Source organism: Caenorhabditis remanei, chromosome V (genome assembly GCF_010183535.1).
Source record: "Caenorhabditis remanei strain PX506 chromosome V, whole genome shotgun sequence".
In the NCBI taxonomy this organism is placed as follows: domain Eukaryota; kingdom Metazoa; phylum Nematoda; class Chromadorea; order Rhabditida; family Rhabditidae; genus Caenorhabditis; species Caenorhabditis remanei.
This window is the reverse complement of record NC_071332.1, coordinates 20817922-21093168: the sequence shown is the minus strand read 5'-3', so window position 1 is coordinate 21093168 and position 275247 is coordinate 20817922. Positions and strand designations below refer to the sequence as shown.

At 37.4% G+C, this 275247-nt stretch overlaps 74 protein-coding genes across 74 annotated transcripts in view; 35 read left to right on the top strand and 39 right to left on the bottom strand.

Moving 5' to 3' along the window:
• Positions 1–10839, bottom strand: part of GCK72_021752 (uncharacterized protein) — a gene marked incomplete at both ends in the record, with an annotated part of 13202 nt that extends 2363 nt beyond the window's left edge. The window contains 11 exons of the mRNA XM_003095955.2: positions 1–222; positions 1392–1668; positions 1716–1811; positions 3066–3951; positions 5040–6728; positions 7192–7369; positions 7454–7541; positions 7593–7688; positions 7837–8088; positions 9009–9293; positions 10804–10839. Of these exons, the coding sequence (XP_003096003.2) occupies positions 1–222; positions 1392–1668; positions 1716–1811; positions 3066–3951; positions 5040–6728; positions 7192–7369; positions 7454–7541; positions 7593–7688; positions 7837–8088; positions 9009–9293; positions 10804–10839 (4105 nt within the window). The remainder of the gene's footprint in view (positions 223–1391; positions 1669–1715; positions 1812–3065; positions 3952–5039; positions 6729–7191; positions 7370–7453; positions 7542–7592; positions 7689–7836; positions 8089–9008; positions 9294–10803) is intronic.
• Positions 10840–13391: 2552 nt separating this feature from the next.
• On the top strand, positions 13392–14922 carry GCK72_021751 (uncharacterized protein; the record flags this gene model as incomplete). Its single annotated transcript, XM_053734477.1, has 3 exons — positions 13392–13405; positions 13453–13657; positions 14389–14922. The coding sequence occupies 3 exons, from the start codon at positions 13392–13394 to the stop codon at positions 14920–14922; spliced, it is 753 nt and encodes a 250-aa protein (XP_053583390.1).
• An 8-nt stretch (positions 14923–14930) lies between these two features.
• On the top strand, positions 14931–16282 carry GCK72_021750 (uncharacterized protein; the record flags this gene model as incomplete). Its single annotated transcript, XM_003088781.2, has 4 exons — positions 14931–14963; positions 15514–15792; positions 15842–16062; positions 16111–16282. 4 exons carry the CDS (start codon positions 14931–14933, stop codon positions 16280–16282), a joined length of 705 nt encoding a protein of 234 aa, XP_003088829.2.
• Positions 16283–16675: 393 nt separating this feature from the next.
• GCK72_021749 (uncharacterized protein) lies at positions 16676–18346 on the top strand (the record flags this gene model as incomplete). Its single annotated transcript, XM_053734476.1, has 6 exons — positions 16676–16806; positions 16854–16940; positions 17163–17282; positions 17882–17965; positions 18030–18122; positions 18169–18346. The coding sequence occupies 6 exons, from the start codon at positions 16676–16678 to the stop codon at positions 18344–18346; spliced, it is 693 nt and encodes a 230-aa protein (XP_053583389.1).
• A 277-nt stretch (positions 18347–18623) lies between these two features.
• Positions 18624–19154, top strand: GCK72_021748 (uncharacterized protein; the record flags this gene model as incomplete). The annotated part of the gene is made up of 2 exons (XM_053734475.1): positions 18624–18791; positions 18840–19154. 2 exons carry the CDS (start codon positions 18624–18626, stop codon positions 19152–19154), a joined length of 483 nt encoding a protein of 160 aa, XP_053583388.1.
• Positions 19155–19440: 286 nt separating this feature from the next.
• GCK72_021747 (uncharacterized protein) lies at positions 19441–21806 on the top strand (the record flags this gene model as incomplete). Its single annotated transcript, XM_003095929.2, has 5 exons — positions 19441–19490; positions 19542–20045; positions 20096–20173; positions 20818–21526; positions 21576–21806. The coding sequence occupies 5 exons, from the start codon at positions 19441–19443 to the stop codon at positions 21804–21806; spliced, it is 1572 nt and encodes a 523-aa protein (XP_003095977.2).
• Positions 21807–21871: 65 nt separating this feature from the next.
• GCK72_021746 (uncharacterized protein) lies at positions 21872–22890 on the bottom strand (the record flags this gene model as incomplete). The annotated part of the gene is made up of 2 exons (XM_003095933.2): positions 21872–21987; positions 22032–22890. The coding sequence occupies 2 exons, from the start codon at positions 22888–22890 to the stop codon at positions 21872–21874; spliced, it is 975 nt and encodes a 324-aa protein (XP_003095981.2).
• A 1809-nt stretch (positions 22891–24699) lies between these two features.
• Positions 24700–26697, bottom strand: GCK72_021745 (uncharacterized protein; the record flags this gene model as incomplete). Its single annotated transcript, XM_053734474.1, has 4 exons — positions 24700–24948; positions 25645–26326; positions 26377–26597; positions 26647–26697. 4 exons carry the CDS (start codon positions 26695–26697, stop codon positions 24700–24702), a joined length of 1203 nt encoding a protein of 400 aa, XP_053583387.1.
• Positions 26698–40724: 14027 nt separating this feature from the next.
• Positions 40725–41173, top strand: GCK72_021744 (uncharacterized protein; the record flags this gene model as incomplete). The annotated part of the gene is made up of 2 exons (XM_053734473.1): positions 40725–40895; positions 40949–41173. The coding sequence occupies 2 exons, from the start codon at positions 40725–40727 to the stop codon at positions 41171–41173; spliced, it is 396 nt and encodes a 131-aa protein (XP_053583386.1).
• A 45-nt stretch (positions 41174–41218) lies between these two features.
• Positions 41219–42769, bottom strand: GCK72_021743 (uncharacterized protein; the record flags this gene model as incomplete). Its single annotated transcript, XM_003095935.2, has 5 exons — positions 41219–41816; positions 41862–41985; positions 42036–42427; positions 42476–42655; positions 42699–42769. The coding sequence occupies 5 exons, from the start codon at positions 42767–42769 to the stop codon at positions 41219–41221; spliced, it is 1365 nt and encodes a 454-aa protein (XP_003095983.2).
• A 167-nt stretch (positions 42770–42936) lies between these two features.
• GCK72_021742 (uncharacterized protein) lies at positions 42937–44465 on the bottom strand (the record flags this gene model as incomplete). The annotated part of the gene is made up of 6 exons (XM_053734472.1): positions 42937–43326; positions 43375–43501; positions 43548–43668; positions 43715–44124; positions 44173–44352; positions 44395–44465. 6 exons carry the CDS (start codon positions 44463–44465, stop codon positions 42937–42939), a joined length of 1299 nt encoding a protein of 432 aa, XP_053583385.1.
• A 601-nt stretch (positions 44466–45066) lies between these two features.
• Positions 45067–45506, top strand: GCK72_021741 (uncharacterized protein; the record flags this gene model as incomplete). Its single annotated transcript, XM_003095942.2, has 3 exons — positions 45067–45147; positions 45202–45274; positions 45331–45506. 3 exons carry the CDS (start codon positions 45067–45069, stop codon positions 45504–45506), a joined length of 330 nt encoding a protein of 109 aa, XP_003095990.2.
• A 1678-nt stretch (positions 45507–47184) lies between these two features.
• On the top strand, positions 47185–47579 carry GCK72_021740 (uncharacterized protein; the record flags this gene model as incomplete). The annotated part of the gene is made up of 3 exons (XM_053734471.1): positions 47185–47265; positions 47319–47382; positions 47434–47579. The coding sequence occupies 3 exons, from the start codon at positions 47185–47187 to the stop codon at positions 47577–47579; spliced, it is 291 nt and encodes a 96-aa protein (XP_053583384.1).
• A 5061-nt stretch (positions 47580–52640) lies between these two features.
• Positions 52641–54222, bottom strand: GCK72_021739 (uncharacterized protein; the record flags this gene model as incomplete). Its single annotated transcript, XM_053734470.1, has 6 exons — positions 52641–52813; positions 52861–53020; positions 53085–53152; positions 53390–53907; positions 53953–54153; positions 54197–54222. 6 exons carry the CDS (start codon positions 54220–54222, stop codon positions 52641–52643), a joined length of 1146 nt encoding a protein of 381 aa, XP_053583383.1.
• An 805-nt stretch (positions 54223–55027) lies between these two features.
• On the top strand, positions 55028–57729 carry GCK72_021738 (uncharacterized protein; the record flags this gene model as incomplete). Its single annotated transcript, XM_053734469.1, has 13 exons — positions 55028–55165; positions 55210–55347; positions 55394–55792; positions 55836–55955; positions 56001–56134; positions 56180–56249; positions 56293–56502; positions 56553–56747; positions 56799–56920; positions 56965–57130; positions 57188–57317; positions 57370–57561; positions 57611–57729. The coding sequence occupies 13 exons, from the start codon at positions 55028–55030 to the stop codon at positions 57727–57729; spliced, it is 2133 nt and encodes a 710-aa protein (XP_053583382.1).
• Positions 57730–59104: 1375 nt separating this feature from the next.
• On the bottom strand, positions 59105–60832 carry GCK72_021737 (uncharacterized protein; the record flags this gene model as incomplete). Its single annotated transcript, XM_053734468.1, has 3 exons — positions 59105–59873; positions 59918–60174; positions 60218–60832. The coding sequence occupies 3 exons, from the start codon at positions 60830–60832 to the stop codon at positions 59105–59107; spliced, it is 1641 nt and encodes a 546-aa protein (XP_053583381.1).
• Positions 60833–60963: 131 nt separating this feature from the next.
• Positions 60964–64164, top strand: GCK72_021736 (uncharacterized protein; the record flags this gene model as incomplete). Its single annotated transcript, XM_053734467.1, has 5 exons — positions 60964–61488; positions 61534–61707; positions 62675–62766; positions 62812–63529; positions 63943–64164. 5 exons carry the CDS (start codon positions 60964–60966, stop codon positions 64162–64164), a joined length of 1731 nt encoding a protein of 576 aa, XP_053583380.1.
• Positions 64165–64198: 34 nt separating this feature from the next.
• GCK72_021735 (uncharacterized protein) lies at positions 64199–69432 on the bottom strand (the record flags this gene model as incomplete). The annotated part of the gene is made up of 8 exons (XM_053734466.1): positions 64199–64459; positions 64623–65280; positions 65328–65692; positions 66186–66694; positions 67031–67118; positions 67644–68322; positions 68370–68719; positions 69226–69432. The coding sequence occupies 8 exons, from the start codon at positions 69430–69432 to the stop codon at positions 64199–64201; spliced, it is 3117 nt and encodes a 1038-aa protein (XP_053583379.1).
• A 1912-nt stretch (positions 69433–71344) lies between these two features.
• Positions 71345–72880, top strand: GCK72_021734 (uncharacterized protein; the record flags this gene model as incomplete). The annotated part of the gene is made up of 3 exons (XM_053734465.1): positions 71345–71415; positions 71465–72308; positions 72635–72880. The coding sequence occupies 3 exons, from the start codon at positions 71345–71347 to the stop codon at positions 72878–72880; spliced, it is 1161 nt and encodes a 386-aa protein (XP_053583378.1).
• A 17-nt stretch (positions 72881–72897) lies between these two features.
• Positions 72898–76132, bottom strand: GCK72_021733 (uncharacterized protein; the record flags this gene model as incomplete). The annotated part of the gene is made up of 4 exons (XM_053734464.1): positions 72898–73137; positions 73189–73874; positions 75363–76030; positions 76080–76132. 4 exons carry the CDS (start codon positions 76130–76132, stop codon positions 72898–72900), a joined length of 1647 nt encoding a protein of 548 aa, XP_053583377.1.
• Positions 76133–77239: 1107 nt separating this feature from the next.
• On the top strand, positions 77240–77847 carry GCK72_021732 (uncharacterized protein; the record flags this gene model as incomplete). Its single annotated transcript, XM_053734463.1, has 2 exons — positions 77240–77515; positions 77563–77847. The coding sequence occupies 2 exons, from the start codon at positions 77240–77242 to the stop codon at positions 77845–77847; spliced, it is 561 nt and encodes a 186-aa protein (XP_053583376.1).
• A 2308-nt stretch (positions 77848–80155) lies between these two features.
• GCK72_021731 (uncharacterized protein) lies at positions 80156–81276 on the top strand (the record flags this gene model as incomplete). Its single annotated transcript, XM_003095379.2, has 3 exons — positions 80156–80223; positions 80276–80981; positions 81028–81276. The coding sequence occupies 3 exons, from the start codon at positions 80156–80158 to the stop codon at positions 81274–81276; spliced, it is 1023 nt and encodes a 340-aa protein (XP_003095427.2).
• An 845-nt stretch (positions 81277–82121) lies between these two features.
• Positions 82122–83070, top strand: GCK72_021730 (uncharacterized protein; the record flags this gene model as incomplete). Its single annotated transcript, XM_053734462.1, has 3 exons — positions 82122–82190; positions 82638–82870; positions 82914–83070. The coding sequence occupies 3 exons, from the start codon at positions 82122–82124 to the stop codon at positions 83068–83070; spliced, it is 459 nt and encodes a 152-aa protein (XP_053583375.1).
• A 423-nt stretch (positions 83071–83493) lies between these two features.
• GCK72_021729 (uncharacterized protein) lies at positions 83494–84165 on the bottom strand (the record flags this gene model as incomplete). Its single annotated transcript, XM_053734461.1, has 3 exons — positions 83494–83541; positions 83587–83952; positions 83998–84165. 3 exons carry the CDS (start codon positions 84163–84165, stop codon positions 83494–83496), a joined length of 582 nt encoding a protein of 193 aa, XP_053583374.1.
• A 5355-nt stretch (positions 84166–89520) lies between these two features.
• GCK72_021728 (uncharacterized protein) lies at positions 89521–92385 on the top strand (the record flags this gene model as incomplete). The annotated part of the gene is made up of 4 exons (XM_053734460.1): positions 89521–90030; positions 90076–90441; positions 91927–92292; positions 92338–92385. The coding sequence occupies 4 exons, from the start codon at positions 89521–89523 to the stop codon at positions 92383–92385; spliced, it is 1290 nt and encodes a 429-aa protein (XP_053583373.1).
• Positions 92386–93602: 1217 nt separating this feature from the next.
• GCK72_021727 (uncharacterized protein) lies at positions 93603–94848 on the top strand (the record flags this gene model as incomplete). Its single annotated transcript, XM_053734459.1, has 2 exons — positions 93603–94343; positions 94396–94848. The coding sequence occupies 2 exons, from the start codon at positions 93603–93605 to the stop codon at positions 94846–94848; spliced, it is 1194 nt and encodes a 397-aa protein (XP_053583372.1).
• Positions 94849–95392: 544 nt separating this feature from the next.
• GCK72_021726 (uncharacterized protein) lies at positions 95393–105945 on the bottom strand (the record flags this gene model as incomplete). The annotated part of the gene is made up of 23 exons (XM_053734458.1): positions 95393–95740; positions 95797–95984; positions 96035–96508; positions 97185–97571; positions 98334–98470; positions 98520–99804; positions 100022–100561; positions 100703–100819; positions 100873–100961; positions 101768–101858; positions 101905–102069; positions 102117–102260; positions 102308–102779; positions 102825–103126; positions 103175–103457; positions 103506–103668; positions 103714–103855; positions 104407–104508; positions 104560–104974; positions 105060–105325; positions 105377–105656; positions 105699–105840; positions 105908–105945. 23 exons carry the CDS (start codon positions 105943–105945, stop codon positions 95393–95395), a joined length of 6570 nt encoding a protein of 2189 aa, XP_053583371.1.
• Positions 105946–106045: 100 nt separating this feature from the next.
• On the bottom strand, positions 106046–108574 carry GCK72_021725 (uncharacterized protein; the record flags this gene model as incomplete). The annotated part of the gene is made up of 8 exons (XM_053734457.1): positions 106046–106093; positions 106207–106278; positions 106542–106844; positions 106894–107195; positions 107268–107550; positions 107985–108147; positions 108196–108384; positions 108507–108574. 8 exons carry the CDS (start codon positions 108572–108574, stop codon positions 106046–106048), a joined length of 1428 nt encoding a protein of 475 aa, XP_053583370.1.
• A 142-nt stretch (positions 108575–108716) lies between these two features.
• On the bottom strand, positions 108717–110682 carry GCK72_021724 (uncharacterized protein; the record flags this gene model as incomplete). Its single annotated transcript, XM_053734456.1, has 7 exons — positions 108717–108907; positions 108953–109385; positions 109436–109740; positions 109784–109988; positions 110107–110269; positions 110316–110498; positions 110615–110682. The coding sequence occupies 7 exons, from the start codon at positions 110680–110682 to the stop codon at positions 108717–108719; spliced, it is 1548 nt and encodes a 515-aa protein (XP_053583369.1).
• Positions 110683–110814: 132 nt separating this feature from the next.
• GCK72_021723 (uncharacterized protein) lies at positions 110815–112581 on the bottom strand (the record flags this gene model as incomplete). Its single annotated transcript, XM_053734455.1, has 5 exons — positions 110815–111156; positions 111205–111792; positions 111840–112002; positions 112275–112457; positions 112508–112581. 5 exons carry the CDS (start codon positions 112579–112581, stop codon positions 110815–110817), a joined length of 1350 nt encoding a protein of 449 aa, XP_053583368.1.
• Positions 112582–112724: 143 nt separating this feature from the next.
• Positions 112725–114486, bottom strand: GCK72_021722 (uncharacterized protein; the record flags this gene model as incomplete). The annotated part of the gene is made up of 5 exons (XM_053734454.1): positions 112725–113353; positions 113417–113696; positions 113744–113906; positions 114187–114369; positions 114413–114486. The coding sequence occupies 5 exons, from the start codon at positions 114484–114486 to the stop codon at positions 112725–112727; spliced, it is 1329 nt and encodes a 442-aa protein (XP_053583367.1).
• A 1410-nt stretch (positions 114487–115896) lies between these two features.
• On the top strand, positions 115897–120313 carry GCK72_021721 (uncharacterized protein; the record flags this gene model as incomplete). The annotated part of the gene is made up of 11 exons (XM_053734453.1): positions 115897–116340; positions 116385–116536; positions 116884–117102; positions 117164–117247; positions 117295–117883; positions 117934–118070; positions 118573–118755; positions 119085–119247; positions 119293–119572; positions 119636–119937; positions 119990–120313. The coding sequence occupies 11 exons, from the start codon at positions 115897–115899 to the stop codon at positions 120311–120313; spliced, it is 2877 nt and encodes a 958-aa protein (XP_053583366.1).
• Positions 120314–120546: 233 nt separating this feature from the next.
• On the bottom strand, positions 120547–121827 carry GCK72_021720 (uncharacterized protein; the record flags this gene model as incomplete). The annotated part of the gene is made up of 3 exons (XM_003095358.2): positions 120547–120804; positions 120871–121486; positions 121538–121827. 3 exons carry the CDS (start codon positions 121825–121827, stop codon positions 120547–120549), a joined length of 1164 nt encoding a protein of 387 aa, XP_003095406.2.
• A 590-nt stretch (positions 121828–122417) lies between these two features.
• GCK72_021719 (uncharacterized protein) lies at positions 122418–123648 on the bottom strand (the record flags this gene model as incomplete). Its single annotated transcript, XM_003095373.2, has 3 exons — positions 122418–122651; positions 122701–123310; positions 123359–123648. 3 exons carry the CDS (start codon positions 123646–123648, stop codon positions 122418–122420), a joined length of 1134 nt encoding a protein of 377 aa, XP_003095421.2.
• A 2290-nt stretch (positions 123649–125938) lies between these two features.
• Positions 125939–127173, top strand: GCK72_021718 (uncharacterized protein; the record flags this gene model as incomplete). Its single annotated transcript, XM_003095368.2, has 4 exons — positions 125939–126147; positions 126193–126276; positions 126329–126920; positions 126970–127173. 4 exons carry the CDS (start codon positions 125939–125941, stop codon positions 127171–127173), a joined length of 1089 nt encoding a protein of 362 aa, XP_003095416.2.
• Positions 127174–127471: 298 nt separating this feature from the next.
• On the top strand, positions 127472–128649 carry GCK72_021717 (uncharacterized protein; the record flags this gene model as incomplete). Its single annotated transcript, XM_003095341.2, has 3 exons — positions 127472–127680; positions 127726–128392; positions 128440–128649. 3 exons carry the CDS (start codon positions 127472–127474, stop codon positions 128647–128649), a joined length of 1086 nt encoding a protein of 361 aa, XP_003095389.2.
• Positions 128650–132313: 3664 nt separating this feature from the next.
• Positions 132314–133541, top strand: GCK72_021716 (uncharacterized protein; the record flags this gene model as incomplete). The annotated part of the gene is made up of 4 exons (XM_003095352.2): positions 132314–132522; positions 132568–132651; positions 132701–133292; positions 133338–133541. 4 exons carry the CDS (start codon positions 132314–132316, stop codon positions 133539–133541), a joined length of 1089 nt encoding a protein of 362 aa, XP_003095400.2.
• A 419-nt stretch (positions 133542–133960) lies between these two features.
• Positions 133961–135192, top strand: GCK72_021715 (uncharacterized protein; the record flags this gene model as incomplete). The annotated part of the gene is made up of 4 exons (XM_053734452.1): positions 133961–134169; positions 134215–134298; positions 134352–134943; positions 134989–135192. 4 exons carry the CDS (start codon positions 133961–133963, stop codon positions 135190–135192), a joined length of 1089 nt encoding a protein of 362 aa, XP_053583365.1.
• Positions 135193–135906: 714 nt separating this feature from the next.
• On the top strand, positions 135907–137161 carry GCK72_021714 (uncharacterized protein; the record flags this gene model as incomplete). The annotated part of the gene is made up of 4 exons (XM_053734451.1): positions 135907–136115; positions 136161–136244; positions 136321–136912; positions 136958–137161. The coding sequence occupies 4 exons, from the start codon at positions 135907–135909 to the stop codon at positions 137159–137161; spliced, it is 1089 nt and encodes a 362-aa protein (XP_053583364.1).
• A 554-nt stretch (positions 137162–137715) lies between these two features.
• Positions 137716–141547, top strand: GCK72_021713 (uncharacterized protein; the record flags this gene model as incomplete). The annotated part of the gene is made up of 7 exons (XM_053734450.1): positions 137716–137924; positions 138156–138256; positions 138367–138878; positions 140331–140440; positions 140484–140567; positions 140621–141278; positions 141323–141547. The coding sequence occupies 7 exons, from the start codon at positions 137716–137718 to the stop codon at positions 141545–141547; spliced, it is 1899 nt and encodes a 632-aa protein (XP_053583363.1).
• Positions 141548–142035: 488 nt separating this feature from the next.
• Positions 142036–142808, top strand: GCK72_021712 (uncharacterized protein; the record flags this gene model as incomplete). Its single annotated transcript, XM_053734449.1, has 4 exons — positions 142036–142188; positions 142237–142544; positions 142598–142699; positions 142748–142808. The coding sequence occupies 4 exons, from the start codon at positions 142036–142038 to the stop codon at positions 142806–142808; spliced, it is 624 nt and encodes a 207-aa protein (XP_053583362.1).
• A 550-nt stretch (positions 142809–143358) lies between these two features.
• GCK72_021711 (uncharacterized protein) lies at positions 143359–144428 on the bottom strand (the record flags this gene model as incomplete). The annotated part of the gene is made up of 3 exons (XM_003095386.2): positions 143359–143580; positions 143630–144287; positions 144334–144428. The coding sequence occupies 3 exons, from the start codon at positions 144426–144428 to the stop codon at positions 143359–143361; spliced, it is 975 nt and encodes a 324-aa protein (XP_003095434.2).
• A 12623-nt stretch (positions 144429–157051) lies between these two features.
• On the bottom strand, positions 157052–158716 carry GCK72_021710 (uncharacterized protein; the record flags this gene model as incomplete). The annotated part of the gene is made up of 9 exons (XM_053734448.1): positions 157052–157268; positions 157324–157530; positions 157576–157700; positions 157746–157868; positions 157915–158043; positions 158097–158291; positions 158335–158528; positions 158596–158667; positions 158710–158716. 9 exons carry the CDS (start codon positions 158714–158716, stop codon positions 157052–157054), a joined length of 1269 nt encoding a protein of 422 aa, XP_053583361.1.
• A 3185-nt stretch (positions 158717–161901) lies between these two features.
• On the bottom strand, positions 161902–162635 carry GCK72_021709 (uncharacterized protein; the record flags this gene model as incomplete). Its single annotated transcript, XM_053734447.1, has 4 exons — positions 161902–162021; positions 162069–162167; positions 162214–162572; positions 162626–162635. The coding sequence occupies 4 exons, from the start codon at positions 162633–162635 to the stop codon at positions 161902–161904; spliced, it is 588 nt and encodes a 195-aa protein (XP_053583360.1).
• Positions 162636–164647: 2012 nt separating this feature from the next.
• GCK72_021708 (uncharacterized protein) lies at positions 164648–166315 on the bottom strand (the record flags this gene model as incomplete). Its single annotated transcript, XM_053734446.1, has 9 exons — positions 164648–164864; positions 164922–165137; positions 165186–165310; positions 165357–165479; positions 165523–165651; positions 165701–165895; positions 165940–166133; positions 166192–166248; positions 166300–166315. The coding sequence occupies 9 exons, from the start codon at positions 166313–166315 to the stop codon at positions 164648–164650; spliced, it is 1272 nt and encodes a 423-aa protein (XP_053583359.1).
• Positions 166316–167101: 786 nt separating this feature from the next.
• On the bottom strand, positions 167102–168599 carry GCK72_021707 (uncharacterized protein; the record flags this gene model as incomplete). Its single annotated transcript, XM_053734445.1, has 6 exons — positions 167102–167315; positions 167368–167586; positions 167631–167758; positions 167803–167925; positions 167977–168300; positions 168345–168599. 6 exons carry the CDS (start codon positions 168597–168599, stop codon positions 167102–167104), a joined length of 1263 nt encoding a protein of 420 aa, XP_053583358.1.
• Positions 168600–169802: 1203 nt separating this feature from the next.
• On the bottom strand, positions 169803–171396 carry GCK72_021706 (uncharacterized protein; the record flags this gene model as incomplete). Its single annotated transcript, XM_003095334.2, has 7 exons — positions 169803–170016; positions 170065–170283; positions 170329–170456; positions 170507–170629; positions 170681–170809; positions 170856–171343; positions 171390–171396. 7 exons carry the CDS (start codon positions 171394–171396, stop codon positions 169803–169805), a joined length of 1308 nt encoding a protein of 435 aa, XP_003095382.2.
• A 365-nt stretch (positions 171397–171761) lies between these two features.
• GCK72_021705 (uncharacterized protein) lies at positions 171762–173068 on the top strand (the record flags this gene model as incomplete). Its single annotated transcript, XM_003095381.2, has 5 exons — positions 171762–171771; positions 171819–172156; positions 172200–172442; positions 172497–172621; positions 172666–173068. 5 exons carry the CDS (start codon positions 171762–171764, stop codon positions 173066–173068), a joined length of 1119 nt encoding a protein of 372 aa, XP_003095429.2.
• A 7079-nt stretch (positions 173069–180147) lies between these two features.
• On the bottom strand, positions 180148–181292 carry GCK72_021704 (uncharacterized protein; the record flags this gene model as incomplete). Its single annotated transcript, XM_003095367.2, has 4 exons — positions 180148–180199; positions 180252–180399; positions 180729–180965; positions 181016–181292. 4 exons carry the CDS (start codon positions 181290–181292, stop codon positions 180148–180150), a joined length of 714 nt encoding a protein of 237 aa, XP_003095415.2.
• Positions 181293–183049: 1757 nt separating this feature from the next.
• GCK72_021703 (uncharacterized protein) lies at positions 183050–183375 on the top strand (the record flags this gene model as incomplete). Its single annotated transcript, XM_053734444.1, has 2 exons — positions 183050–183194; positions 183239–183375. The coding sequence occupies 2 exons, from the start codon at positions 183050–183052 to the stop codon at positions 183373–183375; spliced, it is 282 nt and encodes a 93-aa protein (XP_053583357.1).
• Positions 183376–183444: 69 nt separating this feature from the next.
• Positions 183445–183838, top strand: GCK72_021702 (uncharacterized protein; the record flags this gene model as incomplete). The annotated part of the gene is made up of 2 exons (XM_003095353.2): positions 183445–183538; positions 183615–183838. 2 exons carry the CDS (start codon positions 183445–183447, stop codon positions 183836–183838), a joined length of 318 nt encoding a protein of 105 aa, XP_003095401.2.
• A 129-nt stretch (positions 183839–183967) lies between these two features.
• On the bottom strand, positions 183968–185377 carry GCK72_021701 (uncharacterized protein; the record flags this gene model as incomplete). Its single annotated transcript, XM_053734443.1, has 6 exons — positions 183968–184350; positions 184401–184520; positions 184566–184847; positions 184891–185099; positions 185150–185285; positions 185329–185377. The coding sequence occupies 6 exons, from the start codon at positions 185375–185377 to the stop codon at positions 183968–183970; spliced, it is 1179 nt and encodes a 392-aa protein (XP_053583356.1).
• Positions 185378–186271: 894 nt separating this feature from the next.
• GCK72_021700 (uncharacterized protein) lies at positions 186272–189813 on the bottom strand (the record flags this gene model as incomplete). The annotated part of the gene is made up of 13 exons (XM_053734442.1): positions 186272–186308; positions 186359–186566; positions 186621–187023; positions 187070–187163; positions 187253–187388; positions 187437–187690; positions 188276–188483; positions 188527–188926; positions 188972–189065; positions 189110–189293; positions 189341–189582; positions 189627–189714; positions 189765–189813. The coding sequence occupies 13 exons, from the start codon at positions 189811–189813 to the stop codon at positions 186272–186274; spliced, it is 2397 nt and encodes a 798-aa protein (XP_053583355.1).
• A 2061-nt stretch (positions 189814–191874) lies between these two features.
• GCK72_021699 (uncharacterized protein) lies at positions 191875–194590 on the bottom strand (the record flags this gene model as incomplete). Its single annotated transcript, XM_053734441.1, has 11 exons — positions 191875–191935; positions 191984–192194; positions 192238–192631; positions 192681–192774; positions 192825–193008; positions 193060–193113; positions 193159–193194; positions 193246–193479; positions 193970–194155; positions 194201–194471; positions 194516–194590. The coding sequence occupies 11 exons, from the start codon at positions 194588–194590 to the stop codon at positions 191875–191877; spliced, it is 1800 nt and encodes a 599-aa protein (XP_053583354.1).
• Positions 194591–195624: 1034 nt separating this feature from the next.
• Positions 195625–199813, bottom strand: GCK72_021698 (uncharacterized protein; the record flags this gene model as incomplete). Its single annotated transcript, XM_053734440.1, has 14 exons — positions 195625–195658; positions 195710–195834; positions 195880–195983; positions 196027–196174; positions 196218–196454; positions 196497–196590; positions 196633–196825; positions 198082–198229; positions 198272–198508; positions 198551–198644; positions 198691–198883; positions 199271–199470; positions 199514–199628; positions 199762–199813. 14 exons carry the CDS (start codon positions 199811–199813, stop codon positions 195625–195627), a joined length of 1974 nt encoding a protein of 657 aa, XP_053583353.1.
• Positions 199400–202952, top strand: GCK72_021697 (uncharacterized protein; the record flags this gene model as incomplete). Its single annotated transcript, XM_053734439.1, has 9 exons — positions 199400–199624; positions 201271–201442; positions 201746–201905; positions 201981–202074; positions 202120–202356; positions 202401–202551; positions 202595–202695; positions 202745–202869; positions 202919–202952. The coding sequence occupies 9 exons, from the start codon at positions 199400–199402 to the stop codon at positions 202950–202952; spliced, it is 1299 nt and encodes a 432-aa protein (XP_053583352.1).
• A 262-nt stretch (positions 202953–203214) lies between these two features.
• GCK72_021696 (uncharacterized protein) lies at positions 203215–204645 on the bottom strand (the record flags this gene model as incomplete). The annotated part of the gene is made up of 5 exons (XM_003095361.2): positions 203215–203334; positions 203379–203969; positions 204014–204212; positions 204267–204412; positions 204460–204645. 5 exons carry the CDS (start codon positions 204643–204645, stop codon positions 203215–203217), a joined length of 1242 nt encoding a protein of 413 aa, XP_003095409.2.
• Positions 204646–205338: 693 nt separating this feature from the next.
• Positions 205339–206227, bottom strand: GCK72_021695 (uncharacterized protein; the record flags this gene model as incomplete). The annotated part of the gene is made up of 5 exons (XM_053734438.1): positions 205339–205495; positions 205549–205616; positions 205666–205864; positions 205915–206093; positions 206141–206227. 5 exons carry the CDS (start codon positions 206225–206227, stop codon positions 205339–205341), a joined length of 690 nt encoding a protein of 229 aa, XP_053583351.1.
• A 2436-nt stretch (positions 206228–208663) lies between these two features.
• On the bottom strand, positions 208664–209111 carry GCK72_021694 (uncharacterized protein; the record flags this gene model as incomplete). Its single annotated transcript, XM_053734437.1, has 3 exons — positions 208664–208867; positions 208921–208996; positions 209047–209111. 3 exons carry the CDS (start codon positions 209109–209111, stop codon positions 208664–208666), a joined length of 345 nt encoding a protein of 114 aa, XP_053583350.1.
• A 1487-nt stretch (positions 209112–210598) lies between these two features.
• On the bottom strand, positions 210599–211130 carry GCK72_021693 (uncharacterized protein; the record flags this gene model as incomplete). Its single annotated transcript, XM_003095345.2, has 2 exons — positions 210599–210768; positions 210824–211130. 2 exons carry the CDS (start codon positions 211128–211130, stop codon positions 210599–210601), a joined length of 477 nt encoding a protein of 158 aa, XP_003095393.2.
• A 1330-nt stretch (positions 211131–212460) lies between these two features.
• GCK72_021692 (uncharacterized protein) lies at positions 212461–214509 on the bottom strand (the record flags this gene model as incomplete). The annotated part of the gene is made up of 8 exons (XM_003095365.2): positions 212461–212556; positions 212944–213298; positions 213353–213447; positions 213505–213600; positions 213646–213864; positions 213916–214139; positions 214199–214335; positions 214385–214509. The coding sequence occupies 8 exons, from the start codon at positions 214507–214509 to the stop codon at positions 212461–212463; spliced, it is 1347 nt and encodes a 448-aa protein (XP_003095413.2).
• A 2032-nt stretch (positions 214510–216541) lies between these two features.
• Positions 216542–217126, top strand: GCK72_021691 (uncharacterized protein; the record flags this gene model as incomplete). Its single annotated transcript, XM_003095370.2, has 1 exon — positions 216542–217126. One exon carries the CDS (start codon positions 216542–216544, stop codon positions 217124–217126), a length of 585 nt encoding a protein of 194 aa, XP_003095418.2.
• A 299-nt stretch (positions 217127–217425) lies between these two features.
• GCK72_021690 (uncharacterized protein) lies at positions 217426–219035 on the top strand (the record flags this gene model as incomplete). The annotated part of the gene is made up of 8 exons (XM_053734436.1): positions 217426–217535; positions 217585–217721; positions 217770–217957; positions 218008–218226; positions 218271–218366; positions 218416–218510; positions 218565–218889; positions 218940–219035. The coding sequence occupies 8 exons, from the start codon at positions 217426–217428 to the stop codon at positions 219033–219035; spliced, it is 1266 nt and encodes a 421-aa protein (XP_053583349.1).
• A 15-nt stretch (positions 219036–219050) lies between these two features.
• GCK72_021689 (uncharacterized protein) lies at positions 219051–220033 on the bottom strand (the record flags this gene model as incomplete). Its single annotated transcript, XM_003095343.2, has 6 exons — positions 219051–219147; positions 219204–219249; positions 219332–219467; positions 219516–219634; positions 219687–219870; positions 219917–220033. 6 exons carry the CDS (start codon positions 220031–220033, stop codon positions 219051–219053), a joined length of 699 nt encoding a protein of 232 aa, XP_003095391.2.
• Positions 220034–220923: 890 nt separating this feature from the next.
• On the top strand, positions 220924–222075 carry GCK72_021688 (uncharacterized protein; the record flags this gene model as incomplete). The annotated part of the gene is made up of 4 exons (XM_003095374.2): positions 220924–221161; positions 221210–221467; positions 221820–221967; positions 222024–222075. The coding sequence occupies 4 exons, from the start codon at positions 220924–220926 to the stop codon at positions 222073–222075; spliced, it is 696 nt and encodes a 231-aa protein (XP_003095422.2).
• Positions 222076–224942: 2867 nt separating this feature from the next.
• On the bottom strand, positions 224943–232789 carry GCK72_021687 (uncharacterized protein; the record flags this gene model as incomplete). Its single annotated transcript, XM_053734435.1, has 14 exons — positions 224943–225052; positions 225096–225525; positions 225700–225908; positions 225951–226246; positions 226290–226401; positions 229290–229368; positions 229892–230058; positions 230342–230500; positions 230543–230748; positions 230791–230902; positions 232248–232326; positions 232372–232472; positions 232530–232677; positions 232724–232789. The coding sequence occupies 14 exons, from the start codon at positions 232787–232789 to the stop codon at positions 224943–224945; spliced, it is 2274 nt and encodes a 757-aa protein (XP_053583348.1).
• Positions 232790–235669: 2880 nt separating this feature from the next.
• On the top strand, positions 235670–236782 carry GCK72_021686 (uncharacterized protein; the record flags this gene model as incomplete). The annotated part of the gene is made up of 1 exon (XM_053734434.1): positions 235670–236782. One exon carries the CDS (start codon positions 235670–235672, stop codon positions 236780–236782), a length of 1113 nt encoding a protein of 370 aa, XP_053583347.1.
• A 4283-nt stretch (positions 236783–241065) lies between these two features.
• Positions 241066–242379, bottom strand: GCK72_021685 (uncharacterized protein; the record flags this gene model as incomplete). Its single annotated transcript, XM_053734433.1, has 5 exons — positions 241066–241335; positions 241511–241719; positions 241762–242033; positions 242077–242182; positions 242316–242379. The coding sequence occupies 5 exons, from the start codon at positions 242377–242379 to the stop codon at positions 241066–241068; spliced, it is 921 nt and encodes a 306-aa protein (XP_053583346.1).
• A 1838-nt stretch (positions 242380–244217) lies between these two features.
• Positions 244218–254168, bottom strand: GCK72_021684 (uncharacterized protein; the record flags this gene model as incomplete). Its single annotated transcript, XM_053734432.1, has 21 exons — positions 244218–244251; positions 244303–244427; positions 244472–244575; positions 244619–244769; positions 244814–245050; positions 245292–245422; positions 245465–245670; positions 245714–245819; positions 247988–248028; positions 248080–248184; positions 248249–248348; positions 248392–248539; positions 248585–248815; positions 248859–248952; positions 250528–250652; positions 250697–250800; positions 250844–251273; positions 251318–251411; positions 252572–252644; positions 253481–253932; positions 254101–254168. 21 exons carry the CDS (start codon positions 254166–254168, stop codon positions 244218–244220), a joined length of 3159 nt encoding a protein of 1052 aa, XP_053583345.1.
• Positions 254169–257358: 3190 nt separating this feature from the next.
• Positions 257359–259487, bottom strand: GCK72_021683 (uncharacterized protein; the record flags this gene model as incomplete). Its single annotated transcript, XM_053734431.1, has 8 exons — positions 257359–257428; positions 257471–257595; positions 257644–257744; positions 257788–257935; positions 258745–258808; positions 258931–259174; positions 259220–259384; positions 259430–259487. The coding sequence occupies 8 exons, from the start codon at positions 259485–259487 to the stop codon at positions 257359–257361; spliced, it is 975 nt and encodes a 324-aa protein (XP_053583344.1).
• A 1141-nt stretch (positions 259488–260628) lies between these two features.
• GCK72_021682 (uncharacterized protein) lies at positions 260629–262335 on the top strand (the record flags this gene model as incomplete). Its single annotated transcript, XM_053734430.1, has 10 exons — positions 260629–260659; positions 260703–260814; positions 260858–261057; positions 261126–261321; positions 261366–261459; positions 261502–261738; positions 261782–261929; positions 261973–262082; positions 262127–262251; positions 262302–262335. 10 exons carry the CDS (start codon positions 260629–260631, stop codon positions 262333–262335), a joined length of 1287 nt encoding a protein of 428 aa, XP_053583343.1.
• Positions 262336–262839: 504 nt separating this feature from the next.
• GCK72_021681 (uncharacterized protein) lies at positions 262840–264379 on the top strand (the record flags this gene model as incomplete). The annotated part of the gene is made up of 8 exons (XM_053734429.1): positions 262840–262880; positions 262936–263138; positions 263182–263374; positions 263419–263489; positions 263880–263978; positions 264022–264125; positions 264170–264294; positions 264346–264379. The coding sequence occupies 8 exons, from the start codon at positions 262840–262842 to the stop codon at positions 264377–264379; spliced, it is 870 nt and encodes a 289-aa protein (XP_053583342.1).
• A 361-nt stretch (positions 264380–264740) lies between these two features.
• GCK72_021680 (uncharacterized protein) lies at positions 264741–266283 on the top strand (the record flags this gene model as incomplete). Its single annotated transcript, XM_053734428.1, has 6 exons — positions 264741–264781; positions 265377–265470; positions 265515–265751; positions 265797–265944; positions 266002–266105; positions 266155–266283. 6 exons carry the CDS (start codon positions 264741–264743, stop codon positions 266281–266283), a joined length of 753 nt encoding a protein of 250 aa, XP_053583341.1.
• Positions 266284–270420: 4137 nt separating this feature from the next.
• Positions 270421–275247, bottom strand: part of GCK72_021679 (uncharacterized protein) — a gene marked incomplete at both ends in the record, with an annotated part of 8799 nt that continues 3972 nt past the window's right edge. Inside the window, 20 exons of the mRNA XM_053734427.1 lie at positions 270421–270454; positions 270505–270629; positions 270678–270778; positions 270835–270982; positions 271028–271264; positions 271309–271402; positions 271564–271651; positions 271696–272058; positions 272296–272419; positions 272468–272568; positions 272626–272773; positions 272820–273056; positions 273101–273194; positions 273356–273443; positions 273488–273700; positions 274069–274179; positions 274223–274300; positions 274687–274758; positions 274801–275118; positions 275164–275247. The exon at positions 275164–275247 is cut by the window's right edge and continues 81 nt beyond it. Coding sequence (XP_053583340.1) covers positions 270421–270454; positions 270505–270629; positions 270678–270778; positions 270835–270982; positions 271028–271264; positions 271309–271402; positions 271564–271651; positions 271696–272058; positions 272296–272419; positions 272468–272568; positions 272626–272773; positions 272820–273056; positions 273101–273194; positions 273356–273443; positions 273488–273700; positions 274069–274179; positions 274223–274300; positions 274687–274758; positions 274801–275118; positions 275164–275247 — 2858 coding nt within the window. The remainder of the gene's footprint in view (positions 270455–270504; positions 270630–270677; positions 270779–270834; positions 270983–271027; positions 271265–271308; positions 271403–271563; positions 271652–271695; positions 272059–272295; positions 272420–272467; positions 272569–272625; positions 272774–272819; positions 273057–273100; positions 273195–273355; positions 273444–273487; positions 273701–274068; positions 274180–274222; positions 274301–274686; positions 274759–274800; positions 275119–275163) is intronic.

The following is a 275247-nucleotide window of genomic DNA, read 5'->3' as shown; positions in this document are numbered from 1 at the left end:
CCAATTCAAGTGCTCTCCAAATCTGATCATCGGTATACGTGGAGAACGGATCCAAATTGAATCGAAGTGTTCCCGAGAACAGAACAGGGTCCTGCGGGATGATGGTGATATTGCTGCGAAGATCGTGCAGTCCGATTTGTGACACCTCGACGTCGTCGATGATGATTCGACCGTCGGCCGCTTCGATCATACGGAATAATGCCAACGCGAACGAGGATTTTCCTGGAAAATGGGGAAATGGAAATAGTTATCGATGGAGCGCGTTTACTACATGGTTACACCGAATTTCTCTGCGGTCTCTCAATTTCGAACACTATTTTTATCGTTTTTCGGTAGAGCGCGTTTACAACATGATTACACTGACAAATCACTATTTACAACATTTATATCGAAAAAAACCCACCATCATACCATTGTATGCCTGAAAATCGTCAAAAATGATCAATTTTCGAAAAAAAAACCTCAATTTTTGCAGTTTTTCATTGATTTAAGCTGAAAATCAATCAATTTTCGTCGAATTTCGACAATATTTGAAAAAAACTGCTAGATGCATTATTTTCAAGCTGAAAATGTCGAATTTTGACTATTTAGTATCGAAAAATGGCATTTTGAAGCCGTTTTTCGCTTGAAAAACGTTATATTCAGCCAAAAATGTGTTTTTAGTAATACTGTGAACTGAAAATCATCTTCTTTGAGAAAATGAGAAGATGCACCATGTGATTCCTAAAATTTTACAATTTCCGCGATTTTGACTGAAAAAAACACCGTTTTGTGCTCTTTTTCAACACAAAAAACCCATTTTCGACTATTTTGTATAGAAATATGGCATTTTGAAGCAGTTTGTAGCTTGAAAATCGTATTTTTTAAAGCTAGAATCATGTTCGTTGAAAAAATGAGCAGATGCACCATACGAGTTTAAAAAAATTTAATTTTCTGCGATTCTGACTCAAAAAACACTGTTTTGTGCGTTTTTTCAGCTGAAAAACGCGCGATTTTAAAGTCATTTTGATCAATTTGGTTTGAAAATTGGCTAATAAGAAAATGGGGGCAGATGCACCATGTAAGATCTAAAAATTGCAGTTTTCAGCGATTTCGTTCCTTTTTTGCAGACTTGCAAAATTCCGGGCCGGGCCGAGAAAGCTCCGGCCCGGCCCGGCCCGTAGCAAGTCTGCTTTTTTGTGCTCTTTTTCAGCTGAAAAATGAAATTTTTAGCTCATTTTTATCGAATTAGAGTTGCAAATTGGATACTGAGAAAATGGGTTCAGATGCACCATACGAGTTCTACAAATTTCAGTTTTCTGCTATTTAGACTCAAAAAACACCATTTTGTGCCTAATTTCAGCTTAAAAACGCGATTTTTATCGATTTTTCAATGTTTTTCCAGCTCTTACCCGCTCCCGTCCGTCCGACAATTCCAATTTTCTCTCCAGCGGACACATCAGCCGAAATATCATGTAACACCAAATCCAATCCCTCTCGATATCTCGTCGAATATCGATCGAATCTGACGATTCCTTTGGAAGGCCATCCGGGAGCCGGAGCCCGTCCCTCAATACGCCATGGCGCCTCGTTCGGCGTGTTTGTGTACTCGTTAACACGCTCAACCGACACAATGTTCGCCTCGATTTCTGAGACTTGACGGACGGCGAAGTTAAGCACTTCTGTGATCTACAAAAATCGATAATTTCCCAAAAAATTTTGCGATTTTTAATTACATTGAGAGCATAAGAAACAGAGACACCAATCACTCCTGGCGATGTGATCCATCCGAATTCTTTGGAGAGAACGGCGAAGAGAGCGGCGAAGAAGATCTTGAAAAATTAATTTTTTTTTATAGGATTATGAAAGTACGCTCTATTGATAAGATTAGAAATGGAGCGCGCTTGCGTTAGGCGGATAGTTCATTAGAGCGCGTTTTCACCATCTTGAAGGTTTTGGCTATTTTTTGGGCATTTAAGACGGAAAATTCATCAAAAATAGGGCAAAAATCGTGATGTTTCAGATTTTTTCGTCATGAAAACGCTTCACAATCCTTTAAAAATGGTGGACGGCCTTTTTATCATTTTGAGGCGTTTTTCTTCGTTTATTGCTCATTTTTTGCATGAAAATCGCACTTAAAACTGTTTAAATCCTTCAAAATCATCAAAATCACTTTCAAAACGTTGGTGGCCTAATTTTCGCATTCTCTAGGCCACCACTCGCAATTTTGTAGTTTTTATCATTTTGAGGAGTTTTTATCGTTTTTGCTCATTTTTGCCCTAAAACGGTAAAATCCAACAAAAAACTGTAGAAAACCTCCAAAATCAACTAAAACGTCGATGGCCTAAATTTCGCATTTTCTCGGCCATCACTCGAAATTTTGAGGTTTTTATCATTTCAAGGTCTTTTTCTACGCTTTTTGCTCATTTTCCGCATGAAAATCACATTAAATCAACTAAAAACTGTCGAAGACCTTCAAAATCATCAAAGAACGTTGGTGGCCTAACTTTCGCATTTTCTCGGTCACCATTCTCAATTCAACTCGTTTTAGCCGATTTTTGCTTATTTTCAGCATCAAAACTGCAAAAATTGTTCAAAATCGTCAAAAAACGAGCCGAAACCTTCAAAATCCTCAAAAACGTTGGACTGGCGCACCTTTGGCGCGTTCTGATTTTGAAGGTTTCGGCTCGTTTCCTGACGCTTTTAAACGTTTTTTTCGCAGTTTTGATGCTGAAAATGTGCAACAATAGCATAAGACGACTTGAATTGAGAATGGTGGCCGAGAAAATGCGAAAGTTAGGTCTACTTGATGATTTTGAAGGTTTTCAGCAGTTTTCAGTTGATTTTTAGCGATTTTTTTTTTGCGATTTTCATGCGGAAAGTGAGCAAAAACTATGAAAAACTCCTAAAAAAAAGAAAAACCTTAAAAATTCGAGTGGTTGCCGAGAAAATGCAAAAGTTAGGCCACCAATGGATTTCGACAGTCTGCTAAAAGTGCTTCGAAACTGTGAAAATCGGTTTCTGGCGCACCGTTGGCGCGTTTAACGCAAACGCGCTCCATTCCCTAAGGTAAAACCACCACTAACAATACAATTTCCAACGAATTCCAGTCTCACAGCCAACCATCGATTCGATACCAAACTAGAATATCGACATCTGATAAACGTGTCCAAAATCTTTCCCGAGTGCTCGCGAAACTCATCAACCTTATTGAACGCTCGAATCGACGCGGCACCCTGAATGGTCTCTCCAAAATGCGAGTAGATCGGTGACCGGTGGACACTCTCCAACCGTTTCAACTGTCTAGATGTCGGCACGTAGTACTTGAGGAATACTAGGTAGATCAACGCAAGAGGAAGGATCACAACGGCAAATAGTGGGGTGGAGATGATAATGACTATCAAGGTGAACGCCACCTGGAGGACACACATCACCAAATAACGGAAATTCATCGGAAGCATCATATCGATTGTCTCAATATCCTTTGCACATCGATTCAGAATCCGTCCCAACGGCGTCGTGTCATAAAACGACATGGGCGACCTCATAAGATTATGGATGAGTGGTCCGTGAAGATTCTTCGAAGCGCGCTGACCTACAAACACCAATGCCAATAGAGCAACAAAGAAACACGCCGTCTCAGAGAATCCCAACGCTCCATAGACACCCAACCGCCACCCTTTAGCCATCGGATGAGCACTCGGCGCATCCGGATCGTACTCGTCGGACCAGGCGGATAGCCAGAATGATCGGAGGATTTGCATCGTCATGTAGGCGATGAAAAAGGCGATAAATGCGATGGAGAGCGTGTAACCGGCGGCTTTGACGTATAGTTTGTAGGTGGCCACTTCCACTTTTCCTTGCGCGACGTCTTCTTTTTTGATGAGTTTATTCGGGGAGCCAGTGGCGATTGATGGCTTCTCAGGCGAGGAGATTGTCGAGATTTGAGTGGTCAGTTCGGGTGTTCGGACACTGAAAAAATGCGATTAGCAGAGGCCACGCCCCCTTTTTTCAGAAAAATTTGGGCAGAGGTTCCCCCTACCTTTGATATCCCAGAGAGAACTTTAGGCTGACACCAGGGAAATGATCTACGTCAAATTTTGAACCTTACAGTAAGCTAGACGGAGTCAGAGGTTACTGCAGCTGCGAAAATTTTAGTTTTTGGATTCAAAATCCTTGAAATTCTCGGTAGATCAAATCTCTGGATACGCCGAAAGTGCTCGTTGAGACATCAGCAAGACAAAATGGGCGTGGCTTATTAAAACTCGAAAAAATTGTGAACGCGTCGCAGGCGCGCCAGATAATTTTCATAGAATCACGGGATTTTCCGTCAAAAAACTGATTTTAGAGCACTATTTTCCGATTTTTCGCATATCCATATGTCTGGCGCACCTTTGACGCGTCTTCAATTCGTTTTTCGTGTTATTTCGGCCAAAAGCTTGAAAAAATTGGGAACTTGGAGCAGAAATAGATATTTTCGCAGATTTGATCAAGTTTTTTGCAAAAAATCTGGATTTTCGACGATTTCTCAGCCGAAAACTACAAAAACGCGTCACAGGCGCGCCAGATTGCTGAAAATTGGATTTTTTGCTGAAAATATCGCAAAAATAGTCATTTTATTAGAAAAATAGTGAATTTTAGCAGAAACTTTATAATTTTCTATTGAAACACGGGATTTTCAGCCAAAAACTGATTTTAGAGCAATATTTTTCGTTTTCTTCATAAATCCATCTGTCTGGCGCGCGTTTGACGCGTTTTCGACAAGAAAATTTTAAAAAACTGTAGAAACACGTAAAAGGCACGCCAGATGCTCAAATGTAGATTTTTGTTGCGAAAAGTTAAGAAAATTGAGATTTTTGAAAAAACAAAATCTGTCTGGCGCGCCGTTGACGCGTTTTGCTGAAAAAATTGGGCATAGGTTCCCCGTGTTTTTGGTGTCCCAGAACGCGCATTTTCAGCAAAAACTAGGGATTTCAGATCTAACAGCGCTCAAATCCCTAGCAATGCCAAATTGCACATTTTGGAGCTCCAGATGCTATTTCACTGGTAGAAACACTAACGTCTCATCCAAATCATTCGTCACCGTCAACACCACATCCTCCGGATTCACATAGTCCTCCTTCTCGCCGCCAATCTCGTCAAAGTCCTCCTCACTGTTCGTATCACTACTCGACTTGTATTCCTCCATAAAATCCCAGAAGACACCACGTCTCTTCATAAGTGAGTCGAATGTTCCAGATTCCTCGATTTTGCCGTCGAACATCACAAGAATCTCATCGGCGAGTTTAGTGAATGTCAAGCCATGGGTGACAAGGATTCGCGTCTTTTCTCTAAGCAATCCATTTGGTCCGATAACTTTCTCAAAAATGTGTCGTCCTACATGAGCGTCTACCGCGGAAAGCGGATCATCCAGCAGGTAGACATCAAGATTCTGATATACCGCCCTGGCAAGCGACACTCTCGCTTTTTGACCTCCAGACAGGTTGATTCCCTTCTCTCCAATTTCCGTCTGATCTCCAGCTGGCAAAATCTTGATATCAGCTTTCAAGGCGCACGCATAAAGCACCTGGTCGTATCGTTTCCGATCAAACGGTCTACCAAAAGTGATATTATCTCGTAGAGTCATATTCTGGATCCACGGCTGTTGGGGCACATAGGCAACACGTCCGTTCACTCCGATTCTTCCTTTGAGTTTCCCCATCTCTCCGAGCAACGCTTGCAACAAGCTACTTTTCCCGGATCCCACTTTTCCTACAACAGCTATCAGTGAGTTCCGCGGAGCCGTCAGGTCAAGATCCTGGAGTGTCGCCTGGCGAGAATCCTCTGGATTCTCCCAAGTCGCCGTCAGATTCTCCACTCTCACAGCATTATGACTCCGTTCAATATTCTCCGATCGATCCACCGATTTCTCGTCGAGCTCCTCCGCCACCAGGAATTCCTTGAGTCGTTTGTTAGACACCACTGCTTGGACCGCTTGGTTGATAAGCAAAGCTATCATAGTCATAGGGGATCGTAACTGGTTGAATAGGGCCAATGAGACAAATGCGATCTGGGGTGTTAGTAGATGGGCGGGGTTTGATAGAACAAAAGTTCCAAATGAGAATAGTGCCACGAGGAATGGGGAAGCCGTGTTGAAGGAATCCAGAATATTCCGTACCATTGCAGACTTCTTAATCAGTGCCAATTCCTTCCTTCTGATCTCCTCAATATACTCTTCCATGGGAACCTCCCAGGCGTACAGTTTAACCACTTTAATCCCATTCAACACCTCATTCACCATCTTCGTCCGTTCATCCTTCAACTTCATCTGCTCAATCTGCCATTTTCTCACCACCATCGACGAGATAATATTCATCGGCACAAAAATGACCATTATCACAACACCGGGTATCGCCGAGTAGCCTAATGTGATGAAAAGATAGACTAAAGCGAAGGTGATCTGATAGGGACAACTCCAGAATTGTTGGATTTGTGGAGTGATCATCTGGAATCGTTCAACGTCGATCGCCATCAGATTCACAATTTCGCCGACTGTTCGATCCCTTCTGGCAGAATTCGAGAGCAAAAGTGTCTTCTTGTATACGGCGGCGGTTAGGGATGTCTGGATCTTGGTGCCCATTCGAAACATGATATAGAAATATCCGTTGAGAATGAGAGAGCGGAGTTCCGAAGTGGAGAACATCAGGATACTGAGAGCCATTCCCTTCCAGAATGGGGCGTTTTTGGCGGAGATGAAGTTGAGCAGTTCGCTGGAAAAAAGGCGTTCATTGGGGCGCGGTTGCACTTTTTTTGTTAAAAAATCACATAAAACGCTGCAAAAACCGCCAAAAATGAGGGTTTTTGGGCTATTTTGAGGGGTTCTGGAGCATTTTTCGTTATATTTTCTGAAAAATCGCAAAAAATGCTCTGAAAATCGCTCAAAAAAGACATTTCGCAAATTTTACCGCTGCAAGTGCGCTCTACGGATAATTCGGAAAATATTGGTGTGTTCTTCACGTGGACAAGACAGTCAGACATAGTTTTTGGTGTTTTTGGGCAATTTTGAGCATTTTCGATATATTTTCAGAAAAATCGTCAAAAATTTTTTACTGAAAAATTCGAAACTCTATGAACCAACTTGTCCACGTGGAGTACACGACGAACTCTCAATAGAGCGCGTTTTCAGTGTTATCACAATAATGATGCAATCGCGCTCCACCGCCGTAAACTTACTGTAACAAGAACGGACTAGCGAATTGCATCGTGTCGGACACAAATTTCAGCGTTGAGGCCAACAAAAATTCCCATCGAAACATCATGAAAAGTGATGAGATCACAGAGGGAAGAATCACTGGCGTCGTCCGTTCTTCCGGCGATTTTTTAGCCCAAATGCTGTTTTCATGGATGTATTCTGGAAAAAATTTCAAAATTTTTTTTTCACAAAATTCAAAAATTTCCATTCAGAAAGTGCGCTCCATTGCCAAAAATCACTTACTAAGCCTTTTCGGCTCCCAGAACGATTCCCACAACTCGCTGAGATATCGGGTGCCACTACGCTCATTGAGCTCGAAGATGTCATCGATCTGAAAGTTAATTGGTCAATTAAAAGTTAATTGGCCAATTAAGTTAATTACCTCCAAATCCCGCTTGGCACCTGTCCACGGGACACTGTTGAACCACCAGAGTGTCAGACGATTCAGGAATGAGGATTGGAGTTCTGGGGAGTGCGCCTAGAAACTCAAAAATTGGACTAACGTTCTTTAGCGGCCGTGACCCAGAAAACTCCTCGGCCATCGCTTGGTTGAGAACGAAACCAAGCGATGAAAAACCAAAGAGTTTTCTAGGCCACGGCCGTCAAAAAGTTATTTGTTACAGTACCCCTTTCACAATTCCACTCCTCGGATCGGCGAAACATAGCATAAAAGTGTAGATCAAAAGTGCCGAGTACCAACTCAAGTAGGCAATCGATAGAGCCGACCCGAGCACCCCACTGCTCTCGTTATCCATTCGACACCATTGATACATTTCTGGCGCGCCGCACAACGCGAAAATCATCGCGGTGACGTGTTGAATGCCGGAGGAGACGAGACCGCAACGGAGACGAATGAGATGCACGAGGAATGTACCCGTCTGGAAGAAGAAAGTGCGCTCTATTGAGAATGTGTGGATTTCACGTGGAAAACCGCGATTTTAGAGCATTTTTTCTCGTTTTTTCGCAATTTTCAGCGAAAAAATCTCACATTTTCGCCATGGGAAAGTGCGCTCTATTGAGAATATTGTGTATTTCACGTGAAAAACCGCGGTTTTAGAGCGTTTTTACTCATTTTTTCGCAATTTTTCGCGAAAAAATCTCAAATTTTCGCCATTTTCTTACCCAAACAAGCGAAAAAAAACCCAACACCGCGAAAAAATATCGAATTTTCGCAATTTTCATTTAAAAAACCAAATTTTCGCCATTGGAAAGTGCGCTCTATTGAGAATGTGTGGATTTCACGTGGAAAACCACGATTTTAGAGCGTTTTTCCTCGTTTTTTCGCCATTTTATGCGAAAAAATCCCAAATTTTCGCCATGGGAATGTGCGCTCTATTGAGAATATTGTGTATTTCACGTGGAAAACCGCGGTTTTAGAGCGTTTTTACTCATTTTTTCGCGAAAAAATCTCAAATTTTCGCCATTTTCTTACCCAAACAAGCGAAAAAAACCCAACACAGCGAAAAAATATCGAATTTTCGCAATTTTCAGCGAAAAAATCTCGAATTTTCGCCATGGGAAAGTGCGCTCTATTGATAATATGTGAATTTCAAGTGGAAAACCGCGATTTTCTTCGTTTTTTCACCATTTTCAGCGAAAAAATCTCAACTTTTCGCCATGGGAAAGTGCGCTCTATTGAGAATAGGAGATTCCGGCGGAAATCGCGCTCTAATGAGAATATTGTGTATTTCACGTGGAAAACCTCGATTTTACTCGTTTTTTCACCATTTTCAGCGAAAAAATCCCAAATTTTCGCAATTTTTAGCGAAAAAATCCCAAATTTCCGCAATTTTCTTACCCAAACAACGACCCATAATCCAGGATACACATAACTGGCGGGCGGGAAAGACTCGCTGGAGAATAGCACATAGCACCATGTGAACAACGAGTTCACCGCGAGGAATGCGGTGAGAATGAGCTTAATAATGAAGTGAGCACTGAACGGTAGACGATCGAAACGTTGCGAATTCAGATGACATTGAGCCGAGAGAAATGGTAGTGTGAGGAGGAAGAAGGCGGTGGGAACCCAGACGAGCACCGTGTGCTGAGCACATATTGATAGGTTCGGTAGACCCGTTTTGAACTGCAAAAAAAAAGAGATTGATAGATAAGAAATAAGGGAAAAAGATGAGAAAACGCGTCTCAGGCGCGCCAGATTGTTTGAAAAATGGAATTTTTGGTTGAGAAACTTGATGTTGAAAATGTGGGAAAATTAGAGTTGTCTGGTGTGCAACATGCGCTGAAAAATTGTTGAAAAATGGAATTCATAATTACTGGCGCGCCTTCGACGCGTTTTTCGTTGTTTTGAACTGGGAAATCATCGAAAATCGGGATTTTACGGAAAAAAAACATGGACTAAACCTGAAAAAACACTGTAAATGTATATTTTTGCTCCAATTTCCCGACTTTTCACAAGTTTTTGACCGAAATAACACGAAAATAGAAATATGCGTCTCAGGCGCGCCAGACAGCGCAAAATTGATATTTCCAGCTGAAAATATCGCAAAAATGCAAATTTTGTTTGAAAAATAGTGAAGTTTAGCTGAAATTTGATAATTTTTAATTGAAAAACCGAATTTTCAGTGAAAAAACCTGATTTTAGTGCACTATTTTCCAATTTTTAACATATCCATATGTCTGGCGCGCCTTTGACGCGTCTTCAATTGGTTTTTCGTGTTATTTCGGCCGAAAACTTGAGAATATTTTCTCAGATTTGATCAAGTTTTTTTTGCAAAAAATCTCGATTTTCGACGATTTCTCAGCAATCTACAAAAACGCGTCTCAGGCGCGCCAGAGATTGCGCAAAAACTGAAATTTCTAACTGAAAACGCCGCAAAAACTGAAATTTTGTTAGGGAAATTGTGAATTTTAGCTGGAAGATTCACGTTTTCGCTTGAAAAATATAAATTTTCAGCCAAAAAACTGATTTCAGAGCAATATTTTCTATATTTATATGTCTGGCGCACCTTTCGACGCGTTTTTGACAGGAAAACTTTTTTAAACTATAGAAAACAAGTCAAAGGTACGCCAGAGGCTAAAAATGCGAATTTTTGATGCGAAAAAAGAAAAAATTTGGTTTTTTGGAAAAAAATCTGTCTGGCGCGCCGTTGACGCGTTTTCTATTTTCGTGATATTTCGGAAACGCTTAAGACAATTTTTTCAAATTTAATCAAGTTTTTTGCAAAAAATCCGGATTCTCGACGATTTTCCAGTCGAAAATTACAAAAACGCGCCTCAGGCGCGCCAGATGCGCTAGAAATTGAGATTTCCAGCTAAAAATGGCGCAAAAACAGCAATTTGGTTGAAAAAATGGTGAATGTCAGCTGGAAATTAATAATTTTTAATTGAAAAAACCGAATTTTCAGCTGAAAAATCTATTTTTGAACCGTTTTTCAAAAATTCTCTTCGACTGGCGCGCCTTCGCCGCGTTTTTTGCTCATTGCTCTCTGCAGAGAGAGCAAGAGAGACGCAGACACATTGGTCAGTGCTCACTGAAGAGGAAAAAGAGCAAAAAGTCGTTATCACTGACACCAATGAACCAAAAAATTTTAGAAATTTTGACGCGCCACAGGCGCGCCAGCCTTCCAACTTACCGGATGACCGTCATCACCACAAAACGAGGAAAGCATCTAACTGGTTTGTCAAGTTGTCGCTCGAATGTTTGATGCTGGAAAAAAGGAAAAAATTAATTTTTTTGTCTAAAAATTATTAAATTATCGGAGAAAAATGAGTTAAGCGCGCTCCAGTGCACACTCAGATAAAAGTGCGATGGAGCGCACTTAATTGAAAAAAAATTCACGAAAGGAAATAGTTTTTATATGATAGGGGGTGACAAAATGATGAGAATTAAAATAATAAAAAATTTTGACTCGCAAAAAAAAATTATGCAAATTTTCTCCGTACTAGGCGGGGAGATGACAGGTTTTGTCATCATTTCCGCACACACACTGAGTTCATGAAATCATAATTTTGGTGTTATTCAGGTGGAGTTGGTGATAAGAATTATCAGCTGGAGAAAAAAAATTTCTGAAAAAAATTCGAAAAACCTGTGAAAATTGGTAAAAATCGGGCATTTTCACTATTCTCGACTCGAAAAATCACGAAAAAACTGAAATTTTCACTCAAAAACACCGAAAAATCGACGAAAAACCACTAAAAATCAAGTTTCTTGCAAAAAATCCGATTTTCAGCACGATTTCCCAAAAGTGTGCATTTTGACGTGACGGTGTTTGCGGACAAAAACGAGAAACATAAGAATTGACGACAAATTTCATAAAAATGGCGTCGGAAATTGAATTTTTGGTGAAAAAGAACGATGGTTTTGTGCAAAACGGGTAAAAACAAAAAATTTTGATATTCGAAGAAAAATTTGGCGGCTTTTTCGAGGTTTCGCGCTAGTTCGGTGGAGCGCATTTGCTTAACCATTTTGTTTTTTCGGCGCCAAAACGAAAATTCCAACAAAAACATGCAAGTTTGTCATTAGAGCGCACTTCACACTCCTCCAGAATACTCAAGTTCAACGGAACAAAAAAAATTGACACTGAACTCTACTATAATGGAGGCACAAAAGATTATAGTCAAGTACTGAAACAACATTTTTTGAAACAAAATCTTTTTTCAATTCTCTGTTCCAGAATGACATACACACAACATGTGCACTCGGCATGGAGGAAAAGAGATAGGGAGAAATGAAAAAAAAGCAGGTTGTAACAAAATGATGACAAAAAAAGAGAGATTTTCAGACACCCCGTTATCATCATCACCCGTTAAATACCCTCGACACGGATCAGCACAAAAATTCGAAAAAAGAGAAAAAGACGAAAAAGTTTTATGATTTATATGTGACCATTATCATTATATAATGCAGATATCAAAATTCTCATCCTTAGTTATGAAATACTTCGGAGACCTTTGAGAAGGAAGCCATATACTTGATATAGTTGGGGAAAAGGGGGGTGCTGATAAGAAAATGGAGGAAAAGTACAAATTATCAATTTATTATGAACTTAGACATTTTTGATTTTTGATAGCTCCGCCGACTTTTGAGATATGCGCCTTTAAAGAAAGGCAAGTTGTCAGTGGGGGGTGAGGAGGAAGAGGTCTTGGAGATCCCGTCACGACTTTTCCTGTCACCCGACTATTCCAAGACTTAGCACATATACTAATCAAGTTTCGGGCTACATTTTTGTAGTTGACCACTTTTTAATAACTCCGCCCACTTTTGAGATATAACGCTTTGAACGCCGGTGAATTGTAGTGGGGGAGAGCCTTGGCTAGAGAAAAAGGAGACGCAGAAAAGCACTCGTTTCTCTACGCTCTCTTTAGCTAGAGATGTGAAACATAGATTTTTAGAAAGAGGAAGTCTAGGCGGTTCTAATGTATATAAAATTGAAATAGTTTTAGTGAGAATTCTGAAAATTTCAGACTTGACAAAAAAGGAAACACATCTTTTTTTTCAAAAAAAAAAAAAACCAAATTTTGAGATTCCGTCACGACTTTTCCTGTCACCCCACTATTCCAAGACTTGGCACATGTACTAATCAAGTTTTGGACTACAATTTTGTAGTTTACCACTTTTTTATAGCTCCGCCCATTTTTGAGACATGCGCCTTTAAACACAAGGAAGGGGAGAGGCTAGCCCTCTTAAAGGCGCATATCTCAAAAGTGGGCGGAGCTATCAAAAAATGGTCAATTGTTCATTTTCTGAAAAACTGTAAAAAGCCTATTGTTATAATTGGAAATCGGAGCGTTATGATGATTCGGAATCTGTCTCCATAACCTGTTTTTCAGCAAAAAAACACGTCAAAGGTGCGCCAGTTCCAATATTCTAAAAATGCGAAATATGCGTGGGTCATAGTAAAATTGGCTCCGCGACAATTCGCAACTAGTTCTATGGTTGCGAAACGTCGTATTTGCGAAATGTCGCAGTTGCGAATTGTCGCGGAGCCGTAATATTTAGGGGCGGAGTTTTTCTCTAAGTGTTAAAATTCAAAATTCAAATTTAAAATCTTCACGTCTTCAGAATCAAAAAAGTGAAGAACATTTTTCGAAAAATAATAATTAACCCCTCCGTGACCTTTCCCCTTCAACCTTTACCCTCTTCACCTCCACGTGACTCTCCGTGGAAATTTTCTCAAAAGTTCCCCAAAAAAAACAAAACAAATCAGTTCTACAAAGAACAATGGCTGCTCCGAAGTAAGTTTCCCCTCAATCATCATCTCCCACTCCAACTCCATTTTCAGAGAGCCCCCAACAATGGTGGTTCTCAGCTCCGATCTCTACACCTCCGGTAGTGCAATTGGTGACGGCCGTGTCTTGATTCATGAGACTGATAAGGGAAAGATTGCGAGATTGAAGGCATTCCCCGAGTTCAGGGATATTTTTGTGTATGAGATTGAGGAGAAGGACAAGAAGAATGGAGGGAATATGAAGAAGAGGCCAGGGAAGGTAGGAGACTAAACATTTTAATTGAAATAACGTATAAACCATACAGAGCAAAAGTAGAACTTCATTTTTGTAGTTGACAACTTTTTTGTACGGACACTCCCTAGAGAGTTACAGTAATTTATACCTCTAACCGTCCTTTTTGAGATTTTTGAACATTCAAGACCATAACTCTCTAGGGAGTATCCGTACAAAAAAGTTGTCAACTACAAAAATAAAGCGCTACCTTTGTTCTCTATGATGTATACATAAATCAACTTGTGGGACTATCTGTAATACCGTAAAACCCTTTCAAAGTTAATAATTTTCAACTGAAAATGGCAAACTTATACATCTTACTGCATAGTACTGTGGTTGATGGAACCATTCTCGCCGACACGGGCCGGAGCGTAACTCGCCTAAAACGCAATATTATGAGCTGAAAAATATACCAAAATGTAGATCTCGACGAGTGCTATCTCCATGACCCACTACGGGCCGGGTGGCTATTCGTTAATGTGCCGCGGGCGGCCGGGCTAGAATGTTTTTTTTTGGCCATTTTCGCGTTTTTTGGCACTTTTTCCCGGCCCGTGGTGGGCCACGGAGATAGAACTCGTCGAGATCTACATTTTGGTATATTTTTCAGCTCATAAAATTCATTTTGACGCGAGTTACGCGGCGGCCCGTTTCGGCCCGTTTCGGCCCGGTTTGCAACAATTTCCGGCGGAAAAAACTAGTACAAAATTTATTTTCAGCTCAACAACATGCCGGTCCATGAGATTATTCTTCGTGCAGCAATGAATAAAAGGGGTCAATTGGGTCAGCAGCGACCAGCTAGGGCTCCATCTGCTCCTCAGAAGCAACAATCGGCTCCATCTGTTCCTCAGAAGCAGCCAACCGCTTCATCTGTAGCTCAGGAGCAACAATCGGCTCCATCTGCTCCGCAGCACAAACCATCAGCTCCACTTGCTCATCCGAAGCAAACATCGGCTCCACCTCTCGTCTCAACTCCCCAGGAAACTTCTGCTGCTCAAAAACAACCGATGGCTCCACTTGCTCCTCATAAACAACCAACGGCTCCATCTGATGTTGCTCCCGCTCCACAGGAAACTTCTGCTCTACCTGCTCCGCCTCCAGCCTCAACTCCACAGAAGACTTCTGGAACATTCTGGAAAAAGCCAAATTTCTATCTCATTTTCCTTGCTCCAATCTATGTTCCCGTCATTTCCTATTTCTTCTCTCCAGTCTTTGATTCGATTATTTTCAAATTTAAGGAGATTGTCATGTGAATAAATGGATGGATTTTGTTAGAATAAATTTGGTTTGGAAGGTCCGCCCACATAGCAACCGTTTGTTTTAAAACCGGGGCCTGGTGTTCGAAAAAAAAGGTCAAAATTTGGCAAAAATGACAAATCATTACCTTTCTGACACCACTAGTCATCGAATTCAAAAAGGGAGTATATATTTGAAAGCAGCGTTTTCTCAGCTTTCCAATAATATACGTCACGTCTCATAACTCCAAAAAAAATGGATGAAAATAGTATAAATTTTGTAATAGTAAATTTAGAACCGGTACACATTCTGAGGTTCTGGAAATCGGCGTGACCTTTCAACCGTTGTTTCGAAAAATTTCGTGACCTTGCCCTCGACTGAAAGTCAATATCGCCACGTCCTCCTCATATCCAGTTATTCCCGTATTCATCGAACTTTCGAGAAGAAACGAAAATCAGTGGCGGATCGAGAGAAGTCTTGAAATGGTTAGTCTGCGATCAGGGTTGAGCGGGATTCTGCATTCCGCTAAACTCTGTCTGTGATGCTGAAAGAGCGCTTCTACTCTTCGATCATGTATGTGCACCATGACCTTAATTATAATTTTTCAGCTCAACAACACCACCAAGCTTCTAGCACTCTGTGCTCTCTTCCTCCTATCCCTGGATGCTAAACCAATCACGATGGAGATCACATTGAGTGGACCGGACGACAAATGTAGCAAGTACACAAAACGTGGAAATGATTTTTTGGTCATCACACACGCCCGGATTTTTCAAATAAAAGATGAAGATTGGAATATCGGAGAATTGCAGATACACGGAAATATTGAGTGCCACGGAAAACAGACAAACGCAACAAATTACGATTTCGACTGCGATGGGAAAACTGTAATGGAAACTGTTTCTAATAACTAATTTGAAGATAATATTCTTTTAGACCGAAGATTACGACGGACTAAACATAATGTTCTCTGTGACGACGCGTAAGCAAATGCTTTCCGGTCCGATTGACTATCGTTACACTGAAAGTTCCATGCAATTGATCAAGAATGGCTATCTGAACCCGGCGAATTTAAATAAGCAGAAATTCCATCACGACCAACATATCCATATCAAGACGGTCACAATTACTGGATTGGCGAAAGAAGGCGACCGATTGTATGTGACTAGTGTAATTTTGAACAACCTTTAAAACATGTTTTGCAGTTCCCCTAGTATGATCGATTGTCACGACAAATTCCCACAAAAGTTGATCGCAGATCATGGACTCTACATGTATGAAGGTGCCGGAAAGTATGATAATATTCTGCAACGGATGTACTTTGAGCCAGACAGTACTGGAGAGTATATTGTGGTCACTGATACTAAACTATCATAAATATAAGACTAATGATTATTGTCGTCGCCGAATAAACAAGATTATTCTTGCTTATTTTTTCTGGATTGTACACACAGACAGACCAATCTTCCTATGAATTTTTGACAACATTTTTCCGATGAAAATAGCTCAAAATTTAAAAAAAAACCCCATCATGAAGCAAACGCATCGCTTTTTTTATTCCCTCACAAAGTAGAAGAACACCGTTGCAAAAACCGATAGGAGAACCGACGAGGCCAAACGAGAGACCATAAGAACACACGGAGACCCAGATGTCCTCTACATAATAGACATCAGAGAAAAAAGGGAAAAACGAGAGATAGATAAGAGAACGTTGCCAAGAAATATAGGAAAAAGACGCCACTCTTCTCCATTCCTTCCGTTTTGCGGCCTATGGCAATGGAACCTCACGAGATTGTGAGACCTATTCCAACACGGCCGGTTGTGCAGACAATTCCTATTCGGATGCCACGGCCTAACTCAATGGAATCTGTCATGCGGCGTATCATGAGAGACGATATACAGTGGGTGAAATAGAAATTTTTTAGAAAAAGAATTCATATTTTTTCAGGATGGAGCCCCAACAAATTGCGATACCAACTTCACTTCCTTATTGGGAACCACCTCCACATCTCAACGTATTGTTTTCTAATATACAGTGGGTTTTTACTGAAATTTTGGAAATTGCTGAAATTTGGATCTGGTTTGAACTTTAGTTAGGTTAAGTAGAAAGATTGAAATAGCCGAAGAGAGCGGTGACCTCTAACTAGCGCACGCTCTCTCGTCTTTTTCAAAAAACCCACCTTACCTCCAAGAAAATTAAGTTTTGATCTTGATATTAATTGGAAAACATGACTTTTCCTAAACTTGAAAGTTCCAGAAACGAGTGCCAACAAATTCCAATCCCGCCGATCGTGGAACCGATTCCTTATGTGGAACCACCTTCATTATCATCTCTCATTCAGAATGTTCTAGGACGAGACGAATTCTATAATGCACTGTAGGTTTTTAATAAAATACTGGAAAAAACTTGAACCTGCAGAAATTTTGAAAACAGTGGCACACAATCCATGTTTTCTCAATTTTTTACGAATCTGGCGCACCTTTGACGCCTTTTTTCAAGTTTTGGCGATTCTGAAAAAGCTAGACTACTTTGTTTGTTAATGATGTTTGTCAGATGAAATTCAGAACCGTTAGAATTGTCTTTTTTCGCTTCTCTTCAAACCGTCATGTCTCTAAAACAAACAACGCTATCAAAAAGTTGTCAACTACGTGATCTACATTTTGGTATAACTTTGAAAATACGGAAACAACAACTAAGACAGCTACGGGGCTTAGAACTTGATACATTTTTTAATAAATAATATAAAACTAACAAAGTTTGAAAGCTCGCAATATCCTCCAATGCTCTTCAAAATTTAAAATTTTTATAACAATTGTGTAGATCAAAATTTGTACTATATTTTTGTAGTTGACAAGATTTTTATATTTCTTCGAGATCTTGAGCTATTGGGGTTTAAAGACAGCCTGGTAGATAAAAGGGAAAGAAAAATTAGAGACCCCGAAATTCCCATTTATTTTTAATTTTCTTATTTTCAGATTCCCCCAGATACCAATTGCACCACTTCTACAGCCAAACCCCATCATCCAGTCAGGAAACCAGGAAGAGCTCCCTTCGAATACGTTAGTAATTCGATAATCGATATCATTCGATAATAATCAAAAAAATTTATAATCAATTTTTCAGATCCCCACCACCAACCACTGAACCTGACTCAAACCCCCTGGAGTCATACCCAATTCAGGAGATTCTTTTCCGGTATGCTGATGGGTTGAGCAAGTGAGTTATCAGAATTTTTTGTAAAAAATAAAATTGTTTCTTCCAGAGCGAATCTCCGACTTGTCAATCGTGCATTTCACCAGATCGCAAACAGATCGCCGCTTGGAATCACCAAAATCAAAGTAATCGAACACGAACTGAAAATCGAGCTCGATGTTTTTGATGGGGAATGGATCCGCAAGGATTTTAGTAAAGTCAAAGATTTCATGTCGGAATTCCTCTGAATTCTGAATCACCCAAGTCTACAATTGGAGATGCTGCATTTTGACGTGATGGGGATGAGCTTCGCAGACAATAAGGAATGGATTCCCTATCAATTTCTGTATGTTGCTGCTAAGCGACTCAAAGGGAAAATCAGTTGCCACGAGTTTCTTATAACTGTAGACGAGTGTGCTTCGGAGACAGGGGAGAAGGCGGAGCTACTTCTGGAAATGTTAGACGCATCCACTGTTAAAAAGATGAAGATTGGGATGAAGAGAAGAAGAATAGGCCCTCGTCTTAATGATCATTGGCGAACCGATTTTGAGCATGGGTACGAAGCATTGGGAGAATGTGGAAAGTTGTACGTTTCAAGTTTCCGACTATCAGATTCCGCCAAGGTACTTGTATGGATTCCAGGTAGTGAATATAGAGACTATGAATTGCTCGGCGTTGAAGGAGATGATTTATGTGAGTTGATTTTAATTAATTGATTCTCTAATTAATCTAATTTTCCAGACATACATCTGCAACGACTCTCGCGACCATGACATTGAGATCAATTTCAATGTAGATTTTGAAAAAGACTATCTACTAGAGCGTTTGTTCGATCAACCACGGGAGCCCGAGAGATATGTGGGAATTTTCGATGATGGTAAAGTATTCTATGGCCATGTCGCGGGGACTGGAGTCAATATTGAGATTTTTGAGCCAGATTTGATGCTTTCAATGGATATTTTTGAGAATGAGGGTTCGATCATTTTGAGAGAGGAGGTTATGGAGTTGGAGGAGGAAGAGGAGGACGATGAAGAAGAGGATTCTGACGACGAGTAGATCATTCCCCCTTATTTTAAGATGCCCTTATTATCAATCAATAAATATATACGTTTCATCTTTGCAAAAACTAAGAACTACACGAACACAGATGCCCCCTTCCCCCGTCCACAGAGGAGAGCACGGCGCCCCCGTGGACACGCAGACACGCTATGATTAATCGAGAGAAGTAGAGAAATAGGGGAATGGAGAAAAAACACATAACGCCTAGCCATTCACTTTTCACAATACACTTTCGTTGTTGTTTTTCTTATTTTTCTTTTTCCGTCCACTTTTTCCGCCCAACATGTCCAACCGCGAGCAGATCGCCATGATGCTAATGAATATGTATTCGGGGTTAGTTGTAGATATAAGCAATTTGAATTCTATAAAAATATCGATTTTCAGCATTCGAAGCCCGGAGGAGTTTTTTGGTATGGGCGCTAGGCAGCCAAACCAGTCGATGGTATCCCTTCTAGAATTGCTGACTGCCAGGCAAGCTGCTCAACAGGCCGCGCAGCCTGGAGCAAGTCCGCCAGATTTAGCTCCAGTGAGCCCACCAGTGGAGCCAGTGGAGCCACCAACCCCACCACCATCCTTACCAACATTCGAACCACCCGAGCTCCCACCAATCCCAACTTATCAACTCCCCAGTTTCCACATTGGAGACATGCATCGCGTATTTCTATTTGAAAAATACTCCCAAGGAACTTCTGCCATTGGGTCTTACCGCGAACTTTGTGGGATACCGGAGCCAGAGGCGAAGGAGGATTCAGAATCTGAGGATGAGAGTGATATTGATGTGGAAGAAGTCCCGAAAAGATCTCTATTCAGTAATACCAGCTACTCTGACATAGATTTCTGGTACAACCGCTTCATGAATGGCAACTACAGTATGGATCGTGAGGATAAGTGAGTTATTGTTATTCCTGGGAAAATCCCTGTCAAAATTATTATTTCAGTGTCAAAGAGAAGCCGAACCCATTCGAAAAACCAAAAGTGCAGGAGTTGATAGCCAAGTTTTCCGATAGTTGGACATTGTAAGTTTTATGTTTTTCAAAAAATTGTTTCTTATCTTCCATCAAGCGATCAAAGTACACTTCATACGCGTTCCCCCTTTGCCCTATCTTTCGTTTCTTCTCCATTTCTTCTCCCAATCGATTCCCATTTCTTATTGTGTAGCCAACAAGAACAACTGAAAGGTTGCGTGCGTACTCATATGCGCTCACAGAGCCGTGTGGAGCTGTGGAGCTCGGTGAAGAATCGATTCGGTAAAGGGGGGTTAGAAGGCTCGTGACGAAACGAAGAATAATGATAGGTTAGGTGAGAGTTTCTCTCTCGTAGCCATGGAAAGTCACGTAGCCTTGATAAAGCGCGACTAGACGGGGGTATGTATGCTACTAGGCAACGTGAGAAGAGCTAGACAAGGGTAACTAGGAAAACGCTAGACCTGTCTAGACATGTCAAGGATTTACTAAGACAAGATTGAAATGCCTAGGAAAGGCTAGACAGGATTTGAAGGTTGTCTGATATAGCCATTCGTCTGGACTAGGCAAAAGTAGAATTGCCCACTTAGACAGACCCAAAAAGATGATTTGACCAATTGAGAGCGAATGATAAGCGTGTCAGAGTAGACACCAAGATGTACCTGTTTGCCATATCTATATTCCTTCCAATATTCCAGAGCCAACCTGCAACAAGTCAGCTCAAGCTTCCGCGAAGTTGCCAGAAGCACTCCCATCAACATCACCAAAGTCAAAGTCCAAGTCGACACTGAAAATATCAGAATGCAAGTTTTTGACGGAAACTATCGCCAATGGACAAATATCGAGTACCACAATGAGGAAGAAGGATGCCGTTACCAAGTTGGGAAGAGATCTAGAATAATGCCAAAGTTGAATTTTCATCGGGTTTTCATGTCGGACTTCAAAATGATTGCGAGACATCCGATGTTGAAGTTGGAGGAGCTGGATTTTGATATAGTGCAAGATCGATTTCCAATGTACTTGGAATGGATTCCATATAAGTTTTTCAAAAACTGTGCAATGTCTTGTCAAGAGAAAATCCCCTGCAAGAAGTTCTCCATCACCGTCGACGAGTGTTATGATGATTATAAGGATCCAGCAGCCCACTTGTTGAAAATGTGTGAGCCTGGAGTGGAGACTGTGATGGTGCGAGTGATGAAACGTGCCTGGCCACCATCTGACTACAATGCAAAATTCGATGGGAGGAACTTCTTCACTCATAAGATGCGAGACACAACTCAGTGGGGATGCGCTACCAATTTGATTTTTGAGAGTGATTTCTATGATATAGAAATCCGCTCGGGTGATGGTATCAAGGAATTCACACTCAACAACATTTGCCATAACACTATGAGAGAGATGGTCCAAGTAAGTGTACACACCTAAGAATAGCCTAAGCTCTTCATAAATATTCCAGAATTTCACCATCAACCCGCTTGAGCACGACATCACCATCAACCTCAAAGGAGAGTTGCTCATGTCATGTGTGGACCGGATGGTGGTACAAAACCTGGAAGGCCCGGTACCCCGAGACCGAGTCTGCGAGTTCCCGGTGCTCAACCACTACGAGACGTTCTCCGTTCAGTTCACCGGGTCGCAGATTCTCTTGAAGAGGCATGAGGTCAATTTGGAGGAGATGTTGTATTAATTATGATTGTATGTACATATGACATCTATTTATTTGTAAAGGATTTAAAGAATAAGAAAAATAAATTATAATTCAAAGCTTGAAACTCGGTTATCCTGCTGAAATCGTGCCGGGCACACCATTTTTCGGACTGATGAACGGATGGTAGGGTTGAGAGTCAAGTAGATAACGCTTATGGATCCTGTTATAAAAAATTTTAAATACTTTTCAAAAATTCCGCATTACCTGTACAAATTTGCCACCCAATCTGCGCCGCCACAATAAACCACTCTGGAGAATAGAAGAATTGCATGTAGACATAAACAAATGATGTGATAGAATGGAAGAAACAAATAATAGCCGCTTGAAGGATAACTTGACGTTGGGTTCTTAAAAATTGAACCGATTCCAAATGAGTACCTTTGCGGATGAGATAAGATACTAGGTAAGTATAAAGTGACAAAGTGATAATAGTAAGGATCGCGTTATTTACAGGTTGGTTGATATTATAGTAGGCGGATGGGTCCGACAGGCTAGTACCAGTCCCCGGGTCGAAAAACCAAGACATGAATTCAGGACGGAATATCACTGGTTTAGTGAGAAATACACCATAGAACGGTGCCAGGAAGAATAATAACATTAAAAAATAGATAAAGGGTGGTCTAAACACCCAACGAATGTTTAAATCAGGATTAAGCTCACTTATCCGACAGACTGCAAGAGTGATGCATGCCAAGGAGCACCCGAGCCATAACCCGAAACCATTTGCGCCGAGGAAGAATATAAGACGTGGATAGTCACAGAAATAGATTCCATTCCAGCCAAAATACCCGGTCGCCAATGAATTCACAAAAACCGATGGAATATCACAGAGTGCCAAACTAATCATGATTTTAAATGCAGGGAAACGGATAAGGTCTCTGTTAAGCATTGCGGAAAAGCATAGAAGATAAAGGGTGACATAAATAGATCCACTTGTCATAAAATACACTCCCAAATACGGTCTTTTTACCCTGTCTGCCTCTGATAGTGTCCAGTTCTCTGGACAAGAATAGAAATTCGAGTTGAGCTCAAGCTTGTTGAGTAAAAAGTATGCTAGGGACATGTGATAGTTGGTTGGTGTAGACATGGTGATCACAAATAAATAATTTTGTTATACAAATGGTATTTTATATACGTACCGGTAGCCACGCCCAGAATTATCCTGGGACGGGGATGGCTAGACGGGGGGCAATAATCTAGAATGAGGTTTGGTCTAGTAACAGAAGTAACCAAAGATTCAGAGACATTTAGCAGGAATTCGTAAGTGTCCCCTGTAGATCACAGGATCATAGATAGCCATAACATTTTGGTGTATTTTAAACCATTTTTCCACTTGAAATGCCTCTTTTGTCAATTTTTGCGCATTTTGAAAGCCTAAAATACTTGAAAATGTTCTAGAAGACGTTTTGACGCATTCTGGAGCATTCTGGTGCATTTTGAGCATTAAAAGGGATCAAGATGTTTAAAAATGAACCAAAATTGATCAGAATGATTATAGAGCGGTTTGGAAGATTCGAGTTCATTTTAGTGCATTTTGGAGTTCTAGCACCAAAAAAAGAAGAAAAATGTGTCAGAAATGAAAAATGTTTACGAAAATGTCATCATCAAGACGGTGAAAATCATCCTTTCCAAATATCTTATAAGAGTTCAGTATTCTGAGGGCACTGGCAATGACGAACCAATTTTAAGAGAGTATCGAGTTAACCGGAATGATGGGAACTCAAAAATTGCGTTGGACGTGAAGAATTTGTATGAGTTGCGGTCCTTGATAATCTGGAAATCGGGTTGGGGATGTAGCGATTCTGATGGGGCCTTGAATACATACAAAAAATTCTATGAAGAACTCGTGAACTCTATAAAATGCACAATTCGTGTAAAAGTGTTCTCAACTATAATCCCAGCATTATAACTCTGAGATCCCTACACGAGACCTACCAGACAGAGTTGCGCGGAAGTGATTTTTTCTAAAACGGAAGTCGGAAGTCGGAAGTCGGAAGTAAAATTTGTAATCCGGAAGTCGGAAGTCGGAAGTCGGAAGTAAAATTTCTAATCCGGAAGTCGGAAGTCGGAAGCAAAATTTTGAAAACGGAAGTCGGAAGCCGGAAGCCGGAAGTTGGAAGTGAAAAAACGCCCGGAAGTCGGAACTCGGAAGTCGGAATTCGGAAGTCGGAAGTAGATTTTTTCGCAAAGATTTTAAAACTCCTAGAAAAAGTTCATAAAATTCGCGAAAATCAGTGGAAAATTAGTTTTTGGCTGAAGAAAAGCTCATTTTCTGTCTTTTTAGACCATTTTTCCTTCTATTTCTGCGAGATGTACTTTTCCGAAATCCCACAATTTTGGAATAACGGAAGTCGGAAGTAAACATCCGAAAACGGAAGTCGGAAGTCGGAAGTCGGAAGAAAAATTTTGAAAACGGAAGTCGGAAGTAAAATTTTGAAAACGGAAGTCGGAAGTCGGAAGTCGGAAGTGAAAAACAGCCCGGAAGTCGGAAGTCGGAAGTCGGAAGTCGAAATTCCGCGCAACTCTGCTACCAGAATTTGATGGGGTACACAACTTGGATATCCGAGATGAGAAGTTGTTGGTTCCCTTTCACAGTATGTTCCGTCAATGGAGAGGTATTTGGCTGGCTAGTGCCAAGCAGATATCATGGACAAGTAGTTCCAAGGAGTTAATAAATGTAAGGTTTTAAGAAACTGAAAGGTCCGATTAGACTCTCAGAGGGCCGAGAGTACACTACTGTAATTCATGTTAGTCCAACGTTGGTTCGTTTCACTAAGGAATTTCCGGATGATGAAGAAGATAATGCTGAGGAGGTTATTTAAATAATTGATTGATGTAACACAATTTAAAAAATTGGTTTATTAATTATCAATCAATTCTGAACATAGGCAAACTTTGGGAGCTCCGCCCTTTCAATCCTAAAAAATGAGAGGACACTGTCAAATGGATCGATGGACATCTTCAGAAGCATAGTGTCATCTGGAATACGGAAGTAATATGACCTTCTTTCGTTTTCTTCCACATTCGGAGGTCCATAAAGATCGAGAAGAGATCGCCGGGGGAGGCGGAAACACTTGATTTCGACTGCAAACTTTCGAAATGTTGGGGAGAGGGTGAGGGTCTGAAAAGGGGAAAATATGTATATGACATCCGGACAAACAGAAATTTAAATAGACAGGTAGGAGAGACATTCGGACAATCATGCACTGTGACAGACATACTTTTGGGAAGACCTAAAGACAGGAAGTCAGTTGGACAGAAATATAAATTGACATCCGGACAAACAGACGCCTGGACTGACTTATTTTGCCAAGTAAACCAGACAGGCGGGCTTAAACCAGAACTGGGCGAAATTGAGACAAACAGACGCTTGAATAGACAGAAGACACCGGAGGAGACATCGGGACAAAAATTAACGTGGACATAGATCCTAACACTAGACGACATATGTATTTGAGAAGACATCCGGATAAACAGACGGTGGACATTTATTCTGATATCTGACGAGACTTAGAGAGGAGGCCGGTGCAGACAGGTAGTTAATTTGGCAAAAACCGGATAGACATCGGGACAAACTGCCTCTGGGACAGACGGGCCTAAAACAAAACTTGGCAAAATCAAGACAAACATACTCTTGGACAGACAGATAGACACCGGAGGAGACATCGGGACAAATAGGAACGTGAACAGACAGATACAAAACTAGGAAACATAACAGGCGCTGAACAGACATTTTGAGATCTGACAAGACATTTTTACCAAAAAACTGGTAGACCTCTGGACAAACATGCTCTGGGACGGATCGAGACAAACTGACCTCCTTCAAAAACACCAAACTGCCCAAGCTCACTCCCTGCACTATCACTGATACCTCACGAATCTTTGTGAAATAGTGAAAATCGTTCTGCGAGATTTTTCTTCTCATCACAACACGCTCCAAATTGTTCCAATGACTCTCCAATTTGACCAGCTCACCCAACTCAAATACCTCCTCTCTGGCGTCCAGACAAGTGACGAAAATTTGGATTTCCTTGATGAATTTTGGGTCGAAATGACGTAAAAGTGCTATGACGTGATGTTGGGTATAAGCGTTGATGAGGAGTTTTTGAACTCGAAGTGGTTTTTTGCGGGCGCCCAGAAATTGCTGGAACGCATTGAAGATAGAATTCACCTGCTCATCCCATGGAGTAAGTATGAGAGATTGAGTCCTCCATTCCAGCTGGAGAGCTTCTAGAATTCCTTTCTGACGGGATAGAACATATTCTAAGTCCTCCAAGAAGGTTTCCAGGAAGCTTGAATCCTCCAAAAAAGTTTTTTTAGCGCCTTGAATCACTATACATCCATAGCGATCCAGTTGGTACTCCACATGAGTAGTAAGGTTGTAGACCATTATAATTTTTTGGGGAGTCGCTGAGATATGAAGGTTAGTGAGGTTGAGAGAGGGATAGCTATGGTCAATGAAGCCACGGAAGCCGTGGTTAACTTTTCGGAGGGTGAAGCTGAAAATGTTGGATTTATAGGTGCAAATGAAAGAAAAACTGGGTGTTACATTTCCTTGAAATCCAAATACTCCAGAATCCTCGCAACCGCTACATCCGGCATATTCATTATAGTAGTTGTGTAGTCACTTGGTGCAAACCACCAAAAATGTGTTTGAGGTGGTTCTAAGTGTTCTTCAGGTGCAGTAGTGGGCTCAGAAGGAGCAATGTCCTGAACAAAATCAATGGTCGCCTCTGACTTGACATCCTTGACCACCGTTTGTTGGGTCTGCTGAAATTACACACGATATCATGAAAAGTCAGTCAGGGAGTTAGCTCACCTTCCCACCAAAGAACCTGCTCCAAAATCGAGTCAAACAGCCTCTAGTCATGCTGAAATTGTCTGTCTAGTAAAAAATGAAACGAATAAGTATAAAAAGGCGTATGTGCGGGGAATTGGGATTATATAGTTGAGTTTTGAGATGGAAAGAGAGAGAGAGAGGAAGCGAGCCTACTCATTATGACAAAAATGAGAAGAATGGGGAATAACAAAAAGGGGTAAAAATAGAAATATCAGTGTGAGGGGGTAAGGAGTGTCTGTTGGTGTGGGGAAGGTGTCCGGATGTCTAAATTTATTGATTGCAGGGGCTTAGATGGCCTAGGCTCCGTGGTCTGGGCGTATGCTAGAACACCTGCTAGGTCGAAATAAATTTAGAACAAAAAAATAACAAAAAATCACGGCGAACTACATTTTTAATGAAAAGAAAGCTTCAAATAAATAATCTTACTCTCTTTTTTCTTAAAACCCTTTCTATGAGTCCATCTCAATTTCCTGATGTCCGCGATCCTAAAAACATGCCGAAAATCACCAAAAATGCTTTAATTTTGTTGTTCAACATCCAAATTTTCATCTTCTCCAACCCATCAATTAGTGCGTGCTCTCTTTCTTGTTTTTCGCGTCTTCTTCTTCTTATTTCTCGCTATACGAAAATAATTCCAAATCTATTATTAACCTGCTGCGATTTCCATGGCAACCCGCTATCTTGAGAATATCCTTAATCTCAACTTTTTATCTTTGGAAATTAAAAAGTCACCTGGAGTTTTTTCAGTCGCTTTTTTAAAAGGAAATCGAAATATCTAAAAGCAGTTTTAGCGTCCCTATCCTCAGAAAACTTGTCAAAAATTGAGAATTTGGTATATTTAAAAAAAAAAAAAGAGAAGAACAGACAAAATTGAAACTTGCTTCGAATAAAAACTTTATTCGAACATTAAACAAATATTTTCTTCGATCTATTAGAAAAAATATTTAAAACGATATATATTATTAGAAATACATTAGAAAAGTCTTTTTAAAAATGATTCAAATATCAATCTTTTTGATGTATCTGAGCAGTGATCGATTATTACTTCAAGTATTTCAATAAATCTTTTCCCATCAATTCTCTGAAAAAAGAAAGCCATGTACATGTATTATGTTTTCAACAAAACTTACATAATTCCTGTCTCGAACACCAATTCAAGAAATGGGAATAGTTGACTTCGCACGTGTGGATATTCTGATTCCCATATTTCATCAGGTGAGATTCTGTATTTGGATGTGTACTTAATCCAGAAAGGATCCTTGCTATTTTCGAAAGTTAACAAAGAAGATACGCCATTTAATTAAAGGGCATTTATTATTCTCATAAAGAACATTCTCATAAAGAAAGGACTGCATTTTTATTCACATTGCTCATCTCCAATCCACCAGGCCTGACTGAGCGGGTAATCCACTTGTGGAATGGAGCACAATAAAAAATATAAACTGACACGATCCATAGGCCAGGGCTGTAGTATGCAAATAGAATAGTTTTCTCGTATACGATGGTAGTATAGTCTTGATTGTAGTGAACTGCACGACAAATACAAAATACTTTTAGAACCTGCAAAATTTTGAATATCTTGAATTCTACCAGAAAAACTTACGATTCCAGCAAAAACATGCAGAATACAATTTATAAGTATGCAGATGTTTTTCTCATTATAATGTTTCCAACGGGTTACTGCAATCGTTAGTAAGACTAAATTCAAGATATGAACAATTGATTCAACGATGCGAAGGTTGACTTTTGTTCCATACATCTCCAGAATCAGTTGGACTTAAAAAAAGACACAAAATTATGACTCCAAAAAACAATTGCCTTACCTTCATAACATACCGTATTGAAAATAATCAACACAATTGAAATTGCTATGAAAATTTTTTCAATTCTCCCATTGTTCAGATTAATTAGCATTACTGATAATTGGAAGAAAATTAGGACCTGCACTAGAAAAGACTGAACATTCAGATACATTGTACTGAGAAGAAATAAGACAGCACAAGCTTCAAATATCCACTTGCAATGGATAACCATAATAATGATGGATATAATGGAGCAGTACATAAGTATGTGGAATAATTTGAAATGGTGGAATTGATTAGCCTGAATAAGCTGAATATTTTAAAACCTTGATATAGAACCCGACCAACCTTCTTCTTGAAAATTTTTACATAATAAAAGCCGAGCAAAATCAATAGGGACCAGAAGTGATGTAGCAAGTCATAGAGAACTTTGCTGAAAGGGAGAAATATTAGCCAAGGATTGATAGTATCACTATCAGATTCCTCCGTTGTGGTATTGGAGAGACGCTCGATGTAGATTTTCATTGGATATGTAAACGAGAAATGCGGGTAAGTGCTGAAAAATTCCTTCTTTTTGAAATGCACCTGTTGAGAGAGAGAGAAAAGAAAAACATTATGGAATTAACAAATTCTTTATTTTCATCAGTTAGTTAGGATTTTCCTTGGTGATATTATTAATCCCAACAGATTTAAAGCCGCTTTGAACACTGTTACCGCAAAGCTTGTCATAGTAGTTGCAATGGCGCTCACAGTATTTCCAGCAACTCCAAAAAGATTTTCAACAGCATCTGATACGTTTGCACTTACCGCCGACAGAGCATTCTTGTCATCGTGTGTAAATCTGTTTAAAGTAGTCTTATACATATATCACTTTCAACAATAGTGAACCAAAACCCATTGAAAGTTATGGAGGAAATATTGAGTGGGTCTACGCGTCGGAGTGTGGAAAGTGGGCTACGACGACTACAGCGAAAAATGAGGAAAAGGTTAAGAGGGAGTTGGATGAGAGTGTCAAGATTTCTATCTGAAATGAATTCTGAGTTCTTTGTCAGGCAGAAAAATGTGGTGTCGATTACCTCTGCGAGAAGTGCACCGACTCGTTCAACTACTGGTACCACCAGAACTTGCCACGTCGAATTGCCCAGGAGCTATTCTGGAATGATGTTTTCTTTTGTTTCCCAGAAATGAGGAGTTTGGAATTTTGGAGTACTAGAACCCTGCGTGAAAAACTACTTGCTGAGGAAGAGTGTTGAGAAGAGAAGACGAAGACATTTCCTTCATCTTGGGGATTCAGGGACACCCTAACACCAAAAAAACAAGCACATGCTGTCATCCAATAACCAAAAATTCCGAATAAGTTCAATTGGAAGAGTATTCTAATCTTCATTGTGTTTCCAGTTCTCTTTTCTTTTGTATTCCATGTGGCCTTGTTTTTTTTAAATTTTTTCTGTAACAATTCATTTTTACTTGGTATTAAATAAAGATCAGATATTTAAAGACGTGTTACCCTATATTTTCAGAATTGCAAACCTTAACCTCCACGTGTCAAAAGTCAAAAAACAAAATGCTGTTTTTCTCGGGAAAACAAATCTATTCCCTTTTTCTTCTTCATAACAATGCGTGATTGGAATCATCTCCCGGTAGAAATCAAACGGCATGTCGTCAAAAAACTGGACTTCATGAGCAGGTACCCCCTAAATTCGAGGATAAGCTCTAATTAAAATTCCATTTCCAGACACTCTCTGAAAAGTACGTCCCATGTGGATCGCCTTATTGTGAATGCCACGTGTTTCAAAGTGCCACGTGTCAGATTTGGATACAAACAAGGGAAATGTTTGGTGATGATTTATACGGGGATCGAGAAGTTTCTGAGATTGGAATTGTCAAAGTGCAAGGAGGGGATTCTAGTGGAGAGGTACATAAAAAAGCTAGATTTTAAATTTGATCTCCAAATGAATTCCAGATCCGAAAACACATGGGACCCTCGAGACATCATTACCAAAATCCTCCCGTCTTCTGATGTCTTGATAACCGGACTTACCATTCTCAAAAACCTCCTTGCCCACGAATCAATCATCATCGAAGCCATGGAATGGGACATCCCAGACGAAAGCCCCAAAATCAAATATCGACAAGAAATCCTGGCTACACTAGACAACGAGAAGTTTCGTGTTCGCGAGCTGGTTTTCCTTTGGAATACTGTAGAACTTGAGCCTCTGATTCCTACTCTTTGTGTGGTGGATGATTTCAAATTGTTGCGACGTTTTGGATTGGAGATTTCAGGCGATTCGCTGGTCCCCGTCATGATTCATGACAGTCAAGTAGAGCATCCGTGGACACTGGGAAGACCCTGTTGTGAGTATAATTTTAAATTAAAACGCAAATTGGAGAGTCCTTGCAGATCAATCCATGTTCTGCCTGAATGCCTCATTGCCAATCACGTTGGTTTTGCACCTTCAAGATAGAGAAGTCCTTCTGTCGAGACCGAACATTATTGCGACTTTTTTCCGAGTGGCGTCACCAAAGTAAGCTTAACTATTCTTAGCTCAAGGTTGGTTATCTTTTTAGACCCCAAAAACCCAACCGCCGAGCGCAATCTGGCACTATCAACTGGACATATGGTAATGAGTGTGGATACTGGGTGGCCAAAATGGCACCTGGAAACGAGGCGAAGGTGAAGAAGACGTTGGATCAAGAGAAGTGTGGTGTCCACTATCAATGCAAAAACTGCACGGACCCGTTCACCTTCTGGTACCACCAGAATTTGGCTCGTCGACTTCATCAAGAGCCATTCTGGAGTGACATCGTCTCAGAGATTCCAGGATTTGGGGATGTGGAGATGGGGACGAGAAATTTGAAGATTGAGTTGGCGAAGGATGAGAAGGAGAAGGAGAAACTGAAAAAGTGTGAGAAGAAGAAGATGGAGGATAATTCATGGGGATTCAAAGAGGACGTCAAGGCTGAAAACATGACGATCCGAGCTTCCGATCTCCTCAAGCCCACTTTCTCCCTTAAAGTCTTTTTCATTCTTCCAATCCTCATCTCTTTCATGTTCTACTTGATTATTTCACATCTTTATTATTGAAAAATATCATTTTTTTCCATTTTTTCCGATGGCTTCCGGTACTAGTTCAATAAACAGCTTCGTTCTTCTCTATTCTTACGGTAACTCCATTTTCTCTGCTGTCAATGACCACTGCCAAATTTTTTAAATGAGTTTTCAGCGATTGGGAGTTTTGCAGGTCCGTCTGGAGTGTCGTCAGGGATGCAGGACTTTAGATTATACATTATATGTCATCAAAAAAAGTATTATTAAAAAAATCAACGAGCCATAAATGACAACAACAGAAATTAATAATTATAGTTGACTACACGCTAACAGAAGTATGTCAATAACGGAGCGAGCCGATTCCAAAGACATTTTCTGAAAAATTAATTTAAGAAGGATCAAATCAAAGATAAACATACCGGGGAAACTCCATAAGCATTGTATTGTTTCAGTGTCTCCTGAATATCATTCACTAGACCGGAGAGAAATGAAGATCGAATATGAATCACTATACTGTACAGAAATGTAAGCATTTCGTGCACCGAAACGCTTCCTCTTTTGTGCTGCAGAACGATGATGTGCAAGCAACTTTTGACCGATTCATACAGTTTATTAAATTTGATTGTCTGGAAAAAAATAATTAAGTAAGTTTGATTTGAACAAAACCTCTTACTTCACCCCCGTTAAGATTTTCAGTCATACTGTGAATTTTAGGTTTGCAGGGGATTCTCAAGTCGGATGGAAGAAAGGCTTCAACTTTTTTCAGAAACTCTTTCAAATTGAATTCCACATCCGCACTGTGAAATGTCTTTAAACTTCCATTTGAATTGAAGGTAACTGCTTCAAATTCTTGTCGGATTCTAAAAAAAGAAGAGAACTTTTACTACATAAGCTTAAAACACTTACTCAGTCCGAAGAGAGTTGGGTATCGGGACTTGTGTCAGGTATAGAATCGGAACCTGGTCTTGAATTTCCAGATTCTTGAGTCTCTTGACTAGTCGTTCAGCTTTCAGCTGTTTATTGAAAAACTCCTCGGACAAGTGCACGCCGTGATTCAAATCACGGTATTTTGTCGCCAATTCTCTTCTGGAGAGTGGTGACGTCTCCGTTTTCGAAATATCGATCAGAAATTTAATAAACTTCACTTCATGGCCCCGTTCGATCTAAAAGAAAGGAAAAATTGAAAGTCTTACTGCTTTTTTTAGGAAAACTCACGTCCCGTTGGTAACTCGAAGGCCCTGGTAGAGATAGACTCCGGAAAATATTTTTGGTTCTTGGAGCTGTCAGTATGTCGGTTTCAGGCGTCTTTTCGAGTTTTGTATCAGAGGCTTTAGAAGTAGATTCTGGAGTTTCATGATCTGCAAATCCTTCAGATGAACCAGCATCAGCTATATGCTTCTTCTGCTTTCCAGTCTCTAATTCCAGACCACTTTCCGACTTGCTGAGGTTAACTTTCTTGGAGCTAAATACAAAATTGATCTACCTAATTAAATTTCAAAAATACTCACGTTTTATCAGAATTTCCATCCGTTATTTTCCTTTTTCTGGATTCTGAACTGGATGGAGTCATATGGTCTTCGGTTTTATCTTGGCTGACAGTTTTATCTACTTCAGCTGTAGGTGCTGGTTGAGTCTTAGAGCTAACAGAAGCTTCTGATGCACCATACGCAAAATAGTTCGAAAACTGTGGGAAAGCAACTCTGAAATATTCAAAACTCATTTAAATATTATAATTTCAAAATAAAACTTACTTTGTGACTTCATCATGGGTTCCGAATGATTCTCGAGCTGCTCTATTGTTGGCTGAATCTTCTCGACCTTTTTGTTGTACACTAGCACCATTTTCTTCGGATCTCCAAGAAGTTGCCTCTCTGCTTGAATACTTTTTCTTTAAGCTAAAAAAACCATGATAATTAATCAACAGGCAACCAAGACACTCACATTTTATCACAGGTTGCAGTAAATCTATTCTGCTCAATTATTTCTGGGGATACTCTTGACTGAGCATTGGATTTGCCAGTTCGAATCGATTCGGATTCTTTGTTATGAGTTGAGATAGTTTTTAGGTGCGATGGCTGCTGAACGACAATTCTAAAACACAAATATACATTCTAGCATTCAAAACTTAAAAAAATAAACTCACTCTTTTTCCTTAGCTTGCCTTCCCAATCTTGCTTTTTGTAGGAGCTTCACCCCACTTGGAGCTTTTCGAAAACAAAACAATTTCTTATCATCTTCGTCATTCCCGAATCCACAAGCAGTGAACGAGTCTCGGATAGTTTCACTTGACACCAATTTCCAAGCTTCATAAATCCATTTCATATATTCTTTTGGTGATGGAGGATCCATTGATTTAGTTCCATCTAACCATTGGTTGTACAACTTTCCAGTTCTATAGAGGAATTTATCTTTCCAGGTGGCTCGCTTGGGCTAAAAAGTTATTTTTATAAAAGAATTTGTTGTACAGTACCGCTCAAAAGTATTTTCAGTTAAAAAGGTCCAACTTTGAGACTATGTCATGGTAATTAAACCATCAAGTAGATTTATAATTGATCGTTCATATCCAAAGTAGAGCTCTATTTTTGAAGTTGACAACTTTTTTGTACAAACACTCCCTAGAGAGTTGTGGTTATTATTAGACAACAGCTCAAAAATCGTACTATTTTGCATTGAAATGGGGCGATTTGAAGGAGAAATTACTTTGACGAAACGTAACTCTCTGGGGAGTGACGGTACAAAAAAGTTGTCAACTACAAAAATGAAGCTCTATTTTTGGTCTGTATGATCCATTAAAAATCTACTTGATGGGACAATCAGTATTACCATGACACAGTCTCAAAGTTGGGCGTTTTCAACTGAATAAGGCAAAACTTAATATACTTTTGAGCGGTACTGTATGTAAGCGAACTCACCGGTTCAGCGTTTGTTCCTTGCAAGATCTTCTTCTCCCAGGAGACATACATAGGCTAAAGAACGTTTCTTAAAATATAGTCAAAAATTTGCAAAACTAACATGTAGCAACTTTTCTGCTCCGTCTGGTATGGTGATTCCTTCGATTCCCAACTCGGACAACTTCTTTCTAATTGGATCGGTTAGGTGGTTGACATTAGAGTTCCAAAGAAGCAACTTCCTTCCGTCTCCCGTTGCTTCCATAGTTTCCAGAAATTTTTGTGTTGCTTTGTTACTGAATTTTGGTTTTGGACGTACGAACCAGTTCAGCTTTCCCTTGTACTCCTCTTCTGGATCTTGTGGGAGAAGAACGAATGGAAGGAATTTGGTACCATCTGACATGGCTGCGAGCATGACAGGTATAACCACTTTTGGGTGTTTTTTATCAGACTGTGTCGGTGGCAAATGAATATAAACTTCTTCCGCTGCAAATATCTGACTGTAATCCTTTTCTTGGAGAATCTCTTTTAGATGCAAGAGATACTTGACGCATTGGTTGATGACTTCCACTGTTGGTGGTTCTTTGCCATTTTTTTTTCCTTGATCATCGGCTTTTTTCGGCGGGACATCAGTAGTTGAAGTAGCCGCATCATGGTGTCTCATAGTTAAGGTAATCTTTCCCAAATAGCTATTATCGGCTTCAGATGAGCTGCACGATGATAGTGGAAGAGATCCTCTGAAAGTTTTGGATTCAAGATAGAGTATTAGATTCTGGGACACTTACTCTTTTTCAATTTTTTTACGGTCCGGTCTCGCTGTCATTCCAGTAGTCTTAGACTTTGAAGGACCTGCCAATTCTTCCATGTTATCTCCATTGGTGCTGAAAATAAGAAAAATTTACCAGATTTTTGCATTGATATTATCAGTCTGGTCCATGTACTATATGACTTAAAACGAGTCTTTCTGATTTAGAATTAAGCCGATTTTCAATATTCTTGGAGTGTATCTAGGATGAATACCAACGTCCTTTTTTCTTCGGGCTTTGTATTATACCAGTCGGTTCACGTCGCCTAACGGCGACTGAACCTCCTTCTCAACACCACCCTTCTAGGTGTTACAGTGGATCGTAATTAATCCGAAAACAGACGACACGTTTGGAATCTCCTGTTTATCTGACTCTGACGGTGACAAAAAATCATTCATATCGCCTCTGTGGATCAATCCGGAAACGGACGACACGCTTTGAATCCTCTTTTTTCTATATCTGAATATAAGAAAAAATATTCCATGTCCCAACATGGGTTTGATACAACTGACTACAGTCAACGTTGCCGAAATTGACAGATCGGGTTCTTGAACGCACCGACCTTCGCCATTTGAAAGTCGAACTTAGCTTTGAAGTATTGCCCCTCGCAATATGAACAAATTTGATCCATCCTTCTGGTATAGTGAGAGCTCCTTTCTTCTCGCCGTTACACCATCGGGCTTTTCTGATCGTCTGGCAGCTGCCCGGGAAGCTACTGAAACCCTTCTAGATTATCTTCGGACTTTTTTCGCTGCTGTTTCCAATTTTTACTGTTGGTTCTGTTGCTGTTCGACTTCTCAGTGTCAGACTGTAGAGATCGTCTGTCTGCTGTATCAGCTGCCATGATTTTTAACCTCAATTTTGTGTCACCCTGACAGCTTTTTGTTTGGCTACCATGCGATTTGAATCAGCAGCTTCATTTTTCTGAAGTTAGTAAAAGTTGATCTTTTTCTCTATAAGCGAGGTTATAATAATAATAATAATAATTTATTACGTCCGCAAGGGTACGTGATTGATACCAATATGCATGAGTTCAATTTGTCCGTGTTCCAGTTTCTTGTATTCGTAGCACTAATTCAACTTTTTCTTTTTCTTATTTCTTGGAACAAATGCTTCTTCGAGGATGATTGGAGATAAATTTGCATCTTTGTAACTCTTAAACTTGATCCCCAACAGTTCAAGAGCTACTATTTGACAGGGAAATATCATAACGAACTCTCGGAAAATTATCCATGTCCTGCGTCTATGTCTCTTAGTTTTCTTCTTACGATCTTTCCGTTGTTGTTTGCGTTGTTTCAGCTTCTGCTTTCTTTGCTGTTCTGCCTTTGCCCGCTTTTCAACCCATTCTTGAATCTGCTCACTCACATTATCCTTGACTTGCTCTCTTAGTTCAGCTATTCTCATCCGTTCGTGTTGTAGGACTTGTTCGCGAAATCGGGGGTTTTCACGACACGCCTTTTCCATAGCTTTCACCATTCCTTCTGCGATACGTCTAGCGGCTTCATCGACAAACTTTTCTATATTCCAATCATCCAGTCCCATTTCGTTGCTCGTTTGATTCCTCACGTTTTGCTAACAAATGCTCGCAACATTTGCCATGGATTCTGGACAATCTCAAGTCCGGATAGCAGTGCCCGACGTCTTCTTTTCGTCGTTTTTCTTCACCGACTCCTGTGTCATGCGTTGAATGTCCTGTATCCCATCAACTCCTCCGAGCTTCAATCTCACATCTGATTCTGAGCGATGGAGCATGAAGAGTTCAAAAGAATGTGCTTTACGTGGCCCCAATGTCTGGACTTCATGCAACTTCTGCTTTTCACTGTATTTTACACGAAAAAAAGTAGGCGGAGCTAAAACCGTGGTAAGAAGAAAAAGTAAATGTTGGAAATGAATCCATCCCCTTTTAGCTTGAATCCATCCACAACTTATCCATCCCCTTTTAGCTGTCCCCAGAAAACTGCCCGTATTTGTATGATATTGATCAATCTGGAGAAAAACGATACGGCTGGAATCATCAACTTTTCTGAATCTTATGATACCAAAACATCTTTCACGTCTTCGCTTTTTCGAACGCGGACCGTATTTTTCCTTATTGGAAACAGACGACACGTTCGGATATCTCTTTTTTCCGAATTAAAAAAAATATATATTAAAAATCTTTCTTCGCCCTCTGGATCGAACTAATAACTAACTGTAGTCAACGACGGATAACTTGCCAGATCGGACGCGTCGACACGCCGCCCTCAACCACGCGGCCCACGGAAAATGCAAGCCGAAGAAAGGAAAGAAATGACGACGCTTAGGTCGACAGTTTCACGCCTCTTTTTCCGTTTTTCATTCCCCTATGCTTTATCAGTGTTTTTGGCTCAGAAGGTGTCATTTCGAGAATTTTGAAAAAAGAAAAAGACGGGCATCATGCGGGGGAAATTTATGATCTTTTGGTCCATCTTTGAAGGAAATCGGTCCAGTAGGAAAGGCTGTGGGATCGGCGACACACACACAAACATACAGAATCTGGTGTTTGTTAATAGTAAAGATCTTTGAAGAGAATTTGAACAGAAAAGTCATGAGCTATGTACATAAATGAAGTAACTGTGTTTCGGTAATCATTGTAAGAATAATTATCAAAAATTACTTTTCCTCTGTCTCCATATCTCCAGATGCCTTTCTTTTTCTACTGTTTCCTTGTTGTTGATCAGCAAACTGTACTTTTCTATTTGAACGAGTCGGTGCTGGTCTGAAAACATTTTATTATAAGATTTTAGGTGTATAATTTGTGACATTCCGGCAGAATTTATATTTTTACTATTGTTTAAAACTTTGACCCTTTTTTTACGAATACCGGCCCTCTTGTGTAACATTTTGACTTTTTTCAGCAAAAAAATTATAACATCTTAGAAATTCTAAAACAAAGAGATAACAATCTATCAATTAACCCTTTCAAGTGTGGTCGTCTAATACTTTAAAATGTGAATTCTTCAATCACGTTTTTGATAAAAGTCTTCATTTTTTGGTCTGCACGAGTTTTACTGATAACAACACAACAATTCGAATTACAGTCATGATTTTCTTCATAAAACTCACTTTTCCATTGTCTACTTCTTCTTCTAACTATCCTCAGGACTATCTGTAACAAAATAAAGTGAAATTCAGTATACAAGAAGCCGAAAAACAAATAGTGAGTCAATGGTTCGTATGTAAGGAGTAGAGACACAGAGCACCAGAGGAAACTAGAGAAGCAATTCAATCGAGGAGACGCAGATCATCAAAAACGTCTTCATATGTGTGGTATCTGTTGCACAGTTGACCTATTGTTTCTCTTCTCACTATTAAGTAAAAGGGACACACACACACATGCTTTCGGGAGGTGAAATATTGAGGAGTAGATGGTTGGGCAGCTGCTTGGAGGGATTAATCCGGACGAAAAATAGATTTTGAACCCAAAATTATAGTAGATACATAAGCTTAAGCCTCGCTAGGGGGTTCTCTTCATCCGAAGTCAGGAGTCTTGACCTAAAATTTTCATTAATTAAAATGTTAGTTTTGATATAATCCGGTCATAGGGAACACCTGAAATTTTCCAAAATTTGCAATGTCCTTTTCTTCTGCAAAAGGAGTCATTATTCCTAAGACCCCTCTAATTAGAGGCATGTTTAGATACCGTGTGTAGCAGAGTTGTCCGGAAATTCCGGATTCCGGAATTCCGGATTCCGGAATTCCGGGTTTTTTTGACATTCCGGATTCCGGAAAATGAAAATTTTTATTCCGATTTCGGATTCCGGTTTTTTGAGTCTCCTTTTTCCGGAATTCAGAAGTTGAAATTTGTAAATTGTTTTGGGTTTAAAAGACAACTAAAGTAATTCTTTTTCGGTTTTGATCCTCAAAAGTAGTTTAAAACTTTATATATCATCGAAAACACTCGAAAAAATGACTTGGCTTTGCAAATTTATCGAATCATTCCGAATTTCAAAAATTTGATTCCGGTTCCGCATTCCGTATTCCGGAAAATGTAAAATCTTATTCCGGTTCCGGAATCCGGATTCCGAAAATCGAAAAATGTCATTCCGGTTCCGGATTCCGTATTCCGGAAACTGAAAAATGGCATTCCGTACAACTGTGTAGGTCCTCTCCTCGCCTATTTTTCTTCTACACAGTTCTCTCTTATCAGTGAAGACTCGACCGTTTGCAATTTTGCTGGAAATCTAGTAGATAAGATGACAGGGTAGCAGGGGCGCGTTGAGCGCGATTTTTGGTGTACGTATTTATGAAAACTCAATTTCCTTACGCAAATTAAAAAAATTTCTCTATCTGAACTCTATTTCTCTTATACCATTCTCAGAAACAATGTTTCCTGGCAAATAAATGCACAAAATGCAAAAAATGACCCGTTAGAACAAATTTAGAGCAAAAATTGCATCCCCATGTAATTGTTTGGGTTCAAAATAAGACGAAACTTGGAGAACGGGTGTTTTCTTGAACACTAATAGTTTCCAGATATTTTAAGCAATCGTTAGTTCTGAAATATTCACGACTAGCTAAAAAACTACACTAAATTTGATATCTACCAATAACTGACTCTTTATCTGTCAAAAAATCTACAATTTCATCAAATTCATATAAGAATATATAGTTTTTTTCATCTTCAGCTTGAACACACAAAACGAAAGGAAAAAAGCACGCGACACAAATCTCCCTCCTATTCTTCCCATATTCCGTGCAAACACCGCGACGTGACACTACTGACAAGGGGTACTGAAGAGTAGAAACTTCCACTGTGATTGTTGAGAAAGAATTGTGTGATACTGGACAATTTTTGAGATTTTTGGCTCGGCTTATACTAGAAAAATTGTTAATTTCCAAGTTTTTTGGTTATGAAACGACTTAGTTTTAAAATGTCTTGGTTTTGAAACGTCCGGCATTTGTTCTATTTGCTCTGTCACCCCCTCCACCCTTTACTACCAGACTTCTTATCAAAAACGTATGTTTCTCTCTCTCTCTCTCAATGTTTCCCCTCTCTTTGTTAGATAGTGATGTTTATTCAATTGTGAAATTCGACTTTTATACTTTTTTCTTCTCCATTCCAACCGTATTTTTTTCAGAAAACCTTTCAATTATGAATACAATAACCAAATTGAAAATAACCATATGTTTCGGTGGTATCAAAATCGAAAAGTTTAACGATGACCTGGAATCTGTGCTCAATTATTCAAGCGAGGAGTTAGCTTCTGAAATTTTCAACAATCCAATTTTAAACTTATTGGAATTAGACCTAGAGGAATATCAAGACGGCATGCCGAAACAATATCACTCCTTTGCATTCTTCAATAAGCTACACCAAGCCTTTCCACACCAAATCCAAGTCACATCCCTCTCTATGAAAATCTGCAGGAATTACTGTATGCACCACGAAGAAATATTTCCAATCCTCAAATTCCTGAAGCCCGGGTACCTGAAACATATTAAAATATACTGGTGGAATGACAGTCACATCCCCCAGACACCAAGCAAAGAAATGTCTCGACTAAATAACCTGGGATTTGCTGAGCTGGAGCAGTGGAGGCAAGCAGAGGAGTTGGATATCAGAGGGGATCCTGGATTCTCTTTTATGCCAAGTTGTATGGCTCATTTCAGGGTGATATGGAAGACAAGGCTCACCGAGACGGATTTGATTCATTTGAAGCAAGTGAGTACTTTTTCACTTTAAACTTGATCAATCTCAATTTTTTACCCTTCCAGGCCTTCACCACTAACCCATCTCTGTCTCCCTGCACCGTAATTGCTGATATTATGCCACGAGTCCCCCTCACAACCACTCTAAAGTCCTACATCCCTGACGACACTCCAGACGGACCTGCAAGATTTCCAATCGCTGAAAACTCTGAAAACAATCTTGCAGTGGTCATTGACATCAGAGAGAATGGAGTCACAGTAAGAATAGAGACGAACGAAGCTGTTTATTGAACTAGTACCGGAAGCCATCGGAAAAAATGGAAAAAATGATATTTTTCAATAATAAAGATGTGAAATAATCAAGTAGAACATGAAAGAGAGGAGAATTGGGAGAATGAAAAAGAATTTGAGTGAGAAAGTAGATGTGGGAGATGGGATCGTCATGTTTTCAGGCTGCTCCTCAGCGTCGATATCAAAATTCTTATCGTAAAAGGCATCTCCAGAATCCTTGACCTCTTCAGACTCCTGCCCCAATCCCTTGAAATCGCACTTCTCCACCAAAATTTCCTTGAATCCCCACGACTTTTCCTTCTCCCACTTCTTCATCTTCTCCTTCTTCTTCTCATCCTTCGCCAACTCAATCTTCAAATTTCTTATCCCCATCTCCACATCCCCGAATCCAGGAATCTGCCAGACAATGTCTCCCCAGAATGGCTCTTGATGAAATCGACGAGCCAAATTCTGGTGGTACCAGAAGGTGAACGGGTCCGTGCAGTTTTTGCATTGATAGTGGACACCACACTTCTCTGGATCCAACATCTTCTTCACCTTAGCCTCGTTTGCAGGTATCATTTTGGCCGTCCAGTATCCACACTCATTGCCATATGTCCAGTTGATAGTGTCAGAGTGCGCTTGGCGGTCGGGTTTTTGGGGACTAGAAAAGATAACTTGAGGCTAAGAATAGTTGGGTAAACCTTACAGTGGTGACGCCACTCGTAAAACAGTCGCAATAGTCTTCGGGTCCGACAGAAGTAAGTCTCTATCTTGAAAGTGCATAACCAACGTAATTGGCAATGAGCCATTCAGGCAGAACATGGATTGATCTGGAAGAAAAATCGGGACTCGAAAATGAACAATTTCGAATTAAACTCACAACAGGGTCTCCCCAGTGTCCAGGGATGCTCTACTTGACTGTCATGAATCATGACGGGGACCAGCGAATCGCCTGAAATCTCCAATCCAAAACGTCGCAACAATTTGAAATCATCCACCACACAAAGATTAGGAATCAGAGGCTCAAGTACTACAGTATTCCAAAGGAAAACCAGCTCGCGAACACGAAACTTCTCGTTGTCTAGCGTAGCCAGGATTTCTTGTCGATATTTGATTTTGGGGCTCTCGTCTGGGATGTCCCATTCCATGGCTTCGATGATGATTGATTCGTGGGCAAGGAGGTTTTTGAGGATAGTGAGTCCTGTTTTCAAGACATCAGAAGGCGGGAGGATTTTGGTAGTGATGTCTCGAGGGTCCCATGTGTTTTCGGATCTGGAATTCATTTAGAGATCAAATTTAAAATCTGGCTAACTAATGTACCTCTCCACCAGAATCCCCTCCTTGCACTTTGACAATTCCAATCTCAGAAACTTCTCGATTCCCGTATAAATCATCACCAAACATTTCCCTTGTTTGTATCCAAATCTGACACGTGGCACTTTGAAACACGTGGAATTCACAATGAGACGTTCCACATGGGATGTACTTTTCATAGAGTGTCTGGAAATGGAATTTGGATTGGTATCTTTTGATTTAGGGGTACCTGCTCATGAAGTCCAGATTCTTGACGACATGCCGTTTGATTTCTACCGGGAGATGATTCCAATCACGCATTGCTATGAAGGGGAAAAAGGAAATAGATTTGTTTTCCCGGGAAAAACACAATTTTGTTTTTTGACACGTGGAGGTTAAGGTTTGCAATTCTGAAAATATAGGGTAACACGTCTTTAAATATCTGATCTTTATTTAATACCAAGTAAAAATGAATTGTTACAAAAAAATTAGAAAAAAGACATGACCACATAGAATACAAAAGAAAAGAGAACTGGGAACACAATGAAGATTAAAATACTCTTAAAATTGAACTTATTCGGGATTTCAGATTTTTGGATGACAGCTTCTGCTTGTTTTTTCGATGTTGGGGTGTTCCTGAATCCCCAAGAAGCTGACGTCTTCTTGTCCTCCATTTCCCAACTCTCGTCCTCGGCAAGAAATTTTTCGCGTAGGTTAAAAATACTCCAAAATTCAAAATCCCTGATTTCCGGATACGTGTAGAGAATATCATTCCAGAATGGCTCCTGCATAATCCGACGTGGCAAGTTCTGGTGGTACCAGTAGTTGAACGAGTCCGTGCACTTTTTGCAGAGGTAATCGACCCCACATTTTTCTGCCTGAATTCTGAGATTTCATTTCAAGATACTAGAAACCTTAACACTCACATCCAACTCCCTCTTAACCACCTCCTCATTTTTCGCTATAGTCTTCGCAACCCACTTTCCACACTCCGACGTGTAAACCCAGTCGATTTCTCCTCCATCAATTTCAATGCGTTCTGGCTCATTATTCCTGAAAATTTCAACTAATTAACTAATTATACTGATTATGCGCATACGATGGTTCCACACTTCGAATATGACAAGCAATAATGTTGACATATGAAAGAAAATAATTGGCTCTGAGCTCTAAATGCGACAAGTGCGCTGCAGAGTTATCCATGTGGAATAGTTGGTGTCCTGAAGATTTAAGAAAACGTTATTTTCTTTGCTGAATACAACTCACGACAAGGAATATTCAAACCGGATGGAGGCGTTTTCTGAAGTTCATAAATCAATTGTGGTACCAGCTCATTTTCCACATCAAGAGAAGACAGAGGAAGTCCCAATGCAAGAAATCGAATCATTTTCACTTCTTCCACAACACATAGCTTCTCGATCAATGACTCGATACTCTTTGAATCCCACAGGATCACAAAATCATGAATTCGGAATTTCGACCCGGCCAGCGGTTTTAGTATGAGATCCTCGTGTATTACAGCTTCTGACTTTTGTGGAATATCCCATTCCATGGCTTCGATGATGATTGATTCATGGGCTAGGAGATTTTTGAGGATGGTGAGTCCGGTTTTCAAGACATCAGAAGGCGGGAGGATTTTTGTGGTGATATTTTGATGGTCCCAGGTGTTTTCAGATCTGGAATTCATTTAGAGATCAAATTTAAAATCTGGCTAACTTAGGTACCTCTCCACCAGAATCCCCTCCTTGCACTTTGACAATTCCAATCTCAGAAACTTCTTGATCCCCGTATAAATCATCACCAAACATTTCTCTTGTTTGTATCCAAATCTGACACGTGGCACTTTGAAACACGTGGAATTCACAATGAGACGATCCACATGGGACGTACTTTTCAGAGAGTGTCTGGAAATGGAATTTGGATTGGTAGCTTTTGATTTAAGATACCTGCTCATGAAGTCCAGTTTCTTGACGACATGCCGTTTGATTTCTGCCGGGAGATGATTCCAATTACGCATTGCTATGAAAAAGAAAAAGGGAATAGATTTGTTTTCCCGGGAAAAAACAACACTTTGTTTTTTAACTTTTGACACGTGGAGATTTATGCTTGTAATTCTGAGAATATGGGGTAACACGTCTTTCTAGTCTTTTTATTTTTTAATTTCTTTAATTTCTATCTAACTAAATATATTATCTTTATTTCATACCAAACAAAAAGTTACACATTTAATTTAAAATTTTAATATTGAAAATTGATAAGTTCTAGAATTTAGAGCAAGTCCTTCCACAGATTCGAGCAGCAGCCTGTACGTCGCTCTACAGAAAAAGTGAAACTAGCTTTTGTCCATGTTTAGTTGATACCTACGTACTTCTAAAAATAAAGGTTCATTTCCTCGAAAAGATATTCAAAAAATCAATAGAAGACACAGTTTTGAGTATTTTTTGTGTTCAAACCAATTTTCTGACTTGCCTTCTTCATTGAAATCTTGCACAAGCATTTCTGAAGTTTAGCCTTCTCTCTTTTCAAATAAAATTTCCATAAGAAAGCCTTCCATTGTTAACTCATGACAATAGAAAAAAAAGTATATAAGGTACAGTACCCTCCAGAAAGATACAAAAATGTTCACCAAACTCAAGTTCTTCCTCGTTTTTATTCTCCAAATCCATCTGACTTATTCTCAAGCTCCTTGTTCTCCAGGGGTAAGTTATACATATATATGGAGATTTCATAAATGCAAAATCTGAAATTTTGAGCAAACCTCACCATGTCTCGGTTCAACACCTCCAGCAGCAGCTGATCCTGCTACAACTGGAGGATATTTGAAAGGTAAGATAACTCCACCAGCCTAACATCAAAAAATCTATCAAAATACATTTTTCCAGAATCCTATGACGCTGCGTGGTCAGCCATAGAGAATGGACAAGTTAGTGCACAGGCCGTTATGAAAAGTTTGCAAGATCAGATCCAGAATGCTCCAGAATCCATGAGAAAGCTTCTGGAGGTTCTGCAGATGGAGTTGGCGAGGTGGATGAAAGCGATCAAGAAGAAGATGACTTAATTCATGCTTTTTTGGTTAATGAATAAAATTATTATCAGACTATTCTAAATTTTATCCGGAATAACTTCAATCGACTCAAAATTTGCCACTGCATTCTTCGCTCGCTTGCTCATCTCAACATCTTCAGCAGAGTACCGATTCCTTCCCATCAATCCTCGAAAGGCATTACAATAAACCACCTGAACGGTCAGAACCCATAAACCAGAATTATAAAAGGCATAAAATATATATCTCCGATTTCTGAAAACCTCAAAGGACTGGTCAGCCGCAATAATATTGGAGATAATGCTTAAAATCTGGAAGTTGAATATGGTTTTTGAATTTTCTTGAAAAATTTTCTTAAATAACAAAAGACGTACGACTCCAGCTGAAAAATAAATAAAAGAATTGACAAGTACGCAGGTGTTTTTCTCATCGCTCATTATTCTATAATGTTTCCATCGGATGACTGAAATAGCCAACAATATAATATTCAATGCAGACATAACCAATTCCGGAAAGCTTAGATAATTAGTTGTGTTATAAATTTCCAAAGTTAATTGTACTGGAAAAAAGAAATACAAGAATTTGTATCAAGGAAGAATAACTTACCTCGGTAATATATTATTTCCACTACTATCAACACACCAGAAATCACTCTTAATAAATTTGTGACTCTTGAATTTCTCAAATCAGAAACCAATATTGATAAATGATAGAATATAACAACAGGCACAAAACATGGATAGTAAGTTAGGTATAGTGGAAGGATGAAGAACAGATTGGCCCAGTAATCTTCGTAAAACCATTTTGATTGGATCATCATGAAAAGTATGGATATCAAAGAGCCATACATTAGTCGATGAAACAAACGGAAATGAATAAATTGGTAGGACTGAAAACTAATTGTCAGGAAAAGAAAATAGCTTTTTTTACCTGTTTCTTGAAGATTTTCACCATATAAAAAACAAGCAGAACCAATAGAAACGACCCATGAAAAACTGATATATCATTAACTGCGTCACTTAAGTCATTGTAGAATAATGAACTATTATTAGAAACAGAATTTAAATTTAAATCGCTGACATTGTAAAATTTATATTGGATGTATACTTTCATGGTGATGTAAGAGTGAGATTGAAGGTAAAATGAGTTCAGAAGGGGTGAGAGGGGCGTTGCTGAAGAATTCAGCTGCTGTGACGCGCTTAGAGATGTCAAGAAGTTAAAAATTCCTTATCGGGAAGTCGGAAGTCGAAATTTCCAGCAATAGGTACGTAGGATGTGAAAGGTTGGAATTACAAAGAAACCTATGAAGTTATGCAATTTGCTATTGATATAAATGGATGTACACACTGAATTCTTATTGGGACCGATGTGTTCAAGTTCAATACTTGGTCTTTTCTGTTTTTGCCTCAACAATGTGTTCTGATGTTATTGTAGTCAAGATGTGCTCTTGTACCTCGTCAAGGAAGAAAAATTTCTCGAAGTTTGGCCTTACACATTTCCATAAGAATAATGTTATGTTTCGCTATCTTTTGTTATCGGGTATCGGTCTCTATCTTGCACAATTTCTGAAGTTTAGCCTTCTCCCTTTTCCAATAAAATTTTCATAATAAAGCCTTTCGTGACTTTTCATTGTTAACATGACAATAGAGAAGTGGTGTATATAAGGTACAGTTCCCTGCAAAAAGATACAGGAATGTTCTCCAAAATCAAGTTCATCTTCATTCTGGTTCTCGTCATCCATCTGGCATATTCTCAGGCTCCTTGCTCACCAGAGGTATGTTATACTCTTTAATTATATGGAACAGACAGACGTAATTCAATTTTCAGCATGATCCAGATTGTGCCAACTCCGCTTCATCTCAATGCAATGTTGTGATAGGCCAAGTGATCGGTAAGATTATCACCAACCAGTCATCTCTCTTGACATCTCAACTTATTTCAGGTGCCTTGAAAACTGCCATATCGGCAATCTCGACTTTTCAGAAACAAGTTGATGGCCTTCTCAAATGCACACTGGATGCTATGTCGAATCTTATCAAGGCGATAACTTCTTGGTTGATAGAACAGTTGACGGGGCTGAACATTTAATGTGTTTATTTATCAATTCAAATGTCAGAAATAAAATTATTGAATACCCAGAATAATTTATTTTCTCAAAATATTTGCCAGAAGACCGATTTTTTCCGGAATGGACCCCGATGCAGCATCTGAAATCAAGAAATTCATAAACCAGAGTACGAGGAAAACGAGTCTATTGTCCCAAACAACTTTAAATCGTTAAACTACACAAAGAGAAAAATGCTCTGAACATTCATGGGAGTATTAATTAGAAATTTATTTCGATATCATATCTGTTTCTCTCTCTCTCTCTGTTATATAGAGATTCTTTCTGCCATTCAGTGTAGCGGTATCATCATCTTTATTCAGTGTCACTTAGACATCATTATGCCCAATAAACATAGATAAGAGAACCGACCAAGACTGGTCGGTGGCAGGGGTTAAATACAAATGTCTTATCAGTTAGTATCGGGAGCTGGTCACTCTATGGAAGGTGCTAGAATAAGTGTTTACGTCAGAGGAACTCAAAGAACGTTACGGGGCATGACATCCCCCTTCTTTTGGGAAAGCTCGTCCCGAGCGACTCAAATAAAAAAAGCTATAGGGAGATAAGTGATACAATATTTTAAGTAAGTAATTCATTTGATGCAGCGGTAGAAGTAGTTGATGTTGATGTATTTGTCCAATATGAGTTCATTTCCATTTCCAACTTCTGTAGTTTCAATCCTTCTCCAAACCTTGATGTTGTTGTGATCCTCAGCTTCCGATTACAAACCATCCTGCCTCTTGTCGTTGTTAATGATTCAATGTAGCAATGACTCCTTGACACAAGTTCCAGATGTTGTTGAAAATGCCAATGATCTTTTCTGTAGTGTCACGTTGAATCGAGCCATTGTTGGTGTCCGCAATGTTGCTACTGTTTGCCAAGGTTGTAAAATACAAATTCAGCGTTTCGTGTCGCCATTTCTTTGTTATCAGTCAGAGAGTTTTCATAATTTGCCAAGAGCACGTCTTACGTTGGCAAGTTTTGTTTTCAAAGATTTCATCTCGATGGATGAATGAATTGAAATACTTTGCTTGCTAAGACTGAATAATCGACAATCATCTTCTAACTTCTGATCTGTCTTCACTGAATTTTGACTTTTAAGGCAAAATTCAGTTAGACAAGGTCCGTCTTACACCATTTATAGGGGTATTAAACGGTTACCTTTTTTTTTGGTCAGGTTCCCAATGATTTGTTTTCCGTTAGAAAACATCATTGCATATCTCATCTAGTTCTTTAGTCATAACTTTTCCGTACTCGAAATCTTGACTCGTTCTTTGAAAGGAGTTTCGATCTTACTCGCCACATCAGGTATTTACTGTTATCATCTTCTTTGAGCATGACAACTAAAACCAATTGTTTTCTTCTCTGATGTGGATTGAATCTTCTCAAAATTATGAATTTCAAGATATTCCAATACAACATGATTCTCCTTACTTATCACTCATTGATAAGCTTTTATAGAGTAACGAGCTTCTTTCTTCAAGCTTCGCCTCATTTCATTTCAATTATTTTTTTTTTTGCACGAAGTGAACATAATCATGTTGAACGAGCTTGATGTCATTCCTGTCAAAGTCTTTGCTTTGATAACGAGCATTTTGGATATCTAGCTTCACTCTGAATACTTTTGTGGCGGACTAATAAGATGTTTTGATTATAAAATGATTTCTTAGTTCACTAGCTCTTAGAAAAGCGGAGGATTGGTTGACTTTTGCATTAGAGGTAGTTTCTGAGATTTACCAGCTCTGACAGTAGAGAATGGAGAAAATACTGTCACAGGTGGAATCTTCTTTTTTTCTTTTACTAAACCAAGCAATTTGCTGTTGGGTACTCTTTGGTAGCCTAGCAATTGGTCAGAATTGTAAAGAAGAACTCGTCATTTCAGAATCAGGCTTCGAACTCTGCACCCTTGTTCACCATGAGCAGTATACTCATGGCGAAGGTGGTACCTCCATGTTATATAGAGATTCTTTCTGCCATTCAGTGTAGCGGTATCATCATCTTTATTCAGTGTCACTTAGACATCATTATGCCCAATAAACATAGATAAGAGAACCGACCAAGACTGGTCGGTGGCAGGGGTTAAATACAAATGTCTTATCAGTTAGTATCGGGAGCTGGTCACTCTATGGAAGGTGCTAGAATAAGTGTTTACGTCAGAGGAACTCAAAGAACGTTACGGGGCATGACATCTCTCTCTCAACAGGTGCATTTCAAACAAAAAGGAATTCAGCACTTACCCACATTTCTCGTTTACATGTCCAATGAAAATCTATATCGAGCTTCTCTCCAATTACCTCCAACCGGAGGAATCCGATAGTACTACTACCAATCCCCGACTAGCGTTTCTCCCTTTCAGCAAAGTTCTCTATGACTTACTACATCACTCTTGGCTTCATTTGATTTTGCTAGGGTTTTATTATGTAAAAATTTTCAAGCAAAAGGTTGGTCGAGTTCTATATCAAGGTTTCAAAGTTTTCAGCTTATTCAGGCTAATCAATTCCATAGTTTCAAATTATTCCACATACTTATGTACTGCTCCATTCTATCCATCACGCCTTTGATTATTCATTACAAGTGGAGATTTGAAGCTGGTGCCTTCTTATTACATCTCAATCCAATATATCTCATGGTACAGGTTTATCTGGTGCAGGTCCTAATTTTTTTCCAGTTATCAGTTATGATAATTAATCTGAACAATGGAAGGATTAGAAAACTTTTCATTGCAATTTCAATTTTGTTGATTATTTTTGATGCGGTGTGTTATAAAGGTAAAGGGAATGATTTTGGAGTTGCTTTCATAATTTTGTTTCTTTTTTTAAAGTTCAACTGATTTTGGAGATGTATGGAACAAAAGTTGACCTTCGCATCGTTGAATCAATTTTTCATATCTTGAATTTAGTCTTACTAACGATTGCAGTAACTCGTTGGAAACTTCATAATGAAAAAAACACCTGCATTCTTATAAATTGTATCCTGCATGTTTTCACTGGAATCGTAAGTTTCAATGGTATTCAAGATTATATTTAATTTCGCAGGTTCTGAAAATATTCTGTATCTTTCGTGCAGTTCACTACAATCAAGGCTATACTATCATCGTATACGAGAAAACTATTCTATTTGCATACTACAGCCCTGGCCTATGGGTTGTATCTGTTTATATTTTTTATTGTGCTCCATTCCAGAAATGGATCACCCGTTCAGCCAGGCCTGATGAATTAGAGATGAGCAATGTGAACAAAAATGCAGTCATTTCTTTATGAGAGTCTTCTTTATGAAATTAATAAATGTCATAAAGGAATTTAGAAGGTTCTGAAGTGAAAATTGTGGTTAGACCGTCAAAAACAATTTGAAAGCACTTACATACAGTTTTCAAATAAAAAATATCCTCTGATGAAATAAAACATAACGTATTGCTTTCATTTTTCACACTGTATGAAGATTGGCCTTTTATCAAGTTTACTCAAACCTTTTTGAAATGCTGGAAATGTTGTGAGAGGAAATGGTTCGAAATCTTCTGGAAAACGGGTCGGAGAAAATAATGAACATATTGAATACATTATTCAAAACAGCTTTCGAAGATGTTTAAAGAAAGTCTAGTCAAGGAAAAGCCTAACCATCGCAATGTTTTTTTTAACAAAACTGATGCAGATAAACACTTGTTATCTGACTTTCTATTCTTTTCTTTGAATTTCGCTTTGGTTTCGAGGTCCGATAAATTACTTTGTTTTCCGCAGTGATATCCAGTAGCAACTTATTTCAATATCATATATTTTTCTTTTCACTCTCTCTAGACAGGTGCATTTCAAACAAAAAGGAATTCAGCACTTACCCACATTTCTCGTTTACATGTCCAATGAAAATCTATATCGAGCTTCTCTCCAATTACCTTCAATCGGAGGAATCCGATAGTACTACTACCAATCCCCGACTAGCGTTTCTCCCTTTCAGCAAAGTTCTCTATGACTTGCTACATCACTCTTGGCTTCTATTGATTCTGCTCGGTTTTTATTATATAAAACTTTTCAAGCAAAAGGTTGGTCGAGTTCTATATCAAGGTTTCAAAGTTTTCAGCTTATTCAGGCTAATCAATTCCATAGTTTCAAATTATTCACATACTTATGTACTGCTCCATTCTATCCATCACGCCTTTGATTATTCATTACAAGTGGAGATTTGAAGCTGGTGCCTTCTTATTACTTCTCATTCCAATATATCTCATTGTCCAGGTTTATCTAGTGCAGGTCCTAATTTTTTTCCAGTTATCAGTTATGATAATTAATCTGAACAATGGAAGGATTAGAAAACTTTTCATTGCAATTTCAATTGTGTTGATTATTTTCGATGCGGTGTGTTATAAAGGTAAAGGGAATGTTTTTGGAGTTGCTTTCATAATTTTGTTTCTTTTTTTAAAGTCCAACTGATTTTGGAGATGTATGGAACAAAAGTTGACCTTCGCATCGTTGAGTCAATTGTTCATATAAGACCGGCAAAATTTGAAAATTTCATCTTTTCATCTTTCCACTGCCACATTCTCGAAGTAAATGAGATTTCACAGGTTTTAATACAAACAAACTATTTTGATCTACAGATGTGGATTACTAGAAGAAACACCCAAGTTTTGGGTTCTCAGATCAGTATTTCGTTTATCAAATTATTTTACTATTTTTATTTGTTTTATTATTGATATTTACCTATTGAAATAACAAGAGTTAATATGGGTCAATGGATGTTTGAGTCGGTATTAAAAAAGTGCTTTATTTGAAAAAAACAATAATGGGTATAATTCAATACATCAAATAAAATTCCCATTTTCGTTGCATGAAATGGAACTGGGGGAAATCAGAAAAAGAAAGGAAGAATTATTCAAACGTGGACTAAGGAACACGACGCGTGGATTCCCATTTTCGTTGCATGAAATGGAACTGGGGGAAAACAGAAAAAGAAAGGAAGAGTTATTCAAACGTGGACTAAGGAACACGACGCGTGGATTCCCATTTTCGTTGCATGAAATGGAACTGGGGGAAAACAGATTGTGTTGTGGAACTTCACTGGTCTATTTGAGATGCATGAACAGTCGGTTCTTGTGGAGTTCGGCCGGCATTTACTCCGTTCTGCTCTAAGTATCGCAGCACTGTCATTTGCGGGTCTTGATCAATATTGAGAAGTCCAGCCACTTTTGGAGGCACGTAGTTAATCTCCATAATCAATTTATTGATTGCTCAAAGTTTCTCACAGTTAACATTGCCAGTGAAAAATGAAGCTAACCTTTCTTTCCATAGTTCGTCGAGTAATGTTCAAAATTTGTTCCGTTTTCTTGACTCAAAATAATTGAACTCTGCTTCAAAAGTTTCTGAATTTTTGATCCTACTTCCGTGCTATCTGGCTGTATTATGGTCGGATAATAGGAGGACGAATAGTATTCTTCCTGAAACAGAAAACACATTTTTGTTGAATCAAAGATGTACAACTTTGAATAATTTGTGTGAAACGTGTCCAATATCTGCTCCAACAAGCTGAGTAGAATTCATAGTCAAAGATGACGAATAAAGAATTTTATCTGAAAAATGGGATAACAATATTATGGATACGTAAAATCCCATACTGTCGTCATTCCGGAAAATGTTTATGATGCCATTTGAACACAGTCCTTTGGAACGATACATAAATTCCGTAATTTTAGAAAATTCGTATACAGTTGGAAACGGATTAACATGAGCAACTGATGGCATTGAACTCAAAAATTGTACAAAATCTAAAAATAGAAAATTGCGAAAAAACCTTTCGGGAATCTAACCTTCTGGATCCTTAACGGTTTTATCCGAAATCGTTTTGGAAACTAATCCAAAGTGGCCGTCCACACTCAAATGAGTGTGGCCGACCGATGGATACACAAGTGTCACTTGCCGGAGGTGCTTAGTTTTTGTAAGTAAAAAACCGATTCCTCCGAAGAACGCAAACGATTTGTTATTACGAGAGCTGTCCATAATGACAAAAAGAGTGGAGCCAACCGATCGAAGACGAGAAATTCCATCGAAAAGAATGGAGAGATTATAGTTGGAGTCGTGATGGAATACCCCCTGTAAAACGGGAAATTCCATGTTTCGGAACTTGTTTTCTCCTTGCTGCTCCGATAGTTGCACCGTTGACAAAGTCATTGCTAATCTTTCAGCGTCAGAAATAGATTTCGGTCGGTTCACGAGGAGAGGCAATTTTGTACATCTGTTGGACATTGCGTCCATAAGGACCGCTGAGATGTCCGTGTCTGGGTCACGACTTTGTCGTGTTAAGCAGTCAACTACAACTCTCTGTTGACTGAAAAAGAAACAACGTTTTGTGGGATTGAAGATATATCGTAACCTGACAGCCAAATGATGAAGCTTTTGCATTCTTCCCGCTTCCTTCCTTTTCTCTTCCGAATCCAACATTACCATCAGCTCGGGTAAAGTGCAACAGGCAATACATCGAGTCAAAGTATCACTTTTTCTTTTTTGAATGGGAAGATTCATCTTTTTCTTGATAATTCCGATTGGAATCGCATTTGAGTCGCTCAAAGGCATTCTAAAACGTTTGACTTGTTTTGGCTTTTTTCAATGTAACCCACCTTGATGAAAAGTTTGGAGGCAACATTATTTTGCTGAGCGAATTAAATTGCACGATTTTCGACAAACAGTTTAATGAATCTCCCAAAGCGCTTACTGTCTTTTGGTACCAAGGACGAGATGTGTAGTTTATGGTGGTGTTTGATAGTGGACGGTTCAAAAAACTGAAACGATACTGTATCGGTAAAAAAGCGGGGAAAAAATTTTACACATGAACACTAAATCCAAATGTTCGTCCAATTACAGTAGCACATGATTCGACTTCAAGATTGATTGGTGTAAACAATATTTTTTCTTCAGATAACCTTATCAACGAGGAAATGAATAATTGACGGAACTGACGGTTTCCAACGTTTTCCAATGAGTTGAAGAATTTCATGTAATGGTACCGTGCTGTTAAAATGTCCAGTCTAAATTTGAAAACATCAGAAAGTAGAAAATTAGAGTAGCCATACCTTGTCAGAAAATAAACACATTTCTTTGCGCAACAATCCGATCCTATCACATTTTCTGATGGGTGGGCGTGAGAAGGCATGGCACGTTCCAGAAAATTTTTTTCATGTTTCAGCAGCTCATCGAGTGACTGAGCTCAAAAATTTTGTGATTTTTTTTTCAACTTAACTTACTATTTTCTCATCCATTTCGGGGAAAACTTATAAGAAAAAACCAAACGTGTGAATTGAAGCAAGAATTTGTTGGCAATAAATTCAATACCTAATTTTCCTTTAAATAAACCGTGACCTTTTATGAAACACACATATTTGGCATAACGTGGTATCCACTGTTTTTTCTTGGGAAATTTAGTTATCTTTCGTCTCCACTCTTTCTGCAATATGTTGCAAACTAGAGTAATTGGAAACACTATCGTTTTGTCTGCTAACAATTCGGTTGCTATCTCCCCAACTCTCTTCAAAAACCCACTGTTATTGTACGTGAATCTTAAAAAATTCAGGACGACTGATTACGAAACAGTAAGTGTAATTTTCATCTTACAAATCCGATAATTTGTTTGAAGGTTGACGTTCCTTTGGAAGAACAAGATACGGAAGTATACTTCAATAATAACCATTTGTATCTCACAAACTTCATCTTGGATCAAACTGTTCTTCCCAGTCCTATCGATATCATCGCTGCGACTGACCTCAATGTCCAGGTTAAACAAATTTGAAATAATCCGGTTAATTTCGTTTTGATTTCAGGTTTATATTTCTGGGAAAAAATTCAATTTTTCAACCCAGCAGTTAAACCAAGATTTTAGTTGTAAGAAATTTTACTCCGATATGTATCATTCGTTTCGGGGAGTTCGCACCGAAAAAAGCAGGAAGAGAAAGATGTATGTCGAGAATACTGAGAGAAATTCATCACTTTCGGCGTCTTCCGAACTAGGTGTGCACACGTACCAAGGATCAACAGTTGAGTCGTCCTTGTCTCTCGAAAGCTTGGGAGAAACTGTTCCTCTCTCTAATGTTTCTGATTCTGCTTCTCCACGAGATGATGAGAGTGTAGATGATTTCTCAATTATCACGACTGAGGAGACTCCAACAAATTCCGAGCGCAACAACGTAGAGCAGGAAGAACCGTTCCCAGTCAAATCTGTTGTAAGTTGATTCGGATAAAAATCACACCCTTCTGTCTTTCCAGACTAAAGTCAGAAAAACCATTTTGGATACACGTCAAACTAAAAAAATCGAGATCGCATTTTATAAAAAGAAAGTGATTTCACTTCAAACGGAGTGCTTTGTGAAAACTACAGATACCGTGGTTAGTTTTAAAGACAGATGGGCTCACAAAAATTGCTAATTCCAGATTTTCTCGGATTCTTTGAGACCAACGAAACAATACTCGAGTTCTGACGTAATTGTGAATAGGATGGAAAAAGAAATCTTAGATAATGGGAATGGGCAACTATCCACCTGCGATCCAATTGTCGTAATAGAAAAGTCTGTCAACAATAATTTTTAAAATCTGAAAGTCTCTTTTTTCAGAGATGGTGGTTTTGATGTGTTGTCCGGAAACAGAAGAGTTCATGCTTTTAAGAGAGCGTTGTCCAATAAAGTATGTATGAACAACTAACTGATATAATATCATGGCGATTCAGATATGGGTTTCCAAAATTGAGGAAGCCGATCGAACAAAATTTTTGCTGACGCAGTTTTTTGGATCGAAATGTGATAACGACTCGGACACGTCTAGTTTGTTTAATATCGTATTAAAACTGCTCATTTACTTGGAGTTACCCCTGAGTACATTGAAATCGTGGTCTCCATGTGAGAGAAACCAAGTATTCTGTTCTCTTTTTAGTAACCAGGTTAGTCAATGCACGTTCTTTGATTTTTAAAAACCGTGATCTCTTTTCAGACAACAACAAGCTTGATACTTGAGATTTCATCGCACGAGGAACTGAAAGAAGCTGTAGTTCACTTATTACAAGAAAAAGGATGGAGGTTGTCAAACAGAGTGTGCAAAGTTATACTTATGGTCCATAGACGAAATCCATCGGAGGTTATCAACACTTTGAAGAAAACGTGGAATTCAGAAACAGAATTGAGAGAAGTATGTGCCTCTGTTAAACACGAGCGTAGTTGTCATGAACATCATTTTTAGAATCTCATCTCTATACAACCAGACGTAATGTTTCTTCTCGAAGAAAAAAAAATAGAATCATCAATTGCCAAATCTCTGGTTCTCCGATATGCCGGTGATGCGCTTTTTTCACAATTCGTGAGGTAACTTCAAGACAATTTTCAGAATAATTCAAAAACAATTCCAGACATACAGATCTACGATACATCAAACGGTCTCAGGAAATATCAGTCATAAATAAATATGAAGAATATAAAAAGAAGTTTGAGAAGTCGAAAGTCGGAACTCCAATCAAAATAATAACGGAATGCGTCGATGAATCCGTTTTTGATATTCTGGTCACAAGCAACAAAGTAATAAATAAACTCCAACCTCCAAACTGGGTCCAACTCGTAAACTTTATTTTTAAGGAAACAGCGGTCGCTACACTTGACCGGTTTGATACGGTATTGGTCCTACTCTTTGGATCAACTTTGCCGACGACTACAGAGTGTACAATAGTCTTGCCTGATTTTCTTGGAGTTGAAGATGAGTATGGAAGTGAGACTTATTACCAGAATTATTTGCTTTTCAATATCTTTATTACTTTAAGCACTCAACAATCACGTTACATTGTCACTATGCATTAAAGTTGACGGACTCTTATTGAATCAACATGAGGTGACAACTTATTTATTGGGACATGGAGTTTCGAACAGAACAGTATTCACTCTTTCTCAATTGAAGCCACTATCTCAAAAACTGAAAAAGTATTTTTTCCACTTTGGAGGCATCGTTCAAGAAGGTGAGTCCGTATCTTTCCTTGATGTAACCACAAATATCTTCTATTTCAGAGTTATCCCTACTGTTGTTCACAGAACAAGCAGTTTGCATATTTGAGAAACAAGAATCAAAGAAAAATATAGAGAGACGATTGAGAGACCAACGGCATGCATCTCAAATAGACCAGTGAAGTTCCACAACACAATCTGTTTTCCCCCAGTTCCATTTCATGCAACGAAAATGGGAATCCACGCGTCGTGTTCCTTAGTCCACGTTTGAATAACTCTTCCTTTCTTTTTCTGATTTCCCCCAGTTCCATTTCATGCAACGAAAATGGGAATCCACGCGTCGTGTTCCTTAGTCCACGTTTGAATAACTCTTCCTTTCTTTTTCTGATTTCCCCCAGTTCCATTTCATGCAACGAAAATGGGAATCCACGCGTCGTGTTCCTTAGTCCACGTTTGAATAATTCTTCCTTTCTTTTTCTGATTTCCCCCAGTTCCATTTCATGCAACGAAAATGGGAATTTTATTTGATGTATTGAATTATACCCATTATTGTTTTTTTCAAATAAAGCACTTTTTTAATACCGACTCAAACATCCATTGACCCATATTAACTCTTGTTATTTCAATAGGTAAATATCAATAATAAAAATAATAATAAAAAAAATAATAAAAAATAGAGGGAAGCACTAATGAAATTTCATTCCAACCAGTTAGGACTGGTAGCAATCTCATGAAAATCGAAAAACAGCAACTTTTCAGCAGAAGTGGGGCAATATGAGCAAAAGCCTTCAAATCAGATAAAACTTCAGAGTGAAGCTTTTTTCTGTGAAAAAACCTCATTTTTATGAAAGTTCATGATCGCTCATACTGAAAAGTCGAAATTTTCAAAATTTGCCGGTCTTATATCTTGAATTTAGTCTTACTAACGATTGCAGTAACCCGTTGGAAACTTCATAATGAGAAAAACACCTGCATTCTTATAAATTGTATCCTGCATGTTTTCGCTGGAATCGTAAGTTTCCATGATATTTAAGTTTATAAATTTTACAGGTTCTGAAAATATTTTGTATCTGTCGTGCAGTTCACTACAATCAAGTACAGCTTATCATGGTATACGAAAAGACTATCATATTTGCATACTATAGTCCTGGCCTATGGGTTGTATCAGTTTATATTTTTTATTCTGCGCCATTCCAGAAATGGATTACCCGCTCAGCCAGTCCTGATGGATTAGAAATGAGCAATGTGAACAAAAATGCTGTCTTTTCTTTATGAGAGTTTTCTTTATGAGATTAATAAATGCCACTTCAGTTAAATGGAGTATCTTCTTTGTTCACTTTCGAAAATATCAAGGATCCTTTCTTGTTCAAATATTCCAAATCTTTCGTAAAATCCAAATGAAGATATTGATTAGTTTTCTCAAACCGGAAATACCAAATACTCCTTAAAAAATCAACTGCTCGATAAGGTTCCCCTATCAGCACATGAAGGTTAACAGTTAGCATTGATTTTGTGAACGCAATTCGGAATTTTTGGAAGTTCGAGGATTTTAGAAGGTTATGAAGGAAAAGTTGTGGTCAGACCGTCATCGAGAGCACTTACAGTTTTCAAATAAAAAATCTCATCTGATGAAATAGAGGGAATCAGAATATCCACACGGGCGGAGTGAACTATTCCCATTTCTTGAATTGGTGTAGAAATCTGGATGGTGTTAACAATAAGTTCATTGGCATTCTTCCACTGTGACAGCATGGAGAGCTCATCCACCTCCAGAAGCTTCTCAATAACTTTCTTGTATGGATATCTGATGTCTAGAATTTCCAAATTGCACAGGTACGGTAACACTCTGATCACATCTCGCTGCTCCACACTTCCAATAATCAATTTCTTCACCTTTAGAGGCTCTCTAGATGTAAAAGGGAGCTCCAGAACACTCAAGAACTCCAAAGTGAGCTCAGATATCTCTCTGTACTCTAAACTCGGCCTTCTCGAGTTTTCACGAAATGAATGAGGAAACGAGAAATCCAAAACAAGCTCTTCAATACGATCATTTTGATTTTTCATAACCAAATTGAAGTCGTTGCCAACAACCGCCCATAAATTTTCCCCTTCCATATACTTTTTGCCGCAATGAACTCCACAATTCCCATCCCAATCTCGGTATTTTTCATATCGAACTTTTTTGTATCTTCCGCTGTTCAGGGTGATAGTAGTTTGAACGCTTCTGTCACTTTCCAACGAAATCGAGTATTTTGAAATCCGTGGGCATGGTTTGAGCTGATCTACACAATCTCGAATACCATATGAGGTTTTGAGTAGTCTTTGGCTGAAAACATATGTTTCCACAGTTTTTTAAAATAGAAATCTTACATTTCAAAACACTCCAAATACTCCAGAACATTTTTCATAATCAGCGGATTCTCCAGAACCAAAAATGATTCTTTGTTTTCAATGGGAGGTTCCTGTACAGTGGACTCTGGGTCTTCTACTTTGAACATAAATGTAATATTCTTGAAAACTGATTGATTTAATTCTTGAAATGGCAATTTGAAATAGTTTTTGAGATTTGTTCCACAACTTTTATAGTAGACTTCTATTCTGTAGAATGACGTGGATCTGAGGAGTATCTGAAAATGATATATTAAAGTTTTGTTTAATCGAAAAACTCACTTTTTCAATTACATCCAAGTTCTCTGCTGACAAATCATACAACCAAAAATGCAACTCCAGATTTTTTCGCCCATTTGTCCATTCTTGAATAACCTCTAGAATTCCAGATATTTCAACACTTCCCTCCCGATGTCCAAACGCAATCTCGATAAATTTTAGAGCAGACAAATCCAGTAAATTTAGAATTGTAGCTGCTTGCCTTATATCAACCGTCTCCAGAACCACAAGATATATTTTCAATTTTTGTTCTCGTTCTCTCAGCGATGCAGCCAGGCAATCAATAATCCGACTTATAACTGGATCTAACCGCGACTCATTGTATCCTTCATCCACATCAAAATAGTTGTTGGACTTCACCACTAGACTCAACAAACAACTCTTTTGATTTTTCACCAATAACTTCAAATCATCGATTAACACATTGAAAAAGATATCCTCCACTGTCTTCTCATTCCGCTCATATTCCACAAGTGTAGACCCAGCAACATCTTTATATTCAATTTTCAGAGAATTCGGAGGGGATTTTAGTTTTAGAATGATAGAACTGCAGTTGTAAAGCACATGTATAGTAGTGAAGTTATTTTTCTGGGTAGCAGGGAACCATTGGTAGGACATTTTAAGAAAGTACGTATTGTGAAATGGTCTAGGGAGGAGACAAACAGAAAAACGTCAGGTGACATTATTCTTCTTATCATGTTGGTCGACTTTTTTCTCACTTTAAAATTTTGTTTACCTCATTCAGCGCTATGACCATCACTGAATTACTCCACCAACAATTTTCTTCTATTCAAATTCTTTACAATAAAGAAAAACTCAACCTTGAACTAATTAGCTGTGATTACCCACCTACAGTCATTGACCTTGGATATGATAAGCTATCAGATCGTTTCTATGAAAATCTTGAGGGTGTCATAAGGAATCAGAATCGGGTAGTGGACTTTATTGTACTGTGCTCAGAGAAGGAGGTTTCAAATCGAATCTTCAATACACTGGAGAAATCTCTGAAAATCTTGACTACAAGAAAATCTCCTTTGCGAGTCCGACATCTATCCCTACAGCTCAATTACATGAACCAAGTGATCCATATCGTCAAGCTACTGGATCCAGAAACTCTCCAAAGTATAGAATTCTGTTTCAATCATGGCTCCAGTTCCCAACTGATCCATATCGAGCATGTGCTATCATTAGTCAAGTGGAATAGAGGGGATCGGTTGAAGTTGGTCTTCAAGTTGAACACATTGACGGAGAAGAATTTGAAGTCGGTGAAAAAGGTAAGTGGCACTGATCAACTTATTTTATATGTACCTAATTGTCAGATTCTTCTGGAACACCGGGTCTTCCAGGAGCTGGAGATCCACTACCAGAATTGTGTGAAAAAGAACTTGGAGGAGTATTTTGGGGTTCCTTGCCAATGTGAGCCTGGAAAATTTATAAAATTCGAGATAACAGAGGAATTGTCGGATGAATTACTGTTGGCAGATGCGATGGAGGTATTTTGAAGAAAAATCAAGCTCTTATTGTTATTATACCCAAAACTTGTCTAAAAAAACAATAGGAAAATCAGGGCTGTCAGGTAAAATTTAACAGTTTCTGGCATTTTCAATAGGAAAAACGTAGCATAACCTCCATTAAAACCCAAAATGGCCTAAAACTCTCAAAATTGGGATTTCTAGACCATTAAACCCAAAATGACCTAAAAAACTCAAAATTGGGGTTTCCAGGCCATCAAACTCAAGATAGCCTGAAAACCTCAAAACTGGGATTTCTAGGCCATCAACCCCCTAATGGCCTAGAATCCTCAAAGTCGGGAATTCTAGGCCATTAAACCAAAGTTGGCCTAAAATCCCTTTAAAATTTGGATTTCTAGGCCATCAATCCCTTAGTGGCCTAGAAACCTCAAAATTGGGATTTCTAGGCCATCAAACCCAAAATGGCCTAAAAACCTCAAAATTTGGAATTCTAGGCCATCAATACCCTAGTGGCCTAAAAACCTCAAAATTTGGATTTCTAGGTCATCAAACCCAAAATGTCCTAAAAACCTCAAAATCGGGAATTCTAGGTCATCAAACCAAAGGTGGCCTAGAAACCTCTAAATTGGGATTTCTAGGCCATCAAACCCAAGGTGGCCTGAAATCCCTAAAAATTTGGATTTCTAGGCCATCAATCCCCTAGTGGCCTAGAAACCTCAAAATTTGGATTTCTAGGCCATCAATCCCCTAGTGGCCTAAAAACCTCAAAATTGGAACTTCTAGACCTTTAAACCCAAGGTGGCCTAAAATCCTCAAAATTGGGATTTCTAGGCCATCACACTCAACGAGGGTGGCCTAGAAACCTCAAACTTTGGATTTCTAGGCCATGAATCCCCTAGTGGCCTAAAAACCTCAACATTCTCTCCCCAAGTGTCCTAAGAACCTTAATATTAGAAGTTATTCATGTCTATACCCCTTATGCTTTCAGAAACTAACACTAATCAACCTTCTATCCACCCAAGCACTGGAAACACCGGTTATCATGCGCCATATCTCTCAATACCTGGAGTTTTTTGATATGTGAGTCAAACTCGTTAAGACCTCCATATCTATGTATCTTTCCAGCCAACGCCTTCGAAAAACCACCCGTGGAATCCGCAACTGTATAGACTACATCCAACCGGACTTTCACATTTCAGAGTACACTATTGCGTTCCTGCTTGAAAAGAAGCCTTATACCGTGGTGAAGACTAGAAAAGGAATCTCGAAAACTACAAGATACGGGAGAGATGTGAACTTTGATATCAAGAGTTCCCAATGTAAAAAAGCGATTTCACGTATGTTGGAGGACTTGGAGACTAATTTAAAGAAAACATGCATGAAAGAATTGCAAATTGTGTTTTCCTACGTGGACTTTATTGAGTATGACCCGTTGGTTTCTTTCAACAAGTTTTTTCTGGATCGGTTCAAAATGATTCTGGCAAAATCTGAAAAACCGCTGAAAATCGAGAAATTAGTGATGAAGTGTGTAACTCAACGAGAAGTGATGCAAGTGTTGCCATTCCTCGACTCAAGTCATCTGAAGACTATAGAATTACATGACCCGGATTCAGAATTTCGGAAAAACTATGGTTCCCGTTACGAGTATCCAGAAGGCCTACGGAAACCATTTGAAGTAAATGAGCTTTGTGAATTGGAGCAGTGGAAGAATGCAGTGGGGGAATTGATTATTTATTCAAGGCCAATTAATATGGTGGTGAGGAAAATGAATGTCTGCAACTACTCAAAAGTGAATATTACGGTGGAAAAGATGTCTTCACAAGATATACTTTATTTGAAGGGGGTAAGTTTTCACAGGGGAAGAACACTGAACTTTTACTAAAAATTTGACCATAGGTAATTGCGACCCTGAGGATTCCAAATCTGCAAGAAAATTCTGCAAAATGGTCCAGTGGACCAAGTTATAAGCCATCAAACTTTTCCTATGGTTAAGCTACCGATAGCTACGGGGTAAGGTTGTGGCGGACACTTCGGCAGACCATGTGTCTTGTGGTAAAAAGCTTAACCATAGAAAACGTTTGATGGCTCATAACTCGGTCCACGGGACCAATTCGCAAATTTTTCTTGCAGATTTGAAATCCTCAGGGTCGAAATTACCTATTCTCAAGTTTATAGTGAATGTTCAACTCGGTTCGTCGTGTTATTCCCTAGTCAGATAAATTTTAATTTTTATTCAACATAGAGCCAAAATTTCAGAACCTTTCAATGCAATCATGTCTCCACTTCTACATCCAATTCAAAAAATCTGTTATAAAACCCAACAACCTCTACAACCTTATCGGTGCACCTCGCCGAAGCTATGGCGTGGAACGCGAGTGGTGTTTCCCAATCTCCAATACCACTCATTATCTTCATATGGATTTAAGACAATATTTTATTGAGGTTCGTCGTATTCCTTATGGCGTTAAATATTATTAATGTATGTTATTATGTATGTACATTCAATAAAAGATCAGTTTTCCACTCGATTCTCTTCAAAACCGTTTGCAGGGACTACAGAGATTTCAACGCGTGAAAAAGTGATAGATTTGCGGGTGGAAAGATAGAGGATATGGAGAGCGAAATCTGGATTATTTGGTATTTTGTAATAGAAAATACTTTTATGAATAGTCATTGTAAATGGGGCGCCCATTAGTTGGTAGAATGTTCCGTCGATAAGCGAGTTTTCGAAGGAGATTTGGAGTCTTTTGAATGTTGGGAAGGTGAGGAGTTTCTGGAAGAATATGAATCAAGGAGAATAAAATTCAGGAGGAAAAAATCTATGACCCTTTACCATAGACCCTTGACCCCAAGCCAAAATATAGGAGTCAGAATCTGGGAAAAAAATCCAAAAAAAACAAATCTAGAGCCAAGCCCATCCCCCCCTCAAAACTCACATTTTTCAACTCAAAAACGTCCATTGAACCCATCTGATTCACCACAATATCCGCTTTTTCAAAATGCACAATTTCCATATCCGAAACCGGTGTCAACACCACTATATTCTCCATTTTTAACTCCTCCGCTTGTATCCATTGTTCCAGTTTTGAAACTTTGTCGATATCCAGCATGAGAGCTTTTCCCGTTGAACTTTCCAGGTTGATTGATTTAAGAGAGGAAAGTTTTGGAAGAAGTTTTAACAGATCACCTTGGTTTTGAACAGTTGTGATGAGCTTTTCAGTTTTGATAGAGGCATTTTGGACAGTGTATCCAAAAACCTCCAGGAAGTCTGAACCATCAGAATCTTCAAAATCCAATCGGAACTCTTCCAGATTATTCTTCTGACCCTTCAAGTTGTCTACCAAGTTATTCAAAAACATGTTCTTATGATCTACGCCAGCAATCCGTTGTGGGTTAATCCGATACACACTTATAGCACATCCATCTCCTTCCTGTTCATATCTGATCAGCTTCACGTGTAGATTTTTCAGCGTAACCTTGACATCAATGGTCGTAGAGTCTTCCAGAGAAATGAATATCGATTTTATTTGAGGGTCAGGTTTGACAAGTTCCACGCATAGTCGAATTGGGTTACAGAGTTTTCGAAGAAGGTGTCTGGAAACAAAATCTATTTTTCAAGGCTTCAAAGTGATTACACTCACTTCCCGAAAAGATTCGCGTATTTCAATATTACTTCCAAAATTAATGGGTTTGCAAATACCTTTAACCAATCTTTTCCGCTGTCAGGCACCATCAAAAATTCAGGTTCATTTTTCGGTAAACCTGGTACATAAAGCAAATCTTTCACTCCATTTTTGACTCTTGAGAAATGGATCATTTGGAACATTCTGGACACAGAAATATGCAATTGTTCTTCGCCGTCAGGAGAAATGGGTATTTGAGTTGTCAGGCTAAGAAGGATTGGGTCCACGGCAAATGATGTTCCAAATATCTTGTATATTGGTGTCTTGTCAAGAACAGCGGTTGTGATAGAGATGTTGGTGAATGCAGGGGAATGGTAGAATGCCTGAAAAGTCAGAATTGGAGAACTATAATTCAGGAGCCAAAATCTATGAGATAGAACCCAGAGGTCAAAATTCAGAAACTGGTTTGGAGTTATTGGAAGATCTATCTTTACTACGGAAGGTTGTACAGTCAGTTTGGAGTTATGGGACCTGACCTATATCATTGGAAAGCTGAGAAAACGCCGATCCCAAGTATATATTTAGTTTTTGCCCTTGAGGTCTGGTATTTGAGAAAAACATGTAAATTTGGAAAAATAGAGATTTTTATTTTATTTCTCATTTTTGCTAAACTCTGACCTTGTTTTTCTCGAATACCATGCCTCGAGGGCAAAAACTCAATGTACATTTGGAATCAGCGTTTTCTCAGCTTTTCAATTATATAGGTCACGTCCTTTAACTCCACGGCCACTTGGAGTTGGAGCCAAAATTCCTAGTTAGAGCCAAAATCTAGAACCCAAAATTCAGGAGCCAAAACTCACCGACCAGAAATCATACCTCTTTCACATCACTCAAATTGTCCTCAGTCACTTCTTCCAGTACAAAATCCAGCATAAACTCGTTGAAATTATTCCAAACATCTGAATCCAATAGCATCTTCAGCTGAACATCTTTTTTCCTCAAATCCAATTTTATTGTTTTGACATTTTGGAAGCAGCTCAAAATTGATATCGCTTGATCCACATTTCCGTTGAACTTCAAATTCTCAACTTGATTTTTTTTGAAATTAATGACACTCCGGATCCAGTCACAAAGGTTCTGAGACACACCACAGGTACTCCAGTACTTACGATACTCCTGTTCCAGCTCAACATTTATTGTGAAGAAGTTTAAAAGTAGGTTGTTCTCAGTTAGAATTACTTTTAAATCTTCATAGAATATCTCCATAAAACCTTTGTCCTTCACTTCCAACTCACTCTCCGTTTTTCCATTTCTCTTGCATATAATCTTAGTATTTTTCTCGTTCTTTTCCTCCTGTTGGTACTCGAAATAGTATGCATAGGGAACTTGAAAATGGTATAGCCATAGTTTATTTACACGGGATCCCCAGGTGATATCAATTATAGTGATTTGATGGGTTAGTTTTGAAGGGGGGAGTAAGGAAGACATTTTGATGGACATGAAAAGAGAGAAACGTGTTTAAGTGAACAAATAAAAAGTAGTGATAAGACACATTTATAGTGTATTTAAATACGCAACAATTTCTTCGGACAACTTTTCCAACCGAACTCGTGTGAACACAATAGTTTTCTGATTTAACATATAAATAATTTGGATTACAAACTCAACATTTGGAATCAAAAAGTACCATACACTTTTGTTGGTTGTAATGTTAAACGGACTTCCGAGTAGGTTGTAGATCAAGCCGTCGATGGTGGAGCTGTTGAAGGAAATTTTGAGTTTTTGGAAGGTTGAGGAGGTGAGAAGTTTCTGGAAAATGAGAAACTGAATTCAGAAGCTAGTAGTAAAAGGTAGAATCTTGGAGCCAAGAGCCCGCATGCAGAGCTCAAACTCCAAGTTATGAGAGCCCAGGTTCGGAGAAAGTTGGGTCTCGACGCGAAAAACCGAAAAGAGGGGTACTGTAGTTTTAGTGGTGGACTGAAATTTATCCGCTTGATTATACTCATCCGAAGCTTATTTTGAATATCTAATTTTCAGGCAAATTGGAGCAAATCTGACTGCCAATGTTGTGAGTTACGGTAGTCTTAGTGATTTTCAGATTTTCGGAAAAGTTTCGAAAATCTGTAACTTTTTCAGTTTTTGAGATTTTCAAGTGTTTTTAGGTTTAAAATGTGTTGAATTTCTCGGAAGACAACTACAGTAACCAGGAGTTTTCCTGGCAAGACCCATTTTCACCAAAAGTGTTTTTAATCGTGTCATGAATACAAGTCAATTAGCTAGATTTCAGGATCCAAAGCCAAAACGTTTAAGGCCCAAGATTCTTCAGACACTCACCGTTTTCAGCTCAAAAACATCCCTCGAAGAAATCGTGCTCAACAAAACATCCGCTTTCTGAAAACCCTCCAATCCTATTTTTCCTAATGGTGTTGTTATCGTATCTTCTCTCATTAGCAACTCCTCTGCTTGTCTCCATTGATCCAATGCCACCAACTTATCCACTCCGGATTCCAGCTTCTCTTCATATCGACTCTTTACTTCTATCGTCTTCAGGGACCGTGAGCAGAGATAAGGAATTACTGATACCAAGTCGTCTTGCGTTGAAGTTGTCATAATAAACTTTTTGACTCTAATTGCTTGGTTCCGAGTCTTCAGATACTCTTGGACTAGTTTTAGAAATTTCGAAAAATCCGCAGCTTCAACCATATAAAAGTAATCGAAATGTATCTCTTTCATAGGTGCCCTCTGGAACTTCAAATTCTCCTTCAAATGTTTCAAAAACAGATTCTGATAACTCTCGCCAGGGAACTCCATCTGATTCACTCTCATGAAAACCACACATGTATGCTCTTGTTGATCATAGTGCACAGATCTTTCAATGCCATTCCCGAGTTCGATCAGACAGGTCAACTTGTTCGATTCCGGTAGTCCAATGTATAAGGAGTCGATCATGGGGCTCGGTTTGAGGTAGTCAATGGTGTCCTGAATGGGATGACATGTCCGGCGGAGGTTGTTTCTAAAAACTAAATTATTTTGTTTTCCGAAATTACTTACTATTCTTACATCCCAAAACATTGCGCATAATCCAATATAACCTCCAGAATCGTGGTATTCGTAAAAACTCTCATCCAGTTGGACCTGTCTCCCTGAACCCTCGAAATCTTGTGTTGGAAGCCATTACCAAAGGTAGTGACGATATGCGGGTGCACACTTTTTCTATAGAACTCAAGATCATCAACACCTTCGGTTAGTCGGATTTCAATTTTCTCGTCGGCTGCTAGGAGGATTTGATGTTTGATACGTCTGGTGTCATCCCAGAGAAATGGGATTTTAAGGAGTTCGCAGATTTTGGATGGCTCCAGGGAGTCGGCAATTACAGTGATGTCTTGGAGGAAGAGGTAGCGGGAGAATGCCTGAGGAGGTTGGATGTTTTCATGGTACTAACTAGGGAAGGGCTCCAAGTGGCCGTGACGTGACCTATACCATTGGAAAGCTGAGAAAACGCTGATTCCGAATATATGTTCAAACCTTTGCCCTTGAGGCCTGGTTTTCGAGAAAAATGAGGTCAAAGTTTGGGAAATTCGAGAATTATTACCTTTTTTGGCATAAGGCTTGAGGCTTGAGGCTTCAAGTACCTTAAAACGTAGTTTATATGAAAATCCAAAATCGTCAAATTCATATTAATATCTTAGGATTTGATTGAGCTTTTAGAAGTTGGAAGGATTTGAAGAAAAAACTCAGAATTTTTTTGTTCGAAAAATTTCGTTGTCAGCTTTCCAATGAAATAGGTCATGTCCTGTTCACCCGGACGCCTTCCCTAGTAAGGTTTTGCGGCTCCGAGACGTTCAAAGTTGAGACAGGAAGTGTATGCCCAAATACGAAAATCTCCCGGTTTCCAACCGTCCGGTTTTAAACTAACCTCTATAACTACATTCATCTCTTCTTCACTCCCAACCGTCCCATAAAAATTGACCAAAACCTCAAATCGCTTCTTCTCTTCACTTCTCCAATGGTCCAGCTCCACCACCTTCCTCAAATCATCTTCCACATTCAAATTTATAGTAGTCAATATCTTTCTATCCAGACAACTTTCCATCACAATAGATTGATCCACATTTCCATGCATGAAAAATAGAACAACTTGAATTTTTTCTCCTTTTATCTCCACCGTTTCCCTTATCCACTGACAGAGAGGCATCAGCTGCTTAAATTCATTCCTGGTATTCCAATATTTTCGATATTCCTCCTCTGTTTGAACATTAATGCTAAAAGTTCCCAAGATCGTCTTTTGATTCATCAGAATAAATCTGATATGTTCATAGAATACAGATACAAAATCCTTGTCCTCTATCGTCATTTCATTTTCAGTCTCTCCATATCTTTGAGACACAAGTTGTGTACATTTCGGGTCATCCTCCTCTTCTTTGTACTCCAAAAAATATAAATTCGGAGCTTGAAGGAAACTTAACTCCAGATGGATCGCTCGGGTGGACCAGTGTATTTGAATATTTGTTATTTGATGGTTCAGCTTAGAGGGAGGAAGTAGTTAGTAGACGTAGGTCATTGTAGAAAAGGAGTAATCGATAAGAAACAAAATAAATGTGTTGAGTGCAGAATAAGAAGAAAGAACTGATAAGAAACTGCCGCTGGTCAAAAAGGTCTCACAGTCTTGCCTGCGAAAAACCGGTCTACGACAAAAATGTCAACATTTCCGGCATTTAGGAGTGAGCAAGGCACTTTTTATATTTATTGTGAAAGAATGAATACTTTATTGGGCGTACATTGATATCTTACTAAAAACAGTACGTCAGATGATTCTCCATTCATGGAAGCATAGTTAGGGACCGCAATGAACGTGGGCGGAGTTTTTCATTTTCTTCTCTTGGGGCGTCATGAGGAGGGTATTGAAATGTTTGGCGGTCTGCCCTGAGAGCCCAGAACGCTAAAACAGAATGAAAACTTTTGACCCCTATGTAATCGAGTACGTAGAATCCGATGAACACACTTTCGTTTTACCCAAATGTTTAGTTTTCTCAGAAAACTGAAAAAACATTTTGCTTTTTTCAGTAAAATGTCACGTTTAGGTTGTTCTAGGTCAGACTCGCATTGTTTTTTTACTGTTTCTAGTAGTTCTTGACATACTCTAATAGGTTTTGAAAGAAAATTAAATTTTCGTGTTGTCGAATTTTTTTGGGAGCCAGCTGAACTTCGAGGCATCACTTCAAAAATTTACAGTGAAAACCGATCTATTTTCTGACATATTCTTCTTAGACATCTCTTCAGGTACCTGGGACCAAAATTTTGAAAGCCGTTGATTCGTAAAATGTGGTTTTTTCGGTGTCGGAAGACAACAGGCTCAAAAAGAAAAGTAGTTTTATCGACAGTTCAGGTTAATGCAAGTCAGACTCGCTTCGTTTTTCGACGGAATCAGAATCTACGCAAAATTTCGATCTAGATCCACTTAGAAATTAAAAAATCCGTATTGTAGAACTTTAGATATTTGATGTTTTATCTCGAAATAAGCTGAAAATCCTTCAAATAATTCTCTTCAATTTTTAAAAATCACGTCAAAAATATATTTTCCTATTATCAGCGTCACATTTGTACTCATTTAGTTCAGTGGATAAGACGCTGGGTTTTTAATCAAACGGTTTCTGGTTCGGACTTTCCCAAATTTTACAAAAATTCGACGGATTGAACGTGAAAACAGAAAATATTTTTTGCGTGGTCAGGAAAACAAAAGAATTCCCCAAGAGAAATTCAGTAGAAACCATGGCTGACTAAAAGGTCCTGTAACTTCGGAGAGAGTGAATATTTTCAGAAAAAAATTTGGGAATGTACTTCCATTTACCTGAAGAAAAGGTCAGGATGGAAATTTTAATGAAAAATTGAGTTTGAAAAAAATGTTGCGGTCTCTAAGCATAGTCACATTTATTTTTTCTGTTGTTTGATGAATCACCAACAATAAAAATGGGCGTACAAGCGTATGAACAAAAAGTGACACTGATGAAACACATTTAGTTTCTTCCCTACTCAGCATGCCTTCCCTACCCGATTTGCCAGGGCTAGTTATGAATCATATTCTGGATTACTGTGATGTTCGATCCATGTAATAAGTATACATATAAATTTCAGTAAGCTTATCCGTTTTTTTCCAGTTTTTCCCTCCGAAAAGTGTCTCCTGATCTCCGGAATCATATTGATGACGTCATCCCATCTCTCCACTTGTCCGGAATTAAAATCGAAGTGAGAGAAGGATTCCTTTTTCTTGTTTTGTCGGACGATATTGAAATCAAATATGGGAGCTTCAGTCGGATGTGTTACGAAAATGATGATGATGAAGCGGAACCAGTAGAGAGAAAAGGGTGTAAAGTGGAGTGCAACAATATGAAGCACTTTTTGGAAGGCGAAAATTTCATGGATGTTTTCCGAAATGATCTTGAATTGCTGTTGAAATTCCAGAAAGCTGATCCTGAGACCCTGGAGAGAGTAGTGTTGCAATGGTGTGATGATGAAGATTGGTGTGCTATCAGGACTATTCACCAGGAAGAAATTATTAAAAGTCTCGAGGAAATAGAGAAAAATGAGAGAAACGCAATGATGAATCCGCTGAAAACAATATTTGAGGAAATCGCAGCTAAACAAGGTGTATCCCTGAAAGCAAGAACATTCGAGACTCGCGGAGTATTTATAGAAGAAGCTAAGTCACTTCTGAAACTATTCCAACCAGGAACATTGAAATGTATCAAAATTCATGACCCTCATCTCAGTCCAGTTAAAAGAACATTTACGAGGAATTACATTGCAACTATTCGAAACCCAATTTACATTGTAACTTTGAATGGTATTGAAGACTTGAATCAGTGGAAACAAGCGGACGAGTTGGATACAAACGGGTTCCATATAACAGCAAGAGACCTTGTTGAAAGTTTCGGTCATTTTTCGAGAGGAAAAGTTGAGCTGAGTGGAGCAACGGGAGAAGAAATTTTCAACTTGATGCAAGTGGGTCTTGGAGATTTTAGGCTTACTAGGGAAGGGCTCCGTAGAGTTATAGGACGTGACCGATATCGTTCGGAACCTGAGAAAACGCTGATTTCAAATATATTTTCAGTTTTTGCCCTCAAGGCATGGTATTCGAGAAAAACGAGGTTAACGTTTGGACTGTTGATGTGTGAGGCGGTGTGTCCAAACTTTGTCCTCTTTTCTCGAATACCAGGCCTCAAGGGCAAAAACTGAATATATATTTGGAATTAGCGTTTTTTCAGCTTTCCAATGATATAGGTCGAGTCCACTCGAATGCCTTCCCTAATTAGAAATTGTTTTTTCAGGCTTTCCTCAAATCCCCCAACTTCAAAAACTTCGAATTGACTATTCCACAAAGTATAATTCATATGATGGAAGAATATTCTAGAGTCACTGAGCTAAGCAATGTACTCGGACCAGCTCGAGTTACTAGACGAGGAGAGCAGGATGGGCGGCGGGTTTTTGAGTGGACTTTGAGAAATCCGGATTTTGATTCAGCTGTGATTCTAGTATACTCTCCTCCAACAAATTTCCAGTTTTACAGACTTTGATCTTAACAATAAAGTATTCATTCTACTTTCACAGTAAAATTAAAAGTGTTGGGAGTACAATACCTGAGTTGAAGAGCTCTCCTGGGAGACCTTAAAACCCAATCATAGTTATTAGAGTTATCTGGATCCTTTGGGATTTCAGCTGTAATTCCAAACTTCTTATTGAGTTCCGTCACCCAATCCACTTCACTCAAATAATTTTTGCAGCGAGGGATTGTGATTGTGAAGAACTCGAAATTGGGGGATTCAACGAAGGTCTGAAATCATGGTTCGTCATTAAGGGATCTTCCTATAGCTAACTTATGTACCTGTGACAAATAAAAGATATCATCCGCCGTAAGTTTTCTCACAAACACGACTCCTTTCAAAAAATGAGCATATGAACCAACAGACACTTGAGGGGGGACACAAAATCCTAACATATTCAACTCTTTTGCTTGCTTCCACTGCTCCAACTCTTGGATTTCATCCAAATCCACCGAGTAATCCTCTGGATCATCCGAACAATCAAATGTGACAAATTTGCTTCTATGAGGGCTGCACAGCCGGATAGTGTTTAGGGCACCAGGTCGGCATAGCTTCAGTAATGGTTTAACCTCCCATGGAAAGACTCCAAGGGTCTCCACAATCTTCACATTCAGCACTGACCCAGAGATTTTACTCAAAGCTTCCACAAGGGGGTCCATCACTGATTGTCTCTCATTACACTCCATTTCTAGCATTAATTCCTTATCCAGGGGGCTATCCTGTTTATAATCAGTATCCCGCCATTCCAGTTTCACTATTTTCAGAGGCTCGGACTTCTGAAACTTGATAAACAACTCCAAGTCGTTGGCTAGAGTCTTAGCTGTGGATTTTTGGTAATTGATCTTGATATTCTCCTGATTATTCGCTATGGTCAAGCACATAGCTTTGGTGTCGACTTCGATTTTGATTCGAGTCAAGTGGATAGCAGGAATTACGTCATCAATAAGATTCCGGAGATCAGGAGACACTATACGGAGAGAGAATCTGGAAAAGGCACAGTTTTTGTTAAAGTTTTGCACTTAAAATGGCTCAATTTTCTGAAGGAATTTTTGGTTTTTTAGAATCAAGAACACCCCTGGTGTGTTTTTGTAGTCAAGCGGTACAACTTTAAAAACGCGTCAAAGGTGCGCCTGATTAAAAAAATTGACTTTATTTTGAACATTTTCATTAAAAAAGGGAAGAAAAATTGAAAACGCGTCAAACGCGCGCCAGACACAATATTATTAATTTTTTCAAAGGAAACCTCTGGTGTGCCTTTGACGCGCTTTTCACGACCAATTCCATTTTAGTCAATCTGGCGCACCTTTGACGCGTTATTTATGACCAATACCATTTTAGTCAATCTGGCGCACCTATGACGCGTTATTTATGACCAAAACCATTTTAGTCAGTCTGGCGCATCTTTGACGCGTTTTTCATGCTTGACAATTGAAAACTGTGAGAAAATAACTCACATCGACCGAAAATCACATTTGTCTAGAATATAACTCATGACTCGATCAGGCATATCGGATAGAGAAGGAGAAGGCATGTTGAATTGTAAATGCGAATGAAATTTGCTCTGAAATTTTTCATTCGTCCTTCACAAAATGTCATTGTTGACTTTTATCGAAATGATGACATTCAATGTTTGCACGGTCAAACTAAACACATTTATTTTTTGATAGAGAAAAAGAGAAAGTGAGCGGGGTGAAGTACTCAAATAGTATAGCTGAACTTATCAACCATTCACATTTGATAAGTCCACTATTATTAGGGCCTTCAATTATTTCAACAGGTTGTCCAAATTGTTTGATTAGTTTGATTTTCCATTTCTCGGTAGCTTGGGATACAAAAAAGTTAGCGTGTGGACCTTCTGGCAGTGTGAAAGTAAAGTTTTCAAAGTTTGGTGATTGCAAGAATATCTGAAATTAAAATGAAGTACTTGCAAACCGGACCGACGCGTAACTCGCTAAAAAATGAGTTTTATGAAAAATATACCAAAATGTAGATCCCGGCGAGCTCTATGTTCCTGGTTTATTACGGGCCGGATGGTTATTTTTTAATGTGCCGTGGGCCGGGGAAAAGTGTCAAAAAGCCAAAAACTCTCACTCTAGCTCGGTCCTTTGTATGTCACAGACACAGAGCTTGCTAGAATGGCTTTTTGACAATTTTTGCGTTTTTGCCACTTATCCCGGTCGCATTAAAATCCGCCATCCGTCCCGTAGTAGGTCACAAACATAGAGCTCGCCGAGATCTACATTTTGGGATATTTTTCAGCTCATAAAACTCAGATCGAAGCGAGTTACAGGTGTCGGCCAGGTAGACAAGTATTTTTCAAAATAAAAATAAATCCTTACCTGACACAACCTTGCAATATTTTCCACAGAGAAATCTCTTATGAAAACATTTCCTCTTGAAAATCCACCAAAACTATCAATAAGATATTTTGCTTTTAAATGAAACCCTCTCGTACTCAACTCCTCCGCCTGCTTCCACTGCTCCAGATCATAAATTCTATCCAACTCCACTGAATAATCCTCATCACTTGTGTATCCTTTATTATTTTCGATTCGAATACGATGTGGGTCATAGATTTTGATGTGTTTCAGTGTTCCAGGTCGGAATAGTTTTAGAATTGATTTCGTGTGTCTTGGAAATATACCGTAGGTCTCTAGTGTCCGGGCGGTAATCGTTCCGACCTGTTGCTCAACAATTTCTTCTGAAATCTGCTCAACTAGTGGTTTCATCAAACACTCTGCTCCATCATTGTCTATCACACTAAGACAGTCAAAGCTCCTCTGACCCCGCTGACGTTCATACCAGTCTTCGTGATCCCAGCACTGGAATGAAAACACCTCCAGAACAGTCTTCGGGCTCTGATGCTTCAGAATCAACGATAAATCTTTTGCGAAAATCTCAATGAAGTTTTCCTTATCCAATACGTGTTTTCTGCCATTGAACTCCACTTTACATCCATTTTCGTTGTGTTGATAGCGAATCGTTATATTCTCTTGATCATTGCTCAAAATCAAACAAATTTCATGGACTCTCACTTCAACTTGGATATAAGTCAAGTGGATGCAGGGGATGACTTCACCAATAAAATCACGTAGATCACAAGACACTTTTTGAAGGGAAAATCTGTAAGCTAGAAGGTGTCATTCTTCAAAAACTATGCCCGTGAACTCACATTGCTCGAATATCACAACCACTCAGAATTCGATTCATAACTAGCGCGGGCATGTTAGGTAGAGAGGGCATGACAGCTAAAAGAAAAATGACAAATGGAAAAGCGACACAATAAAACAGAGGAGAAAAGAGAGATAGTGACGACAAAGAAATTTTAGTGATAGCAAAGAAAACTAGTTTAAATTTCGGGAAACTAGATTTTTTTGACAGTGGATAGTGGTTTGAGTTGGGAAGTGATCTTGAAGAAAATATGAATTCTGATCACAAGCTCGTGCAAACTAAAAACTTATTTGGCTCATAGGCTATTCGGAATACCTTCAATCTCAGTTTTATATTCTGAAAAATATACCAAAATGTAGATTTCGGCGAGTTCTATGTATGTCCGTGACCTGCTACAAGAAAGATGCATTTTTGTTACTGTAACGGGGCCGATATATATAAAGCGCCAAAAACCGGAAAAATTGTCGAAAACCCTATCGACCCGTATTCCCAGATGAGATACCCGAAGATAATCTTTTGGACTCACCTTGTTCTGGGAATTATGCTATTTCAGCTGTGCTGTCAAAAAATACAAACTATTCTTAACACTTTTCCATCACCTATTTAACATAAAACATTTTTTTCACCTGTCCCATCACTACTCCAAGCTCTCACATCCCTATAGATTTCCCTTGAATGACGCTGAATCAGGTTTGGGATCTAATAGTACTCTCAATTTCATTAATTTCATACCTCAACATGGAAACTAGTTTAGTCTCACTCGTTTTTGTTTATGCAACCATTTTCCCATTTTATTCAAGAGTTTTTAAATTGAATCGAGAGAAGGAGAAAGAGGTAGAGGAAAAGTACGTTTCTATGCAAATAACAAATCCCAAAAGGTTTCAGACAACAATATATCCTATCATCAATCACTTCTATAAAGGCACATGCGTTTCTTATATTGCTTTTCTATGCTTGGTTTTATTTCATTGGTTATTTCCAGCAGAGCAAGTGACAGAAGAGATGTTGGACAACGTGAGAAACGTATATCTTTTCATGGAGCAGTTGTATATAATGATTTTGAACGCCCATCACATAATTATTTTCCTATTGGCAGTGCAAAGATTCACACTTTTCTTTATTTTTCGCTTGGAAAAATATGCGAATGTCAGCGAGAAGACTATGAATCGAGTGATATTTTTAATCTATTTGGTGATAATAATCAAATATGCAATCTGGTTTGTGATAGATGATAACGATAATAGTTATATTGAATACTATCTTGTATTTGGCATTGGAGAATTCTTCATTCTAACTATTCTCATGCTTATCTCAGCACTTTTATATATCCCAATTATGATTTGTATTCGTAAGAATGCTCACTTAACCTCATTTATAAAACACAAACCACACAGATACATTTTCTATCAGACATTTGCACTTGTCGTCCTTAAATCAGTGAGAAAATCAATTATTTTGAATACATAACTATTAACTATTTCCAGGCAACGATTCAAGGTATATTTGTTCATATTCAGATTGACGAGTACCCTCTTTTTGATGGCGGCACTTACTTTCACATTGCTATGTGGAACGCTTTATCAATTCCAGTTATAATCCAGGCTTCTTACATCTTGTGCAACAAGCGGAATTTGGAAACATTGGGATACAACAATTCCATCAAAACTCTGATTGTATCCACATTCTATTATTATTTTAGAAGATCGAAAGTTCAGCCGGCTGCCCACATTGAATATCCCAGTCGTATTGCTTCTACAGCAATAAGTTAATTGCTAAGTTTCTTAGCAGCTGATTTGAAAAATAAATGTCTTGTTACGTATAAATGTATAAAAATAATTTTTCTATCATAAAAATCAAAAATCAGAACTTACTAACAACATCCAACTCATAATTAACATGTTTTTACAACAAAAAACGCCAAAAATGTTGTCTGGCGCACCTTGAAGGCGTTTTCTGAAACACAAGATGAGAACAAACCAAGTTGCTCTGCTACATTAGTGGATCTGGTGCGTCGTAGACGCATTTTGAAACTCCAAAAACGCGTCAAAGGTGCGCCTGATTGAAAAATTTGACTAACATCGGTAAATTTTGAACACTTTTTTCAAAAAATAAAGAAAAATCGAAAACACGTCAAACGCGCGCCAGCCACTAGATTATTAACTTTATTTAAAGCCGCCTGGCGTGACTTTGACGCTCTCTTAGTGATCACAATTTTGTTTTAAATCTATCTGGCGCACCTTTGACGCGTTTTTAATGACCATTGCCATATTTATCCATTCTGGATCGCCATCGGGACATTTTCAAACAATATTTCTCAATTTCCAGTTCATGGATCGTCTGGTGCGCCTGTAGACGTCTTTTTAAAATCAAAACTAGTGAACATTTTTCTTAACAAACACGAAATGGGCGTTCAGCTCTAAAAACTGGAGCCGCAGAATTCTTTCGAGTAATTTTTGCAGAAAAGAAAAAAAACCTAACATTCCCCCCTCTTCCCCTTCTCCCCGCCATCTCCCTATTGCGAAATCGGCCGCAACGTTGGCCTAACACTACACAAGTGTTCCATGTTCCCCTAACGACCGGTCTGCGTCTTGTATCTATCCTCAAAAGTATGAATAACACTTGGAATTCACAAGATTTCACAACATATCACAATACATGAAGAGCTGAGGAACCAACGAATCAAAAAGTGTCCGCTTGTATAAAAGGAAACCACGAAATGACTGAAAAACATCTTATTTATCTTATTTTGCTTTGAACTCTACAGAATCATGGCTTTCACTCCTACTCTAGTTGCGGTAAGCATCCTCTGAGTACCTAATAACAATTAATATATTTTAAGCTGGCTGAGAAATACAGAAGTGACAAAATGGTGTGTCGCAAGTGTTATGCTCGTCTTCCGAAAGGAGCCACTAACTGCAGAAAGAGCAAGTGTGGTCACTCAAATGACTTAAGAAAGAAGAAAGAGATCAAGTAAGTTTATGGGACTAACAGACACACAGACAGATATATAGATTTGGGGGAGAATCAGAGAAGCGGAGATTCCACAAGTCTAAAAAAAACAGGCACACAGACAGACAAACGGTTATAGATAGCTGAATACGCCGATTCTTATGAGATTTTTCTTCGGGACATGGAAATACAGATACACAGACAGTCTTAGGTGCTAGGTTTACGAAAATCGCACGAATTTTGAGCCAATTTCAGAAAATTCGAAAAAGAACTTTATCTTTGTGAGTCGCTTGAGTTTTGTGAAAACTAGACAAACAGACACACAGACAGACATTACTAGGAGATAGAACTATTTCTATATCAGAATATTCAGAGCCCAATTTCAGACGAAAATGACAAACTTTGATACTTTACTTTGGTGTCACTTGATTGTCCAACAAATTTCATTTTGTATGGTATAGACAAAACAAAATTAGCACATCCTTTTTGTAGTTGATCATTTTTTAGTAGGAACACTACCATAAAAGTTCATTTCTCCCTAAAACCGACTAAATCTGTGCATATTAGGAAAATTTTGGAGCTTTTCATTTTGACACCCTGTAACTTTCAAAATAGGGTCCCTAGAAAAAATTGTTCAACTACAAAAATAATGTGCTATTTTTGCTCTGCTCAGTTCCTACAAAATTTAGTTAATCGAACAATCTGGTGACACCGAAATACACCTGTCAAAGTTTGTCAGTTTCTACTGAAAACACCCAAAGTTGCCTTTTGAGCGGTACAGTACACAGAGACGTAATATATAATTGATTTCCAGATGCCACCCTCCAAAGATCGCCTACAAGTAAGCAGATTTCTGGTAGATTGATATTTTTCTCGATCTCACAGTGTGGTCATTATCATTTTGTTGGATTTTTTTATTTCTCTGATCTCTGCTTATTGCTCGGATAAAGTTTTTTCTCCAACATACTTTGTTTATAAGTTACACAACAATTTTTTTTGAGATTATGAAGATTGAGTATTGCAAAACCCACATTTTTCCATCACTCACAATTTCGCTATTTCGATTTCCTTCCGGCGACGCCCAATTCTTGTTATCAGTTGCATTTCTCGTCATTTCTTCACTCCAAAATGACGCTAACCGACCTTCCTATTGGTTTCTTTGACCAACTTTTAGAATATTCCGGATTTCGAGAAATGTGAGTTATCATTTAGCTTAATTTTATACCTTTCAAACCTTTTCTATCTCAGCTTCTGCCTCCGAAAGGTGTGTCGTGGCCTCCGTGACTATATAGACACGACAAAACCCGATTTAAAACTCACCCAGCTATTCATAACTCTTCGAGAAGAGAAACTATATCTTACTTTACAATTTCGAGATGAACAGGTTGTAGTTGAGTACAGAAACGGTTATGGATCGAATCTTTTTGACTTTCACTGCGTGGTGTCGGATGGAGAGGTTGTGAAGACTTTGAAGGGAGAGAGATGCATGGATGTATTTTTTGGAGATTTCAGACTGCAGAAGACTAAATTAAAATCTTTGAAATTGAGTCAGGAGGCAAAATACAACGAAATTTTATTCGAAGAACAAACCAGTAGAAATCTAATCGAAAGACTTGAGGAATGTTTCAAAGCTAGAAGCTGCAGACTACAAACTACAGAAATTAATCTTCAAACCTTTTCTATTCTTCAAGTGCTTTCGATTCTACCGTACTTGGAACCGGAAAATCTGAAAATCATTGAATTAATGCTTCCAACTGTTCCATATAACAAAGACACCGGTTCAAGAACATGGAGAACGGAGAAATTGGAGGAGCTGGAGCAATGGCAAGTGGCAGAGTCCTTGATGATTTCGAAAGATATCTGCATTGGTTCCATTATTAATTTTCTTCATTTCACCCATGTTTGTGTGACTTTTTACTCAATTTCCGGGAGAGATCTGCTGACTATCAAAAACGTAAGTGACTCCTTTATCCCTTCCAATAATATCCAAATGCCCTCAGATTCTTCTCGACGATGACAGAGTCCATGAATTCTTTTTCAAGTACAAACACCTTTATCACGGTGAACAATTTTTTGAATCTCTTGGAAGGCCATACATCGAGGAACAAAATCCAAGAAATCTTTGGTATTTCCGATTTCCAGAATCGGAGCAAATTCTCCGGGTTTGTCATTGGAGTGCATCGCTGATGATGAGCTTTCATAGAAAGGATGTTGAGAGTGTTCCGGTGAATGCTGTGATTCAGGAATAATTGGTTCTGTGTATATATTTATATATAGTTTCATGAAGAGAATTTTTGAGCTTCCTTGGTCATATTGAGCTCGGAGTACTGGTGAGAATCTACAGTAGGCCGAGAAAGGCGCTACAAAGAAATTATCAACTACAAAAATAGAACTCTATTGTTGATTAGCATGTGTTAATACATATGCAAATGCACTGAATTACTAGCTCGTAAATCTACTCCAATTTTTGCTATAAATTATTTCTTCCTTTCCATGTGACATTTCCTCTTAACCTACTGATAAGACAACATTATTCACCACTTCTACTCTACTTATGACATGACATCTTATCAAAATTTCAAAACTTTACAATTAACGAAACCACCCCATATATTTCAAGAAATTATGGTACCAAAACCTGAAAAAAAGATTTAAGCTCACAAAACTCACCAAAATATGGAAAACAACTTCTGAAAAAATAATATTTTGACATAATCTTCAAAAGTTGCATCAAGCATCAAGCTATACAAACATCAGCAACAAAAATTCAAACCTATAATCAAACTTGCGTATATAAACCCAACAGACTTTTACCATAACCAGCAAAACCATGGTAGTAATCCACGAGGGTTACTTCACCGACGTTGAAGGTTGTATAAAAGAGAACTGGTTTCAAATCGACAGTTTACTCGCAAAACAAATCCTCTGCAGGCTCTCATTACCATTCAATAAACTCGCTATCTTTACTCTCTACAACAATTGTGTGCACCTCTCAGCTATCTGTATTTTAATCAATCTATTTCATATCTATATTCTTACTAGAAAAGCGTTAAGAACCACCTCCCCGATTTATATAATTCTCACTGCAATTGCTATGGTTGATATAGTCTCATTATCATATGATATTCATACAGAGATTGTGGATGTTTATAAAGTTTTTAAAGTTTGCTACTCAAAAGAAACAGATTACACCATTATCCTGCTTAATAATATAATGGAATTTATCAGGAACTACACTAGAAGATGCTCCACCTGGCTTAGTTTCAGTATAGCTCTTATCAGAACTCTCATAATAAAATACCCATTGAACCCAAAGCTCGAGATATTATCCAAACCAAAAATTGCTTTTTATATCATCCCCACTATACTAATACTTTGTACTCCAATCCATGTCATGGACATTTACAAGTACCAAATAGTATTTTATGATGAGAACTTCAAGTGCACACAATTCCCGTCGTATACAACTCTCTACTAGGGTAGTGTCCTTTCTGATTATTATGAACAAGACGATGTATGGCTATGGAAACTTAATAGGACAATTGATGCAATAATTTCAAAAGTACATAGGTTTATATGCCTACTGAAAAAACTTTAATCAAATTTCCAGTTCATTCCGTGTATTCTATTCCCAATCGTCACTTATCTTTTGGTAAAAGAAATACGAGCTGCAGACGAAAGAAGGAAGAAACTGAATCAATCATCCATCGCTGGAAAAGATTCGAAGAACACTACTAAATTAGTGTTATTCTTGACCCTACCGTTTTTCCTGGGAGAATTACCAATTGGATTGATTCTCCTTACTAAACCAATAGATAAGCTCAGGGAGGCTATCGGGTTCTCGTAAGTTTTTGGTAAATTGAATCCCTATTTATAATTCTTCCAGCCTGTTCACCGAAGGAATCGAAAAATTATTCTCCGTCGTTCTCTCCGCCACCACTGCCACTCATATGATTGTTTGTCTCTTTATGTCATCTCAATACCGGGAAGCTGCGTTGTCATTTATTCGGTGTGGTGTTAAAGTCAAATCTCAAAATTCATAAAAATATGAATTGTTGTATGAAGTTTGATCAATGATTATTTTCCTCTTTACCACACTACGACACATCACAAACATCAAGAACATGGGAAGCAATCTACATATTACTTTGAGATTTTGGAGCAGAATATATTGGGGTACTGTACTTTTTCATAGGTTTTGTACAAAAAGTGTCACAGTGAAGCCCCAAGCTTATTCTACGGTTCCCCAAAAATTGACATTATGGGACACCCTCATGAACATATTTATATTTCAAGCCGAGTTGCTCGGAATTCCGTCTCCCGACTTCCAATTTCAATTGAAGGAGAATATTATTCATGGCTGGCACTCTATTGCATTTTAATTAAAGATTTATTTGAAATAAGTAAAGCACAGTAAATTTTAAAGAAAAATGCTTCAAATTTTCAAAAACCAATATTTAAAAAAATCACACTGTCAACATCCTTTGCACAAATATCGGCTTATTCTGCTGCTCCTGCAAATAGTTATTCAATAGACTCGTCCGCTCTTCCACACTTACTTCCAACACGTAACCAAATCGAATAGTTGACCATGCAACCTTTCGATACTGAGATGACATAAATATACAGACGACCATATGAAGCGTAGTTGTTCCGGATAGAATAAATGAGAAGAAGTTCTCGAGTCCCTCCATAAGGAGATATGACCCAATTTGATTCCAGAGTGGAGGACTTATCATAAAAATGATACCAAGTGGAAGTTCTGCCAAGAAAAATGGGAGTGTTAAGAACAACACAAATTTGGTAGTGTGTTTAGATTCCTTTGGTGCAAATGAGCTCTTTAATTTCTCCCGATTAATTCTTTGTTTTCTGATTTCAAGTATCAGAAGGAATGTTAAAATTGGAAATAGAATACATGGAATTATCTGAAAACTTAGCAAGGAAATAAGAGTATTGAAGAATGAGTTCACCTTCGAGATGACTGCATCGATACTTCTATAAATACTGAAAAGTAAAGCGTCGTCTTGCAAAAACAACAATGAAGTGGTTTTATGATAGTAATAGGAGGTGGACTCCGGGAACTGATTGCACTTATAGTACTCATCATGAATAATTATTTGATACTTGTAAATGTCCATGATATGTAGAGGAGCACATAATATCAGGATAAAAGGAATAACAATAAAAGCAGTTTTGGATTTTGATAATATATCGAATTTTGGGTTCATCGGATACTTAATCACTAGGGTTCTGATTAGAGCAATACTAAAACTAAGCCAAGTTGAGCAACGCCTGCTGTAGTTACGAATGGATTCTAGGGCATTTTCAATTACTAAAATATTATAGTCTGCTTCTTTGGAAAAACAGACATTAATTACTCTGTAAAACTTAAGAATTTCAATATTAATATCATGAAACATCGAGATAATATCAATAATTGCAATTGCTCCAAGAATTATATAAATGGATGCGGTTCGCATAGATTTTTCAAAAAGGACAATGACATGGAAAAGGTTGATAAGAATACAAAGCGCAGACAAGTGTACGCAATACTCGTGCAGTAAAAGGGTAGAAATTCTATCGAAATTTACAGAAAATACACATAAAATTTGAAGAGCTAGTTGAGATTTAACGGCAAACCAATTCTCCCTCACACAACGCTCATCATCCGTAAAGTGCCATGGATACACACTATATGACGTACCGAACACGAACATGAGCATGATAAGAGAAACACGGGTCCGGGTGCTTTTATAAAGGAAACTTGTTTATCTAGTTTGGCATAAAGGGAAATGACGAATTCATGAATAATTATACTTTGTGCATTCTTTCTGAATGAACTTTTAGTCTTGTCAAGAATTTAGTTTGACACCACAATGAATTAATTTCCATAGAAAGACTACCGTAAAAACTGTAATAGAAGCGCATGGGCCTCTATTTTTCAACCTCCGTTCGCAGATGCGCCACTATTACAGGGGCGCTTCTAATAGAGGGTGCGCCTCTATTTTTCAACCTGTTCGTTCGATTATTTTTTCAACTTTTAAGTGAATAATTTTCAACCAAACTAACACTTTCTCGGACAAAATTACACGAAAACCCTCAAATTTGCAGTACTTTGAACAAAAAAGTTGGGTTTTAGTTGTGTTTTTTCACGAACTTTGAAAAAAAAGACTGTTTTTACGGTATTCTAATAAAGTTGCATTTCTAATTCAATTTTTACAGCAATTTGGTCTGAAAACTCTCCAATTTTAGCAATGTCATTTATTCGGTGTGGTGTTAAACTAAATTCCACCACCTTCTTTCCCAATGGGTAGTACTCAGGTATTTTTTGGCGAGGGTTGGGCAGTGAAAATGTTAAAAGGGCCATGTGGCCATTGAATAGGGCAAATTGCCCACAAAAAGGGCCACATGGCCCAGTGGGCACTAGTTTGGCGCGGGTTGGGCACAAGCTGGAGAGTTGGTTGCCGAAAGGAGAAGCTGGTTGGATGTGGGCACGGGTTGGGCACCTGTTTGGCCCCGGTTGGGCACCACTTTGGCCCGAAGTGGGCACAAGTTGAGAAATCGCGCTCTACAGCACACGCTGATTTTTCACCACGATTTTTCTAATTTATTTCGTTTCTTTTTCAATTCTTTCGTCCTTCTATTTTATGCTACTTTGTTCAATTAGAAGATGAGACAATCTACACAGATCCGCCGATAAGACAGGTAAGACGCTACTATTTTCTTTTTTTCTTTTTATCTTTCAATTTTTGACAAATTTCAGCTTAACGAGAAATAAATTCAACAATACGAGCATCATCATCAACTATGCGCTTCGGCTACTTCACTGCTCGTCTCTGTTAATTTTCGCATTTACTTTAGATTTTTCGCTTTAATTTGTATATTTGTAACTTTTACTAAAAATTATATTTTTCTCCTGTATTCCTATTCCCCATTTTAAAGTTTGACAAATTCTAGTTTATTTTATCTTATTACTCCCCATTATTACTGAAATTACTATTTTGTGTTCAATTTTGATGAATAAATAGTAGTAAAGTACAAAAATGTGTAATCTGGTTAATTATAGTGCTAAATGGTAAGGAGCGAAAGGAGAGGAATGCCGCGCGTTGAACCAAATCTCGGCACTTTGCCCACGAAATGGGCCATGTGGCCCTCAAAATCGGCACGAGTGCCGGCGTAGGGCAGGCCCCGCGGCCCTTTTCTCTGGGCCATGCTGCCCATTTCGTGGGCAAAGTGCGAAAAAATACCTGAGTAGGTATGACGCGGGGAAAAAAAGTGGGCGGGGCTTAAGCGCGTGTAGATAATTTTGTTTTTCAGTTTTGCCAGTGTAACTTTGTTCAAACTTTATATTTTTCAATAATTTTTTTTTAGCTTCTTAGCTAATAACTTTTTCTTGCTTTTTGTCAAATTCCATATTTCTGGAGTGGAAAAGAGCAGAGTTATGCTCAGAAATAGGCGAAAAAAGCGACAAAAAAATGTCAAGATTTTGTCCCACTTTTGCACCATTAATAACTTTTCCGATTCTCGATGAAATTTTGATTTTATTTTTTTAATCGATAGCAAATTTTCGGGGCAATCTTTTATTAAGAACCCCCTTTTTGAGATTCCATACTTCTAAACGAGTTATAATCGATAGAATGGAGGCAACTTTTTATTTTGAGAAAATTTTCAGTTTTTTGATTTTTCGGTTTTTTTGCTTTGCCTCGATTATCTCGAGTTCTACCCGATATTTTTTCATATAACTTGGCAACTAGACGTAAAATTAGACGAGAAATCACTTTTTCACGTCAAATTCCTAATTTGAATCACCCCCCGTCCGGTACGGCCGGTGGTCTGAAGAAATACAGAAAAAAACGCCTTGCTGTTGTCGGCCTCCACCGGACTATTTTTGCTGTCCTGAAAAATTTTTGAACTAAAGTTGTTCTGATTTTTTGATATGTTGGTCAAATTGGAATTATCTAATGGAATATCAAGTTTCAGCCAAAACGGTCAAGTGGGAGCTGAGCTGTGGAGAAAACGTATTTTTCGCTTATATCGCTTAGCTCTGGAGTGTCATCTGTCCAGCTAATATGGTTTTTTGATATGTGTTAGCCAAGAAAATTATCTAGGGGGAGAAAAAAACAGATTTAAAAAATATTGATTGTGACCCGAGTTATAGGGTCTCAAACTTTGAAGAACATTTTTGAAAGGAGACGGCAGGTCGAGTCGAAGCAAGCGTGCCTCTTCCCACCACTTGAACACCATCTGGGTGGCAACACACCAACGAGTGTGTGGCTCAGTGGTAGTGTTGTCGTGCGTCGCTGGGGAGGTTTTTGGTTCGAGTTTCTGGGTGGTCTAATTTTTTTGTTTTTTTCTAACTCGGCTCAAAATTGTCGTAGAACCTTCATTTCACTACCATTCGAAAGCTCTTCACTTACTGCTTGCTTGGGTCACATAAAATACAAAAACGCTTATAACTTGCTTCAAAATGGTCGTAGAACAAAAATTCAAAGCTTGCTGAGCACTGCGCAAGGGGCGAAGCCCCTTCTAGCGGAGCCCGCCGGGAGGCGGGGGACGCTAGTCGGCCCCTCTTCTTAAATCACGTAAGTATGACTTGCCGATTTGAAGTGGGCGGAGCTTCAAAAAATGTCGATAATTTTGTCGATAATTTTGTCCGCACTCATTTTTCTTAATAACTTTCTTTGTTCTCAACTTTTTCAAAAATTTCTTTTTTGGGGTGATACAAAAACTTGGGGCGCCAGTGGCGACCGCCAGGGTTAGGCTTGGAGCACTCGAGGGAGAGTTATGAGCTAAATAGTGAGTGCAACTTTTTTCGCTCAAAAGAATGGCTTGCGAAATTCACGATTTCTGCCGTTTTCTATTTCGTACGGCGCCAGCTTCGAACATTTCTGAGGGATTTTCTGGACTAAAGATCTCTGAAAATCTGGCTATCGAGACATGTAAAAATTATTTGGATACCTGGGAAAATAAGATTTACAGCCATAAAAGTGTGAGCTCAATTTTTTTCCTTGATTTTTTCACTTTCCTCTCGATATCTCGTGTTGTATTGAAGCGAGACCTTTGAAATTTGGTACAGTTATGTAACTTGGCATGGGAAAGATGGCTAAAAAATCAGACTTCAAATCCGATCTAATGGCTTTGAGTTGCACGCAAATAACCTCAAAAATTGAGCAAATGAAACAATTACGTAAAAATTACGTGAAGGTTAAAAAAAAAAATTTTTTTTCTTAATTTAAAAAATTTTATTTCTTAATATTTTTTTCATTTCTTAATTTATATATACAGAATGGTCAGCGAATCTAAAGCAAAAGCAGATAAGCGAAAGAAAAAATTTAAAAATCAAGAAAAAAGTTGAGCTCACACGGCAAATCTCCGCCCACCGAAATCGCTTACGTCATATCTATTGGATTCAAAGAGATTTTTCTGGCCAAATCATTAGCCGACTGTAACTCACTCAGTTTTGCGAAATTTTTGAATCCGAAAAAAATAAATGTATACTCGAACCATTTAAAATTAAAAGAACTTTTAGTCGGTAAAACTTTCAGTAACCCGAATTTTGCAGATTCACTCGGTTTCCTGTCCTGGGAACAAGGTTTACTCAATTGTTTTGAGTTTTTGACACCGATCTAAACCTTTCGAGATCTAATGGAACCAAGAAGTCGGCTCTATTCCAGTTTAGAGGTTCTTTAAAAACTCAAACGTCCCAAAAACACTCGAACGTCCCTTGAAACACTTAAACGTCCTTCCAAACTCAATTATTTTTGAAACGTCCTTTCGACGTCTAAATGTTTTTGGGACGACTAAATATTCACAACTATATTAATGCCGGGTTTTTCGATCGAACACAAAAAAATTGCGGAACCAACGGGTATACATTGTTTCGAACTCAGAGGCTTAAATTCTTGGTAATAAAGTCAGCTTTCACTTGCCACTTATTAAAAACCAATTTTTGAATGTAAAACTTGCTAAGCACTGGGCTCGAGGCGCAGCCGAGTCTGGCGGAGCGAGCCGTTAGGCTCGGGACGCTAGTCTGTGTATTTAAATGCCATTTCCCCGTATCTCGGTGACAAAACTATTAGTTCATATTGCTTGCATCAGCTATAATCATTCGGCTAGTCTTGACAAGATTAAAAGCTCATTTATAAAAACTACAAAAAGTATAATTATCCATGAATTTGTCATTTCCCTCTCTGTCAAACTCGATAAACAAGTTTCCTCAACGTATGATTCCATGTTCCCTTTATAAACGTGCCCGTGTTTTTCTTTTCTCAAACATGTCTTCTGATGATGAGCTTTGTGTGAAGGAGAATTGGTTTGCGGTTCAATCTCAATTAGTTAATCAATTTTTATGTTTTTTTTCTGAGTATTTCAAAGGAATTGCTGAGGTTATACAGCAGTATAGAGACTCCCCTTTCAATGATTATTCCGTACACTTGTCTGCGTTTTGTATTCTAATCAACCTCTTTCATGTCATTGTTCTTTTCCAACAATCTATGCGAACCGCATCCATTTATATAATTCTTGGAACAGTTGCTATTATGGATATTATCTCAATGTCTTATGATCTTCATATTGAAATTCTTAAGTTTTACAGAGTGGTTAATGTCTGTTTTTCCAAAGAAGCAGACTATAACATTTTAATAATTCAAGAGGTATTTGAATCCGTTCGTAGCTACACCAGACGCTGCTCCACTTGGCTTAGTGTCAGTATTGCTCTAATCAGAGTTCTAGTTATTAAGTATCCGATGAACTCGAAATTCGATATACTTTCAAAATCTAAAACTGCTTTTATTGTTATTCCTTTTATCCTGATATTATGTGCTCCTCTACATATCATGGACATTTACAAGTATCAAATAATTCTTCTTGATGAGAACTATAAGTGCACACAGTTCCCGTTCTACACCACTTATTACTATGTTAAAACCACTTCATTGTTGTTTTTTCAAGACGACGCTTTACTTTTCAATACTTATAGAAATATTGATGGAATAATATCGAAGGTGAACTCACTCTTCAATATAGTTAATTCCCTGAAAAATTTTCAGATAATTCCATGCATTCTATTCCCAATTATAACATTCCTTCTCATCCTTGAAATCAGAAAACAAAGAATTAAACGGAATAAATTGAAGAGCTCATTTGCACCAAAGGAATCTAAACACACTACCAAATTTGTGTTGTTCTTAACACTCCCATTTTTCCTGGCAGAACTTCCACTTGGAATTATTTTTATGATCCGTTCTACATTCTTGGAAGGAACTTGGTCATCAATTTTTATGGAGGCATTTGAGAATTTATTCCTATTGATTCTATCGGGAACAACCGCGCTTCATATGGTTATCTGTATATTTATGTCATCTCAGTATCGAGAAGTCGCATGGTCAACTATTCGATTTGGTTATGTGTTAGAAGTGAGTGTGGAAGAGCGGACGAGTCAATTGATGAACTGTGTTGCAGGAGCAGAATAAACCGATTTTTGTGCAAAGGACGTTGACAGCGTGATTTTTTAAAATGTTTTTTAATAGTTTCAAGCATTTTTCTTGAAGTGTGAAATGACCAATTACTGTGTTCAACTTATCTCAAATAAATCTGTAATTAAAATGCAATAGAGTGCCAGCCATTAAAAACATTATCATTCAATTGAAATTGGAAGTCGGAAATCGGAATTCCGAGCAACTCGGCTTCAAACATAACGACTGACCTCATGAGTGTTTCGGTGTCTCTTCTGTTTCTTCCAGCCCTTTAGCTTCGTAGTTGACAACTTTTTGTACAAAATCACTATGAAAAGTTATAGCTGATCAGTTTATACAGCTAAAAATCTTACCATAATTCTTCTCCGTCGTTATCTCCACCACCACTGCCACTCATATGATTGTTTGTCTCTTCATGTCACCTCAAGCTGCGTTGTCATTTATTCGGTGTGATGTCAAACTAAATTCTTGACAGGACTAAAGTTTTAAGCTTTCATGCACTGAAAAGTATAATTATCTATGAATTTGTCATTTCCCTTTATGTCGAACTAGATAAACAAGTTTCTATAATTCCAAGTTACCTTCCTTTATAAAAGAACACGGACCCGTGTTTCTCTTATCTTAAGCATGCCTTATGTGTTCACTGCGCCGGACAATGTGTATCCATGGCACTTTACTGATGATGCGCGTTGTGTGAAGGAGAATTGGTTTGCGGTTGAATCTGAATCATTAGCTCTTCAATTTTTATGTATATTTTCTGTAAATTTCGACAGAATTTCTACTCTTATACTGCATAACTATTGCGTACACTTGTCTGTGTTTTGTATTCTAATCAACCTCTTCCATAGCACTGTTCTTTTCCAACAATCTATGCGGACCGCTTCCATTTATATAATTCTTGGAGCAATTGCACTAATGGATATTATCTCGTTGTTATATGACATAAATATGGAAATTATTGAGTTTTACAAAGTGGTTACTGTCTGTTTTTCTAAAGAAGCAGACTATAACATCTTAGTAATTAAAGATGCCCTAGAATCCATTCGTAACTACGCCAGGCGTTGTTCCACTTGGCTCAGTTTCAGTATTGCTCTAATCAGAACCCTAGTTATAAAGTATCCGATGAACCCTAAATTTGATATACTATCAAAATCTAAAACTGCTTTTATTGTTATTCCTTTCATCCTGGTAGTGTGTGCTCCTCTACATATCATGGACATTTACAAGTATGAAATAATTATTTTTGATGAGAACTATAAGTGCACACAGTTCCCGGTGTACACCTCCTATTACTATCATAAAACCACTTCATTGTTGTTTTTGCAAGACGACGCTTTACTTTTCAGTATTTACAGAACTATTGATGCAGTTATCTCAAAGGTGAACTCATTCTCCAATATTTTAATTTCCCTGTCAAGTTTTCAGATAATTCCATGCATTCTATTCCCAGTTATAACATTCCTTCTCATCCTTGAAATTAGAAAACAAAGAATTAATCGGGATAAATTAAAGAGCTCATTTGCACCCAAAGAATCTAAAAACACCACCAAATTTGTGTTATTTCTAACACTCCCATTTTTCCTGGCAGAACTTCCACTTGGAATCATTTTTATGATAAGTCCTCCACTCTGGAATCAAATTGGGTCATATCTCCTTATGGAGGGACTCGAGAACTTCTTCTCATTTATTCTATCGGGAACAACCACGCTTCATATGTTTGTCTGTATATTTATGTCATCTCAGTATCGAGAAGTCGCATGGTCAACTATTCGATTTGGTTATGTATTGGAAGTAAGAGTGAAAAACCGGACGAGTCAATTGAATAACTATTTGCAGGAGCAGCAGAATAAACCAATCTTTGGGCAGAGGACGTTGACAGTGTGATTATGGTTGAAAATGTTTTTTGATAGTTTGAAGCATTTTTCTTGAAGAGTGAAATAAAATGAATTTACAATTGCATTTTTTTCATAATGAAAGTTTACAGTTTTTAATTCTTCTGACATGTAAAATAAATTTTTAATTAAATTGCAATAAAGTTAATTACTTCAATTCATAGTTGCTCAAAAAATATTATTCCCTAATAGGAATTGGAAGTCGAACTACGTGCGCAACTCTGCTTTGAATACAGCTAACCTCTTCATAAGTGTGCCTCGGTGTCTCTACTGTTTCTGCAAAGGTACAGTACTCCAATTCAATCTGCTCTAAAATATCAACAACTTACGTTGAACAATGACAAGCCGAGGGGAAAAATCGACTACGTATCTTCTCAAATCTTCTCAAAGAGCACTTGTACAGAAAGTTTTTCTCAAGTCCCGTCAAGAGTCTCGTCTAGTCTTTTCTAGTCTCTCGTCTCGTTAAGTTCAGTTTCCAGTCACTTATAGTCTCATACCGTATAGTCTCAATGATACAGATCCCGTCTCGAGCATATTTGCAAACCAGGCTGGCCGACATGTGCGTGTCGTTTCAAACACAACATGATGAGCTGAAAAATATACCAAACCGTTGATGTCGGCAAGTTCTATGTCGGTGATCTACCTCGATCCGGACGGCTGTTCGTTAATATGGCAGGAAAATAGTGCCAGAAAATGTGAAAATTACCAAAAACCATTCTAACTTGGGTCTTGGCGCTTTAACGCAAAACTATCCGGCCCTTGATAGCTTATAGACATAGAACTCCCCGAGATCTACATTTTGGCCTTTTTCTCAGTACATAATTACAAGATGCAAGCAAGTTACGCGTCAACCCGATTTGCAAGTATGGTCTCGAGTCTTGACTTATCTCGTGCCTCGTATGTATTGAGCTTCCAGTATGTTTTAGTTTTGAGTCTTGGCTAGTCGCGTCTAGTCTCCCGCTAAAATATCTTATTTGTCCCAATCACTGACCATCCCAAAAAGTGATGAATTTACCCTTTATCCCTCTTGAATGATTACCCCAAAAATAGCATTATATCACATCACTTTCTAATTCCCCAAAACAAAAAAATACCTCCCTTCTCCACCCTCACTTTTTATTCCCCCATAACATCATCTTCCCTCGCAACCTATAATTAAAGTTGGTGTATATAACGGAATGGGCTAAGTGTCTATTCAAACACCAAAACATGGAGACCGAAGTGGTTATGGTATACCCATGGCACTTCACGGACCATGCCAGGTGTATCAAGAATAATTGGTTCAAGCTGAAAACTAAATGGTTACGCCAGGTTCTTTGCGTGTTCTCGGTGCATTTCAATAGAATCTCCATCTTTACTCTCTACAACAATTGTGTGCATCTCTCAGTGATTTGTATCTTGATAAACCTATTACATCTCTTCGTTCTTACTCGAAAGCCATTGAGATCCTCCCCCATCTATATTATCCTGACAACAATTGCTATTCTCGATATCATCTCCCTATCCTATGATGTTCATATGGAGATCGCCGAGTTTTATAAAGTGATGAAAGTGTGCTACCCGAAAGAAACTGATTATAACATTCTCCTCATTAAAAATATTATGGAATTCATCAGGAACTACACCAGACGCTGCTCAACATGGCATAGTTTCAGTATTGCTCTGATTCGAACCTTGATAATAAAAAACCCAATTAACCCAAAATTCGAGATCCTTTCTAAACCAAAAATTGCGTTCTACGTTATCCCTACTATCCTAATATTGTGTGCTCCTATTCATCTCATGGATATTTACAAATACGAAATTGAAATCTACGATGAACATTACAAATGCACACAGTACCCTGAGTACACAACTTATTTCTATGGTAATACGGTGTCTGCAATGTTTCAAAAGGATGATAATCGGATTCAAAAAATCAATAGGACAATTGACGCTATAATTTCTAAAGTGAGTGTATTGGTCGGTGAAAAATTCTAGTTTTTCGTTTTTCTTGTTCCAGTTCATCCCTTGCCTCCTATTCCCCATTGTCACCATCATCCTGGTCATCGAAATCCGGAAGGCAGATATCCAGAAGCAAAGAATGGCAAAGTCCTCGAATGAATCTAAGAAAGCGTCAATTGAATCGAGAAACACTTCCAGATTAGTGTTATTTCTGACACTCCCATTCTTCATGGCTGAACTTCCACTTGGCATTATTTTCATGATTAGTCCGATGGATATTTTCAGAAAGGCTATCGGATTCACCCTTTTTATGGAGGGGCTCGAAAAATTCTTCTCATTTATTCTCTCGGGGACCACCGCCACTCATATGATTGTTTGTCTGTTCATGTCTGCACAATATCGGAAAATTGTGTGGTCTTTTGTGAGATGTGGTTATACTGTTACGGAAAAGAAATCGGAAATGGTGGTTCAGGTTCATAGCCAGAAAATGTTGTCGGCAAGGACTGTCTAACTTTTTTTGAAGTATATAAATGATGAAATAAAGCATTTCTAAATATCGCATTTGTCTAGGTGTCGGCGATTTTGTATTTCTGCTAAGGAAGACTCCGAGACTAGACGAGACGAGAATTTTTAAAATTTGCTATAACTCTGTAAGATGTACTCTAAATAACCTAGAATTTTAATTTTTGAGTTCAGCTCGTCGAGAGGTTTTAGAAAAGTACCCACAAGCTATGGTTTGAAGCAAGTAAAGTCTTACAACGAAGACTACAGTACCCCCGCCGTAAATCGTGTCGAGACCCAAATCGCTCCAAAGCTAGGCTTGTGGGTACTTTTCTGAAAGCTCTCGTCATGCTAAATTCAAATTTTTTATTCATATATAAATTGCGTCAAAATCCGAAACTAGACGGGACGAGAATATTTGAGACCTGACTGAACAAGACTCCAACCAAGACAACTCAAGGCTAAACGAGACCTAACAAAACCCAACATAACCTAACCAATTTCAATTTCAATTTTATTCATAAAACATTCAAATAGTTCAATATTTCCCTTAATCACTTCATTACCGACTTTGACGGTCTCTTTTTCTTAGTGGTTTTCTTCGGTTTCGCCGTATCCGGTAAATCGGCCACAGTCATTCGACTCTTCGATGCACTTCCCATTTTACTCTGCACCTGTGATACGGTCGATTGAGTAGAATTAGTTGTTGAGGTAGTGGAATTTTCAGCTCCCTCAGCTTTCGCTTTCTCCTCGGCTTCTTCCTTTGCAAACTTTTCATTCATTGCAATCTCAACGACTAGATTATCAAATGGAAGCAGATAATGACGGGCAAGACATTCGAACAGGTAATGATAATCAACTAGCATTAATTCACTGCAGTCATCAATCCACTGCTGCTTGGTCTAAATAAATTGAACATTTGAGTAACAATATCTATGTCAAAACCAAAAAACAAAACCTTGCTATCCTCGCATTTCAAAATCCAAGTTGAATGGCAGATCTTTTCATTACGATTATACCAATAGTCATAATCCATCATGTAGTACGGATTTATAGTTTTTGGTGAGTACACAATTGAAAACGGATTTTTTAACTTGATCAATTTTTCACCAAACATTTCGATTATCTTCTCCCATTTCTTTTGCTCTGAAAACAAAACGAGATTCTTCTAAAAACAAAAAATAAACGGTACTTACGAGCCGTCAACTTTGCATCATCTGTCTTCAGAATCATAATCGATATATCACATAGTAGCGCTGGCCGATACCTATGAATAAGTGTCTTGCAGTCGAAAATCTTCTTCTCATGCTTATTTCCATTGTAGAACGTGTTCACCACATAATACTTCCAATCCTTCTTCATCAACCACTCATGTTTCTCGGGATGCGTCGTCAACTCCTCCAACCACTCGTGGCAGATCAACGACCCCCAGCACGCCATCAGTTGCCAACGGATCATATCGTCATCATCGAGTATGAGGGTGTCCCTGTCTTTAACCATCTCCTGCGGAAGTACTATATGTGTGAAGTCGTTGAGTTTCATGCCCGGCTCGTAGCCCCATGTGATGTTCTTCTTGATTCTAAGTGGAAGTCTTTTCCGCAGTTTTCGTTTGAGAGCTTTCTTATCGAACACTAGAACATTCCATGGCCGCGGAAGAGCTGGTAGGTCTCCTGAAAAAAATAAACATTTTGATAATATACTCACACTTTCAGCCGGTCTGAAACGGGTTGAAACTCAATATTATGAGCTGAAAAAGATACCCAATTGTAGGTCTCGACGAGTTAAAGTATCGGAGACTGGGATACATTGTCAAAAAACAAAAAAAAAACAGACAAAAAAATCCACTCTCCATCCGAAAATTCGATTTTTTTAGCTGGAAATTGACTTCTGGTACCCAAAATTGCTGGAAATCCGAATTTCGTCTTCCAAAAGTTGGATTTCCGGCCGGAAAGTCGATTTTCTGATTCAATAATTGATTTTTTTTTGGAAAGAAAATTGAATTTTCAGATGAAAATAGCCTCTAAACCTAATTTCGGTATCGAATATCGGCTTTTTTGCAGGAAAATTGTCTTCTACTTCGATTTCCAGGTTAAAAACTGGCTTTTCGGCCACAAAAATTGATTTTCTCACTGAAAAAGCCCGCTGAAAATCCACTTCTAATTTCCCAGTTTCCAATACCGAATCTATCGATATCTGCTCTTTCTCTCTCGTAATTACCAAAAATCACTCCAAAAAATGGATTTTTCCACGTGTCAGTGACATAGACCCCATTGAGACCTACATTTTGGTATATTTTTCAGCTCATAATATTGAGTTTGAAGCAAGTTACATTTTCCTTAAACTCACTAAAAAAAGAATCCGGGTTTTGTTCTCTCCGGTGGAAATAGGCCTCAAATTTAGCATACATTCCAAACCTATCCGCAAACAAGTCCGGATCTTCTCCTTCATAGTCATGAAGGTTCTGATCGGCGGCGTGTTTCAAAAAGAAGTAGCACATTTCTTTTTGCTGCAAATGCACCAGCTCGTGGAGACACGTCCGATGGAAAGTGCCATTTAGGTCCTGATCGATAATACCGCCGGCTAGCACATACTTTTTCATTCCCTCATAGTCGCGGTCCAGAATCATTTGCCAGAGTGGCGGCTGGCCGGTCGCGTCTCGTTTGTTCAGATCAAGACGGGCGTCTTGCATTTGCATGTACGAGTAGATATTCGTCTCGTCGTCGTGTTTGTAGTCTGGAAATCGGATTTGTTGGGGAGCATACAGTACCGTGCAGTGAGATAGTTTTCAGTTGAAAATGACCTTACTGTTTGTCCCCCAAAGTAAATTATGCATAAACCATACAGAACAAAGGTAGAGCTTTATTTTTGTAGTTGACAACTTTTCTGTAGGGGCACACCCTAGAGAGTTATAGGAGTTTGAAGTTTGCAGGCCAGTCGACTTGAGTTAACACGACTCCCTGCTCCTCTCCTAATAGTAAGCTTAGCGTTCTCAATAGAGCGCACTTTCTTAAATCTGATGAGTACTTGAACAAACATACATACTGACAGAGAAACCTAGTTAATTTTTAAAAATTATTTACTTTCACCAAATCACCAGTATTCTACAGCAATGTTTAAAAAATGCGGTTTTTTGAAAATTTTGAGATTTTGCCTAACTTTAGTACCCCGTCACGGCACAACTTTATATCCCAGCATTTTCAATTTTCAGTATGCTAGAGAACAAGTCTAGAGCTCCATTTTTGTAGTTGACAACTTTTTTGTACGGACAATCACTAGAAAGTAATGGTCATTTTAAGGGGACAGCTGTAAAATCACTCTATTCTGCTTTGTCGATATGCAACTCTAGGGACTGCTCGCACAAAAAAGTTGTCAACTACAAAAATGAATATCTACTTTTGTTCTGTATGGTTCATACATAATTTACTTTGTGGGACAACAACGTAACACCCTCTGGTCGTCTAGAATTGAAAAAGGCCTCCCGTGCAATAAACTCACTCTCATCCGGCTCTAACTTTTTCTTCATCTCCGGATCATAAACATTAATAAACCACCAGATTCCATAAGCCATGCCACCAATCGAACTTATCAAAAGACACAGAAAAGCGACACCACCAATGATCACCCACATCATGCTGAAATTGTATCAATTTGCTGAAATTATAAACATTTTCGATTACTCACTTCTCCTCAATCTTCTCCATAAAACTTTTATCTTTCGCCTCATCGAATTGACGATTCTTATGCTCCTTCTTAGACTCCTCGAAGAACGCCTTGAACTCTTTTTCAAGACCCACCAACAAATTTGGAATTTTCACAAAACTAGCGTGGGCCAACGCCCAATCCATCGACAGCGCATCATCCAGATTCTCAAGTGCTTGCTCGATTTCCTTGTTTGGTGGATTCAAAAGTTTCAGGGAGAGTCTCAACGGGCGTAGATCAATATTCTCTTTGAAATCTACGCTTCCAAGTGGTTTATATTTTGTGGAGACTTCTGTCAGACTTTTTTCTGCGGCAGTTGACATCGCCATGACTCCCTTTATCTTAGTTTGTAGACTAGTCAAAGCTGATCTAACTTCTGGAAACTTGTTCCATACCTTCTCCATCTCTCCTTTTTTCTTCGGATCCTTCTCATTCCGAATCGCCGCCACTACAGTATCCCCTTTGGTGATTACTGTATTCAAGTCACTTTCAAGTTGAGTTATTTGATTCATTCTTTCCAGAGATCGAATTCCAAATGCTACTTCTGAGAGACTCTGCTTGTTTTTGATGTTAAGAGCTCCAGAAGCTCGTTTTCGACGCTGTTGAGTTGGCTTCTTTGGATTCGTAGGTGGTTTGGTAGTCATTGGGTTTGTGGGAGCGTCGTACGAAAGTCGAGTGGTTTTAAGTGATTCCAATCCTGTTTTAACTGTTGAAATTGCTTCTAAAAGGGGGAGAAGCTTTTCAATTGGTTTCTCAGATTTCATTGAAGACACTGCGGTTGGTATTTCATTAATATTGTCCAAGGAATTCACATCGAATTCGAGCGGTTTGCATTCAGCTTTTTGGATTTTGTTCTTTTGTAGTGTGTCGAATACCCAATTTTGAATTGCTCCAATCTCCGTTAACATTTTGTCAAAGTTACTGAACAATGTCACTGCATCCGTAAAATTTTGATCTTGTTTGAGCGGAGCAAATAAATCTGTTGATAACTTTTGGAAATATCCAATATACTCAGATCCAGTTTTTGTCTTGAAGTCATCAAAACTTTCATCTATTAACCTTTCAACAACACCTCTTTTATTGTATAACTCCTCTGCCAATTTATTTAAATCTTTGTAGTCTGCCATTGTCTTTTCAATATTTTGAAGTCCAGTTTTAAAGTTTATCCAATTTCTCAATAATCCTTCAATTTCATCATGGATCTTAGCGTCATCAACTCTAATCACATTGAGGCAAGAGACCAATATTTTCAGATTGCTAACACTCACTGATTGTTGAAATGATCCAATTAGGTCAAACATCTTTAATGCGGCTCCAATGATCTAGCTGAAAAATTGTCCTTTTTTCGTTTTCGAGTTGAGGGAGTCCTTTCGCGAATTTAAGAAAAACTTCAATGTTACTTTTGAGGTTATCCATGTTTTTTCCGCTGTTCATTATGCTTAACGATGTTTTTTCTTGTAGATCGTTTTCCGGATTTAATAAACCTTCACTTGAATTAAAAGCTGTAGCAATTGATACATTGGTCGATGGTTGGTATAGTTCTTGAAGAACTTCCAGAATAAGACTTAGGTTTTGCTTGACTGAAGTTATTTCAATTTTTTCCAACTGTTGCATTCCGCTTTCCACTTTTGAAAACATACTATAAAGCTCTTTTAGTCCATCCGAATGATCACGAAGGTTGACTACCAACTGAATTCCAGTGTGTAGTGTTTCAGCATTGTTTAAATCAGTTAACACTTTTCTTGAGTATCCCAATAAATTAAATGCGACTTTGTAACACGCGTCAATATATGAAGTTGCATTTCGTTTATCCTCGTCATCTAAACCATCCGAATCTTTCATTTTATTGAGAATATCTACAACAGTGATAGCAGGATCGACCTTCAAATGAGCGAACGTTTCCATATAAACTTTTTTCTTCCCAGTGATAAATTTTGGTATATTATCCGTACTATTGTCTTTGATCACTTCTCTTCCCAACTCCTCTTTTAATTCCTCCACCACTTTATACTTTGCCTTGATTCCTTTAACATCAGCAATCCGTGTGATCCCATCGGGAACTCCTTTTATAGTAGAATCCAATGATATCAATAAGCCATCTATCTCTTCCGTTTTCAGAGTTTCCATCTTATCAAGTACGCCCGGTTCCTTCTAATTCCATATACCTGCTACCACATCTTTATAATTGATTGAATGGTCAGTCAATCCCATGTTTATATAGAGAGCATTGAATATTTGGGCAATTCTCATATGTCTAGAGATCATAGCGTTTAATGGGGATTCTGAAACTAAAAAATTTTGAAAAAGTTAGAAATAAAAATTAAAAATGACTAACCTGTAGCATTTCTCTCGTATCTTCTAAGTAGGTCAAATGCGTTCACATAGACTATCATCACAATCAGTATCGAAATAGAGACTTTCATTCTAAAAATGTGATTTTATTGATTTTTTCAATTGGAAAAACTTACTTCATTTTTCCGCGTCAAACCAGGATTTGGAGAAATTTTATTAAACTCTCCGATGCAAATTAGGCAATGTTTTGTTGAGAAGTTCGATGGTGGGAATGATTAGTTTTGAAATTATGAAGATAACTTTTTTTGGAAAGGCGCCAAAAAAATTTCAAAAAAAAACTAAAACGGGGCTATTTCTATTTTTTTGAAATTTTCGCAAATGAATTCAAAAAATACAACTTGATAAAGTAACCGACGTGAAACAGACTAGTCTTGTCATCGATCGATTTTTTAGATTTTATTGATTTCGGTGGGAAAATAGTCCCCCGTTTGCTTTTTAGAGATTTTATTTTATTTTTTGCACATTTTGAGCAAAAAATCACTTTTCTAGGTTGAAAACTTAAAAAGTTAGAGATTTTCAAAAATTTGAAAAATCCTATTTTCACGAAAACTACTGTAACTACCTCAGTTTTGTGCCAAACTTTTTAAAACTTAGATATTCAAAATCCGCCTGATAATACGCGTCGAATGAATATAATCATGACGTATATCGGTAATTTTGATAGACGTGAGCAAGAACCCCTGATACAAAATCATATTTATTCAGAAGAACACATAAAACAAGAACATTTTCTGTTATAAACGAGTTGAGAGGTATTAAAGCCGGCATTAAAATCAATAGAATATCAAATAATTTGCAAAAAAATGACATAAAGGACAGAAGTGAAAAACGCAAAACTAGTAATAAAAATTGCCCATTTCTGGAATGTTCTGTCGAACCTCTCTTCACTCAATGCCCGGCCCATCATCATGAATTTAGTGAAGCCATCTGGTTCCATGTCTTCGGAAGCTTCAGAATCCTTTTTGGCATCTGTATAATTTAGAACTCTATAGAATCCTTATTTGCGTTCGCTTACCGTTCTTGTCAACTTCAGAATCTGAATCAGAATCCTCTGGAACCTTTTTCTCCATGAGCAACTCCCTCTGACCGGTCTTCTGAATGACTACATCGTTTTCAAAAGCCTCATCCTCCATTTTGGCGTCTTCAGAATCAACTCCCGCTTCAGAATCCTTCTTGACACCTGAATAATTAATTAGAACTCTAGAATTCTTATTTTGGTTCTCTTACTTCCAGAATCCTTAATGGCGTCTTCAGAATCCTTAGGAACACTCTCCTTGACCTCAGATTCTTCATTCTCAGAATCTTCACTACTCTCCTGATCTTCTGAATCAATAGAGCTGTGAGTAGAATCCCCAGAATCCTTTTTGGAATCTGAATCATTAATTGAACCTCTAGAATTCTTATTTTGGTTTTCTTACCGTTCTCCTCGGCTTCAAAATCTGAATCCTCTGGAACCTTCTTCTCGATGACGGGCTCCTGGATTATGACTACATCAGTTTTGGCGTCTTCAGAAACCTCAGATCCGTCATTCTCAGAATCCGACATCTTCTCACTATCTTCCGAGTCAGTAGAGCTGTGAGTGGTCTCTCCAGAATCGTTAATGGGCCAGTGCTCATCCTTATTCTTATCTTCAGAATCCGACACACCGTTCCAGAATCCCCACATCTTCTGAATCCCCTTCTTCTCCTTCTTCTCCTCATTCTTCTCATACTTTATTCTGGCGCCCTCAATCATTGGCGACCACTCATGTCGATTCTCCTCGAATCCACACGAAATGACTTCATTATACTCCGGCTCGCAGAGCACTCGACGTCCCAAATTTTGGTAATAATCGTATTCGAATGGATCGGTACATCGTTTGCACAACCAGCCGAGGCCACAAATCTTGTTCTGAAAGATAATTAGAAAATTAGTAATCAGTTAAGTGAAACCTACATAAACACGATATTCATTGAAAATGTCCAGTTTACTATCCAACACTGCATAAATCCAATATCCACAACGAGATCTCATATGTAATAGAGTCAATTCTCCCATAAAAGAATTCGCCGGCTCTTCTTTCATGTACAACTTTTGATTAATATTTTTAATCGGGTATTTGACATTATCCCAAATATTTTTCGCGTAGTCATCGTATGTTGCAAAACGGAAGTGTCCGAATCCAGGGGATAATATGCTCATGTAGCCGAATGCTTCGTAAATCTCTTTAATATATTCGTGACCGATGGTTTTGGTTCCTGAAAAGTGTAATTAGTTAATTAGTCATAAGTAATTTATTAACTCACCACACGGAACGCCTCTATCACTCAAAGGCAGGTAGGTATCAAAGCAAAAAAGGGGCGTCATTGACTTCTCCGATGGCGTCACATTGATTCTCTCTATACTCTTTAAATCCGCTGGAACCAGAATTTTCTGCAGGAAATTCTCCATTTCCGGAGTCATATTCCAAGAGGTTGCCAGTTTGTTCGCACGGAAAATCCCACGGGATTTCCCAGAGTATTTTTGGAGAACACTCAAAAAATGTACCTCTTTGACGAGAGACGCTTTAACACTCTCTGTTTCTTCTTCCTGGAAATGTGAAATATAAAATTCGAACGTTCCGCAGGGATACCGTACATGATGTTTCACATTGATCCCTCCTTCAATCTCCCATTCCATTGTATCAATAAGAGATTTCTCGTGAGACAGAAGACCACATAGAATTTGAGCTGCATGGTAGCGTGGAGTAGATGGAAGCACTTTCTGGATGCCATCTTTTCGGTTGTAGCTGTTTTGGAATCTGAAAAATTTAGAAAAATTGGGGCTTTAAAACATTAAAACTCACTTCCTAATAACAGTCTTCCCATCAGGTCCTCCTGCAATCTCGATTCTCAAAAACTTATCTATCCCCGTATGAATCATAATCAGAATTCCAGAATCCTTGACTGAAACTCTGACACGTGGCACAAAGAAATCCATATCATTCACTAGAAAACAATTCGAATGGCAGGTGGATCTCAAGGCATGTCTGAAAATTTCTAGATCTAGGATATGGGTTGTTTTAGGGACCACAATCCTGGACGGGGGGTATTGTAATCTAGGAAGAAAGCCCTGACGCTCAAAATTTTGGTTACTGTAGGATAAGACTACTGTAATAACCAGGAAATCATGCCACCACCGTGAATCAATTACAGTGGCAAAGTTACAGTATTATGAGGTAAAGTAGGGTAGTAGGAATTACTGTAACTCAGCTAGGCTAGCTTGAAATTGTTACCTGCTCATCAAATCCAGCCTCCCAACCACATTTTGCTTTAGTTTCCTTGACAAATCCGACCAGGACATTGGTATCCAATAAGGAGAAAAAACACGGAACTAATCGATTTTCTAAAGGCGTTGTTGTGGAGTTATTGCCACGTGGAGGTCATTGAATAACTTTTTATTGAACCGAAAAACGAGAACACGTCGAAATTAATGTTTTTAAAAAATCAAATAATTTTGAAGAAAACGGCATAAAAAACACAAGAGAGAAAGGCAAAACTAGTGATACAAATCGCCAATTTTTGGAATTTACATTGCTTTGTGAATTCATCTGAATTGTGAGTTGCCAAGTCTTCAGAGTCTTCTGAATCCTGCTTGCCTTCTGAATCCTTCATAGAACATTTTGAATAATGATTTCTTTTAATTTGTTCACCGTTGGATTTCTTATTGATCAGGCTTTGACTTTGCTTCATAGATTCATGAGATTCAGGAGCGGTCACGTCTTCAGAGTCTTCAGAATCTTTGACGACCACAACTCCATCTTCTGCCATCTTCTGACTAATATCTTCCACTCCTTGATCACCAGAATCTTCAGCAACCTCCCTTCCGATTCCCCACATCTTCTGGATCACCGTCATGTCTCCAGAACTCTTCTTCTTCCTCTCATCCTCCCTATATCTCTTCTTTGCTTCTTCTACATTATTCTTCATACGAACAGTCTGTCCCCATGCAACCATATCATTCCACTCCGGTTCCAAGACACATCGACGTCCCAAATTTTGGTAATATTTGAATTCAAATGGATCGGCACATCGTTTGCACAACCAGCCGAGACCACAAGAGTTGTTCTGAAAACCAAGGTTACGCCATTTCGATTATTTAACTCACCAAGATATTATAAGCATCAAAATCCTTCCGACGACTGTCCAACACCATATAAATCCAATATCCACACGGAGATCTCATATGGAAAAGAGTCATATCCCCTTTGAAAGAACCCGCCAGTTCCACTTTCATATGCAATTCATCAGAAATTATAGTAACAGGCATCCTGAGCCTATCCCAGATTCTTCTTGCGATGTCATCAAATTTAGCAAAACGCAAGACCCCGAATCCAGCCGTCAGAGCGCTCATATAGACAAACTTCTCCAAAAAATCCGGACTTTTCTCGTCATACTCATGGGAGATGTTTTCAGAGCCTAAAATTTATTTAAGAGCTCCTCACAAAAGCGGAGAAAATCAAAACTAACACCGTGCAATCCCTCCTATACGCAAGGGTAAGTAGGTATCCATGGAAAGGATAGGAGTCAACGATTCTCCTGAGAGCAACACACTGATCCGCTCAATTTTCTTCAGATCCGACGGGACGTACATATTTCTGAGCAATTCTTCCATTTCATAGATCATATTAATAGTGGTCACTAGCTGGTTGGCACGGAAAACATGGGATTTTCTGGAGAACTTTTGAAGAAAGTCCACCAAACTGTGAATCTTATCTGTCATGTTTCTAATTGCGGTTTCAGATTCTGACTGGAAAAAGATTATTCTTGAAGCACTCGATCCCCGCAATACCTTAAACTTCTCAACAGCATCTCCATCAAACTCCCATTCCATTGTACCAATAAGAAGTTTCTTATGGGATAGAAGGCTACAAAGAATGCGTGCAGCATGAATACGAGGAATCGATGGAACCACTTTCTCGACACATTCTTTGCTGTCGTAGACGTTTTGAGATCTTGGAAAAAAATTGTAAAGGCTGACTAATCTATTGTTATATTCACTTCCTAATAATAGTCTTTCGATGAGGTCCAATCCACATCTCGATTCTCAAAAACTTATCTATCCCCGTATGAATCATGATCAGAATTTGGGATTCCTCCTTGATGGAAATTCTGACACGTGGCACAAAGAAATCCATATCATTCACTATAAAACGATTCAATCTGCAGGTACATCTCAAGGCATGTCTGAAAATTGAACTGTTATTCATGCTTGCATCATGCTTTTTAAAACCGCGCTCCACCGGAACTAGAGAGTTGGAGCGCAGTTGCTGTTTAAATCATTCTGTGTTAACTAATACCTGCTCATCAAATCCAGCCTCCCAACCACATTTTGCTTTAGTTTTGTGGACAAATCCGACCAGGACATCTTGCTAGAATTTCAAAACTGATTGTAAATTTTATTCTTGTTCTGTAATTGTAATTGTCATGTGGCTACACGTGGAGACCTTTTGTAGCAAAACCATTTTTATTGAACCACGTAAAAAACAATAAAAAACCAATAAGGGATCAAAAACACCTATGAAAAGATCCACAAGAAAATAGTATAAAGAGTAGATGTAATAAAGGCAATGCTAGTAATAAAAATCGCCCATTTCTGGAATTTTCGATTGGGTCTTTCACTTTTATTTTTTACTCTTCGCTTCGTGTATCCAATGGCTGTATTTTCAGAATCTTCAGCGAACGCAATTCCGTCACCGAATCCCCACATCTTCTGAGTCCCAAGAATCTTTCTCTTCATCATCATCTCATCTTTTTCATATCTCTTCGTCGCCATTTCAATTATATTACTGCCAGGATCGCTTATCAAAATTTCCCCTAACACCATATCATTCCACTCCGGTTCCAAGACACATCGACGTCCCAAATTTTGGTAATAATCATATTCAAATGGGTCCGCACATCGTTTGCACATCCAGCCGAGACCACAAGAGTTGTTCTGTAAAAACGAAAAAAAAGTTGCTGCTCCAGTGTCTCTCCAAGAATACCAAGAATTCAGATTTATTGAAACCACCACTACGACTGTCCAACACTGCATAAATCCAGTACCCACAATCAGATCTCTGATGGAACAAAGTTATCATTCCATCGGAACATTCCGATCGTTCCAGTTTTGTAGTCAGCTTATCAGATAACACAGTAACCGGCTCACTGACGTCATCCCAGATACTTTTTGCAAATTCATCGAATTTCGCAAAACGTAACGCACCAAATCCTGCAGACATAACAACCATTGCAACCAATGTAGTGAGAATCTCGTTTACACATTCGTGAGCGATGTTTGCGTTGCCTGAACAAATTAATATTATTCAATATGTATCGATATCTCTATCCCTATCTCTATCCCTAAAAACTCGCTCACCCCATCTTATTCCCTTTCCATCAGATGATGGTAAATAAGTATCAAAAGAGAAGAGAGGTGTCAGTGAGTGCTCCGACAGCGCAACATGAATCCGTTCGATTTGCTTCAGATCCGACGCAACAAACATTCTTTTCAGAATCATTTCCATCTCTGTTGTCATTTTCCAAGAGGTGGCCAATTTGTTGGCACGAAACACTTTGGATTTTCTAGAAAGTTTCTGGAAAAACCCCACCAAATCGCGGGTTTCTTTGATTGTCGCTTGAAATCTAGATTCTGTTTCTTCCTGAACACAAGACAATTATTTCCAATGCAATAGGGCATACATGTCAACCGGGCCGAATCGGGCCGAAACGGGCCGGCTCGTAATTCGCGTCAAAATGAATATTATGAGCTGAAAAATATACCAAAATGTAGATCTCGACGAGTTCAATGTCCGTGAACTACTACGGGCCGCATGTCTGTTCGTTAATGTGCCGCGGGCCGGGCTAGAATGGTTTTTTTGGCCATTTTTGCGTTTTTTGGCTCTTTTTCCCGTCCAGCGGCACATTAACAAATAGTCATCCGGCCCGTAGTAGGTCACGAGCATAGAACTCGCTGAGATCTACATTTTGATATATTTTTCAGCTTATAATATTCATTTTGACGCGAGTTACGCGCCGGCCCGTGTCGGCCCGTTTCGGCCCGGTTGACAAGTATGCAATAGGCCTTCTACCGTACCTCCTTCTTCACATCAAACCCTCTTTCGATCTCCCATTCTATTGTACCAATAAGAAGTTTCTTATGAGATAGAAGGCTACAAAGAATGCGTGCAGCATGATAACTAGGAGACGCTGAAAGCACTTTCTCGATGGCATGTCTGGCATCGTAGCTATTCTGGAATCTGGAATAGAAATATTATCGATTTTCCTTCATCCTAACTAAAACTCACTTCCTTGCAATAGTCTTCCCATCAAATTCTCCTCCAATCCACATCTCGATTCTCAAAAACTTATCTATCCCCGTATGAATCATGATCAGAATTCCAGAATCCTTGACGGAAATTCTGACACGTGGAACAAAGAAATCCATATCATTCACTAGATAACGATTCGCACGGCTGGTACATCTCAGGGCATGTCTGGAAATAGAGAATGGCTAGCTTGACACAGTTATCAGGGCGTCATGCTTTTCACAACCGCGCTCTACCAGAACTAGAGAGTTCGATGGAGCGCAGTTACTTTAATCATTCTGTGGTGATACCTGCTCATCAAATCCAGTCTCCCAACCACATTTTGCTTTAGTTTTGTTGACAAATCCGACCAGGACATAATTATCCAGCTAGGGTTAATGTAGAAACAAGAGACTAACTAATTTTTCAAAGACAAGCTGATTGTCGTCGTGGAATTATTTTCACGTGGAGGAATATTTATTTGCCAAAAAAAGTGAGAACACGTTGAAAATCAAAAACCATCAAGTAAACTTCAAGAGAAAAGCATAAAACGCACAAGAGAGAAAGGCAAAACTAGTAATACAAATCGCCAATTCCTGGAATTGATATTCCGTTGTGAATTCATCTGAATCTGGAGTTGCCAAGTCTTTAGAGTCTTCTGAATCCTGCTTGCCTTCGGGAGTTGCCAAGTCTTCAGAATCCTTCTTGCCTTCTGAATCATTCATTATGAATCTTGAATCTTTTTAAATTTGCTCACCGTCGGATTTTCTAGTTCTAAAGCCTTGACGTCGCTTTTTGAGAGTGATCAATGCATCAATCCTGTAGTCATTTAAAAAATAAGATTTTTCGGGATCACTTTCGTCCGATTCTGACAACTGCTTGTCCTCGTCCAGTTTCTTATAATTGTCATCCAACATCTTCTTACTGCCCTCCTTGAATCCCCACATCTTCTGAATCCTTGTCACGTCTCCAGAACTCTTCCACTTCTTTTTACTCTCATTTATTGCATATCTCTTCGTTACCCGTTCAATCATTCTCTTCCATTCAGGGCTAGTTCTTTTGAGAGCACTAGAGGCAATATTGTTCCATTCTGGCTCCCAGACACATCGACGTCCCAGATTTTGGTGATAATCGTATTCGAATGGATCCGCACATCGTTTGCACAACCAGCCGAGACCACAAGAGTTGTTCTGAAAACCAAACATACGGTTCGTGGCGTCATTTATATTATCAAACTCACCAAGATATTATAAGCATCAAAATCCTTCCGACGACTATCCAACACCATATATATCCAATATCCACACGAAGATCTCATATGGAATAGAGTCAAGTCTCCATTGACAGATTTCGCTGATTCCATTTTCATCTTCAGTTTATCGGTTATCATGGAAACCGGCTCATTGACGCCATCCCAGATTTCTCTAGCGACATCATCAAATTTAGCGAAACGTAAGACCCCAATTCCAGCATATGATATGAAGCAGAGGCATGCGAATTTTTCCAATAGCCAGTGGATATACTTGTAGGTGTTGTTTTCAGTAGCTGAAAAAATCTGCGGAAATTGTTATTTAAAAAAATAACTCACAAAAAACCACTCCTCCTACATTAGCAAATGTATCAGCAGAAAACAGAGGGGTCAGCGAATTCCTTGAAAGTGACACGGAGATCTGCTCGACTTTTTTCAGATCCGACAAAACAAACATATCTTTCAGAACATATCCAACGGAGGTGCTACGATCAGTGGTGGCCAGTTTGTTGGCACGGAAAACTTCGGATTTTCTAGAAAACTTCTGGAGAAAGACAACCAAATCGCGGGCCTTATCGCGGGTCATGGCCTAATGATCGCTTCATTGTCTTCCTGAAAATATTTGCATCTTAATTAGTTGGAATTGTGTTTTTCCAATGTACCGTGTTCTCCACATCCAACCCTCTATCGATCTCCCATTCCATTGTACCAATAAGAAGTTTCTTATGGGATAGAAGGCTACAAAGAATGCGTGCAGCATAAATACGAGGAATCAATGGAAGCACTTTCTCAATAGATTCTCTGGCGTCGTAGCTGTTTTGGGATCTAGAAAAAGAATTGTAAAGGCTGACTAATCTATTGTTATACTCACTTCCTAATAATAGTCTTCCGATGAGGTCCAATCCACATCTCGATTCTCAAAAACTTCTCTATCCCCGTATGAATCATGATAAGAATTGCCGAATCCTTGACTGAAACTCTGACACGTGGAACAAAGAAATCCATATCATTCACTATAAAACGATTCAATCTGCAGGTGCATCTCAAGGCATGCCTGAAAATTGAGCTGTTAGTCATGCTTGCATTATGTTTTTAAAACCGTGCTCTACCGGAACTGGAGAGTTCGATGGAGCGCAGTTGCTGTTTAAATCAATCTGTGTTAACTAATACCTGCTCATCAAATCCAGCCTCCCAACCACATTTTGCTTCAGTTTTGTTGATAAATCCGACCAAGACATCTTGCTAGAATTTCAAAACTGAATGTTATTATTATTATTATAATTATTATTATTCTGTAATTGCCAATTGCCACATGACACTACACGTGGAGCAATATTTATTTCGTTAAAAAAAAGGAGAACACGTAAAAATTACATAAAGAAAATCGAATAAAGAATAAAAGTCAAAAACGCAAGACTAGTAATTAAAATAGCCCATTTCTGGAATGATCTGTCGAGCTTCATGAAGTTGGTGACGTCATCCGATTCAATCGTCACGTCTTCTGAGCTCTCCTCCTTCTCGTATCTCTTTCTACACGCTTCCCATACTTCCTCGTGTTTCGCGCTGTCCAGCTCACTTCCACTGGTTAATGTGACGGTCCATTTCGGCTCTCTGACGATTCGACGGCCCATATTTTGGTAATGATTGTATTCAAATGGATCGGTGCATCGTTTGCACAACCAATCGAGTCGGCAAGGGGAGTTGCGAGGATTCTGGAAGAAAGATTACTGTAGGTTACTGTAGTTTCATCTGAAACTTACCAGACGATCATATTCATCAAAAACCTCCAAATTTGCCTCCATTACCGAGTAGACCCAATAGCCACATGCGGATCTCTCGTGAACAATGAAAAGCTTCCCGTCGGAAGTTTTCATATGGTACAATCTTCTGTATATATCCGTTCCATCCTTCCACTTCTCAACAGGAGCCTCTACAGAATTCCAAAGTTTCTTGGCAGTCTCATCGAACTTCGCGAAACGAAGCACTCCGAATCCAGGCGAGTTCTTGGAGAGACACAAGAAATTCTTATAAAAATTCGGAATGTAATCATGGAAAACAGTGTTTGTCCCTGCAGGACGCCCCAATACACTCAATGGTACGTATGTATCAACAGAGCACACTGGTGTCACAGAGCTCTTTGAGAGTCTCACATCGATTCTCTCAATCTTTTTTAAATTCTCCGGGTTCAACATATCACGTAGATATGCTTCCATCTCAAATGTCAAATTCCAGCTGGTCATTAGTTTGTTGACACGGAAGATGTAATCTTTTTGAGAGTACTTCTGCAGGTAGTCTCTCAGTATGATAATTTTAGAAAATGTTCTCTTAATGCTGGACAGTTCTTGTTCCTGAAAATAAGTCGTTTATTTCCTGGGCTTCATGCAACCTACAGTACCTGCTTTTCTACATCAATCCCTCCTTCAAACTCCCATTCCATCACTCCAATAAGTGTTTTCTCGCGAGACAGAAGACCACATAGAATTTGAGCGGCATTATATCGAGGAGTCGATGGAAGCACTTTTTCAGTGGCGTCTTTGGCGTCGTAGCTATTCTGGAGTCTGGAAATATAGGATTAGAAAAAAAGGACTGAAACTCTATCGGAAACACTTTTTATGTCTTTTTGGAACAAAAATAAAGAAGCAAAAAGAGAAAAAACGGCATGAGGAATCGAACTTGGGACAAAATTTTCCAAAAGCAATGCGTCTACCGGCTGCGCCAATCGAACATAACTTAGGAGCGGGTGTTTGGGAATAGATAAAAGAGGGGCGTGTCTCGCGCTGGAGAGAAGGGGTTTTCAGGGTTTTGATGATTTAAAATCCCCAAAACTCACTTTCTAATAATAGTCTTCCCTTGAGATCCAATCCACATCTCGATTCTCAAAAACTTGTCGATCCCCATATGAATCATAATCAAAAATTCAGAATCCTTGACTGAAACTCTGACACGTGGCACGAAACAGTCGGTGAAGTCCACAACGAAACGATTCAAACGGCTGGTGGATCTCAAGGAGTGTCTGAAAACAAGGGAATTAGAGAGAAAGAATTCCTGGATCAAATAAGTTACCTGCTCATCAAATCCAATTTTCCAACCACATTTTGTTTGAGTTCAGTTGATAAATCCGACCAGCTAGCAGCCATTTTTCTCTGTTATTTTTCAAGGGAATATTCAACAAAAAGCGGTTAGACCTTTGATGGATTGCCACGTTTATGATGACGGGGAGAGGTCACGTTGAAAAGAATTTTATTTTTCAAATTCATTTATCATCATAGTAAATAAAAAATTAATTCACTTTAAGACTTTCTGCCATCATCTCACTGATATCTTCCACTCCTCGATTTCCGAATCCCCAAATCTTCTGAACCATCGTCCCTTCCCCAGAATTTTCTCCAGAATTCTTTTTCATCTTTTCATCTTCTTTATAACACTTCCATGCTACATTCTTCTTATCAGAAAGAGCTTTAGTCTCATGATTAACTCCACCTTGCCAGATGCCACTCCATTTTGGCTCCAGGAAAACTCGACGTCCCAGATTTTGGTAGTAGTTGTACTCAAAGGGATCCGTGCATTTCTTGCATAGCCAGCCGAGATCACAAGAGGTGAAACCTGCCAGACGAAGATAGTCGTTGAAGACCGCCACATTCTCTTCCATCATCCCATAAACCCAGTAGCCACAAGGAGATCTCTCATGGATCATATGGACTCTCCCATTGGAAGACCCCGCGACGCAAACTTTCCGGTATTTTTTGTCAGAGATTTTCTCAATTGGTTCCTTTACAGAATTCCATAGTTCTTTAGCAGTGTCATTGAATTTGGCAAAACGAAGAACTGCGAACCCTTGTGTCTCCAGAGCGAGTCGCACAAAGAAATACCAATGGATCGGATCGTATTCATGCATGATTGTATTGGCACCTGGAAATAAAAAAACAAATGTCAAGATTTTTTCTTCAAAATCAATTATTTACAATTACTCACCACAATGAATCCCGGCCCAGCTTAAAGGTACATAAGAATCGATAGAAACCGCTGGAGTCAATGAAGTCGTCGAAGTCATCACTCCAACTCTCTCAATCTTCCTGAGGTCTTCTTCGACAAAAATCTTTTTGAGCCATTTTTCCATGTCTATATCCACATTCCAGCTGGTCATTAACTTGTTGGCACGGAAAATTTGAGATTTTCCAGAGAATTTTTGGAGGAAGTTCACCAAAACGATAATTTTAGCACCGGTGGTTTGGATGCTGGCTTGTGCGTCTTCCTGAAAAAATTCATGGTTTTGATACGGACAGTTCTAGAACACCGCACCTTCTTCTCCACATCAATCCCTCCTTCAAACTCCCATTCCATCACTCCAATTAGAGTTTTCTCGCGAGACAGAAGACCACATAGAATTTGAGCAGCATGGTAACGAGGAGTCGATGGAAACACTTTTTCGATGGCATCTTTGACATTGTAGTTGTTCTGGAGTCTGGAAATATAGGAAATTTGCTTTTTGGCACAAAAAAACAAGAAGCAAAAAGAGAAAAATCGATATGAGGAATCGAACTTGTGCCAGAATTTTCCAAAATCAACGCGTCTACCGACTGCGCCAATCGAACACAATCATAGAGTGGGTGTTTGGGAATAGATAAAAGAGGGGCGTGTCTCGTACTGGTTGGGAAGCTTGGATCTCAAACTTCACCGTCAGAACATTTTTTTCAGATTTTTTAAACGGATGGATAAATATAAATCTTAAAACTAAAACTCACTTCCTAATAATAGTCTTTCCCTGCGGTCCCATCCACATCTCAATTCTCAAAAACTCATTTATCCCCGTATGAATCACAATCAAAAATCCAGAATCCTTGGCTGAAACTCTGACACGTGGCACGAAAAACTCTGTGAAGTCCACAACGAAACGATTCAAACGGCAGGTGGATCTCAGGGAGTGTCTGGAAATTGTGACATTTTGGAGAAGGGGCTCGAATAGGTTACCTGCTCATCAAATCCAATCTTTCAATCACATTTTGTTTGAGCTCAGTTGATAAATCCGACCAGCTAGCCGCCATTTTTCGTTATTTTGTAAGAACAACAGGAGAAAACAAAAAAGTAATGCTCGATTTATGGTAAAGACGGGCGATATTGCCGGTGACACGTGGATGATGACAATTAAGAAAACACAGCAGCGAAAGGTCACGTGAAGGTCAGGAGGGTATCCTCACTGTCTTACACATGTTCAGAATGTATGTATTATTCGAATCCTTCAACCAAGATAACAAAACACTCTTTATATTTCACAACAATCCATAACAATTATTCAAAAATGCCAAAACCCCTTCTAATTAATCTCTGATCAAAAGAAATCTCAAATGGTTTGATTTGATGACGGCATTTCCCGAAATTCGGAAGAGATTTTAACCCATCGTGAATCTCTTCGATCATCTTCCCGCTATGCTTCATTCCGAGGGAAACTTGGTGGAAGGCTAATCTGGAAATCATGTTTAGTTTCATTTTAGAGCTATTTTTGAACTCACCTTGCTTCAGAATCCAAATATTGTGAAACTTCCAGAATAATATCAGCCGGTAGAGTAGGCAAGAAGCGATAGTTTGGGTTGTTCCTGAAATTTGTTTTTGAAATTGAATATTTCCCTCAAGAAACTTACTTATATGAAGTAAAATTGCATTCCAAACTGTGGTTTCCTTCGTAAAACCGATAATACCAATATTCGAATTTCAGGTATCCAATAGCCGAGTCCCCCGAGTTTTGTGCATAGATTCTTGTAGGCTATTTCGATAGGATTCTTAGCGATAACTTCAGATAAAATAAATGATCTAATAGCATAATTTCGGTTGGTTTCGGCAGTTGTTAGGTTCATTTTGAGTAGAGAATATGGGAATAATAGTTAGAAGAAAGAGATTTCGGCAGGGGTTAGAACCATTTTTGAGGAAATGTAGACTTTTTCCTCCAAGACCAGAAGGTTATAAGCTAGGTGCAAAGGAAAAATATACAACTTTTGGGACTTCAGCAAACAAAAATGTCTACGTAACAAGAGAGAGTGCAGACACAATGCAAAAGTTTGCTGCCCCTTTCTCCTTGGCTACCTCAATTTTACATCTCTGCCATCCGTGCCTATCTAGCACCTGCTAATGCAAGTGCGCTCCACTGAGAGACCTTCATTCAAAAAATTGCATAGTGTCTGCACTCTCTCCTGTTATGTCACGATTTTGTTTACTATCAGATAATTTTTATTTAAAACATTATCAGATTAGCCCTCCGCCAAGTTTCCCTCAGAATGAAGCATATCTGTAATTGATTACCTGTGGAACTTGCCTTAAGTTCTCTGCTTGTCTACGATGACCGACTGGAATTTTACTATGGAGAAAACGTGGTCAGATGCTCCACAAAAAATGTTGTGTGCACCCTGAGGAATAACGGACAGGAGTATTCAATTAGAAATGGGAATTTCTTGAAGCTCGGGATGAAATGCGTCCAATTTGTGTTAGAGCACCCGAAACTGACCGTTCAGACGTTGGTGATCAATCACTGCAGCCGTGGAGAAACATGGAATCAATTTCAACCAATTTTGGAGAAAAATTTGAGAGAATTGACTCATAAACTCTCCGTGAAATCTCTCATCACCAAAGGATTCGATTTGAAACATCTGCCTAACATTCTACAGTTCATACAACCCGGATTTCTCTCCTCGTGGACTCTTAATAATGGTATTAATGAGAAAATGAACGCAGAAATTTGGAATGAAATCAAAGAAACGGATTGTTGGAAACATCTGAAGACGTTCAATGGAGTACACTCTAAAACGGGATTCCTAATTCCTAAACCGCTTTCCGATTATTTTCATTTGTGCAAATTTGAAATGATGATTCATTCTTGCTCACCGGATGATCTGATTCTAATCAGAGATGTAAGTTATTATTTTACTCACGCTAATATAGTTTTTTGCTTCAGATTCTTCTGAAAAAGCCGCACTTCAAGAAATTCACAATGTTTGTCAATAATGGATTCGATTCAAATGCCCTTGAGATTGTATTCGGAACAGAGACGACAAGTTTCTTTGACTATCAAGTACCAGGGACGGCCGATGAGTTTTTCGGCAGTCTGTTTGGACGCATTTTACGAATTTATAGAAAAAGTTGATGAGATTAGCCAAATAAAGTATTGAAATTTCCAACTTCATCGCTAACCATTGTTTTCTTGTTTCACCCATGGGTTTTGTTTCCATTGTACCGTATTATTACCCTAATTTTCAGGAACACGTCTTTTTTCTATTCCTACCGATCCAGCCAGACTCACTCAGGTTCTCAAATCCCCGCCCTCGATTTATGCATATTTTTGATTTCTGGCATTACATGCCGCAATTCACTACTTCTCTTGATCCCATTTTTTAAAATCTTTTGTCTTGATCGTGTCTCCCCTCTCTTCCTCATAAAAGTAACCCATTTTCCAGCTCGATGCCGTTGACACGCCACCAGAGAGCCCGAAACCTGGAGATCCGCACATTCATTCTAGATGAAGTACTTTCCAAGAAACCAGTTGAAGAAGCATACAAGGGTCTATGCGTGAAATTTGGAGAGAAGAAAATCACGTACTACGAATTCGATTTTTGGTTCTATCGATTCTATGGAGGAGACAAGGATTTGCAATGTGACAAGGATTTTGGAAGAGAGTGAGTTTACTTTAGTCTTGTCGTGTATGATCACGTTAGAAAATTTAAATTTAAATTTCAGCTTGGACCCAAAACATAGAGGATTGACCAACCTCCCGCCCGAGCTTATCCAACAAATCACTACAAGTCTGCACCAAAGAGAGAGGTAACTTTTCAAAATTTATACATATAATTTATGTTCCCTTATTCCAGGTTCCCACTCCGCGAAGTTTGTCAAACAATGAAGATGGTTTTCAACGGGATCCCTATCAAAATCGACAATGCAGAACTGAAATGCTCCTCTCAGAAATTGGTTTTCAATTACGGCCCAAATTTTATGAAATGTGTCAAAGTGGATGGCGGATGCAACTTTATTAAAGATGGGCGATTGAAATTCATCAAGAATGGAGATTTCCTAAAAGTTGCTGCGAATCATGTGAAATTTGTGATGGATCATGCCAGACTCAGTATCGGCACACTTCTTATCCACCAACTTTGTCTTGAAGATCAAGAAGTGTGGGATAGCTATTGGGCGGTGATGAAGAAACTGTTGAAGTCGCTCACTAATAAAATTCAAATCGAGAATCTTCGATTCATTAGAAGTGACTTGAAGGGTCTTATGGATTTCGTCCCATTTGTGAAATCTGGAGCCACTATTGACTTGGTCTGTAACGGGAAGCCGGATGGAATGTGGAATACACTTCAGGAGTTGTTGGGAGCCGGAGCTCTCTTTGAAGTGTCGCCTGTTAAAATACGACTTGATTCATTCTTGACTACAGAGGAAGTGGTTGAAATTCGTGAGGTGAGATTCTTGTATAAAGTTTAAAGAAGAAGACCTACCTTCATTTTCAGAAAGTAATGGAGCTACCGACGGTAAACGAGTTCATTGTGACATTTCAAGAAGCGATGGGTGAGGAGATGATCGAAGAGATTCACGATGGGTTGAAATATCTTCCGAATTTCGGAAAATGTCGTCATCAAATCAAACCGTTTGAGATTATCTTTAATCAGGGACCAAGAAGAGACAATTTGCCGCTTACTTTCCGTTTTGAACATTTTTTGAATTTTTAATAAGTTGTAATGCATTGTGGTTGAATAAATAAAAAGATTTTCATCTTATCTCGATTGTTTTTGGTATAAATTTCATTCGAAACATTTAGAAAGTCTGGAAATTTTATTTACGGATTCCGAAGAGCTTCTGAATCCTCCCAATCGTTTTCATTTAAAAAAATTGCTTTAAAAAACCCTGCTGACCTTCACGTGACCCTCCCAACGTGTCGCCACTTGTCGCCACGTTGCAATACCGCCCGTCTCGACTTTCCCCGTCCATTTTTCCACTTTCTCTTCTTTTTCTTGATATTATTCTTACAAAAATGACAGCTAGCTGGTCGGATTTATCAACTGAGCTCAAACAAAATGTGGTTGGAAGATTGGATTTGATGAGCAGGTAACTTATTTGATCCAGGAATTCTCTAATTCCCTTGTTTCCAGACACTCCCTGAGATCCACCTGCCGTTTGAATCGTTTCGTTGTGGACTTCACAGAGTTTTTCGTGCCACGTGTCAGAGTTTCAGTCAAGGATTCTGAATTTTTGATTATGATTCATACGGGGATCGACAAGTTTTTGAGAATCGAGATGCGGATTGGATCTGGAGGGAAGACTATTATCAGGAAGTGAGTTTTGGTTTTTAGATTTTAATCCATAAATCCGTTTTCAAAATCTGAAAAACAATTCTCGGACGGTGAAATTTGAGATCCAAGTTTCGCCTCCCCTTCTCTCCAACGCGAGACACGCCCCTCTTTCATCTATTCCCAAACACCATCTCTCAATTTGTGTTCGATTGGCGCAGTCGGTAGACGCGTTGCTTTTGGAAAATTCTGGCACAAGTTCGATTCCTCATGTCGATTTTTCCCTTTTTGCTTCTTAATTTTTGTTCCAAAAAGCCATAAAAAGTGTTTCCAATTGAGTTTCAGCCCATTTTTTTCTATTCCCATATTTCCAGACTCCAGAACAGCTACCACGCTAAAGACGCCACAGAAAAAGTGCTTCCATCGACTCCTCGTCACCATGCTGCTCAACTTCTATGTGGTCTTCTGTCTCGCGAGAAAACTCTTATTGGAGTGATGGAATGGGAGTTCGAAGGAGGAATTGATGTGAAAAATCAGGTAAGGTGAGGGGGATGGCAAAACTGAGAGTGCCAATGTTTTCAGGCAAACGAACAGGCCAGCATCCAAGCCACTATTGCTAAAATTGTCAGTTTGGTGAACTTCCTCCAAAAATTCTCTGGAAAATCTCAAATTTTCCGTGCCAACAAGTTAATGACCAGCTGGAATTTGGATCTAGACATGGAAGCATGCATCAAACAGATTTTTGTTCTAGAAGATCTCAAAAAGATTGAGAGAGTTGGATTGATGACGTCGGCGACTTCATTAACTCCAGCAGCTTCTTGCGATTCTTATGTACCTTTAAGCGGGATGGGAATTCCTTGTGGTGAGTAATCGGCACTTGATTTTAAAGGAAAACAATCTTCACATTTGTTTTTTTTATTTCCAGGCACCAACTCTGTCCTGCATGAATACGACCCGATGCATTGGAACATGTTCATGCTAGTCTCTTGCCAGACACCCGGATTCGGAGTTCTTCGTTTCGCCAATTTCAATGACACTGCTAAAGAACTATGGAATTCTGTAAAGGAACCAATTGAGAAAATATCTGACAAAAAGTACCGGAAAGTCTGCCTTGTTGGGACTTTCAATGGGAGGATCCTGATGATGCACGAGAGATCTCCTTGTGGGTACTGGGTCTATGGGATACTGGAGAAGAATCAAAGAGTCTTTGAGGACTATCGTCGTCTGGTAGGGGGGTTTTTTTTTAAAATTACCTCATTATATCTTTGTTTTTTTTCAGAACTTCAACTCCTGTGGTCTCGGCTGGTTATGCAAAAAATGCACGGATCCCTTTGAGTACAACTACTACCAAAATCTGGGCCGTCGAGTGCTCCTGGAGCCAAAATGGAGTGGCATCTTGCAAGGTGGATATGAGCATGGGAAAGCAGCGATTTCTGATAGAAAAAATTTGGCAAGGGAATGTTATGAGAAGGATGAAAAGACGAAGAAGAATTCTGGAGAAAATTCTGGGGAAGGGACGATGGTTCAAAAGATGTGGGGATTCGGAAATCAAGGAGTGGAAGATATCAGTCAGAGGATGGCGGAAAGTGTCAAAATAAATTAATGTGGTTTTATTGTAGGCATTTTTTTATCATGATACAATCTTTCTGTATTACCAGCCGTTCCTATATTACCTCTATCCTTTTTTCTGTTTTCTTGTGGATCATTTGATTTTTTTATCCCAAAGAGTTACCCTGTCTTTTTATCGGGTTTTTATGTGGTAACCCTCTTTCCTTTCAATAAAGATGAATTCTAGAAGTACAATCGCTATATTTGACAATTTTTATTTTAAATAATTCAAGAAGTCGTCATTCCATCCACTAAAACCTTATAACACTTAGAACAACAAGTTTTTCGATGGATAATGATACCATCAAGTCGAATTTCCGTCTTTAAAAACGCGTTGGAGTTTGGAATGGGCTGACGATGAGTAATGCTGTCTATGTCCTCATCCTCAATCTCCACACCAAGTTTCAACATGATAGCGATTATGTTATTCTGCTCTATTCCTGATTTCAGATGACACATTTTGAAATTTGGGTTTAGGGAGAGAGCCTGGAATTTAAAAAAAATTTTGAAAAAAACCTACGGTACTTCTTCTCAAATAGTAAACAAACTTACATTAAGCAGATAAACAATTGGAATCGGGCACACGCCATACACATTAATTTCGAATCGTTCAAAATGATAAAACAATGGGAGATGATCCGCGTGAAACGGCTTTCCATAACTTATATCAACTTGTTTTGCCTGTTTCCACTGTTCCAGCTGCATCACATACATCCCAGTGTCTCCCATTCCTTGTGTATTAATACAAATAGTTTCCAAGGCTCCTGGCTTAAAATGACACAAAAGATGCACCACTTCAACGGAGTTTCCATGAATTTTCAGGGATTTCACATGCAATCCGATGGGGAGGCTGTAGATCAGAGAGTGATCGGTTTCAGGATTTGAGAATGTGATGGTAAAGGAGTCAATCTTAAGTTTCGGAATAGTCAATGCTTGAGTCATATCAGAAAAGCCTTTTTCTAGAAAGCTTTTTTCAATTCTAATACCAGATTCATTTGATTTTTGTACAGTACATCCGTTCTCCGTATTCTGATATGTCATCCCAGTATTTTTATTCACCTTCATGATCATCTGGCTCTCAGAAAGTTTCAAATCAAAAGTCTCATAAACTGATTTTACATCATCCACTACAGCATTCATTACTGTAGAAATGCGTCTCAGAGGGGTTCTGAAATGGAATTAATTATAAAAAAGGAGAAAGTCTATTCAGTTGACTTACCGTTCAACTGGATCCAAGTCCTTCACTATATGCTTCAACACAACCACTGGCATATCAGAAAAAGAAATCGGTGTCGGGTCACTGCTCCTATCATAATTCAAATCCATCTCCCCACCGTAGAATCGATAGTACCAATAGTCGAAATCATAGTAACTCATCGCGTCGGCTCCAAGCTTCTTGCAAAAGTTTTGATAGCAATCTGAAGCAGACTTACTGGCAAGCATCTCATAAAGAATACATGATTTGAGATAGGCCTCGTTGCTTTTGAGAACGTCGGGGATGGTGGGCATGGAGGACGGGGAATAGGGAGAAAGAAGAAGAAAGAATAGTGACTACTGACTGCTAAGGAGGGACAGGTGGTCGAATGAGGTCATCTGATGTAGGTAGAATGGACAGGTGTGAAATTCCCATGAGAGCATCCTGCGATGAGATAATCGTAGAGCAAACAAGGACAAAACACTGCATATGATCCTACACACTCTAATTAGTAAATTTGCCAATTTTTAGAGAGAAGGATTTAAAAATATCTGAGAAGACACAGTTTTACTACTGCGACGCAATCTGCTTATAGTGACTCAGGTCGAAACAGAAAATACTTTTTTAGAAAAAAGGTACAGTGATATGGGCAAACGGTAAAATGTATATGATTTAGCACGGTTGAACCCGTATATGGGCTGATTTTCAGAAAAATTGATAACAATTTAACAGAGATGTCTCTAATTGAAATATCGAAATATAAACCACCAATAGACGTAATTTTATTCTGAGAAGAGATATCGACAAACGGTAAAGCGTATCAGATTCAGCGTATTTTAAATTATCTCCTTGTACTTAATTCAAAAGTTTATTTCTTTTCTTACACCAAAATATACCAAAATAATCAGAACATCTCTCCATTGATATGAAAAAAAGGAGCTCTTCGTTGAAATGACATTCCATCCTTGTCCAGTTTGATCACCAAGAGCATCTTGGATTCAGGAATCCAATGACGATGATTGATATTATTTCCTTCCTGTACCTCTGCACCAAGCGCTTCTCCAATAGCCATCACATGATGCTGGAAGGATTTTGACTTCAGGTGACAAAACTGGAAGTTGGGGTTTTGCAAGAGGATCTGAAAATGAGAAAAATGAGATTTTAGTAGTAATAAGATTAAAACTTACATCTCTCAACGCTACGATCTGCTCTACTCTTGACATTCTCATGACTATCTTGAAACTCTCAAAATGATAGAAATGTGGGAGATGACTTGTGTTGAACAGACTCAAAGAGTTGATAGTGACACGTTTCGCTTGTTTCCATTGCTCCGACTCCACAAACTCCCGCTGTCTTCCAGTTGTATACGGTTCCAGATAAATCGATTCAAGTACTCCAGCCTTGAAATGCGGTAGAAGGCGTGTTACTTGAGCGGCGTTGGTATCAAGTTTCAAATGTTTCACGTGCATTACATCAGGTAGACAGTTGAATAGCGCTTGGTAATCCTGACAGTCAGACATGGACAATGAAAATGTGGCGACTTGGAATCCAGGATGGTTCCATATGCTAGAAAGAGTCTTGAGAGATTTCTCCAGATAGTTCATGTCCAGTTTCACAGTAGGTCTACCAGCGAATTTTATGAAACACCCGTCTACTGTTTTGTGAACGAAGAACTCCTTGTCGTTCAACTCAAAATTCGCAAAGTCTTTCGATAGCTCGACACTAATTTCGTTATAGATTGGTAGGTAACTATCCGCTACAGCCTTCAGCAGTTTTGACATGCATCTCAGCGGGGCCCTGAAACAAAATAACAAAAACTATAATTTTCTATTTCCTATTGCTTACCGATCAACTGGATCCAAGTCCTTCACAATTTTTTTCAATATCTCCACTGGCAAGTCAGAAAACCCTCTTTGCTTTGGGTCAGTGCTCCGATCATGATCAAAATTCAACTCCCCATTGTAGAACCGATAGTACCAGTAGTCGAAATCGTTGTAGCTCATTACTTCCGGCCCAACTTTATTGCAGAATGATTTGTAGGAATAGAAGACCGGCTTGTTGTCAAGTACCTCATAAAGGATACAGGTTTTGAGGTAGTTTGGGTTGCTTCTGAGCAAGGAGGAGATGTGATTCATTTCTCTATAACAGGAACGATGAGTGAACGGAGCAGAACAGGGAAGATAGGGTACAGCAAAAAATAATAATGAGAGGGATAGAAAATTAATGTGGCCTCATCTTCCTAAGTCAATAGAAGGGATTAGCAGCAAATACAACGTCACACCGTTATTTGTGACATACCGTCATTTGAGGAAGATTGTAATCTTTACGATGTACATTGGACCCGTCCACTAATTCGCACCAAATCTTACTGACGCATCTTTCGTGTATTGCAGCAAGTAACACGCAAAGACACTCATTCGAAAATCCAAGATATCCCATGGTATATATGCTATATACGGTATGTACGGTATGTACGGTCTATACGGTCTGTATGGTATATATGGTATATATGGTATATATGGTATATTTGGTATATATGGTATATATGGTATATATGGTATATATGGTATATAAATACAGGGTTTTGCACTTATGGTTACATTAATTAGCCTTATTAGTTGACACTCCTAGACTAGGCCCCCACTCTTTATCTCCCAGGCCATCCAACGTACACAAATGAAGAAGGGCCTTGATGACGTGGCAGATTACACTACTACAGTCTAGGCAACCCGTTCTTTTGTTAGGTTTATTATTTTTGCTCTAGGGAAAGTCTTTCGAGACGCGGCTTTCAAACAATTTATAAATTTGGTCATAGGTACTTTCAACTACATGGAATCCATTTCTTCAGTTAAAACCGGCTAAATGTTTCTACAAACCGAGTTATATGCTCTCGAAGTTATTATCCTGACGATATGAAAAGTTTGAGAGCTTATAACTCGGCTCGCAGAAGCATTTTGCTGGATTTGATTGAAAAAATGGACTCCGCGTGGTCGAAAGTACCTATGACCAAATTTAAAGATAGTTTGAAAGCCGCGTCTTCAAAGACTTCCTTTATAAGATTTTTTCTCCCTACTATTTATTCTTCCACTTCCAGAAAAATGAATGAAATACCCGACCTACTCAAAAACAACTCAACCTACCTTAAAGCCTGCATTCTCTACGAGGTTCTCCACAAGAAGCCAGTCTTTGAATCCTATCAAAATATCTGTGAGAAAATCGGAGACGACACAATGAGCTACATTGATTGTGAGTACTGGTACTATCGGTTCTACAATGGAGAGCTGGATTTCAATTGTAATAGAACTCACACTCAAAAGACTTTTCTGCAGTTGCCACCGGAAATGTGCGATCTGATTTTAAAGGAGCTTAGTTGTAGAGAGAGGTGAGCAATAAACAGTGTCAACATTGCACTATCAGCCACAAACATTCAGCTGAAAACATGGAAAAGCATTTTCTGCCGTCAAGTAACCGGAACAAGCAAAACTGCTATCTTCAGAGAAGAGAAACACGAAAAAAATGTTGAAGGAAATTTCATGGAAATAGGGTTAAAAGCCATCTCATCTTACATTAAGTTTCGAAACATCCGCTCTAAACTCTTGGTGATTCGTTTGAGAGAGAATGCACCAGATATCACTAACGCTTTGACTCAATTCTTCCCCTATAGCTTCTTTTCAAAGGAAATCAGCATTTTCGGAATTCTCAGTACTAATTATTTGGCAATTTTAGAGCGCTTGGAGCCAGGTTACTTGGAAGTAATTTTACTTTTCTTTGAGTCAGATGAAAACAAAAATAAGATCGACAACTCCAGAATCTTCGAGATGCCCCAATTCCAGCAAGCTAAATTTGTGTATTTCTCGGGTTGTGATGCATTCAGATTTGCCGATCTGACTCATTTCTATCGTTTCCAAGGATTTTCCGTCGTCTTAGATAACCTTACTGTAGAGGAAGCTATAGTTCTGAGAGATGTAAGTGAGTTTGTTGGATCAATTGTGATGGTAAATGTTTTCAGACTCTCGCTGGACTCCCCCATTTCGAAGGATGTAACATTTATTTGGACAACGTGGATTTGAAATTTTTGATGGATTCTTGATGGATTCTCCAATTTTTTTAAATTGGATTTCTTAATAAAGAATGTGAACTCTGATTTTCAATTCTTTCTAAGTTTTTAAATTTGTTTTCTTGAATAAATTATTTTCAATAATTCCATCCATAAACTAAAACAAGTGAACCCAGATTAAACTCCATTAAGCCAATTATCACTTTGAGATATATTGTCTTCCCAGACCGATTTCCCAGAGCCAATGTCCACAGTGGATGCTGGAGGATCTTACGACGACTTACATTCTGTATGCAACATTCACTTTACCCCTTACACACAACGAGATCACCTATTCTTATTGATTCTCCTCTTATTCACTCCAAAAAATGCACAAAATCCCCCTCGAATTTCTCAAAACCAACACCAACTATCTGAAATCATGCATCCTATACGATGTAGCCCTTAACGTACCAATTTTTAATGCCTACCGAAATTTTTGTGAGGGAAATGGAGATGATGCGATGGGGTACAACGATTATGAGTATTGGTATTATAGATTTTACAGTGGAGACGTGGATTTCGAGCATGAGAGAAGGTGAGTAGTCGGAGTTCATTCGTTGGAAAAATCCAGATGTTTCAGAATTGACTCCAGGGAGAAGACGTTGACCGAGTTGCCGGTGGAGATACTCGGAATGATGACTGGATATTTGGAGCCGGAAGAGAGGTAACCCAGAGAATAGTCGTTGAACATGTTCTCAATCAATTCCATGTTTCAGAGTTGACTTGCGTCTCACATCTAAAAAATTTAAAGCGATCGTCGACATGGAACCTGTCACTTTCAAACAAATCGCTGTAGAGTTGAGACCAAACGCCTTAATATTATGCATAAATGAAAATAGCTTCGAATATAAAAATGACAATGGACGCTTTATTCGAAATGGTTATGCTGATGAAGGCTTGGAAACTGCACTGGATCGTTTCGCTCAAGTCTTGAAACACCCGAAACTCCGAATTGATCGCCTAGCTCTGATACTGCCAGCTGATTTGTTTCCGGAAGAAAGGGAACTATTATTGAAATCGCTCCCACATTCATTGCATGTGAACACAGCTCGTGTTCTAGGAAGTGTTGAGGAAACCTTGACGATTGTGTCTCATTTGAAGCCCGGCGTCTTAAAAGAACTATGGATAACCGGATGTCCTCAACAGCTAACTCCAATTTTTGAATCGGAACACTGGAAGCAGGCAGAGCTGACTAAATTGTCTTCCGGTCAAATATATTCAAAGTCATTCCCCTTCTTCTACAATTTTGAAAGATTTGAAATTTCTGTGATTCTAATGGAATTGGTTGATGTTCAACTTCTTATCAACGTCAGTTTTGAAAGAAATTGAATCCCAATCCAATAAATTTAATTTTCAGAACATTGCGAAAAACCCATCTTTCAAACATTGCTCGTTGAAAGCTTTCATTTTTAATTTAGCTGTGTTTGTGAATGGATTGAATATGGAAGATACACTGGAAAATCCCGGAATTATTACATATCGTTATCCGGTTCCAAATTCAACTGGCTACTTGGAAATCCGATTGTTCAATAATGGGATCAGCATTGATAGAAGACACTGACTTTCTCTCCTAATATGTCTTCTGCTTGATAATTTGTCTGTTTTAAAAATGTTTTTTGTTCCAAATTTTTATCTCTGTTGCAATTTTGTTTCTCAATAAATTATGACAAGTAAATCTATCATTAATTGTGTCAATTATCACCTTGAGATTCATTGTCTCCCTAAACCGATTTCCCAGAGCCAAAGTCTACAGTGGCAGCTGGGAATCTACCTGCTTTATGCAACATTCACCATTTTCTTGCACACAACGAGACAATAACCCGTATTCTTATTGATTCTCCACTTATTCACATCTAAAAATGCACAAAATCTCCACCGATTTGCTTAAAAACAATGTCAACTACCTGAAATCATGTATTATCTATGAGGTGCTCAGTAAGAAACCAATTTTTGAATGCTATCGTCACTTTTGTAAAAGAAATGGAGATGATGCGATGAGTTACAGTGACTTTGAGTACTATTATTATAGATTTTACAGTGGAGAGGTGAATTTTGAGCATGAGAGAAGGTGAGTAATAGAAGTTCCTTCTTTGGAAAACCCTAAATGTTTCAGAATTGACTCCAAGGATAAGACGTTGTCAGAACTGCCATTGGAGATGCTTGGAATGATTACTGGATATTTGGAGCCAGTGGAGAGAGCTCACTTACGCAGCATGTCCAGAAAATTCCGAGCAGCGGACGAGACAGAAGTTCTTTATCATGACCAAGTTCGTGTTAAGTACACACCTTCTTCCTTGGTGTTACATGTTGACGAAAAGAAATTCTTGTATGATATCGATGAAGAAAATGGAGAATTCGTTGGAAATAGTCCCATTGACCCTTTCAACTGTTTTGTACAAGCCTTAAGACACCCGAAACTTCAATTGGGAGCTCTTTTTCTCGACATGTCCGGCCAGGTTCCATTAGAGAAAAGAAAGAAATTGCTGGAGTGCCTGCCACCATCACTGCATGTAAAAATCGTGTTAATCGATGCAAGCTCCGATGAAACCTTCAAAATTGTAACTTCCTTGAAGCAGGGAGCCTTGGAAAGAATCGCGGTGATGGGGTGTCCTGTGAAACTTGCGAATGTTTTCGAAACGGAGCAATTTAAGCAAGCAACATACACTAATGTGGGGTGTGAGAAAGTCAGGACGAAAGATATTCCAAATTTCTACAATCTGCGATATTTCCATATTCAAGTTACAAGTCTCACATTGAACCAATTCAAAAACCTTTGGGATGTGAGTTTTCAATTTCTTAGGCCAAAAATTCATACAATTCATTTCAGAATCTCACCAAAAACCCATCTTTCCAGTTATGTAGAGTGAAGGCCACTGTTTTCAGAAGATCGGAGCTAGCGGCTGGTTTAGGATTACATGGACAGGAGAATCTGAATGAGAAGGGAAATATCATTCACCGTCACCCGATCCCTAATTCAATGGACTATTTGGAGATTGAAATCAAAAACGATGGCCTTCTAATTAGGAGAAATAATTAAATTTATGTAATTGTTGGGGTTCCTTTTTCCATTTTTCAAATTTTGACCCCTTAATAAATGACCTGTGAGAACCCCAATTTTCGATTATTTCTATGTTTTAGAGTTAAAAAAAATATTTTCAATGGTTCCATCCATCAACTATGACAAGTGAACCGAGATTATACATCATTAAGTCAATTATCACTTTGAGATCTATTGTCTTCCCCAGGCCGATTTCCCAGATCCAAAGTCTACAGTGGCAGCTGGAGACTCTCATGACGGCTTACCTGCTACATACCACATTCACTTCTCCCCTCACCCACTACGAGACCATTCCCTCCTATTCTTATTGATTCTCCAATCATTCACCCCGAAAAATGCACAAAATTCCCCATGAGCTTCTCAAAACCAATATCAACTATCATAAATCTTGCATCCTCTACAATGTAGCCCTCGACGTACCAATTTTTGATGCCTTCAAAAATTTTTGTGAGGCAAATGGAGATGATGCAATGGAGTACAACAATTATGAGTATTGGTATTATAGATTTTACGGTGGAGACGTGGATTTTGAGCATGAGAGGAGGTGAGTAGTAGAAGTTCATTCTTTAGAAAACTCTAGATGTTTCAGAATTGACTCCAAGGAGAAGACGTTGGCCGGGTTGCCTTTGGAGATTCTCGGAATGATTACCGGATATTTGGAGCCAGAAGAGAGGTTAGTCATAAATTAGAATAGAATAGCCTTAAATGACGAAAACTTTTATAGAGTTGACTTGCGTCTCACGTCCAAGAAATTCAAAGCGATCGTCGACATGGAATATGTCACTTTCGAACATATCATGGTAGATTGGACACCATTTGTCTTTAATTTACATATTAATGAAAAGTGCTTCGAATATAAAAATGACAATGGGCGCTTCATTCGAAATGGTTATGCTGATGAAGGCTTGGAAACTGCATTGGACCGTTTCGCTCACGTCTTGAAACGTCCAAAACTCCGAGTTGATCGTCTAGATCTGATACTGCCAGGTGATGTGTTCCCAGGAGAAAGGGAACAACTATTGAAATCCCTCCCACATTCATTGCATGTGAACACAGCTCGTGTTCTAGGAAGTGTTGAGGAAACATTGACGATTGTGTCTCATTTGAAGCCCGGCGTGTTGAAAGAACTCCTGGTAACCGGATGTCCTCAACAGCTGGCTTCAATTTTCGAATCGGAACATTGGAAGCAGGCAGAGCAAACTGACTTTGCTTCATTTCAAACGACATCGAGATCTTTTCCACTTTTCTACAACTTGCGTTACTTTCATATTGTTGTCATGTCAATGGCTATGAATGATTTAAATCTTTTGATCGCTGTGAGTTTCAAACTGCTTCAATGTAATACAAATATGTAATTCTTTTTCAGAACGTTGCCAAAAACCCCTCTTTCCAATTTTGCATTGTAAAAGCCATCATCGTCGCGTCTCTTGAAGTTGTGGAACATTTTCCAATGGAAGGTAGAATGGAGAACGATGGAAGTCTCGCACTTCGCTATCAAATTCCGGATTCTAGTCACCATTTGCACATTCACGAAAAGGATAATGTTTTTACTATTCGGAGAATTTAGAACATGTTATTCAATTTACCTTTTTTTGAATATTTGGCTTTTCTATGTTACAACATTCTTCATATCGTTTCAATCTTTTCATATCGAGGTTTTGTTCTATTAATAAAAGATTTCCAACTTCTTCTGACTGAAAGTTTTGAAAAATTTTGAAGTAATACTATCATTGATTTTACTTACAGAGCATCTCCAACAAATCCACTTTTCACACTTTGAGTGCTGACATCTCTTAATGAATGATTCGTCAAAACTACATACCTAAGCTGCTATGACGGGTGAACCCAGATTTTGAAACCCCAATTAGGTCAATTATCACTCTGAGATCCGTTGCCTTCCCAGGTGACTCTAACGATTCCCCAGAGCCAAAGTCAACAGTGACAGCTGGGGGAATTTCACGACGGCTTTTCTGCTATCCGCAACATTCACTATTCCCCTTACACAGACCATTCCCTCCTATTCTTATTGATTTTACACTCATTCACATCTAAAAATGCACAAAATCCCCCTCGAGCTTCTCAAAGCCAACACCAACTATCTGAAATCATGCATCATTCACGAAGTGCTCAGAGAGGAACCCATTTTTGACTGCTATTGTCATTTTTGTGAAAAAAATGGAGAGGATGCGATGAGTTACAGTGACTTTGAGTACTATTATTATTGATTTTACAGTGGAGACGTGGATTTTGAGCATGAGAGAAGGTGAGTAATAGAAGTCAATTCTTTGGAAAATTCCAAATATTTTAGAATTGACGCAGAAGAGAAGACGTTGACCGAGTTGCCGGTGGAGATACTCAGAATGGTGACTGCATATTTGGAACCAGAAGAGAGGTAACCCAGAAAATAGCCGTTAAACAAGTTTTCAATCAAACTGCTCCAGAGTTGACTTGAGTCTCACATCCAAGAAATTCAAAGCGATCGTCGACACGGAACCAGTAACCTTCAAACAAATCGTTGTAGTGTGGACACCAGACGTCTTCCGTTTACTTATAAATGAAAATAGCTTCGAATATAAAATTGACAATGACCGCTTCAGTCGAATTTATTGGGACGAAAACTTGGAAACTGCATTGGATCGTTTCGCTCAAGTTATGAAACACCCGAAACTCCGAGTTGATCGTCTACGATTAGTGTTTCCAGGAGATTTGTTTTCAGAAGAAAAGGAACTATTATTAAAATGCCTCCCTCATTCATTACATGTGAAGACAGCGGAAATTCAAGGAAGTTTTGAGGAAACACTGACAATTGTGTCTCACTTGAAGCCGGGAGTCTTAAAAATATCGCAGTAGGAGGGTGTCTTCAACAACTAGCTCCAGTTTTCGAATCGGCACATTGGAAGCAGGCAGAGCAGACTTACGTGAATTCGGTCCAAACGACTTCGAAATCCTTCCCATTGTTCTACAGCTTTCGTTTTTTCGATGTACTGGTCACCTCTATGGAAATGAATGATTTATATCGTTTGATAGCTGTGAGTTCTAAACTGCTTCAATGTAATTCAAATATTCTATTCATTTTCAGAACGTTGCCAAAAATCCCTCTTTCCAACGCTGCAGGGTAAAAGCCGTTACTATCACGTCCTATGAGCTTGAGGAATCATTGCCAATGGAAAGGAGAATAGAGAGCGATGGAAGTCTCACTCTTCTTTATCAGATTCCGGATTCTAGTAGCTATTTGGAAATTCACGTGGGAAATGATGGCATTTACGCTATTCGAAGAAATTAATAAGTCACTGAGTTGCTATTCTAATATCTCTTCTGTCTGATTATTTGTCTGTTAAAAAGTGTGGTTTGTTTCAACTGTTTTCCTGTTTTTGCTATTTTGTTTCTCCATAAATTATTTGTAAAAATTCCGTACATCAACTATGACAAGTGAATCCATCATTAATTGTGTCAATTATCACTCTGAGATCTGTTGTCTTCCCAGGTGTCTCACTCTCTCAGCCGATTTCCCAGAGCCAAAATCTACAGTGGCAGCTGGAGGATCTCCCTCTCTATGGTACATTCACTCACTATTCCCCCTACGCACAACGACATCATTACCCCAACGGAGTTTTATTGATTCTCCACTCATTCACCCCGAAAAATGCACAAAATCCCCCTCGAATCGCTCAAAACCAACACCAACTATCTGAAATCATGCATTCTCTATGAGGTGCTCAGCGAGAAACCAATTTCTGATTGCTATCGCCACTTTTGTAAGAGAAATGGAGAGGATGCCATGGGATACGGCGATTTTGAATACTATTATTATCGATTTTACAGTGGAGACGTGGATATTGAGCATGAGAGAAGGTTAGTATTAGGATTCCATTTTATAGAAAACTGTAGATATTTCAGAATCGATTTCAACGAGAAGACGTTGACAGGGTTGCCGTTGGAGATACTCGGAATGATTACTGGATATTTGGAACCAGAAGAGAGGTAGGCCAGAAAATAGCCGATAAACAAGTTGTCAATCAAACTGTTCCAGAGTTCACTTGCGTCTCACGTCCAAGATATTCAAAACGATTGTCGACACGGAACCTGTCACTTTCGAGCAAATTGCTGCAGAGTGGACACCCGACGTCTTCCGTTCATATATTAATGACAATTATTTCGAATATAAAATTGCCAATGGCCGCTTCATTCGAGATGGTTATGCTGATGAAAGTTCAGAAAGTGCATTCGATCGTTTCGCACAAGTCTTGAAACATCCGAAACTACGAGTTGATCGTCTATTCCTGAAGTTCTCAAATGACGTGCTTCCAGAAGAAAAAGAACAATTTTTGAAAAGTTTTCCACATTCATTTCATTTGAAGACAGCGGTTATTCAAGGAAGTGTTGAGGAAACACTGACGATTTTGTCTCGCTTGAAACCCGTTGTCTTGAAGAGAATTGAAGTAACGGGGTGTCCTCGAGAACTAGCTCCAGTTTTCGAATCGGCACATTGGAAGCAGGCAGAGCAGACTCACGTGAACTCGACGCAAATGACTTCGAAGTCATTTCCACTGTTCTACAACTTAAGTTATTTTCATATTAATGTCACGTCAATGGAATTGAATGATTTACATCTTTTGATAGCTGTGAGTTCTAAACTGGTTCGATTTTTTACAAATATTTATTTTCAGAACGTTGCCAAAAACCCATCTTTTCAATTTTGCTTCGTAAAAGCTGTCACTGTCACGTCTCTTGAGCTTGTGGAACCATTTCCTATGCAAGAAAGAATGGAGAACGATGGAAGTCTCAGACTTCGTTATCAGATTCCGGATTCTAGTCACTATTTGGAAATATACAAGGGAAATAATAGCGTTTTCTGTATTCAAAAAAATTGATAAGTTATTACATACCGTCATCCGGTTCCAAATTCAAATGCCTACTTGGAGATCTGATTGTTCGATAATTGGATTAGATAGAAGACACTGAGTTGCTCTCCTGATATGCCTCATGTTTGATAATTTGTCTGTTTAATTGTTTGTTCAAACTGTTATTCTGTTTTTGCTATTTTGTTTCTCAATAAATCACTTGTTAGAATTCCGTATATCAACTATGGCAGGTGAATCCATCATTAATGAAGTCAATTATCACTTTGAGTTCCATTATCTTCCCAGACAGATTCCCCAGAGCCAATGTCTACAGTGGCAGCTGGAGGATCTCCCTCTCTATGGTACATTCACTCACTATTCCCCCTACGCACAACGACATCATTCCCCCTACTGAGTTTTATTGATTCTCCACTCATTCACCCCGAAAAATGCACAAAATCCCCCTCGAATCGCTCAAAACCAACACCAACTATCTGAAATCATGCATTCTCTATGAGGTGCTCAGTGATAAACCAATTTTTGACTGCTATCGCCACTTTTGTCGAAGAAATGGAGAGGACGCGATGGGATACGGCGATTTTGAATACTATTTTTATCGATTTTACAGTGGACACGTAGATTTTGAGCAAGAGAGAAGGTGAGTAATAGGAGTTCATTCGTTGGAAATTTCCAGATGTTTCAGAATTGACTTCAAGGAGAAGACGTTGGTCGAGTTGCCGTTGGAGATACTCGGAATGGTGACTGGATATCTGGAGCCAGATGAGAGGTATGTTGGCCAGAGAATAGCCGATAAACAAGTTGTTAATCAAACTGTTCCAGAGTTCACTTACGTCTCACGTCCAAGAAATTCAAAACCATTGTTGACATCGAACCTGTCACTTTCGGACTAATCGATGTAAAATGGACACCAAACGTCTTCGTGTTATATATAAATGAAAATTGCTTCAAATATAAAATTGCCAATGATCGCTTCATTCGAGATGGTAATGCTGATGAAGACTTTCAAAGTGCATTCGATCGTTTCGCTCAAGTCTTGAAACATCCGAAACTCCATGTTGATCGTCTAGATCTCACATTCCCAGATGATTTGTTTACGGAAGAAAGGGAACAATTATTGAAATGCCTCCCACATTTATTGCATGTAAACACAGCGGTTATTCAAGGAAGCGTCAATGAAACACTGACGATTATGTCTCACTTGAAGCCCGATGTCTTGAAGAGAATCGAAGTAACGGGGTGTCCTCAAGAACTAGCTCCAGTTTTCGAATTGGAACATTGGAAGCAGGCAGAGTTGACTCACGTGAACTCGACGCATATGACTTCGAAGTCGTTTCCACTGTTCTACAACTTAAGTTGCTTCCATATACTTGTCACGTCAATGGAATTTAATGATTTACATCTTTTGATTGCTGTGAGTTCAAAACTGCTTCGATTTTTTACAAATATCTATTTTCAGAACGTTGCCAAAAACCCATCTTTTCAATTTTGCTCGGTAAAAGCCGTCACTATAACGTCTCATGAGTCTGAAGACCTTTTGCCGATGGAAGGTAGAATGGAGAACGATGGAAGTTTCGTATTTTGTTATCAGATTCTGGATTCTAGTCACTACCTGGAAATTTACTTGAGGAATGGTGGCATTTCCACTATTCGGAGAATTTAGAACATGTTATTCAATTTACTTTTTTTTTGAATATTTGGCTTTTCTATGTTTCATCAGTTGCACACACTATGCTTTTGGTTTTTTTTAATGTTTATTTGAAATGGTGCAAATAATAAAAGTTTAAAAACTGCCTTCGGTCGTACCATCCAAATATTGAAACACTTGAAAGTTTGAGTTGAGCATCTTTCTTGACCACCAGAAGTTCCTGTTTCGAAAGAAAGATGCCAACTTCTAAAATGTCTTCCAGTTTTATTGTATGTGCCTTAATTAAAGCTAGTGTTGATAAAACATTCTTCATATTGTTTCAATCTTTTCATATCGATGTTTTGCTCTATTAATAAAATATTTTAATATTTTTTTGACTGAAAGTTTTCAAACTTCGAAGTATTAATATAAATGACTTTTCTTCCATACCATCTCCAACAAATCCACGTTTCACACTTTGAGTGCTGACATCTGTTAATGAATGATTCGTCAGAACTACATACATAAGCTATGACGGGTGAACCCAGATTCCGAAACCTTAATTAGGTCAATTATCACCTTGAGATTCATTATCTTCCCAGACCGATTTCCCAGAGCCTACATCCACAGTGGCAGCTGGAGAGTCTCACGACGACTTGCCTGCTGCATGCAGCATTCACTTTTCCCCTAGACCACAACAAGACCATTCCCTCCTATTCATATTGATTCTCCATTCATTCATCCCAAAAAATGCACAAAATCCCTACGGATTTGCTTAAAAACAATTTGAACTACCTGAAATCATGCATTCTCTATGAGGTACTCAGTAAAAAACCTATTTTTGACAGCTATCGCCATTTTTGTGAGACAAATGGAGATGATGCGATTGGATACAACGATTTTGAGTACTGGTACTATCGATTTTATAGTGGAGACATAGATTTCGAGCATGAGAGAAGGTGAGTAGTAGAGTTTCATTCTTTGGAAAACTCTAGATATTTCAGAATTGACTCCAAGGAGAAGGCGTTGACCGGGTTGCCGTTAGAGATACTCGGAATGGTGACTGGATATTTGGAGCCGGAAGAGAGGTAAGTCTTCCTTAAGTGCCGGGAAGTCTGCGTAGTAGGGATAGAGAGCCTCTAAATACTTCTACTATGTTTTCAGAACCCATCTACGACTTATGTCCAAAAAGTTCAAAGCGATCGTTGACATGGAACATGTTACTTTCAGACTAATCGATGTAGAATGGACACCAAACGTCTTCCGTTTATATATAAATGAGAATTATTTCGAATATATAATACACAATGGACGTTTCGTTCGAAAAGATTATTCTGATGAAGGCTTAGAAAGTGCATTGGATCGTTTCGCTCAAGTCATGAAACATCCGAAACTCCATGTTGATCGTCTAATCCTGAAGTTCTCAGATGACGTGCTTCCAGAAGAAAAAGAACAATTATTGAAATGCCTTCCACATTCCTTGCACGTAGAGCAAGCGCATGTTTACGGAAGTGTTGAGGATACACTGACGATTGTGTCTCACTTAAAGCCAGGAGTCCTGAAAGGAATCCTTGTAACCGGATGTCCTCAAGAACTAGCTCCAATTTTTGAATCGGAACATTGGAAGCAGGCAGAGCTGACTAAACTGTTTTCCTGTCAAACGACTTCGAGGATATTTCCAATGTTCTACAGCTTCCGTTATTTCGATATACTTGTCACCTCTATGGAAATGAATGATTTGCATCTTTTGATATCAGTGAGTTTCAAACTGATTCGATTTTATACAAATATTCGTTTTCAGAACGTTGCCAAAAACCCATCTTTTCAATGTTGCATAATAAAAGCCGTCACCGTCACGTCTCATGAGATTGAGGAACCTATTCCTATAGAAGAGAGAATTGAGAACGATGGAAGTCTCAGACTTCGTTATCAGATCCCGGATTCTAAACACTATTTGGAAATTCACATGAGGAATGATGGGTTTTACACTATTCGAAGAATTTAGATCACGTCATTCAATTGTTTTTTTTTTGAATATTTGGTTATCTATTATATGTTACACAAGCTGCAAACAAAAACTATGTTCTATGTGTTTTTCTAAATGTTCATTCGAAATGGTACAAGTGATAAAAGTTGAAACATTTGAACGAGGTCAACCTAAAATGTCTTCCAGCTTCTTGTGTCATAATCAAAGCTAGTGTTTATGGAACATTCGTCATATCGTTTCATATCAATGTTTTTGTTCTATTAATAAAAACTTTTCAACTTTTTCGGTCTGTAAGTTTCCAAGTTTTGAAGTTCTTCTGTTGATAAATGATTCTTTTGAGTTCGGTACATAAGCTATGCGGTGTAAACCTAAATTCTGAAACCTTAATTTGGTCAATTATCACTCTAAGATCCATTGTCTTCACAGGTCGATTTCCCAGAGCCAAAGTCCACAGTGGCAGCTGGAGGATCTCACGACGGCTTACCTATGCACCATTCACTCACTATTCTTCTTACACCCAACGAGAACATTCCCCCGATTCTTATTGATTATCCACTCATTTACACAATACAATGCACAAAATCCCTACGGATTTGCTTAAAAACTGTGCCAACTACCTGAAATCATGCATTCTTTATGAGGTACTCAGTAAGAAACCAATTTTTGACTGCTATCGCCACTTTTGTGAGAGAAATGGAGAGGATGCGATGGGATACGGTGATTTTGAATACTATTATTATCGATTTTACAGTGGAGTCGTGGATTTCGAGCATGAGAGAAGGTAAGTAGGAATTCCCACACTTGCAACCGGGCCGAGTCCGGGCCGTGAGCGGGCCGTGAGCGGGCCTTTGAATAACTCACTTCAAAATGAAAATTATGAGTCGTTCAAGGCCCGGCTGTTCACAGCCCGGCAACTAAGTGGATTGTACTGCGGCTCTCCCTAAACTCACAGTGAAAATGAGTATAGATTTGAGTAGAGAATTCCTTCGTTGAAAAACTCTCGATGTTTCAGAATCGACTCCAAGGAGAAGACGTTGAGTGGGTTGCCGTTGGAGATACTCGGAATGGTGACTGGATATTTGGAGCCAGAGGAGAGGCAAGCATTTGATAACAGTAAAATTAGGACCATTCAAACTTTTTCAGAGTTCACTTGCGTCTCGCGTCCAAGAAATTTAAAACGGTCGTCGACATCGAACCTGCTACTTTCCGACTAATTGCTGTAGAATGGACACCAGACGTCTTTCGTTTATATATTAATGAAATGGGCTTCGAATATAAAAGTGACAATGGGCGCTTCATTCGAAATGGTAATCCTGATGAAGGCTTGGAGACTGCATTCAATCGTTTCGCTCAAGTCTTGAAACATCCAAAACTCCGAATTGATCGTCTAGATCTGATACTGCCAGATGATTTGTTCCCAGAAGAAAGAGAACAATTATTGAAATGCTTCTCACATTCATTGCATGTGAAGACAGCGGAAATTCAAGGAAGTGTTGAGGAAACATTGACAATTGTGTCTCACTTGAAGCCTGGAGTCTTAAAAAAAGTTCTGGTAACCGGATGTCCTAAAAAACTAGCTCCAGTCTTTGAACTGGAACATTGGAAGAAGGCAGAGCACACTGAATTGTTTTCCTGTAAAACTACTTCGAGATCTTTTCCACGGTTCTACAGCGTCCGTTCTTTCTCTCTTTTTGTCAAGTCAATGGAATTGAATCATTTACATCTTTTGATAGCTGTGAGTTACAAACTGCTTAAATGTAATACAAACATTTAATTTTTTTCAGAACCTTGGCAAAAACCCCTCTTTCGAACGTTGCATGGTACAAGCGGATGGCACGTTTCGTGAGTTAGAGGAACCTTTTCCCATGGAACGTAGAATCAAGAACGATGGAAGTATCATATTTTGTTATCAGATCCCGGATTCAAGTCATCGTTTGCGTATTAAGGAAAAGGATAATGTTTTCACTATTCGGAGAATTTAGAGCATGTTAATCAATTTTTTTTTTTTGCCAATATTCGGCTTTTCTATGTTACACCAGTTGCCAAAACAATGTTCTCTGTTTCTTCTTAGCGTTCATTCAATAGTACAAGTGATAAAAGTTGGAAAACTGACTTGTGTCGTACCACCCATATATTAAAATCAGTAATTACCAGTTCCTGTTTCGAAAGAAAGAAGCCAACTTTTGAAATGTCTTCCACCTGTATAGCATGTGCGTTAAAATTTACTTGGAGATCCGATTGTTCAATAATAGGATCAGAATTGATAGAAGAGCCTGAAGTCTTCTTTTTGATAAGTCTTGCTATTCGGTTTCTCAATAAATTATTTGTTATAATTTTGTACATCAACTATGACAAGTGAACCCAGTTTGAAAGAAAAATCTCACCGATTTCTTTAAACCAAGACCGACCGGAATAACGAAGGCCTGGTGACATGGCAGCTAGAAGATCTATTGCCTATTGCATCTACTCCGACAATTTCCCCCTTATGCAATACTCCCTTCGGACATTCTCTGCGTCTCGTTCACTTTTCCTACCTATTCCTCTTTTTTCTTTCTTTCTGACCCATTGGTGTCCCCTCTTCACACTTTCTCCCCCTTTAACCTTCAGGCAGAGTTCTCCTCAACAAAAGAATTAACAGATGTTTTCCCCCTTTTTTCTCTAAACCTCTCCACTTCTTACACTATTTCTCCATATTAATTTCACACATATAATTAATGTAGAGCACAAGTGACCACCACCCTTATCATACCAATTCTTCTGCTTATTTTCACTATTTGTTGGCAAAACTCTCTGCGTCTCTCTTCTCCTCTTCTTCTTCTTCTTCTTTTTGCATAAAGACCACCCAAGACGTTTTTTGGGAGGTTTTCATAATTTGAGTAGTTTCAAAACCGTCTTTTTCTAATAAACGTCCTCATTCTTACCATCTGATCTTTATGATAGTTTTAAATAGTAGTTTTTCTCCCATATTATATACTAATTATCCAATTAAACACCTAAACAAAAAAATGCCGACACCATATGCTCCTCATAATAGTGATGGTGTTACCCTTTCCTCTCATTCCCCTTTTTTCATCGGATTAGATATCTAGATAGTGTAGGCGCAGAGTATAATTAATGACCAGCTGCCGCAAGTATCCTCTTCTTCTTTTTTTTTCAATCTACCTAAATTCAAAGCCTACTTTTTCAGAAATACATGGCAGTGACTCGAGTCTTGAATTGGTTCTTCAGCTGGAACTACAAGCCAAATGAAGATAATTTGGATGCCAACGAACAGCTCACAGCAGAAGAAGAGGAGATGTAAGAAACCTAATAAAGTATAATTGTTATCTATTAATTTCAGCCAAGAACCCAAACCACTGACTCTATACACTTTACCAATCACAGCATTCGAGCACATCCTTGAACAGCTGACAGTCCACGAGAGGTGGGGTTTTTAGTCAAACCATCTGAGTTTGAGATCGAATTTTTTCTATTTAGGCGTCGACTTCGAGAAGTCTCCAGAACTCTCAAAGATGAAATCGGTTATCAACCAATGAGAGGTGATTTATCTATTCTTCAGTGGAATGAGAAAGAAAACGAAGGATATCGGATTAGATTAAACCAACAACGGCTTACAATTATGAAACGAGGAGACTGTTGCTACAAAGAAATGAAGCTGGAAAATGGTAGAGAAGAATGGGTGGAGATGGAAGGAGAAGATCTTGTAGAAATATTGATTGCAGAGATGAAATTAATTCTTGTGAATCCAAAGCTTCAACTGGAAGAACTGGATATCTCTATTCATAACGACGCGACGAGGGAAAAGTTTCTAAAACAGTTCGACTCACTTCTCAGTTCTCTACCGCACCAGCTCCACGTGGAAAGATTGGATCTGCCATTTCTTGAAGACATCGAGATTCAAATTTTATCTGAAATGAAGCCAGGAATCCTGCTAGCACTGAATCCAGCCATTTTTCGTCTGAGAGTTGAGAAGGATATGATGAACAAAATTATGGAAACGCAACAGTTCAAAATGCTGAGAAAACTGAATATTGAAATGGAAAATCTCCCCGATACCTCCAAATTGGTGAATCTTCGAGATATTACTTTACGCGTTACTACAATTACCAAAGGGGACATGATTATTATCAAACATGTAAGATTTTTCATTCTATATTATTTCAATCAAAGTATTTTCAGGCGCTTCTCAGTTCGACATCCAGAATCAAATCACTCTGTATTATGACCAAAAAGAGAAGTATAGAGTATTTCGACATTCTGGAGATTCTTGGAATCCCTCGAGAAGAGGAAAATCAGGAGAGGGAGAGGAGGAAGAAGAGAAAATCTACCAAGATCGTTATATTTTCGAGGCAGATGCATACGGCCCCGGATCATTTTGTGTTCTTAACAGCCGGCCCGAGCTAAGCTTCAAAAGAGTTAAAGGCCCATCGGAAGGCTCGGATGATTCAGATGACGAAAATAATTGAAATGCGATCTTTCTAACCCCATAACTTTTATCTTATTCTTTTATATGCATCTCTTTTTTCTTTTGATCTGTTCCGCTCAATTTGTTCTTTTTTTGAATGTTTCTCTGTAACATCCATAAGACACGGCTCTGTAATATAAACCCGACATGTTCTTTCTTTGGTATAATCTCAGGTAAAATCTTTTCTTTCACTTGTTTCTTATTGTTTTTTAAATAAAAATATCTCCTTTGTTTGTTTTTTGGATTTTCTTCTAATTCCCCGTGACAATTTCTCCACGTTTAATCATCCTGATTGCAATTAGCATGAAAACCGTGAAATTACCCTATTAAAATGAAAAGGTCATACTGATAAGATCTCAAATCCGCCGTATAAAAGAAAAAAGGTTTCGAAGAAAAAATCAGTTTAAAAAAAAACAAAACCAGAAAAATGAACCGCCTTCTGTGTGCCTTCATCCTTCTCCCGAATTTGATCTCTGCAGCACTTTTGACTGATAAAGTTACCGTGAACTTTCTTCCGGATATCAACAAGATTCGTCGTCAATTTGCAAAAGACCATTCCGTACCGGATATGCACGAATGGGTATGTCACTTGATACATTTAAATCAAACACAAAAATCCTATTTTCAGACATGGAGCAGAGATCTTGAGGCGATTCTTAACCCAATCACTGTAGAGAAGGTTCGCGAGATATATAAAGCTGGTGCCGATTGGAGATACGTGGCTGTTAACAGCTATGAGACAGTCAACACTGAATTTGAAACAAAATTGAAAGAATTTGCTGGGAAGACCGAAGATGAGCAGAAAAAACTAGTTGATAACCGCGCTTTTTATAGTCAACAAGAGCTGGAGTTTGTTCAACCGCTTCAAAAATTCGTCGCCTGCAAGCCAACGGATATTTCTGGTAAAATTTATGTGTTGTGCTTAGTAGGACCAAAGTGAGTTTCGAATCTGATCACTTATTTAAAAAGGGAAAAATCCACTTTTTCAGAGGGGAGTTCGAGTTTGTGAATAAAGAGAGACCAACTGGTGAAGCTGGAACAAAGTGTGACAGTGGATATGAAAACGATGATGGTCTGTGCGTTGTCGCAAAGTGAGTGAATGAAAATATAGTTACTATTTACTTGTATTTTGCTTTCAGACCGAAAACCACGACAGAAAATCCGGAAAAAACGACCGAAAATCCAAAAAAAAACGAATGAAAATCCGAGAAAACCGAGTGAGGCGGGTGAGAATCCGAGTGAAGCGACAACTGTCGAAAATCAAGGAGTTAAATTCTTTATCCCTACTGTTACCTACGCGCTTTTCTCGACTATTTGGCTCATTTTCTATTGAATACGTATAATAGGAATAAAAAGATATGAATAAATGGTTTGTGTTCTGGTTGTTTGAAGGAGGGGAGGGCAAAACTATATCAACTTGGCTTGAGAAATCTTGTTGTTGAATTGGAATTCTTTTTCAGCTCCTACCACGCTTTGGGATGTTATCGGCTAGCGATCAATGTATTGGGTACGCACAGGGTGCGAAGCGTATGGTGGCGTAAACGCACTCCGTCGCACTACGGTTGGCATGGTGCCAAAAAAGAGTTGGATGAGTGCCAAATTTAAATTTAATGTTTATTTGTCGTATCTTTCAATAAAAACCGCGACGCGCACGCAACGCGACGGGGGAAAAATTAATTTTCTGAAGTTAACATTTATTGTACGAATATAGATAAAACAACCAATAAAACTCTATTAAATCAAATATTTATCACTCCCTACTCTTCTTTGTGATCGTCATTCCCTGCTGTCCTATCAAAAAGTGATATTCCAAATAATCCTCCGAATTCGGGATATCGAAATGACGAATTACACTATTCGGTTCAATTGGAGCAGCTGGTGTACCGGGGAGTTCAATAGACTCATCTAATTGAAACTCATCTCGACGTTCGATAGAGAGGAGGATAGTTTTGGACAAGGGTGCCAGAAATATCTGAAATTATTTCTTTGGAAAAAATTCTGAAAACTGAAAATAAACTCACTTTTTTGTATTTTTCAAGTGCTCCGCTGTCATAACCAAACTCTTTGAAATTGATTCGCTTGAAACTCGAAAAATGCTCGGGCTTGAAAAGAAAAGTTGGATGAGGACAACTCAATTCTTCTGCCTGTTTCCATTGTTCCATTTCAGCCAACTCATCTAATTTATTTTTTATCGAATCGGTCAAACTCCACGAACTAGACATTTTGAATCGATGAGTTTCGATAGATTTCAGTGTTTTGGGATTCAAACATGAGAGAATTCTGATGGTGGCGTCGATTTCTGGTGCATCGATATCCACTGATCTAACAGACGCTTTGTGGCCCAAGGACTCCAGAAATGATACAAGTGTTTCGAATTCTAAACTTGGTACACTTTCTTTATAGCTTCTGTAGAAAAAGCGGAAGCGGGGCAAAACAAATTTCGGATTTCCCAACGCCATTTTCAGATCGTTGCATGCGACTCCGATATAATCGTCTCCATGAACTACTTTTGCATTATGATGATCCCTTGGTATCCTCAATGCATAAACCACATCTTCACAGTTATATCGACAGAAAATTTCTGTATCTCCACACGAAATCTCAATCGCTTCAAAGGGGGAAGTCTTTTGCTCATCGACGACATCTCGGAGTTGTTTGCACACTTTTCGGAGGATTAATCTGAAATTTTCGCTAGTAATTTTATTTAAAAATCAATCTGACTTACTGTTCTTTCAATTCCATTTTCTCTACAATTTCTCCGATGACATCAATCGGCAAATCAGAAAATTCTTTGGCTGTCTCGGGTGGGGAATCTAACATTTTTGAGTGTTTTCTGAAATAAAAACGATTAGAAACCAATTTAAATAGGTAAATTTTATTAAAAAGTAATGTATTCGGACTGGTTTTATTATAATATAAACACAACTGAGCTTTTCGCACTATATTTATACGAAATCGTGTTTTATAAATAGTAAATCAGTCAGACTACACGATTTATCAACAGAAAAACGGGAAAATTTTCAAAAATTAAACGAAAAATAGCAAAAAAACAAGAAAATCATACGAAAAATAACGAAATCGACTTGTCCACGAGGAGTACACGGCCGGGGGGACTATAAAACGCAGTATTGGCAAAATGGAATTTGAAGCGAGACATGGGACTTTTGCAGCTGAAAATAGGTGTTTTGCAAAAGTTTTTCAGAGATTTTTTGATTCGAGATAGTTGAAAAATGATTAAACAATGTAAATGAATGAAAAATTCATTGAAAAGTGTCGCGCTGTGTCAGGGAATGACTTTTAAGTTTTCTGTGTCAATTTGCTTTACGTACTCGAAATCGCAAGTAATTTCGAGATTGTAAACTAAATATGTGTGTAGAAAATAGTATGATTAACAAGATTAACAACAATTCATGAAAAAAACAACAAATGGTAACAAAGAGAAACAGGAAAATTCAAGAAAAAAGAGAAGAAATCAATGAAAATCAATTAATCAGTTAGACGACTTTTCCTTTCGATAGTCATCTCCTCCATTCTATATCGGAGATTGATTTCCAAGTAATCAGTTGTGTGCGGAATATCGTAGTGACGTGTGATACCATACTGATCGAGTGGAGGAGCTGGTTGTCCGACACGACGTCCATAGTATTCGATGTCGATATCGTCCGTTTCGAATCCATCTTTTGTGTCGACATAGCAGCGAGTGATTTTGGACGAAGGTATGAGGAACAACTGAAATTTGATAACTAATTATTTTTTCAACAAGGACGTTGACCTACATTTCTGAATTTTAACAGGGTTCGTGGATAGATGGACCACTCATAAAAACTGATTCGCTTGAAATGAGCAAAATGTTCCGGCTGAAAGTATTCGAAAGCATATCTACAATAGACCTTTGTTGCTTGTTTCCATTGTTCCATATTGACGAGCTTGATTATTTCGTACGATTCACCAGTAACATTCCAATACGTTTGATTGCGAGAACGAAAGATTTCAATGTATTCGAGTGTTCCAGGCTTGATATACGGAAGAATATCCAGCATGACTTCTAATTCGCTGTCTTTTATTTCGAATCTTTTCGCAACAATTCTGTGATCCAATGACTCGAAAATCGCTTTGACACTTTCGAAATTCTGTTTAGCTTTTTCTTCTTTCTCGTCGCCTTTCCCAGTATTGATGAATCTCGTATTTACAAAATCAAATCGGTCCAACTGGAGATTCGAATTTTTGAGAACAAAATTCAAATCGATACAAGCAGTTTTCACATAATCATTGCTTCGAATGACTTTGAAATCAGACAAGTGTCTGTAATAGTATGGGTCTGGCTTTTCCCAGTTTCTGTCTACATAGAATACAGCTTCGTGATCATATCTGTTGTATCTGCAGAAGATGTTGTTGTCGGCACATCCGATCTCAATACGCTCCAACGGAAATGTTTTTTGATCATCGACAATATCACGGAGCTGTTTGCACACTTTTCGGAGAACCAACCTGAAAAACCGAATAATTATTGAGTTTTAGTCGCGGTATACTTACTGTTCTTTCAATTTTAGTTTCTTAACAATAATATCGATGACATCAATCGGCAAACTGGAAAACTCGAGAACTTTCGGCGGCTCACTAAAAAAATCAGAAGTTTTTAGATATTAAGAATTAATTGCAGATTTCTTTACCTTTTCTCATCCTCCAAATCATAATTTCCACCGGAGAATCGATCGAACCAATATTTGAAATCCGCGAAACTCATTCTCTGATATCCGATGACTTTACAAAGATCTCCAAAAGATTTTTCGATTGATTTGCGACGAAGAACATCGTTGAGAATGCATGCGCGAATGGCGATCGGGTTATTGCAGAGGGAATCCGACATTTTCTGAAAAATTGGCAAAATCTATTGAAAAATGGACTTCCGGCAGGAAAAAAGGACGAAGTATTTGAAGAGTAGCGTTAAAACAACTTTAACTGAGTTTATCGCTGCTAAACAGCGCCAAAACTAAGGAGAATTACTTCTTGCGATAATTTCCGATGCCCAAACTAGTAAAAAACGCTGAAAATAAATAAAAATACGTTGAACCTCCGAAATTCAAAATTTTCTGTAAAATTCATTGAAAACTGATTGAAAATATGCAATGTGAACCCTCTAAAGATTTTAGTGCGAAATTTTGCTGAGAAAATTGATATATAGAGGTTTAGTGACTTTCAGTTAATTTATGAATAATTTTCTTTTAAAAAATGGCAAAATTTATTCAAAATGGGTTTCCGACAGGAAAATGAGAGGCAGATTTAAACAAAACGCTTTTAACCAGTGCTAAAAGTGCTACAACCTGAGTTAAACGCTGCTAAACAGCGCTAAAAATAAGTTTAACGCTGTTTAGCAGCGTTAAATTCCAATTTTAGCGCTGCTAGCCAGCGCTAAATTCCGGTTTTAGCGCTGCTAAACAGCGCTAAAAAATGAGTTTAACGCTGCTAAACAGCGCTAAAATATGAAAAATAGCGCTGTATCGAAAAGGAGCATTAAGATAAAATAGATTTGATACAGATTCTAGTAATTCAAAAAAGAAAAATGGAGAGGAAAATAATCGAGAAAAGGGAAACTCATGTTCTCAACGCTTCTTGTAGGTGTTTCTGGGAAAACTACTTTTTCCGATAACCTCCGCTAGTAAAACTAGTGAAAATCGCTGAAAACAAATGAAAATACGTAGAAGAAGCTTCTGAGATTCAAAAATTCCTCAAAAATTCAATGAAAATTGATGGAAAATAGGTTTGAAAAGTTAGAAAAGTTCAAAAATTCTTGCTCGTAAAGTCTAATGCGCATTGTACGCAAACACTCTACGTACTTTGGCACCTACCGTAGTAAACACTAAAATTCAAAAATGATTTTTTAAATATTATTTTTGGAGCTAAATATGGTTTTGTTTCAAATGTTCTTTCCATCTTTTCACTTTTTAAACTCAAAAGAAATTTTTATTCAGATAAAAAGTAATTTTCACAGGTAAAAATGCTGAAATCTTCTGTGCCACGCCGCTGCAAACCAACAACCGCTCAATCGAAGAAACCTGATGCAATTTTGGTTGCCCAGGACAAAAGAATGCAAAAAAAACGGGAAGTGATAATTTGGCTCAATTTACTGTTTTTAATCAAATTTTCAGCTTCTCTCCAACCACTTCGACTTCACAAATACATTCAGCGCCGGAAATACCGTTTGACAGTGGCAAGAAAAACAGTAAGAAAAATTAAATCTTTAAGGGTCACAACAAGCAAAATTTATGCAGGCTTCATGAGAATTTCAACGCTGCTATTGTCGAAATAAAAAAGTTCCGACATTTTTTTTCACGTCAGAATGCAGACACAGTAGTATTTTTGTACTGAGTCTGCATTTTGTCGTAAGAAAAAATGTCGGAACTTTTTTATTTTGATAATAAACAGCGCTAAATTCCGATTTTAGCGCTGCTAACCAGCGTTAAAATTCAGTTTTAGCGCTGTTTAGCAGCGTTAAGTTCCGATTTTAGCGCTGCTAGCCAGCGCTAAACCATGATTTTAGCGCTGTATAGCAGCGGTAAATTTCGATTTTAACGCTGCTAAACAGCGCTAAAATTCAGTTCTTTTGCTATTTAAGAGTTTATGAATATGTTTCTTTTTCAGCACCTCTCGAATTGGGTTTGGAATCTAAATCGATAACGGAAATTCCGGTTGAAGACGTCAAAATCGAAGATTTCGCCACTCTCTCCATCATTGTAAGGGTAGAAAAGCCACTTTCAATACAGAAAATGATTGAATAGCGCTGATTTTTCAGACAAAACGACTCTTTTCAACTGGGAATTCAAGAAAGAATCGATGACGGAAACTCGAATTGATTCCGTGGATATCGAAGATTTTGCGACGAAGTTTTGGGCTTAATCAGCTAAGTTTTTGAGTACAGTTCTTTTTTGTAATCGTTTTATTTCAGTGCGATCTAGACAACATCTAATATCTTCTCGCCGATCCGTCACGTGGAATTTTCGCGAACTGGTAAAAAAACCATCTTCAATACAGAAAATGATTGAATAACATTGATTTTTCAGATAAAATCACTGATCGCCGTCAGATGAGTGCTTCTAAACGCCCGATTTGTGTGAAACTGGCGCTATTTTGGTTGTCGATAAAACAGTTTGTCTGTTTTCCAGAAGATTAGTAGTTTTTTCTGTTCCAATGTTGTTTTTTTTTCAAAAAATTCTTCTTCAGCTGCTCTCCTGCCATTCCGACGACTTCGACACTCTTCTCAGTCGGGAAATTTAAGAAAAATCGATGAAGAGAACTGAAATTTTGCGACGATTTCATTTTCTCAATCAGCTAAGTTTTCCAGTACAGTTTCATTTTGTAATCGTCAAATTTCAGCTCAATGTATTCAATTTCTAAAATCTTTTAATGCTCGCGCTTCGCCACGTGGAACTTTTGCGATTTTGTGACAACGGACCGTTTCTAGAAGCTCTTCGATCTAATTTTGATGATTTTTTCAATAAAAATTATATTTTTTTCGACGCTTTGCTTCTTTTGTTTCCGAAAAGTGTTATTTTTCAAAGGAACTCTATTTTTCTCGATTTATTGACTGTAAAAGGCTAGAAATCGTCTCGGTATAATTTTTGTTTCAGTTTTCGGGAATTGTAGTCACAATTTCAGCTAAAAATGTCTGTTACGAGTATTTACGAGTCAACATTCACTAAAGTATCGCTAAGCTGCTCTCAAAAAGGACTCTTCGAGAATTTTAACGCTGCTAAGCAGCGCTAAATTCCGATTTTAGCGCTGGTTAGCAGCGCTAAACCATGATTTTAGCGCTGTTTAGCAGCGTTAAATTCCAATTTTAGCGCTGCTAGCCAGCGCTAAATTCCGGTTTTAGCGCTGGGAAGAATAATATTTAAGAGTTTATGAATATGTTTGTTTTTCAGCACCTCTCGAATTGGGTTTGGAATAGAAATCTATGACGGAAATTCCAATTGAAGGCATCAAATTCGAAGACTTCGCCACTCTTTTCAGTCGGGAATTCAAGAAAAAATCAATGAAAAAAACTCGAATTGAAGGCGTCGATAGCGAAGATTTTGCGACGACGTTGTTTTAATCAGCTAAGTTTTCTAGTACAGTTTCATTTTGTAATCGTCTAATTTGAGCTCAACGTTCTCAATATCGAAACTTTGGAACAATTGCGATTGTGTGACAATGGATAGTTTCAAGAAGCTTAAGGATCTAATTTTAATCATTGTTTCAATAAAAAGTATATTTTTTCTTGATTTTTTGTTTGTTTTGGTTCCGAAAAGTGTTATTTTTCAGAGAAAAACTATTTTTCTTGATTAATTGGCAATGGAAGGCTAGAAATCGCCTCGCTGTCATTTTAGTTTCAGTTTTCGGGTATTTTAGTGAAAATTTCAGCTAAAAATGTCCTCCATGAGTATTTGCGAGACATTCGCTAAAGTAGCGCTAAACTGCTCCCGAAAAAGGGCTCGATGAGAATTTCAACGCTGCTAAACAGCGTTAAATTCCGATTTTAGCGCTGCTAACCAGCGTTAAACTCAGTTTTAGCGCTGTTTAGCAGCGTTAAACTCAGTTTTAGCGCTGTTTAGCAGCGTTAAACTCCGTTTTTACCGCTGCTTGACAGCGCTAAAAATCACCTGAATAATTTAAGTAATCATTTCAGCTAAAAATGTCTGCCAAGAGTATCTACGAATCGACATTTGTTAAATCTGACAAAACCGATGCAACTCTGGTTGTCGATGGAAAGAAATTACATGTTAACAAATCTGTGAGCGATTTTTTCTCAAATTCAAATTTTTCATAAACTATTTCTCTAGCTTCGGTGCTATACCAGTTGGAAGGGGTCACTTTTTTTCGCGATTTTTTCACTTTTTTCGACATAAAAATGATAGCTGATTATTTTTATGATGTTTTTAAGTTGTTAGGACACAAAAAATTTTCCATCGAAAAAAATTTTTTTTCCCGAAAATTTCCAAAAAAAATTTTTTTTTGGGGGGGGCCACTCAAAAACTGTTTTTGGGGTATTCCGAATCAGTGTGCTGAAAGAAGGACAAAGCTTACACAATGAGTGTGATTCTTGTGAGGGACCACTTTTCACCATTCTCTTAGGCTTAGGTTTCTTAGAAACTCGGAAAAAATTGAAAAAAACGACAAAAATTGACAAATTAATCGTTTTTGTCAATTTTTTTTTCCGAATTTCTAAGAAACCTAAGCCTAAGAAAAAGGTTAAGTAACAAAAAAGTGTCTCTCACACGCCTTCAGCCTCACAAAAAAAGTGACCCCTTCCAACTGGTATAGCACCCTAGCTTCTCTCCAGCCACTCCGACTACTTCAACACACTTTTCAATGGGGAATTCAAAGAAAAATCGATGATGGAAATTCAAATTGAAGATGTCGATTTCGAAGATTTCTCTATGGTTTTGTGCATTGTGCACGATATATTTATCGAGATAGAAAGTGAGTTGAACAATGGCTCGGTAGAGTATATTACCTTCTTTTTTCAGGAAGAAAGATCGAGCCACTTCTGAAACTCGCCGATCGATTCCTTCTTCTCAAGGCGAAACGCACATTGGAAATGCTCAAACTAGTGCAATTCGACGGATGAATTAAATGTTTATAATTATATTTTGAAATTTGATAATTATATGTATATTCTATGTTTATAAAATTTAGACAATCACAATGTCAAGAGGCGGAGTCTCCGAGTGTCGAGAAAAGCTTGAAGATGAAATCAAAAAAATTTAATTAAAAATAATGGAGGGGGATTGCAGTAATTAGTGTTGATACTCTAAACTGTAAAGTTAAATTACTCGAAATGACAAAAAAGTGTCAGCTACAAAAATATAGCACTATATTACAATCAGGAGCGCTATGACACGCTTTTATGTTTTACTGAAAACCTCATCTTCAGAATAAATGAAAACTGCACAAATAAACCTCATCCCTTATATTCCATTCCTCATATTCGAGCTTCTGCTAATCTTGTAATTCCTGCGGAGCACAAATCCTGCTTCGCCTCTCCATCACAAGTGCACTTTCCTTCGTAGGAAGTGAAGCCTATAATATTCGAACCTGCGTCTCTTTTCCCCTTGGTGACAAGATTACTACTCCTCCATATGCCCCGCCCATACCCTTTTCACTTCTTTCATTTAACATGCTCACCGCCAGCAGACATGATCAGACTCTATAGTGAATTGGGGTCAACAGTACTTTTTCTTATTTTTCTAAAATTCTAATACAATCTTGTTTCGGGTTTTGATTACGGTAAGTCTGCTTGTCTTGAATCTTGTTGAATTTAACTTTCCTATTGTTCAGGTAGTTTCCATGGCGGGTACATCTAACCACGGATCCTGAATCTCGGGAATCAGAAAGAGTCGCTTAAACGGGTTTCAAAAAAAAATCTCGGTAAGTTCTAGAGTTTTGTGTTACATTGTTTTTCAGAACTACTTTGTTTTTCAGAAGACTGGTCTTTTCCACGGGTTTCTGAAGAGTTCGTCCACCGAGGCCACACAGTAGTGAAAATTGTTTTGTTTGAGGTAAGTAATTACCCAATTATCTTTTAGGATAAAACTAAACATATAAATTTCCAGGCAAGAACTCCTCATCTATTCATCTAACCATAATTGGTTTTTAATGTAAGTTGTTTCTCTGACTTTTTATGACGAAATACTATAATTTTTTAAATTTCAGATCTACCACGACGGGTCTCTTCTTGCCAGAGCCAACGACTGGCAGTTACAAACGGGCTTTAAATTTTTTTTAAATTAGTATTTCACTATTGTAATAAAATATTTTTTTTAAATCACAGATTTCTCCAATGCATTTTTTCTTTCCGATCAAAGTTTTGTAGAGTCTATGGGCCAGGGAACCATAGAAAAGTGCGCAAGTAGGATGAACTCTCTATCAAAAAGAAAGGAGACCCTTTTCAGTTTTAGTCAAAAATGTTGAGCTTTGAGAATGGAGTCACTGGTTATCCTATTAGCCAATTCCATTTACCAGACTGTAACTTTTAAATAGTTATCTAGGAGAGTGTTTCTACAAAAAGGTTATTCCACTCTATGTTTTGTCTATACGCCCTACTAACAAGGATACTATAACAAGGATACTGTTAAAGCGCAAAGAACATAATCGATTTCTCGCTCCCGCTAATCTTGTGACGCCTTCTAAGCCGTGAATACATATCAACTCTTCTGCGTCTCTCATGCTATTTCCCCCGGCGCCTGGTTGAGCCCCGGTGCCCCCTTCCTCGGTGCCAGTTGGTTCTGAAACTCTGCGTCTCTCTTGACTACTAGTCCCCGCCCATCTCCTTCCTCATCATATCATTCATTCTATATGCTCACCGCCATCAGAGCATGCTCCGACTTCATACTGCATTGGGGTCTTAATTTGATTTTTTTTGAATTCTAATTTTGTTTCTTCGGGTTTTGGTTACGGTAAGTATAGGTTTTTTGAATATTGTTGAATTTAACTTTGATATCTTACAGGTTATTCCCATAACGGGTACAGCCAACGGGTTTTTGAAAGGTATTTTTGAAACGTTCTAGATTATTCCTTTCAAGTTAACGTAGTTTTTCAGAAAACTGGTTCCTTCAACGGGTTATAGATGAGTTCGGCGCGGACACACTATCCGCCAGGGGTATTTTTAGGTAAGTTGTTTGTTTTTTTGGGGAGTTTGTACTTGTACCTTTATTGATATTTTCAGAATACGGGTTTCTCCATCGACTGGTTAAAAAGAAGTAGGAGATGGACATGCTTTTATGGGTAGTTTGAGGTAAATTGTGTATTCTATTCATTCTCTTATCCGATTTGATATTTTCAGAATACCGGTCCCCTTCCTTCACGGGTTTTGGAAGAATTCAAGCATGCACACTACTCATTGCTGGATTTTTTAAAAGGTAAGCAAGTTCTTTCTCTAGATTTGCATGGGTTTCTCTAATTTATTTTCCCATTCAAGCTCTTTCATTTCAGAAAACGGGTCCTTACGGGTTTTGGAGGAATTCACACGACGAGGCCACACTATTATGACGGGTTTTTGAGGTATGTAAAAAGCCTTTTCAATTTTTTGTTATAAACTACCAACTATTTTATTTCCAGGTCGATCATAACGGGTTTCTTGGCGACTTCCAGACCGAAGACTGCCAGTTTCAGACCGGGTTATAATTTTTTTAAATTCACTATTTCAATAAAAAGTTTTTTTTTAAATCTTCTTTCTCGGTGTCTCTCCTTGCCGAATTAATAGGCTAGGGAGCAGAAAATGAGTGGGGGGTGGGAAAGAAGGATCATTGAACTGCAGAAATACATTTAAAAAATATTTTTTAGATGTGCGACGAAATCATAAAAAACCTTTGAAGAGTCGAGTATTGAACCCTGCTACAACTAACCTAAAAGTATTGCCTCTGCTCTTTTCAAATTGAAGTGATGAACTTTGAGACTATGGTTAGATTCCTCTGACGTCTCCAAAAAAGGTCAACATTTACAGGATTCAAAGTCAAAGCTCTATCGCTCCCAAGTTGGAGAATTCTTTCAAATTCCCTTACAATCGATATGCATAACATTTTCCAGTGGTTATGCACTCCTTATCACTAGACCTCTCCTAATCGGTTTTCGGCTTCCACTAATCTTCTAACATCTGCCGTTCCTCTCGATTCTTAGAAAATTCTCCGCCTCTCCGTCTTCTAATTCTAATTCCCCCCCGGTGCCAGGTGAAGCCTATAATCTTCAACTCTGCTACTCTCTTAACTACTAGTCCCTTATATACCCCGCCCACCTCTACTCTTTTCATCTCTTTCATTTAACATGCTCACCGAAATTTGCATACTGTAAGTTTTGAGGGCCTAACTACAGAAAGGTTATTTAACTCCAAATAATGGAGCTTTATATTTTGTCTATACAATCCTATCAAAGTCCCTTATAATCGGTGTGTATCACATTTTTCAGTAGATAAAGTAAAATGCACCCCTTATCACTAGGCCCCTCATAATCGATTTCCAGCTCCCGCTAATCTTGTGACGCTTTCTAAGCCGTGTATACATATCAACTCCTCTCCGTCTCTCATGCTATTTCCCCCCCAGTGCCAGGCGGTGCCCCTGCGCCCCCTTCCCCGGTGCCAGTTGGTTCTGAAACTCTGCGTCTCCCTTGACTACTAGTCCCGCCCATCACCTTCCTCATCATATCATTCATTCTATATGCTCACCGCCATCAGAGCATTCTCCGACTTCATACTGCATTGGGGTCAACAGTACTTTTTCTTATTTTTCTAAAATTCTAATACAATCTTGCTTTGGGTTCCGGTTACGGTAAGTCTGCGTTTCTTGAATTTTTTTGGATTTAACTTTCCTATATTACAGGTTATTCCCATAACGGGTACAGCCAACCGAGAATTCTATTCTACGGGTTTTTGAAAGGTATTTTTGAAATTTTCAAGATTATCATTTTCAAGTAATTTGCATGTTTCAGACGCCGGTATTCGCGTTGACCACAGGTTATAGAGGAGTTCCCACGCAGTGGACATACACTTATGGGTATTTTTAAGTGAGTTGTTTTTTGGGAAGTTTGTACTAGCACCTTTACTGATATTTTCAGGCTACGGGTTTCTCCATCCACGGGTTAAAACGAGGTAGGAGATGGACATGCTTTTATGGGTAGTTTGAGGTAAGTTGTGTATCCTATTCATTCTTTTATCCGATTTAATATTTTCAGAATACCGGTATCATCTATTCATGGGTTTTGGAAGAATTCAAACCTTCTGGATATTCATTGCGGGATTTTTTAAAAGGTAAGCAGGTTCTTTCTCTGGATTTTCATGAGTTTCTCTAATTTATTTTCCCATTCAAGGTCTTTTATTTCAGAAAACGGGTCCTTACGGGTTTTGGAGGAATTCACACGACGAGGCCACACAATTATGACGGGTTTTTTAGGTATGTAAAAAGACTTTTCAATTTTTTGTTATAAACTACCAATGTTTTATTTCCAGGTCAATCATGACGGGTTTCAAAGTGCTTTCCAAAAAAGCCACACCGGAGAAGTGTTTCAATTATTATTATTATTATTTTTCAATACTATATAATAAAAAGTTTTTATAAAAGCTCATTGTTCTGTTTTAACACTTTTCCAAAAAATTGGTACATTGATTAGAAAATTTCCTTTAAAGTTAAGAAATGTGAAAACTCGAGATACTGGTTGAAATCTGGAAAAGTGATAGATAGTTTTACAAAACGAAATTAACAAGGTAAATCGGCCGCCCTGGAGATAACTATTTTCAGCATGAGTGATTTCTAGAAAATTATAACTTGTCACATTTTTCTATGTATTTCAGATAATTATCTTCAATTTTCTGTAACTCGGGAGTTATAAAATAACAATATCCTTTCTTATCTATATTCTCCTAATCTTGTCACGCCTGAATATCATCTGACGTTATCCCACATTCCTTAAGAAACATCTTCCATAATTTGCGACACGTACTTCCGGCTTGATATATTCCGAGACAGCGCAAATAAACCCAGCAGATGGGAAGCACATTCTCGTCATCTCTGTGATTCGCATACCTTGCTCTATATTTCTCAATATTAACAAATAACTAAATTAAACATTTTGATATCACTTCTTTTGGTAGTTTTTTTGTAGCCAAAGCATTGCTTGATTCCAGGATGAGAAACTTTCTTTTGGTTTGGATTTCAGACAATTATCTTCAATTTTCTGTCTGTCTTACACTCCAGGAGTTACAGATAATCACTGTTTTTCACTATATGCTTCAAAATCAATATCCCTCCTTTTCTATATCCTCCTAATCTTCAGGAACCTAAATCTCATCCTTCATTATACCTTAAGAAACTCTCCCCCTCTCCCCACACTATTTCCTCCGGTGCCAGGTGGAGCCTATAATCTTCAACTCTCCGTCCCTCCACACATTCTCAAGAATATTAATCTCCTCTACCCCGCCCATTTCTATCCTCCACACGTTTCTCAGTCCACACTTACAGAATTTTCGAATGAATAAACAATTCCACCTCAATTACTTCTTCAATTGGAGAGGGTATGGGTTTTAAAAGGTATATCTTCCTGTGAACTTGAAAATAACACCAAACACTTTAATTATATTCTGTGTTATGAGAAATAAGTTATCAGAGTCTTCACAAACATGTGCAACTACTCCTTCCATTTAATTTTTTTAAATAAATCAATTTGTTTGAGTTATTATTAAAGTATTCTCATTTTACAGAGGTACTTCAGGAAGGCATAATCTGTTTACATGTCGTTGATCTCTTTTTTAACATCCGGTTATTATTATTCGTGCCAACATAATATAATAGCAAACTTCTATTTGCTCAGCAAATTCGAATATTCAATAGAAACGGAAGTTAGGTGAAAGATTTTATTAAAAGCAACTTTCTCAGATAGTTTAACATAAAAAAACCACAAAAAACATTCAAGAACATATGATTTCAAAGCATTCCAACCATAATATAAACTGGGAGCGTGCGGAAAACCGGAGCTCCAATCCATTGAGTCTCACTATGAAGATGATGCACAAAATCGTCATCACCATTCGCATAGAGTTTACAAATATTCTTTGGTTCGTCAAGACAACACATAACAAATCCTGCATTTTCAATATTGTCAACATACTGTCTAGCATACGCTGCGATAGTACTTGGGAATCTGGAAAAAAGTTGTTTTATCGAGTAAAATGAATATATGCGAAAATAAAACGAACACCGTCTTCACTTTGTTTTTGCTAATATAATTGTCCGCATCCTTTTGGAATTTTGCAAATTTTTCCTTATCGAACGGTTTCGAATGACGATAGATCGCCATAGTATACTTATCTTTTTTAAGTAACATAATGTCTTTGGCTGTGTTACTCATTGCAAACTGCCCGTCCATAAAACCTACTTGCCGACAGATGATAAAAAATGCATCGCTGGAATCGAAAATTTTTTAACGAATCCAATAAATGAAGGCTAACTCGGTTATAATAGTGTCTAGTTTGCGTTTGATTTCCCAAGCTTTAAGCATAAAATCAACATCTCCATTCTTATCAATATCCGTTTGCAATACTCTTTGCATATTTGACCAATATGATGGATCTTTCTGGAAACTATTATTGAGAACAGTTTTTTTTTCTAAAAAAGTTACCTTGTACTCTTCTTTCCACATTCTAATAGTTTCAATGAGTTTCATTGACCTCTCCACTATCATTTTCGAGTCAAAGATGTTTTGATCTTTGATGAGTCCACAAGCAAAGAACTCGAGCAGAAGCTGAAAATTCACTCGTTTTTTCAATCTGCCGAAAAAAGCAACATACAAATTGTGACATGACCGCGTTAATTTTCTTATCCCATTTGTCAAATGTGGTGCTAGTTCTAAGCGGATCGGCTTTCATTTCCATTTTCAGTGGATTAGTCTCGTCATCCTCTAGGAAACCAATCATGTCCTGTGATATTAAAATATTAAACTATTTTCACTTTTTTGGAACTTCAAACTCACATATGCAATATTTATCGGTTTTCGATTGTTATAAGCAGCTGTGAAGTTTTTCAACGCTTCTTTATCTCGAGTCGCCAAACAATCATGTAGATACTTCATCAAACTCTTGGTGGGTATTATGATACTCGATGAAAATGTTGTTTTTGTGATGAAACTGTTCATCTCATTGAAGTGATCCGTCAATTGGTTTCCCAGCTGTAAAAAAGTAAAAGATATTGAGTAATCAGTGAAAACTTACGTTATCAATTTTCTTCTCCAGCTCGTTCAACTTTTTCATGACTGGGTCAGGAGCATTCTCACTTTTCTCAATGATTTTCTTGACAGCATCCCCGACTTGAGAGATGAATGGAAGAAACGGTGCGATTTCTGGAATTATCAGCGCTCCCACTTCGAGAACTTTATTCGCAATTTCAATCACTTGTCCGACGTCATCTGAATTTCAAATAGTAGATCTTTATCAAGACTGTAATAAAAAAATTAAATGTTTTTAAAAATTTACCGGCGGTTCCATAGGTTTCTCCGTGTCCAGGTGGATAAACGTTTGCATCATTGATGTTTTTTTCAACAGCGCCTAAAAATCAGAGCGATTGAAAAATTAAGAAAAATCACTTACCACTCATTTTCCTCTCAGAATAAGAGTAAAGTGTTCCAGCCTATCTTCGCTTATATACGGTTGCTAAACCAAAGATCAACAGTACCAGTGCTATCAGCAATAAGCAGTCTTTGACTTTTGAATGGCGCCATTTCCCTTATCACTTGTTGATTTCGTCTTTTGAAACTGAATTTTTGAACTTACGCTAGTTGCGTTTTGTGTTTTTGATTGAGCTGGTTTTGAGCACAGGCAATATAATCTTTAGGCCTCAATTAGATGAAGCACACCGTGTACCTGAATTCTGACTGAAGATTTGTAGAATGTACGAATTTGGCCGAGCATTCAACTTTTATTCCGTATCTGACAGCACAAGTGAATTCTTGAAAGTTAACAGATTCTGAGAGCTTATTGCAAAAACTTCCATGCTACTTTTATCACAATATTCCTTGAAATCAATATCCTCCTAATCTTGTGTCACCTGAATATTTTCTGACATTATGCCTTAAGAAACCCTGTTTGTGTTTTATTTGTCTTGTTTGTTCGTGTTTTGTATGTGGGGTAATTTTGAATTTCTGATTTTGTCAAAACAAACCCCCTTCCCCGGTGCTTCCTTCCTCGGTGCCAGTTGGATCTTCAACTCTGCGTCTCTCTTGACTACTAGTCCCCGCCCATCACCTTCCTCATCATATCATTCATTCTACATCCTCACCGCCATCAGAGCATGTTCCGACTCTATACTGCATTGGGGTCTTAATTTGATTTTTTTGAAATTCTAATGACTTATTTTTTACTGGTTTATTATGGGTGTTCACACATTGGCGGGTCCACAGGTAACCATTTTACATTCACCAAACTTTATTTCATTATGTTAATTTTTAGGCGTCTTCGAAGGAGGATTGCCAATTAACCTACGGGTAGTAACTACTCAGGGAATTTTCCGCAAGGGTTGGGCATCAGGTGGGCATAAAGGAGGCGAATTGCCTACAGTATCGGCGATGAGCCTTCATTTAGGGCGAATCGCCGGCGTTTTGGGCGAAGTGCCTAGTGGGCGAGGGTTGGGCGACGGTAAGATTGTAAAATCGAGAATGGAAGAGTGGTGGGGCAGGGCGAAGTGCCCATTTGTAGGGCGATTCGCCCAGTTTTTGAACACGCGCTCTATCGTACTGGAAAAATCATTTCAATTTTTCTTTGTTTTTCATTATTATTCTGTATTAATTCTTTGTTTCAAAGACACTATTCTTTTATGAATATGAGAAAAGGACACCGTCCGACCAAAGAAGAGAGGTTTGTAAGTGAAAAATTACACAAATTAATTCTAAAAACATGTTTAAGACTTCGGAAAATTGTGCGTCAGAAAGGATAGTGGGTCATTTTTTCGTGTAGCGAACAACTACTGCTCAATCTCCAACTCCCAAGATGGATTTTTCTAAATGAGGTTAGTATGCTTTGATAGAGTAAAAACTCTAGCGAATTATCGGAAAATACAGGTTTAAAAAAGACCGTTCTAAATCGTCTCTCTCTCTCTCTCTCTCTCTCTCTCTGCAAGTGCTTCGGCTGCTGATGTGAAAACTGCAAAGATCAGCATGTGTTATATGGTTCTAACTCTTCATAATTCATATTACAGATTTCTCCCCGATGAATACGGATCATCATGAAACCATACTCCCACACCAATTCGTGAATCGATGGTTTTCTCTCAATCACCAACTCCTCCCACAGCCAACAACAAAAAGAAGTGCCAGAGACTTGATAAATTTTTTCTTTTTAATTGATTTAATAAATATTGATAAAAACAATAACTGCCTTCTGTTTTTTACAAGCAAAATATATGAGAATCGGCAAGGAAAGCGAGCGCTAAAGACATCACACGTTGGGCGATTCGCCCTTAATTTGGGCGGTAATGCCCAACCCGGGTGGGCACGGCCGCCCAATTGGTGGGCAAATCGCCCATATGGTAGGCGAAACGCTCAAAATTCCCTGAGTATAGATTCAATAATTTATGAAATATAACGTTTTCCAGACCTCACACTGTCATTTAACCTTGTTTTATTTTCGACTTCGGGTTTCTTCAATCGGGAAATAATTATAGGTAAGTATTTTTTGATTATATTTTCTGAGAGTCTAGTTGTATAAGTCATTTAGAAAAGATAGTTATCGCTTATAAACCGATAACCTGGTTTACAATATATTTTTTTCAGATTCGGGTCTCAATGTGCAAACAAGCTCTGCCCTCCCACCAGTTCAACCTATGGGTTATAAAATGGTAAATTTAATTTATAACCTTCTTAAAATTGATAAAATTAGTTTTTCCAGATTACGGTTTTTGCTATTCAAGCAACTGCAACTTCCCGGGTAAATAAATAGAGGTAAATAATAAATTTTATTTTAATTATCTTTTCTGAGAGTCTAATTTTTCAATTGTTTCAAAAAGTAGATTTGTTAGAAGATACATTTCCCCAAATAAAACTTGGTTCATAATTTTTTTCAGATTCGGGTCTCAATGTGCAAGCAAGCTCCGTCCCAACACGCTAATTGAATCCATGGGTTATAAAAAGGTAGCTTAAATTAAATACCTTATCAAAATAAATAAATATTGCTTTTCCAGATCACGGGTTTCTACTTTTCGAGCATGTGCAACTTCCCGGGTAAATAATATATAGGTAATCGATAAAAATGAGTTGTTTTTTAATGTAAGTTGTTTTTTTCAGAAATGAGCTCTGCAACGCGCCAATTACCTTTGGTTAAAATATTTTAATTAACTGACTTGTGCAACACCCCGATCTAAATTTTTATTTTTTTTAAATAAATCGATTTAAAAAGAAATTGTTTTGTGTTATTATTTCCAGATGAAAGACTACAAATATAATCCTGTCATGCATATGTGCGCCTCTAATCTTTTTGGTGCTAGTCACGAGGATATAATCTCATGATATAACATATTTTATTGAAGCAGAAAAATATAAAGAGGAGAATAAGCGAGGCGGGATTATAAGAAAATTAATATTAGAATTATACAGTGTACAATGTTTTTGTGAAGACATACAGATAGTTGTTGTAGAAATGAAAAATGACACTATTCACACCAGGAACATAACATTCTAGGTGTAAATGGCTTCATAAGTTGGATATTGAATTTTTAGATTCAAAGTACCTCCAGCTCACACCAACAAATTATATGTAATTAAATATCTAATTAGCTTTATTGTAATCTTCCTAAATCCCTAAATGACTTAACTTATCCATCTTCCCCAACACCACTCTGACCTCCCTTCTCAACTCCGCCGTATCATCGTATTGACCAGTGAGACCAATGTAGAATGCGTCGAGGAATAGCTGAAAAAATATTATCTGTCTGTTTGTCCAGATGTCTTTTCACTTACAAGGATCCCCATCACACATTGGGCTAGCTCCTCCCCTTTGCTGCTCTGGCTCGCTTTCATTGGATTTATGGCATCGTGCTCTAAATAACTTGATAGCATCTGCAAAATAATTTTTTAAAGTACATAAAATATTTTAAAAACTTACGTAGGTCAACCTCAGTGGTGGGTTATTTTCAAATTCTTTGTAAACTTGCTTCAAAAATTTTTGGTTGTGATTTCTGATAGCAGCAGATGTGAATTTGAGTAATCTGGAAACTGGTTCCACGATATTCACAAAAAATGTGGTGTCCTTGAAATTACTATTCAATTGATCCGCCGCCTCATAAATCTGCAGCTCCAGGACATGTAAAAGTTCTACAACTCGATCCGAGTAATTCGAAAGACCACAATATGAATCGACCATGCCACCGACCCCCATTATATGATCGATAGCTTTTTCAACATCTTCAAATTGAATGTTCTTGGCTTTCATCAAGGTAACAACATTCTTTAATTGATCAATGTCTTAAAATTTATAAATTAATAAAATGAGATGTAATAAAAAAAATAAAACTCACCGCCATGCATCGTATCGATTTGTTTCGACCGCTAGCAGAAATCAGTACGTACGAGCACCAACTGATAAGACACCACAAGCAAACATTTTTATTTTCAAACCACAATTCACCAATACCCCACAATCAACTCCCTATGAGCTCTCTTCCCATTCTTATCTTTCTCCGAATACATCAATCTATGGTACCCCGGCTCTCCACCATTCCTATCACAATTAACCGGCTTAATCACTTCACCTAATTGCCCCATAACACAAATAAATCCAGAATTATGAATTTGAAGAGTCAACTTGCTCGGGTAGTCCTTGGGGTTCTTCTTGTACTCTTCAACATCAAACTTGACATTCTTCACTTCCTCTTTAATGAGAGCCAACCATTTCTCCTCTACCGTATTGGCTTTTCGACTTCTATATATGAATGCGTTCCCATCTCCAGGACCATAAAGCTCAATGAGTTGATTTTGATTGAAAAGGTCGAATGAATAGTGGAGATAACGATCCCGTTCCCATTTGTTGAATACTCCAAGGTAGAAAGCGTCGCTAAAATAGTTTTCCGGGTCTTTTGTGAAAACCTTTAAAACTGTGACCTACTTTGTCAAAATATCTCCCAGTATCTCTTTCATTTTAGCAGCTTTATCGTCATTGTTGAGTTTCGAGTTTTCATTCAATAACTTCTCCATCACACCTGGCAACTCATACCAATATGAGTCATCCTTCTAAAATAAACATTTGAAAATAAGCACTTGACTATTTGCATACCTTATACTCTTCCTTCCATTGCTCAACCTTCTTGAACAGCTCCTCGGTTTTTTCTATAATTCTGTGACAGTTATATGTGTTCTTCTTTTCCAGAAGACCAGAACCAAATGCTTCGAGAATTAGGAATTCTCCGAGTACATCATCTATGATGTCATACCACTTATTGAAAGTTGATTTTCTTTTCAAGGGATCTCCATCCATAGACATTTTCAGGGGATTAGTGGAGTTGTACTCGAGGAGGCTTAGCACGCTCTGTAATCGATACCCGTAATGTTATATTCCTAATCCGCGCTTCAACTTACATAAGCCATAATCAAAGGTGGATGCCTTGCATACGCTTCTAAAAAGTTCTCCACTGCCTGATCATCCGGATGCTTCATACAATCTCTCATCAGCATCATTAGATTTGACGCTGGACTCATTACCTCCACATAGAAGTTCACTTCAGTAATGAACGCTTTCATATCATCAAATTTATTACTGATTAGTTGGGAGAGCTGGAACTTTTAGAGAATAATAATCCACTTTTATAGAAAGATACAAAACAATACCTCGTCCATCTTAGATTCCAGGTTCTTCAACTTTCCGTAAACTGGATCTGGCTTATCCGGGATAAACTTCAAAATCGCTTTGATGACATTTCCAACTCCTACAATATTCCCCACTGCAACTGCTACATCCTCGAATACCAGTTTTCCAAGTTCCAAGAATCTACTAGATAGGTCAATGACTTTATCGACTTTTTCTGAAATTAAGATAAGCGTTGCGGATAAAGGAGAGAGTTTTCACTAGTGTCAATATGTCTTTCAGTTCCAGAACTCAGGCTTATCTCATCCGTCTTTATATTATCATCAAAAACCAACTGGTCGACGTCAACAAAATTTTCAGAAGTGATGTCAATAGATTGTTCTGGAAGGTATAGTAGCAGAATTATTGAAAATTAGAGAATTGCAAACAGTACCTGCCATTTCTTCTGATTGTCGAAAGTAGAAATACATGTTACCAGTACTATTTATATAGAGGTTTGTCTAAAGATCAAGTCCTATCTTATCAGTTGAAATTCAAGAAGTGTGTTTTGTGTTTTGTTATCATTGCATCAAATGTCGGTTTCATTTCTCCATAAAGAGGTTTGACAGAATGTAAACAAAATCTAATAAAAATGGGAGCTGTTATCAATGAAACCGCAACCGATCGTATTCATTTTCGTAGAAGAAAAGTAGAAGAAAACAGGCAGAAAGATGAACATTACTACACAAAGACTTATAATTCACAATAGCCCAGCGATCACCCTAAAATCATACGGCCCATCAAATCGAGTCTCTCCAATCTTGCAAGTCTCCCACCATCCGGGTCCCCACTGATGTCCCGGGCAATTGCAAGATCTAGTTTCTGGATCCCTCTGTATCATAATCATAGCAATCATCCCACAGTTACGGATCGGGTTGTCAAATAACTCTTTTGGATAGTCCAAGAATCCGTGTCTTCTAAAAATAAAAATGAATTTTTTTTCGTTTGAATTTTCGTCTGAAAAAATGACGTACGCGACAAGTCTCCCTTCCATACATGCTTTCACATCGTCATGTGTTTGCTGGTAGTTTTCTTCCGTCATTGAGATATTAGCCTTCAAACTTCGATAAATAAAAATATTGCAGTTGCCACGTTCGTAGGACTCAATGAGCTGATCCTCCACTACATTGTGGATCCCAAAGTCGTTGACTCGTGGCGACGTGACCGAGATGGTTAGATAGAGGGCGTCACTGAAAACCGTCAAAAACAATATGAAAACCAGGTAATATGGTACTCACGTCGTTAAGCAGGTATCCAAAAGGTCTTTTAACTTATCAGCTCTATCCGTATTGCTCAGACTAGAAGTGTCATCTTGAAACTGACCTATGTAGGTTTTCAGCCCACTCCAGTATGCATTTTCCTTCTGTAATTACTTTCACAATCTCAAAATTAACGAAACATCTGTTTACAATATAGTCTTGCTTCCATTGATCAATCTTGCCAAGAAGTGCTTTAGACTTCTCCCTCATTCTATCGGAGTCGTACGTGTCTTTACTATCTTGCAGCCCGTTTGCATAGGCTTCCAGAAACAACTAAAATGGGAATTAAACAAGTTTTTAGCCCAAGTCAACTCACAAATTGTCCAAGCACTCCACTAATCAATTTCTGCCATTTCTCGAAAGTTGTACTAGTCTTCAAAATATCTGCACTCATAGCCATTTTTAAAGGATTAGTTGTGTCCTTTTCCATTTCTCCCATTATTGTCTGCAACTTTTTTATAAAATAAGTTTTCCGATTTAATTTTAAACATCACTTTCAATAAATCCAAGGGTTTATGAGTTTTATAAGACTCTAAGAAATTTTCAACTCCTTTTGCAGCTGGGTGCTCCAAGCAGTCCTTTAAATAATCCATCAATTTGAAAGTGGGTTGAGAGATATCCTCATCAAATTTGATTTCAGTCATGAACGCTTTCAGGTCGGCAAACTTGGCATTCATTTTATCGGCTAGCTGAAACAAAAGACAACGGTTCTCAGACAAAAACTATCTTTTACTGTATCAATCTTTGTCTCCAGCTCCCCTAGCTTCTTGATAACTGGGTCATCATCAGGTGAAATGACAGAAGTCAATGCCTTCACCACACCTCCCACTGCAACAACGGCACCTAATGCTGCCTCGACTTCTGGGAATGCGAATTGACCAACTACTATGAAAGCACTGGTGATCTCGATAAGGGTATCCAAAGCTTCTATAAACTATTAAGTTATATCTTTAAGTTATATGTGCACGGTTTATTTTAAATATACCGGATCCTGCAGCGTAGTTCTCCTCAAGAGTGAGTTTGCTCACTTGGTTGGTGGAATCTGAAACGCAAAATTTCCCGTTCAAGTTCCATTTGAAAAAAATTCACTTACTACTCATATTTTCCATACAGCAATCAAATAGAACGACTGTGCCTATCACTTCCAAGGGGACGCCTTTTATAGATGAAGTAGTTCAGAAATCAGTGTCTTATCAAACCGATTCTTATCAATTTAGAACTGTGGTTGATTTTACTGCGACTTTTGGCCAAAAAATTTTGTTTGTGTACATTTGATCATAGTTCTATAGGGCATAATGTTTTAGCGATATGGAATTTTATGCAAGATGAACGCACCGAACTAAGATTTTTGAAATAACTACATCTATAGTTTGAGTTAGCCCCAAATAAAACCAGAGTCATCAGAAACTGATGCGGATCTTTGAAATATTTCCATCTATAGTATGAGTTGGGCCCAAATACATCACTAAACACTATAATTTATTTTTGAGCATTCCAAAGATCATTACAATTGCTAGTTACCTCATTTTCTCCCTCGTCACTTGAAGTTTCTTCTTATTTTATTCTAGTGCGAATGAATTCTACGGATTCCACCATGAACGACAAAAACCTAGACACTATATTTTTCATTCCGGACTTTGCGACTGTCTATCTAATTTTTGGATCAATTTTCTGGTTTTTCTATGCTGCAATCTCTGCGGAACCATCAAGAAATGACAAGAGGACTTCTTTATTTATTATTCTATCAAACTTGAAGATGAAAGGAACAATATGAGTTACAGGAATATTTATTGGCATCTTTACTATCATCTCCTTGAAATTCGATACTCCATTTCTGACTCCAATTCTATGTTTTCAAGTTTTGAACCCTATTTTCATTAAATTTGTTCATTGATTCAAATATAAACTGCCATCAAACTAAAAGTTCTTTGGTTTACATACGGAATTTTAACAGTGGTGATTTGACCTAAAACTCCAGGTCCAACATCGTGCTTGCAATTGATTGATCGCATTTCTGGTACGTTATTGGAATTAATCAAACAGAAACTGCCACCATCTGGGAAGTAATCTCTCAGAACCAATTTGGGAATTTCTTTATAGTCAACTTGTCTGAAATATTGGAATCTCATAGAACTATCATACTAAAAAATATAGAACTCACGGAAAGAATGGGGAACAGGAAAACTGGAACATTTGCCTTTCCAACTCCCTTAACTTTTCCTTTTCCACAAGATTCGCTTGAGAACTCCTACAGATAACGGCACCAAACCCGTTCTTATCCATAACATAGGCAACTTGTCCTTTCGCATTGTCTGAGCAATCCGCAGCAAACATACCCTTGCTCACGGAGCCAGCGAACACCCACACACTTAGAGCGTCGCTATAAAAACTGATGATAGACAAAATAATAGGTTATGTACTTACTTGGTCAACAACTTTTTTTCCAAGTCTTCTTTCATCTTTTGCGCAATTTCCCATCTTTGGAAATTCGAATTATTTGTTAGGAAGCCACTTAAGTAGCTTTCCATTCCTCCAAAGTATGCTCCATCTTTCTGAAAACATTTGGAGTTTATCATAATCGCACTTTAAATCCTACCTTGTACACCTCTCTCCATTCGTCAATCTGTTTTGTCAGCTCTTGAGCTCTTTGAATAATCAGATCGGCATCGAATGTATCGTAGTCTTTCATAAGCCCGCTAGCCATTGATTCAAGGAACAACTAAAAAAACTTTAGAAGTAGGGAAGACAAAATAATTAAAATATAAAATACCAACTGTCCCAATATCGACGTCAGATTTTCTGTCCATCTGTTGAAAGTCGTAATGGTTCTTAACGGATCCGCACTAATGGCCATCCGCAATGGGTTAGTTTTTTCATGTTCTAAAAAACCCAACAAGTCATATGTTATCATCAATGGTTTCCGATCGGCGTATGCTCTCTGAAAGTTTGCAAGCGCTGACGGTGATGGATCGTTCATAATGTCTTGCATGAATCTCATCAAACTTGATGTAGGTACAGTGATATTCGTAAGGAAATTGATCTCCGTGAGAAATTCTTTCAAATCGTCAAATTCAGCCTTTATCTTCATTTCCAGCTAAAATAATATCATTAAACTTCCGCAACTCCTCTCTTACAAACCTCATCAATTTTCTTCTCCAACAATGCCAATTTTGCTATAACCTTCTTAATTGCATCTGGTTTTTCTTCCTTCCAGTTCCCCGTGACCCATCGAATAAAGCCTCCAACTTTCGAAACAATCTCCGCCACTGCTGCAACTTCCGGAAACACGTATCCACCGTATTTAAGCAATTCATCAGTAAAGTTCAGCACCTTATCGACGTCATCAGCCCATGAGTACACTTGTCCAGAAGTGATTACCATTTGGACATTCATATTAATGAAAGTAACGTTTGTTTTTTTCTCAGAAAGTTCTGAAATTTTAAGTTAAAAAATACTACTATTCAACTACATATGTTCTAAACTTACGAGTCATTTTTCCAGTTTTTTTCAATAAAAGAAAAAATAATGAGAGTCTTCCACTATTTTCAATCTTTTTATTCTCTATTTCATGATCGAAAATCACATTTCCGCTGACAACTTGTATTTGATTTTTGCCTTCTCTTATCAACTGTTTGTCGCGTTGGAATATTGAAACAAAGTTTTTATATAGATAAGAATTGGGTGTATTTTGTGTCTCCTTATCATCAAGAGAAACAATCGAAATAACGATTCTTATCAAATAGCCGACAGAAAAGTTTGATCTTCGGACAAATGAAACATGTCATTTTGTTACGGTGATGTCTGTGTCTATGAGAAAATTTCACAGAAGGAGAGATGCAAAGCTTACAAGGGAAGTCTTTGGAGACGCTGCTTTCAAACGATATATAAATTTGTTTATAGGTACTTTTGACTACGGGGAGTCAACTTCTGGCATCAAAACTGGCTAATTGTCTCCTCGAGCCGAGTTATGAGCTTTCAAACTTTTCATATGGTCAAGCTTTTTCACATGGAACTCCGAATCGGCAAATAGTATACGCAAGACGTTCTCGTTTTTGTAAAGTAGGAACACAGGTAAACCGCTGGAGAACACAAATGGGACCTGGCAAATCGATTTGAAATTCCATGTGAAAAAGCTTGACCATATGAAAACTTTGAAGACTCTTAACTCGGCGTGCAGAGACATTTTGCAGCTTTTGACTGCAGAAATGAACTCCCCGTAGACGAAAGTAACTATAACCAAATTTGTAAATTGTTTGAAACCCTCGAAGACTTTCCTTGTTAGTAAGCCAGCAATTGTTTCAAAAAAAACATTTTAGTGAAAATTACGTCAAATACATCTTTCAACATATTCCATTTTTGTATTATTATATCTGCAAATGTGATAGTTATGTTAAATTATGGACTCAACATTCCGGCTAATTCTAGTGCAGGTGTCCCTAACTTTGTGTGCATTGTATTCCATAACAAAATGTTCAGATTATCTCAATAGCTTCCATTTTATTTATTTTGAATTTCTAGCCGACAATAGGATCAAAAACATATCTATAAAATAGAGAAACAATTTATAGATTTATTATAAGAATCGGTAATTTCTATTCAAATGTAAACCACCATTAAATTGAAAGTTCTCTGGTTAACGAACGGCATGTCAAATGTAGTGATGTGACCTTCAACTCCCGGTCCAACATCGTGTTTACAATTGATTGATCTCATCTCTGGGAAGTTTCTATAATCCATTAAGCAGAAGCTGCCACCATTTGGGAAGTATTTCTTTAAAACATCTTTGGGCACGTCTTTGTAGTCAGGTCGCCTGAATTTTCGAAACATCAGTAGACTTTGAAACAAATATCGAACTTACGGCATGAATAAACTTCCGGAAAACTGGAACATTTGACTCTCCAGCTCCTTGATTTTTTCTTTCTCGACAGTATTCGCTTGAGAACTTTTGCAGATAATGACACCGCGGCCATTTTTGTTCAAAACTTGGGCAATTTGTCCTTTCGCTTTGTCTGTGCAGTCTGCTGCGAAAAGGCTCTTGGCTACAGGACCATTGAACGCCCATATGGTCAAAGCATCGCTGAAAGTTTAAAAATAATATAGGAGATTAATAAGATTTACAAACTTTGTCAAAAGTATCTTTTCCAAATCTTCTTTAATTTTGTTTGCAATTTCCCAACGTTCAAAGTTCGAATTTTTATCCAAAAAATCTGCGATGTAGTTTTCCATAGCTTCGAAGTAAATTGGATCTTTCTGTAAATATTAATTATGATTTTGTATTGCCAAGTTTCAATGAATCAAACCTTATATACTTCTTTCAACTTATCCATATCCTTGACAAGCTCTCCTGATCTTTGGATTATTAAGTTCACATCAAAATCATCGTTGTCCTTCATTAGTCCACTAGCCATAGCTTCCAGGAACAGCTGGAAAACCCTCTACTAAATAAAACAGCCATGCAAAGTGAGGATACGAACAAACTGTCCCAGAATAGATGCAAACTTATCAGCCCACTTGTTAAAGGTCGTACTGGTTCTCATCGGGTCAGCATTCATGGCCATTCTTAATGGATTTGTTTTCTCATGCTCCAAAAAACTCAACAAGTCCTAAATTGTATTTTGAGTTAACCGCGGCTATTCTGTCTTCACTTACATATGCAATCTTCAACGGCTTACGATCATTATATGCACTCTGGAAGTTTTCAAGTGCTTTTGGAGATGGATCGTTCATAAGATCTTGCACGAATCTCATCAGATTTGATGTTGGCACTGAGATGTTTGTCAGGAAGTTAACCTCAGTTATAAATTCTTTCAAATCGGCGAATTGAGCAGCCATCTTTTTGCCTAGCTCGTCAATTTTCTTCTCCAACACCGCTAACTTTTCCATGACCTTCTTAATAGGATCTGGTTTATCCTCTTTGAAATTTCCAGTAATCCATCGAATAACCCCTCCAACTTTCGTGACAACACCTGCGACGGCTGCGACTTCTGGGAAAAAGAATCCTCCAAACTCGAGTAGCTTATCAGCGGTGTCAAGAACCGAGTCAACATCATCAGCCCATCCATACACTTCTCCTGATGCTATCAGCATTTGAATATTCACATTGACGACAGTTACTTCTGATTTGTTCTCGGAGACTTCTGAAAGACTGCGTTTACGGGTAATAGGGCACTGTATATAACTTACGACCCATTTTCCCAGTTCGTTAATAGTAGTGAGCCACTCAAGTAGAAAAGTGATGAATTCCAACTAATGATGCATCCTTTTATACCAAATTCTTAGATCGAAAATCTCCGCTATCAATTTATAGTTGACTTTTGGTTTTTCTTATCAGTAGTTTGTCCGTTAAAATATTGAAACACAATTTAGATATCAGAGAAATAAACATACTTGGGTGTGTTTTGTTTCTCCTTATCATCTAGAGAAACGACCAAAGTGACAATTCTTATCAGATCACTAACAGAAAAGTTTGATCTTCGGCCGAACGATAGTATAAAAAGGGGGGTCAGTATGAGAGGTTGTTGTATCATCTTATTGAATTGCTGGCTGAGTTTTGAAATGACCAAAAGTAAGATCTTAATTTTGTATTCGAAGCTAAAAGACATTTATTTGCAGCAGGAGTTGATTTCTTCGATGATATAACTCATAACCACAAGGATTTCTCTGAAGTTGTCACTGCCATCAAACAATCTTTTACGCCAAGTTTAAAGAATACTAATGGAGCTGACAACAAGTTGCAAGAGTTCAACTTGAAAATTTCACAAATTTCAAGCATTCTGAATTCTAAACTTGCGGAATCTGAAAATGTCATCACTGATTCGGATTACTTCTCGAAGGTGGCAATTCCAACTTCCACACTAATGAGGTACATGAAGGACTGTTTGAATCATCCAGTGCCACAAGCGGTTAAAAATTTTCAAGAGGCATACAAAGAGCATTTGGAGTTGGTTGAGGTAGGTTTTTAGAGACGAGGAATTACACATTTTTTCATTTTAGAATGTGCTCACCCAACTGGAACACAAGTCCACTAACCCTCTTACTCTTGCTATGAATGCTGACCCATTGAAGACAAGGACTACCTTCAACAAATGGTTTGATATTATGAATGGAGTTCTTGGACAAGTTATTCTTCTGGAGACATTTGCCTCGGGGTTGCTCGAAGAACGGGACACTAATGACGTGATAGAGAGATCAAAAAAGCTGTTGTGTAGTATTCAGTCGTGGGAGAATGATTACAAGGTAGCGCCTTTTGAAATGAAAAATCAGTTTCAAAAATTTTGCATTAATTTCCAGAAAGACTCATCCTACTGGCGATTCTTAAAACACTATGTTGAATTATTCCAAAGAGACAATTCTGATATGGAGATGGAAGAACAAGCAGATAAGTTGAAGGAAGTGTTGGACACTATTCTGACGGAGTGAGCTAGAAATTTGGGTCCATTGCATAAAATCCTTTTTTCAGCGACTCATTTTACCTTATTGTTCACGATGGATCAAAAAACAATGCACTTTTCGAATTCAATGTATCACTGGAGGACCAATTGATTGAATCTAACAACCAAGAATCCTCAATAATGATTTATCGCAGCAAACGTGGAAATTCAGTGGAGGTGACAGAGTTGGAGCAACTGCAAAAAGACGTAACAGAAAAAACTGAAGCTGAACCTTCCGAAAACATAAACTACAAGGATCATTTGAAGAATCAATTCGGGAAAACTGTTCACAACGCTGGATTCATTTGTGTTCTAGCTGGTGCCCATGCATGTGTAAGATCAGCTAATATTGGACGAGAGGAAGGTCCTGGATTTGTTCAACTAAGCACATCGGATAAAACAAGTACTGGAGTAGTTGTTGGATATATTTAAGTTTTGAATAGTTATCAATGTTCGTTTTAATAAAAATTACTTTCTTGTCGGCATAGAATATTTTATCTTGGACTTTATCTCTTCAATTAACTTTTTCAAGTCGAAAGTCAAATGATTGAATTGTATGCAAAATAAACGCTCCTGAGGAGCGCCAGCTCTAATAACTACAATAAGATCTTTGAAATACTTCCATCTATAGTATGATTTGTGACTAAATACATCACTTTGCACTATAGTTTATTTTTTAACCTGTCAAAGATCAGGATAATTGCTAGTTACTTTATTTCACCACTCTTCACTTGAAGTTTCTCTCATTCTTATTTTATTTTAGTGCGAATGAATTCTACGGATTCCACCATGAGCGACAAAAACCAAGACCCCATATTTTTCATTCCTGACTTTGTGAGTGTCTATCTAATTTTTGGATCAATTTTTTGGTTTTTCTATGCTGCAATCTCTGCTGAACTTTCTAGAATCGATAAGAAGACTTCTTTATTTTTTATTCTATTAAAAGTAAAGATAAAAGGAACAATATGCGTAACAGGAATATTTATTGGTATCTTTACTATCATCTTCTTAAAATTTGATACTCCATTTTTGACTCCAATTCTATGTTTTCAAGTTTTGAATCCTATTTTCATTACAATTTGTGTATTCAATCATTCCACCTGGTCGCTATTAGCAGCCCAGAGGATTCTATTGTTTTATTGGTCAGGAATTGAAAGATATCTAAATTTTTCGGGAAAAACAAGAATGAGAGTTGTGAGAATTGTTAAGATGGTAGTGGTAACAATGGTTTTGATAGAAGGATTTGGGTATCGCTATCCAAAAGTTTCCTTGGTAAGAATCGACATTCTTTTTTCAAAAAATAACTATTTCCAGACACTCTGCATCATATTTTCTATATATCTTTTGATTCTGACTATTTTAAGTATTTCCACAGGCCTCAAATCTTTAAAATCATTTTGTGAATACATGGTCTGGCCGTTGGTACTCATTGGTGTAGTGAAAATTGTGAGCCTCTTTCTGTGCATAAAAACTTCACAAAAAAAATTCACAGATGATCTTTACGACTCTCTACTTATCATCGAAAGATGTATTAACATGCTATCAGGTAACTCCGTAACGCAATGCAACAATATTTAGATTATTTGCTTTAGATTATTCTTACTGCCAAGAAACTAGAGTACTTGCTCACTCCCTTGGCATTACTTTTATATAAATTGGCAATATTGAAAACCTTAAAACCTGTGACCGGGAAAACAAGTGCAATAACCAATTTGGCTACTATTGGGATACTGTAGTAATGAAGAAATTAATGAATTCATTGATTTACTATAGAAATAATTTGGTTTAATTCAAAAATAAACCACCTTCAAACTAAAAGTTATTTTGTTCACATATAAAATTTTTAACAATGGTAATATAGCCTAAAACTTCGGTCCAACTTGATACAGCACCAAGTTACATATCGATTGAGTGATTTTTGAGCTACCCCTTAAAATGATTATAACTCTCTAGGGAGTGTTTTTTCATACATAGTTTAGTTTGTGGGGACAATCATGCATACCGTAACACCCTCTCAAAATCGGTAATTTTCAACTGAAAAATGTCAAATTGTATATCTAGGTCTTGTAAAACGTGCAGGACACAAAAGCATTTATTCGTTTGCCAATAAATGTTCCAGATTTATCCAGTAGACATCTGGACAGACGGACACATGAACAAGCAACCAAACCCATCTATCTCTTATTCTCGCTCCCTATCTCCCATCTTCCCTGCTAATCCATACAAAAAAAAGAAACATCGTTCAAAAATAAGAGGTCCCCAGACAAAAAGGGAGCAGCAGCAAAAACTCCGGACCCTTTTCTTATTCTTTCTTTTTTAGTCGCTACTGAATGTGACTTTTCTTTATTTTCTGTGAATTCTGAATATATTCATTTGTTTCTGGTATTTTAAACGGGTGGAAAGGTGAGTATTTATGAAGATTCTGAGAATAATTTCAGTTTTCAGATGAATAATTATCATGAAAATGGAGTTAAAAAGGATGTTTGTCCTCTCTGATGGAAAAAGTGAGTAGAATTTTTTAAAATTTCAGTTTTCAGTTCAATCTTTTTTCAGAAGTCAATTCCTGTCACTGCGAAACAGATAGATGTAACAAAAGATTTTTAATTTATTTTTATTATTAATAAATGATTTTTTTTGGAAAACAAGGCATCAGGATTCTGATTCAGACACCAGAGTTTAGGTTGTTTGACTGACAGATTTCAAGTTGTAAGATTCAGATTCCAAGATTCAGATTCCAAGATTCAGATTCCAAGATTCAGATTCAAAGATTCAGATTCCAAGACTCAGATTCCAAGATTCAGATTCAAAGATTCAGATTCCAAGACTCAGATTCCAAGATTCAGATTCCAAGACTCAGATTCCAAGATTCAGATTCCAAGACTCAGATTCCAAGATTCAGATTCAAAGATTCAGATTCCAAGATTCAGATTCTTCTTCTGAATTCTTTTTTTTACAACTTCCCTCCCCTCCTTCCTCCTGAAACTTTCTTCTGTCTTCTAGAATTGTGCCAATCTTCTTCGGCACCCAAAACTAGAGAGCGTTGAAAAAATAGAAACGCAGAGTTTTTCCGCTTGACCAACTAAACACCCCACCAAGCGTAAACAAGACTATGGAAAGGAGAGCGACGGGCTCTTCTTGGCAGTGAGCCAAGGATTTTGTCCAAGAGAGACGCAGAGAATAGGGGAACTGAACCGGATAGAGCAGAGCAGTGTTATTGATTACAGAGGCGTAGTTGGAGCATCTTCATTTTAGGAGCTATAATAATTGCAAAATACGAAAATTAAGAATTACAGCTCGAACAGAATCAATGGAATATAATGGCTGAATTTGAATCCTTAAACTCTTTTCAAAGCCAAAGAGGGATCAGGAAAACAAATAAGTTAATTCAAACTTGAAATCAAAATCCGAGTTTTATTACAAACTGCTCCTGTAGCCGTTGGCTCCGCCCCTTTCTTGAAACTCACCGATCGCCCGAAACTCTACGTATCTAATCTGTAACTCACAATCAGAAAATTCTGAAAAAAAGGACTATCTGAATATGAAAAATATAACAAAAACTGTTTTTTTACAATTCAATTTATTAATGACAACAAAAAAATAATAAATTATTATCTTCCTAAAATCCGTTGTATTCATCCATGTTTGTGTCGTCCTTTCTTTTTCCTGAAAACAAAAACCCTTTATTATTGATTTCTATGTTTTTAGAGTATAAAACGAACCTTTACTCTCCTTATGTCCTTCAAATTCCCGCACTTGAAACTCCAACAATCCTGAAAATAGAAAATCAAATTGATTGTGTAGATTTAGTGATCTATTTAGTAGAGGTAGAAGCGTTGGATCTAGAATCTATTTTTTTTGGATATGGAGTCTATAAAAGCTGGTCATTTCATTCAGATTCAGGTGCAGAATTCCCAAGATAAACTGTTTTAATAGTTTGGAGTTGTAAAATGGAAGCTAGACATTTAAATAACTAAGCAAAACCCAGGAGCAGTTTCCAATTGAACACATTTAGACGGTGTGCTTAAATTTTTTGTAGAGATTTACATAGATAAAACCTAAAGCTTTATATTTGTAGTTGACAATTTTTAGGTACATGAGGTAGTTAGAGAAATAAAGTGAATTTTATCTGAACTTGATCTGAGTTAGTGAAAATTGATGATACTTTGAATATAAGGGATGTAACTTTAGACACCGATATAAAACTAAAAAAAGTTGTCAACTACAAAAATGGAGGACAACTTGAAATAAAATCCCCAGGATCCGAATTCCCAGGTACACGACAGTATAGAAAAATAGACGCGTGGCTGTTAAAGGCAACTACTTTTTGGGAAAATTTGGGCATGATTTTTAGAAAACTAGGCATCGGAGACTACCTAATTAGAATTTCAGGAATTTCAGGTTAGGTGATAAAAGCCTGGTCAAAAAGGTTGTGTCTCAGAAACTGAATACTGTCATCATATTATGACAGACCAGAGGGTCAGGCATCATTATTATTATTCATTATCATTATCGTGACTCGAAATTCACAACTAGTAACATTCTGGGTACTTCAAATTCTAGAACTTCATAAAAACCCGTCTGTCTGTCTAGGCGGTCCATCAGCTGTCTCAGTTTCTCCTCTATTTCAAAAATTAGGACCTCATTATAAAAATAATCTCACCTTTTGTTACAACCACTACGGCATAGGTCTTCCTGAAAAGTCAAAAGAATAATGCATATTCCAAATACCAAAAAACTTACATCTCAACCAATCTGAACCACCCGCATAATAATACTTTCGATTTCAAGGGAGTTGAGGGAATCTGAAATGAGTATTCAGTATTAATTTGATAATTTCAAATATTTATCTCACCATTCCAAAACCCGTAATAACAAAAACAACCGGTTTAATGAACCCGTAAAAATAAATACCAGTGATAAAATAGTTATAATTCAATAAAAATCATAAAAAATATATCTGACCGCTCCTCACATAGCAATCTTGTTTAACTTGTAAAGCGTACGTGCCCGTCTCCCTCTTTGCCCTCATCAGATAGGCTCCGCCCACTTTTTGCGCTCGAAACTTTCCGATTGCCCTATTTCTGCGTCTCTTTGGAGAGTTTTAGTTTTCTCTGATTCTCTTCTCTCACCGGGGTAGGTGGAGGGACCCAGCTTATCTTTAAGGTGAATGAATAGGGTTTTCATAAATTGGATGTCCAAGCTTATATCCCTGAGTCCAGATGTCCAGATGACCAGATGCTTACGTGAAAAACGCAACCTGATGTTTATTTGTGTCCTACAAAAATTGTGCTGTTTACTATGCTTTAATTCCCTGATAACGTGTTTGTGTGGGCAGAAAATTTGATTTTCAAAAAAAGTCGGAAAATTCTGAAAATCTGAAAACTACAATTGCGTTATTGACGAAAAAATCAAAACAGAGGGGAAACTGGAAATTGAAGAAATGAGTTTTTGGGATTCTGATAGTCTATCTGTTTGTCTGTTGGTCCAGGTGTCCGTAGCTTCCGAGTTAAGATTGAAGATGACCCCAGATGTTGAGAGACTGATTCTTCAACTTTCTGCAAAAATGTTGCGTCTTTGCTCTCCCACACATACACACACACGCACACACAAACACACAACATTTTTCTCCAAAAGAATCAATGAAGCAAACTTTTCTTTTCTCACGGAGCAAAATGGGCGGGACGCTCCCCTCTCTAGAGGAATGGAAAGTGAGAGGGACGAGTTTTTCATTCTGCATTTATCTCTCTACTAAACCAGCGCAGGCGTGTGTAGCCGGTGCACAAATATATTTAATCACCATGATTTTTATTGAATTCTAATTATTTGGGTATTTTTTTATTACTGGTATTCGTACGGGTTGTGAAAACCGGTGTTTGAACGGGTTGAAAATGTAAGCAAGTTTGAAATTTTGTAAGTGATTTAAAATAATTGAAAAGTTTCAGATCTCCTCTCCTCCATCGGGTTAAAAGAAGCAATTCTGCACTGCATACTTGTAAGTCTTTTCCTATTTTTTAGCATTACTTTCAGACCAGGATATTAAGAAAAACTTCATTTCGTAAATACTTTATTATAACGGCTCCATGATTATTCCGATGCCTTTTTCATGGTTTTGATTCAAACCATCGTGATTATTAACGTCTTGATCAGCGAATAGTGCGTTAAAAACATTTTTCCCTTTAATTTTAACAAAATTCGGAAACCACAACATTTCTCTGAAAGGCAGTTGAAAAATATTAGTATTTACGGTATCTCCTTTAAATTTTGTACTAGAAAAAATCTGAAAACAGATTCAGAATCCTCACAATACCAGCTTTCCAATCATACCAATTCTTTTTCAGCGAAGCATTTTGGGATTCTTTCGGACGCCATCGTCTCGAGAATGTAAGTTTTCATTTTAAAAACCCTTGAAAAATGATTTAAAATAATAAAATAATTTCAGATCTCCTCCATCGGGTTCAAATTGAAAATCTATCTGCACGGCCTACTTGTAAGTCTTTTCCTACTTTTTAGCATTGCCTTCAGGCCAGGGTACTAAGAACAACCTTATCAGCTCGGCACAGTTCTTACAACTGCGCTCCACCGAAACGCCCTTGAAAAATGTCTCTTTTTCTCTGAGTCCTCTCAATTTCGCACACAATTTTCTTGGGCTTTCGGTATAGCGCGGTTATAAGAAGCGTGCCGTGCTAATATGTATAACTCCCCTACTAGAATATTTTTTAAAGCAGAATCCTTACTATATCCACTGTCCCCCTAATTTTATGAATTTTCATTTCAGCGACGTTTTTTCGTTCATCTACATTGCCAAAGGAAAATTTGTAAGTTTTTATTTAAAAACCCCCTTAGCCAGTCCCTTATAAGCTTTTTTCCAGGAAAAGCTATTTTCAAAGGATGCTTCGACGTCCCATTCAGCAAAAAATGTTTAATTTAATTTTTAATTTAAATAAATTAATTTTAATTCAAAAAAAGTGTTATTTCGTTTGTTTCAAGCTTTTCCCCGCCTCCAACGCCCCTCCACCACTCACTAGTTGCGCTGAGCTCCAACTACCGTAGCTCCCTCTTCTCATAAATCGCAGGGAAACATAATCCCTCTTTCCTCAAGCTTATCCCTCCCGTATTACTAATCCTTCCCTGCACCTCCTCTCTCTCTCTTCGTCTTCTAAGAACTCGCGCACGACTTCTAACATCTAATCTCCCTTGGCAACCAAGGCGACTCCATCTGCCGCTCTCATTTCTAAATGTCTAGACGACCAAAGACCGCCGGGGGCTTCTACGGAAGCGAGAGAGAAAAAGGAAAGAGCGAAGCTAGTACGAATATATGTGTGAGTGTGCATTTCTTTAGTGTGGGGGATATAAAATGAATAGGGAAAAAGAGATTAGCAGCTACGGAGGAAGAAGTGTGGGGTACTCAAGAGAATGGGAGTACGGGGGACCAGAGGACATTTGGACAAACAGATAGACAGACGGAATTATGAAGTTTTATTAAAATGAATAAACTGCTCAAGTCATAGATTTCAGCACCGTCGTTTAACCCGCTTCTCTTTGATATGCTCCTCCAAGTTGTAGCTGAAATTTTTCATTTTTCCAGATTTCAGATATTCTCATTTTCACAACTCACAATCTTTGATCACTGACTGATTCAGGTTCATCCTCTAATTCCAAACTTTCTGTATCAGAATTTTCAGTCAAATCGTTATGCAGATTTCTGATCTCCATATCGATTACTTCCCGTCGTTTTACCCGTTGCCAACCGGTGGTGTGGGGCCCTGGAAATAAACATTTTTAGAGATCGGGACATCCGGATAACAAGAGTATAGGAACAACAAAAAATTTGAACTTTTCTGGAAATTGGGCACTGGAATCTTTGAAAAAGCAGTTTCCAGACTAGACTGAAACCTATGTTTTTTTTCTCATAATGGTTTTTATCACAACTTTATTAGTTTTGATCGAATTGGTGAGATTATAATATCATTAGAAAGCCCGAATTTTTCTCTATCGATATAGTCTTATTTTCAGAATTATTTTAAAAAATTCGGACATCTGGACACGCGGACACACAGACTTCTTCCTCCCCAAAGTATAAAAGCTTACTCACATTCATTATCCCTCTTCCTTATCAATTTCTTCTTGAAAATCTTCAAATAATTCTCTTGCGACCCAATGAAATTATAAGCCACCACACCTTTATTTTCCATATTTTTCGACGCATCAAAATTCTTGAAATCTTGCCCGAAAATTGAATTTACTTCTTGTTTTTTGTAGATCTGCTTGTGGCTCAGCTGATGAACCGCCCGAATTCTGAATTGTCCTGGGAGAGTTGTTTCGTAGTAATCTGAAAATTTACAGAATTTATTAATTCAAAACATATAATTATAGACTTACGTGGCCAATCATACGCTTCCGTCCGAGACCTCTTCAAAAATAACACCTCAACATCCTCTCCATAAAAGTCTTGAATCTCCGTCAAATCCTCCAAAAAATCTACCTCCCATCGTCGCTTCTTATTTAATGAATATCGAAGAAATGGGTAGAAATCATTGTTATCAAAAAATTTCCAGTTTTCATTTGGGATATGCAAAGTTTTCACCAGGATTCCCCAAGACCTAAGATGAGACATGATGTGCTCCGCGAGCCGGGATCTAGAAGGCTTACGGAGCATTTGGACGGCAGAAATATAGAAAAATAGTGATAAAAACCTAAAGGTCGCGGTTTTTATACCCTACTGATAAGGGAAATGGAAAATGACTAAGCGGCAACATTTCCAAAACCTTTCCAAATAGTGACGAATTTTTATTTTCAGAGAGGGAAGAAATTGACCAGGCTAGAAAGAATGAGAACAACACAAACAAGAGACTTGGCAACCGAAACGGCGGCTGGTGAAAGGTTTCACAATATTTCGAGAACACATAGAGTGTATATAGCAGGACAAGATTTTGTGTTGTGGTAAACATTTATTTATTTATTGAATTAATTTTTTAATCAAATATCGGTTCTAGTATTGTTTCGTATAATTCTTCCTTTAACAGCCTGAAAATGATAAATGAGTTTTACCAAATTCTCACGATTTCTATTAATATCAAAGATTCTTGATGCGTTCTTAAAGCGGAAAACAGCCTGAAAATGACCGAATTTTCACATTATTTCATTTTTCACTCATTCCTTTGGCTTCCCAATCCTCAGCTTTTGAGCTAATCCCTTGTTGTCTAAATCCGGATATGAAACTACGGTAGCTTAGTTTCCGAGCAATGCAAAATGCAAAATTAGAGATTAGAGACCGGAAGTTCAGTATTACCGGATTTCAATCCACTTAGAGAGAGTGAGAGAGTCTAGTCTATAAGTATCCCAATAATCAGAAGCCAGGGAATTCAAAAATCTGAGATCTGACTAGGAAAGGTCATTGAGTTATGAGACGTGACCTATATGATTGGAAAGCTGAAATTACTTTTGCTTCAAATTTATATTCAATTAGTTATCATCAGAGCCCATTTTCTACCTAAAGAACTTTGCAAACTAATGGAGTATCTATTATAAAAATGTAGCTAAAGACATTTTCTACATTTTGGTATAAAAATTACAGATTTTAGGCAACAATTAAAAAGTTACAACGTCTCCAAGTGAAACCAGTTAATTTTGTGCAGATTTGTTATTAGAACGCATTTTCTACCTTAAGAACTCAATAAAGCTAAAAAAATGTCAATTACAAAATTGTAGCTCTTTAAATGTTCTACATTTTTTGATAAAAATCATAAATTTTGAAAAAAAAACTCCAAAAGTTATATAACTTCAAAAAATTTTTACTACACTTTTCCTAATGTAGCAAGCACACTCTACTGACATTTTCCCCTTGTTTCTGCCGCATTCACTATTTTCGAGTCATGCCTGTCCGGTTTCAAAACCTCCCAGACCTTAAAATATATTTTTTAGAATTAATTTCAGACATGCAATATATTTTTTCAAAATTTTTACAGGGAGAAAAATCGGCAGCGATATTTTTTAAAAGGTAAAGCTAATGAACGTTGACCTTGTTTTTCTCAAGTACCATGCTTTGTGGGCAAAGACTGAATATATAGTTAAAATCAGCGTTTTTCATCTTTGCAGTGATATAGGTCATCCCTTCCCTACCTGGTCTAAGTAACCCCAAATGCATAGATAACTGTTTTAAAGATTCGTTTTGTCCGGATGTCCTAATTGAAAACTATCTTATTCCAGACATCATGCCAGAACACCGCTGTAAATATCGCTTCAACACACTTTTAAACTGGAAAGTTGGACAAATGATGAAGAACGGGTGTCTCTTCAAAATTCTTCACGCCGATCCGAGCACATGTCAAGAAAAAAATAATTCCATTCTTATAATTGTCACAATCTATATTTCAGCACTTCAGTGGCTCTCTTGACACAGATATATCTCCATTTATGATCTACTCTTTGAATAAACAAAAGAGATGGGAAGTTGGTCGGATGATTGATCAGAAATTCATGGAACTTTTACAAGAATTGAATGAAAATTTGGATTTGATGTTTTTCCAAAGAATATCAGTTCATCCATGGATTGATAATTGTGAGTTTTTTCTGTCTAAATTTAAATACTTGGTTTTCTTTTAGGGAAATGGTTCCCTCCACACTATTACACTGCAATGACTAGCTCAAAGATTAGAGAGCAGTTTGAAATTTCAAAAGATGGAGAGTATAACGAAAAATCGTTTGGAGGAGTTGGGAGATATGTGAGTTTATTGATTTAGGTTTTACCTTCCTATCGATATTTTTTGTTCGGCACCGCCAAGAAAAAGGTGAAATGGGTTCCCACGACAATGGAAGTTGTCACCTATCATGTTGTTCAAGAACGAAGAAATTGGAGGAAAGTATACACAAAGGACTTTAAAAAGTACCCATGGGATCGGCATAGTGAGTTATATTTCATATTCCTGTCTGTCTGTCTGTCCAAATGTCCACGCTTGCCCTAAAATCTAGTTGTTTCCAGACGACACTCATCTCCGAAAAAGTCAATTCGACTCGAAAAGTTTGAAGTGTGATTTGGACGAATTCTATGAGGACAACGATAAATTTCACCATGATGTTAAGGATATTTCATCTGAAATCCCATTAAAAACTCCCCCAAAATTCTATAACTTTATCGATCATCTTGTGGAGAAGCCGAGGAGAAATTTGAAAAAGTTTCGAGATAATTATGTGATAATTTATTAAAAAAATACGGGTTCGATAAACATTTTACTCGTTAATTTCATATAATTTGGCATAAGATGAATACACAACTCAGCACTGCCCAATATATGTCCCAATTTGAGAAGCCATGGAATTATTGTTTTATTACAATTAGATACTACAATTTATTTGAGCAGAAACTTTACACACATACGAATAAGTTTTGGAACAAATTGTAGATGTCCAATTCCCTCCATTACTTCCCATTTTCATAATTAGACACAAATCTTGTTTGTTATACTCAACCATATTATTGTACAACATTGTAGACCCATCCGCCCACAATATTTTGTCCTCCGTAGCCAGTAATCCTCCAAGATAAATTGAGTCACTTTTGATTTCATCCATCGAGAGGAGGAATTTATTTTCATCTTCTGATAAGACTGATACCAAATTCCCACAGTGAAGTTTACAGAAATCCGCGGCTTCCGAAAAACTTGCTTCCTGACTGTAATAGTTGTAACAATAGTTTCCAAAGTGATTATTGCATGTGGCTGGAATAACAACTTATTTTTAAAAGATAACTTCAACAAAAAGTTCATACTTAATGTTGTTGAACTAGTTATACAAACCGAAACCAACTTTTGGTCACAATCCTCTCCAACCCATGGGGTACTCAATGTATCCGTCACATTGTAGAACAAACATCCACCATTTGGAGATCCTGCAATAATTTCAGTTTGGTCTTAAAATAAAAACGGCTCCTTACCGTCTGCAAAAGCAGAATATGGAAATGGCTGATCTTCCCATTCACAAGAAGTTAATTTCGAGCTGGTACATGTAAGTCCTAACCATGTGCGATTGTACTGGTGGTGTTCCTGCATGTAGGCGCGGAATTCTTTGTCTTCCTGTTTAGTCTTAATAGTCAATAGATAAGAAGAACTGAGATGACATCGATCCTTCGCATCCGACCATGTCAGGGGTGTATTATAGAGTTGTAAGCAATTTGTCCCGACCAGATCGTACCCATTGGGGCATGTTAATATAAATGCTGGAATGAATTTAACAAAAAAGTTGATTGGAGCAAAACTTACGTTCAGAGCCTATAGCTTTTGTAAAATAATGATCCGTGGGGGACACTGTAGTGGAGCCTTCGTCTTCACTACACTTGCTTTTGAAGGCAAAAAAGAACATTAATAGAAAGAAAATAACGATTAAAATCACATTCATTAAGCCGATTAGCATAACTTTGTAAAATCTGTTTTTCATGTTGTAGCGGAGGATTCCAAAGTGGCGTTGTCTTCTGGAATAATATCTTGTTATGTAACCAGAGAATTCAGTTTTTCAACTCACTCCACTGGCTCAAAATCCGGACGTGGCTCCTGATTAGCGACCTCTACTATTGTCCTCTCCCGGATGGTTGGCGTGGTACTTTGATATATTGAATCTTTAGACACACTAGCTCGAGATATATCATTTTGGAATTGTCCTGTAAAACTATGCTGAAAAATGTTATAAGTCAAGTAACTCACGCTTTCTTGCTTGTCGTTCCGCATATATTTGTGAAATTCTGTTGATCATTTTGTAAGTTTTGCAAAAATGAAGAGCAAATTGTGGTTGGCCTGGACTTTTTCGATTTTTAGTCATAAGTCAGTGTGACTGATAAGAGAAAACATTTTTAATTCTTTCGAAGTAGATTTATCAACACAGAGGGATTGGAACTTTACAAATAAAAGAGAACGTTTCAGAACACTCTGTAGTTGTCCAGTCCCACCGATTTTAATCAATAGACTTCTTGATTTTGGACTGGTCCTGAAAAAATACGGAGAATTATTGAATTATTCAATGACTTCAGCAAATCGTCTAGGTTTACGTTCCGCATAAATTATTGATATTCGGTTGATCATTTCTTGCAGATATACATTATTATGAATTCAATTTTTTCTATGCAAGGAACGCTCGCCCCGCCCCCTTGCAGCGGACACGCCCACTTCTTGCGACAGTGTTCAAAAATTAGACGCAACGTTGGGAGAGGGCGTGGCTGCCGCGTGGGGATGGGGAAAGCTTTTCTGTGTAGAAAAATTGAATTCATAATATGTCTTATTGTACAACTTTCAAATCATCTTTATTTTCATGAACTGAGTGGATGGGTCAAAACCATTTGGACATACTGTGAAGGATTCTATCAGATTGGAAAAAAATACTAGGAATAAAAAAGTTGCATTAAAAAACACTTAGTTTTTTTTGAAAATGTTTCCTTCTTCAGCAAACACTGTTCTTAATGCCCATAACATAATCCCATTAATTTGTAACATTTGTAATAAATTAAGTTTGAAACACAATGCAGGAAACGGAGCCCTTGAATCAACCGGTCTAAAATGTACTCAATAGTTTTCATATTTTCTATAATTCAACAGACTCACGGCAATTATTTACGCAGCTAATCAAGAAGCAACTACTAATTTTGCAAAAACATCACAGCGCGGGAAGTGGGAGCCAATAATCCACTGTGCTGAAAAACTCAATTACAGAAAGAAAAACTCCCGGTCCCTCTAAACTTACTTACTGCTAGACAGCCTAATTTCCATCAAATCTTCCTGTGCAGTCCCATAATCATAATCTAGAATAACTTGGTATGTAACACCTACAGCCAGTCTCCGTTGTTCTATGTCAGTATTGCTTTGTTCCGGTTTCAAATAGTGAGCGAACACAACTTCTTGATTGTCGTTCAAAAATGTATAATTGATATATTTGTAATTGTCGTCGAGTACTGAAAAGGTGAGTCTTGAATTTTTATTATGTTTAATTAAAAATGTCTTTTTACTATGATTCTGAAATACTATCACCATTGAAATAAAATCATCTGCATATTCTTGGAGAGGAATTTGAAACTTTGGGGTTCGCTTGCTCCCTTTTCCAGATACTTGATAGCTCTCTGACACAATTTGAAATGGTCTGCTGATGAGCCTGACAGTATGAAAAATGTCGTCATCCATTTTGGCACTAGACTGCAAACCACAAAATCCATTAGTTGCATGCGTGATCTTGCACATAAAGTTTGGATCGAGACCACCGGATGGTGTAGTGTCTGTGTTAGTGTAGACAAATACATGATGTTGGCGAAGCTGCTGTATGAGTTCAGAAGGATCTTCATAGTTGGGCCATCGTTTCATTATAATGTAGACTACAGCACCGCAGAGTGGGCATTCCTCGTTGGTGAGAAAACTCTATAAAAATCCTGATGACCAGAATTTTAACCGTTGAACTTCTTACACGAATAAGATTCAGAACATCACTTCCATTTGCCCGACTGGGAAACTTTAGCGTAGAATTTGGCATATGTGCCTTGACTGACTGGCCTAATTCTCTAAAAATGTTACACATTTCTCACTAAGTCTACTTTTCACTTGCTGATTTGAATTGTGATAATGAATTATGTCGTCCGTGGAATCGAACCGACGATTTGCATAGCACTCGGGTCTTCTATTCGGAAGTAAATTTACTATCCAGTCACGTGCTTTGTCTATCAAATCAGATGGGAGGTCGTTGGAGTAGGCAAATAGAAATGTTGACTTCGATCTTGGAGTACATGCTGAAAAGATTTCAATCATGGATATTATGTGAGTGATAGCTTAACAACCATCTGGATATGACGGTGAGAAAGATTTCACTGTTGTAGATGTCAATTGAGCGACATCAGTAGATTTCGATTGAGCTGCAGTAGTAGATGACCCTTCTTTATCGTTGATATGCGGTTTGTCTTCCGTGAAAACGAGAACTAATAGCACACAGGCAAAAATGGAGAGAATAATAACATTGAGTAGTCCGATTAGAACAATTTTTCGTAATTGACTATTGGCAACTCGATGGAAAAGGGCTAAGTGGTGCTGTTGACTGAAACATTTTAACATTGACAATATCAACAAAAAAAAAATTCACTCACTTTCCCGGCTCAAACTCTGTTTTTGAATCATCACTTGTAACTACCGGGTTGTTTTCAATATGCAAACTTTCAGACACTGAAATTCGACAAGACTCATTTTCAGAAGACTCTGAAAATAAATAACATCACAATCTGTCATATGACAAGTTCTCACGATTATTGATTCGTCGATCAGCTAGAATTTTTCGGAGTCGAGAGAGCATTACAGTGAAGAAGTCAGTTGTCTTATCTCAAAATCATCGGCATGTGACAGTCCTCTAATTTATATTTTATGAAATATTATACTGTTGCTGATAAATAAAGATTACAAATGCTAGGAATGGGAATACACAAGTTAAAGTAAAGAAATGCTTCATTTTTCTGAGAATGCTACCCTCACCAATAAACTCTTTTTTTTAATACCCCTAACATAATCCTATTAATCAACATTTGTAATTATTTCAAGCGTGAATCAAAAAGTAGGAAACGGAACCCATGAATGAACCGGTCTGAAATGTAGTCAATAATTTTCATAGTCTTTAATCCACGCCACTCACGAAAAGCTATAAAACCGTACTTCAATAATTTCCTTCCTCTGTTCTCCATACTCATAGTTGATAACTATTTTATAAGTGACGTCATTTTTTAGTACAGGATGTTCCAAAAAAGAATTTCCATTTGTTGATTTATAATGATCAGATTTAACCACTTTGTCTTCATCGTCCAGTATAGAAAAGCTGACAGATTTCAGATTGTCATCGGTACCTAAAAAAGGAAAATTAAATTTTGTCAATTAATAAATCATTACCATGATTTTGAAAAGTGATAACCAGAGACATGGTCCCAGCTTGATTCCCCTGTTTCGGTCTTACAAAAGATGGAACATTTATAACTCCTTGCCCGGATACTTGATAGCTCTGCGACACGAATTGATAGGTCCTGGAGATCTCATAAGCAGTTTGATAATATTCATTTCGCATATCAGTAGTTTGAAAGTCGCAGAAGCCATTAGTGGCGTGAGTGATTTCACACATAAGACTTTGATCAGTACCACCAAATGAATTGGTGTCAGTTACAGTATACACGAAAATGTGAAGTTCGCGGAGTTGCTGGATGAGATCAGAGACATCTTTGGTGTTAGGCAATCGTTTCATTAGTATGTAGAGTATAGAACCGCATAATGGGTATTCTTGGTGGGAAAGGAATTTCTGAAAGGTAATATTATAGAAGATTCTAATAGTAACACTACTTACCCTGATAACATTTAAAACATTGCTTTCAGTACGTTGACTGGGAAAGCTTAGGCTTGAATCAGGCAAGTATGTGTTGACGGATACCGTGAAGTTACTAAATAATTTAAACAAATCTATACCACTAATTTTTAATCTCACCTTTTGTTAGCATGAAAATAAATAGGGTCATCTGTAGTGGTGTCAAATCGAATATTTGCGAAATAGATTATTTTCAGTGATGTAAAATATTCGGTTATCCAGTCACAAGCATCTTGAATATGGCCAGAAAATATATCATTAGAATAAGCGAAAAGTAATGTTGCAGGGGTTGTTGGAGTGCAATCTGGAAAATGAATCCGATATAAAATAGTTCAAAGTGGGATTTAGTACCTGTGGCATTTCGTGTACTTGTGGTTGTAGTTACAGTTGGCTTTGTGTTAGTAGTGGGGTAAGATGAGGTCGAACTTTTTGTAGGACTAGATGCATGCGGATCTTTGTGATTTAAGAAAATGAGGAAGAAAAGTACAGCGACAAAGACACCAAGTATAATGATATTAACTAATCCTATTAGAATAATTTTACGAAACTGGCTATCAACCACTCGGTTTAGCAAAGCGAAATGTTTCTGCCTACTGAAATAATATTCTTTTATATAGAAATAATCCAAACAACTCACGGGATTGGTTCCATCTCAGTTGTAGGATCCTCATTGGAAGTTGGCAGAACTTCATTTCTAGATACGGATGGCCTATTTCCAAAAGCATCTGAAACGTGAACAGTTTATAATTTACTTCAAGAAAAATTTCTCTCTCACGTTTATTGAGTTGCCGCTCAGCATATAACTTGTCTCGCAGAGTGGACATGATAGGAAGAATGAGAATAAATCATTTTATCAATTTTAATAGAAAGAGAGAGAGGATGTGATAGTTGTCTTATCATTTCTGTCCGTTGTTCAATTTAATTTTTTGATAATTCAATCGATATTTCAATTCAAAGATTATTATCATTCAACAACTTATTCCAACTCTCCTCTTACAAACAATCCATGAAGCTTTGTTACAAAGAGCAGAACTCCAGTCACCTGACTGAAAATCCATATGAATACAACTAAGTTCCATGTCAAACGACTTCAAATTATTATAATCTTGTGCAGTGCGATCTGCCCAAATCACCAAGTTCTCAGAAGGAGCCACACCAGCCAAGAGAAGACTTCCTGTCGTGTTGAACATGGAAACCACAAATCGGTTTTCCAGTTCAGAATGGATTGATAATAGAGTAGAGCAATCCCGTTGGCAGGCGTCTTGAGCATCAGTGAATGTGAATTAGAAGTTTAGTTTTGTGTAGCAATGATTGTTGTAGTTAAAGCCACAAGTGTCTGGAATTTTGGCAAAAAAGTTGGTGGAAACTCGCAAATAAAGGGGTAGCGATCATCCTTACATAATCCATTCCCCCATTGTCCTGATTCTTCTACCACTTCTAGCACATAGAAAACACACTTTCCAAAAGCAATATCCAAAAGCAAAATCCAAATCCAAAAGCAATACCTCACAAGTTCTTCTTCTTCTAGCTCATCTCAAAACTAAAAACGTAGATTTCAAGTTTTCCAATTACAAACTCACCTGCATCATTTTCAGGAACTTCCTCTTCTAGCTCAATTACTTCTAGGCCTTGATTGGCTTCATTTTTAGCTTTGTATAGACTTGGGACTCTTAAAATTTAAGAATTTTCAAAACATTTTCAGAAACTTACCACCCTCTTGTCTTGGCATGTTAGTTCTCACTTTGCAGGCAAAAATTATAGTCTTAAGCAATTTGACTTAGTAAGAATTAGGAATTAATCTTATCATTACAGAATAATGTAGATGGTCTTTGCTCTCTGTTTGTGAAAATTGTTTCAAATTTTGACATATTTATTCACAAACTATCAGAACATTTCAAGCCGGTCCGACGTTTACAAATATACCAGGGCCACCTAGTACAGTAGTCTGCAAATCATAATCCATCAATTCCTGTATTATAATTAACATCTAGAAATAGGCAATTCCCATTTTCAAATTTGTAAATAACTTGTCACGGGCCGGGCCGGGCCCGCAACCAAAAATCCTCCGGCCCGGCCCGCTTGGCCCATTCGGCCCGTCAAAATATTGAAAAAACATTTTTCGTCGTTTTCCCATTGTTTTTTCGTTTACTACTTCATGGCAAACATATTATTGATTAGAAATTATAAAAAGACAACAAGTGAAAACGGAAATTGTCAGAATAAGTACCATCTTGTTTGCGAGGGTCGAATTACTAAAATGTCTGAAAATTAAAATTCGGCTCATCTTGACTGTGACTGATCAGCCGAAGATTTTTTTTTAAATTTTCAGATATTTTAGTAATTCGACCCTTGCAAACAAGATGGTACCATTTTTAGATCCCATAGGGCCCATTTGGGTCTTCTTCATCCCACGCCTTATTTTGTCACTATAAACTTTGAGCCTCTCAAAGTCTCTGTGATGATCAGCCGATGATCAGAATCAGGATCAAGAACTTGCTGGAGGCTTCTGAAAGTAGTCTTATCGAATCCCCCGACCTCGATTTAGTATAAACCAAAGAAAACATTTAATTTCCAAGACTTTCAATTCTATTTTTCAAAAATAATTTTTTGCTGCGGGCCCTGCGGGCCGGCCCGGGCCCTGAAATTTTCAGCGGGTCGGCCCGTGATTTGGTAAGTATGTGTCTATGAAAACTATACATACTAATGGTCAAAGACACCTTTTTCATTTAATCGCTTCCTGCCGCTCAAAATTTAAAAAGAAAACTTTATATATAACAAAATTATTCACGCAGCTAATCACGAAGCAATTATTAACTTGAAGGTCTTTCTGATTAACAATTTGAGTGGGATTATAGATTATAAACAAACAGAAATGATTTTAAAACCTAGACTCTGACAGCTGAAACGTTTTGATAAGCTGGAAATGGAATCCATGTGCCAGGCGGGCTGAAAAAATATATGCTTAGAAAGATCCCCACCTCCTCCCAATCTTACGAAATACTATACATTCTCACATCAATCTTCTCGAACCAATCCGTTCTCGCATATTCATAATCGATATCAATTTGATAGGTGACATTATTTTTCAACACGGGGTGTTTCAACAAAGCATTTCCATTTGTTGATTTTGTCTGCCCGGTTAGCACAACTTTATTCTGATCGTCAGTGATAGTGAGATTCAGCGCTTTAAAATTGGTATCTCGTGCTGAAAGCTTATTTAATTAGTCAATCACCATATAAGTAATTACCATGATTCTGATAAGTGACCACCAGACCCATCGATCCGTTTTCATTTCCTTGTGGTGGTCTTACAAACGATGGAACTTTTATAGAACCTTTTCCAGATACTTGATAGCTTCGTGATACAAATACATGGACTCTAGACACTATCCACATTGTTTCATAAACTTCATTTTCCAATCTACTAGCTATTTGGTAGTCACAAAATCCATTTGTTGTGTGCGCCAGCTTGCACATTATACTTTGATCCTTGCTTCCTATATAAGCGGAGTCAATTACAGGAAACACGGATATGTGATTTAGTCGAAGTTCCTGGATTAGATCTGTGACGTCCACAGTGTCCGGCAGTCGTTTCATGAGGATGTAAACTATGGCTCCGCACGTTGGTTGCTCAAGGAATTTCTGGAATTTCAAGTATTGGTTTACAGTATTTTCATTTTGATAATATTACCTCAATCACGTTGAGAACATTACTTCCGTCTTTGATATTTGGAAGTTTCAGTTTCGAATCTGGTAATAATGCATTAACGGAATCGGTAAAGTTGCTGAATTATTAATTAGTCGATTAATTCGAATCTTTAATTTCCAAGCTCACTCTTTCGAACCATGAAAATGAATAGGGTCTTCTTTAATCGTGTCAAATCGATTATTTGCAAACGTTGTGATTTTCGGGTTCACAATGAATGTCTTTATGTCACCCAGAGCCTTCTGAATCAAGCTAGATTGGAGGTCGTTGGAGTAGGCAAACAGGAATGTTGTGTTTGTTATTAGAGAGCATCCTGGAAAAAATCCAGGGATCTCCTACTCGAGATTTTAGATATTTGTGTTACGATTGGACGGCGATGTAGTAGACAATCCCGAAGCCGTGGTATTGGTGATTGGTCCTGTAGATAACACGATTCAGCGGAGACTCATGTAACATAACTTACCATTAGTAGGTAGATGTTTCGATGTAGTTGAGTGTTCTGCAGTTACATTAGTCACTAGAGGTACTGTAGAAGAATCATACAACTCACTTGATGGCTTTGTTGTAGTAGCTAACTTCGTTACTGTAGTTGAACCAATTGTAGAAATACTCGGCACTACAGTACTACTTGCACTTTGATCTCCATGTTTTGGAACTACAAAGAATAGAATAAGGAATACTACAACGCCTAGAATGAGTAGGCCGAGTAGCACGAAGGTTGCTATTTTGCAATACTTGAACACTCGATCTGGCGATTTTTCAACTGAAGCTATCGGAGGGGTTTCTGAGATATAAAAATATTGTTTAAATAATTCTTGCACGAAACTCACCAATTATTTCTGTCGTCGACATGTTAGTTGTTAGTTGTACATAAATTCTTAAAACACATTCGTATCAGGGAATTGATTGAATTATTTAGGATTAGCAGCGTTATCAATTTTTAAAATAAGCCTCTTTTGTAACATCCGGGGCACCACATCCAAAATAATTGTTAGAATTTTGTTATCAATTTTCGTGGTTTGCAGATAAAGTGTTAGTGGGAAAGACGCTTCATAAACATCAACTTTTATTAGTCAGACATTTCGTACCAGTCGGTCTCTTACAAAAGAATCTAGCCGTCTTATAACAATAATCAGTAAACCAAAGCCTATCAACTTTAGTATTATAATTGATATCCGTATACAGACAACCAGAAATTTGTGTATGAAAAAATTGAAAATTGCTATATGTCACAGGAGAGAAATCAGACCACACTATGATATCAGGAGCCGGACCGACTCCTCCTAACCACCATCTTGCTTGTATATCGGAGATTGTGATTAGGTAACGATTTTCTAGGGCGGAGTGGATGGATACCAGATCTGCGCACATGTTGGAGCAGGATCTGACGGCATCTGCAAAGGAAGCGTTGACATCGCTAGGGAAGTAGCAGTTGTGGTTATAGTTGTAAGGGCACGGATCTGAAATTACATAGTATGTATATTCAGAAGCAAAGAAATTGGTACCTTCACTAGTCTGTGGCACTTCACACATAACCGCTCTCCTTTGCTCACAATCACTGCTATACCATTTCTTGTCATCTTTTTTCATATAAACACAAGCTCCTTTTGTAACATTCGGATAATTGTTTCCAAAATTATTGTATTCTGCTGCAGTACCTCTATCATAAGACCAATTGCAGGAGGCTGCTACTGTAGACTCGTTACAAGTCATCCCAAGCCAAACTCGATCATTGGCGTTTTTTACTATGAGGTAGGTTTGAAGATGGTCGTTTTCCTAAAGAATAATCGGGAAAAAGTAAATAATATGAAAATTCTTACATATTTATCATAAATCTTTATCAATGACGCCCCATTGTACTGCAGACATTCGGTGTCCGCACCAGATTGATCCATAAACTTATGCACATATTTCCAACAATTATTTCCTACTGAGTCAAATCCATCTGGACAAATTGGAGAACACTTTGTGTGTTGTGAATAAATAATAAGAAATATTGAAATGTATTTCATTATGAAACAAAAAATTCATTAACAATACATATTTCTCTTATCGTTGATGATATAATCCTATTTCATTGATAAGAAAGAATAACTTTCGCAGTTTAATATTGTGTGGTTTTAAATTTAATTGCAATATTAAAATATGAACGGCTTGAGAATTTTAATTAGATATTTCAATTTTGATTGAATTTTAAAAAACTAGATACAGTCTCATTTACCTGAAGGGAACAACTTTCAATCATCGTATGGGGCGCAGAAGTCCACCGCTCTGAAGGAAGAAATCGTGACCGCCCAATTTGTTGACAAGAATCATTGAAATTGTGAATAAACTTTAATTTAAAAAATAATGTACCCCTCAAACTGAGTCTGCTTTGGGTGTTATGTCTTCGGAGGTAAATGAAGAACCATTTACTACGACGGTGATGAAGTTTTAGACACGTGTCTTTGAAAATTGCATAGAACTTCTAATAGGCTATCCCAATTTAGGCAGAAAAGAAGCAACGTTGCAGCAAAACAAAGTTAATTTATTTATCACATTTTCCAAGTGACATTTCAATACTGAACTTAGTGGATTTTCGTCTTAATAGGCTTATATCACTAATACTGTCAATAAAAAGCAATTGGTATTATTGTAATACGGTTATTATAGTATGCTTCAATTTTTCTTTTTCTGCACCCAGATCCCAAATCAACTGCTGTATGGTACCCAGAAAACATTGGTTATCCCAATTCCGGCAGAGAAGAAACAGCGATACAGAAAAATAATCATTTTTGATTGATTCATTACATATTCCACATGACATTTCGATACTGAACTTTGTGTCTCTTTTCGTCATAATAGGATTATATCGTAAAAACTGACAACAAAAAACAATTATTATTGTGCGTTTTCTTCAGTTTGTCTTTTTCTGCACCCAGATCCCAAATCAACTGCTGTATGGTACCCAAAAGTCGACGGCGCTAAAATTAGCATGTATTCCAAGTGAAGTGCTAACTGTTCTTTGTTCTTACCTAACACTGTATATTCTTATCTGAAGAATATTGATTTCGTCATCCGAGTACTCAAATCCAAGTGTCATGTTGTAAGGGACAGCATCCAATGTGAATGGACCTTTTTTGATATACGTGGTTTCACCCTAATACTTTAATTTCATCTCTTGGAATATAAAATGATTTGTTACATATGTAGCAGCATGTGATTCTGAAGTTTCTTTGAAAAATCCTGAACTTGATGATTCACTATTGTACCATGTCAAATGCACCATTCTGAATTTTTCCAAGGCTCCTACAATTCCATTTGTCAATTAAACCAAGAATGTCAATGGTACCATGGTCCTGTAGAGTCATGCAAATGTGATAGTCTCCGGCCAATGAAGAATTAAAGACTGGGAGAGTGACAAATCCGGTCGCTCCGACTTCTGCATTTACTGAATAAACCAAGTATAAGGGCCAGATTGATGGCAACCAAGTTGGGGTCTAAATCAATAAATTTTTTAAAGCCTAAAATGTTTTCTCATACCTCCCGGAGCATATAATCTTCTGCAAAAATACAAATTCCATTAGTTTTTGTTGCCAATGTGTACAATACCTGTTGATTCATCCCACCAGATGGTTTTTCTGATATCACGAACGTGACCGAAATGTGAAACTTTTTCAGTGAAGACACTAAATCAGAGACATCGGTATCGTTAGGAAGTCGCTTAACCAGAAAATACAGTTTCGCTCCGCAAAGGGTTACATCGGTCATGAACATATCCTGAAACATGTTAATTTTTTGAGAAATCGTGTCAGACTTTACCCGAATACACGTTAAAATATTGCTTCCAAAATAATATCTCGGATAGGACTCTTTTGCATTTGGGAGATCACTCTTGATGTCGTCTTCAATAGCCCTAAAAATGGAACGCTTCAAAAATAACCATGTTATGGATTACTCGATGCTACTAGAATAGGCGTGATTCTTAAAATCCGAATTTACATCAAATCGAGCGTATGAATACGTATCATATAAGCCTTGCGAGATATTTCTTAGAGTATGCCATGTGTTAAGAACTTGATCGGCTGTCAGATCATTAGAATACGCAAAGAAAAATGTAGAAGTTTGATTTGGTGTGCAATCAGTGTGGCCTAAAAATGAAAAGATCTTCAGATACGGATATGAACTCACCGAAAGGGATTGTCGTAGTGAAAGAAGACTTTGAGGGAGTCGTAGTTTCCAAATAACCACTGTGACTTCTTGGGAGAAAAACAATAAGAATAACTGTAGTTATAATAACAGAAAATATTAAAAAACTGACAACTCCAAGAAATATAATTTTACGTAATCGATTCTTCATGATAATGGATACGATTCCCGAGGAATGAGGTTTGCTGGAAAAAAACAATAAACTGAAGATAAAGCAGCTTATTCAACAACAAAAAAAAACTAACTGTGAAGGTTCATCATAAGATTCTGGAATTTGTGAAGTCATAACTGGGAAACAACATTAAACATGAAGTAGTAATATTATTGGTGTTTCTGTAATCAATTCCTTCCTCTATAATCCTCACGGGTAGAAGTAATTGTGACCGCCCAATTTGTTGGAAATATATTAGTCACAGCACTCTCAATTATGCAATCTTATCATATGGGAACTGATGAAAGGTAATACACTTCTCTCTGCCAAATGTTGATTTTATTTAAATTTTCATTATATCAAGAATCAAAATTAAAGTTCTTGACCAATGTCACGCAAATTCATTAAGAGTGAAAGGCTTGAAAAATTCATCTATCATAGGATATGCCAATTCTGGCAATGAAAATGCAACGATACAGAAAAAATAATCATTTTTGATTCATTCATTACATTTTCCACATGACATTTCGATACTGAACTTAGTGTCTCTTTTCGTCATAATAGGATTATATCGTAAAAACGGACAACAAAAAACAATTATTATTTTGAGTTTTCTTTAGTTTGTCCTATTCTGCACCCAGATCCCAAATCAACTGCTGTATGGTACCCAGCAGTCGACGGCGCTGAAATCAACATGTACTTCAAGTGTTAACAGTTTCTAAGTTTTTACCTAACACTGTATATTCTGATCTGAAGAATATTGATTTCGTCATCCGAATACTCAAATCCAAGTGTCATATTATAAGGCACAGCATCCAATGTGTATGGACCTTTTATGATATACGTGGTTTCACCCTAAAACTTTGATTCTACCGCTTGAAATACAAATGTAACGTTACAAATTTAACAGCATGTGATTCTAAAGTTTCTTAAAAAAAATCCTGAACTTGAAGATTCACTGTTGTTCCATTTTAAATGAACCATTCTGAATTTCTGCATGGCTCCTACAATTTCAGTTATCAATTAAACCAAGAATTTCAATAATACCATGGTCCTGAAGGGTCATGCAAATGTAGTAGTCTCCGGCCAACGGAGCATTGAAGACAGGAAGCGTGACAGATCCGGTTGATCTGACTTCTGCATTGGCAGAATACACCAAGTATAGAGGCCAGAATGATGGTACCCAAGCTGGCGTCTAAATCAGTAATTTTTGAAAGTCTGAAGTTATTTCTCTTACATCTTGAAATTTATGATCTTCCGCAAAGATACAAAATCCATTAGTTTGTGTTGCCAACGTGTACAATACCTGTTGATTCATCCCACCCGAAGGTTTTTCTGATACCACGAACGTGATTGAAATATGAAACTTTTTCAGTAAAAACACTAAATCAGAGACATCGGTATCGTTAGGAAGACGTTTGACCAAAAAGTACATTTTTGCCCCGCAAAGGGTCATATCACTTGTGAACATAGTCTGAAACATGTTGATTTTCAGGGAAACCGTAGCAAATTTTACCCGAATACACATCAAAATATTGCTTCCAAAGTAATAACTCGGATAGGACTCTTTTGGATCTGGGAGATCGCTCTTGATGTCGTCTTCAATATCACTGAAAATTCAAAGGTTCAAAAATAACAGTTTAGTTTCTGAATTACTCCAAGCTGGTGGAATAACCGTGATTTTTTAAATCCGAATTCACATCAAGTCGAGCGTATGAATATACATCATAGGAGCTTTGGCAGTTGTTTCTGAGAGTTTGCCACGAGTTTAGAACTTGATCGGGTGTCAGATCATTGGAATATGCAAAAATCAACGTCGTCGTATTTCGTGGTGAACAAGATGTGTTTTCTATAAACTAGCCTATTTTCTTTGTCTTTTCTGACTAGGGAAGGCCTCCAGGTGACCATGGAGTTACCGGACGTGACCTATATCGTTGGAAAGCTGAGAAGACGGGGCCGAACCCACACCCTTCCTCATGCCACACCGCCTCACAACCGCCTACACCATGCTGCTGATATTTTTAACGCGTCGGAAAGACAATGACCTGTCAGAGGGTCCAAACTTTGACCTCGTTTTTCTCGAATACCAGGCCTCGAGGGCAAAAACTGAGTATATATTTGGAATCAGCGTTTTCTCAGCTTTCAAATGATATAGGTCACGACCCATAACTCCACGATAACCTGGAGGCCTTCCCTAGTGAGAGACATTTTGAGAAAACTGAATAAGATTCCTTACTATTCATAGGTCCTGCTGTTGGTGCTGGTAACGTGGAACTAACAAAAATGTCTTCATGTTTTTTGTCCAAATGAACAATGAGAAAAAAGACAAATAGGAAAAACGCAGCAAAAACAACTAAGTTAACTAATGCGATCAGCATCAGTTTACGGAATCGATTGGTCACGGTGTAACGGAGAATTCCAAAGTGACGTTGTTTGCTGGAACACAAAAGACATCAGAAAAATATATAAGAGGACTCACTCCACTAATCCAAACTCTGATGGTGGGTTAGTGTCAATTATTTCTACAGTAGTTGACTCTTCATTTATCCCGGGAGGAGTGGATGAACCAGACGCCGAATCAGTGTTGATGGTACCTGAATTTTTAAACTAAACAGAACATCAAATACTCTTACCACCTCTACGAGATTGAAATTCTGCATAAACATGTTTAATTCTTGAGATCATTACAGAAATAAGACCAAAATGTGGCAGAGGAAAGTGTAATACCTTTCGCCAGTTCCTGTTCGGTTAGATAACATACAGTGACTAATGGTTTCATCAAATTGGGCGGTCATAGATGCTTCTTCCCTTGTGGATTACAGCGGAAGAAATGTATTAAAAAAACATCATTATTATTAGTACCACGTGTTTGCAGTTAGTACTTCTTAAGCTGCAAATGAAGCAACATAGTCAGAGAGTTTTTTTCATAATAAAATTGTTTCCTACATTACAAAACAACGGCTTTGTAATATTCCATTCTTTGTTTTCTCAGTGTTTATATCAATTATGCCTAGTTGAATTTTAAGTGCCATTTTCCAATCTGTTGTTTGTCTGGTTCTCTAGAGAGGCTAGGTCATACTTGGCGTCACGTTGATTGGCTGATAAATAGTCTGAGTCAGACGGTGTAAGATACTTCCCAATCTGTCTGCTGAGGAGACGGTGTGTGAACGAGTTTTATATTTTTTTGAATCTTTGCAAAAAATCATTTGTTTTAGGGCGAAAAGAGACCAGTAGACGATCACCAATACGATGGGCCGACTACCTGAGAAAACAAATTTTATTGCGACAAGGAAATCAACTGATCGAACCTTGAAGCAAAAGTGTCAAAAATCGGAAAAAATGAATTGCTGTGATCCGCGCCCATACCAACTGAGCGAAGAATGGATTGACTAAGTAACTAAGTAAGTATATATTTTCTGATTTATACCTCAACTTGCCTACCATCATTCTGGCCTTTATACTTGGTTTATTCAGTCAATGCAAGGGTCAGATCAACCGGATCTGTTCCAGGACTCCTAAACACATTTAGGAAGGTTCAGTTGGTTTGGCATAAGGATCTTCGAATTCAGTATAAGTTCCTAGGATAAAAAACTGAAACTCTTCCGACCAGTGTTCACTGAGTGAAACTTTGAATTAACTTTCAAATATTTTGTTTCAGAGCTTTTGGACTTCTGAGTTCCTTATGATGATCAATACTACTTTTTCAGATAACATAAATAGTGTTGGTGATTGTAGCAAGTTTTTTCAGTAAAGTATTCAATCAATGAAAGTTCTTTGTAATTGTTTTTTAGAGTTCTTAGAATGGTTAATGGTTCTCTTTGAACCTGAGATAATTCCAACCATTAGAAATTACACTTTTGTTGAATCACGTGTTATTTTTGAATTGTTAAATAAGATTTACTTGCTACAAGCGATTCTGCAAGTATGCCATTTTTGATTACACGCATTTCACAAATCTATACAGAGCGGCAAGCCAGATTGGGTTAGTTTTTTATAAGAATTTATTTTTTCTAAGAAATTTTTTCAGAAGCCCTGCAAAATGACTGTCTACAAATGAGTTCAGTCCCCTCGTCATCTTCTCCCAGGACTCATACTGCCGAGGGTTCTAGAAATGACTCTCATTCTACAGAGAAAATAAATATAATTCCTCGTATTCGAAAAATATATGCTGATAGGCAAGCCAGACAAAGTATAACATTTAAAAAAAAATTAAATTACAATTTCCACTTCTTTCAGATACTTTGCAAATTCAATCTCGGCAAACTAATACAGTATCTGAGCTATCACATGAAAATCCTCGAACTCAAATTAATTCAGATTCTGAACCATATTCCATCACCCAAAATACAGAACCGACCAGAGTGGTTGTGTCAGAAACTAGTCCGGAGACTGAGTTTGAACCTGCAAAGTGAGCTTTAAAACCCAAACTAGAGTCAATCAATTGTTTTTAAACGAAATTGCTTCCAGCAAACATCATCACTTTGGAATTCTGCATTACATCGTAAACAACCGGTTTCGTAAAGTAATGCTGGTATTATTTTTAAATCTGCTTCTTTTTGCCATATTCTTTGCTTCAATATTTCTCTTCTTTTATTTACAAAACCGAAATGAACATGAGGGAAGTGTTTCTACTGAACCATTTAGTACTACAACTTCTCCAGATATTAAAGGTGAGAATTTCAATATAATTATTAAAAATTTCCTTTTTCAGACAATACAAATTGTCGACCAAATGAAAAATCTACATTACTCTACGCTTATTCAAATGATTTGACTGCGAAACAAGTTCTGAACACGTGGAAGACCCTATCAGCCAACTTAAGTGAAAAATCTTACAACACATTTGCACAGACTCGGTTTGACACCGCGATGTATAAAAACATAACTTGGGCAAGAGATATCATGTATTAATTTTTTCGAGTACGCATTTAATTTCAATATTTTAGTGGATTCAACAGTTCTCTATTGAGCAATCTTCCGAATGTAACAGAGGCCATTACAGATCCAAAGAAGGGGAGTGATATTTTCCAAGTTCTTAAAGTAGGTCAGTCCTTAATCTCTAAAAATTTGATCAATACATTTCAGTATTTTTTCGATATGGAAGTGGAACATTGCGGAGCGACAATATTTGTTCTGATGAAACGTCTCCCAAGTGACACCGACATTTCTGATTTGGTGTCTACTCTCCAAAAATTTAATGTACAAACTACAATTGTTATATCGGAGACACCTTTGGGTAGATCATATCAAGACTCAATATACAGACTGGCTAGTGAGACCAATGGAATCTGTTTGTTTGCGGAGGATGATAGGTTTCAAGAAGTAAGGATGGCTGATAGAATTTATGTATATTGCTTTTTGACAAGCAGACACCCACTTGGCTACCATCTATCTGGCCTTTGTATTTGGTGTATTCTGTAAATGCAGAAGTTACAAAATCTGGAAACGTAACACTTCCGTTTTTTAATTCTACATTGGCCGGAGACTATCACATTTGCATGACTTTGCAGGACTATGGTATTATTGATACCTTCTAATAAACGAAACATTTACATTCCAGGACCCCTAAACACATTCAGAATGGTCACCTTAGCATGGCATAATGCAGGATCATCGAGTTCGGGATCATTTGAAGAGACTGTTGAGTCACATGCTGGTTATGTAAGATCACACAATTCTTTTTTTTTTGGAAAATTTCGTCTAGCTTTAGGGAAACACTACGTATATCAGGGAAGGTCCATACCCATTCGATGCTGGCTCTTACCACTTGACACTTGGATTTCAGTACTCGGAAATCAAAAGCAATATTCTTCAGATCAGGATATACAGTGTTAGGTTATTAAAATGAACTGATAACATTATAATTCAAAAATTCGAATTGCAGCCCCGTCGACTTCTGGGTTCCATCTGCAACCTGAATGGGAGAACATACAATGTTGGTGTGAAAGTTATTGTTTCTTATCGGTATACATAATAGGATTATAACATTGTCATAAGAAAAATGCTTATTTCCAGTAAATTATTTTTATATAACAATGTGAGTTATCAAAAAAATTAATGCTCAAAGCCATGATGAAAAATCTCTCAATTCTTACTTTCGAAATCATAATTATTTAATTGTTTTAATTTTCAAAGACAAGAATTGATCATGATCGTGTTTTTCTTTTCAATAACCTCCCATCAAAAATCGTTATCCTCTCTGTATCGTTGCTTCAATTCCGCCATAGTTGGGATTTCCAACGTGGTAGTTGATAAAGCCCTGTAGCAACCTTCTATCCTTTTAGTGTTGGATGGCTCGTTCTGAAATTGATTCTGTAGAATACCAGTTAAACCCCCTTACTCACCTCCAACAAATAAATTAGCCTCTCAGCTTCTTCAAGAATTCCCTTCACAGACTCTTCGACATCTAACAAAAACGTCTTTCCAGTTTCCTCGTACATTCTTCTCATCTCCACTTTCTCCGCTATCATAACCGATTTCTGGTTGGAAACTGCCGATAAGAAACTGCTTGGATCTATTTTATACGCCGTTTCTACCTCCTTGAAAGAGTTTCTCAACTTGTTAAGTCTATCCGTCCAATTCTTCTCCATAATCTCATTGCAGAATTTCATCTGGAGAACTTTTTTGATTTGATAGACCTGTTCCTCCATTTCCTGTCTTCTAAACTCTCCTTTTTCTCTGAGAATTTTCAAATCTTCCTCCAATTTCTCTTCAATTTCCTTTCTTTGCTTTTCAACCTTCTCCTCTTGTTCAAATAGCTCTTGTCTTCGAGTTTCTTCTTCAGCATTGAAGTTCAGTTGTTTGGTTTGGTAGGTTTGGTCCATATTGGAAATTTTTTCTTGGTATAGGGCATGAGATTCTTGGCGAGATTTTTTCAACTTGTCGAGTTCCAATTTTCCAAGCTCAATTAGTCTGGCGGTTTCTAGAGCGGCGGTCTGTAATCTGTCTGTACATTTGTCTGTCGAGATGTCCAACTCACTTTATCCTTATAAAACTGATCCATCTTGCTTTTCTCTCTAAGTTCTTCTAGGACCCGCTGGCTTTCCATTCTCCGTCTCTCCAATTCTTCCTGATTTTGCGTGCTCATTGCTTGCAACTCTTTCATCAATTGCTCACTCTTTGCTCTTTTTTCTGCCGTTTTTTTCGCCAGTTCCTCTTGTTTTTTCTTATCTTCCAATCTGGAATTTTTCAATTATTTTTCAAGTTTGTAAGTTATATCTGGTATAACTAACTCTATTTTCTTCCTTATTTCCCCCAATTCCAACAACTTTTCACCAAAAGTTTGGGTATTGGAACTTGTTCCAACTACAGCACCAGGAGCTGAATCCAAAAATGAATTGATAAAAGCTTTGAGCTCATTCCAATAGTGTCCAAGATCCTGGAATCCAAATCCTCTAGAACAAATTGAAAATTTTAAAAACTCACCGGTCTAAATTCAAGTAGAAAGTCAACAAAACTTATGAAAATTTCAAAAAGGCTGACAACTTCAAATCCTTCATTTGTAGTACGTCCAGTTCCCGGGAAGCTTTGACTGGGGACATGGGTAGTACGGGAAGACAAACCATTCTCGATCGTAGGAGTGGTCTCAGATGATGTAAATAGTCGGCTCATTCTTCAATTTTTTATTTAAGTAAAAAATATTAATTTTTGAAAAAAAATGCAAGGAATAAATAAGCGAGTGGCGTGTAACAAACAAGAGAGAAGAATGATGATAAGGAAAAGAAGAGGAGTGCGTGACAACAACAATTTAGACTGAGCAATGGGTTTTTTCTGGAAACAAATAAATTTGAAGACTGAGCAATATTCAAAAACAGATTTTGAGTTATTCTCACATATCAAACAAAAAATTTTGTTGTATCAACAATCTACAGCACCGTCCAAAAGATTGTAAACTTCGGCCGTTTTCAGTTGAAATTTGGCAACTTTGTGAGTCATGGTAATAATGATTGTTCCATCAAGTAGATTTCAAGGTAGAGCTTGAGAAATTACTTTGTCGATATGTAACTCGCCCGTACAAAAAAGTTTTCAGCTACAAAAATAAAGCTCTACCTTTGTTCTTTATAATTTATTAAAAATCTACTTGATGGAACAATAAATATAACCATGACACACTCTCAAAGTTGCTCAATTTCAACTGAAAACGGCTAAAGTTTACAAACTTTTGGACGGTACTGTAGATCGTTCTCTTCCATTTCACTGGCTTTTATGTTTTCTATACCCGAATGTATAATAACACGAATTTGATAATAACTTTCATTTCGTTGTAACTTATACCGAAAAAAAACATATATATATATAAGCAATTTATTTCAATTCAGCAGTTATCTTGTTTCCACTATCCATTCTTGGAATCAGGGCATCGTTTTCATTTTCTTCTTTGCTCCCAACCTCCAAATCGTCCAGCTTAGAAATCAAATCTTCATTCAACTTTGCAGTGTTCAAGTTGTCGGTTTCTGTGCCTCTGTAATCAAAAATTTGTTTTGAAAAGAACAATCCAGGTATGTATATACTTACCTCTTCATAATGTCATTGTAGATCTTCTTTGATCTCTTTCTTAGATTTTCGTTTGCCATGTCTGCAGCCTAAATATCATATATTATTTTCAGAATGCTACCTAAATAATTATGAAACCTTGTCCTTCTCCAGCTGCTCCAGTCGATATGTCTCCCTCAACTCTTCAATTTGTCTTTCACTTTCACGTTTTCCCCTCTCGAAATCCTCAGCATATTTCTCAGTCTCTGCTTTAAATACCTCCATTTTTTCCTCCAATTCAGCTCTCCTTTTGGCCATTTTTCTTTTGAAGTCTTCCGAAATTTTTAGTTCTTCTTCCCTGAAAATATTGAATGATAAGGTATTCCATATGGTAAAAACAGTTATTACGTATGTGCAGATATTTCACTCTTGGTATTCACACTTGAATTTGAGCATGTCAATGTTGGAACAGGAAGATCTTTAATTTCAAATGTGTGTTTTGGTCCAATGAGTCTTCGGAATAGACGGCATAAAAAGTTGTAACCAGTGTACAAGATTGAGTCCGCTGGTATAAAAGCAATAAGACTCTGTAACATGGATAAGATAATCTTTTTTGAAAAGTATGAAAACTCACTGATATCTGCTTCCGATAGTATTCTATGAAGCCGTAGAGCCGGTGAAGAAAATGTTCATGCTGAGAATCAGTGCAATTCGATGACATGGTCAGATACCATCAGATGAAGCAAAATGTAAAAAAGACTGCAGAAGAATTCAAAATTAAGAGTGAGGAATGAAAAAGTGTCAACAAGTGAATGTAACACACAACACTTATCAAACCGGTGACGAATTGAAAGATAGCAATACAATGTGTTTAGATACTTTTACTTAATACAAGAAAACTGTTTTTCTGTTTCATTATTTTGCTAACTAGGGAATGGTCAGGACTGACTTTGGAGTTCAGCAACGAGACCTAGCAGAATCGATAGAGAATCGAATTCTAATGGGAAATCAGTTTTCAAAAACTGCTGACGACCCTCCAGAATCCAGATATCCTTGTCTGAAAATCTGGGTCAAATCCGAAGTTAATACATGTGCTTCGCGCATGTTTTTCCCAAAATTCACCCCAAATATGATGGCACCTGATGACCCATATTTTCCAACTGTCGGTGGTTGAGGGGTTAACGAGTCGGTGCGGTGGGATACGCTATGCTGATTCGACTCTCCCCCTCGCCAATTTTTTTTTGTTTTTTTTTAATTCTTTTTTTTTCAAGTTTTCAAGCAATTCTTTTTCAAATTTGAGCCAATTTTTTTATATCTAGACCAGGACGGATGAACTAGTTTGGTAAAAGATATAAAAAATTTTATTGCATTGGCAAAAAAAAACGCGAAGCTACTTGTTTTTACACAGGTGATGCTCCAGAACGAGGCAGTGATCGAAACAAACATAACATTTACAGCGTGCACAGTGGAGACAGGAGAGCTCGGTGCATCCTCGTTTGAAGCAATTCTGAAGTCCGACTCCATCTCCATAGCAAAACGCGGCAGGGGTCTCATCAGATCAGATCAGGAAGTCTGGGCGGAAGTTGAGAAAATTTTTTATATCTTTTACCAAACTAGTTCATCCGTCCTGGTCTAGATATAAAAAAATTGGCTCAAATTTGAAAAAGAATTGCTTGAAAACTTGAAAAAAAAAGAATTAAAAAAAAACAAAAAAAAATTGGCGAGGGGGAGAGTCGAACCAGCATAGCGTATCCCACCGCACCGACTCGTTAACCCCTCAACCACCGACAGTTGGAAAATATGGGTCATCAGGTGCCATCATATTTGGGGTGAATTTTGGGAAAAACATGCGCGAAGCACATGTATTAACTTCGGATTTGACCCAGATTTTCAGACAAGGATATCTGGATTCTGGAGGGTCGTCAGCAGTTTTTGAAAACTGATTTCCCATTAGAATTCGATTCTCTATCGATTCTGCTAGGTCTCGTTGCTGAACTCCAAAGTCAGTCCTGACCATTCCCTAGTAAGAAACTTGTAAATCCTTTATTGAAATACACTTGTAACAATACTAATTAGTTTTTCAACTGTGGAATTTTCTGCAGTTAAACAGTAAAAATCGCAATTGGTTGATAGACAGTTTTATTAAATTTTGGAAGTAAACAGAGTATTTTCAAAACTAAAATTTTTCAATTAAGAAAATCGATAGTCAATATTAGCGACTTTTTGAAGCAGGATATCATGTTCATTTTCAAGTTTTCATCACAGTGTTATTGTCTTCTGAAAAACAAACAAATTTTATTTACAAATGAGTTAAACAGTACCGCTCAAAAATATATGAATTTTTGCTTTTCTCAGTTGAAAATGCCTAACTTTAAAAGTGTGTCATAGTAAAATTGACTGTCTTGCAAAATAAATTTCTATGGGATCAAACAGAACAAGTCAAGAACTCCATTTTTGTAGTTGTCAACTTTTTTGTACGGACACACCCTAGAGAGTTATAGTAACTTTAAGTAAACTGCTCAAAAATTGCACTATTTTGCACTGAAAACGAACGATTTGAGGGAGAAATTACTTTGCCGATTTCTGAAACATAAAACTTGTTTGAAGTATACCTAGTTTCAGATGCTCCTACGTTTCAGTGAAGACGTTTTCAGCTTGAGCGGATTCATCCTGATCGTCTGGTTTCAGTGATTTTGGACTGCTTGGTTTGAGGTTTTAATTGCATGGTTTTAAATTTCAGGAAAGAACGCACAATTTTCAAAAGGGAATAGAGAGCATATATGATGAATATGGTTTTAATCCTATTCTTTATTATAGCATGAATTAAAATCTGTAATAATGAATCAAGTTCTTGCAGTTCTGAAATCAAGATAACTTACGAATAGTTCCTTTCTTGAATATTTTAAGAGACCCAAAAGTTAATATATCATGTCTTCCTGTAGATCGCTTGAAGGCAAACAAATGGGAGAAAAAGTAAAAAGACTTGACTTCGGTTTGAAGGTCAGAAAATAAAGATGAGCAATGGGAAGTGACAACAAGTCAAGTTTCAACTGGATGAAAAACAAAGGTCGTGACTACAGTCCAAAAAAATTTTATAATAATAAAAATCTGGTGTAAATTTTATACATACAATTATAAAAGCACCATTGTTGCCAATTTAAATCTGCTTCACCCAATTAAGCGGCTTCCATATTTTGGCAGCTAGTCGATTTATAATTTTCTGCCGTCTTTCCAAAATATCATCCTTTTGTTTCTGAATCCTTGCCAATATCTGGGTTCTCAAGGATTTGGTTTGATTTCTTCGCAGTTTCGGGAGCTTGATGATTCGTTTTGTGTGAATTACAGGGTTTTTAGTAGGGGTCTGAAAACACCACACAATTTTTATTTGAAAAAAGTTGTCAATTAATTACTCACCTTAATTTCAGGAGCTTTCTCTGTGATAAGCTCCTCGGGAATCTCAGTCATGATGTAAGTTTCCTCAGTTTCCTGACTGCAAATTTCTCATTTTTCACCCTGAAACCTTATACAGTCAAAACTCACTGAATCTTCTCCATATCCCTCATCAAAATATCCATGATATGCGGGTCTATTGTCGCAGAAAACATAAATTTCGATTTACTTTCTAAGAATAAGCCAATCAGTAAGCCAAAGGCCATAGGAGCACCATGGAGAAGGATGTAGGACAAGTTCATGACTTGCAAAAGTTTTGCAAATGAAAAAAAGGAAAGCAGAGGGGGAAAACTGGATAATGAAAGCTGAGTAAATAAGGACGACAGGAAGTGGCCAATAAGGTCACACGGAATTTATTTTGATCAAGATTACTGTTTATCAATCACATCTTTTAAAAGTTTATCATAATCCTCATACTCAGAACTTTGTAGTTTTTTTTGTGTGAACTTTTTGTAAGCGATAATTCCTATTGCTGCTCCATCAATAGCTCCGGAAAACAGACAAGCAATTGATTGGGTTGCTCTCTAAATATCAAAAATGTGGGTACGAAATCTCAAGAACTCACATCCATAACAGATATACAGGCAGGTCGGAGAAAAAATGGACTGAACAGTTGTATTATGTAGTCATTTGTTTATTAGCGGAAATTTTAGTCTTAACAATAAACAAAAAGATGGAAATTGATGATAGAAATGCTGAGTGATAAGAATGGTAAATGAGTAACATGACATTTATTTAGGGAACTGCGAAAAAAAAAGGAATTTCTCAAAATAAAGTTAACTATTAACCAGATTCTTCAACTTTTCATCATAATCGTCATATTCCGATGTCTTATTTTTCCCACGTCGCAATGTCAGCACGCCAATAAGTCCTCCAATAACTATTCCAACAACAATACTGACCACAACAACTACTGTTTTCTGGAATACGGTTTTTATAACTGCGCTCTACCGAATCTTTAAGAAAATAACATTATGATGAAGACTTACAGTCATTTTTCGAATATTTAGTACTGAAGCAAGAAGGTATTTACAGGAAAACTGATGGTCTGTGTGAAATTGATTGAAAAATTTATGATAAGACAGAAGGGTGGAGTTGACAGAGTTGTTCCATAATTGATAAAGAATATAATTTCAAAAAAAGTGTTTGCTGAGAAGAAACTGTAAACTCATAATGACATAGACATCTGAACAGACCAATAAATAAACTAGACAAACTATTTTTTTCATTTTTGCTGAATAGTCTTAAGATATGACGGAAGGAATATTACACAGCTAGTTGATAAGTAGTGCTTAAATGTAGGCAAAAGGACGAACAGAAGTACAGACAGACAAATATGCATATCACGGGTGACCCAACGAACAGGTACTCATGCATGTATTTCAATTGACAGGTAGAAATACGGACAAACGGACAGACTTAATGACAGACATAATGACATCCAAGAAAGCAGACCAACACGCAGGTATACACACACCCATTGATGGGAGAGGACAAACAGACACACAGACAGACACCGGTTCTCGACCCAAAAAAGATTACTTTTTTAATCAAAAATTAGAGAAAAAACTTTTTTCAATCAATAAATCATTTATTAAAGCTTGTATTTTATTAAAATAGTCAACTTTTTCATTTTTTTCAATCAGTTTTCCACAGTCTTCCTGTTCCGCTTCCCTTCACTTGTCGGCGGACGGGGTTTTCTCTCCTTTTTGGTTTCCCTCAATTCATCCAGCAGCTTCTTGATTGTCTCCTTTTGCTTTGTCAACTCGGCGAGCACCCTCTCTTGGTCGGCAACGAAGTTCGGACCACCCACTGAAATATTAGAGTAATTAGGATGGAATTTTTGAGATTTCTTTTAAAAACTTACATTCCTGACACCTTGCAAAAACCGCCATCAATTCCTCTTTCTCTTTTTCTCTCTCTTTTTGTTCTTCCTCTGTTAGGTAGTACCTTTTTTCGGATTCTGCTTTTTCTACAGCTTCGGTCGCCGCCTCTTTTAGAGTACTGACTTCTTTTTGGGTGCTACTTTCAGCAATTTCCTCGTCATCGGAGATTTTGTGGACCTCGTCCACTACTTCAACGTCATCTTTTTCATCTATTTTGGTTTTCTTGGCTTTATCGGATTCCGAGGAAGCGGGTTCTTCAGCTGGACGCTTTTGTGAAGGTATCGACATGGTTTAGGGCTGAACTTAAAAGAAATTAGTGAGAAAAGAGAATGTGAATGAGGAATAGAACGATTGATACGAATAAATTCTTAAAATATATATTTTTCAGGCAGAAACTAGAATTTTCTACAAAAATGACTGGTAACATGGTTTAGGAGTAACTTTTGGCAGAAATAATTGAAATCAAGAGTTTTCTGTGCAGAATTTCAAAAAAACTAGTTATAAAGAGTATAATTACAGAAAATTTAGCAACAGAAAAAAAATCAACAAGAAAATAAAAGATTAGAAAACCATTGATAATTCAAAAAGAAAATGTTCAAATTTTCTTAAATTTAAATGTCAAAAAACTTGAATCAAAAGGTTTTCATATGAAAATTTTCCAAAAATTCGGTTAGACAACTAATAGAGTAAACAATTTTGAAAATTCAAGCAACAGAAATTGAAAACTTACAAAAATATATTTAAAACAGAGATCTTTGGTTTTCTAAGATTTACTTAATGTTAGCTAAAACACTCATGATTTCGGGTAAAACTATGAAAATTTTTTCAAATTTTATAGGTATGTCTAATTTTATTGAAAATTCATTGTAACAATATTCAAAAAAGGTCAAAATACTTCGGAACCATTTATTTCATTTCCTAGGAACTCTGACAAGCCTTCTCCACACAAAAATCGATATCCAAAAGAGCTCCGAACAGCCACACAAGCACACATTCACATAAATGTATTCACTCCTCGTGGCTCTCTACTACACTCGCTACGCACTAGTGGACAGAACAGCAGATGGCTCAGAAGACGAGGGGCAAATGGAGCAGAGGAGAGAAGGAAGAGACGGAGGAGCAAAAAAGAATGAAAGGGGAAAGGAGAAGACGAATTCAACAGAAAAAAGAGGAAATTGGAGACTATGTTAGTGCTATTTTCAGACATGAGAGACCTGAGATGGCCGTAAAACTCTGAAGCTTTGAAATCATTTTTATAAAATTAATTGAAAATCCCGTAAATCCTATGAAAAACCAGGTGAAACTACAAAAAATGCAGTTGTAGAATTTCCGGCTCATAGTTAGTCCCAGTCATTTTCAGACAACTCAAAACTCCGCAAGCTTTAATTAAAGCCAAAACAGAAAATGTAACAAAATAAATGGGCCATAAAAAGGAAAGGCAGCTGGTGGCAATGGGAATGAGGGAACATTGTTGACAGCCGCTCGGTCAAGAAGGGGGAAACGAAGCGAGAAGACGAGGGGGGGGAGGTTGCTGACAGATGGCGAAACATTTATGTCTTCTGTGTAGGTTTTCGCGGTTTGTTTGTCAGATTTAACGTTTTTATGTCATATTTTATAATTAAACTCTGAAAAACTCAGGTTCAGTGAAAACAATATTGAACATATCGAAGAGCATCGCAATATCCATTGTGTCCTCTCGTTTCAGTTGAATATTCTGGAAAACTTTTTGTTGTGGAGCTTAGTACCACCGGGCCGGGCCGGCCTGTAACTAGCTTAAAACGCAATATTATAGGCTGAAGAATTTACCGAAATGTAGATCTCGACAAGATCTATGTTTCTAATATAATACGAACCAGATGACTACTTGTCAATGCACCGGGGCCGGGCTAGTATGGTTTTGGTAACTTTCGCGAGTTTTGGGACTTTTTAGGCCGGCCCGCGGTACATTATTAACCAGCCATCCGACCAGTATTATATCAGTGACATAGAACTCTCCAAGGTCTACATTTTGGTATATTTTGCGGCTCATAATATTGAGTTTTCAACGAGCTACGCAATTTTTCGCCAAATTTTAACCAAAAATCAAAACGAAACTACTCACCAACATTTGATTGACAATCTGCATCATTTTGGCCAGCCTTGACGCATAATTTTTCTTTTTCTCCACTACACTCCGTTCAGAACTCCTGGAATCTTCCTCTACAGAACTCTCCACTCCTTCTAGACTTCTACTCGTCCACTCCTCATACTCCTCTTCATAATACTGATGCAAATTATTGGAGATCTGTTCCAAAAACCTCTCAGCAGCCGCCTGAGTCTGTCCCTGTAGTCGTCTTCCAGCATAATTCCATATAATTTGACATAGGATGAATGTGATCTCAGTTTCAGTCAATTTCAGTTCAAGGAACGGTTTCACGATTATATCGTAGTACTGGATCATTTTTCCACCGAATACACTAAAAAAATGGCTTAATTATTTATTTTTCTTTACTTTTCCTTCCTCAACTCACTTATTAAACCTCTCAAATCCATGATCCGACACATTCGAGTAATCTATATAATAGCTGCCTAGTCGAGCCGCTGAATCATGAGAATGCAATAGAATCTGGAATTATTTGTAAGTTTTTGGGTCAAAAGTCAAAAATCAATTCCAAAAACTCACTTTCTCATCATAACACCTCTGTCCAAATATCTCCGCAGTCATTGTGTACCTCTCGAATCGCCGCCAAACTGCCCACACTATTTTGAAGATTGCTATCTGGAATATTGAGATTTTTTAGAATCCCCAGAATCTGATCCTTACCCTCTCATGAGTCGGCAACTTTCTAAACTCATCCGAGTGCATCAACCAACTAGCCGTATCCCTCATTTGCACCTCCCACCAGGAAAACATCTCGTAGAATTTTATATTCACAAAAAATTCCGGATTCCAATTTTGCTTTTCTCTAATTTTTCGTAATGAGTAAACCATTCGTTGCAGAGGGTTCAAGTGGGATATCGAGTCTTCATCGGGCAGGAAGTACTGTAAAAAAAAAAGAATTTTTGTACTGTTAAAGTACTGAAACTCTCTTACGGTCTCTAATATTGCCCTTGACTTTTTAATAATCGCATTCACATCTATCAACATCGCTGGCGCTCGTGTCTTGGGATTTATCACACTGTATTCCACTCGGTTCCCGATTTCACATTCAGGTTGGGATGACGTCATTTGGAGGGATACTGTAGAGGAAACTGAGGGGATTGGAGAGGAGTCTTGAGAGTCTTCATCGTCTTTGATTACCTGGTCAGTGCGGACATCTGGAAGTAAGGAACTTGTGATGGACTTCACAAACAAATTCCGGATTCAAATAGCTTACTTTCCGTTGTCATTCCCAGATCAATACACTTCTTGAATCGACAAAATTTGCACATTAGCTTCTCATCTGCAGCACCAATTTCACACTTCCCGCTCCTCTTGCTACATTTATATTTTCTATTCAACACAACTGTCCTCCTGAAAACAACAACACTCGGATATTCCGTTTCAGAAACTTTTGACCTACCGAAAAAAAGCGGCACACGCCCTGCAAGTTTCGACTCCAAAGTGCAGACCATGCCCGGTTTTCAGACAGATTTTGCATTTAACATTGAAATACGTCATTTCGGCTGAGGATGTGGGTGCGTTCATTCTGAAAAAAAAGAGACATCTGGATACACAGATATACGGACAGGCAGGAACAAGAAAAGTAGTTATTGAGGCGATAGAGACGGTCAGAAAAATTGAAAATGGGACATCGGGGCGTCTGGATATTGGGACAGACAGATACCTAGACATCGGGATACCAAGGAATTCGGACAGACAAGCGGATATCTGGACAAACATACAGCCTGACAGACAGAACGCTGGGGAAATGGGAGCTGGAATGTTATAATGCAAAAAATCGTTTTATGAGAATAAGGACATCCTGAAACTTTTACGGTTTGTATCAATTAATTTACAAGAATTCCAAGGCAATTGAATAAACTATACCAAAAATCTAAAAAGTGACATGCTCTTCATACAAAATCTGTTGTAAAACCAAGAAAAGTACAATGACTAACGAGGAAAAGTGTTTCAACTGATAAAGTCACAGTGAGGATTGAAAGAGTTCAAAAAATCAGTTCAATGAACATTTGGAATCACATGATTATTTTATAAACATGTTATGTTTAGTTCAGAAAATTGAAAAATTCACGATTAAAGTTATAAAAAATCGAAATTTCTTGGAAAACCCCAGTATTAAAAAGTATAAACCAGTCGATTTCCTGTCTCGGGTGAGAAGAGAACAAATTGACATACATCATGAGAAATAGAGATAGAAAAGTAAATAAAAGAGGGAAAAGTGAAATGAAATTGACGCAGGTGGTTGAAGAAAGGGGGGGAGGATGGTTTGTTAGTCATCAGTGAGGGAGGGAAAGGGTATTAGAACAGACAAGTGTAGTATGTAGTCTGTCTTAAAATTCGTAATCAGTGGTGGGAGAGAATGGCGGTGAAGGTATAAGAGAGGTGTGGCGGTTTACTGTCTAAAAATAAGAAAACGTTAGAGCCAGAAATCGTACATATCTTGAACTGAAAGTGTCTTATATCAGAATCTGTCTATACGGATACATTGCTAAAATATACTCGAGTTACAGCACCGCTCCAAATAACCAACTTTGACAGTATATTTCGGTGTCACCTGATTTTCCGATAAATTCAATTTTCTTTGGGCTAAACAAAGCAAAAATAGGACATCATTTTTGAAGTTGACCATTTTTTTGTAGGGACACAGTCTTTTTTGAAAGTTACAATTTGTCAAAATGAAAAGCTCCAAAATTCCGCTAACATGCATTAAAATTAGTCGGTTTCAGGAAGAAATGACTGCAACTTTCAAGATATCGCTCCTACAAAAAAAGGTCAACTACAAAGATGATGTGCTATTTTTGCTCTGTCTAACACATACAAAATTTAGTTTGTCGGAGAATCGTGTGACACCAAAATCCACTGTCAAAGTTGGGCATTTTCCACCGAAAACAGCCAAAGATGATAACTTTTTGAGCGGTGCTGTAATTTTTGACAGTGTGCCACGATACCAGTAATTGCCCAGTAGCGCTCAATTTTGCAGGAAAGGTAGATCAAATAAAGAGCTTCATTTTTGTAGTTGACAACTTTTTTGTACAAGCTCACTTTTTTAGGTTACAGTAATCAGATATTCAATTAATGGCAAAATCCGACAGATAACCTCTACAAATAAGTTTTGAACAATAAAAAAACCTTAGGTGTATCTATAGCCTCAATGGAACAATCAAGACCATAATTACACAATTTCAAAATGTTCCGTCTGTTCAGATGTCTGTTTGTCCCTAAACTTGCACTAACCGACATCTCAGTGGTGATCTTTCCGGGAAGACCTTGACCAATAATTTATCAAAGTACCCGAGGTATACACGGAAGTCACAAAAAGAAACTGATGAAATCCGAAAAGACAAATGGGTCATAGTGATCTTTAGATCGATTTTGTATACTTGATTTCCAAACGGACAAGACCTACAACAGTTTCTAGTAAATTCACTTCCTTGTTGTGTTCTTTTTCGCTGAAGACTATCGAGTACAACAGTTCCTGGTGTTATCTTTTGTCCCCTCCCTTCCAAAAAGAGATATATAAAGACCAAGATCCCCATGATTTCATCCACCATCAGAAATGAAGTTGGCTGTTCTTGCTATCACTCTATTCGCAGTTGGCGTCGTCCTCTCTCGTCCAGTCTCCGTCGAAACAGAAGTGGAGGGAGAGGATCGTGTGAAGAGAGACTATGATCCAAGAACCGATGCACCAGTCAGAGTTCCAGTGGATCCAGAGGTGGAAGGAGAGGATCGTGTCAAGAGGGACTACGACCCAAGAACCGATGCACCAGTCAGAGTTCCAGTGGATCCAGAAGTGGAGGGAGAGGATCGTGTCAAGAGAGACTACGATCCAAGAACCGATGCACCAGTCAGAGTCCCAGTGGACCCAGAGGTTGAGGGAGAAGATCGTGTCAAGAGAGACTATGATCCAAGAACCGATGCACCAGTCAGAGTTCCAGTGGATCCAGAAGTGGAGGGAGAGAATCGTGTCAAGAGAGACTATGATCCAAGAACCGATGCACCAGTCAGAGTTCCAGTGGATCCAGAAGTGGAGGGAGAGGATCGTGTGAAGCGTGACTTGTCCTTCAGCCCAAACACTGAGGCGCCACTCCCAGCACCAAAGAATCATCCAGTAAAGAGAGAGAGCGATCCAAATGGTCATTAAATAATTGGATAATGTTAATGTCTGATTTTGTGTCATGTACCTGTAATAAATGTATTTTTACCAAGACTTCTTAAAGAGACGAAGCACAAACTGATTTTTTCAACTGGAAACGGAAATTTGAATCTTTCAAAGTTTTCTAACTATGACTAATACACTTTTGAGTACCTGCGCCTCTTTCCCTTTTCTTTTCTCTCCCTTTATTTACTTTTCCACATCTATCATGTGCGTATGTACACTCTTATGATAATAAACTTTCATTTCTATTTTCCACTTCTTTCTCGACAAAAAAGGTTTCCAAAATGTCCACCGATCTCTCCTACTTCGCAGTCAAATGCAAAATCTGTCTGAAAACCGGGCATGGTCTGCACTTTGGAATTGAAACTTGCAGAGCGTGTGCCGCATTTTTTCGGTAGGTCAATAATTCCTGAAACGGAATATCGGAGTGTTGTTGTTTTCAGAAGGACAGTTGTGTTGAATAGAAAATATAAGTGTAGAAAACGAGCTGGTAGATGTGAAGTAACGGCGGATGATGAGAAGTCAATGTGTAAATTTTGTCGCTTTAAGAAATGCAGAGAGTTGGGGATGAGCACGGAGAGTGAGTCTTCATTAGAAGGATTTATAAGTATCCCAGTTTTTTTTGAAGATGTCCGCACCGACCATGCTATCAAAGACTTGGACTCCCCATGTAGCTCTACCACTTCTGAAGTACAGAAATGGTCAGAACCAGATGATCGTGTGGCCTACAATATTATGCACCCCAAAACGAGAGGACCTGCATTGCTACTAGATATCAATGCGATCATTAAAAAATCGAGGGTTATTTTGGAAACGGTAGGTAACTTACTAACTACATATTTTAATAGAATAATTATTTTTTACAGTACTTTCTTCCCGACGAGGATTCAATATCCCACTTGAACCCTTTGCAACGAATGGTTCACTCATTACAAAAAATCCGAGCGAATCAGAGTTGGAATCCAGTATTTGTGGAAAAAGTGGAATTTATTCAGATGTTTTATGGGTGGGAGGTGCAAATGAGGGATACGGCTAGTTGGTTGATGCACTCGGATGAGTTTAGAAAGTTGCCAGGGCATGAGAGGGTAAGGATCAGATTCTGGAGATCATAACTTTCTCATTTTTTCAGATAGCAATCTTCAAAATAGTGTGGGCAGTTTGGCGTCGATTTGAGAGGTACACAATGACTGCGGAGATATTTGGACAGAGGTGTTATGATGAGAAAGTGAGTTTTTGGAACTGATTTTTGGCTTAAAATCTATAAATAATTCCAGATTTATCTGCATTCACAAAATCAGGCTATCAAAATGGATAACTATTCTATAGACTATTCGAAGGTATCGGATCATGGGTTTGATCAATTTAATAAGTGAGTTCACAAAGCAAAACTAAAGATAAATAATTAATTAATTGATTTTTTCAGTGTATTCGGTGGAAAAATGATCCAATACTACGATATAATCGTGAAACCATACCTTGAACTAAAACTGACTGAAACTGAGATCACATTCATATTATGTCAAATTATATGGAATTATGCTGGAAGACGACTACAGGGACAGACTCAGGCGGCTGCTGAGAGGTTTTTGGAGCAGATATCCAATAATTTGCATCAGCATTATGAAGAGGAGTATTTGGAGACACCAGATGATCCCACAACTGGAAGGCAAGGTGGAGAGAATAGGGAAAATAGAAAGAATTATGCATCAAGGCTGGCCAGAATGATGCAAATTGTTAATCAGATGTTGGTGAGTCCTTTAAGCTCCAAGAGGCTCCGCCCATTTGAGAAATATTCCAGAACGTCCAACTCCAACTGGAAGACTCGTTACAAGTGGCATTTTTATTTGACATGTTCAATATTGTGTTCACCGAACCCGAGTTTTTTAGAAGCTAATAAATTATCACATAATCAAATTTCTTCGGATTTCTCCTCGGCTTCTCCACAAGATGATCCATAAAATTGTAGAATTTTTGAGGAGTTTCCAATGGGATTTCTAATGGAATATCTATGATATCAAGGTGAAATTCATCGTTATCCTCATAGAATTCGTTCAAATCATACTTCACACTTTTCGGGTCGAGTTGACTTTTTCGAAGATGAGTGTCGTCTGGAAACAACAGCATTTTGGGAGAAACGGTGACATCCGGACAGAGAGACACACAGGTAATTGAATAAGAAATATAACTCACTATGTCGATCCCATGGGTATTTCTTAAAGTCCTTTGTGTATACTTTCCTCCAATTTCTTGGTTCTTGAACAACATGATAGGTGACAATTTCCATTGTCGTGGGAACCCATTTCACTTTTTTCTTGGCGGTGCCGTACTAAAAATATCTTGGGATTCTAGGTCATTAAAAAATCAATAAACTCACATATCTGCCAGCTCCTCCAAACATTTCTTTGTTATACTCTCCATCTTTTGAAATTTCAAACTGTTCTCTGATCTTTGAGCTTGCCATAGCAGTGTAATAGTGTGGTGGGAACCATTTCCCTGAAATAAAAGAAAACCGAAGTCTTTCAATTTCAGATTTTAAAAAACTTACAATTATCAATCCACGGATGAACTGAGATTCTTTGGAAGAACATTAAATCCAAGTTTTGATTTAACTCTTGTAAAACTTCCATAAATTTCTGATCAATCATCCGACCAACTTCCCATCTCTTTTGTTTATTTAAGGAGTAGATCATAAATGGAGATATATCTGTGTCAAGAGAGCCACTGAAGTGCTGAAACATACATTATGACAATTATAAGAATGGAATTATTTTTTACTTGACATGTGCTCGGATCGGCGTGAAGAATTTTGAAGAGACACCCGTTCTTTAGCATTTGTCCAACTTTCCAGTTCAGAAGTGTGTTAAAGCGGTATTTACAGCGGTGTTCTGGCATGAAGTCTGGAAACAGGAAACTAACAATTAGATGATTTTTTAATAATAATCAAGAACAAAGACATCCGGATAGAATTGATCCCCTAAATAATTATCCGAGCATTTGGACTCACTTAGACTAGGTAAGGAAGACGTGACCTATATCATTGGAAAGCTGAAAAAACGCTGATTCTAAATATATATTCAGTTTTTGCCCACGAGGTTTGGTACTAGAAAGAAACAAGGTCAAAGTTTGAACCGCTGGCAACTCACCTTACCAAAGTGCGATTTTCCTCGTCGGCCAATTTCTGAATACCCCGCCTTCTAATTATTGGAATAATCATACTAGACTCTCAAGTGGGTTGAAATACTGAATATCCGGTCTATAATTATTTCACACAGCCTAAAACCCAGAAATCCAGCTACCGTAGTTTCGTATCCGGATTTAGACAACAAGAGAGATTAGCTCAAAAGCTCCGGAAGCTGAGGATTAGGAAACCAATGGAATGAGTGAAAAATGAAAGAATGCAATAGGAAAATTTCTAAACAATACTAGAACCGATAATTAATAAAAAACTATAATCTAATTTGTAAATAAAAATGTCTCCCACAACACAAAATCTCGTCCTGCTAAATACACTCATATGTTCTCGAAATATTGCGAAACCTTTCACCAGCCGGCGTCTCGGTTGCCAATTCTCTTGTTTGTGTTTTTTGGTTTTCCCCCTTCTTTCTAGCCAGGTCAGTGTCTCCCTCTCTCTGGAAATTCGTCACTATTTGGAAATATTAGTCATTTCCCTTATCAGTAGAGTATAAAAATCGTGACCTTCAGGTTTTTTATCACTATTTTTCTAATTTCCTCCCCTCCAAATGCTCCATAAGCCTTCTAGATCCAGGCTCGCGGAGCACATCATGTCTCATCTTAGGTCTTGGGGAATCCTGGTGAAAACTTTGCATATCCCAAATGAAAAATGGAAATTCTTTGATGGAGATGATGATTTCTACCCATTCCTTCGATATTCATTGAATAAAAAGCGACGATGGGAGATAGATTTTTTGGAGGATTTGGCTGAAACTCAAGAGTTTTATGGAGAGAATGTAGAGGTGTTGTTTTTGGAGAGGTCTCGAACGGAAGCGTATGATTGGCCACGTAAATCTAAAATAATACATTTCTAATTAATAATTCGCAATTTTTCAGATTACTACGAAACAACTCTTCCAGGACAATTCAGAATTCGGGCGGTGCATCAGCTCGCTGATTGCGAATCGCGCCACAAGCAGAAGGAAATCTACAAAAAACAAGAAGTAAATTCAATTTTCGGGCAGGATTTTAGGAATTTTGATGCGTCGAAAATTATGGAGAATAAAAGTGTGGTGGCCTATAATTTCATCAGGTCGCAAGAGAATTATTTGAAGATTTTCAAGAAGAAATTGATAAGGAAGAAGGATAATGAATGTGAGTAAGCTTTTATACTTTGGGGAGGAGGAAGTCTGAGTGTCCGCGTGTCCAGATGTACGAATTTTTCGAAATAATTCTTAAAAATAAAACTATATCGATAGAGAAAAATTCGGACCTTCTAATGATATAATAATTTCGCCGATCAGATCAAAACTGATAAAGTTGTGATAAAACCATTTTGAAAAAAAACCTAGGTTTCAGTCTCGTCTGGAAACTGCTTTTTCAAAGATTCCGATGCCAAATTTCCTGAAAAGTTCAAATTTTCTGTTGTTCCTATGCTCCTGTTATCCGAATGTCCCGATTTCCGGATTTTCTCCAATTCCCATCTTTAAAAATGTTTTACTTCCAGGGCCCCACACCACCGGTTGGCAACGGGTAAAACGACGGGAAGCAATCGACATGGAGATCAGAAATCTGCATAACGATTTGGAAGATAATTCTGCAACAGAAAGTTCGGAATTTGAGATTGAATCTGAATCAATTAGTGATCGAAAATTGTGAGTTGCGGGAATGTTGACTGAAAATATCTGAAATTTGAAAGAAAAAATTTCAGCTACAACTTGGAGGAGCATATCAAAGAGAAGCGGGTTAAACGACGGTGCTAATGTCTAGGATTTGAGCAATTTATTAATTTTAATAAAACTTCATAATTCTGTCTGTCTGTCTATCTGTTCGTCCAGATGTCCGCTTGTCCTCGGTCCCCCATACTCCCATTCTCCGAGTACCACACCCTTCTGCCTCCTTCCCTGCTAATCTCCTTTTCCTTATTCATTCAATATCCCCCACTGAAGAATTGCACATATTCGTACTAACATCACCCTTTAATAATTCTCTCTCTCTCGCTTCCGTTGCTGCCCCCGGTGGTCTTTGATCGTCTAGACATTTAGAAATGAGAGCGGCAGATGGAGTCGTCTTGGTTGCCAAGGGAGATTAGACGGCGAGTTCTTGGAAAAGGGCGATAGAGAGAGGAGGCGACGGGAGGATTAGTAATATGGGAGGGGATAAGCTTGAGGAAAAAGGGATTATGCTTCACTGCGATTTATGAGAAGAGAGAGCTACGGTAGTTGGAGCTCAGCGCAACTAGTGAGTGGTGGAGGCGCGTTAGAGGCGGAGAAAAGCTTGCTAGAAACTTTGCTGAACTTAGTCTAAAATTCAAATATGCATTTTTAATACCTGAAACATACAAAACAACACTTTTTTAAATAAAAATTGATTTATTAAAAAATATTAAACCGCAATGATAGTCTCTAAGTCGGTATTACACTTATTTTTCCAGAAAGGGACGTCGAAACAGCCTTTGAAGGTGTTACTGCCTGAAAAAAAGATTATAAGGGACTGGTTTAAGGGTTTTTGAAATGAAAACTTACATTTTAAATATCCTCATTGCACATGTTCGCCTTGCAGCTGCGGCTTTGGAGGAGGATCCCAAAATGTCTCACTGAAAAAAATAGGTATGACTGGAAAGCTGAGATTGTGAGGGTTCTGAATCGTTTTTCAAATGTTTTATAAGTACAAAATTTGTGGAAGTAACCTTGGCTGAATGTAATGCTAAAAAAATAAGGAAAGACTTACAAATAGGCTGTGCAGAATTTCTTCTTTGAAACCGATGAAGGAGAGGAGATCTGAAACTTTTTTATTTTAATTATTCACAAAATTTCAAACGGTTTAGGGCTTTTAAAAATAAAAACTTACATTTTAAACATCCATGTTGCACATGTTAGCTTTGCAACTGCGGCTTTGGAGTGGGATCCCAAAATGTCTCACTGAAAAAAATAGATATGATTGAAAAGCGGATATTGTGAGGAGACTGAATTTGTTTTCGAATTTTTTAAAAGTGCAAAATCTGAGGGAGTACTCTGGTCTGAAGGTAATGCTAAAAAATAGGGAATGACTTACAAGTACGCAGTGTAGAACCCGATTGAAGGAGATCTGAAACTTTTTTATTTTAAATAATTTACAAAATTTACAATTGACTTACTTTTTCAACCCGTATGAATACCGGTTTTCACAACCCGTGGAATACCAGTGATAAAAATATACCCAATTAATTAAAATTCAATAAAAATCATGTTGATTAAATATATTTTAGCACCGCTTACACGCAGCGCAAGTTTAGTAGACTACATACACACGTCCACATGATAAATGCAAAATGAGATATTCGTCCTTCTCACTTTCCGTGTCTGAAGAGAGGGGCGTCCCGCCCACTTTGCTCCGTGAGAAGAGTTGAAATTTTCTTGCTTCGATGGTTCTTTTGGAGAAGAATATTGTGTTTGTGTATGTGTGTGGGAGAGCAAAGTTCTGATGAAAATTGATAAAATAACTCTCTTATCAGTTTCTGATACGCCTGGACTAAAAACTGGACAACATGAATGACGGGCAGTTAGATAGATGCTGGGACCTCCGGATTCGTGGACGTCTGGAAATTTGGAAATATGGAAATTCGGTGACCAAAGTTACTGACACCTGGACATTTGGACAAGCAGAGAGGCATCCGAGCTCTAAGACGTCTGAAAATTCAATAATTGTGGTCATCTTCAATCATATAGAGGGCATCCGGACAAACAGACAGACTTTTGGAATCCTAAAACTGATTTCTTCATTGTTCAAAAACCCAGTTATTATTTTTTTGACACCTTTATCAATAACTCCATTCTAATTTTTAAATTTTCAGAACTTCCGGATTTTCGGACACGATAAGAAGTATCGGCTCCGGGTGTTATTGGGAAATTAAGGCATTGCAAGTTCGATAGGTTTCGTGATCTTCTGTAGCCAATCCATATTTGTGACTGAGAAGAAAACTCCATAAATTAGCTGTATAAGAATACAAAAATTCTGGAAGTTAAGAAAGAACACTTAAATCATTATATGTTCTTATAAATTTATTGCTGAGTTTTCTATTTTCTCCAATGTGACATATTTGTTAGTTAAAAATAGTTATTGAACTGCCATTTATAAGGACCGAAAAAAACACAGAGATATATGGCTATCCCAATTTTATCGGTGCTCCAAATTCTGCCAGAGAAGAAACATCGATACAAAAAATATTCATTTGTAATTTATTTATTACATTTTCCACATGATATTCGAATACCTTACTGTCTATTTTGATCTTAATAGGCTTATATCATTAAAACTGTCGATAAAAAACAATTATTATTATTATTATTGTTATCTAGTTTTCCTAGTGTGCTTCAATTCGTCATTTTCTCCACCTTGGTCGCGAATCAATTGTTGTATGGTACCCAGAAGTCGACGGCGCTGAAGTTTACATTTATTGCAAGTCAAATGCTAACAGATAATTGTTTTTACCTAACACTGTATATTCTTATCTGAAGAATATTGATTTTGTCATCCCAGTAACTAAAATCAAGTGTCATGTTGTAAGGTTCAGCATCCAATAGGACCGGACCAAAGCAGATATACGTGGTGTTACCCTGAAACTTCGTTTTCATCGCTGGGAATGCAAATGTTACTTTACATATCTAGCAGCATGGTTTTCTATAGTTTCTGTGGAAGATCCTGAAATTGATGAGTCATTGTTGTAAAACTCAAACACAATACGGAACCAGTTCAAGATTCCTGCAATTTAATGTGTCAACAAGATCACGAATTTCAATGTTACCATGGTCTTGTAGAGTCATGCAAAAGTAATAATATCCAACCAGCGGAGAATTGAATACTGGAAGAGTGGTAAATCCTAAATATGCCACTTCTGTATTGAATGAGTACGCCAAATATGAAGGCCAAACGGATGGAAGCCAAGTGGGTGTCTTATGCAAAAACTTGTATTTCGGAACTGGAGAAATAATCCATACCTTTTGAATCCAATCATCATCCGTAAAAATACAGAGTCCATTAGTCTCACTTGCCAATCTGTACATTGGTTTTGGTGACAACCCACCTAATGAGTTCTCAGATACAACGAATGTGACATGAGCATGATATTTTTTGAGAATGGATACTAAGTCATCGATATAGGCGTCTGTAGGAAGGCGTTTCGTGATAATAAAAAGAGTTGCGCCACAATGAGTCACGCCTTTTTTGAAGAAAAACTGAAACACATACAAGTGTATTGTTTTGTAATATGAAAACCTACATTAATCATAGAAAATACAGAACTACCTTTTGACGGGTCTTTAATCGACTCTGTTGAATTTGGAAGATTGGATAATAACACATCAGATATTTCACTGTAAGAAATAACTTAATTCGATCTAATTGCTTACTAACCTGAAACTGTTGTTCGAAACGAATGTCAAAATAACTTCATTCAAGTTGTTCATCACGTCAAATCGTCCTAAAGCATAGGTTTCAAAAAAGAAATTTGAGTTCACTGAAATGGATTTCCAGGTGTTCAAGACTTGATCTGCTGTGAGATCATTGGAATACGCATAGAAAAATGTAGACTTTTGATTTGGTGTGCAATCAATAGGATCTAAAAATCAAAAAATATCTTAAGATACGAATTGGAACTCACCGAAATGTCTCGTCGTAGTGGCAGAAGTATGAGAGTAAGCTGTTGTAGCAGTTCTTGTAGTTAAAGTAGTTGGTGTAGAAGTAGTTGGTGTAGAAGTAATCGTGGTGTCCAAATTAATATGCACCGTGGAACTAATATGCATGTCTTCATGTGTTTTTTCCAAAGGAACAATTAGAAAAAAGATAAATAGAAAAAGCGCAGTGAAAACAACAACTAAGTTAACTAATGCTATCAGCATTAGTTTACGGAATCGATTGGTCACTATGTAGCGGAGGAGTCCAAAGTGACGTTGCTTTCTGGGACATAAAATACATTGGAAAGATATATAAGATAACTCACTCCACTGGTCCAAACTCTGATGGTGGGTTAATGTCATTTATTTCGACATATGTTGGTTCTTCTATTATTCCAGGAGCTGATGAAACAGAAGCAGAATCGTTGTTAATGGTACCTAAATTTTAAAATTAAAAAAGAAGATCCAATATTTACTTTTACCACTTTTTCCAAATTGAAAATTTGCATAAATATTTTTAATTTTTGATATCATGACAGAAATAAGACGAAAATGTTGCCAAGTAAAGTGTAATACCTCTCGTTAGTTACTGTCCAGATAGATAACATTCAGTGAAATAAAAAATAATGGTCTCATCAAATTGGGCGTTCACAATTTCTTTTTATCTTGTGTAGCGGAAGAAATTGGCCGTAAAAACACCATTAATATTAGGACCTTGTGCCAACTGAGTCAGAGAGTGTTTTACGAACTAAGGCACTAAGTATAAACGATGTTTTTACGATCTATTTCTTCTGCTATGCAAGATAAAAAAGAAAGAATGCATGAATGTGTTTGATTATGTGTGAAAAAACACTTTAAATGGAGTTTTCAAAAGGTATGTTCGTTTTATAGCCAGAAAACATCGAAAATTGAGAAAAAAAGAATATAAAATTTTGAGTTTAAAAAATTAGAAAAACTAGTTTTTGTAAAATTGTTGACTTTTGAAGCTATGGCACAGAAAGTAGAATGTCGATTCAACATAATTAACTTCAAGAAAAAAAATGATAAGCATTTTTTCGAATTTTCAAATCACGATCAGGAAAAATCGATTACCAAAAAAATCAAAATCGGAGCTATTCCGAAAAACAGATTATTTTATTGCTGAACTTTTCAATTACCTTTGAAAAAAAGTTTATCTATAACGGAGTTGTTTTAGCTAAGATACATATGAAATATACAGGTGTACTTACGTATGATCGCTACTGTAGGTTCATTTTTAACCCTTTTATGACAATCCGGGACTCGCGGGACGGATACGCTGGACGTCTTAACTTGTCCCATTTCGAGCGCTAGTTCTAATAGATACTTACTGGTCGTAGCTCTAGAAACCAGCAGACTCATTGCGCTTGGAAAACTGGAACTCAACAGTTTGGAAAAATCTTGCCAAGAATCTTATGCCCTATACCTACATTCCACTGTAAGAAAGAACTTAACTCAATGAAATCGTCTCTTTAACCCGACGTTTTCGCTAAAAGATATGGTTATGACGCACTCTCAGAGTCGATCGAGCATTAGACCATGTTCACACGAAAAAAGTCGGTCATCTCCGATTTGGCAATCCTTTCGATCAGAGATAGTATCAAGTGTCCTCAGCAAATTGAGGTACTTTTTGGCCGGGTCCGTCACCTGGGTACCTAGGAAAATCAAAAAATCATTATTTCTGGAAAATTTTTCCTGAAGTAGTTAGGTATGAAATCTTAACGGGAAATTGTTGTAGAAACTATTTTAAGCATTTTTTGTATTCAGAAGAAAATTCCAGCTCAACTTCATAGTGAAATTTCCGGCGTATTTTCATGAAGTCGTTTTTATCTCGGCACGAGAAGACAGCGTTTTTTTATTTAAAATTCGGAATATACATAAAATTTAGTATCGGAAACATGTTGTGCTCTAGACCCTAATAACAGTTTTTTTGGTGAAGTATGAGAAAAACTTGGATTTTAATTTTCGAGGCTTCCGGTAAATCATTTTCGATGTTCCAAAACAGTGGTTTTTTGTATTTTTTTATTTCGTCATGTCATTTAATTTCATTCCCGACAAAATTTTCGTTCATACCACAAAAAAATATTCGAAAAAATGGAATTTTCGGATTTTTATAAAAAATTTTCCTTAATCAAATTATTCAAGCTGAAATATTAAGGATCACATTATGAAATTAAAAGAATATGATTGGAACATAATTTGGGTTTATGAAACAGATAATTTCCATCATCGGCGCACTTGGAAGTTGGAGAAAAGATACTTCATACTTGCATCGTTATTTGACAAAGGAATGTGTTGAATATGACAGGAAAAATAAGATCTTAATCCGATGGATTTCATCGGATGGGAATATTTGAAAAGCAAGATTTCAAGAATCTTCTACAACATGACCGAGACCGCCATTCAGAAGATATGGAAAAAAGTCGACGTCGACTACCAACGGCGCACAGGCGATTTTTTCAATGGACGTCTGAAAGTCGGTATCGAAAGCCAAAGTATCCAGCTTTGAATTATTTTTGTAAACTGAATTTAATTCGTACATTCCAACTATTAATAACGTTTTTTGTTGATTCAAGAGTTTCCCCGCCGAATATCCAAGAATTAAGAGCGTCGTATACTTATTCGCCACCATGTAGTGAAAAGCTTTCTTGGAGCCGGCCAGTATTATTTACTTTGTAAGTCGGCTCCTCAATATCGCTTCCCAATATCGGTTGAAGTATGTAAGCTTCTGAATAGAGCGTGTCGTTCAGGAATAGTTCGTTCTTCATGTATGAGCTTGCATCAAACATGATTCGTAGCTTCGTCGTTAGTGATATTTCCAACAATAATTTCCTACTGAGTCAAATTCATCTGGACAAATTGGTAAAGATGTTGTTTGTTGTGAATAAATAACAAGAATCATTAAAATTTATTTCAATATGAAAAGAAATAATTCATTAACAATAGATATTTATAGACAACAGATAGAATAGATAACAATTGATATTATATAATCGTCTTACATTGATAAGAAATAATAGCTTTTGCAGTTCAACATTATGTGGTTACATATTGAATCGCTAAAACTGAATATTGAAATAAAAATGATTTCAGAATTTGTATTCGATATTTCAACTTCGATATTGAAATTGAAATAAGATGTTACAGGCTGTAAGTTACAGTCTCAATCACCCGAAAAGAAAAAATTTCAATCATTATAGGGAATCCAGAAGTCCACCGCACTGGAATAAAATTTTATCCGGAGCTTTTTCAAAAATTTACTCACTTGTAACTGTATATTCTGATCTGGAGAATTTCAGTTTGTTTACCTAATAACTGATACTGAAGTGACATGTCATAAGGGACTGCATCCAAGTTGTGCCATCCTGTGGTATATGTACTGTTTCCCTGAAATGAAGAGTAAATATAAAAAGTTTTAAAAAAAACTTGCCAGTACTGAATAATTATGAGATGCGACAGTCTCTTCAAACGATCCCGAATTAGATGATCCTGCATTATACCAAGTTAAGTTGACCTTTCTGAATGTGTCTAGGGGTCCTGAAATACAAATTGTCAGTAAATTCAGAAATTTTAATGTTACCGATGGAAGCTTACCATGATCCTGTAGTGTCATGAAAATTTGGTAATATCCAACCAGCGGAGAATTAAAAATAGGAGGAGTGGTTAATAGCCAATTTGCTACTTTTGCATTGAATGAATACACCAAATATAAAGGCCAAATAGACGGTAGCCAAATGGGTGTCTGATTCCAACAATTAGTACTTTGAAACTAGATGAATGATCCAAATATCCAGAATTTTTAACTTTCGCATTGAATGAATACACCAAATATGAAGACCAAATGGGTGGAAGCCAAGTGGGTGTCTGATGCGAAAAACTAGTATTTCGAAACTAGACGAATGATCCATACCTCTTGAATATTATCATCTTCCGTGAAAATACAAACTCCGTTAGTTTCACTTGCTAATCTGTACAATGGTTCTGGTGACGACTCACCAAATGAGTTATTAGATACAACGAATGTGACATAAGCATGATATTTTTTGAGGATGGATACTAAGTCATCGATATAGGCGTCTGTAGGAAAGCGTTTCGTGATAATAAAAAGAGTTGCTCCACAATGTGTCACGTCCAAATTGAAGAAGAACTGAAAGACATACAAGTGTATTGTTTTGTAATATGACAACCTACATTAATCATAGAAAATACAGAACTACCTTCTGACGGGTCTTTAATTGACTCTGTTGAATTCGGAAGACCGCTCAATAACGCACCATCTATTTCACTGTGAGAAAAATATTTGTTAAGTTATATCGTCTCACTAACCGAGAATATTTGCCCGAAACAAATGTCCAAAAACCTTCATTCAAGTCAAATCGCCCTAACACAAAGGTTTCATAAGCCCGTTTAACGTCGTCTGGAATTGTGTTCCATGTGTTTAAAACTTGATCTGCTGTAAGATCATTGGAGTACGCAAAGAAAAACGTAGATTTCTGATTTGGTGAGCAATCAGTACGGTCTAAAAATTAAACAAGATCATTAGATACGGATAGGAACTCACCGAAAGGATTTGTTGTAGTGGGAAAAGATTGTGAGTGAGGTGTTGTTTCAGTTCTTGTTGTTAATGCATGTTTATTGTCCAAATGAGCAACCAAAAAAAAGACAAATATGAAAAGAACAACCACTAAGCTAACTAATGCTATCAGCATTAGTGTACGGAATCGATTGGACACTATGTAGCGGAGAATTCCAAAGTGACGTTGATTGCTAGAACATAAATGAATTAGAAAGATATATAAGATAACTCACTCCACTTGTTCAAACTCTGATGGTGGGGTAGTGTCATAGATTTCGTCATATATTGGTTCTTCTATTATTCTGGGAGCTGATGAACCAGAAACAGAATCATTGTTGATGGTACCTGTGTTTTCAAATTAAACAGAAAATCAAATATTCTTACCACCTTTTCGAGATTGAAAATTTACATAAATATTTTTAATTCTTGATATCATGACAGAAATAAAACCAAAATGTTGCCAACGAAAGTGTAATTTCTCTCGATAGTTCCTGCCCGGTTAGATAACATTCAGTGACTAACAGTTTTACCAAATTGGGCGGTCAACATTCTTTTTCCCGAGAGAGTTATAGCGGAAGAAATTTTTTTTGGAAAAACATCATCAATATTAGGACCTCGTGTTTGCTATTTTGACTTCTCAAAATGCAGATGACCCAACAAAGTCAGAGAGCTTTTTACTAACAAAGACACTTTGTATCAACGATTCTTTTACAACCAATTTCTTCCGCTATACAAGATAAGAAAAAAATGTGAACCGCCCAATTTGATAAAACTATTAGTCACGGAATGTTATCTAACCGGACAGGAACTATCGAGACGCACAACCTTGAAGAAACTGTTTTTATTATAAAATTGCTTCATACATTAAGAAAAATCGGCATCGTGAAATTTCATCCTTTGTTTTCTTCAGTTTCCTTATTTTTTCTGTCATCCTAACGGCTGTTCTCCATCTGATCTTTACCACGAAAACAATTATCATAATTCTGGAAAATTTATGACAAATGTACCAACCAGGAGAAAAACAAAACAACTGCACCACTGTACACGATCATTTTTTGTAGTTCACGCGTTTTTATTTATTTACTCAAACATCACTGTTTTTTATGTACCAATAAATGACAGTTCAATGAAGATTTTTTACAAACTAATAGGTCAAAGTGGAAATGTTGTATTTTCAAATCAAAGAACAGTAGTTTTTGTAAGTTTTCATAATTCGGCTACACTTACCACATGCTGGGTGTAGAAGCGTTTTAAAACTGTAGATTTATCTGTAATCCCAGCACCGAGAAGCATCAAGTCTAGAAAGTGTATAAAAACTACAAATTTTAACGTAAATGCTTGTTTTTTTGCAAAAATCTAAAATATTTGAAATATGAACCTTCTTATATAATTATATTCCATTGATAAGAAACAATAACATTTGCAGTTCAACATTGTGTGCTTTTATATTCAACCGCTGCAATTTGAGTATGAAATTGAAAATGGTATGAAAGTTTTTATTGGATATTTCAACTTTGATCAAAACAAAATAAAAACATTTTATAGTCTTATTCATTTGAAGAGAATAAGTTTCAATCATTATAGGGAACCCAGAAGTCCACCGGTCTGAAACCAAAATTTCCGAAGGTTTTTCAAAGTTTCACTCACTTGTAACTGTATATTCTGATCTGGAGAGTTTCAGTTTGTTCACCTAAAAACTGATACTGAAGTGTCATATCATAAAGGACTGCATCCAAGCTATGCCCTGTTGTGGTATATGTGCTGTTTCCCTGAAATGAAGAGTTAATTTAAAAACAATACAAGTTTGCAGTTACAAAATCGGTATGTGACTCAACAGTCTCTTCAAAAAATCCCGACTTTGATGATCCTGCATTATACCATCTTAAGTTGACCATCCAAAACGTGTCTAGCGGTCCTGGAATACAAATTGTCAGTAAATTCAGACATTTTAATGTTACCGATGGAAACTTACCATGATCCTGTAGAGTCATGATAATGAGGTAATATCCAACCAGCGGAGAATTGAAAACTGGAAGAGTGGAATATCCAGAATTTTTAACTTTCGCATTGAATGAATACACCAAATATGAAGACCAAATGGGTGGAAGCCAAGTGGGTGTCTGATGCGAAAAACTAGTATTTCGAAACTAGACGAATGATTAATACCAGTTGAATCTTATTATCATCCGTGAAAATACAGAGTCCATTAGTTTCACTTGCCAATCTGTACATTGGTTCTGATGACGACCCACCAAATGATTTATCAGATACAACGAATGTGACATAAGCATGATATTTTTTGAGCAAGGATATTTGGTCAGAGATATAGTCGTCTGTGGGAAGGCGTTTCGTGATAATAAAAAGAGTTGCTCCACAATGAGTCACGTCTTTTTTGAAGAAAAACTGAAACACATACAAGTTTATTGTTTTGTGATATATTACCGACATCAATCATTTTAAATACTCCACTACCTTTTGACGGGTCTTTAATCGACTCTGTTGAATTTGGAAGATTGGATAATAACACATAAGATATTTCACTGTAAGGAATAACAGGTAGCAAAAAAAGCAAAAAACTATTTTTTACTACTAGCAAAAAATAGTTTTTTGCTTTTTTTGCTACCTTGTGAATAGGTCCATTAATTCGATTTAATTGCCTCACTAACTTGTAACTGTCGCTGGAAACAAATGTCAAAATAACTTCATTCAAGTTATTCATCACGTCAAATCGTCCTAATGCATAGGTTTCAAAAAAGAAAAATGAGTTCTCTGAAAAAGATTTCCAGGTGTTCAAGACTTGATCTGCTGTGAGATCATTGGAATACGCAAAGAAAAATGTAGACTTTTGATTTGGTGAGCAATCAGTATTTTCTAAAAACTCAAAAATATCTTCAGATTCGGATAGGAACTCACCGAAAGGATTTGTCGTAGTGCACAGTCTCAAACCCCGAAAAACAACTGCAAGCGAAAGTTCTCAGTGGAGCGCAAAGGCCGCGCGCTACAGTAGTCGGAATAAATTTTTTATTAATTTTTCAACTGAAAATTTTGATTTTTTGTAAATTACGAAATATAAAGGAAGGAAATCGTGCAAATTGTCCATCACAAAAAACGAGAAAGGCAAAAACAACATTTCGGAAAAAAGAAAACTATTTTTGGAGCAGAAATAAAGGCGCTGATACAGATCGAAGTTTTGGCCTGAAAAATCAGTTTTTTCATTATTTCTCGGAAATTATTCGGCAAAAAAGTGACCCATCCATCAGAAATGAAGATCTATTTATTGCGGATTTTTTGAGCTATAATTGAGATGGAAACGTCAAGAAATGAAGAGCTGGATACAGTTTGAAGCCAAGAATTCGCCAAAATATTTTCAGTGGAAAATGGTGTTTTCTTTAAAAAATTATCAAATACAACTCACACAAGACATAATATCATGATTTTTAGAAGAATAATTGTTTTTTCCTAATGTATTTATCACATTTACCTTTATTTTTGTGAAATTTTCTTGTTTTTTGCTCAAAAATCTCGTGTTATGTGATGTGAAATCTCAATTATTCGCTGAAATCTATGATTTTCCAGAAGTTCAAACAATTGGGTACATTGTATACCGGTTCCAGTGCCAGAAAAGTAGAATTCGGTCGAACTGGTTAGTGTGAAAACAAATGTGAATCATAGTTTAGTGGGAACGATTTCAGAAATATGGCACCACCACGAAAAAATGCAGCAGCTAAAAAAGAAATAGCAAAACAAGCGTCTCTTTACAAACAAGCAAAAACTGTAGAGAATCAACACGAAGCTGACAAAGAAATCTTGTTTCCAAAACTGCAAAAAAAAGTGTTTTATTTGAAAAAGGAGGTCGAAGAGCTGAAAGAGAACCTGGAATTGGCAAACAAGAAACTTCAAGATGCAGAGATTGAGATACAGCATTTAAAAAATGAAAAACTTGTTATTCTCTCTGAAAAAGACCGTGAAAATGAGAAATTATTATCTTCATTTATCGAGAAGCAGAAGGAAGGCAACGATCTCCAATCTCGAGCTGACCAACTGCAGAAAAGAGTTGATACACTGATCGAAGAGTCGCCAAGTCGTGGAAAATGTCTGAAACAATACAATTTGATTAAAACCAACGACACTAAGAAAGATCGATATGACAGAATCCTGAAAATGATTTCTTCTTTTGTGGGACCGCTTAATGTTGTTTCGTTTCTGTACGACTTCGTGAAAATGGCCAATGAAGATGATGCATTGGACTTCTCGTTGAAGCTATCACCATGGGACTCCTTCTTCACGGTAGTGAAGCATCAGTTGTCAGATGGATTTTTAAAAGATTTCAAAAAATTCACACGAGATCATTTGAATCTTGACATCTTCGCTTCTCGTCATCAAATTGAGGAAGTTAAGAAGAAGTTTTCTGCCTCCAAGTACTACACGTTCGAGCGCCAGACGGTTATGAAGCCATCACGAAGTGGAAAACAAGTGTTGGCAGAATGCGCTCTCGTGAAGGCAAGTGATGTCCATGAGCTGCTGTCCAAAAGGTTGGAAGTGTTGAGTCGACATGGACGTCTTCTTTTTGATGACGGAACTGGAGACAACATCGTTATTGGAGTCGGTGGAGATAAGGGTGCTGACACAACCAAACTTGTCATCGTGATAGAAAACGTGGATTGTCCGAACAATCCTCATGCCGTTCTTCTCATTGGTCTCTATACTGGAAACGACAGTCATTCCCTTTTGAGAAACAATTTCGCTTCGGTTTTCGACCAAGTGAATAATCTCCATAGTGTTAGGTATTTTGATGGAACCAGCCATGTCGAGAAAGCTGTTGTTATGAAGCCACTGGGAGACTGCAAATTCATTTCGTCAATGTAAGGTCATCCAGGACAGAACTCAAAAACTCCCTGCTATGTGTGTAATTTAGCTTGGTCAACGCATGGTGCCGACACTGCACGTTTAGATGATTTTGATTTCGAGTTAGCTGGCGACGTCCGTACATTGTCAGAGCTGAAGAAAACTGGAGTCCCACTTCTCAACGTTGATCCACTGAACTCTGGTCCTCCGGGAGTACACACGATCTTAGGCATCTGTCAATATTACTGTATCGATTGGTTGATTGCAATGGCCATCAACTTTGACACCGGATCATCGTCTCCTGCTAATCTGAAAAAACAAAAGAAGCACTTGAAGAAATTGGTTTCGGAAGTTGAAGAACTTGCATGCTTAGTAGATTCCCTGGATAATTCTACCGAACGTATCCAAGAAATCGTTACCATTCTCGAAAAAAACAGCAAGAAATCTAAGCCTAAACCACAAACGCCTTCTCATTGTTCTTCCTTTTGCTGTGTTGTTGGTACATCAAAAAAATCTTCCTTCCGAGATGCTTCGATATTCCAATGCGTTTCTTGCAAAGCTGCGATTCATGACGTTTGTGCACTTTATGTCACTGAAGAAGATCGAGTATTGAAGGACCAGTCAAATGTGCAATGCTTAGATTGTCGTCATGGCATCATTCTTTCAGTTCCCGATCGCCTCTCTCTTGCCCTTGAGATTCAGAAGACGTTGGCCGAGCAGCTCCGTCAATCACAGGATTTTTTGGAAATCGCTGAAACTGAACGATTCGAACTGGAGCAGCAGCTGAAGGGATCCCGTATTTCGACTGAAGTTTCCACTCGACAACTTCTTGAAGCGGCTCTCAGAAGTATTGGATGCGATAGTCGCATCTGGTACCAAGATCTGACGGGAAACCAGGCTAGAAAGTTCCTTCGCCCTGCTTCAATCGACAAAGTTCTCTCGGTTTTCAACAAAAACAGCAAAAGGGCTCCAACTGCTTCGGAAACTGAACAAATTGAGTTGATGAGAGATGTGATGATGGATCTCGCTTCTTTGATGTCGGCTGCTTCAAATTCCGTAAAAGATGACGATGAAATCGATGAAATCGAAACAGTTTTAGAGAGATTCATTCAGAATCTTCGACGTGCTCAACCAGATGCTTCTGTAACTCCAAAGCTCCATTTATTGTCGGCCCATCTCATCCCGTATCTGAAGCGTCATCGTAGTTGGGGGAGAGTCACAGAACAAGGAATCGAGAGCTTGCACGCGCTCATCAACAAGCTCAACGTCCGATTCGCGGCTGTCCGTGATCCAATTCATAAGGCAACTCTCATTGTTGATCAATTAGCTCATTTTAATCTCATTTTCGATGTTGGATCTTCTTGGTTCAAGGAGGAGTAGACGTTTTTCTTCAAATAAATTGTTGTTTCCAGCAAGATAATTACGACGAAATCTGAAAATAACGGGCGGAGAAGTATTTAGAGTTGATTCTTTCTAACCGCAAGCCAAATGACGAGTAAATTCGTTGAAATATCTTGAATATTGATGTAGCTGTTGTATCGACTCTGAAAAAATTTTATCGGAGAAGAATGATCCGTTTTGTGATCGTTTCACTAACCGCTAAACAAATGTAAATCGCTATTTTCCGGTATTTCTCGTCTTTCGAAATTGTCGTGGACATAAATTTGCACGATGATTACACTGAAACATCAACAACTTTGTCAGAAAATGAAAAAATACACGAAAAATCAATATTTCAACGAAAAAGAGTGAAAAAACAACATTGGTACGTTAAAAAATAACTTGCCACCGGCTGGGGTATGCGTGTGCGCTCCATTGGACTTGCAGTTCTTTCTCGGGGTTTGGGAGACTGTGTAGTGGGAAAAAATTGTGAGTGAGGTGTTGTTTCAGTACTTGTTGTTAATGCAGAAGTAGTTGATGCCGAAGTAGTTGGTGCAGAAGTAGTTCGTACAGAAGTAGTTCGTACAGAAGTAGTTGGTATAGAAGTAGTCGTGGTTTCCAAATAATTATGCAACGTAGAACTAACAAAAACGTTGTCATGTTTTTTGTCCAAATGAGCAATCAGAAAAAAGACAAATATAAAAAGAACAACAACTAAGTTAACTAATGCTATCAGCATTAGTGAACGTAATCGATTGGACACTATGTAGCGAAGAATTCCAAAGTGACATTGATTGCTAGAACATAAATGAAATTAGAAAGATATATAAGAGGACTCACTCTACTTGTTCAAACTCTGATGGCGGGGTAGTGTCATAGATTTCGTCATATATTGGTTCTTCTATTATTCCGGGAGCTGATGAACCAGAAATAGAATCATCGTTGACGGTACCTAAATTTTAAAATTAAAAAAGAAGTTTAAGTATTTACTTTTACCACTTTTTCCAAATTGAAAATTTGCATAAATATTTTTAAATTTTGATATCATGACAGAAATAAGACCAAAATGTTGCAAAGAAAAGTGTAATTTGTTCAGTTAGATAACATTCAGTGAAATAAAAAATAATGGTCTCATCATATTGGGCGTTCACAATTTCTTTTTATCTTGTGTAGCGGAAGAAATTGATCATAAAAACAGCATTAATATTAGGACCTTGTGCCAACTGAGTCAGAGAGTTTTTTACGAACTAAGGCACTAAGTATTAACGATGTTTTTACGATCTATTTCTTCTGCAATGCAAGATAAAAAAGAAAGAATGCATGAATGTGTTTGATTATGTGTGAAAAAACACTTTAAATGGAGTTTTCAAAAGGTATGTTCGTTTTATAGCCAGAAAACATCGAAAATTGAGAAAAAAAGAATATAAAATTTTGAGTTTAAAAAATTAGAAAAACTATTTTTTGAAAAATTGTTGACTTTTGAAGCTATGGCACAGAAAGTAGAACACGATCAGGAAAAATCGATCACCAAAAAAATCAAAATCGGAGCTATTCCGAAAAACATATTATTTTATTTCTGAACTTTTCAATTACCTTTGAAAAAAGTTTATCCATAACGGAGTTGTTTTAGCTAAGATACATATGAAAGTATACAAGTGTACTTACCTATGATCGCTACTGTAGGTTCATTTTTAACCTTTTTATAACAATCCGGAACTCGCGAGACGGGGACGAGGGATGTCTCAAGTCGTCCCATTTTGAGCGCTAGTTTTACTAGACGCCGTCGCTCTAGAAACCAGCAGACTCATTGCGCTTGAAAAACTGGAACTCAACTGTTTAAAAAAATATTGCCAAGAATCTTATGCCCTGTACCTACATTCCACTGTAAGAAAGAACTTAACTCAATAAAATCGTCTCTTTAACCCGACGTTTTCGCTAAAAGATATGGTTATGACGCACTCTCAGAGTCGATCGAGCATTAGACCATGTTCACACGAAAAAAGTTGACCATCTCCGATTTGGCAATCCTTTCGATCAGAGATAGTATCATGTGTCCTCAGCAAATTGAGGTACTTTTTGGCCGGGTCCGTCACCTGGGTAACTAGGAAAATCAAAAAGTTAGGTATGAAATCTTAACGAGAAATTGTTGTAGAAACTATTTTAAGCATTTTTTGTATTCAGAAGAAAATTCCAGCTCAACTTCATAGTGACATTTCCGGGGTATTTTCATGAAATCGTTTTTATCTCGGCATTGACACGAGAAGACAGCGTTTTTTATTTAAAATTCGGAATCTACAAAAAATTTAGTATCGGAAACATGTTGTCCTCTAGACCCCAAGAACGGTTTTTTGGTGAAGTATGAGAAAAACTCGGATTTTAATTTTCGAGGCTTCCGGTAAATCATTTTCGATGTTCCAAAACTGTGGTTTTTTGTATTTTTTTATTTAGTCATGTCATTTAATTTCATTCCCGACAAAATTTTCGATCATACCACAAAAAATATTCGAAAAAATGGAATTTTCGGATTAAAAAAAATTCTTTAATCAAATTATTCAAGCTGAAATATTAAGGATCGCATTATGAAATTAAAAGAATATTATTAGAGCATAATTTGCGTTTATGAAACAGTTAATTTCCATTATCGGCGCATTTGTAACTGACAATTTCATGTTGAAATTTGGCGAAATGTTTAACTTGGAAGTTGAAGAAAAGGTACTTCATACTTGCATCGTTATTTGACAGAGGAATGTGTTGAATATGACAGGAAAAATAAGATCTCAATCCGATGGATTTCATCGGATGGGAATATTTGAAAAGCAAGATTTCAAGAATCTTCTACAACATGACCGAGACCGTTCTTCAGAAGATATGGAAAGAAGTCGACGTCGACTACCTGCGGCGCACAGGCGACTTTTTCATTGGACGTCTGAAAGTCTGTATCAAAAGCCAAAGTATCCAGCTTCAAATTATTTTTGTAAACTAAATTTAATTTGTACATTCCAACTATTAATAACGTTTTTTGTTTGTTGATTCAAGAGTTTTCCCGCCGAATATCCAAGAATTAAGAGCGTCATTCGTAGCTTCGTCGTTAGTGATATTTCCAACAATAATTTCCTACTGAATCAAATTCATCTGGACAAATTGATAAAGATGTTGTTTGTTGTGAATAAATAACAAGAATCATTAAAATATATTTCAATATGAAAAGAAATAATTCATTAACAATATATCTTTTTTTATAAACGCATTTTATTCAGAAAATGCAGGTAAATGTTTTTGTCTCTAATTGTTGGGTCGTGATTCATCGTGAAATCACTTGTTTCCCTTCTTCTCCTCATTATTATTTCCACTTCAGAGTGGTTGTACTAACCTCCACGCACTCTGTTTTTCCTGTTTCTTTAACAAAATTCATCACCAATTGCTTCCCGGAACTCGGTGGATCAATCAGTTTTCAGATTACCGTGACGTAGACTGGCATGGTTCTTCCTATTGAAATTCAAGGAATTTATAGACAACAGATAGAATAGATAACAATAGATATTATATAATCGTCTTACATTGATAAGAAATAATAGCTTTTGCAGTTCAACATTATGTGGTTACATATTGAATCGCTAAAACTGAATATTGAAATAAAAACGATTTCAGAATTTGTATTCGATATTTCAACTTCGATTTCTTCGATACAGTCTCAATCACCCGAAGAGAAAAAGTATCAATCATCATAGGGAACCCAGAAGTCCACCGGTCTGAAATCCAATTTCGTCCAGAGCTGTTTCAAAGGTTTACTCACTTCATACTGTATATTCTGATCTGAAGAGTTTCAGTTGTTTCACCTAGGTACTCATACTGAAACGTCATGTCATAAGGGACTGCATCCAAACAGCCTCCTGCCATGGAATATGTACTGTTTTCCTGAAATGAAGAATAAATATAAAAAGTATTCGAAAAAACTTGCCAGTATTGATAAAGCATGAGATGCGACAGTCTCTTCAAAAAATCCCGAATTCGATGATCCTGCATTATACCAAGTTAAGTGGACCATTCTGAATGCGTCTAGGGGTCCTGAAATACAAATTGTCAGTAAATTCAGACATTTTAATGTTACCGATGGAAACTTACCATGGTTCTGTAAAGTCATGAAAATGTGGTAATATCCTACCAGCGGAGAATTGAAAACTGGAAGAGAGGAATATCCAGAATTTTTAACATTCGCATTGAATGAATACACCAAAAATAAAGGACAAATGGATGGAAGCCAAAAGGGTGTCTGATTTAAAAAATTAGTACTTCGAAACTAGATGAATGATCCATACGTTTTGAATATTATCATCTTCCGTGAAAATACAGACTCCATTAGTTTCACTTGCCAATCTGTACAATGGTTCTGACGACAATCCACCTAATGAGTTCTCAGATACAACGAATGTGACATGAGCATGATATTTTTTGAGCTTAGATACTAAGTCATCGATATAGGCGTCTGTAGGAAGGCGTTTCGTGATAATAAAAAGAGTTGCTCCACAATGTGTCACGTTTTTTTTGAAGAAGAACTGAAACACATACAAGCGTATTGTTTTGTGATATGACTACCGACATCAATCATTTTAAATACTCCACTACCTTTTGACGGGTCTTTAATCGACTCTGTTGAATTTGGAAGATTGGATAATAGCACATTAGATATTTCACTGTAAGAAATAACTTAATTCAATTTAATTGCCTCACTAACTTGTAACTGTCGCTGGAAACAAATGTCAAAATAACTTCATTCAAGTTGTTCATCACGTCAAATCGTCCTAATGCATAGGTTTCAAAAAAGAAATTTGAGTTGTAGTAAATGGATTTCCAGGTGTTCAAGACTTGATCTGCAGTGAGATCATTGGAATACGCATAGAAAAATGTAGACTTTTGATTTGGAGAGCATACAATAGGATCTAAAGATCAAAAAATATCTTAAGATACGAATTGGAACTCACCGAAAGGTCTCGTCGTAGTGGCAAAAGTATGAGAGTAAGCTGTTGTATCAGTTCTTGTAGTTAAAGTAGTTGGTGCAGGAAAAGTCGTAGTTTTCACATAATTATGCAACGTAGAACTAACAAGAACGTTGTCATGTTTTTTGTCCAAATGAGCTATCAGAAAAAAAACAAAGAGGAAAAGAACAACAACTAAGTTAACTAATGCTATCAGCATTAGTTTACGGAATCGATTGGTCACTGTGTTGCGGAGAATTCCAAAGTGACGTTGTTTGCTAGGATATAAATCAAATTAGAAAGATATATAAGATGACTCACTCCACTGGTCCAAACTCTGATGGTGGGGTAGTGTCAATTATTTCGACATATGTTGGTTCTTCTATTATTCCGGGAGCTGATGAAACAGATTCATTGTTAAGGGTACCTGAATTTTAAAATTAAACAGAATATCAAATACTCTTACCACCTTTTTGAAACTGAAAATTTTCGTAAATATTCTTAATTCTTGATATCATGACAGAAATAAAATCAAATTGTTGCAAAGGAAGATGTAATACCTCTCGTTAGTTCCTGTCCAGTAAGATAACATGTGACAGTTTGATCAAATTGGGCGTTCACCATTTCTTCTTATCTTGTATAGCGGAAGAAATCGATTGCATAAATGTCAGGACCTTGTGTTTGCAGTTTTGACTTTTCAACCTGCAGATGAACCAACTAAGTCAGAGATTTGTTTACTAACTAAGGCACTATGTATCAACGATTCTTTTACAACCAATTTTTTCCGCTATACAAGATAAGAAAAAATGTGAACCGCCCAATTTCATAAAACTATTAGTCACTGATTGTTATCTAACCGGACAGGAACAACCAAGACGCAGAACCTTCAATAAACTGTTTTTATTATAAAATCGCTTCATACATTAAGAAAAACCGGCTTCGTGAAATTTCATTCTTTGTTTTCTTCAGTTTCCTTATTTTTACTGTCATCCTAACGCCTGGTCTCCTTTTGATCTTTATCACGAAAACAATTATTATGTTTCTGAAAGACTTTCCACATATGTATGCACCAACAAAGAGAGAAACAACAAAAACTAGACCTCTTAAAACTACAACGAAGTAGTTTGAGGAAGAAAATACGTAGAGTTCAAAAATACATCGAGCATCGGTTATCAGAATTCTGGCAGAGAAGAAACATCGATACAAAAATATTCATTTGTAATTTATTTATTACATACATTTTCCACATGAAATTTGAATACTAAACTTACTGCCTGTTTTGTTCTTAATAGGCTTATATCATCAAAACTGACCATAAAAACAATTATTACAGTGATCTAGTTTTTGTAGTATGCTTCAATTCTTTATTTTCTCTACACCCTGGTCGCAAATCAATCGTTGTATGGTACCCAGAAGTCGACGGCGCTGAAATTTACATTTATTGCAAGTCAAATGCTAACATTTAATTGTTTTTACCTAACACTGTTTATCCTTATCTGAAGAATATTGATATTGTCTTTCGAGTAACTAAAATCAAGTGTCATGTTGTAAGGTTCAGCATCCACTGGGGTCGGACCACTGCTGATATACGTGGTGTTACGTGATTTTATCGATTTTTTTGCTTTCAGGATGCTATATTCCTCAAAACTGCCACCATCGTCACTGTTCCCCGTGTTTGCCGTTTTTTTTTTCTTGTTTTGCGGTTAGTTTAATTTCAGAGCAGATATTTTCTTCTCCGCCAAACGTTTTCGTTATATAATAGATTTCGCCAGTCAACATCACGAAGACTCGTAAATTCAACGGATGTCGGAAAATGCATCAAAAAGGCTTCATTTACAACGAAAATGAGATGGAATTTAGAGTTCATCCGAAGCATCGTCGTCCCACTGCCAGTTTCCGTCGTTGACATCCATCACAAGATTTTTTGCGGTTAGTTTTTTTTAGCAGAGCAGGTGTATTCTTCTCCGCTAAAAGTTCTCGTCACAGGTTTCGTCGCCGAAGTTTCTCCGCTCAAAATGAATACTCTTCTCCCCTCAAAACGACTACTCGATAAAATCACTTTAATTTTGTTGTTATTTTTTGCTGTTATTACTGTTGAGATATGAATTGTGAAACTTTTTTTTAAATTGTTTGAATATTTGAAAAAAACTTCAAAGAATGTTCAATGAATATAAATTATTTGAAAAAATAATTTAAACATTTATTTGACCACTCTAACAATTTCCAGATGATATAAAGCAACGTTAAGTACAATTTCCAGTAAAATTTAATTAAAAAAAGGCAATGCAATATTTTGAATGTAAAACTTGCCATGCACCGCGCACGGGGCGAAGCCCCGTCTTCCGGAGCCCGCCGGGAGGCGGGGGACGCTAGTCAAAACTGACCGTAAAAACAATTATTATAGTGATCTAGTTTTTGTAGTATGCTTAAATTCTTTATTTGCTCCACACCCTGGTCGCAAATCAATTGTTGTATGGTACCCAGAAGCCGACGGGGCTGAAATTTACATTTATCGAAAATGAAATGCTATAAGTTAATTGTTTTTACCTAGCGCTATATATTCTGATCTGAAGAATATTGATTTCGTCATCCAAGTACTCAAATCCTAGTGTCATGTTGTAAGGAACAGCATCCAATCCGAATATAGATTTTGTGATATACGTGGTGTTCCCCTATAACTTCGATTTCACCTTTTGGAATACAAATGTTATATTACATATATAGCAGTATGTGATTCTAAAGTTTCTTCGAATGATCCTGAATTTGATGATTCATTGTTGTTCCAATCCAAGTGAATCATTCTGAATGAATCCAAGACTCCTACAATTTCATTCGTCAGGAAAATCACGAACTTAAATGATACCATGGTCTTGAAGAGTCATGCAAACGCAGGCATATTCAATCTCCGGAGCATTAAATACTGGAAGAGCGACAGATCCAGATTTTGCAACTACGGCATTGAATGAATACACCAAAAAATATAAATACTGAATGGATGGTAGCCAATCGGGTGTCTGACGCAAAACTTGTATCTTAAAGCAAGAGGAATGATCCATACCTGTTGAATCCTATCATCTTCCGTGAATATACAAAATCCATTAGTTTCGCTGGCCAACTTGTACAATGGTTCTGATGACAATCCACCTAATGAGTTCTCAGATACAATGAATGTGACATAAGCATGATATTTTTGGAGCATGGATACTAAGTCAGAGATAAATGAGTCTGTAGGAAGACGTTTCACGAGAACTAAAAGGCTTGCTCCACAATGTGTCACGTCCAAATTGAAGAAGAACTGAAAGACATACAAGTGTATTGTTTTGTAATATGACAACCTACATTAATCATAGAAAATACAGAACTACCTTCTGACGGGTCTTTAATTGACTCTGTTGAATTCGGAAGACCGCTCAATAACGCACTATCTATTCCACTGAGAGAAAAATCTTTGTTAAGTTATATCGTCTCACTAACCCAGAATAATTGCTCGAAACAAATGTCCAAAAACCTTCATTCAAGTCAAATCGCCCTAATACAATGGTTTCATAACCCAGTTTAACGTAGATTGGAATTGTGTTCCATGTGTTTAAAACTTGAAATGCTGTTAAATCATTGGAGTACGCAAAGAAAAATGTGGAATTCTGAGTTGGTGAGCAATCAGTACGGTCTAAAAATTAAACAAGATCTTTAGATACGGATAGGAACTCACCGAAAGGATTTGTCGTAGTGGGAAAAGATTGTGTGTAAGGTGTTGTATCAGTTCTTGTTGTTAATGCATGTTTTTTGTCCAAATGAGCAACCAAAAAAAAGACAAATATGAAAAGAACAACCACTAAGTTAACTAATGCTATCAGCATTAGTTTACGGAATCGATTGGTCACTGTGTTGCGGAGAATTCCAAAGTGACGTTGTTTGCTAGGATATAAATCAAATTAGAAAGATATATAAGATGACTCACTCCACTGGTCCAAACTCTGGTGGTGGGTTAGTGTCAATTATTTCAACATATGTTGGTTCTTCTATTATTCCAGGAGCTGATGAAACAGGATCATTGTTAAGGGTACCTGAACGTTTAAATTGAATAAAAAATCAAATACTCTTACCACCTTTTCGAGATTGAAAATTTTCATAAATATTTTTAATTCTCGATAACATGACAGAAATAAGACCAAAATTTTGCCGACAAAAGTGTAATGCCTCTTGGGTAGTTCCTGTCCGGTTAGATAATATTCAGTGATTAATAGTTTTATCAAATTGGGCGGTCATAGTTGCTTCTTCCCGAGTGACTTATAGCGGAAGAAATTGATCGTAGAACCATCATTAAGATTAATTGTTTGCAGTTTTGACTTGTCAAAATGCAGATGACCCAACAAAGTCAGAGAGTTTTTCACTAACTAAGACACTATGTATCAACGATTCTTTTACAACCAATTTCTTCCGCTATACAAGATAAGAAAAAAATGTGAACCGCCCAATTTCATAAAACTATTAGTCACTAAATGTTATCTAACCGGACAGGAACAACCGAGACGCAGAACCTTCAATAAACTGTTTTTATTATAAAATCGCTTCATACATTAAGAAAAACCGGCTTCGTGAAATTTCATTCTTTGTTTTCTTCAGTTTCCTTATTTTTACTGTCATCCTAACGGCTGTTCTCCTTCGGATCTTTATCACGAAAACAATTTTCAAAATTCTGAAAGATTTACCACAAATGCACCAACCAGGAGAGAAACAAAACAAAGTGCACTAACTACAACGAAATTTTTCGTTGGGTCTCATTCAATATCTGAAAGAACTTAATTGACTTAGTTGTTATAATCAATTAAGGTCACTATATTCTCGAAACAATATTTTTTTATAATTGGTGTTTGCGCACTTAAGTTTCGGATCTTAAAATCCATGAGCCACTCCCTCATTCTCCTGTCTCAGGTATTTTTTTTTAGAAGAGCTCGGGGAGTTTGTCGGCTCTATTACAGTTTAGATGTCCTTTGAAAACTTGAACGTCCCAAAAAACACTTAGACGTCCCTTAAAACACTTAGACGTCCTTTGAAACACTTAGACGTCTTTTGAAACATTTAAACGTCCTTTCGGATCCCAAATATGTTCAAAAATGTTTAAACGTCCCAAAAAACATTTAGACGTCCCAAAAAACGTTTAGACGTCCCATTAAATATTGAGACGTCCCTTGAAGTCCGAAAATTTGGTTTTAAATAATTAGACGTCCCAAAAAACATTTAGACGTCCCAAAAAATGTTTAGACGTCCCTTCAACACTAAAAGCCACTGAAAGTGTTCAAGGGACGTCTAAATATTTTTTGGGACGTCTAAATGTTTTTTGGGACGTTTAAATGTTTTTGGGACGTTTAAATCTTCAGAACTATACTTTGGGATTACAAGGGACGTCTAAACATTTTATGGGACGTTTAAACGTTTTTTGGGACGTCTAAACTTTTGAAAGGACGTTTTAAAAAAATTAGAGTTTGAAAGGACGTTTAAGTGTTTCAAGGGACGTCTAAGTGTTTTAAGGGACGTTTAAGTGTTTTAAGGGACGTTTTAGTTTTTAAAGGACATCTAAACTGTAATAGAGCCAGTTTGTCCAATATCATTGCCGGATAGAGGGTGTGGCTTATTTTTATCGCGGAATTTCGACAATGGTTATTATAGAAAATTCGAACAATAAATTAATATTGAGTCTTCATCATTTTTTATTCTAAAATAATAATTCACTGGCAATGAACATTTTTCTAATGACAAATTGTGTTATCGGGAAATTAAGACAAAACAAGACAGTTTTCGTAGGACACAAATAAACAATAGGTATTGCTGAGTTTTTTATTTTCTTCGATTTGACCTATAAGTTTATTGAAAATCGTTATTGAACGGACATTTATCAAGACAGAAAAAACAGAGATGTATGAATAAATGAACAAAAACACATGAACTACAGATAGTGAAAATGTTTAAATTCTGTAGTTCGAGGAAGAAAAGACGTAGAGTTTAAAATAACATCGAACATCGGTTATCCCAATTCTGGCAGAGAAGAAACATCGATACAAAAATATTCATTTTTAATCTATTTATTACATACATTTTCCACATGAAATTTGAATACTAAACTTACTGCCTGTTTTGGTCTTATTAGGCTTCAATCATCAGAACTGACCATAAAAACAATTATTATAGTGATCTAGTTTTTGTAGTATGCTTCAATTCTTTATTTTCTCCACACCCTGGTCGCAAATCAATCGTTGTACCCAGAAGTCGACGGCGCTGAAATTTACATTTATTGCAAGTGAAATGCTAACAGCAAATTGTTTTTACCTAGCGCTATATATTCTGATCTGAAGAATATGGGTTTCCTCATCCGAGTACTCAAATCCAAGTCTCAAGTAGTAATAAACTGCATCCAATGTGAAAGGGCCTTTTCTGATATACGTGATTTTACCCTAAAACTTTTATTCTAACTCTTGGAATACAAGTGTTGTGTTACATATATAGCAGCATGTGATTTTGAAGTTTCTTCGAATGATCCCGATCTTGCTGGCTGCTCCAAATATCCAAGTGAATCATTCTGAATGTGTCCAAGGCTTCTGCAATTCAATGAGTCAGCAAAATCACGGTTTTAAATAATACCATGGTCCTGTAGAGTCATGCAAATGTGATAGTCTCCGACCAATGGAGCATTAAAGTTTGGAAGCATGAGAGATCCAAAACTTGAAACTTTTGCATTGAATGAATACACCAAATATGAAGGCCAAATGGATGGTAGCCAAAAGGGTATCTGATGCAAAAACTAGTATTTTGAAGTTAGAGGACTGATCCATACCTCTTGAATCTTATCATCCTCCGTGAAAATACAAAGTCCATTAGTTTCGCTTGCCAATCTGTACCTTGGTTGTGACCCACCAAATGAGTTCTCAGATACAATGAATGTGACATAAGCATGATATTTTTGGAGCTTGAAGACTAAGTCATCGATAGAGGTGTCTCTAGGATAAAGTTTTGTGAGAATAAAAAGAGTTGCTCCACAATGTGCCACGTCAGAGTCGAAAAAGAGCTGAAACACATACAAATGTTTTTTTTGTGATAATATTACCTACATCAATAATATCCAATACTCCACTACCTTCTGACGGGTCTTTAATCAACTCTGATGGATCCGGAAGATTGTTCAGTAACAAGCTATTTGTTACACTGTAAGAAAATACTTAATTCGATTTAATTGCCTCACTAACTTGAAACTGTTGCTTGAAACAAATGTCACAATACTTTGATTCAAGTTGTCCACCATATCAAATCGTCCTAATGCATAGGTTTCAAAAAATAAATTTGAGTTGTTTGAAAAAGATTTCCAGGTGTTCAAGACTTGATCTGCTGTGAAATAATTGGAATACGCAAAGAAAAATTTGGAATTCTGATTCGGGGAGCAATCAGTACGGTCTAAAAATTAAAAAAAAATCTTTAGATACGGATAGGAACTCACCGAAAGGATTTGTCGTAGTGGCAGAAGTAGTTGAGACAAATATGAAAAGAACAACAACTAAGCTAACTAATGCTATCAGTATTAGAGTACGAAATCGATTGGTCACTATATAGCGGAGAATTCCAAAGTGACATTGATTGCTAGAACATAAATGAATTAGAAATATATATATAAGATAACTCACTCCACTTGTTCAAACTCTGATGGTGGGGTAGGGTCATAGATTTCGTCATATATTGGTTCTTCTATTATTTCGGGAGCTGATGAAACAGAAACAGAATCATTGTTGACGGTACTTGTGTTTTCAAATTAAACAGAAAATCAAATATTCTTACCACCTTTTCGAGATTGAAAATTTGCATTAATATTTTAATTCTTGATATCATGATAGAAATAAGACCAAAATGTTGCCAACGAAAGTGTAACTTCTCTCGATAGTTCCTGTCCGGTTAGATAACATTCAGTGACCGACAGTTTTATCAAATTGGGCGGTCAAAATTCTTTTTCCCGGGAGAGTTATAGCGGAAGAAATTTTTTGTAAAAACATCATTAACATCAGGGCCATATGTTAACAGTTTTGACTTCTCAACCTGCAGATGACCCAACTAAGTAAGAGAGTTTTTTACTAACTAAGGCACTATGTATCAACGATTCTTTTACAACCAAATTCTTCCGCTATACAAGATAAGAAAAAAATATGAACCGCCCAATTTCATAAAACTATTAGTCGCTGAATGTTATCTAACCGGACAGGAACAACCAAGACGCAGAACCTTCAATAAACTGTTTTTATTATAAAATCGCTTCATATATTAAGAAAAATCGGCTTCGTGAAATTTCATTCTTTGTTTTCTTCAGTTTCCTTATTTTTTCGGTCATCCTAACGCATGAACTACAGAAAATGAACATGTTTAAATTTCGTAGTTCGAGGAAGAAAATACGTAGAGTTCAAAAATACATCAAGCATCGGTTATCCCAATTCTGGCGGAGAAGAAACATCGACACAGAAAAATATTCATTTGTAATTTATTTATCACATACATTTTCCACATGAAATTTGAATACTGAACTTAGTGCCTATTTTGGTCTTAATAAGCTCATATCATTGAAACTCTCGATAAAAAACAATTAATATTATTATTGTGATCTAGTTTTTGTAGTATGCTTCAATTCTTTATTTTCTCTACACCCTGGTCGCACATCAATCGTTGTATGGTACCCAGAAGTCGACGGCGCTTAAATTTATATTTATCGCAACTGAAATGATAACAGATAATTGTTTTTACCTAACACTGTATATTCTGATCTGAAGAATATTGGTTTTGCCATACGAGTACTCAAATCCAAGTGTCATGTTGTAAAGGACATCATCCAATTTGAAAGGGCCTTTCCTGACATACGTGGTGTTCCCCTAAAACTTTGACATCATCTCTCGGAATACAAATTTTATGTTACATATATAGCAGTATGCGATTCTAAAGTTTCTTTGAATGATCCAGAATTTGATGATTCGTTGTTGCTCCAATCCAAGTGAATCATTCTGAATTTGTCCAAGATTCCTAAAATTCAATGTGTCAGCAAAATCACGAATTTATATGATACCATGGTCCTGTAGAGTCATGCAAATGTAGTAATATCCAACCAGCGGAGAATTGAAAATTGGAAGAGTGGTAGATCCAGAATTTGCCACTTCTGCATTGAACGAATACACCAGATATGTAGGCCAGATGGATGGTAGCCAAGTGGGTGTCTGATGTAAAACCCAGTATTTTGAGACTAGAAGAATGATCCATACCTGTTGAATGTTATCATCTTCCGTGAAAATACAGAGTCCATTTGTTTCGCTTGCCAATCTGTACAATGGTTCCGGTGACGACCCACCTAATGAGTTCTCAGATACAACTAATGTGACATAAGCATGATATGTTTGGAGCTTGAAGACTAAGTCAGAGATATCGTTGTCTGTAGGAAGTCGTTTAGTAATAATAAAAAGAGTTGCTCCATAATAGGTCACTTCACTTTCGAAAAAGGCCTGAAACAAATACAAATATATTATTTTGTAACATGACAACCTACATCAATAAAAAATAACACATCATTACTTTCTGACGGGTCTTTAATCGACTCTGCTGATTTCGGAAGACCGTTTAATAAAGCATCATATATTCCACTGAAAGAAAAAACTCAATTCGATTTAACTGTCTCACTAACCTGAAACTGCCGCTGGAAGTAATTGAATAAATATCATTCGTCACGTCAATTTGTCCTGATGAATAGGTTTCAAAACAAGAATTTAAGTTCTCTGAGGTGAAATTCCAGGTGTTCAAGACTTGATCTGCTGTGAGACCATGGGAATACGCGAAGAAAAATGTAGACTTCTGATTTCGTTTGCAATCAGCATAGTCTAGAAAATCAGACTAGCGTCCCGAGCCTGACGGCTCGCTCCGCCAGACTCGGCTGCGCCTCGAGCCCGGTGCTTAGCAAGTTTTACACTCAAAAGTTTGTTTTTAATAAGTGGCAAGTGAAAGCTGAATATATTACCAAGATTCAAGCTTTTGAGTTCAAAACAATGAATTTTCATGTGTTCGATTGAAAAACTCGGCATTTTTCTTTGATTAGATCTCGAAAGGTTTAGATCGGTGTCAAAAACTCAAAACAATTGAGTAAATCCAGTTCCCAGGACAGGAAACCGAGTGAATCCCATATTACCAAAAACAACAAAATTCGGGTTACTGAAAGTTTTACCGACTAAAATTGCTTTTAATTTTACATGGTTCGATAAAGGTTTTTTTCTACACATTTCCTTTTTCGGATCCAAAAATTTTGCAAAACTGAGTGAGTTACAGTCGGCTAATGATTTGGTCAAAAAAAACTCTTTGAATCCAATAGGTACAGTACCGGACAAAAAGGTATCAATTTTTGCTGTTTTTAGTGGAAAATGCCTCTTTGACAGTGTATTTCGGTGTCACCTGATTGTCCGATAAACTCAATTTTGTATGGACTGAACAGAGAAAACATAGCGCAGCATTTTTGAAGTTGACCACTTTTTTGTAGGAACACTGTCTTTAAAGTTATAGGTTGTCAAAGTGAAAATCTCCAAAATTTTGCTAATTTGCATTGAAATTAGTCGATTTCAGGGAGAAATTACTTTAACGACCTCTAACTTTTCTGGTTGTGCAACTACGAAAAAATGGTTAACTACAAAAATTATTATGTTTTATTTTCGCTCTGTCTAACCCATACAAATTGAAATTTGTTGAACAATCAGGTGACACCGAAATACACTCTCAAAGTTGGTCATTTTTAACTGAAAACAGCCGAAGTTGATACCTTTTTGTCCGGTACTGCATGACGTAAGCGATTTCGGTGGGCGGAGCTTTGCCGTGTGAGCTCAATATTTTTTCTTGATTTTTTAAACTTTCCTTTCGATTTTCTGTTTGCGCTTTAGATTGACGGACCATTCTGCATAAATAAATTAAGAAATGAGAAAAATAATTTAAGAAATGATTTTTGAAAAAGTAAAAAAAACCTTGAAATTTAAAATTCCATTATCCATTCCGTCACGTCATTTTTACGTCATTTTTACATTTGCTCATTTTTTGAGGTTATTTTAGTTTAACTCGAAGCCATCAGATCCGATTTGAAATCTGATTTTTCAGCCATCTTCCCCGTGCCAAGTTACATAATTGTACCAAATTCCAAAACTGTCGGTTTAATACAACTCGAGTTATGAAAAGAAAAGTGAAAAATTCGAGAAAAAAAGTTGAGCTCACACTTTTATGGCTGTAAATCTTATTTTTCCAGATATCCAAATAATTTTTACATGTCTCGATAGCCAGATTTTCAGAGATCTTAAGTCCAGAAAATCCCACAGAAATGTTCAAAGCTGGCGCCGTAAGAAATAGGAAACGGCGAAAATCGAGAATTTCTCAAGCCATTTATTTTGGAGGAAAAAGTTGCTCTCGGTTTTGTGCCCATAACTTTGGTCTGAATACTCCGAACACACCCCCTCCGAGTCGCCACATCCGTATTAACTTTTGAAGTAAATTAAAAAAAGAATTTTTTCAAAATCTCAACAACGAAAAAAGTTATTCAAAAAATGACTGCACCTCAAATTTTTTGACAGAATTATCGACATTTTTGGCGAAGCTCCGCCTACCGAAATCGGCATCCTCATACCAACGTGATTTAAAGAGAGGGGGTGAAAAATAAAATCTTCAGATACGGATAGGAACTCACCGAAAGGTCTCGATGTAGTGGAAAAGGGAGCTGTTGTAGTTTTTGTTATTGGTTTAAAAGTAGTTGGTGTAGAAGTAGTCCGTGTAGAAGTAGATGGTGTATGAGTAGATGGTGTAGAAGTAGTTGGTGTAGGAATAGTTAGTGTAGAAGTAGTTGATATAGAAGTAGTTGATGTAAAAGTAGTTGGTGTAGAAGTAGTTAGTGCAGAAGTAGTAAGTGTAGAAGTAGTTGGGGTAGAAGTAGTTGGTGCAGAAGTAGTCGTGATGTCCAAATAAGTATGAGGCGTAGAACTTATAGGAATGTCTTCATGTTTTTTGTCCAACCGAGTAATCAGAAAAAATAGAAATAGGAAAACCCCAGTGAGAATAACTAAGTTAACCAATGCGATAAACATCAGTTTACGGAATCGATCGGTCACGGTGTAGTGGAGGATTCCAAAGTGACGTTGCTTGCTGGGACATAAAATATATTAGAGAGGTATACAATACTGGCCATACAGAATGCGACCACTAGTTATTTCGACTCACACTAATAAAGTTTACTACCGCCATTCAATGAAGTAAGCTTCGAAAAACAACTTGTTGCATTCTTTATGGCGAGTACTGTATAAGAGGACTCACTCCACTTGTTCAAACTCTGATGGAGGGTCAGTGTCAATTATTTCTACAGTAGTTCGTTTTTCTTTCATTCCGGGAGCTGGTGAAACAGAAGTGGAATCAGTGTTGAAGGCACTTGAAATAAGACCAAAATGTTGCAAGGAATGTGTGATGCCTCTCGATATTTTTTGACCGGTTAGATAACATTCCGTGAATAATAGTCTCATCAAATTGGGCGTTCACGATTTCTTCTTATCTTAAAGAATAGAATAAATGGATCGTAAAAACACCATTAATATTAGGGCCATGTGTGAGAACCAACTGAGTCAGAGAGTTTTTTATTAACTAAGGCACAATGTATTAACGATTTTTTTAATAACCAATTTCTTCCGCTATAAAAGATAAGAAGAAATTGTGACTTCAATAAACTGTTTTTATAGTAAAATCGGCTTCGTGAAATTCCATTCCTTGTTTTCTTCAGCTTTCTCATTTTTACTGTCATCCTAACGGCTGATATCTTTCTGGTCTTTATCACAGAAACAATTATCACAATTCTGAAAGAATTACCACATATGTACCAGCCAGGACAGAAACAACAAAAATTGCACCGACTACAGCGGAATCTTTCGGTCAATATCTGATTAAGGTTCACTTTTAAAGACAGCATTAACACTAATATAGTAATCAACATTTTTCTACGCGTTTTCCAAAGAGCTCGCTGCTAACTGTTACCCTCAAAAGCTGAGCCCACTAACCGAGTGACACGTGCGACATACCCACATTTGGACGACCATTGCTACGTGTCACCGTCGGTGTAAGCTATTTTTGCAAATCTTGCAATCAATTAGTATCGGAAGTAAGCCCACAATGGCACCGGATCCTAGAACTCTATAACCATGATGCTCGACCTTTGGGAGTACAATAATAAAATTTTGTATGGTCTTGTTACTGTCTCTCTCACCTCTTGAAGTGGTTTGGGCTCACCAACCCTATAAACCTCTTCAGAACTGCTACAGTTGAAGGTTCTAGACCTTCTACCGGATCAACAATCGTATCACATGAAGTTCCTCTAACTCAAACTAATTCAAATTCTGAACCATTTTCAATCATACCAAAAACAGATGCAACCAGAGTGATTATGTCTGAAACTAGTCCGGAGACTGAGTTTGAACCTGAACACTGAATCTTTTAAATCAAGAAATGGCATTCGTTTATTACTTAAACATAGCATACCTATTTCGACAGTAGTTATTATTATTATTATTATTATTATTATTATTATTATTATTATTATTATTATTATTATTATTATTATTATTATTATTATTATTATTATTATTATTATTATTATTATTATTATTATTATTATTATTATTATTATTATTATTACTAGCGTCCCGAGCCTAACGGCTCGCTCCGCCAGACTCGGCTGCGCCTCGAGCCCAGTGCTTAGCAAGTTTTACTTTCAAATGTTGGTTTTTAATAAGTGGCAAGTGAAAGTTGAATTTATTACCAAGAATTTAAGCCTCTGAGTTCGAAACAATGTATACCCGTTGGTTCCGCAATTTTTTTTTGTGTTCGATCGAAAAACCCGGCATTTTTCTTCGTCTCAGTGTTGAAAACGCTATCATGGAGGGCGTCCGGTTTCGATATTTTTGATTGAACTTTTTGGTTCTATTCCAGTTTAGATGTCCTTCGAATATTCAGACGTCCCTTGAACACTTTCAGTGATTATTACTGTTGATGGGACGTTTAAATATTTTTTGGGACGTCTAAATATTCACAACTATATTTTGGAATTTCAAGGGACGTCTAAACATTTGAAAGGACGTTTCAAAAATACTTGAGTTTGAAAGGACGTTTAAGTGTTTCAAGGGACGTCAAGTGTTTTTTGGGACGCTCGAGTTTTTAAAGAACATCTAAACTGGAATAGAGGCGACTTTTTGGTTCCATTAGATCTCGAAAGGTTTAGATCGGTGTCAAAAACTCAAAACAATTGAGTAAACCCTGTTCCCAGGACAGGAAACCGAGTGAATCTCATTTCACCAAAAACAGCAAAATTCGGGTTACTGAAAGTTTTACCGACTAAAGGTGCTTTTAATTTTAAATGGTTCGATAAAGGTTTTTTGTATACATTTCTTTTTTCGGATCCACAAATTTTGCAAAACTGAGTGAGTTACAGTCGGCTAATGATTTGGCCAGAAAAATCTCTTTGAATCCAATAGGTTTGAAGTGAGCGATTACGGTGGGTGGAGCTTTGCCGTGCGAGCTCAACTTTTTTTCTTGCTTTTTAAAATTTTTGTTTCGATTATCTGCTTACGCTTTAGATTCGCTGACCATTCTGTATATATAAATTAAGAAATGAAAAAAATATTAAGAAATGAAATTTTTTAAATTAAGAAAAAAAATAAATTTTTTTTTAACCTTCACGTCATTTTTACGTAATTTTTAAATTTGCTCCTTTTTTGAGGTTATTTGAGTGTAACTCGAAGCCATTAGATCCGATTTGAAATCTAATTTTTTAGCCATCTTTCCCATGCCAAGTTACATAACTGTACCAAATTCCAAAGTTCTCGGTTCAATACAACTCGAGATATCGAGAGAAAAGTAAAAAAATCGAGAAAAAAAGTTGAGCTCACACTTTTATGGCTGTAAATCTTATTTTTCCAGATATCCAAATAATTTTTACATGTCTCGATAGCCAGATTTTCAGAGATCTTAAGTCCAGAAAATCCCACAGAAATGTTCAAAGCTGGCGCCGTAAGAAATAGGAAACGGCGAAAATCGAGAATTTCTCAAGCCATTTATTTTGGAGGAAAAAGTTGCTCTCGGTTTTGTGCCCATAACTTTGGTCTGAATACTCCGAACACACCCCCTCCGAGTCGCCACATCCGTATTAACTTTTGAAGTAAATTAAAAAAAGAATTTTTTCAAAATCTCAACAACGAAAAAAGTTATTCAAAAAATGACTGCACCTCAAATTTTTTGACAGAATTATCGACATTTTTGGCGAAGCTCCGCCTACCGAAATCGGCATCCTCATACCAACGTGATTTAAAGAGAGGGGGTGATTATTATTATTATTATTATTATTATTATTATTATTATTATTATTATTATTGAAAATTCAAACGATAAATTAATATTGAGTCTTCATCATGGTTTTATTATAAAATAATGATTCATTGGCAATGAACATTTTTCTTATGACAATATTATAATCGTATTATGCATACCGATGAAAAACAATAACATTCACACCAACATCGTGCTTTCTCACCTTCAGTTTGCAGGTGCAACCCAGTAGTCGATGGCGCTGTAACCATCATAAGGAACCCAGACGTCCACCGATCTGAAACCAAATTTTCCGGAGCAATTTAAAAGGTTTGCTCACTTCACACTGTATATTCTGATCTGAAGAATGTTGCTTTTGTCTTCTGAGTACTCAAATCCAAGTGTCATATGGTAAGGGACAGCATCCAATGGGTACGGACCTTTTCTGATATACGTGGTGTCTCCCTAAAGGTAGACAGACATTTTAAAAGTGGAGGAGTTATGAGATCTTACATAATGAGCATGAGATGTAACATTCTCTTCAAACGAATCTGATGTTGAGGATTTCTCATTATACCACGCTAAGTTGACCATTCTGAACGTGTCTAGTGGTCCTGAAATGAAAATGTTTTGCTTATTAGAAAGTGTCAATAATACCATGGTCCTGCAGAGTCATGCAAATGTAATAGTCTCCGAATAATTGAGAATTAAATGGTGGAAGTGTCACGGTTCCAGATTTTGTAACTACTGCATTGAATGAATACACCAAATATAAAGGCCATATGGAAGGTAGCCATGCGGGTGTCTGAAAAGCAATATACATAAATTCTAGAAGTTACGCTTACATCTCGAAACCTTTCATCCTCCGCAAACAAACAGATTCCATTGGTCTCACTAGCTAGTTTGTATATTGAATCTTGATATAATCCACCAAAAGGGTTCTGTGATATAACAATTGTAATTTGAACCCGAAATTTTTGGAGGGTAGAAACCAAAACAGAGATGTCGGTGTCACTTGGGAGACGTTTCATCAGAACAAATATTTTTGTTCCGCAATGTTCTATTTCACTATTGAAAAAATCCTGAAATTTATTGTTCAAATTTTAAAAGAATAATGACTAATATACATTAAGCACTTGGAAAAGATCACTGCCCATTTCTGGATCTAAAATGGCCTCTGTTTCATTTGGAAGATTGCTCGATAGAGAACTGTTGAATCCACTAAAATACTGAAGTTAAATGAGTACACGAAAACATTAATACTTGACATCTGTTTTCCAAGTTATGTTTTTATACATCGCAGTGTCAAACCGGGTCAGCGCAAATGTGCTGTAAGATTTTTCACTTAAGTTAGATGATAGGTTTCTCCATGTCTTCAGAACTTGTTCCGCAGTCAAATCATTTGAATATGCGAACAGGAATGTAGACTTTTCATTTGGTAGACAAAATTCTAAAAAATGAAACAAATCTTTATAATTATATATTAAAGTTCTTACCTCTAATATCTGGAGAAATAGTAGTTCCGGATGGTTTAGCATTCCGATTTTGTAAGTAAAAAAAGAGAAATATTGAAGCAAAGAATATGGCAAAAAGGAGCAGATTTAAAAATAATACCAGCATTATTTTACGAAACCGGTTGTTTACGATGTAATGCAGAATTCCAAAGTGATGATGTTTGCTGGAATCAATTTTGTTTAAAAACAGTTGATTGAGTTTAATTTAGGAATTATTTTAAATCAAAAGGTATGCGATTTTTTAATTGAAGAAGGATAGACGTTTTTTGATTTAAAATACACTCACTTTGCAGGTTCGAACTCGGTCTCCGGACTAGTTTCTGACACAATCACTCTTGTCGGTTCTGTATTTCGAATGATGGAAAATGGCTCAAAATCAGAATTAGTTCGAGTTCCAGGACCTTCATCTGATACGATTGTTGATCCGGTAGAAGTTCTGGAACTTTCAATAGTAGTTAGTTCTTGATTTGGTATGGAAGGAGATGGTTCAGATACTGTATCAGGTTGCCGAGATTGAATTTGCAAAGCATCTGAAATAAGTGAAAATTATAATTTGATTTAATTGGAAACTGTACTCAGTCTGGCTTGCCGATCTGCATATATTTTTTGAACACGAGAAATTATATTCATTTTCTTTACAGAATGAGACTTATTTCTAGAGTTATCGACAGTATGGGCGTTGAGAGAAGATGACGACGATGGAAGTGAACTGATTTGTTGACTGTCATTTTGCAGTGCTTCTGAAAACATTTTTAGCAAATAATAAAAAGTTATAAACAACTAACCCAATCTGGCTTGCCTTTCAGTATAAATTTGTGAGATACGTGAAATTAAAAATGGCATATTTGAAGAATCGCTTAGAGGAAATGAACCTTATTTAAACAATACTGAAATAAAACGTTATTCAATGAAAGTTTATTTTCTAATGGTTGAAATTATCACAGGTTCAAAGAGAACCATTAACCATCAAAGGAGCTCTCAAGAACTATTACAGAAAAACTTTCATTTAATTTTAAACATTTTACTGAAAAACCTGCTACGATTACCAACACTAATATTTTATCTGAAAAATGCATTGATCATCATATCATCATAAGGAATCCAGAAGTCCACTGAAGATCCTTCTGAAACAAAAAGTTTAAAAGTTAGTTCAAAGTTTCACTCACTGGACACTGTAGATTCTAGATAAATTACTGCATTCGATTTATGTAGTCCATCTCTGGTATATGTAGTCAGAACTTTTGAAGATTCCATGAAGCTGTAGAGGCATGCAAATTTGATAGCCTCAGACCAATAGAGAATTGAATAGTATAAAGACCATATTGATCGTTGTTCCAAAGACTGACTCCCTTTGGACAAAACACGTTTTGTTCATTTAGTATATGTGTAACCTACATTAAAAAGACTCAAAGCAACATTTGCTTCTAATGGATCAATACTTTACAGTGTTGAATTCGACTCCTTCCTTCATAATACTGCAAGAACTGATTCTATCGAGCCATAAGAGTTTTACTCACCTAAAACTACAGCACATGACAATTGTCTTGAACATTATATTCCAGTTGTGTATGTGTCGAAATCCATTTTTCTGGAAAGACTTTTAGAATTATGGTATTTGTTTCTTGTGGTAAAGATTAGAAGGAAAACTTCCGTCCGGATGAGTAAAAGTGAGGAAACTGAAGAAAACAAAGGATGAAATTTTACAAAGCAGATTTTTCATCGTAGATAGATATTTAATTATAAAAATAGTTTGTGCTAGTTAGTTCATCTACAGCTATGTACACGAGGTAGTAGTATTAATTGTGTTTTTATAATACATTTCTTCCGCTATAATTCACAAGGGAAGAAGCATCTATGATCGCCCATTTGATGAAACTATAAGTCACTGTATGTTATCTAACCGAACAGGAACTGGCGAAAGGTATTACACTTTCCTTTGCCACATTTTGGTCTTATTTCTGTAATGATATCAAGAATAAAAAATATGCATGCAGAACTTCAATCTCATAGAGGTGGTAAGAGAATTTGATCTTTTGTCTGTTTAATTTTAATAATCAGGTACCATCTCCAATGATTCTGCTTCTGGTTCATCAGCTCCCGGAACAAATGAAGAATCAATTACTGTAGAAATAATTGACACCAACCCACCACCAGAGTTTGGAGTAGTAGAGTGAGTCCTCCTATATCTTTTTCTAATTTATTTCGTGTCCCAGCAAGCAACGTCACTTTGGAATTCTCCGATACACAGTGACCAATCGATTCCGTAAACTAATGCTGATCGCATTAGTAAACCTAGTTGTTTTTGCTGCGTTTTTCCTATTCTTCTTCTTTCTGATTATTCATTTGGACAAAAAACATAAAAACATTTCTATTGGTTCTACGTTACCAACACCAACGGCAGGACCTATGAATGGTAAGGAATTCTATTTGGATTTTTAAAATCTCTTTTATTCAAGAGAAAGAAAAATGAATAGTTTATAGAAAGCGCAAATTGTTCTCCAAAAGATGCGACGACGTTGATATTTGCATATTCGAATGATCTGACACCTGATCAAGTTCTTAACACGTGGTACAATCTCAAAGAGAACTTGCAAAGCTCAAATTATGATATATATTCATACGGTCGATTTGATGTAAATTCGGATTTCAAGAATCACGCTTATTCCAGTAGCATCGAGTAATTCAGAAACTAACACGGTTTTTTGAGCGTTGTATTTTCAGGGATATTGAAAACGACATTAAAAGTGATCTCCCAAATGCAGCAGAGTCCTTCCCGAGTTATTATATTGGAAGCAATATTTTATCGTGTATTCAGGTAAAATCTGACATTGTTTCTTCAAAAATCGACATGTTTCAGTTAGTCTTCAATAGTGATATAACCCGTTGCGGGGCAAAACTGTTGTTTTTGGTCAAACGTCTTCCTAATGATACCGATGTCTCTGATTTAGTGCCTTTACTGGAAAAATTTCACGTTTCTATCACGTTTGTGGTATCCGAAAAACCTTCCGGTGGTATGAATCAACAGGTATTGAACACGTTGGCAACAAAAACTAATGGATTATGTATATTTGCGGAAGATGATATGTTCCAGGAGGTGTGGGAGATCATTTTAGACTCTGAAAAAAATCCTATTTAAGACCCCAACTTGGTTACCATCAATATGGCCTTTATATTTGGTTTATTCAGTCAACGCAATAGTCAGATCAACCGGATCTGTCATTCTTCCTGTCTTTAATGCTACATTGGTCGGAGACTATTACATTTGCATGACTCTACAGGACCATGGTATCATTTAAATCCGTGATTTTGCTGACAACTGAAATTGTAGGAGACTTAGACAAATTCAGAATGGTTCATTTGGAATGGAAGAGCAGGGAAATTTTAAATTCAGGGTCAGGGTTTCTCGAAGAAACTTTGGGATCACATGCAGCCACATATGTAACATAACATTTGTATTACATGAGATAAAATCAAAGATTTAGGGAGAAACCACGTATACCAAAAAAGGGCCGTTCACATTATATGTTCTCCCTTATAATATGACACTTGGATTTGAGTATTCGGATTACGAAATCAATATTCTTCAGATCAGAATATACAGTGTTAGGTAAAACCAATAACTGTTATTACTTAACTTGAAATTTATGTTGATTTCAGCGCCGTCGATTTCTGGGTTCCATACATCAATTGACTTGCAATCAAGGAGCAGAAAAAGACAACTTGAAGAAGTACAGTATGAAAACTGCATCACAATAATTATAGTTTTTTTATTGTATTAGTGATATAATGCTATTATGACGAAAACAGGCACTAAGTGCAGTGTTTAAAGATTATGTGAAAAATGTGACGAATAAATCAACAATTATTATTTTTCTGTATCTTTGCTTTTCTCTGTTTATTCTCTGCCAGAACTGGAATAACAAATGCGACGTTTGATGCATTTTTGCAAGTACAAACTATAAAGTTTTATAGCACGTACCAAAAATTTTACCACCGTTGTAATAATTGGATCATCAGTGATCTCGGAAGACATAACACCCCAAGCAGAGATAAAAGACTATTCACAATTTCAATGAGTCATGTCAACAAATTGGGCTGTCACAATTTCATCTCCCCGTGAAGATTATAGCGGAAGAAATTAATTATAGAAATATCATTAATGTTTGCTCTTCATGTTTGAAATTGTATCCTAGTTATGACTTCACGAATTCCAGAATCTTGTGATGAACCTGCACAGTTAGTTTTCTTTTTCTGAATATGCTGCTTTGTCTTAAGTTAATTTTTATTTCAGAGAACCATATTCCTCTAGAATCACATCCATTATCATGAAAAATAGATTTCGTAAAATGATATTCCTTGGAGTTATCAGTTTTATAATATTTTCTGTGATCTTAACTACAGTTCTTCTCATTGTTTTTCTCCCGAAAAGTCACAGCGATTCTTTTGAAACCACGACTCCCTCACATTCTTCTTCCACTACGACAAACCCTTTTGGTGAGTTACTATCCGTATCTAAAAATAATTTTTGATGTTTTAGACCGTACTGATTGCTCACCAAATCAGAATTCAACCTTTTACTTTGCGTATTCCAATGATCTGACACCCGATCAAGTTTTGAACACGTCGCACACTCTCATAACTAACTTTCGAAACTCCTATGATATATATTCATACGCTCGATTTGATGTGAACTCGAATTTTATCTATAGTTATTATTCCAGTAACTTCAAGTAGTTGAGAACATTCCTGTTTTTTTCAATCGTTTTATTTTTAGGGCTATTGAAGACGGCATCAAAAGTGATCTCCCAAAGGCAACAGAGTCCTATCCAAGTTATTATTTTGGAAGTAATATTTTATCGTGCATTCGGGTAAAGTCTGTCATGGTTTCTCCTAAAATCTACATTTTAAGTTTTTCTTCCTGTTTGATATAGCCCATTGCGGTGCAAAAATGTTCTTTTTGGTTAAACGACTTCCTAATGATACGGATGTCTCTGATTTAGTGCTATTACTAGAAAAGTTTCACATTTCAATCACGTTCGTGGTATCAGAAAAACCTTCCGGTGGAATGAATCAACAGGTATTGTACACGTTGGCAACAAAAACTAATGGATTTTGTGTATTTGCGGAAGATCATATGTTTCAAAATGTAAGAGAGATCATTTTAAACTGAAAAAATCCTATTTAAGACCACAACTTGGCTACCATCAATTTGGCCTTTATACTTGGTTTATTCAGTAGCAGCTGAAGTCAGATCAACCGGATCTGTCACTCTTCCAGTCTTCAATGCTCCGTTGGAAGGAGACTACCACATTTGCATGACTCTCCAAGACCATGGTATTATTAAAACTCGTTATTTTGCTGACAACTGAAATTGTAGGCGGCTTGGGCAAATTCAAAATGGTTCATTTAAAATGGAACAACAGGGACTCATCAAGTTCAGGATTCCTTGAAGAAACTGTGGAATCACATGCTGCTATATATGTAACATAATATTTGTGTTCCAAGAGATGATATCAAAGTTTTAGGGTGAAACTACGTACATCAGAAAAGGGCCGTACACATTGGATGATGTCCCTTATAGCATGACACTTGGATTCGAGTACTCAGATGACGAAATCAATATTCTTCAGATCAGAATATACAGTGTTAGGTAAAAACAATTAGCTGCCAGTACTTCACTTGAAATACATGTTGATTTCAGAGCCGTCGACTTCTGGGTTCCATACATCAATTGACTTGCAATCATGGAGCAGAAAAAAGAACTCTACAATAGTAATACTTACATTTTTATTGTCCGTTGTAAAGGCATAATCCTATTATGACGAAGAGAGGCACTAAGTTCTGTATATGTGGAAAATGTAATATGAATTAAAAATTATGTTTTTCTATTACATTTTTCTGTATCGTTGCTTTTCTCTGCCAGAATCGGGATAACTGAAATTCGATGATTTTTTTTGCACAATCTTCATGCACAATTCCAATGAGAACAACTTGGGCGGTCACGACTTTTTCTTCCCGTGGGGATTACAGCGGAAGAAATTGATTATAAAAACATCATTGATACTTGTACTTCGTGCTTGAAATTGCGTTCCAGTTATGACTTCTCAAATTCCAGAATCTTATGATGAATCTGAACAGTTAGTTTTATTTGTCTTCAATACAATGTTTTATTCAGTTAACTGTTTTTTCAGAGAACCATATTTCTCAAGAATTGCATCCTTTATCATGAAAAATAGATTGCATAAAATTATATTCCTTGGAGTTTTCAGTTTTATAGTAGTTTCTGTGATTTTAACGCCTGTTTTCCTCATTGTTTTTCTACCAAATAGTCACAATGATTATGTGGAAACCACGACTACTACTTCAAAAACTATTTCTGCACCAACAACAAAAACTGATACAACACCTCACTCACATTCTTCTTCCACTACGACAAATCCTTTCGGTGAGTTCCTATCCGTATCTGAAAATCTTTTTTATTTTTAGACCATACTGATTGCTCACCAAATCAGAAGGCTACATTTTTCTTTGCATACTCGAATGATCTCACAGCAGTTCAAGTCTTGAATACCTGGAATTCCATTTCAGAGAACTCAAATTTCTTTTTTGAAACCTACGCTTTAGGACGATTTGACATGGTGAACAACTTGAATCAAGATATTGAGACATTAATTTCAAGTGACAGTTTCAGGTTAGTGAGGCAATTAAATTGAATTGAGTTATTTCATACAGTGTAATATATGGCGCTTTATTGAGCGGTCTTCCGAATTCAACAGAATCGATCAAAGACCCATCAGAGGGTAGTGCTGTATTGGATATTATTGATGTAGGTTATATTATTACAAAATAATGTACTTGTATGTGTTTCAGTTCTTCTTCAATTTGGACGTGACACATTGTGGAGCAACTCTTTTCATTCTTACGAAACGCCTTCCTGCAGAAACCTATATATATGACTTAGTATCCAAGCTCAAGAAATATCATGCTCATGTCACATTAGTTGTATCTAATAACTCATTTGGTGGGTCGTCATCAGAACAAATGTACAGATTGGCAAGCGAAACTAATGGACTCTGTATTTTCACGGAAGATGATTGGATTCAAGAGGTATGAATCATTCGTCTAATTTCCAAAATTTTAATTTTGCGTCAGTCTCCCTTTTGGCTGCCATCGATTTGGCCTTCATATTTGGTGTATTCAGTAAATGCGGTAGTTATAAAATCTGGAACTGTGGCTCTTCCAATTTTCAATTCTCCGCTGGTTGGATATTATTACATTTGCATGACTCTACAGGACCATGGTGAGCTTCTATCGGTAACTTTACAATTTCTGACTTTATTAATTATTTGTATTCCAGGATTCCTAGACACATTTAGGATGGTCCACTTAACTTGGTCTGATGCAGGATCATTGATTATTTCGGGATCGTTTGAAGAGACTGTTGAGTCACATATTGATTTTGTAACTACAAATGTATTTTTTTTAAATTTGAATTCACTCTTTATTTCAGGGAAACACTACATATACCCAAAAAGGGCCATATACATTAGATGCAATCCCTTATGACATGACACTTCAATATGAATTTCTAGGAGAAACAACTGAAGTTCTTCAGATCAGGATATACAGTGAGAAGTGAGTAAAATTTTGAAACAGATCCGAATAAAATTCAATTTCAGAGCGGTGGACTTATGGGTTCCTTATAATGATTGAAACTTATTCTCTTCAGGTGAATGAGACTGTGACATGTTTTTTTAATCTCAATCAAAGTTGAAATATTCAATAAAAACTTTCAAACCATTTTAATTTTAATATTCAAGTTGCAGCGGTTGAATATAAAAGCATACAATGTGGAATTTCGAAAGTTATTGTTTCTTATCAATGGAATAGGATTATATCATCAACGATAAGAGAATTATAAATATATTTGTTTCATAATGAAATTCATTTTAATATTTCTTCTTATTTATGCACAACAACACACAAAGTCTTCTCCACTTTGTCCAGATGGATTTGATTCACAAGACTAGCGTCCCCCGCCTCCCGGCGGGCTCCGCAGTACTCGGCTGCGCCTCGTGTGCGGTGCTTAGCAAGTTTTAAATTCAAAAATTAGCTTGCTCGATTTGAAGAAAAATGGAAGAACGTCCAGCTTTTGAATTCAAAACAGACACACCGACTGATACTATTTTCCCCGTATTCGATCAGAACATTCGAAATTTTTACAATATTTCTTTTCATATTCATTTAGAAAGTTCATACAAAAACAAAAAAAACAAAAACGAATAAGAAGGTTTCGAACCCCCAGCCCACCGATTCTCACCCCCGCCCTCTTCCACTGCGCCACTTGTGCACAGAAAAACGTGGTCATGGAGAGAATAGAAAAGAGGGGAGATCCTCGCAGCAGTACAATGACACATACAATGACAAAATGGTCAGTGTATTCGAAAAAAATGTCAGTGGAGATTCAGGTTTCTCCACAGAATCGTCCGGTGTCAATATTTTTTGATCGGACTTTTTGGTTCCATTAGATCTCCGAAAGTTTAGATCGGTGTCAAAAATCCAGAACGATTCAGTGGATCCAGTCCCCAGGACAGCGAATAGAAAAAATCCCAACATGACCGAAAAACCGCGAAAATCACAAAATCCGGTTTTCTGAAAGCTTTATCAGCTAAAAGTATATTGAATTTTACATGGATCGATAGAGATTTTTTTTCTACACATTTCCTTTTTTTCGGATCCTGAAAATTTTCAAAACTGAGCGAGTTACAGCCGGTCAAAGTTTTGGGCAGAAAAAGGGGGATCGATCGATAATTGCTCATTTTTTGACTGTTTTTTGAGTATAACTCGAATGCATCATCTCCAATTTGAAATCTGTTTTTTTAGTCACTTCCGCCATCCCCAGTTACATAACTCTACCAAATTTCAAAGCTCTCGGTTCAAAACAACTCGAGAAATAAGAAGGAAAGTGAAAATTTTGAGAAAAAAAGTCGTTTCCTTTCTTTTATGGCCATAAATCATATTTTCACAGATTTGTGAATAATTTTTATATGTCTCGATAGCCAGATTTTCAGAGATCTTAAGTTCAAAAAATCCCCCAGAAATGTTCAAAGCTGAAGCCGTACGAAGTAGGAAACGGCGGAAATCGTGAATTTCTCAAGCCATTTATTTGAGCAAAAAAAGTTGTTTTTACTTTTGTGCTCATAACTCTCTCCCAAATGCTCCAAATCTATCCCCTGACAGTCGCCACATCCGTATTAAGTTTTCAAAAACAAACGAAAAAGAATTTTTTGAAAATCTCTACAACGAAAAAAGTTATTCAAAAAATGAGTGCGACTCAAAGTTTTTGACAGACCATTCGACACTTTTGGCGAAGCTCCGCCCACCGAAATCGCCCACCTCATACCTATCGGATTTAAAGAGAGGGGGCGACTAGCGTCCCCCGCCTCCCGGCGGGCTCCGCTAGAAGGGGCTTCGCCCCTTGCGCAGTGCTCAGCAAGCTTTGAATCAGATTGCTACGACCATTTTGAAGCAAGTTATGAGCATTTTTCTAATTTATGTGACCAAGCAAGCAGCATTTCATTACCTTTCGAATGGTAGTAAGATGAAGGTTCTACGACAATTTTGAGCCGAGTTAAAAAGAAAACAAAAAATAAGACCAGCGAGAAGGTCGAACCAAAAACCTCTCCAGCGACGCACCGCAACACAACCACTGAGCCACACACACGCTGGAGTGTAGCCACCCAGATGGCGTTTAAGTGGTGGGAAGAGACACGCTTGCTTCGACTCGACCAGTCGTCTCCTCTCAGAAATGTTCTCCAAAGTTTAGGACACTGTAACTCAGGTCAAAATCAATATTTGTTAAATCTGTTTTTTTCTCCCCCTAGATAATTTTCCTGGCTAACACATATCGAAAAACCATATTAGCCGGACAAAAGACACTCCAGAGCTAAGCGATATAAGCGAAAAACACGTTTTCTCCACAGCTCAGCTCCCCCTGGACCAATTTGGCTGAGACTTGATATTCCATTAGATAATTCCGATTTGACCAACATATCAAAAAATCAGAACAACTTTAGTACAAAACATTTTCAGGACAGCAAAAATAGTCCGGTGGAAGCCGACTTCAGCAATGCGTTTTTTTCTGTTTTTCTTCAGACCACCGGCCGTACCGGGCGGGGGGTGATTCAAATTATGAATTTGACGTAAAAAAGTGATTTCTCACCCAACATTACGTCTAGTTACCAAGTTATATGAAAAAATATCGAGTAGAACTCGAGATAATCGAGGTAAAGCAAAAAAATCGAAAAATCAAAAAATCGAAAGTTCTCTCAAAATAAAAAGTTGCCTCCATTCAATCGATTATAACTCGTTTAGAAGTATAGAATCTCAAAAAGGGGGTTCTTAATAAAAGATTGCCCCGAAAATTTGCTATCGATTAAAAAAATAAAATCAAAATTTCATCGAGAATTCGGAAAGTTATGAATGGCTCAAGTTGCGGACAAAAATTTGGACATTTTTAGTCGTTTTTTTCGCCGAATTTTGAGCATAACTCTGCTCTTTTTCACTCCCGAAATATGGAATTTGGCAAAAAGCAAGAAAAAGTTATTAGCTAAGAAGCTAAAAAAAAATTATTGAAAAATATAAAGTTTGAACAAAGTTACACTGGCCAAACTGAAAAACAAAATTGTAGACACGCGCTTAAGCCCCGCCCACTTTTTTTCCCCCCGCCATACCTACTACCCATTGGGAAAGAAGGTGGTGGACAATAATTGCTAGAAGTATGTTCCTAAGTTTATGGTGCGGACAGAGAATGTCTGCAGTACAACGGGACATCTTTATACTAATAATCTTCAACAGATCCGTCTGTCCGTCTGTCGTTGACTCTAGCGCCTTTTGTACTGAGCCCTTTGTAATGAAACTTACACAGATCGCTTGGAAATTTTTAATTTTTAATCCTATATGGAGTTCAGGGAAAAATAGTTATAAAACTTTTTCATTCTTTAAATGAGTTCATTTCTCAAATCGTCTTGAAAAATCATTGAAAACATTAATAAACTATTTTTCTTACTCCTACCGTTACACCCTCTCAATGTTTTATTCCAGAGCAGAGAGGCGACATTGCCGCCGATCAGTCAAAACGTTTCGCCGTTGTCCTATTGACAAGACAGTTTGACGGTGTTCGAAAAATTAGAATCCCACAAACATCGAGTCAGAAACTGATGGCAGTTTACAATAAGAGTCCAGAACTTATCAGCACACTATCACTACATTTTTTGAAGATGTGTATAGGAAAGTCTCAAATTTCCTAAGCTTCAGTAAAATCATGTTCAAACAGAGAAGAGCCAAGTAGAAAAATACCTGACGTAAAATAGTTCTGACAAAGGTCTCATGCCAAAAAAGACATTTCCTGTATTTAGTGATACATATAGTCACTGATAGAAAGTATTACACTTCCCTCTGCCACATTTTTATTTCTATCATGACATCATGAATCAAAAATTTTTTTGACCAATGTCACACAACTTAACGGTTCAATCTTGAAAAGCTTGAAAAATTCATCGAGCAATGGTCCCCATTCTGGCAGAGAAAAATCAACAATACAGAAAAATAATAATTTTAACTAATTCATTACATTTTCCACATATAGAGAACTTAGAGTCTGTTTTGGTATTAATTGGATTACATTACTAAAACTGGCAGTAAAAGACAATTATTATTGTGTTACATCTTTTTGTAGTATGCTTCAATTTGTCTTTTTCTGCATCATGATTGCAAATCAACTGTTGTATGGTACCCAGAAGTCGATGGCGCTTAAATCAACAGTATTTTAAGTGAAGTGCTAACAGTCAATTGTTTTTACCTAACACTGTATATCCTGATCTGAAGAATATTGGTTTTGCTTTTTGAGTACTCAAATCCAAGTGTCATATTATAAGGCACCGCATCCAATGTGAAAGGACCTTTGCTGATATACGTGGTGTTTCCCTAAAGTTAAACGGAAGTTTTCAAAATAGAAGAGTTGTGTGATCTCACATAATCAGCATGTGACTTAACAGTCTCTTCAAGAGATCCCGAGTTTGTTGATCCTGCATTATACCAAGTGAAGTGGATCATCTTAAATGTGTCTAGGGGTCCTGGGAATAAATTGTTAGTAAAGTCGTATATTTCAAAGTTACCAATAGAAGCTTACCATGGTCCTGTAGAGTCATGCAAATGTGATATTTTCCGACCAACGGAGCATGAAAGACTGGAAGTGTGACGTTTCCAGATTTTGTAACCTTTGCATTGAATGAATACACCAAGTAAGAAGGCCAAATGGATGGAAGCCAAATAAGTGTCTGATGTAAAAACTAGTATTTTGAAACTTGGCGAATGATTCATACCTTTTGAATCTTATCATCCTCCGTAAAAATACAAAGTCCGTTAGTTTCGCTTGCCAATTTGTACATTGGTTCTTGTAACGATCCACCTAATGAGTTATCAGATATAACGAATGTGATATGAGCATGATATTTTTTGAGCAAGGATATTTGGTCAGAGATATAGTCGTCTGTGGGAAGACGTTTTGTAATAATAAAAAGAGTTGCTCCACAATGGATTACTTCAGAATAGAAAAAGGACTGAAAAACATACAATTGTTTTGTTTTGTAATAAGAAAACCAACATAGACCATATCCAATACTCCACCACCTTCTGACGGGTCTTTAAACGAATCTGCTGGATCCGGAAGGGTGCTCAATAACAAATCAGTAATATCACTGTAAAGAATAACTTAATTTAATCAAATTGTCTCACAAACTCAAAACTGTCGCTTGAATCAAATGTTGAATAAGTGTCATTCGTGCTGCTGTCTCTATTGTCAAATCGTGAAAACGAATAGGTTTCAAAAAAGAAATTTGAGTTATTTGAAATGGAATACCAGGTGTTCAAAACTTCATCTGCTGTGAGATCATTGGAATACGCAAAGAAAAATGTAGACTTCTGATTTGGTGTGCAATCAGTATGGTCTAAAAAATGTTTAAAATATTTTTAGATACGGATAGCAACTCACCGAAAGGATTTATTGTAGTGTCAGAAGAATGTGAGTGAGTTGTTGTATCAGTTTTTGTTGTTTGTGTAGAAGTAGTTTTCGCAGTTACAGTAGTCACTGGAGGTACTGTTGAAGAATCATATAACTTACTTGATGGCTTTGTTGTCGTAGCTAACTTTGTTGCAGTAGTTGAACCGATAGTAGATATACTCGGCACTACAGTACTACTTGCACTTTGATCTGCGGGTTTCAAAACTACAAAGAATATAATAAGGAATACAAAAAGGCCTAGAGTAAGTAGACCGAGTGAGACAACTAAAACTATTTTGCAGTACTTGAATACTGGATCTGGCGGATTTTCAGCTGGAGCTATCGGAGGGGTTTCTGAGATAGAAAAAAACATTATTAGATCTTATTTTCGCAAAAAGCTCACCAATAGATTCAATTGTAGACATGTTAGTTGTTAGTTGTACTTAAATTCTCAAAACTAATTCGTATCAGTGAACCGATTGAATTATTTAGGATTAGCAGCGTTATCAGTTTTTAATTGTCTTACAGAAGATATGCGTACAGTCTTTGGTCTTTGAGACAGATAACTAAAAGTGTATCACGATCACTGACCTGTGGTATATATTCTGATCTGAAGAATATTGATTTTGCTTTTCGAGTACTCAAATCCAAGTGTCATATTATAAGGCACCGAATCCAACGTGAAAAGACCTTTCTTGATATACGTAGTGTTTCCCTAAAGTTAGACAAAAAATTCCGAAATAAAAGAATTGTGTGATCTCACATAATCAGCATGTGACTTAACAGTCTCTTCAAAAGATCCCGAATTCGTTGATCCTGCATTATACCAAGTTAAGTGGACCATCTTAAATGTGTCTAGGGGTCCTGAAATAAAAATCGTTAGTAATGTCAGAAATTGGAAAATTACCAAGGGAAACTCACCATGGTCCTGTAGAGTCATGCAAATGTGATATTTTCCGACCAACGGAGCATGAAAGACTGGAAGAGTGACGTTTCCAGATTTTGTAACTTTTGCATTGTATGAATACACCAAGTATGAAGGCCAAATGGATGGCAGCCAAAAGGGTGTCTGATGCAAGAAAATAGTATTTTGAAACTAGACAAATGATCCATACCTCTTGAATCTTATCATCTTCGGTGAAAATACAAAGTCCGTTAGTTTCGCTTGCCAATTTGTACATTGGTTCTTGTAACGATCCACCTAATGAGTTCTCAGATATAACGAATGTGACATGAGCACGATATTTTTTGAGCATGGATACTAAGTCAGAGATATAGTCGTCTGTAGGAAGACGTTTTGTAATAATAAAAAGAGTTGCTCCACAATGGATTACTTCAGAATAGAAAAAGGACTGAAAAACAAACAATTGTTTTGTTTTGTAATAAGAAAACCAACATAGACCATATCCAATACTCCACCACCTTCTGACGGGTCTTTAAACGAATCTGCTGGATCCGGAAGGGTGCTCAATAACAAATCAGTAATATCACTGTAAAGAATAACTTAATTTAATCAAATTGTCTCACAAACTCAAAACTGTCGCTTGAATCAAATGTTGAATAAGTGTCATTCGTGCTGCTGTCCCTATTGTCAAATCGTGAAAACGAATAGGTTTCAAAAAAGAAATTTGAGTTATTTGAAATGGAATACCAGGTATTCAAGACTTGATCTGCTGTGAGATCATTGGAATACGCAAAGAAAAATGTAGACTTCTGATTTGGTGTGCAATCAGTTCGATCTGAAAAATGTTTAAAATATCTTTAGATACGGATAGGAACTCACCAAAAGGATTTGTTGTAGTGTCAGAAGATCGTGATTGAGCTGTTGTATCAATTCTTGTTGTTGGTGCAGAAGTAGTTTGTGCAGTTACAGTAGTCACTGGAGGTACTGTAGACTTACTTGAAGGCTTTGTTGTCGTAGCTAACTTCGTTGTTACAGTAGTTGAACCAATTGTAGTAAAACTACTCGGCACTACAGTACTACTAGCACTTTGATCTGTAGGTTTCGAAACTACAAAGAAAAGAATAAGGAATATGATAAGGCCTAGAATACATAGACCGAGTAACACGAAGGTGGCTATTTTGCAGTACTTGAATACTGGATCTGGCGATTTTTCAACTATCGGAGGGGTTTCTGAGAATGTACTATTAGATATTATTTTCGCACCAAGCTCACCAATAGATTCTGTTGTCGACATGTTAGGTGTTAGTTGTACATAAATTATCAAAGCTTATTCGTATCAGTGAACCGATTGAATGATTTAGAATTAGCAGCGTTATCAGTTTTAAACTTTCTTTCAGAAGGTATGTGAACAGTCTTTGGTCTTTAAGATAGATAACTAAACGTGTATCGGGATCACTAACCTGTGGTAGTTTTGCTACTGGTAGTTGTAGTGGTCGGCGGTACTGTAGGCACCGATGTAATTACTGTAGTTATACCTGTTGTAGATTTAAAAGTGCTGCTAGTGCTTGGAACTGAAAATTACAATTGGAGACAATAAGAATAACTTCAACTTACCACTGGTTGGAACAGGTGTCGAAAGTTTTGAAGTTCTGGTTGAAGTCGACGGTGATACAGTACTTGATGATACAGTCCCTGCAGGTTTCAGAATCACAAAGAATACTATGAGGAAAATAGCTATGGATAAGACTAGTAGACCCATTAACACTACTAAAATTGTTTTCCAATGATTGATTATAAAATTTGAACTGCGATCTTGATCACCGAGAGAAGAAGGTTCTAAAGTAAACTATTATTTTCTAGATTTCCTTAATATGTACTTACCATTATCTCGCTCCCACATGTTGGTTTACCTTGGCCTCCCAAAATTTTTGTTTGTAAACTTTTGTAAATAATGAGTCGGAATATTGAATTATGAAGGATTAGTGTTATCAACACCTTTTTTGCAAAAAGGTATTTGAATCTTTTGGTTTAATTTGCGGTGGGGAATAGGATTATTTTTGTTTTATTTTAAAACGTACCTGATGTAGTTTGCTCTGTCGTTGTTGTAGAGGTTGGAAGTGGTTTAGAAGTGGCCATCGTAGTTGTTGCTGCTTAAAATCAGTGGAAATGATAATTCGAGTTTGAAAGCTTACCACTGGTAGACACACTTGTAGAGATGGTACTAGTAGCTGTGGATGAAAGTAGTCTTGTGGTTATTACAGTACTCGGAGCTAATGAAGAATTAATAAAGGTGAATGTTGAGTTCGGATACTTACTACTAGTGCTTGCCAAGGGTACTGTAGAGGTAGTAATTTCTACAGTAGTACTTTTAGGTGTAGTCGACTCTGTTGTACTAATTTCCTTGGGAGTAGTTGATGAGCTCATGGTAGATTCTTCTGTGCTGCTAACGGTGGTAACAATTTGTGTGGATGTATTCAATTCGACAGGTGTAGTCACCGTTGCAGCGGTACCTACAGTAGTCAAGATTTAGAAAAGACTCATGTACCATAACGTACCATTGGTAGGTAGAGGTTTCGGTGTAGTCGAGCGTTTTGCAGTTACAGTAGTCACAGGAGGTACTGTAGACTTACTCGATGGCC